The sequence below is a fragment of the Pseudopipra pipra genome, chromosome W, assembly GCF_036250125.1.
Source record: "Pseudopipra pipra isolate bDixPip1 chromosome W, bDixPip1.hap1, whole genome shotgun sequence".
Lineage (NCBI taxonomy): Eukaryota > Metazoa > Chordata > Aves > Passeriformes > Pipridae > Pseudopipra > Pseudopipra pipra.
The window spans coordinates 1,808,724-2,088,989 of NC_087580.1; the positions used below are offsets into that span (position 1 = coordinate 1,808,724).

At 55.0% G+C, this 280,266-nt stretch overlaps 7 protein-coding genes, 3 long non-coding RNA genes and 1 pseudogene across 14 annotated transcripts; 6 read left to right on the top strand and 5 right to left on the bottom strand.

Annotated features, from left to right (window-relative positions):
- The first annotated feature begins 9,587 nt into the window (after positions 1-9,587).
- Positions 9,588-10,292, top strand: LOC135405188 (uncharacterized). Its single transcript, XR_010425785.1, has 2 exons — positions 9,588-9,670; positions 9,898-10,292. It is a non-coding gene; the product is annotated as an uncharacterized LOC135405188 (long non-coding RNA).
- Positions 10,293-10,980: 688 nt separating this feature from the next.
- On the bottom strand, positions 10,981-163,183 carry LOC135405761 (class I histocompatibility antigen, F10 alpha chain-like). 3 transcript variants are annotated; one of them, XM_064640345.1, is made up of 7 exons: positions 162,832-163,170; positions 160,996-161,259; positions 160,412-160,687; positions 159,907-160,179; positions 159,684-159,791; positions 159,547-159,585; positions 110,529-110,769 (listed from the first exon to the last, which is right to left on the bottom strand). In XM_064640345.1, exons 1-7 carry the CDS (start codon positions 162,905-162,907, stop codon positions 110,753-110,755), a joined length of 1,053 nt encoding a protein of 350 aa, XP_064496415.1. In that variant the 5' UTR covers positions 162,908-163,170; the 3' UTR covers positions 110,529-110,752. The 3 variants fall into 3 exon arrangements, with proteins under 3 accessions (XP_064496413.1, XP_064496415.1, XP_064496414.1); XM_064640343.1 differs by lacking the exons at positions 110,529-110,769; positions 159,547-159,585 and adding an exon at positions 10,981-11,347 and having other exon boundaries at positions 162,832-163,183; XM_064640344.1 differs by lacking the exon at positions 110,529-110,769 and having other exon boundaries at positions 158,957-159,585; positions 162,832-163,172.
- Positions 24,265-30,483, top strand: LOC135405769 (class I histocompatibility antigen, F10 alpha chain-like). Of its 2 annotated transcripts, none has more exons than XM_064640360.1 (6): positions 24,265-24,535; positions 27,657-27,920; positions 28,143-28,412; positions 28,638-28,910; positions 29,026-29,136; positions 29,235-30,483. In XM_064640360.1, the coding sequence occupies exons 1-6, from the start codon at positions 24,460-24,462 to the stop codon at positions 29,360-29,362; spliced, it is 1,122 nt and encodes a 373-aa protein (XP_064496430.1). In that variant the 5' UTR covers positions 24,265-24,459; the 3' UTR covers positions 29,363-30,483. The 2 variants fall into 2 exon arrangements, with proteins under 2 accessions (XP_064496430.1, XP_064496429.1); XM_064640359.1 differs by lacking the exon at positions 24,265-24,535 and adding an exon at positions 25,818-26,479.
- Positions 74,166-89,267, bottom strand: LOC135405963 (zinc finger protein OZF-like). Its single transcript, XM_064640476.1, is given in 6 exon segments — positions 74,166-74,480; positions 74,483-74,674; positions 74,677-75,350; positions 85,992-85,995; positions 88,490-89,071; positions 89,189-89,267. Coding segments are annotated over 6 exon segments (1,656 nt in total). The 3' UTR covers positions 74,166-74,355.
- Positions 90,664-91,492, top strand: LOC135405101 (uncharacterized). The gene is made up of 2 exons (XR_010425737.1): positions 90,664-90,892; positions 91,244-91,492. It is a non-coding gene; the product is annotated as an uncharacterized LOC135405101 (long non-coding RNA).
- LOC135405803 (uncharacterized) lies at positions 98,344-99,164 on the bottom strand. Of its 2 annotated transcripts, none has more exons than XR_010426009.1 (3): positions 99,073-99,164; positions 98,936-98,974; positions 98,344-98,581 (listed from the first exon to the last, which is right to left on the bottom strand). It is a non-coding gene; the product is annotated as an uncharacterized LOC135405803 (long non-coding RNA). The 2 variants fall into 2 exon arrangements; XR_010426008.1 differs by having other exon boundaries at positions 98,344-98,584.
- LOC135405964 (zinc finger protein 239-like) lies at positions 100,727-101,932 on the top strand (annotated as a pseudogene).
- Positions 120,984-123,383, bottom strand: LOC135405965 (class I histocompatibility antigen, F10 alpha chain-like). The gene is made up of 2 exons (XM_064640477.1): positions 123,001-123,383; positions 120,984-121,420 (listed from the first exon to the last, which is right to left on the bottom strand). Exons 1-2 carry the CDS (start codon positions 123,065-123,067, stop codon positions 120,984-120,986), a joined length of 504 nt encoding a protein of 167 aa, XP_064496547.1. The 5' UTR covers positions 123,068-123,383.
- Positions 163,184-170,764: 7,581 nt separating the features above from the next.
- LOC135405771 (zinc finger protein 551-like) lies at positions 170,765-173,135 on the bottom strand. The gene has a single exon (XM_064640361.1). It carries the CDS (start codon positions 173,120-173,122, stop codon positions 172,043-172,045), a length of 1,080 nt encoding a protein of 359 aa, XP_064496431.1. The 5' UTR covers positions 173,123-173,135; the 3' UTR covers positions 170,765-172,042.
- Positions 173,136-208,402: 35,267 nt separating this feature from the next.
- LOC135405777 (class II histocompatibility antigen, B-L beta chain-like) lies at positions 208,403-210,909 on the top strand. The gene is made up of 5 exons (XM_064640369.1): positions 208,403-208,505; positions 209,016-209,282; positions 209,973-210,254; positions 210,522-210,628; positions 210,738-210,909. Exons 1-5 carry the CDS (start codon positions 208,421-208,423, stop codon positions 210,744-210,746), a joined length of 750 nt encoding a protein of 249 aa, XP_064496439.1. The 5' UTR covers positions 208,403-208,420; the 3' UTR covers positions 210,747-210,909.
- Positions 210,910-212,318: 1,409 nt separating this feature from the next.
- Positions 212,319-216,734, top strand: LOC135404777 (class II histocompatibility antigen, B-L beta chain-like). The gene is made up of 5 exons (XM_064639512.1): positions 212,319-212,610; positions 213,128-213,397; positions 213,931-214,212; positions 214,480-214,644; positions 216,730-216,734. The coding sequence occupies exons 1-5, from the start codon at positions 212,526-212,528 to the stop codon at positions 216,732-216,734; spliced, it is 807 nt and encodes a 268-aa protein (XP_064495582.1). The 5' UTR covers positions 212,319-212,525.
- The last annotated feature ends 63,532 nt before the right edge of the window (positions 216,735-280,266 follow it).

Consider the following 280,266-nt stretch of genomic DNA (forward strand, 5'->3'; position numbering starts at 1 on the left):
TGCTTCTCTCTCCTGAGGGACTTGTTATTAGACATCCCTTTCCCCTGCGCTCCTTTCAAAAGCCCTCCTGGCAATTCCCAAGCCTGTACCTGGCTCTCATCCCCTCTCTGGCTCAGAGCCCTCGACTTATCTTTCAGAGAGCTGGGCCTGTCAATCCATCATCCCTTTGGCTGGCTCAGAGGTTGCTGCAGTCGCTGGGTTATTCTCTTTTTCAGGTCCCAGAAATACAACCAAAATCAGTGCAGGACTTTAGCAGCACATCGACCAAACCCCAACCATTCCACCACTCACCATCTCCTAAGTGCTCCGAGGTCCTCCAGTCCCTGGCTCCGGCCAGAGTCGCAACCTGCGGCTATCCCTGCGTGGCACACCTGGAAGAGGGAAAGAAAATGTTCTGTGGCATTTCTGAAAGTTCTCTGGGCCCCTGCTCCTCTTCGCTACCTCCCCGACTCACCTGTAATGCTCATCTCTTTCCAAAGGCTACCGGGACGGCCCCTCCAAAGAGAAGAGGGAAATGCTTCATTGCTGAGCCCTGCAATACCCTGCCCTTGCCCACCAGGCCAGCACAAGAGCACCTGACCTTGTCGCTCGGCTCCTGGGCCTGTGGCTCTGCTCCCCTGGCAATACGCACGGCCACTGCAAAGAAATCCCCCAGGGGAGGCACACACTGATGGATCCCCTCAGAGGGCAACATTCTCACCAAAGCTCCCCTCTCAGCTTCCTTTACACTGACCTCTTACTGCAGGGACCTCCTTCCCGTTCTGTTGATGCTTCTCAGGTTGCGAACCACCCGGAAAAAAACCCAAATGCCAAGGATGTGCTCAGATTCACCATAGATACAGTCCACTAGAATTAACATCTGATTCAGACTGGCAGGAAAATGCCCACCTTGCTCATCGTCCCTCCGGTGCCCAAGGCCCCCCCACCGCTTGCATCCCACCTGGAAAGAACAAGAAGATGCTCACAGAACGACCTTTGAAGAGAAGTGCCTGTCAGAACTGCAAGGAGGGATGCACAACAATCTCACGTGGGGGATATTCTCAGCTCTGCCCTGCAGACCCTCTTGCTGGGGTCAAAACTCAGCCTCTCTGCTTCCCTCTCCTGAGGGACTTGTTCTTAGACATCCCTTTCCCCTCCCGGCAATTCCCAAGCCTGGACCCGGCTCTTATCCCCTCTCTGCCTCAGAGCCCTCAACTTCTCTTGCAGAGAGCTGGGCCTGTCAACCCACCTGCCAAAAGCACGGCCCTTGGGCTGCCTCGGAGGTTCCTGCAGTCGCCCCAGGCCCTGCCCAAGGCCCTCCCATCAGGGGCTGGGCCCTGGGGGCCGGGGGAGAACCCACCCGCGGCTTGGCCGTTCTTGCCCAGCCCTGCTCTGGCCCAGCCTCCTCCCCCTGCACACTCCCCACTGCCACAGCCTGCGCTGGGGCAGCAGTTCCTTCCTGGGCCCTTTCCAGCTGCCCCCATGGGGACACTTCCATTTTCCGGGCCAGGCCCCAGAGGCAATCCCAGCCAGTCCTGCCCCTCGTCCCCAGCCCGGCTCACTGACTCCTGGTGGCCCCTGGAAGCCAAGAGCCAAAGGCCGACCCCCCCAGAGTGCAGCCCCACCCATCTGCACTGGGGCCCCAGGGCTTCCCTTTCCCAAGCAGCCCCTGCAAAGCCTTGTCAGAGAGAAAACTGGGTGACCCGAGTCCTGGATGCTTTTAGGAAAGAGGTCTGAACATTTCTTGAAGAATGGAGGGGGGTGACTTTTTTATTCTTCACCTTTCCAGTTCTCCATTTGGGGGCAGGATGTCCTCTGGGCCAATGTTTTGTTCCCTTTGCAGTGAGTCCAGGCTCAGAGGGCTGAGCCCTCTCTGGCTGGGCTTGGCCTCTCCTGCAGAGACTCAGGCCTGGCTGGGCTGCCCCAGGCAGACGCTGCAGGAAGAAGAGCTCAGGCCGCCTGGCTCTGGTGTCCCTGGGGCTCAGCCTGTGCCCCATTGCTGTGCAGGGGCTGAGCCCCACCTCTGCCTCGGGGCCTTGGCCAAAGGGCTGGCAAGGAAGAGGCCCAGCAGCCTTGGGGCCTGCCCAGCTTTCCTCCTCCCTGGGGGCTCTCAGTCCTCCCCTGACACCGTGTGGGCCCAAGGCCTTGCTGGCTTCGGGCTCACGGCCCGCCGGCACCATCCCAGCGGCCTGACCCCCCTCCTTCCCCTCTCTCCAGCCTCTCCTGCCTTTTCTGGCAAGGGGCCATCCAAGGAAAACCCCGGTTCTCAGCAATGGCACCTGTGGCACGGCTGCAAGGCTCGAGTGGGCCAGGCAAGAGCAGGAGCACCGAGAGCCTGAGGAGCCAGGAGATGCCCTGGCTGGGCATCGTGCTGCTGCGGGACGAGCTGACACCTCTGCACAGTCTCTGCCCGTCCCTGCCAGACGACTTCTGCCCAGGCTCTGGGCACGGGGACGCAGCACTGACAGTTTTCAGCCACCGCGCTGTTCCACAGAGGCTGTGATGTCACAAGGCCCTTGCCTGGCAGCCAGGAGATGGGCAAGGCAAGGCAAGGACGGAGCCTCGGAGCCACCAGCACGCTGTCCCCAAAGGCTGGGGTGGCACAGAAGCCCAGAGTCCCTGAGGTTGGCAGAGACTTGGGAGATCAACCGGCGTCCAGCCTACGCCCCATCCCCAGCACGTCAAGCAGACCACGGCACTCAGTGCCATGGCCAGTCTTTGCTTAAACACCTCCAGGGACGCTGACTCCACCACCTCCCTGGGCAGCCCATTTCAATACCTAATCCCTGTTTCTCTCCAAAAAGTCCTGCTCCTGTCCCTGACAAACAGCCCCTGACAGGCAGGTCCTCGTGTCCTCTTGTCCTATTGCCTGTTGCCTTGGAGAAGGGGCTGACCCCCACCTGGCTCCAGCCTCCTGTCAGGAAGTTGTGGACAGGGAGAAGGTCAGCCCCGAGCCTCCTCTTCTCCAGCTTGGAGAAGCCCAGCTCCCTCAGCTGCTCCTCACAGGACATGCACTGCAGACCCTTGCCCAGCTCCATTGCCCTGCTCTCCACCCACTCCAGCCCCTCAAGGTTCTCCCTGAATTGAGGGGCCCAGAGCTGGACACAGCACTCCAGGGGTGGCCTCACCAGTGCCCAGTCCAGCAGAAGCATCACTGCCCTGCTCCTGCTGCCACACTCTTTCTGATCCAGGCCAGCCTGCCCTTGGCCTTCGTGCCCACCCGGGCACCCGCTGGCTCAGGTTCAGCCTCTGTCCACCAGCACCCCCAGGGCCTCTCCCACGGGGACCCTTTGCAGCTCCTCTGCCCCCGGCCTGGAGCTGCAGGGGGTTCTTGTGGCCAGAGGCCCCAAAGGCACCAAAGGCACTCTTGAACCTCATGCCCACGGGCTCGGCCCAGAGGTCCAGCCTGTCCAGGTCCCTCTGCACAGCCTTCCTACCCTCCAGCACATCCACACTGCAAGCCAACTTGGGGTCCTCTGCCAATTTGCTCATGGAAGACTCAATGCCCTCCTGCACATCCCCACGAAAAATAGGCAACAGGACTGGGCCTGTTACCCAACAAGTTCTAGTGCTTGACAAAGGAGCCCACCCAGCAGTGGGGAGAAACTGCTGGCAGGAGATTGAATGGGGGCAATAGAGAATGGATGATGGGCAAGTTCTGGCCCATGGCCATTTGTTAGAAAAACAAAGTAAAAGTTTAAGGCCTGCCATATTCCAGTGGTCAGAGACCTGGCAGAGAAATCTATTTTTGAGACCTGGACACCAAGAAAGCAGAATTTCTAAACCACTAAGACCCTTAGAGAAACCAGAGACAAAGACAAAACTAACACAGACAGTTCCTGACGCTCTCCCTATCTAGGGAAAAGACAAGAAAAGGACAAAAACTGTGGACTAAGTATCATGCAAAGTGAGAAATCGAGAGCCAATAGAAGAGAGAAGAAGAATTCCTGCAGAGAACTGGTAAGCCAATGGACAGGAATTCCTTTGTCTGCTAAAATGTAGAAATTGTTAAGAGTTTTGAGAACTGATGTACAGGTGTTAGAGAGCCATTGCTGTGTCCCTTCAGTGCTGAATGAAGTAGGGTCACCTCTGGAACCCAACCAACTGCTCAGAGATTTTATTCCCCGGCTTTCGCTGACAGTTTCTGGGGACCCAGATGAGACAAAGCAGCGCCGACAGGGCAGAGCAGAGGAATCGTTGGCCCTGCAGCGTGTACCAAAGGAGTTTTGGGAAGATCTTCCAGTTCCCTGGTCTGGAGAGTTCACCACGCCTTCTTTTCTGGGAAAAAGAACAGGCCATGAATTTTGGGTCCTTGATTTTAAGGCCTTTTGCCTGCACATAATGCACACCGATGGGAAGGACGCAGCGTGAGGCTGAGAGGTTTCTGTCATGGTTTGTGGGTTTGAGTGAGATTGGGCCATAATTACAGGACACCTGTAAAATCTGGGCTTTGGGAAAGGTTGGGGAGGGTTGGGAAAGGTGTTGAAAGGGTGGTTTTGCCTGAGGTGTTAAACATGGGAGTGGGTCTATCTTCCCAATTCCCAAGAGAAGAGATCCCAGAAAGCTCCCCTGCAGGTTGTGTTTTGAGGGACAGGAGAAGAGACCGAGGGTAAGGGGTTTCCTTCCTGGAGGGCAGGGCTGTCATTCACTTGCAGGAGCCCTGCGCTGAAATTGCCAGTCTGACTGCCCAAACTGAACACAGCTGAAGATTCCTGCCAGACAAAAAGGGCCAGGACAGAAAGCTCTTGCTGCCCATGGAGTGCCCAGGGTGGCCCCCCAACTGCATCTGAAACCTGAAGGTTCCAGGCTTTTTTTCCTGGGGGAAAGGCCGTGACATCCCAAAGAGTCCCGTGGCAGACAGGTGGGGCTGCACTGTGGGGGTGTGAGGTGTTGGTTCTTTGGTTTCCAGGGGCTATTCCAGAATGGAGAGGACAGGCTGTGACACCACAAAGGAGCCCATGGCACACGGATGGGGTTTAACTGTAATGTGGTGGGGGCTTGGTTCTTTGGTTTCCAGAGGCTATTCCGGAATGGAGAGGATAGACCAGAATGGATAGGACAACAAAAGGGCCCAAAGCACATGGGTTGGTCTGCACTATGGTGTGGGGTGTTGGTTCTTTGGTTGCCAGGGCCTATTCTGGAATGGAAAGGACAGGCTGTGACAAGAAGTGCCTGTCAGAACTGCAAAGGTGGACACACAAGAATCTTATGTGGGCATATTCTCTGTTCTGCCCTGCACACCCTAGTGCTGGGGTCAAAACTCAGCCTCTCTGCTTCCCTCTCCTGAGGGACTTGTTATTAGACATCCCTTTCCCCTACGCGCCTTTCAAAAGCTCTCCTGGCAATTCCCAAGCCTGTATCCGGCTCTCATCCCCTCTCTGTCCTCTTCCCACTCCCCTGGTCAATCCCAACATCCCAGGACAGGGATCCCAGTTGCTTGGCTGCACTCCCACCTAGTTCCATATGCTGGGCCATGATATCCCAGCACTGGAGCAGCCAGGTCAGCAGAGGCTCTCCCAGCTGGAGGCTGAAATCTTTTCACATCTCTCACAGCTCATCTGGGGATGGGGATCGGGTGATTATCTCTGGCCCTGCCTCTTGCTCCTGTTCTGAGGGCTCTGCTTCCCCTCCATCCCTCACTAACTGAGCTGATTTGGTCTTGGATTTCTCCTGTAGAGGGGCAGCTGTTGCTGGCACAGGTTGTTCCTCTGCAGCTTCAATGGCCACGGTACCTCTTGGTCTCCTTTCCTTTTCCTCCCCCTGAGGGCACTGGGTCTTAGTTTAACAAGATTACAACTTAGAAATTAAGAGACTTCAGGTGGAAGCGTGGAAAAGAAGAAACCTTTTATTAACAAAATCTGAACAAACAACAAATGGTGCAACCAAAAAGTTTCAGAAGAAACAAAACGAAGTCCCAAATCCCCAGGTGGGGGGGAGAAACTGTCCCGGCAGTTCAAAGCTCTCGCAGCCCCGTGTGCTCGCAGCCAGCAGTGAAGGAGTCCCTTTTCCCAGGGGCAGTCCCCAAAGCAGAACACCTCGCTCCCAGATGGGTCGGGCTCTCTCTCCCTCTCTCTCGGTCGCTCTCCACGAGGTGTCCCCATGGGGAAAAAACTTCCTCTCAGGAAAAGAGAGCAAGGTGGCCAAAACCAGCTCCCGCTCTGTCCGGTCCCGGACAAACCCCAAAAGCCCCCGAACAAAGGACCCCCCGCCCTCCCCGCGGCCACCGCGGTGTCCCCGAGAGCCGCCCTCCCCCCACTGCCCCTGCCCAGCGCCTGCGGCTCCGCTCCAACCCACCCCATCCTGGGAGACACAGATGGGAATGGGGGGGACACTGGGAAACAATTCCAACACCTCTTTTCAAACCTCTGACACCTGGTTCCCAGACATTCCCAAAGAAGGGGCTTCCCGTGGCCTCGAGCCAGGGACCGACCTTTGTATTGAACCAACTCCTGCAGAGACACGTTCCCATCCCTGTCCCCATTCCCATTCCTGGGGTTCCCATCCCTGTCCCCATTCCAATTCCTGGGGTTCCCATTCCTGTCCCCATTCCCATTCCTGAGGATCCCATCCCTGTCCCCATTCCCATCCCTGTCCCCATTCCCATTCCTGGGCTTCCCATCCCTGTCCTGATTCCCATTCCTGGGGTTCCCATCCCTGTCTGCTATTGATGGAAGGGTATGGACAGATTGCTCCAGGATCAATATGATCAGGCAAAATGTCGGATTTATTAGGAGAAAGACAGATTATATAGTGCTCATGACGCTCAGCTTCTTGTTCACACAACATTGGTTACATAAGGAAAACATGCTCTGCTGTTCCCTGCTAATTGGACCACAACAGGTGGTCATAGGAGATGAGAAAACTTTATTCACCTCCCAAAAACTCCTCCCTGGCATCTTGGCACAAGGCCTGCAGCCATATTAGTGGCGCAGCATTTTTTACTATCTGCACCCAGCCATGCCAGGGGAGAAATCACAGAAATGCAACAGAAACTGTTCACACAATTTCTGACCTACGACAAATCCCCTTTTTTGTTTTTGAACAGTTTGATTTGCATTTCTACAATACTCCTTATTGTACCAATAACATATCAATAAAACATGATTACATATAACAATAATAGTACATTAACAAACTTAACAACTTAATAACTTCAAAGTTTGTGCTCTTAAATTTTCTTAAAAGTGCTTTTCTAAATATAGGGTTTATTCTTGAAAATCTTTATTCAGTATAAAACACTTCTGGACATGGAACTTTATTTATTTTTGTTATGTGTCTTCTGTGTTTATTTGGAGATGTTTGTGTATTTGTTGGATCAAAACACATTAATCATCATGCATTCACACACACATACAAACATACAAACTCTCACAGTGGCCACTGTCAACACTCACACAATCATACTTTTGAATTCCATATCAGTGTGTTTTATGAGCTAAAAAGTTATAATTCCGTAGTACTTTATGATGTTAAAGCTTCTTAACCAAATAGATAAACTTTCTTTTACTAATATATAGTGAATAATCTAAAGTTCACACAACATACTTTCTTAAATTCTAAACCTCTATAATTATGTACTTCTTCAAAAAATTGTGCTCATAATACCTAAAAATTGTGCATTTGTAATACTGAAAAAACTGTGCCCAAAAATTGTGCTCTCAATAAGACCAAACACTGTGTCCTCTTGGCAATTCACTGTCACCTGCAACAGCAACAACACTGATGTTGTTTTGAAGCTCTGTTTTGAAGAACCAGCTTCTTTCCAGGGTTTCATTTATGTGCAGATAATCAGAGAACACCTGTGGACAAAAAACTTAAAACATATGAAACACTTTTGCAAATCAATAGAGGAAAACTGATATCTCTCTTTCCCCCTTTTCTTTGTGCAAAAGTGTGTTAAAAATTCTTAAATCACTAATGTTTTTACTAAATACTCTTATGCTAATAAGTCTAGACTTATAACAGTTTTATTCTACAACAAACTCCACTATACTAATTCTATTATTCAATAATTCTGAAAAAATTCTGGGAATGTTGCTGACTTGTTCTAAACTCCAGTATTATTTTCTTCTTCATCATCATCAGAACTTATGTCTGAATCTGAAGTGTCAGTTTCTACAGACAAAAGGGGGTTTATAGCTGCAGTTGTAGCATCAGCTAAATAGGCTGCTTTCTCTTGTTGGATCATTTTTGCAGCAGCTTCTAAAAACCGGGCTGTAGTAGCACTCCTAGGTAGTGTATCCAAAACCTGTTTTGTATTTTCATTAGCATTATTATAGGCCAGCATGTTTAAGAATTTTGCTTTCACGTCATTATCTATGTCTGGATCTGAATTTATTGACTCATTTAAACGATCTACAAATTGATCGTATGGTTCCGTGGGTCCCTGCTTAATTGAAATACATGGGAGTCTTGACTTTGCATCTCTTATGAGAAGCAATGACTTATAAGCTAAAGCTTGACTAGTTTTTAATACCTCATCTGGAAACTGATTTTGCAAATATGCACTGTCATACTGACCGAAACCCATGAGCATGTCAGCAGAAACACCAAAGAGAGGGTGTCCTTCCTGCCTAGGTTGTGCAACCACTGCTGCACACCTGACACTCCATTCGGTGAAAAATTCTAGTTGCTGGAAAGGGGAAAGTAACATAGATATAATTTTACGAATATCATATGGTGTCAGCAGATGAGCAGTAAAAAGATACCATAATACTATTTGTGTATAATTACTCTTTAAACCATGCTGCATAACAGTCATTTTAACTTCTTTTAAAATTTTCCAGTCCAAAGCTTTCCAGGGTTCACTCTCAATTGAAGTTAAAACATTAGAGGGGGTTGTATTCAGCTGCACAAGCTGTCTCTCTTCTAATTTAGACTCAAGCTTTTGAAAGCAAAGCAATAAGGTGTCCTTAAGGTCTTTTATTGCAGGCATAATAGCTCTCTCGCTTCCATTGTCCAAGCTCTTGTCATGAGGAGACAAGCCTGAGGACGGAAATGATGAAAATAACTCTTGTGCATTATCACGATTAAGTTTCTCGTCCTCCTTCGGCAACAGAACTGAGGGAGACTGAGGAGCTATGCTCGGTTCGGAGATGGCCCCGGTCCCCGTCGGAACGGTGGTGGCTTCTGCCGAAAGGGTAGCTCTCACTAGGATGGTAGCAGCCTCTGCCAAGGCGGCAGACCTTGCCGAAGTAGCTTCAGTTGCTACGGCAACACTTGAAGGGACAACTCCAGCTGCTGCGACCACAGTTTCCATGGTTTCACTTCCTGGTTCTGAAGAGACGACTGCTGATGACGTAACTTCAGGCGACATGATGAGTCCAGGCAGTGGCGATGTAGCGACATCTAGTGGCTCGGAGGCTTCTAGCAGCTCTGTTCCAGATGACGCATGCTCAGAAACAACTTCTGACTCTGCTGACCGCGCAGGCTCAGAAGAAGGTGGCAGTGCTGGCAACGCAGGCGCAGAGAAGGGCGGTGGCGCTGGCAGAGTGCCAGCGTCGGTCTCCGCTGCTCCTGCATTTCTTACGGTCTCTGCAGGCACTAGGACCTCCCCGCTAACAGACTTATCGGCTCGGAGGCACGCCGCGGTCTCACTAAATCCCGGCAAAGTTCCCTGAGCAGTTACAAGTTTTCGCTGATCCGTAGTTAACTCTTTCAGCGATTCAACGACCAAGCGCCAAACTTTAGGGTATTTTCTATATCTTTTAACATTTTTAGACCCTCGTTCCATTTCTTCCCATATTTGAGCCTTAATAGCACCCCAAATGGATACCTCAAAGGCTGCTTGAGCGGAGGGGAGTAGATTCTTTGCTCTCGCCCAGACAATTAACCCTTCAAGGGCTTTTTTATCATAATTTGGCTCTCTTAGAGAGACTATATTTTTGAGGAGCCTTCCCACGATTTCTTCATCTTTAGAATCAGTGGACCCCATACTCCCACCAGCTGACTCACCGGGCCAAGGCGAGCTTCCAATTTGACCGTGCACGGCTTTGATCACAGCACCGGGGTTCAGCGCTGTCTCTAACAGCTGCTTCCTTCGGCTCTCCGTTTGTCTTCTGTCCCGAAGAACTGACGAACTTTGAGTCCCTGTATTGCAGGCACCAATTATTGATGGAAGGGTATGGACAGATTGCTCCAGGATCAATATGATCAGGCAAAATGTCGGATTTATTAGGAGAAAGACAGATTATATAGTGCTCATGACGCTCAGCTTCTTGTTCACACAACATTGGTTACATAAGGAAAACATGCTCTGCTGTTCCCTGCTAATTGGACCACAACAGGTGGTCATAGGAGATGAGAAAACTTTATTCACCTCCCAAAAACTCCTCCCTGGCATCTTGGCACAAGGCCTGCAGCCATATTAGTGGCGCAGCATTTTTTACTATCTGCACCCAGCCATGCCAGGGGAGAAATCACAGAAATGCAACAGAAACTGTTCACACAATTTCTGACCTACGACAGTCTGCCTTCCCACTTCCTGCTGTGCCAACCTGCTCCCAGTGTCCCCGTTCCGGTCCCCACTATCCCTATCCTGGTCTCCCATGTCCCCATTCCCTTTCCCCCTGTCCCAATTCCCATTCCTGGTGACTCCAACCTGCTCCCAATGACCCTATTCCCATTCCTGGAGTTCCCATTCCTGGTGTCCCCAACCTGCTCCCAGTGTCCCCATCCCAGTACCCCCTGTCCCCATTCCTATTCCTGGTTCCCACAGAGGAACTGCTGGATGCCGGAGGAGGGAGCCAGGATTTATTGCCCAAAGCAGGAGATTTTCACACCCAAATTAAAGCCTCAGGAATAATTGTGGTCCTGGGTTTCACACGGGAAAAAGCAGGAAGTTGATTCATCGGGAAGAGCCGCAGGGGGGCCGGGGTGGGTGGGAGCAGCGGGATGAGCTCTGCCAGCAGCTCCTGCCTTTCCGCAGGGAGAGGGAAGGGGCGGATCCAGCTCCAGGATTGTTCAGGCCGTGATTCCTGCTGGGATGAGAGCGGTGAAAGGAGTCACCATGTCCCTGTTCCCATCCCAGGGGATGGAGCCGGCTGTGGAGCCCAGGGAGAGGAGGAACTGCTCTGGAATCCCTCCTGATCCTGCTCCGTCCATCCCACCCCAATCCCACTCCATCCATCCCACCCCAATCCCACTCCAGAATCCAGCCCTGATCCCAGTCCACAATTCCACCTGAGCCCACTCTGGAATCCTGCCCTGAGCTGGAATCCCCTTCCAATCCCGCTCCAGCCATTAGGCCCCATTCCCCTCTGGAATCCCGGCATCCATCCTGGGATCCCTGCCCAGAGGATCTGGATCCACACACGCTGCTGGGACTCACTGGTGGGCGCGGGGTCGTATCCCTTCCCCTCCCTCTTCCCTGTGGAAAGAAAGCGGGATCAGCACCCGTGGCACAGGATCCCCGGAATGCTGCCGGGCAGATCCGTGCCCCTTCCCAACCCCCATTCCGGGAGTTACCGGATCGGAGCTTCCAGACAGCGACTGCCACGAGGCCGATGATGATGATGATGGCAGCGATGACGGACACAGTGTCCTAGTTAGAACAGCTGGGACCGATTCCTCACTGGATGGGTGTAGCCCAAAACTGTGGATTCTATGGCCTTCCATGCCATTTTCCCAGGAACTGTTGTCAGGAGAGGCCTGCCAGGTGGGGGGGGATGTCCTGAGCACCCTCATATCCTTTTATGGACTGAGCATCCTCATAGCCTTTTATGGAATTCCCCACTCTGAGGGAAGAACTAAGCATCCTTTTATGGAATTGCCCGCTCTGAGGGGAGGACTGGGCATTCCTGCCTGAACTGGAGAATATATAAACCTGGAGTTTCAGAACCTTTCCACCACTCGTGGGATCCAGAGGAGGACTGCAGCTCACTGCTCTCAACCAGCCTGAGACCACCCCCCTCAACTGGACTGCAATCCCCACTTTTGACCAGACTGCAACAGCTCTCCCACCAGCAGGTTTTTTTCTCCTCTCCCTTTACTTTGGACTGGGGGGGGGGGCCCAAGGAACAGCACTTTGTTGATGCCCCAGGGTGCTGGGTTCTACATTTGGGTTTTGTGGATTCAAACCAATTGCTTGTCTGTATAATCAGACTTATTGGGCAAGGGGGGCCCAAGGGGGGCCCAAGGGGGTTGGGCCAGGGGGGGAAGGGCTGCAGGGGGCGGATCCCGGAGGAGGAAACCCCCCAAAAGCGGCGGCCCAGCCGAGGGAGGAGCCGAGCGGGAGCACAAAGAAGAGCAGCCAAAAGGTCCTGGCGGTCGCTCGGCAATGGCGGGGGGGCGAGAGCGGTTTGGGGGCCCCCCGTGAGAGCCGGGGGGGAACCCCGGTAGCCGCGGAGTGGGGAGAGCGGAGAGGGGCGATCCCGGAGCTGGGGGACCCCCGGAATGCTGGAGGGGGGGGGAGCAGAGAGGGAGCGACGGGCCCCTTAAGCGGGGGTCCCGGAGAGGGGGAAGGCCTTGGAGTGTGGAGAGGAGGGGGGGCCTTGAGGCGGGGTGGGAGCCGAGAGCGCCAAGAGGTTTGCGAGGGTGGGAGGCGAGAGAGGAGGGCCGGCCGGCCCCGGGAGGCAGAGTGGGGAGAAGTGAGCCCTGGGACCCCCCTGGCAACACTAAAGGGGACCCCAGAGAGTGGGAACCCCCCGGAGCCTCAATCCCCCCGACAGCCCGGAGAAGGGGGACCCCCAGTGCAGGCAGAAGTGCCATCAGGCCAGACAGGGGGGACCCCCCTAACCCCAGAGAGCAGAGAGGGGGAATTCTAGGAGGGGATTTTTGGCTGAATGTTGTTGTTTTGGGGGTTTTTATGGGCACAAGTTGCCCGGTGAGTCCTAGAGCTGGACTTGGGCAGGAGAAACCCCCAAGGCAACGCGCTCACACCTTGTTTTTCCCCCCCAGCAGGATTTCTGCTTCCCAAAGGTTGGGCGGATGGAGGAGGAGGCTGCGAGGAAGAGGAAGATGCCGCGGGCCCCCCAAGCAGGTGAGGAGGAAGTCAGTGCCCCTTTGGGTCGGTCTTTTGTGGCCGTCCTGCCGGGGCCGGAGTTGGGGGGATGTCCTTGGGCTTCCCTGTGGGCCGGAGGTAAATCCCCTGCCTGTCCTTGTTGCTTCCTGCTCCAGGCCCCGAGGTGAGGCCGGAGAGCGCGGAGGACAAATCCCGGCGGCAGAGCCTGGTGGGAGAGGCCGTTTTGAAGGGCTCCCCGGCGCAGGAAGGCAGCGGGGAGGAAAAGGGCCGGAGATGCCCCCGCAGGAGGGGCTCCAAAGCCAGCCCAGGGGGCTGTGAGGAGGAAAGAGCCAGCGTGTGCCGGGAAGGCGGCCGGAGCTTGAGGCGGAGCTGCGAGCTGGTGGTCCCTGAGCAGCCTCCCAGCAGGGAAAAGCCCTTCAGATGTTTAGAATGTGGGAAGAGCTTCAGTAAGAGATCTGACCTCCTGAGGCACCAGCACACCCACACTGGGGAATGGCCCTACACGTGTGGAGAGTGTGGGAAGAGCTTCAGTGACAGCTCCAACCTCCGCAAGCACTGTCGCATCCACACTGGGGAGCAGCCCTACACCTGTGTGGAGTGTGGGAAGAGCTTCAATCAGAGCTCCAACCTCCGCATGCACCGTCGCATCCACAGTGGGGAACGGCCCTACACGTGTGGGGAGTGTGGGAAGAGCTTCACTCAGAGCTCCACGCTGCTCCGACACCAGATGATCCACAGTGGGGAAAGGCCCTACATGTGTGAGGAATGTGGGAAGAACTTCAATCGGATCTCCACCCTGCTCCGACACCAGATGATCCACAGTGGGAAAGGCCCTACACGTGTGCGGAGTGTGGGAAGAGCTTCAGGGACAGCTCCAGCCTTTGCAAACACCATTGCATCCACACCAGGGAATGGCCCTACAAGTGCTTGCAATGTGGGAAGAGCTTCAGCACAAGCACCAAGCTGCTCAGCCACCAGCACATCCCCACTGGGGAACAGCCCTACACGTGTAGGGAATGTGGGACAGCTCCACCCTCTACACCCACCGTCGCCTCCACATCAGGGAGAGGCCCTTCCACTGTGGGGAGTGTGGGAAGAGCTTCACGCAGAGCTCTTCCTTGACCTCCCACCAACGGACCCACCGGTAAGAGAAGCCCCGAGTGCCCCGACTGCGGGAAGAGCTTCGGCCGCTGCTCCAACTCCATCAGCCATGGGAGGACCCGCGTTGGATGATCCACAGGGACCCCCGTTGGGTACAGACCTGGTGTGCTGGTTTTAAGGTAAACCAGCAGGGGAAATGTCAGTGGTGACATCATGGAAACATCGATGACATCACATGGACAGCGGTGACATCACAGGGACATTGGTGACATCAGAGGAACATTGGTGACATCACGGGGACATTGGTGACATCACGGGGACAGTGGTGACATCACCGGGGGTTAATTTTGGTGTGAAAATCTCCTGCTTTGGGCAATAAATTCTGGCTCCTGCTCCGGCATCCCGCAGTTCCTCACTGGGAACCCGGAATGGGAATGGGGACAGGGGGAATGGGAATGGGGACACCTGGAATGGGAATGGGAACACCTGGAATGGGAATGAGAATGCCTGGAATGGGAATGGGGATCACAGGAATGGGATGGGGAAAATAGCAATGGGATGGAAACAGCAGGAATGGAAATGGGAAGACCTGGAATGGGAATGGGGACATTGGGAGCAGACTGGGGACACTAGGAATGGGAATGGGGGCAGCAGGAATGGGAATGGGGACACCTGGAATGGGGATGGGAACACCTGGAATGGGAATGAGAACACCTGGAATGGAAATGGGGACACCAGGAATGGGAATGGGGACACCTGGAATGGGAATGGAGACATCAGGAATGGGAATGGGAAACTCTGAAATGGGAATAGGAACACCTGGAATGGGAATGGGGACACCTGGAATGGGTATGGGGACATTGGGAATGGGAATGTGAACATTGGGAATGGGAACATTGGGAGCAGGTTGAAGATAACAGGAATGGGAATGGGAACTCATGGAATTGGAATGGGGACACGTGAAATGGGAATGGTAACATTGGGAGCAGACTGGGGACACCAGGAATTGGAATGGGGACACCTGGAATGGGAATGGAGACACCTGGAATGGGAATGGGAACACCAGGAACTGGGAATGGGGAAAACAGAAGTGGGATGGGAACACCAGGAATGAGAGGAGGGACAATAGGAACGGGAATGGGGACACCTCAATGGGATGGAACACCTGGAAAGGGAATTGGAACAACTGGAATGGGAATGGGAACACATGGAATGGGAATGGGAACTCCTGGAATGGGAATGGGGACACCTGGAATGGGATGGGAACAACTAGAATGGGATGGGAACACCTGGAACAGGAATGCAAACACATGGAATGGGAATGGGAACACCCGGGCCCGGGCTGTGTCCCTGGTGAAACAGGAGGCCAGGCCCAAAAGAGTTCACTAAGAAATTTGGGCCTGCTAACAAGCTCCCAACAGCCAAGACCATCTGTGCTCGTTCTGTTCTACTGACTGGAGCAAAGCTTCAGAGAATAGTACAGGAACATGTCCTAGGCCTAGAGGGGATAAATTAGAGAGACAGCAGGATCAGGGAGACATTGGAATAGGAGGAATAGGCCGGGAGCCAGGGCTTTTTCCAAGCTTCAATGAGCGGGTCAAGAACAATGGAAGAGAAGGAAGGTCAAGCTGAGGAAGATGAGTTGAAGCCCCCAGAGCCATGGAGGAAGAGTGGAAGTCCCCTCAGGATTGAGGGCCAAGAGAAGCACCGCCCCAAGCCCCGCCTGAGCTCCACCTATACTCCGTCTGTTATTAATATGCAGAGATAGATGTTGGAATCACTTGAATATGCATTTAATCACAGCTGAAGATTGCATAAAAATGCTGATTTTGTGTGAAGCCTTGGAGCAAGTTTGTCCAGCGCCAGCTGGCTTGCTCCCAACGTTGAATAAACAAATACCTTGCTGCTTAAAGAGAAAAAAGTCTCTGAGCAGTTTCTTGGACCGATTTTTTGGATTCAGCGCCCAGTCAGTCCCAGGAGGATCCCAGTCACTCCTGGTCTCTCCCAGTTGCTCCCAGTTTCCTCCATGTGGTCCCACTCATTCCCAGTTGCCCCCAGAAGCTTCCAGCATGATCCCAGTTGCTCACAGCCACTTCCAGTCATTCCCAGTGCACTCCCAGTTGCTCCCAGGATGATCCCAATCACCTCCAGCATGATCCCACTCACTCTTGGTATGATCCCAGTATGACCCCAGTCACCCTCAGTGTGGTCTCAGTTGCTCCCAGCATGGGCCAAGCTGCTCCCACTGTGATCCCATCATGGTCCCAGTTGCCCCTAGCACAGATCCAGTCACTCCAAGTAATCCTGGTCTTCCCTCCTGACAGTCCCACTCAATCCCAGTTGCTTCTATTGTAAATCCAGTCACTCAATTCCTTCCAGTTGCCCCCAGCCTGGTCCTAATTCCCCTTCATGTAGTCCTAGTCACTCCCAGTATGGTCCCAGTTACCCCGTCCATGGTTGCAGACACTCCCAGTATATCCCAGTAGAGCCCTCAGCATGCTCATAGTCCTTCCCAGGCACTCCCAGATGCCCCAGTAACATTCCAGTTTCCACCAGTATGGTCCCAGTGACTCCAAGGCCCTCCCACTATATCCTATGTGGCCTCCAGTTGCTCCCAGTAGCCCTCAGTGTGGTCCCAGTTGCTCCCAGTATGATCCTTGTTGCCCCAGTTCTGGTCCTGGAGGGTCCCAGTGTGCTCGGATCCTGCTCCTGGGGGGTCCTGCTGGGTCCCCGTCCTTGTCCCAGTGTATCCTGGTGTCCCATTCCATCCCAGTCCATTCCAGTCCATCCCAGTCCATCCCAGTCCATCCCAGTCCATCCCAGTCTGTCCCAGTCCATCCCAGTCCATCCCAGTCCATCCCAGTCCATCCAAGTCCATCCCAGTCCATCCCAGTCCCTTCCCAGTCCCTTCCCAGCAGCCGCCGCCGTTTCCCGGGTCCTGCCCCCCCGCCCCCCCAAGATGCTGACGGGGGTCGGGGCTCCGTCTTTGCCTTCGTCTCCCTGGGCCTGCCTGGAATGAAGGGGTCGCTGGGACACTGCGGGACCTCCTGAAACCAAAGGAACCCTGGGAGAATTTGGATACTCCTGGAGTCAAGGCACAATTGGGACACTGCAGGGCCCTATGGAAAAAAAGGAACCTTGTGACACTGCGGAATTCATGGAATCCAGGGGCCTTTGTGACAGGGGGGCCTCATGGAACCAAAGGAAGCCTGAGGTGTTTCAGAAGGTCATGGAATCAAGGGGCCACTGGGACACTGCAGGGCCTCTGGCAATTAAAGGAACACTGGGACACTGGGGCAGGACATCCCCCCTGCAATGGCCCCAAGACAATGCCCCATTTGCAAAGGGGTCAGTGCTGAGCTGAGAGGGGCCGGGACAAGGCAGGAGATGTTGGACCCCAGACTAGTTCGACCCCAAATGAAGCCCCTGATGGTGAGGGAAGCCCTGGAGTCCAAGGACTGTCAGTCCCTGGGTTTCTACCAGAAAGGGCCAATCCCCTTTCCCAGGGGCAGGTTCTTCCAACAGAACCCTTCTTGGGGGTGTGTGGAGATTCCTACCTTGGCTGGGGACCCCCCAGGGTCACTGCTGGAGGTTGAGAGCAGAGATCTCCCCACGAGCGCTGGTCTGGGGGAGTTCCATCCATCTCTAATTAAGAATTATTGTTTGTTTGTCACCTTTAGTAGAATTGCTTCAACAATTGTTTTAGTGTAGTGCCCTGTCCTACCTTATCCTGTACTACTGGTAGTTTTAGTGTTTCTACTGTTCACTAAATAATTCTGTTCTGTGTCATCATTTGCAAAAATAAATAATTCATTTTCTATCAATAGATCTGATTTGCCATTATTAAAGCCTGGGGGACAAACGTGGTTCAGTCACCCCTCTAGAATTGCTCTAAATTTCAACTGTTGGCACAATGCAAGGCTGAGATTGGATCCAGCAGCCCCCAGTACCCCAGAGGAAGTTGGGAGCTCAGGGGGACCACCCCCCTTTCCCAACCCCCAGTGCCCAAAGACCCTCATGGGACCGTCCATCCCTCCAGACCACCCCCCCTTTTCCACCCCTCTCCCTGTTCCTCCCACTTTTCCATGGTCCCCTCAATCCCCAGCCGCCCCAAGATCAGTTTTGGGGTCTCAACCCCCATTTTTCCCCCTCTCCCACCCCTTACACATCATTCCCCCAATCCCCAGCCCCCTCCTGCTCAGTTTGGGGGTCCCACCCTCCCCTTTTCCCCATTTTTCTGACCTCTCCCACCCCTTTCCCATCATAACCCAATTCTCAGCCTCCCTCCCCCTCGACTTTTGGGGGGGTCTCACTCCCCTCCGACTCAGTTTGGGGTCCCACCACCCCTTTTATCCCCTCTGCCTCACCGACCCCCCCTTCCCAACACCCCCTCTCACCCAAGAGCTCCTCGCCTGCAGCCAGGGGAGGCTCCCAGTAACACCAGAGCCCATGAAAGTCCCCCCAAAAAGGGTTAGGTGGAGTCCTGGATGGACTCTGAGTGGGTTTGGAGGTTCCTTGGGGGCTGTGGAGTGGTTTAAGGGGGTCCCAGCACACTTTGGGATGTGTTGGATGCCGTGTTGGGGTGCAGATGTCCCCCCAAAGCTCTCCCAGAACAGGGTGACACAAGGGGGGGGCACAGAGGGGTCCCCATTCCTGATCCATCCTGGAACAACCACACTGGGGGCAACTGGGATCAGAGTGGGAGCAGCTGGGCCCCTGCTGGGCCCATACTGGGACCATACTGGGACTGACTGCAATAACACTGGGAGTATGGGAGAGGTACTGCAAGCATACTGGGGATGACTGGGATCAAACTGGATTCACTGAATCCACTGGAAGTGTCAGGAATTTACTGGGATCATACTGGGGGTTACTGGACTCATAGTGGGATCATACTGGGAGCAACTGGGACCATGCAGGGGCAAGTGGCATCCTCCAGGCAGTGCCTCCCCTTTCTGAGGAGAGAGTTAAAAAAACCCCACACCCTCCCACAGCCTTTGGAGGGTCTTCAGCCTGGAATGTGGATCTGCTGGTTGGTTCTTTTGTGTGGGTGTCATGGTTTGAGATAGTCCCAAAATCCAATTCCCAAGTTCCATCCCCCCTCCCACATCTCAACCCAATGTGAGATGGGTTTTCCAGACAAAACACACCAGACTCAAAGTGGGGGAAAGGGAATATATTACAATGACTATACAAATAAATACCATATCACATTATACACATGATCACAACTATCTCTACCATGACATATAGTATTTACAATGGACCAGATCTCTTCTTCCCTCCAAATAAAAGTCCAGGAGGGAAAGAAGGACAGATCCCTTCCAGTCCTTAAGCAGCAGCATCTTCTGAGGCAGCAGTCTGTCTGTCTTCTCCACATGCAGCAGCTGATAGGTGGATTTCTGCCAGCACTCACATGGGAGGTATCCAAACTCTCCCTCAGCCCCCTTGACACAGGCAAAGGGGTCTTCCGTGGGCTTCGTAACCCCAGACAAGGTTGTATCACCACGTCATATCACGAAGACACAGGGGGGTCTTCGTGACGGTCTGGTATCCCAGGAGACTCAGCTCCTTCTTGCAGGGCCTCTGTGCCCTGTCTCTCAGGCTGCCACCGTGGCAGCAGTGCAAGGGGGGAGCCAAGGTCAACTCCCCCCGCATTCCATCTGGCCGTCCCGGTCCAGCTCCGGGACGCCCTGAGCTTCTCAACTCCTCTCTCTCTCCGGTGCTGCATGTCTAAAATTCTTCTCCTAAATAGGAGTCCATGTCCCTCTTCTCCAAGAGGGTCTCCAAGGGAGTTTTGGGGACTCTGGTACAGTCTTACCCCCAAGAACTCTATCTCTCAGCTGCTGGCTCTCCTTTCTCTCTCCCTTTCCAGGAGTCTTCTGTCTGGTGCTGCATGTTGTTTCTGCTGCTCCTTCAGTTCAGGTCCTTATCTCTGGCTCTCTGCCACCGTTTCTCAGGTCAGTCCCGGCTGTTGCTCTGTGCCCATGGAGAAAAACATCTCCCGGCATAACTACAGGCACCTAGCCCAGCTTTATGCTTTTCCAGGTCCCTGCAGCCCCCCAGCCGGGGCTGGGAGGGGGCCAGAGGCCCCAAGGGGCTAAGAACCCCTTCCTCGTGGCTCTACAACATGGCCACCTCTCCAATAACAACCAAAATACAACTCATCTCTTCCGGTGGGTTTGTGGTATGTTTACAATTTTGCAGGAGCGCCCATTGGGCAGAACTTCAAAACTTCCAGGAGTTTCCACCCCTTGGGGTCTACCACTTTTCTCAGCCCTCTGGGGGAAAAAAAGGTCCAAACCACTACAACACGTCCAGTTGCAAAAGGTAGAGCAGAAAGACTCCTTGGATGGGATCGACAGGACACGGTTCTTTCTGCGTTGTCTTTTCTCCTCGATGGTGATCCTGCTGCGTTCTCAAAGGAAGCAGCAGCGTTAGAGATGGAGTGTCTCCAGACCTCCCGATTGGAGGCCAGAGTAGACCAGTGATGAAGATCAATGTGGCCAAGGTTGAGATGTTGTTTCAGGCAGTCCTTGTATCTCCTCTTCGGGGCTCCTCTCTTGCGGCAGCCGGTGGCAAGTTCACCACAGAGCACGATCATAGGGAGGGGGTGGTTGGTCCTTCATCCTGGAGACGTGCCCTGCCCAGCACAGCTGTGTTCTCAGCAACATGGCCTCAATACTTGTGACTGCTGCCTGTTCTAGAACAGATGGATTGGTCACATCATCTGACCAGTGGATGTTTAGGATTGTACGGAGGCAGCGTTGATGGAAGCGTTCCAGGAGACGCAGGTGGTGGCTGTAGATGACCCATGATTCGGACCCATATAAGAGAGTAGACAGCACAATGGCTCTGTAAACACTGATCTTTGTGCTTTTCTTCAAGTGTTTATTTCACCAAACTCTTTTATGGAGTTTTCCAAAAGCTCTCTATGCCTTTGCTAACCTGTTGTCCATCTCTCTGTCAATCTCACCATCCGAGGAGATGAGGCTGCCCAGGTAATTAAACTGCTGGACTGATTTGAGCTCTGATTGGCCAATGGTGATATGGGGATGATGGAAGACTTCCTGAGGTGCAGGTTGATGGAGAACTTCTGTTTTCTTTAAGCTGACTTCCAGCCCAAAGAGCTCAGCAGCCTCAGCAAAGCAGGATGTTAAACGCTGCAGAGCTGCTTCTGTGTGAGCGACGAGGGCGGCGTCATCAGCATAAAGCAGCTCCTGGACAAGATGGTTTAAGGTCTTGGTGTGGGCCTTCAGTCGCCTTAGGTTGAAAGGGCTTCCATCAGTGCGGTATCGGATGTAGATCCCGTCTGATCAAGACGTCACGTGTGTTACATATTCATGACCCACGGGCAGTGGGCGGTGCTCTCTGTAAATCTCGGGACACGCCCCTGGCCCTGCGCACTTCTCTCTGCTGCTCGTCTCGGTGGTCGCGGGGGTGAAGGCTCAAGGTCTTCCTCTCTCGGAGCGTGCGCAGTCGCTCAGCGCCTTCCCCTGGCGACGGCTCCTCATTGGCTGCCCGTCCGTCCGCTCGGTGTCCCACTGGCTGCTCATTGGCTACATTTGCTCCATCGCACCCTCCCATTGGCTGCCCCTTCGCGCCCCCGCGCAGCTTTCCCATTGGCTGCCTCTGGGCAGCTCCCCATTGGCTGCTCACCGGCAACCCGGCTGTTCTCTGAGCAACAGCCCCGCCCCTTCCACTGGCACTGATTGACCTGTGCCGATTGCAGGCACCTTCGCACCCTCCCCAGCACCCGCAGCTGAACAGTCTCCCTTGTCAACAGCAGGGCAACATTTTCCCAATAGCGACTGGACATTTTCCCTTCTCATCCTGGGGCGGGAATGGGGTGCAGAGGGGTCCTCGTGTCTGGGAATGGGGGTTCAGGTGGTCCCAGTGCTGGATGAGGTGGGTCAGGGGGGTCCTGGTGCCCAGGAATAGGGATTCAGGGGGCCCTGGTACCAGAAACGGGGGTATGGGGGGTCCCCGTGACCACAAATGGAGGTTCAGGGGGGTCCCAGTGCCCAGAAATGGGAGTTCAGGGGGGTCCCAGTGCCCAGAAATGGGAGTTCAGGGCAGTTTCCATGTTCGGGAATGGGAGTTCAGGGGGATCCCCTTCCCAGGAATGGTCTTTCAGGGGGTCCCTGTGCCCAGGAATGGGGGTTCCAGAGGCTGGATAAGGGAGTGTAGGTAGGTCCCCATGCCAGAGAAGGGCTGCAGAGGAGTCCCCTTCCCAGGAATGGGGATTCAGAGGGTCTCCCATTCCCGGGAATGGAGGTTCTGGGGGTGCCAGTACCAGATAAGGGGTTTAGGTGAGTCCCAATACTGGGGGAGGAGGTGCAGGGGGTTCCTCATGCCCAGGAATGGGGGTTCAGGGCAGTACCCATTTGAGAATGGGGGCTCAGAGGGGTTCTGGTGCCCAGGGAAGGGTGTTCAGGGGGGTCCTGGGGATGGATAAGGGGGTGCAGGGAGGTCTTTGTGCCAGGGAAGGGGTGCAGGAGAGTCCTCTTCTCGAGAATGGCAGTTCAGAGGGGTCCCGGTGCCCAGGAATGGGGGTTCAGGAGGTGCCGGTTCCAGGGGGTCCCACTGACCCTTCATTGCCCCCCTGGTCCCCCAGGAGCCCCAGGAGCCCCCCCAGCCCCAGCGCTGGAGCCATCGTGCTGCTCCGCTGCCTTTGGGGAACATCCCTCCTTCAACCTGTCCTGCTTTGGTCACAGGCCTGCAAAAACAGTTTCTTCTTCTGGAATGCTTCCCAGCCCTGGGGGCTGGCCAAGATACTCCTTCTTATCAGTGCTGCTCAGGCCCACGTGGTTTAGTCTCAGGACTAAGATATCCACCTGAACGCAGCCGTGGGTGGATCCAGGACTGAGCCCTGCCTGGTACAGCTGAAGGAATTCACAAGACTTAAACTCTATTTGTTGAAATTAAAGATTTTCCCAACATTTCCCCCCTCTGAGACTTGTTGAAATTTTCAGCAAGTCTCACTGATGAGCTTTATAACACTTTGGGTTACAAACATCGGTACAACAGTTCACAGAAATGCAGGAAAGACAATAATCACTGTCCTCACAGTCACTGGAATTCGTTTGACCCATGGAGAGGGGTTTGGAAATGAGGATGATCATTCTTGACAACTGCCCAGCTCCTCAGGAATTATCATCCTTTTGTACTTCATGTAAGACTCTAACTTGTTCCCAAAAGGTCCAAAATAGTCCCTACAGCTCCGGAGCACCACTGATAAGAAGGAACATCTTGGCCAGCCCCCAGAGCTGGGAAGCATTCCAGAAGAAGAAACTGGTTTTTCAGGCCTGTGAGCAAAGAAGGATAATTTGGAGAAGGGATGTTCCCCAAAGGGCCACCAGAGACCCTCGAGAGACCCCTACTCTGATGTAAATGAGTTCTGAGAAGTGATTTCAAAGTGTAAGAGAATCTGTGGGAGTGTTTAGTACATATGCATGAGTTTGGGGAAGTGTAATGCACATGTATTAGTTACATCCACAGAAACCAGGGTGTGAGACAGCCCAGTGTGGGGGTGATGGGAGGAGACCCCCCCACCCCCCACCCCCGCACCCAGTGCCGAAAAAAATAAAACCGCTTTCTAATCCTGACATTCCAGTGACAGAGAGTTTTATTCCCGTTCGGTGACAGTTCCAGTTGCTCCCAGTATGATCCCTGTTGCCCCAGCTCTGGTCCCGAGGGGTCCCGGTCCTGCTCTTGCTGTATCCCAGTGTCCCAGTCTGCCCCAGTCCATCCCGGACCCTTCCCAGCAGCCGCCGCCGTTTCCCGGGTCCTGCCCCCCCCGCCCCCCCAAGATGCTGACGGGGGTCGGGGCTCCGTCTTTGGCTTCGTCTCCCTGGGCTGGGGCTCGGCCTCCGCCCGCGGGAGGAGCTGAGGGGGGTCCCCGGGGGTCGTGTGTCCCCCCCGGAGCGTGTGTGCCCCCCCGGGACCCCCATCCCGCTGTCCCCCCCTTTTCTCTCCCCACGGAGCTCCTGCCCCAGCTCCCGCTCCCCCCTGGCAGGGGCTTTGGGAGCCCCCCTTTGCCTTGACCCCGGGACCCCTGCGGGGGGCAGTGGGGGCTGCCCAGGGCGGGCACTGGCCCAGGGCGATCGCCCCCCGCCCCCGCGGCATCCGCTGATCGCGGCGCTTCCCCCGCTTTGGCCCCAAAGCGGCGCCTTTAAGGCCGAGTTTAAGCGCAGGGCCCGCGAGTTCAGGTCGGCCCGGCCCGGGGGTCCCGCCGCTCGGGCCCGTCCAGGGGGCCCGGGGGTGGCGGGGGGACCCGGGGCGGTGCCGGGAGGGGTCCCGAAGGGGATCCCGGGGCATTCCCGGCAATTCCCCCGGGCCCGCCCCCCGCGCTCCCTCGGCCACTTTCGCTTTCGCGTCTCCCGAACTGCGCCCAGCGGGGCCAGCGGAGCAGCGCGATGGCTCCAGCGCTGGGGCTGGGGGCGCTCCTGGCGCTCCTGGGGGTCTTGGCGGTCTCGGGGGGGCAGCCGAAGGGTAAGTGGGACCCCCGGAACGGGCAACTCCTCACCCTTTATTCCCGGGCACCGGCACTTCCCTGAACCTCCATTTCCGGGCACCGGGACCCCCCTGCACCCTCTCCCTCAGCACCGGGACCCCCTGAATCCCGATTGCTGAGCACGGGAACCCCCTGAGCCCCCATTCCCGGAAGGGGACCCCCCTGAACACCCATTCCTGGGCACCGGGACCCCCCTGAACTTTCATTTCCGGCCACCGGGACCCCCCTGCACCCTCTCCCTCAGCACCGGGACCCCCTTAAACCTCCCTATGCGGCACCGGGACCGCCTCATTTCCATTCCTGGGCACCGAGACCCCTTTGAACACCCGTTCCCGGGCATGGGAACCTCCCTCAACCTCCATTCCCGGGCACAGGGACGCCTCTGGAGCCCCATTCCTGAGTACTGGGACCCCCCTGAACCCCTATTCTTGGGCACAGGAACCCCCCTGGACCCCCATCCCTTGCTCCAAGACCCCTCTGAACCCCCTTATCCTCAACAAATACCCCCCCGTGCCCCTTTTCCTGCTAATCCTGCCTCTCCCAACCCCCTCATCCTCCCTTTTCCTTGACCCTGGGACCCCCATTCCTGCCTTTCCCAGCCCCCCAGCTCCCACTTTCCTCAACACCGGGGACCACTGGACCCCCCTTTCCTGGGCACAGGGACCCCCTGGATCCCCTATCCCGCCTCTCCCACTCCCAGCCCCCACTTTCCTTGAACCTTGGACCCTTCCCAGCTCTCCCAGTTCCACTCCCCTGACCCTTGGACCCCCCAAACCCTCCAATCTCTGTGACCCCCCCAGTTCTCCACTCCCTGTGCTTCCTGCAGGGGGGTCCCAGGCAGGGGAATGCCCTCGACCCCCTTATCCTACACCAACACCCCCCTGCACCCCCTTTCCTGGACATCCCGCCTCTCCCAGACCTACTTTTTCTTTGTCCATGAGACCCCCCCGGACCCCCATTCCTGCCTTTTCCAGACCCCGTTTTCCTCAACAGCAGCGACCCCTGGGCCCCCCTTTTCCTGGGCACAGGGACCCCCTGAATCTCCATCCCACCTCTCCCAGTGCTCTCCCCCCCCTTCTCCTGACCCTGGGACCCTGTTACAGACCGGACAGGGGCTGCAACCTGCTTCTTTCAGATGATTCCTTCCAGGGCGAGATTAAGGCCCAAACCTCCAAATGTTGGGTCTCACCCACACAACTGACTTTATTGGTACCAATAAGGAACGGTAAAAGCGAGGGGGGGGAGAGATGAGGAAAAGGAAAGGCTGCCAAAGGAAAGTGCAAAAAGGTTCCCAGCCCAGGGAGAGAAGCGGGTGCAGTCAGGCTCGGGCAGGCAGGGAAGCAGCGCTGGAGGGAAGCGGGTGGGGAGCAGAGCGGATCCGAGCCGAGCAGCAGAGCAGGGAGGTGGGACACGAGCGGGACGGAGCGAGGAGCGGGGCCAGCAGCCAGCACGGGCCCCTGGCCAACAGCGGCTGGGCTGGACAGGACCGAAACGCGGGCACTGCCTTAAATCCCCCCGGTGGGCGCTCCCTGGCCAGCTCGGCTCCGGGCAGAGCCTTGACTTTGAGACCCCCTGGAGCCCACGCAAGACGTGGCCGCGGAGGGTTGCAGAGGGTCTCAGGAGGACTCAGGGTGGTCCCAGCAGGGCTCCCAAAGGACATTCCGGTCAGTTCCCAGGAATTCCCCCGTCCCCTCCCCTCCCCCGCGCTGCCTCGGGCACTGTCGCGTCTCCCAACCTGCGGCGGCGGGATCTGCCCGGTGACCGGTGACGTCACGGCCGAGTCGGGTTGCCATTGGTGCAGAAGAAGTAGCGGCGCCGGACGCTGCTGTGTGGGCGGGGCCAGCGGAGCAGCGCGATGGCTCCAGCGCTGGGGCTGGGGGCGCTCCTGGCGCTCCTGGGGGTCTCGGGGGGGCAGCCCGAGGGTAAGTGGGACCCCCGGAACGGGCACCTCCTCAACCTTTATTCCCGGGCACCGGCACTTCCCTGAACCTCCATTTCCGGGCACCGGGACCCCCCTGCACCCTCTCCCTCGGCACCGGGACCCCCTGAATCCCGATTGCTGAGCACGGGAACCCCCTGAGCCCCCATTCCCGGGCATGGGAACCCCCCTGAATCTCCATTTCCGGGCACGGAGACCCCCCTGCAACGTCTCCCTCCACACCGGGACCCCCTTAAAACTCCTTATCTGGCACCAGGACCCCCCAGTTTCCATTCCCGGGCACCAAGACCCCCCTGAACCCCCATTCCCGTGCACAGAAAGCCCTCTGAACCACCATTTCTGGGTCCTGGGACCCCCCTGAACTATTTTTTCTTGCACCAGGGCCCCTTGAACCCCCATGCCCAGCTCTAGGACCCCTCTGAACCCCCTTATCCTCAACAAATATCCCCCCGTGCCCCTTTTCCTGCCAATCTCGCCTCTCCCAGCCCCCTCATCCTCCCTTTTCCTTGACCCTGGGACTCCCTGGACCCCCATTCCTGCCTTTCCCAGCCCCCAGCCTTCACTTTCCTCAACATCAGGGACCAGTGGACCCCCCTTTCCTGGGCACTGGGACCCCTTGAATCTCCATTCCTGGGCAGGGGGACTCCTCTGCACCTTATTCAGCACCCAGAGCCCCCTGAACCCCCTTATCTGGGAGTATGACCCCCTGTACAGCCTTATTGGGCACTGGGACCCCCCTGCACCCCTGTTCCTGGGCACAGGGACTCCCCTGAACCAACACCCCCCTGCATCCCCTTCCTGACCATCCAGCTACTCCCAGACCACAAACCTTCCCTTTCTCTGGACTCTGAGACCCGACCCCCTGACCCCCATTCCTTCCTTTCCCAGCCCCCAGACCCCACTTTCATCAACACTTAGGAACCACGGGACCCCCATTCCTGATTATCCTGGTTCTCCCCACCCTGTAATGGGAGTGGGGACACTGGTGACCCCTGGACACTGATTTCCTGGGCACAGGAACACCCTGGACCCCCCGTTCCACCTCTACCAGCCCCTGCACCTCCCTTCCTTTGAACCTTGGACCCTTCCCGGCTCTCCCACTTCCCCCTTTCCTTGGCTCTTGGACTCCCCAGATTCCCCAAATGTCCATGTCCCCTCAGTTCTCCACTCCCTGCGTTTCCTGAGCGTGGCCATGTCAGAGCCTGGCCTGGGGGTCCCCCAGTATGTGGCTGTGGGGTACCTGGACAGGACCCCCTTCCAGCGCTACGACAGCGAGCGGGGCCGGGCGGAGCCGCAGACGCCGTGGATGGCGGCCGGAGCCGAGCCGGGATATTGGGATGGACAGACCCAGATCCACAGGGGGAACCAGCACGTGGCCATCACCAACGTGGAGATGCTGCGGGGCCGGTACAACCAGAGCGGGGGTGAGTGGGGGGCACCTGGGGACAGGGGGAGTCTGTGGGGCTGGGCTGGGATCTCTGGGGCTGGGCTGGGATCTGTGGGGCCAGAGGGACCCATGGGGCTGGGGTGGAATCTGTGGGGCTGGAATGGGGATCCATGGGGCTCTATATGGCTGGATTTGGGCTCTGTGGCGTTGGAACACAACTCTGTGGGTCTCCATGGGTCCAGTCCCACCCTCTGCCCAGGTCTCCACACGCTGCAGCGGGTTTGTGGCTGTGACCTCCTGTCCAACGGGAGCATCAACAGAACCCTTCGGTACGGCTACGACGGGCGGGATTTCATCTCCTTCGACCTGGGATCCGGGAGCTTCGTGGCGGCCGATGGAGCTGCCCAGATCACCCAGAGGCGCTGGAAATCCGAAGGGTACGAGGCTCTTCAGCACGAGCTGGCACAGAGCTGTGTGGAAGAGCTCCAGAAATACATCAGATGTGGGCAGGAGGCGCTGGAGCGCAAAGGTGAGGGAGACAGAATTCCCATGGGAACGGAATTTGGGAGAATGGAATTTGGAAACACGAGAATTCCCATGGGAATTCTGTTTATGGATGTCACCATTCCCATGAGAATTCCATGGGTGTGTCTCACCATTTTTCCATTCCCATGGGAATTCCATGGATGGATCTCCCTCCAGTCCCATTCCCATGGGAATTCCATGGATGGATCTCACCTTTATCCCATCCCAGATCCCCCCGATGTCCACGTGTCCGGGAAAGAGGAACACGGGATCCTGACGTTGTCCTGCCACGCGTACGGATTCTACCCCGGGATGATCGGGATCAACTGGCTGAAGGGGGATGAAGTGCGGGATCAGGAGACGGAGTGGGGCGGGATCGTTCCCAACAGCGACGGCACCTTCCACAGCTGGGCCAGGATCGAGGCGCTGCCGGGGGAGCGGGAGCAGTACCGGTGCCGGGTGGAGCACGCCGGAATGCCAGAGCCCGGGATCTTCGCCTGGGGTGAGGCTGGGAACAGGCAATGTGGGAACTGGGGGTTTGGGAAGGAGGAATTTGGGAGTGTGGAGCAGCGGGATGGGGGTAACCCTCCCCCTCCTCCCCTTCCTGCCCTTCCCAGAGCCGGAATCCGTCTGGAATTTCAGCCCAGTGTTGGTGGCTGTGTCCGTCATCGCTGCCATCATCATCATCATCGGCCTCGTGGGAGTCGGTGTCTGGAAGCTCCGATCCGGTAACTCCTGGGATGGGGGTCGGGAAGGGGCACGGATCCGCCCGGCAGCATTCCGGGGATCCTGTGCCACGGGTGCTGATCCCGCTTTCTTTCCATAGGGAAGAGGGAGGGGAATGGATACGACCCCGCGCCCACCAGTGAGTCCCAGCAGCGTGTGTGGATCCAGATCCTCTGGGCAGGGATCCCAGGATGGATGCCGGGATTCCAGAGGGGAATGGGGACCTAATGGCTGGAGCGGGATTGGAAGGGGATTCCAGCTCAGGGCAGGATTCCAGAGTGGGATCAGGTGGAATTGTGGACTGGGATCAGGGCTGGATTCTGGAGTGAGATTGGCGTGGGATTGACAGAGCAGGATCAGGAGGGATTCCAGAGCAGTTCCTGCTCTCCATGGGCTCCACAGCCAGATCCATCCCCTGGGATGGGAACAGGGACATGGTGACTCCTTTCCCCACTCTCATCCCAGCAGGAATCCCAGCCTGAACGATCCTGGAGCTGGATCCGCCCCTTCCCTCTCCCTGCGGAAAGGCAGGAGCTGCTGGCAGAGCTCATCCCGCTGCTCCCACCCACCCCGGCCCCCCTGCGGCTTTTCCCCATGGATCAACTTCCTGCTTTTTCCCATGTGAAACTGTCAGAGACTGAACAGTCAATGATTTCTGCATTCTGGGATTGCCAGGAGACTTTTGCCGGCTTTTGCAGGACTTTGGCATTATCCCTCTGGTGGGCAGCTGGGCCCATCTCCCCCTCCAGTGCTGCTGAAGGTGTCAAGCCCTGGAAAGGAGAGAAGAACCGAGTTTACCAGGCCCCTCATGGGAACTCTGCTCTGGGCTGTCCGAGGTGTTGGGGGTTCATGGCATGGCCCATCAAAGCCCATCCTCCCCTCTGCCAATCTTGGAAGGTGGGAAAAAACCTTTTCCCTGCCCCTCACAGGAACTCTGGGCAGGCCTGGGAGACGTTGGGGGTTCGTGGCATGGCCCGGGACATTGTCCATGGATATAATAACTCATAACTTCCCTGAGTGTGGGGGCTTCCCTCCCTCACCCCCAACGGATCAAGGCCACCACTTCAACTGACAGACATGGAAGCTGCAACTACCAACTTCCATCGCTGGACCCCGTGGGCAGTGACTATAGACATCTTTCCATTCTCAGCTTTTCTTTCCCTTCCTCTCCCTTACCCTTCTCCTGTCTTTCCTTTCTCTCCCTTATGCATTTTCCCCAAAGGTTCTCTTTATGCCATATTGCTGTAGATGACAGATACAGATGATTTAACACCCAAAATGGCAACGTACCTGTTTACCTTTGAAACAAAACTGTTCTAAAATAAACCCTACATATGTAAGTTTTCAAACACCGATTATTCAGTGTTGTTTCACTCTAATCCACCCCAAGGGATTTATTAATAAGAACCTGGGTTATCCCCCCCTTTCTGGGGTGGGTCGTAACATTTTTGGTGTCAGGGACAAGGACCCTTTGGATGTGGTGGAGTAATCGGTGTAGTCCAAAACTGATACAAAGAGTGAGCCAAATGGTGACCATCCCCTCACTGTGAAATTATAGTGATAATTTTTCTCCTCTCGGTGTGACCTGGGCACATCAGACCTGTTGAAAGGCTTTCTGGTGTAGCCTGGACCTGTTGAAAGGTTCTCTGGTACCTGGGCCTGTTGAAAGGTTTTCCGGGAGAGAGTCAAGCCAACCCTCAGAGGGTTAAGGGGGAGAAAGACATTAACCTGAGCTGGGTTAATGACTGAGTCCAAAGGAATGACACCCCAGGGTGAGTTAGGTGGGGGTTATACCATCAGACCTTGGTGATGCAGTCATCATCACCTTGTATGAGAAGAAGGGAGATAAATCAGACTGCTCAAACTACCGGGGTATTACTCTGCTCTCCATTGCTGGCAAGATCCTGTCAAGAATACTCTTGAACAGACTAATACCCGCTATAGCAGAAGAACTTCTACCTGAAAGCCAATGTGGTTTCAGAGCCAACAGGAGCCCCACAGACATGGGATTTGTTCTCAGACAACTGCAAGAGAAGTGCAGGGAACAGAACAAAGGTCTCTATGGAACCTTTGTTGACTTCACCAAGGCTTTCGATACTGTGAGCAGGAAAGGTCTGTGGCAGATTTTGGAACGTTTAGGTTGTCCCCCCAAGTTCCTTAAAATGATCATCTCACTCCATGAGGATCAGCACGGCCAAGTCAGATATGGCAATGCACTTTCTGAGCCCTTTCTAATAACCAACGGTGTAAAACACGGCTGCGTTCTTGCACCAACCCTATTCACAATCTTTTTCAGCAGGATGCTCCAAAGGACCACGGCAGACCTCGATGATCAGGACGGGATCTACGTCTGATATCGTACTGATGGAAGCCTATTCAACCTAAGGCGACTGAAGGTCCACACCAAGACCTTAAACCATCTTGTCTGGGAGCTGCTTTATGCTGATGACGCCGCCCTCGTCGCTCACACAGAAGCAGCTCTGCAGCGTTTAACATCCTGCTTTGCTGAGGCTGCTGAGCTCTTTGGGCTGGAAGTCAGCTTAAAGAAGACTGAAGTTCTCCATCAACCTGCACCTCAGGAAGTCCCCCATCATCCCCATATCACCATTGGCCAATCAGAGCTCAAATCAGTCCAGCAGTTTAATTACCTAGGGAGCCTCATCTCCTCGGATGGTGAGATTGACAGAGAGATGGACAACAGGTTAGCAAAGGCATATAATGCTTTCCAAAAACTCCATAGAAGAGTTTGGCAAAATAAACACTTGAAGAAAAGTACCAAGATCAGTGTTTACAGAGCCACAGTGCTGTCTACTCTCTTATATGGATCCGAATCATGGGTCATCTACAGCCACCACCTGCGACTCCTGGAACGCTTCCATCAACGCTGCCTCCGTACAATCCTAAACATCCACTGGTCAGATGATGTGACCAATCCATCTGTTCTAGAACAGGCAGCAGTCACAAGTATTGAGGCCACGTTGCTGAGAACACAGCTGAGCTGGGCAGGACACGTCTCCAGGATGAAGGACCAACCACCCCCTCCCTAAGATCTTGCTTTACAGTGAACTTCCACCGGCTGCCGCAAGAGAGGACCCCGAAGAAAAGATACAAGGACTGCCTGAAAGAACATCTCAGCCTTGGCCATATCAATCAACATAACTGGTCTACTCTGGCCTCAAATGAGGAGGCCTGGAGACACAGCATCTATAGATGGTAATAGTATAATAAATATTATTAAAATAATAAAATAGTAAATACTAAAATACTTTAAGCAGAGTTATTTATTCCACGTTGTAGACAATTATAGCTACAAACATCTCAGCCTCGGCCATATCAATCAACAGAACTGGTCTACTCTGGCCTCAAATCGGGAGACCTGGAGACACACCATCTCTAACGCTGCTGTTTCCTTTGAGAACGCACGCAGAATCACTCTCGAGGAGAAAAGACAAGGCAGAAAGAATCATGTCTTGCAGAATATACCACCTAGGGAGTCTTTCTGCTGTGCCTTTTGCAATCGGATATGTCTATCTCGCATTGGCCTCCTAAGCCACCAGCGTGCTTGTAACAAATGTGGATAGAGCCTTCTGAAATCTTCGTTCGAGAAGCCCAGCCACGATGATGTGTTTAAGACGGGTGTTCCATAATTTAGTGTTCTCACTGAAACCATGCAAATCGTGCGCCACTCGCTCACTTCCCACTCCTCCTTTCCTTCCCACTCCCCCTCCATCCTGAGGCAGGCTGGACAGGACAATTGGAGGCACAAAAGGTAAAGATCGCAGGCTGAGATAAGAACAACTTACTGGAAACGGCAATGAAAGAAGAAAACAGTGCAGCAACAGAACAGTAACAGAAACAATCCTAATAACAGAGTGTACAAGGGAGGCAAATGACTCACACGTGATTGCTCACCAGTTGGTGCCCAACTTTGCCACCACGCACACAACCTGGAAGAGACCCCTTCCCCCATCCTTGACAAAATGAGGAATAACCTCTATGTCCTGGCTGTGCCCCCTCCTGGATACTGCCCAAATTAACACTGTCCTGACCAGAAGCAGGACAATCACCTTCAGGATGTGCAGCACAGCTTTCGGGTCTGCACCGGAGGCACTGGATCCCTCCATGCCAGGGAGGGGAGACATCAGAGATGAGCAGACTTTGGAAATCCCTCACCTCTCACTCCGGCCCATTTTTTCTCATTTTATGGGATGGAAGAATACATACCCAACTCCTCCCAGTGTCCTTCTCACTGGAAATCCCCTGAGCTTTGATTCCTTTGCTGACATGCTGCTTCCTCTGGGAAAAGCAGCCAGAAAACCCAAGGCCATTGCTTTGAGGGAAGGTCTTTCTAGGAACACTTTTCCTGAAGTGCACCCAGGAAGGCTGGGCTGCAGCAGCACATGGCCCCCATGGCTTTGCTACATCTCATCCAGGGATAAAACCAGCTGCTGCAAGACGTGATGAAAAAAGCCATCCAAGCAAAGTCATGCCCGAGCTGGATGCCCCAAGGATAAAAGAAGAAACACCTCGGAGTGGAGCAGGAGCCATATGAACTGTGCTGAGCTGGGCAGGAGTGAAACCACCTGTCCTGAGAAGAACTGAGTAAAACTTGATGCCCCATTCCAGGCAGGGGCCAAACCAGCCAGGTCAAGTGTTGTTAAATAACAACCAGCTGCATCCTTGGCGCATGAGAAACACTATCTGCCTGCTGAGCAGAGGTTACACCAGGTGTCCAGAGGACTGCCTGTTGCTAAACACCTCTGAAACTGTCGGGATAAATAGGACCCTCTAACAAATTGGCTTTTTAGTGTTAGAAAGCAAGGGATTACTTTTATTTGCAGCCCTGCGTGTGCATGTGGCTGACAAAAATCCTGCCTCCGTACTGACAGCAAGACATCGCTTTTCACCTATTTATACAGATTTGGCAAACAAAGAAATTAATGTTCATTGCTTCCAAATTACATCACTCACTCCCTTTCATTAATTAGTATTCTATGTGGGATTGGTTATTAATTTCTCACTTTCTACTGTAATAACTTCATATCTTTAATCTTTTTTGTAGATTTTCCCTCCCCTAGGGATTTTCTGACACAAATGCTGAGCCTTTGTTAGTCTTCTTCTTTAGCTGCTGGTTTCTGCAGAAGGTCCTTGTAGTCCATAAATCTTGTGTTCCAGATCTCCTCCTTCAACAGGACATCTTTCTCTGACAGGCTTTCTCCACTGAAGCATAACAGGGTTAACTTCAACAAAACTTACAGTTTTAGTACTTTTCCCAGGCTGTGTTCTCCCAAAGGAGCTTATGACAATTTTTACTCCATGCTGGCTAAAGTTGATTTAAGGCGGAACGCACCGCCTCTGATGTGTGTTAAAAACAACTAATCAAAAAGTTAATTAGGAACACTAAAAAAATTAGAAAAGTTTTATGATTTCCAACAAGCCCAAAACAACATAGGCCAAGTGCAGCAGGGACAAAACTGTCTCTATCCATTGATGCCAGGAAAAGGCAACAGTAGTAAAACTCAACAGCCACAGGTGCTATTAAGCCGGTATTTGTTTATTTCGGCGCCGGACGTGCAGGGGATAGCTCCGCCTAACACGCGCGTGCCCTCACCATCCAGAGTGGGAGTCTGGCTAAAGCTGCGGCTGATCAAAACCTAACCCACCCTAGCAGCAGGAGTAAATGGGAAGCTGCTAAAAAGCCATCCCGGAACGTTTTCAGAGCTTGAGGACAAGACAGCAGCTGGGCGGGGGCCAGCAGCCAGCCAAGGTCCTCCCAGCGCAGCCTCTGAAGGGTTCCTTTGGCAGTCCCAGTTCAGGGTCAGCCCATGGGTGTACCCTGGGGGCAGATGAAATTAATTGGAAATGAACCCATAAGAGTCCAGGTGCTTTGCTAAGAGTCTCCCTGATAGAAGTGGCAGTGAAACCCTCAGCGTCTTGGGGGCCAGAAAAGCTGTGACCTGGCTCAGTTACAGCCCTGAGCAGGCTTTTACTCCTCAGGCCGTGTGGCTCAGGGAAGGTGTGGGAGCTCTGTCAGAGGATGACGAGCCCTTTGCCACCAGCACGGGGGGAGGTCCAGTGGCTTCCACCTGGCGGACGTGCCATGTGGGTTCCTGTGCCCAAGAACCATGTGGTTCCATGGGGTTCCATGGGGTTCCATGTGACCCCATGTCACAAAGGGGCAGAGATGTGGCACCCATCCGGTATCCTGAGGAGCGCGCCAACGAAACTCAGTTGGACAGAGTTGGCCTTCGGGATAACTCAGCTCCTTCCTTTGCTACTTGTGTGCCTGCCTTTTTTGGATGGTTTATTGTTTACTGACCATTTCTCCTCAACTTTCCTCCTCTTTCAAAGGTAATGCTTTGACTTTTGGCACAGATCATAGAGCAGGGTATATGGGATAAAAGTATAGGCTGATTTATACCTTCCTAGCTGTAGGTTGAGCTGTTACAACTTTTATAGGCTGGCCAGGTATGACCTAGGCTAGAATTCCAGTTTGCTGATCCTTGGGTTTTTTTTCCATAGCCTAGGATAGGTAAGCAGGGAGGTGACTGTAGTCTGAGGGGATGGGCTCAGCCCACCTTGATTGCTGTGGGAGGGAGGGAGGCAGAAAAAGGAGAGCAGCAAAGGCAGCAGTTAAAGTAGTGGCTGAAAGACGGTCACTCCTAGGAGGTGGGAAAGCCAGAGGGCTCTGTTGCTGAAGCAGTGTCAGGAGAGCAGCAGGGCCTCTTCAGAGAAGGTAACGTCCATGGGAGCATTTCAAAAGGGCCTTTGAACCCACTGTGAGTTGGTGCCCCGCGCCTGATCATAAGGGCGTGAGCTGCAGCTCAGCAGCAGTTACGAGCACCACTGAAAGACTTGGTGGGGGATGCCGTTCTGCGTTTATTTAGAGTTTTGATACTTTCGGTGGGCTACAGTAATTTCTTTGCAACTAGGTGACGGGATTGGTGCTGTTCTCTTTCTGGAGAGAAAGACATCCTTGGTCATCTAAAGCATTGCACTCTCTTCCTGAGAGAGGCAATGGCCACAGCAGGGAACGACTCCTGTGAGTAATAGCTTCACCAGCAGGTTTGGACTTTGTGAACTGCCACAGACAACTGACATGGCTGGTGGTCATATCCCAGAATGATGTGCTCACAACCTAGAGTGATCTCTGGGATGTTTCCTGAGAGCAGTCAAACTGACCCCCGTGTTTACAATTAGACCCAGGAAAACACCTTTTGTCGCTCCTCTGACACCAGGTACAAGACTTTGAAAGCTGCCATTGCTCGTAGAGAGGTCTGCCATCCTTTGGGTTACCTTCCGTGCTCAGTATTTCCTTGTTTTCAACAAGTTACAATCAGGAAAAGGGATGGCTTCACTGATAACCCAGTCTAGAACTCTACTGAGAAAGGAAGGTAGCCTGCGGCCCAGAAACCAGATTGTGGGTTTGTTGGACTCTCAGCAACGTAAACAGGGGAATGGATTTTTCCAAAACAGTAAATTTAAATGGCACTGTTTAAGCTTCCCCTGATGTTGTTGGGTTGGCAGTTGAAGCAGATGGTCCTGAGTGCTCCTGTAGAGACCTCACTGTTTAAATATGCCTTTGTGCCTCATTTCATCTCTTTCCAAATGGAATTTCCCTGCAGTCATTGCCGAGGGAATGACTCCGCCACAGAGGATCCTCTTTCCCCCCGAGAAGATTTGCATGGTCTGGCAGCAAAGACAGAGTGCTGGAGCAGGACTCCTCAATGTGGGCAACACATGCTTCCTTAATGCTGTCCTGCAATGCCTGACATACACCCCGCCGCTGGCCAACTATCTGCTCTCCCGGGAGCACAGCCAGGCCTGTGAGTACTCTTAGGGACATCTCCCTGTGAATCTGTTCATCAAATCCCAAGGATTCCCAGAACCTGAAATTTGATTTAGGAGAAAAGCAGCCCTTTGTCAGCCCCAGAACTTGTGTTCTTTGTACACTCAGGAGCCACCTGTCCTATCCAGCTGTCTTATTCTTCAGGAAGGCACATCTTTCTAGCTCTGGGTCTCTATTCCTGCAAGTTAAAACCTCAGTTTAGCATTCCTCTGAAGAACATTTTCTATGCACTAAAACGTCCCGTGCTTGTTGAAACACTGGGAGGAGTGGCATATTGCACTGGAGTGGGAGTGGAAGAAGAGGAGTATTCCACCACTAGGGATATTTTGCTAACCAGAGGACCTTCTCTCCCTCCCTCCTCAGGTCGCCAACAAGGCTTCTGCATGATGTGCATCATGGAAGCGCATGTTAACAAGGTCCTGCGTTCAGTCAGTGCCATCCTGCCTTGGGCTGTTCTCAGGGGTTTCAGATGTATGTGATTTCAGGTTCTTTGACAGGTTTTCTTCCCTTCCTGTAGGAGACAACTACTAACTTCCTGTTTCTTAGTCATAGGAGAACATTTTCAGCTTGGCAGGGAGGAAGATGCCCATGACTTCTTATGCTGTACTGTCAATGCCATGCAGAGAGCTTGTCTGAGTGCAAGCAACGAGTAAGCACAAGCAAGTTACCTTTACAAAGTTCTGAGCCCTTTGGACTCCTTGATGTGGCCTCATCAAGGAAAACCTACAGCCGGGGCTTGGAGGAAGTAATGCTCTGTCTTACGACTTGTTTCCAGCTTGGACATATCATCTCAATCTACTACCATTGTCCATCAAATATTTGGAGGCTTTCTGAGATCCAGAGGTATGTTTCTACAACAGCTGCTCTCCTTGGCACTGCCTGTGCCCTTCTGTCTGCCTGTGCCCAACAGCTGGCCCTGGGACTAGCAGGACAGGTACAATGAGCACAAAGCAGTACCATCGTTCAGCTCACCATTGCTCGGCATTTTGATTTTTCCTTCCAGTCATCTGCTTCAGCTGCAAAGCCATTTCTGATTCCTATGAGGCCTTCCTGGATGTCCCCTTGGATATCAAAGTAAGAGGTTTTGCAGTTGTGCTTCAAGACATGGCAAGGCTTTTCAGAGTCCACACATTTGTCCTGAAAGCATATACTGTGAACACAAGAGGTCTTGGTCGTGGATGGGAAGGGGAACGGATGTTGTCCTCCTGCAGAGGCCATGGCACTGGTCTCTCTGTAGGTGCTGGCTTGAAGTTGGACAAGCATCCATTATGCACTCTGCACCCTTGACATATCCTCATCCTTCTTTCCTTTGCCCTCCTTCAACACCTGTCTGGCTTCCAGGCTGATGGGTTGGATTGTTTCCACTACTGATGACCCTACATAACATCAGTAGCTCAATGGCAGGTGATACAGAGAGGGAGCCCCTGATTGCCCCTGAGAACCTCTGGGACAGGGGAAATGTTCAGCACCACACTCTCTTTCTGGCTCCTTCTGGCTACAGCTTGCAGATTCATGGCGGGTCTCCTCAGCATCAGCTACAGGGGTTTTCTTGTCAGCTCCTGGAAAATGTTTGGGCCAGGGCATTTGCTGTAGCTCAGTGCACCGATTTCTCAATTCTCCAGGCAGCCTCATCCCTCACTGCAGCTCTGGAGGACTTTGTAACACCGGAGCACCTGGATGGTGAAAACTGCTTTAAATGTAGCAAGTAAGATGATTACTAACAACATATTAACACAAGACTCTGTATGAGGGGGCTACAAGTCATTGAGCAGAAGTCATCTTCTCGTGGAAGTTTACTGCACACTGATGAGACACAGTTTTGTTTGTCTGGTTTTTTGGGGGAGGGGGGTTGGGGTTTTTTCTTTGTTTGTTTGTTTGTTTGTTTGTTTGTTTGTTTTAAATATGGCACCGAATTGCCTTAAAATAGCATAAGGATGCAGGAGACAAGAAAGGTTGTCTGACTGCCTTGGTGGAAGATAGGGTGCATTTCAGCGCTGTGCTCTGTGCTTGGTTTCAAGGTGTGAGAAGAATGTTGCCGCCACTAAGAGGTTCACTGTCCACCGTGCACCCAAGGTTCTCACTGTGTGTCTGAAGAGGTTTGACTGCTTCACTGGTGGCAAGATCAGCAAGGTGTGTACACTATTGGTGTGCAGCTTTCTCTTCAAGAAGCAGATTTCCTAAAGCAGTATGCTTGTCACAAGCTGCTTGTGTTGGGTTTTTTGGGGTCCCTTCTGGGGAGTGGAAAGTTCCTGTGGGAAGACAGGCAAGCACTGTGCTCTGATAGGGCTGCTTTGACTGAGAAGGGTTTCCTGCCACCCAAACGATGTTATGTTGCTTTATGGAAAACCAAGTGCTCATGAGCCCCAGAGATGTATTGATACCCCTGGACTGGCCCCTGCCCTTGGTAGGCTATTTCATGTCACAGACCAGGGTCATTTCTGAGCCCTCTTGGTCTCTCCATAGGTTGTAGAGTATCCGGAGTACTTGGATCTTCGCCCATACATGTCTCAGGCAGATGGAGAAGCACTCCTCTACTCCTTATATGCTGTCCTGGTGCACAGTGGTGTCAGCTGTCATGGAGGACACTATTTCTGCTACACAAAGGTAAAAGAGCAACTTCCTTCCCAATGGGGAAAAATGTGTGCTGGGGAAGATAAACTTTCCTGTCAGTGTTACTGACAGCCAAAGTTTTGGGGCAGAAGGCCTCCTTAGTGGCTGGACTGCATTTGTTTTGACATGCTCTCGGTTTGGCAGTTTCCTACCTGTGTTTTTGGAGAGAAACCATGGAGAGATCCTTGCCTTTTTTTTACAGGCCAGCAATGGATTGTGGTACCGGATGGACGATGAATCTGTGCAGCTGTGTTCCATTGACACAGTTCTCAGGCAGCAAGCCTACCTGCTGTTCTATGCCAGGTAATAACCAGGATTCAAATAGGTTCAGAATACATTTCCTTTTCCTCATTTGCAGTTGTGCTTCTCACCTTCCTGAGGGTTTTTCTCATCAAATGAAATTACTACCTGCATCATTCAGTGCTGTCAAATCTGAACTACTCCGTGTCTGTCCTTTACTGGGCTTCAGGCTGCGGCCCGGATGGAATCTGCTACTTGCCTGGTCTCTGATGTTGACTCTTGTAGATAAGAGGACTTAAAGAGGACGTCCAGGAAAGATGGGGAGGCACCATTTGTCAGGGAATGTAGTGACAGGATGAAGGCTATCAGTTTTCAGCTAACAGAGGGCAGGTTTACATTAGATATTGGGAAGGAATTCTTTGCTGTAAGGGTGCTGAGACACTGGCACAGGTTGCCACAGCATCTGTGGGGGCCCCATCCCTGGAAGTGTTCAAGGCCAGGTTGGACAGGGCTTGGAGAAACCTTGGAATAGTGGAGGGTGTTCCTGCCCACCACAGCGGGGTGGAACAAGATAAAGTTAAAGGTCCCTTGCAACCCAAACAAGTCTGTGAATTTAGGAAATGGAGGCTGTGGGAGGTATAGAGATGAGGTTTTTGTTGGGACAGAGGCAAACTTGGTGGGAAGACCCTAGCTGAGTTTCCCATTAGTGTCCTTGGTTAAGTCTTCTCTCTGTCATAGAAGCCTCTCTGAGAAAATGACTGAACCCCAGAGGAGGTTGCAACAACAGCTCTAAACTGAGATCCCTCTTTTGTTTTTCTCCAGATGCTCTGATCTGAGAATTGGAGAAAGGGCTTCTTCCTCACTGGCACCATCACATGCCCCTTCCTTCCTCAGTCAGTGTGTGGCCAGCAGCAAGCAGGCGGGCTCTGTTGGACCACAGGCTCTGACTGGTAGGACTAAGGTAACTTTGGGGTCATGGGTCAGGGCATCAGAGGAAGAGTGGATTTCTTTCTGGGATCTCAGCATTTCTCTTCTGCCCCTCACACACCGCACCTTTCTTCACAGCCACAACGTTGCTCCCTCTCAAAGCATCCCACCTGGATCCATCCCTTTTGTGCGCCTCTGGCCTTTTGGTCTTAGTAGCCCTCCAAAAGAGCCTTTTGGAGGCCCCAAACTGTCCTGTCCCAGAACTTGTAGGGGTTCCCCACTGCTCTGATCCTTTCAGGAGAAAAGGGCAGGAACTCTCCACAGCTCTCTTTGCAGGGCATGAAGGACACTGGCAGGGAGCGGTCCCGGAGCAGATTCCCTCTGTGGGGCTGGGATCTCCACAGCTGGTCTGGGGACACCACAGACTATGATGACGCTTCAGAGAGAAGAACTGGTCCTCCAAGTCGTGACCGTGGTCCTAGGGATAGCACAGCTGCAAGGCCTTCCAAGAGGATCTGCCGGTGGGCTCCCGCTCCCAGGGCTGCTCAGGAGCAAACCTTGCTGAGGCAGAGGGAGCCAAGCAGATCTGTGCGGGGAACTTACAACCTTGGCAGCCGGTTTGTGCAGTACACAGACTGTGACCGCTCACTGCGGAAGAGAAAGAGGGAGAGAACAAGTCCTGCACGTTGTGACCAAGTCTTAGTGAATACTGCAGTGCCAGGGCCCTCCAAAGCCAGCTCCAAGCAGGCTCTCATGCTCCGGGCTGCTCGGGAGCAAACCCGACAGAGGCAGAGAGAGCAGAGAAGATCAACATGGCGGGGCTGTGATTGCCACAGCCAGTTTGGGCAGCACACAGACTACCGCCCTTCAGAGAAGAAGAGGAGGGTTTCCACGCCCCAGAGATTCACATCAGACAAGCATTCAGGGCACTCTGGCAATGATGGCGTTGGATTATGGCCCTGGCTCAAGCAGAACGGAAGACTAGCACTGCGTTTATTAGCCAAGGCATCCTTGTTTTCGACACGCCTTCTCAGACCTGAGTGAATGATTTATCTAAGTAGATGATAGTTACAATAATATAGAAATATCATTAGAAATGTAGAAATATATATAGAAATTTAGAATATATATATAGAAATATATATAGAAATATAGAATATATATAGAAATATATATAGAAATATAGAAATATATACAGAAATATAATATAGAAATATAGAAATATATATAGAAATATAGAATATATAGAGAGAAAAATATAGAAATATATATAGAAATATAATATAGAAATATATATAGAAGTAATATTTTATAATACATTGTTACATGTTTTATATATTCAGCAATAGATAGTAATAGTATAATAAATATTATTAAAATAATAAAATAGTAAATACTAAAATACTTAAAGCAGAGTTATTTATTCCACGTTGTAGATAATTATAGCTAGAAACATAGTGCAGTATTTGGAAGCAGTGTTGAAGCAATTATATTAATGCTAAGAAAACAAATATTAAGTAGAGATTGTGCAGCACACAGACTACTGCCCTTCAGAGAAGAAGAGGAGGGTTTCCACACCCCAGAGATTCATGTCAGACAAGCATTCTGGGCACTCTGGCAATGATGGCGTTGGATTATGGCCCTGGCTCAAGCAGAACGGAAGACTAACACTGCGTTTATTAGCCAAGGCATCCTTGTTTTCGACACGCCTTCTCAGACCTGAGTGAATGATTTAGCTAAGAAGATGAGAGTTATAATAATATAGAAATATTATTAGAAATATAGACATATATATGGAAATATAGAATATATATAGAGAGAAGTATATATAGAAATATAGAAATATATATAGAAATATAATATAGAAATATAGAGAGAAGTAATACTTTATAATACATTATTACATGTTATATATATTCAGCAATAGATAGTAATGTTATAAGAAATATTATTAAAATAATAAAATAAGAAATACTAAAATTCTGTAATCAGAATTATTTATTCCACGTTGTAGACAATTATAACTACAAACATTTCAGCCTCGGCCATATCAATCAACAGAACTGGTCTACTCTGGCCTCAAATCGGGAGGCCTGGAGACACACCATCTCTAACGCTGCTGTTTCCTTTGAGAACGCACGCAGAATCACTCTCAAGGAGAAAAGACAAGGCAGAAAGAATCATGTCTTGCAGAATATACCACCTAGGGAGTCTTTCTGCTGTGCCTTTTGCAATCGGATATGTCTATCTCGCATTGGCCTCCTAAGCCACCAGCGTGCTTGTAACAAATGTGGATAGAGCCTTCTGAAATCTTCGTTCGAGAAGCCCAGCCACGATGATGTGTTTAAGACGGGTGTTCCATAATTTAGTGTTCTCACTGAAACCATGCAAATCGTGCGCCACTCGCTCACTTCCCACTCCTCCTTTCCTTCCCACTCCCCCTCCATCCTGAGGCAGGCTGGACAGGACAATTGGAGGCACAAAAGGTAAAGATCGCAGGCTGAGATAAGAACAACTTACTGGAAACGGCAATGAAAGAAGAAAACAGTGCAGCAACAGAACAGTAACAGAAACAATCCTAATAACAGAGTGTACAAGGGAGGCAAATGACTCACACGTGATTGCTCACCAGTTGGTGCCCAACTTTGCCACCACGCACACAACCTGGAAGAGACCCCTTCCCCCATCCTTGACAAAATGAGGAATAACCTCTATGTCCTGGCTGTGCCCCCTCCTGGATACTGCCCAAATTAACACTGTCCTGACCAGAAGCAGGACAATCACCTTCAGGATGTGCAGCACAGCTTTCGGGTCTGCACCGGAGGCACTGGATCCCTCCATGCCAGGGAGGGGAGACATCAGAGATGAGCAGACTTTGGAAATCCCTCACCTCTCACTCCGGCCCATTTTTTCTCATTTTATGGGATGGAAGAATACATACCCAACTCCTCCCAGTGTCCTTCTCACTGGAAATCCCCTGAGCTTTGATTCCTTTGCTGACATGCTGCTTCCTCTGGGAAAAGCAGCCAGAAAACCCAAGGTCATTGCTTTGAGGGAAGGGCTTTCTTAGAACACTTTTCCTGAAGTGCACCCAGGAAGGCTGGGCTGCAGCAGCACATGGCCCCCATGGCTTTGCTACATCTCATCCAGAACACCTGGAAGCCCTTCTCTCACCATCCAGCCGCTCCCCTGCCCTGTCTTCCCCACCCCACAGGGATGCTGCCGAGGAGTTAACAAACTTCACAGTTCAATCCTGATAGCCCACTGCTGACTGGGATGGGGGGAGACCAGGGGCACTTTTGGCCCCCATCAACACCAGCTCTTGGGACAGCCAGGCTCTCTCCTGACCTGTGGGCTCATCTCTGCAGCTTTGCTGTCCTCCACAGGGCGTTGGCTGAAAAAAATCATCTTCTAGAAAAGATATATGACACCAGCCCAGGGGTCAGCAGCACCACATGAGAGCTTGGGAAGATGCCCTGAGGACAGCCAGGCCAGGCAGAGAGAGGTGGAAGGACCACAGGGGCTCTCTGAAGCAGCCACATTGTACAACAGAGACAATGAGGCTAAATAAACACTGGGCTGAAAGATGAGAGTGCTCTTACAAGGGAAATTTACAGCTGCTGTACAGGCCTGGGGCTCTTGCTGGAAAGCTTCAGTCTCTGGGCTCCCGGTGCCCAAAGGCATTGCAGATAACTCCTTCTCAAGCAATGGCAGGGAGCAGGGTGGAGAAGTCAAGGATGAGGCAGATCAGAAAGACTGGGGCAGCACAAAGAGATCTACAAGGGAGAGAGACAGCATCTGAAAGGCACTCCTTGCTGACCTATGAGCTGGTGCCATGGGCTCTACAACTGCTGCCTGCAGTCAGCTTGGAAGCTCTGGCAGTTTTAACAGGAGGTTTGTCTGCAAACAAGATGCAGAGACGTTACGATGATGGATGCGGGTATATTCCTGACCTAGGCTCTCCAGAGGGAGATTCGCTGTCTCCTCATGGGCCATAGAGGCTTTTAATATGGGATGAACTTCACTTGGTCTCCCCAAGCTCATGTCCAACCTGTTCCATGGCCTCTGACTGCGATCTGCTGTCCACCTAGCTTCATCCCCCCTCACAACCCTGGGGACTCCTTGGAGATGAAGGGCTGCTGTGCCAGCACCTACTGCTCCAGGAAGGGAGTGCAAGGGGAAGATGCTACACTCGCAGGGGCAAAGAAGGTTCATTTTGCCATGGGATCCCAGGAGGTCACCATGCACATCGTCAATGGGGTCTGAAAAAAGAAAACTTACAGATGTTGAGGCAGCTGAGCTCATCAAGCACATGTAGAAAAGCTCCTGATTTCAGTATGGCTGGCTCTTTTGAAATGCCCCAGGAAGGAAGATTTGGTCTCAGGCATCATCAGCCCCATTGGCCAGTCTAGACAGAACTGCCTGGACTTGAATCAGAAGATTGTGGATAAGAGATTTAGGTTCATTTAGCTAGAAATGGGATATCTCTCTCCAGTGAGCCAGCTGCTTGCCATTCCGTTAGTCCCTGACCACAAGCAGCACTGAATCTGTGATCTCTCCCCCTCCAGTTTCTCAGAGTCCCTGGGTAACCCTGAAAGCACTGCTTCAGGATCAGCTTCTGCAAGAGGCCTTCCAAAAAGCAGCTAGGGGATTAGGTGAGGGGAAGAACCAGAAAATCGCACACATTCTTCCCTGGATTCGTGAAAGACAGTAAGAAAGAAATACAAGACCCCCAAAAGCAAGTCCACTTGATGGGAGCGGCAGGGGAGCCGTGGTTCAGTAGTGATACGACGCACTCAACTGCAGCTTGCAGACAAGAATCCTGAAACATTCCAGTAGCCAAGATTGCCACCTGATCCCAAGGTCCTCTGCCCCATGCATTTCCACGGGACCAAAGCCCCTATGCACAGCAAAAGGAAAGTATGTGAATGGACACACATGGTAACTTGCTCCTGGCCTTTTCAGCCTATGGAGGAAGACAACTTCCCTCATTAGAAAATGGAGCAGGTCTGAGCTGGACTTTCTCAAAACACTCTAAAGCCAGAGGCAGGTTTCTCCCACAAGCGACAGCAAAGCCCTCCTCCTGCCCATGTTGTTTGGGAAATGGCACAAGAACCAGGAGAATCCCAGAGAGATTCACACCTTCAGAGACACCAGTGAGTGCAGCCCCTCCTGACATCATCTGGGCAGAAACCTCCAGCCCTTGGGATGACTTTGCCTCCTAACAGAGGTGCCAGAGCATCTGATCTGGATTTACCAGGCCTGCCTTAGTACCATGCCACAATAATTGTCGCAGCATCCCAGCCTTTCCTTGCTCGAGCCAGTCTGTTTATAGGTTGTTTGGATCTCCACCTCCACATTGCAGGGGGATTGAACACCACTGATCACATCTACTTCTACCTCTGACCTGAAGGGAGAGGAAGATTTCCCCGTTTGCTGTTGTGGCAAGTGGCGCCTCTCTGCAAGAGATTTCATCTCCTGCTCGGGGCCCCTCTGCACTGGCCAGGCTCACTCCATGCTGCTGGACCTCTCCCAGCCCCTCTGAGCAGGGCTCCGGTCAAGTCTTCGTAACAACTCCCCATTCCTCAGAATAGCTTGGCACTCCTGTAGCAGTTTGGGTGGGGAATGCCAAACTCACACCAACGAATGGCTCTGTCAATCACCTGAGGAGTAGCAGGTACCACCCAGTGCGGAGGTCAGCGCTTGAATAAAGACCTCCCCAACTCTTCTGGGTGCAGCTGGTAAGGCGATTTTGTTATAAAAGTAGCGGGGCAACTGAACTGCTTAAAGGGAGGAACAAAAGGGCACAAAAAGCACTGTGCAAAATGGCTCCAGCCTTAAATAACGTGGGTAAGGAAGGCACTGGAACAGAAGATGGGGTTTAGGCGGAGCATGCAAATTACAACCAATCATAGGAGATAGGGGCTGAACATAACCCTATACGGTACTGCGTCAAGTATCAACCAATGAAAGGACAGAACATACGCACAGTACAATACAATACAACAACTTATATGCAAAATCTACAATTTCCTTATTAATTACACATTTTTAGACTGCCACAACCCAGCCTGCCCAATGCAGAGCCCTGGGGGTGGCTCCTGCTACACCCAATGCCAGAAGAACACCACAGGAGACCCTGGGGAGGGAAGAAGGGAAGGAAAGAAGGAAATCTCAGTGCTATGGATCTGGAGCAGCTGGGGGAACTCCAGTGCCTCCCAAGACGCCCTGTCAGACATGTGAGGAACTGCAGAGTCGAGAGCTCTCCCCACGCACCCCTACGGCCCGCTCCGAAATAAATACCGTTGACTGCCCATGGAAGGTCCCCTTCAGAGTAGCGACACGATCCCCGTAGCCCCTTGCTCTGGATTCCCCCGCCCATTCCTGGCCTCACCCCTTTGTGCCCAGAGCCCACTAGCTTTGAGCTACAGGGAGCAGAGGGGCTCTGTTGCCACCCTGTCAGGCAGCGTCAGCTGTAGAACAGCTCCAGTGGCCAAGTGCAGGGCTGAGCTCTCCATGGGACTGTGTCTGGCTTCAGGCAGTTTTCTGACAGGGAATGGGACTATTCTAGCCCAAAGGGAGCAATCAGGATCCAACATCTGCTTTGTTTAAGGCTATCAGGAGCCCTCTTGGTCACTTATCCTTTGATTTTTGTCCAAATCTTGAAGTGGTTTTGATGAGGTACAAAAAGGAGGTGCAGAAAGCATGCCTTCCTCCCCCGTAGACACGCTTTCCCCTCAGATCAGGGGGATCAGACCAAACCTCTGGTGGGAGCTGTTTTATTAAGCTTGTCAGACCTTGAACATCAGGGGAGCTGTGTACAGCTCGTGGCAGCAGGTGCTGGGGCCTTGGCCAGTGTCACCTGGAAGGGGAAAGGAGGAAAGGGGACCAGCACAGATCCCTGCTGCCCTGCATATCCCCTGAGCCAAGGGACACTTATGGACAGTTGTTCTGCACCTCCCCCTGTCCCCTTTTGGTCAGGGCTATCACCTGACACTGCGGTGACAGACGGGTTCATCAGGATATCCTTGGCAGAATGATGACGGCACTGAGTCACAGTTACAATTAAAGTTTCATTTTTTTTAACATCATGGTATGATCACTATAGCCCAGAATACCATGATTTGAGTAGTACAAGATTTCTATAAGCAGCACCAGCATAGCAAGATTTTGTAAGCCCTTTAGCACCGAACTGTACAGCACAGCTCAGCTTAGGATGCCTGATCCCCTGGACCTGATCACTCTGCAGGCCAGGGCACATCCTAATCCTTGGTTTGTCATGTCAATATAACAATCTTAATCTAGACTTGAAACACGTTAACAGAACAGGAGTGGCCCTTTCAGGGGAGAAAAGTCTGTTTGGTATTAAGATGGGGCTCTGTGTGCTGCTGTGCTGCCCTGTGCTGCTGTGAGGCCATCCCAGCCTGGCAGGCAGGTGCCTGTGACCTGCAAGGCCTGTGAGGAGCAAAGGAGTCGGCCTGGGGCCTGGAAATGAGAAGGCTGATAGGGAGGGGGAGAAGGGGTCTTCCTGGCGCACTGGACCTTCAGGGACTGACGATGAGGGCAAAGGGGACTCGTAGGACCAGCTTGGTCACAGAGCACAGCTGTTTCTGTCCTAAAATGCCCCCATATGAGCAGGAGGCAGGAGCAGAGGCACTGTTCACGAGTGCCATTGTTGATTGTCTTCATCAGAGAGCTCCTGAAGTGCTGCTGGGAGGACGGTAATACAGGACCTAGACATCAGGTTAGGGCAGGGGCATAAAAAGTCACCTGAGAGGTGTAATGCAGGAGTAAATGCAGATCCTTTGTCTGGGTAAGGGATACAAGGAGCCTCCCCAAGGATGACAGGGATAAAACCAGCTGCTGCAAGACGTGATGAAAAAAGCCATCCAAGCAAAGTCATGCCCGAGCTGGATGCCCCAAGTCTAAAAGAAGAAACACCTCGGAGTGGAGCAGGAGCCATATGAACTGTGCTGAGCTGGGCAGGAGTGAAACCACCTGTCCTGGGAAGAACTGAGTAAAACTTGATGCCCCATTCCAGGCAGGGGCCAAACCAGCCAGGTCAAGTGTTGTTAAATAACCACCAGCTGCATCCTTGGCGCATGAGAAACACTATCTGCCTGCTGAGCAGAGGTTACACCAGGTGTCCAGAGGACTGCCTGTTGCTAAACACCTCTGAAACTGTCGGGATAAATAGGACCCTCTAACAAATTGGCTTTTTACTGTTAGAAAGCAAGGGATTACTTTTATTTGCAGCCCTGCGGGTGCATGTGGCTGACAAAAATCCTGCCTCCGTACTGACAGCAAGACATCGCTTTTCACCTATTTATACAGATTTGGCAAACAAAGAAATTAATGTTCATTGCTTCCAAATTACATCACTCACTCCCTTTCATTAATTAGTATTCTATGTGGGATTGGTTATTAATTTCTCACTTTCTACTGTAATAACTTCATATCTTTAATCTTTTTTGTATATTTTCCCTCCCCTAGGGATTTTCTGACACAAATGCTGAGCCTTTGTTAGTCTTCTTCTTTAGCTGCTGGTTTCTGCAGAAGGTCCTTGTAGTCCATAAATCTTGTGTTCCAGATCTCCTCCTTCAACAGGACATCTTTCTTTGACAGGCTTTCTCCACTGAAGCATAACAGGGTTGACTTCAACAAAACTTACAGTTTTAGTACTTTTCCCAGGCTGTGTTCTCCCAAAGGAGCTTATGACAATTTTTACTCCATGCTGGCTAAAGTTGATTTAAGGCTGAACGCACCGCCTCTGATGTGTGTTAAAAACAACTAATCAAAAAGTTAATTAGGAACACTAAAAAAATTAGAAAAGTTTTATGATTTCCAACAAGCCCAAAACAACATAGGCCAAGTGCAGCAGGGACAGAACTGTCTCTAGCCATTGATGCCAGGAAAAGGCAACAGTAGTAAAACTCAACAGCCACAGGTGCTATTAAGCCGGTATTTGTTTATTTCGGCGCCGGACGTGCAGGGGATAGCTCCGCCTAACACGCGCGTTCCCTCACCATCCAGAGTGGGAGTCTGGCTAAAGCTGCGGCTGATCAAAACCTAACCAACCCTAGCGGCAGGAGTAAATGGGAAGCTGCTAAAAAGCCATCCCGGAACGTTTTCAGAGCTTGAGGACAAGACAGCAGCTGGGCGGGGGCCAGCAGCCAGCCAAGGTCCTCCCAGCGCAGCCTCTGAAGGGTTCCTTTGGCAGTCCCAGTTCAGGGTCAGCCCATGGTTGTACCCTGGGGGCAGATGAAATTAATTGGAAATGAACCCATAAGAGTCCAGGTGCTTTGCTAAGAGTCTCCCTGATAGAAGTGGCAGTGAAACCCTCAGCGTCTTGGGGGCCAGAAAAGCTGTGACCTGGCTCAGTTACAGCCCTGAGCAGGCTTTTACTCCTCAGGCCGTGTGGCTCAGGGAAGGTGTGGGAGCTCTGTCAGAGGATGACGAGCCCTTTGCCACCAGCACGGGGGGAGGTCCAGTGGCTTCCACCTGGCGGACGTGCCATGTGGGTTCCTGTGCCCAAGAACCATGTGGTTCCATGTGGTTCCATGGGGTTCCATGTGACCCCATGTCACAAAGGGGCAGAGATGTGGCACCCATCCGGTATCCTGAGGAGCGCGCCAACGAAAATCAGTTGGACAGAGTTGGCCTTCGGGATAACTCAGCTCCTTCCTTTGCTACTTGTGTGCCTGCCTTTTTTGGATGGTTTATTGTTTACTGACCATTTCTCCTCAACTTTCCTCCTCTTTCAAAGGTAATGCTTTGACTTTTGGCCCAGATCATAGAGCAGGGTATATGGGATAAAAGTATAGGCTGATTTATACCTTCCTAGCTGTAGGCTGAGCTGTTACAACTTTTAGAGGCTGGCCAGGTATGACCTCGGCTAGAATTCCAGTTTGCTGATTCTTGGTTTTTTTTCCATAGCCTAGGATAGGTAAGCAGGGAGGTGACTGTAGTCTGAGGGGATGGGCTCAGCCCACCTTGATTGCTGTGGGAGGGAGGGAGGCAGAAAAAGGAGAGCAGCAAAGGCAGCAGTTAAAGTAGTGGCTGAAAGACGGTCACTCCTAGGAGGTGGGAAAGCCAGAGGGCTCTGTTGCTGAAGCAGTGTCAGGAGAGCAGCAGGGCCTCTTCAGAGAAGGTAACGTCCATTGGAGCATTTCAAAAGGGCCTTTGAACCCGCTGTGAGTTGGTGCCCCGTGACTGATCATAAGGGCGTGAGCTGCAGCTCAGCAGCAGTTACGAGCACCACTGAAAGACTTGGTGGTGGATACCGTTCTGCGTTTATTTAGAGTTTTGATACTTTCGGTGAGCTACAGTAATTTCTTTGCAACTAGGTGACGGGATTGGTGCTGTTCTCTTTCTGGAGAGAAAGACATCCTTGGTCATCTAAAGCATTGCACTCTCTTCCTGAGAGAGGCAATGGCCACAGCAGGGAACGACACCTGTGAGTAATAGCTTCCCCAGCAGGTTTGGACTTTGTGAACTGCCACAGACAACTGACATGGCTGGGGGTCAAATCCCAGAATGATGTGCTCACAACCTAGAGTGATCTCTGGGATGTTTCCTGAGAGCAGTCAAACTGACCCCCGTGTTTACAATTCGACCCAGGAAAACACCTTTTGTCGCTCCTCTGACACTAGGTACAAGACTTGGAAAGCTGCCATTGCTCGTAGAGAGGTCTGCCATCCTTTGGGTTACCTTCCGTGCTCAGTATTTACTTGTTTTCAACAAGTTACAATCAGGAAAAGGGATGGCTTCACTGATAACCCAGTCTAGAACTCTACTGAGAAAGGAAGGTAGCCTGCGGCCCAGAAACCAGATTGTGGGTTTGTTGGACTCTCAGCAACGTAAACAGGGGAATGGATTTTTCCAAAACAGTAAATTTAAATGGCACTGTTTAAGCTTCCCCTGATGTTGTTGGGTTAGCAGTTGAAGCAGATGGTCCTGAGTGCTCCTGTAGAGACCTCACTGTTTAAATATGCCTTTGTGCCTCATTTCATCTCTTTCCAAATGGAATTTCCCTGCAGTCATTGCCGAGGGAATGACTCCGCCACAAAGGATCCTCTTTCCCCCGGAGAAGATTTGCATGGTCTGGCAGCAAAGACAGAGTGCTGGAGCAGGACTCCTCAATGTGGGCAACACGTGCTTCCTTAATGCTGTCCTGCAATGCCTGACATACACCCCGCCGCTGGCCAACTATCTGCTCTCCCGGGAGCACAGCCAGGCCTGTGAGTACTCTTAGGGACATCTCCCTGTGAATCTGTTAATCAAATCCCAAGGATTCCCAGAACCTGAAATTTGATTTAGGAGAAAAGCAGCCCTTTGTCAGCCCCAGAACTTGTGTTCTTTGTACACTCAGGAGCCACCTGTCCTATCCAGCTGTCTTATTCTTCATGAAGGCACATCTTTCTAGCTCTGGGTCTCTATTCCTGCAAGTTAAAACCTCAGTTTAGCATTCCTCTGAAGAACATTTTCTATGCACTAAAACGTCCCGTGCTTGTTGAAACACTGGGAGGAGTGGCATATTGCACTGGAGTGGGAGTGGAAGGAGAGGAGTATTCCACCACTAGGGATATTTTGCTAACCAGAGGACCTTCTCTCCCTCCCTCCTCAGGTCGCCAACAAGGCTTCTGCATGATGTGCATCATGGAAGCGCATGTTAACAAGGTCCTGCGTTCAGTCAGTGCCATCCTGCCTTTGGCTGTTCTCAGGGGTTTCAGATGTATGTGATTTCAGGTTCTTTGACAGGTTTTCTTCCCTTCCTGTAGGAGACAACTACTAACTTCCTGTTTCTTAGTCATAGGAGAACATTTTCAGCTTGGCAGGGAGGAAGATGCCCATGACTTCTTATGCTGTACTGTCAATGCCATGCAGAGAGCTTGTCTGAGTGCAAGCAACGAGTAAGCACAAGCAAGTTACCTTTACAAAGTTCTGAGCCCTTTGGACTCCTTGATGTGGCCTCATCAAGGAAAACCTACAGCCGGGGCTTGGAGGAAGTAATGCTCTGTCTTACGACTTGTTTCCAGCTTGGACATATCATCTCAATCTACTACCATTGTCCATCAAATATTTGGAGGCTTTCTGAGATCCAGAGGTATGTTTCTACAACAGCTGCTCTCCTTGGCACTGCCTGTGCCCTTCTGTCTGCCTGTGCCCAACAGCTGGCCCTGGGACTAGCAGGACAGGTACAATGAGCACAAAGCAGTACCATCGTTCAGCTCACCATTGCTCGGCATTTTGATTTTTCCTTCCAGTCATCTGCTTCAGCTGCAAAGCCATTTCTGATTCCTATGAGGCCTTCCTGGATGTCCCCTTGGATATCAAAGTAAGAGGTTTTGCAGTTGTGCTTCAAGACATGGCAAGGCTTTTCAGAGTCAACACATTTGTCCTGAAAGCATATACTGTGAACACAAGAGGTCTTGGTCGTGGATGGGAAGGGGAAGGGATGTTGTCCTCCTGCAGAGGCCATGGCACTGGTCTCTCTGTAGGTGCTGGCTTGAAGCTGGACAAGCACCCATTCTGCGCTCTGCACCCTTGACATATCCTCATCCTTCTTCCCTTTGCCCTCCTTCAACACCTGTCTGGCTTCCAGGCTGATGGGTTGGATTGTTTCCACTACTGATGACCCTACATAACATCAGTAGCTCAATGGCAGGTGATACAGAGAGGGAGCTCTTGATTGCCCCTGAGAACCTCTGGGACAGGGGAAATGTTCAGCACCACACTCTCTTTCTGGCTCCTTCTGGATACAGCTTGCAGATTCATGGTGGGTCTCCTCAGCATCAGCTACAGGGGTTTTCTTGTCAGCTCCTGGAAAATGTTTGGGCCAGGGCATTTGCTGTAGCTCAGTGCACCGATTTCTCAATTCTCCAGGCAGCCTCATCCCTCACTGCAGCTCTGGAGGACTTTGTAACACCTGAGCGTCTGGATGGGGAAAACTGCTTTAAATGTAGCAAGTAAGATGATTACTAACAACATATTAACACGAGACTCTGTGTGAGGGGGCTACAAGTCATTGAGCAGAAGTCATCTTCTCGTGGAAGTTTACTGCACACTGATGAGACACAGTTTTGTTTGTCTGGTTTTTTGGGGAGGGGGGTTGGGGTTTTTTCTTTGTTTGATTGTTTGTTTGTTTGTTTGTTTTAAATATGGCACCGAATTGCCTTAAAATAGCATAAGGATGCAGGAGACAAGAAAGGTTGTCTGACTGCCTTGGTGGAAGATAGGGTGCATTTCAGCGCTGTGCTCTGTGCTTGGTTTCAAGGTGTGAGAAGAATGTTGCCGCCACTAAGAGGTTCACTGTCCACTGTGCACCCAAGGTTCTCACTGTGTGTCTGAAGAGGTTTGACTGCTTCACTGGTGGCAAGATCAGCAAGGTGTGTACACTATTGGTGTGCAGCTTTCTCTTCAAGAAGCAGATTTCCTAAAGCAGTATGCTTGTCACAAGCTGCTTGTGTTGGGTTTTTTGGGGTCCCTTCTGGGGAGTGGAAAGTTCCTGTGGGAAGACAGGCAAGCACTGTGCTCTGATAGGGCTGCTTTGACTGAGAAGGGTTTCCTGCCACCCAAACGATGTTATGTTGCTTTATGGAAAACCAAGTGCTCATGAGCCCCAGAGATGTATTGATACCCCTGGACTGGCCCCTGCACTTGGTAGGCTATTTCATGTCACAGACCAGGGTCATTTCTGAGCCCTCTTGGTCTCTCCATAGGTTGTAGGGTATCCGGAGTACTTGGATCTTCGCCCATACATGTCTCAGGCAGATGGAGAAGCACTCCTCTACTCCTTATATGCTGTCCTGGTGCACAGTGGTGTCAGCTGTCATGGAGGACACTATTTCTGCTACACAAAGGTAAAAGAGCAACTTCCTTCCCAATGGGGAAAAATGTGTGCTGGGGAAGATAAACTTTCCTGTCAGTGTTACTGACAGCCAAAGTTTTGGGGCAGAAGGCCTCCTTAGTGGCTGGACTGCATTTGTTTTGACATGCTCTCGGTTTGGCAGTTTCCTACCTGTGTTTTTGGAGAGAAACCATGGAGAGATCCTTGCCTTTTTTTTACAGGCCAGCAATGGATTGTGGTACCGGATGGACGATGAATCTGTGCAGCTGTGTTCCATTGACACAGTTCTCAGGCAGCAAGCCTACCTGCTGTTCTATGCCAGGTAATAACCAGGATTCAAATAGGTTCAGAATACATTTCCTTTGCCTCATTTGCAGTTGTGCTTCTCACCTTCCTGAGTGTTTTTCTCATCAAATGAAATTACTACCTGCATCATTCAGTGCTGTCAAATCTGAACCACTCCGTGTCTGTCCTTTACTGGGCTTCAGGCTGCGGCCCGGATGGAATCTGCTACTTGCCTGGTCTCTGATGTTGACTCTTGTAGATAAGAGGACTTAAAGAGGACCTCCAGGAAAGATGGGGAGGCACCATTTGTCAGGGAATGTAGTGACAGGATGAAGGCTATCAGTTTTCAGCTAACAGAGGGCAGGTTTACATTAGATATTGGGAAGGAATTCTTTGCTGTAAGGGTGCTGAGACACTGGCACAGGTTGCCACAGCATCTGTGGGTGCCCCATCCCTGGAAGTGTTCAAGGCCAGGTTGGACAGGGCTTGGAGAAACCTTGGAATAGTGGAGGGTGTTCCTGCCCACCACAGCGGGGTGGAACAAGATAAAGTTAAAGGTCCCTTGCAACCCAAACAAGTCTGTGAATTTAGGAAATGGAGGCTGTGGGAGGTATAGAGATGAGGTTTTTGTTGGGACAGAGGCAAACTTGGTGGGAAGACCCTAGCTGAGTTTCCCATTAGTGTCCTTGGTTAAGTCTTCTCTCTGTCATAGAAGCCTCTCTGAGAAAATGACTGAACCCCAGAGGAGGTTGCAACAACAGCTCTAAACTGAGATCACTCTTTTGTTTTTCTCCAGATGCTCTGATCTGAGAACTGGAGAAAGGGCTTCTTCCTCACTGGCACCATCACATGCCCGTTCCTTCCTCAGTCAGTGTGTGGCCAGCAGCAAGCAGGCGGGCTCTGTTGGACCACAGGCTCTGACTGGTAGGACTAAGGTAACTTTGGGGTCATGGGTCAGGGCATCAGAGGAAGAGTGGATTTCTTTCTGGGATCTCAGCATTTCTCTTTTGTCCCTCACACACCGCACCTTTCTTCACAGCCACAACGCTGCCCCTCTCAAAGCATCCCACCTGGATCCATCCCTTTTGTGCGCCTCTGGCCTTTTGGTCTTAGTAGCCCTCCAAAAGAGCCTTTTGGAGGCCCCAAACTGTCCTGTCCCAGAACTTGTAGGGGTTCCCCACTGCTCTGATCCTTTCAGGAGAAAAGGGCAGGAACTCTCCACAGCTCTCTTGGCAGGGCATGAAGGACACTGGCAGGGAGCGGTCCCGGAGCAGATTCCCTCTGTGGGGCAGGGATCTCCGCAGCTGCTCTGGGGACACCACAGACTATGATGACGCTTCAGAGAGAAGAACTGGTCCTCCAAGTCGTGACCGTGGTCCTAGGGATAGCACAGCTGCAAGGCCTTCCAAGAGGATCTGCCGGTGGGCTCCCGCTCCCAGGGCTGCTCAGGAGCAAACCTTGCTGAGGCAGAGGGAGCCAAGCAGATCCGTGCGGGGAACTTACAACCTTGGCAGTCGGTTTGTGCAGTACACAGACTATGACCGCTCACTGCGGAAGAGAAAGAGGGAGAGAACAAGTCCTGCACGTTGTGACCAAGTCTTAGTGAATACTGCAGTTCCAGGGCCCTCCAAAGCCAGCTCCAAGCAGGCTCTCATGCTCCGGGCTGCTCGGGAGCAAACCCGACAGAGGCAGAGAGAGCAGAGAAGATCAACATGGCGGGGCTGTGATTGCCACAGCCAGTTTGGGCAGCACACAGACTACCGCCCTTCAGAGAAGAAGAGGAGGGTTTCCACGCCCCAGAGATTCACGTCAGACAAGCATTCAGGGCACTCTGGCAATGATGGCGTTGGATTATGGCCCTGGCTCAAGCAGAACGGAAGACTAGCACTGCGTTTATTAGCCAAGGCATCCTTGTTTTCGACACGCCTTCTCAGACCTGAGTGAATGATTTATCTAAGTAGATGAGAGTTACAATAATATAGAAATATCATTAGAAATATAGAAATATATATAGAAATATAGAATAAATATATAGAAATATATATAGAAATATAGAATATATATAGAGAAATATATATAGAAATATAGAAATATATACAGAAATATAATATAGAAATATAGAAATATATATAGAAATATAGAATATATATATAGAAATATATATAGAAATATAGAAATATATATAGAAATATAATATAGAAGTAATATTTTATAATACATTATTACATGTTATATATCTTCAGCAATAGATAGTAATAGTATAATAAACATTATTAAAATAATAAAATAGTAAATACTAAAATACTTTAAGCAGAGTTATTTATTCCACGTTGTAGATAATTTTAGCTACAAACATAGTGCAGTATTTGGAAGCAGTGTTGAAGCAATTATGTTAAAGCTAAGAAAACAAATATTAAGTAGAGATTGTGCAGCACACAGACTACCGCCCTTCAGAGAAGAAGAGGAGGGTTTCCACGCCCCAGAGATTCACGTCAGACAAGCATTCAGGGCACTCTGGCAATGATGGTGTTGGATTATGGCCCTGGCTCAAGCAGAACGGAAGACTAGCACTGCATTTATTAGCCAAGGCATCCTTGTTTTCGACACGCCTTCTCAGACATGAGTGAATGATTTAGCTAAGAAGATGAGAGTTATAATAATATAGAAATATTATTAGAAATATAGACATATATATGGAAATATAGAATATATATAGAGAGAAGTATATATAGAAATATAGAAATATATATAGAAATATAATATAGAAATATAGAGAGAAGTAATACTTTATAATACATTATTACCTGTTATATATATTCAGCAATAGATAGTAATGTTATAAGAAATATTATTAAAATAATAAAATAAGAAATACTAAAATACTGTAATCAGAATTTTTTATTCCACGTTGTAGACAATTATAGCTACAAACATCTCAGCCTCGGCCGTATCAATCAACAGAACTGGTCTACTCTGGCCTCAAATCGGGAGGCCTGGAGACACACCATCTCTAACGCTGCTGTTTCCTTTGAGAACGCACGCAGAATCCCTCTCGAGGAGAAAAGACAAGGCAGAAAGAATCATGTCTTGCAGAATATACCACCTAGGGAGTCTTTCTGCTGTGCCTTTTGCCATCGGATATGTCTATCTCGCATTGGCCTCCTGAGCCACCAGAGTGCTTGTAACAAATGTGGATAGAGCCTTCTGAAATCTTCCTTCGAGAAGCCCAGCCACGATGATGTGTTTAAGACGGGTGTTCCATAATTTAGTGTTCTCACTGAAACCATGCAAATCGTGCGCCACTCGCTCACTTCCCACTCCTCCTTTCCTTCCCACTCCCCCTCCATCCTGAGGCAGGCTGGACAGGACAATTGGAGGCACAAAAGGTAAAGATCGTAGGCTGAGATAAGAACAACTTACTGGAAACTGCAATGAAATAAGAAAACAGTACAGCAACAGAACAGTAACAGAAACAATCCTAATAACAGAGTGTACAAGGGAGGCAAATGACTCACACGTGATTGCTCACCAGTTGGTGCCCAACTTTGCCACCACGCACACAACCTGGAAGAGACCCCTTCCCCCATCCTTGACAAAATGAGGAATAACCTCTATGTCCTGGCTGTGCCCCCTCCTGGATACTGCCCAAATTAACACTGTCCTGACCAGAAGCAGGACAATCACCTTCAGGATGTGCAGCACAGCTTTCGGGTCTGCACCGGAGGCACTGGATCCCTCCATGCCAGGGAGGGGAGACATCAGAGATGAGCAGACTTTGGAAATCCCTCACCTCTCACTCCGGCCCATTTTTTCTCATTTTATGGGATGGAAGAATACATACCCAACTCCTCCCAGTGTCCTTCTCACTGGAAATCCCCAGAGCTTTGATTCCTTTGCTGACATGCTACTTCCTCTGGGAAAAGCAGCCAGAAAACCCAAGGCCATTGCTTTGAGGGAAGGGCTTTCTTAGAACACTTTTCCTGAAGTGCACCCAGGAAGGCTGGGCTGCAGCAGCACATGGCCCCCATGGCTTTGCTACATCTCATCCAGAACACCTGGAAGCCCTTCTCTCACCATCCAGCCGCTCCCCTGCCCTGTCTTCCCCACCCCACAGGCATGCTGCCGAGGAGTTAACAAACTTCACAGTTCAATCCTGATAGCCCACTGCTGACTGGGATGGGGGGAGACCAGGGGCACTTTTGGCCCCCATCAGCACCAGTTCTTGGGACAGCCAGGCTCTCTCCTGACATGTGGGCTCATCTCTGCAGCTTTGCTGTCCTCCACAGGGCGTTTGCTGAAAAAAATCATCTTCTAGAAAAGTTATATGACACCAGCCCAGGGGTCAGCAGCACCACATGAGAGCTTGGCAAGATGCCCTGAGGACAGCCAGGCCAGGCAGAGAGAGGTGGAAGGACCACAGGGGCTCTCTGAAGCAGCCACATTGTACAACAGAGACAATGAGGCTAAATAAACACTGGGCTGAAAGATGAGAGTGCTCTTACAAGGGAAATTTACAGCTGCTGTACAGGCCTGGGGCTCTTGCTGGAAAGCTTCAGTCTCTGGGCTCCCGGTGCCCAAAGGCATTGCAGATAACTCCTTCTCAAGCAATGGCAGGGAGCAGGGTGGAGAAGTCAAGGATGAGGCAGATCAGAAAGACTGGGGCAGCACAAAGAGATCTACAAGGGAGAGAGACAGCATCTGAAAGGCACTCCTTGCTGACCTATGAGCTGGTGCCGTGGGCTCTACAACTGCTGCCTGCAGTCAGCTTGGAAGCTCTGGCAGTTTTAACAGGAGGTTTGTCTGCAAACAAGATGCAGAGACGTTACGATGATGGATGCGGGTATATTCCTGACCTAGGCTCTCCAGAGGGAGATTCGCTGTCTCCTCATGGGCCATAGAGGCTTTTAATATGGGATGAACTTCACTTGGTCTCCCCAAGCTCATGTCCAACCTGTTCCATGGCCTCTGACTGCGATCTGCTGTCCACCTAGCTTCATCCCCCCTCACAACCCTGGGGACTCCTTGGAGATGAAGGGCTGCTGTGCCAGCACCTACTGCTCCAGGAAGGGAGTGCAAGGGGAAGATGCTACACTCGCAGGGGCAAAGAAGGTTCATTTTGCCATGGGATCCCAGGAGGTCACCATGCACATCGTCAATGGGGTCTGAAAAAAGAAAACTTACAGATGTTGAGGCAGCTGAGCTCATCAAGCACATGTAGAAAAGCTCCTGATTTCAGTATGGCTGGCTCTTTTGAAATGCCCCAGGAAGGAAGATTTGGTCTCAGGCATCATCAGCCCCATTGGCCAGTCTAGACAGAACTGCCTGGACTTGAGTCAGAAGTTTGTGGATAAGAGATTTAGGTTCATTTAGCTAGAAATGGGATATCTCTCTCCAGTGAGCCAGCTGCTTGCCATTCCGTTAGTCCCTGACCACAAGCAGCACTGAATCTGTGATCTCTCCCCCTCCAGTTTCTCAGAGTCCCTGGGTAACCCTGAAAGCACTGCTTCAGGATCAGGTTCTGCAAGAGGCCTTCCAAAAAGCAGCTAGGGGATTAGGTGAGGGGAAGAACCAGAAAATCGCACACATTCTTCCCTGGATTCGTGAAAGACAGTAAGAAAGAAATACAAGACCCCCAAAAGCAAGTCCACTTGATGGGAGCGGCAGGGGAGCATCTCTGGTTCAGTAGTGATACGACACACTCAACTGCAGCTTGCAGACAAGAATCCTGAAACATTCCAGTAGCCAAGATTGCCACCTGATCCCAAGGTCCCCTGTCCTCTGCCCCATGCATTTCCACGGGACCAAAGCCCCTCTGCACAGCAAAAGGAAAGTATGGGAATGTACACACATGGTAACTTGCTCCTGGCCTTTTCAGCCTATGGAGGAAGACAACTTCCCTCATTAGAAAATGGAGCAGGTCTGAGCTGGACTTTCTCAAAACACTCTAAAGCCAGAGGCAGGTTTCTCCCACAAGCGACAGCAAAGCCCTCCTCCTGCCCATGTTGTTTGGGAAATGGCACAAGAACCAGGAGAATCCCAGAGAGATTCACACCTTCCGAGACACCAGTGAGTGCAGCCCCTCCTGACATCATCTGGGCAGAAGCCTCCAGCCCTTGGGATGACTTTGCCTCCTAACAGAGGTGCCAGAGCATCTGATCTGGATTTACCAGGCCTGCCTTAGTACCATGCCACAATAATTGTCGCAGCATCCCAGCCTTTCCTTGCTCGAGCCAGTCTGTTTATAGGTTGTTTGGATCTCCACCTCCACATTGCAGGGGGATTGAACACCACTGATCACATCCACTTCTACCTCTGACCTGAAGGGAGAGGAAGATTTCCCCGTTTGCTGTTGTGGTAAGTGGCGCCTCTCTGCAAGAGATTTCATCTCCTGCTTGGGGGCCCTCTGCACTGGCCAGGCTCACTCCATGCTGCTGGACCTCTCCCAGCCCCTCTAAGCAGGGCTCCGGTCAAGTCTTCGTAACAACTCCCCATTCCTCAGAATAGCTTGGCACTCCTGTAGCACTTTGGGTGGGGAATGCCAAACTCACACCAACGAATGGCTCTGTCCAATCACCTGAGGAGTAGCAGGTACCACCCAGTGCGGAGGTCAACGCTTGAATAAAGACCTCCCCAACTTTTCTGGGTGCAGCTGCTAAGGCGATTCTGTTATAAAAGTAGCGGGGCAACTGAACTGCTTAAAGGGAGGAACAAAAGGGCACAAACAGCACTGCGCAAAATGGCTCCAGCCTTAAATAACGTGGGTAAGGAAGGCACTGGAACAGAAGATGGGGTTTAGGCGGAGCATGCAAATTACAACCAATCATAGGAGATAGGGGCTGAACATAACCCTATACGGTACTGCGTCAAGTATCAACCAATGAAAGGACAGAACATACGCACAGTACAATACAATACGACAACTTATATGCAAAATCTACAATTTCCTTATTAATTACACATTTTTAGACTGCCACAACCCAGCCTGCCCCATGCAGAGCCCTGGGGGTGGCTCCTGCTACACCCAATGCCAGAAGAACACCACAGGAGACCCTGGGGAGGGAAGAAGGGAAGGAAAGAAGGAAATCTCAGTGCTATGGATCTGGAGCAGCTGGGGGAACTCCAGTGCCTCCCAAGACGCCCTGCCAGACACGTGAGGGACTGCAGAGTCGAGAGCTCTCCCCACGCACCCCTACGGCCCGCTCCGAAATAAATACCGTTGACTGCCCATGGAAGGTCCCCTTCAGAGTAGCGACACGATCCCCGTAGCCCCTTGCTCTGGATTCCCCCACCCATTCCTGGCCTCACCCCTTTGTGCCCAGAGCCCACTAGCTTTGAGCTACAGGGAGCAGAGGGGCTCTGTTGCCACCCTGTCAGGCGGCGTGAGCTGTAGAACAGCTCCAGTGGCCAAGTGCAGGGCTGAGCTCTCCATGGGACTGTGTCTGGCTTCAGGCAGTTTTCTGACAGGGAATGGGACTATTCTAGCCCAAAGGGAGCAATCAGGATCCAACATCTGCTTTGTTTAAGGCTATCAGGAGCCTTCTTGGTCGCTTATCCTTTGATTTTTGTCCAAATCTTGAAGTGGTTTTGATGAGGTACAAAAATGAGGTGCAGAAAGCATGCCTTCCTCCCCCATAGACACGGTTTCCCCTCCGATCAGGGGGATCAGACCAAACCTCTGGTGGGAGCTGTTTTATTAAGCTTGTCAGACCTTGAACATCAGGGGAGCTGTGTACAGCTCGTGGCAGCAGGTGCTGGGGCCTTGGCCAGTGTCACCTGGAAGGGGAAAGGAGGAAAGGGGACCAGCACAGATCCCTGCTGCCCTGCGTATCCCCTGAGCCAAGGGACACTTGTGGACAGTTGTTCTGCACCTCCCCCTGTCCCCTTTTGGTCAGGGCTATCACCTGACACTGCGGTGACAGACGGGTTCATCAGGATATCCTTGGCAGAATGATGACGGCACTGAGTCATAGTGTAGTGGTTTGGACTTTGTTTTCCCCCAGAGGCTAAAGAAAAGTGGTAGACCCCAAGGGGCGGAAACCCTTGGAAATTTTGAAGTTCTGCCCAATGGGCGCTCCTGCAAAAATTGTAAACATATCACAACCAGACCGGAAGAGATGAGTTGTAGTTTGGGTTGTTGTAGAAGTGGTGGCCATGTTGTAGAGCCACGAGGAAGGGGCTCTAAGCCCCTTGGGCCCTCTGGGGCCTCCCAGCCCTTGGCTGGGGGGCTGCAGGGACCTGGAACAGCATAAAGCTGGGCTAGGTGCCTGTAGTTATGCCGGGAGATGTTTTCTCCATGGGCGCAGAGCAGCAGCCGACGCTGACCAGAGAAACGGTGGCAGAGAGCCAGAGATAAGGACCTGAACCAGAGGAGCAGCAGAAACAACATGCAGCACCGCAGAGAAGACTCCTGGAAAGGGAGAGGGAAAGGAGAGCCAGCAGCTGAGAGATAGAGTTCTTGGGGGTAAGACTGTACCAGATTCCCCAAAACTCCCTTGGAGACCCTCTTGGAGAAGAGGGACATGGACTCCTATTTAGGAGAAGAGTTTTAGGTATGCAGCACCGGAGAGAGAGAGGAGCTGAGAAGCTCAGGGCGTCCCGGAGTTGGACCGGAACGGCCAGATGGAATGCAGGGGGAGTTGACCTTGGCTCCCCCCTCGCACTGCTGCCACGGTGGCAGCCTGAGAGACAGGGCACAGAGGCCCTGCGAGAGATACCAGACCGTCACAAAGACTCCCCTGTGTCTTCGTGATATGACGTGGTGAAACGACCTTGTCTGGGGTTACGAAGCCCACAGAAGACCCCTTTGCCTGTGTCAAGGGGGCCGAGGGAGAGACTTGGATATCTCCCTCGTTGAGTGCTGGCAGAAATCCAACTATCAGCTGCTGCATGTGGAGAAGACAGACAGACTGCTTCTTCAGAAGATGCTGCTGCATAAAGACTGGAAGGGATCTGTCCTTCTTTCCCTCCTGGACTTTTATTTGGAGGGGAGAGGAGACCTGATCCACTGTAAATACTATATGTCATGGTAGAGATAGTTGTGATCGTGTGTATAATGTGATGTTATATTTATTTGTACAGTCATTGTAATATATTCCCTTTCCCCCACTTTGAGTCTGGTGTGTTTTGTCTGGAAAAGCCCATCTCACATTAGGTTGAGATGTGGGAGGGGGATGGAGCTAGGGAATTGGATTTTGGGACTATCTCAAACCATGACATAAATGGTAGCAGAGGATGGTTGCGAGCCATCGGGGGAAAGAAGATAAGAGCCATAATGCTTGTGATAACTGAAAGAGTTTTCCAGACAAAACACAGACTGTACCATTGTAGAGAGAGTAAGGCTATAGTAATGTAAGTTAAGTACTAAGAGTAGAGTTAAGTTTGTGATAATGCTATATTGATATGTAGTAGAGAGATTTTGATTATATTTTAGTTTATTGAAGATTGCATGTTGATTAGAGGTTTTTTTTCAGTTGTTGTGATATGTTGACATTTTCACAGGAGCGAGGGGTGGAGTGTTGTAGTGGTTTGGACCTTGTTTTCCCCTAGAGGGCTGAGAAAAGTGGTAGACCCCAAGGGGTGGAAACTCCTGGAAGTTTTGAAGTTCTGCCCAATGGGCGCTCCTGCAAAATTGTAAACATACCACAAACTCACCGGAAGAGATGAGTTGTTTTTTGGTTGTTGTTGGAGAGGTGGCCATGTTGTGAGCCACGAGGAAGGGGTTCTGAGCCCCTTGGGGCCTCTGGCCCCCTCCCAGCCCTTGGCTGGGGGGCTGCAGGGACCTGGAACAGCATAAAGCTGGGCTAGGTGCCTGTAGTTATGCCGGGAGATGTTTTTCTCCATGGGCACAGAGCAGCAGCCGGGACTGACCAGAGAAACGGTGGCAGAGAGCCAGAGATAAGGACCTGAACTGAAGGAGCAGCAGAAACAACATGCAGCACCAGAGAGAAGACTCCTGGAAGGAGAGCCGAGGAAAGGAGAGCCAGCAACTGAGACAGAGTTCTTGGGGGTAAGACTGATACCAGATCCCCCAAAACTCCCTTGAGACCCCTCTTGGAGAAGAGGGACATGGACTCCTATTTTAGAGGAGCCTTGGAGTACAGCAGCACCAGAGAGAGAGAGGAGCTGAGAAGCTCAAGAGAGGTCCCGGAGCTGGACTGGGACGGCCAGATGGAATGCAGGGGGAGTTGACCTTGGCTCCCCCCTTGCACTGCTGCCACGGTGGCAGCCTGAGAGACAGGGCACAGAGGCCCTGCAAGAGATACCAGACCGTCACGAAGACCCCCCTGTGTCTTCGTGATATGACGTGGTGAAACGACCTTGTCTGGGGTTACGAAGCCCACGGAAGACCCCTTTGCCTGTGTCAAGGGGGCCGAGAGAGAGACTTGGATATCTCCCTTGTTGAGTGCTGGCAGAAAGCCAGCTATCAGCTGCTGCATGTGGAGAAGACAGACAGACTGCTGCCTCAGAAGATGCTGCTGCTTAAGGACTGGAAGGGATCTGTCCTTCTTTCCCTCCTGGACTTTTATTTGGAGGGGAGAAGAGATCTGGTCCATTGTAAATACTATATGTCATGGTAGAGATAGTTGTGATCGTGTGTATAATGTGATGTTATATTTATTTGTACAGTCATTGTAATATATTCCCTTTCCCCCACTTTGAGTCTGGTGTGTTTTGTCTGGAAAAGCCCATCTCACATTGGGTTGAGATGTGGGAGGGGGGATGAAGCTAGGGGATTGGATTTTGGGACTATCTCAAACCATGACATAAATGGTAGCAGAGGATGGTTGCGAGCCATCGGGGGAAAGAAGATAAGAGCCATAATGCTTGTGATAACTGAAAGAGTTTTCCAGACAAAACACAGACTGTACCATTGTAGAGAGAGTAAGGCTATAGTAATGTAAGTTAAGTACTAAGAGTAGAGTTAAGTTTGTGATAATGCTATATTGATATGTAGTAGAGAGATTTTGATTATATTTTAGTTTATTGAAGATTGCATGTTGATTAGAGGTTTTTTTTCAGTTGTTGTGATATGTTGACATTTTCACAGGAGCGAGGGGTGGAGTGTTGTAGTGGTTTGGACCTTGTTTTCCCCCAGAGGGCTGAGAAAAGTGGTAGACCCCAAGGGGTGGAAACTCCTGGAAGTTTTGAAGTTCTGCCCAATGGACGCTCCTGCAAAATTGTAAACATATCACAACCAGACCGGAAGAGATGAGTTGTAGTTTAGTTGTTGTAGGAGAGGTGGCCATGTTGTGAGCCACGAGGAAGGGGTTCTGAGCCCCTTGGGGCCTCTGGCCCCCTCCCAGCCCTTGGCTGGGGGGCTGCAGGGACCTGGAACAGCATAAAGCTGGGCTAGGTGCCTGTAGTTATGCTGGGAGGTGTTTTTCTCCATGGGCGCAGAGCAGCAGCCGACGCTGACCAGAGAAACGGTGGCAGAGAGCCAGAGATAAGGACCTGAACTGAAGGAGCAGCAGAAACAACATGCAGCACCAGAGAGAAGACTCCTGGAAGGAGAGCCGAGGAAAGGAGAGCCAGCAACTGAGACAGAGTTCTTGGGGGTAAGACTGATACCAGATCCCCCAAAACTCCCTTGAGACCCCTCTTGGAGAAGAGGGACATGGACTCCTATTTTAGAGGAGCCTTGGAGTACAGCAGCACCAGAGAGAGAGAGGAGCTGAGAAGCTCAAGAGAGGTCCCGGAGCTGGACCGGGACAGCCAGATGGAATGCAGGGGGAGTTGACCTTGGCTCCCCCCTTGCACTGCTGTCACGGTGGCAACATGAGAGACAGGGCACAGAGGCCCTGCAAGAGATACCAGACCGTCACGAAGACCCCCCTGTGTCTTCGTGATATGACGTGGTGAAACGACCTTGTCTCGGGTTACGAAGCCCACGGAAGACCCCTCGGTTGGAGGCGATGGGGCCGAGAGAGAAGCTTGGATATCTCCCTCGTGAGTGCTGGCAGAAAGCCAGCCACAGCTGCTGCATGCATGAGATGAGGAGAACCTGCTGCCTCAGAAGATGCTGCTGCTGCTTAAGGACTGGAAGGGATCTGTCCTTCTTTCCCTCCTGGACTTTTATTTGGAGGGGAGAAGAGATCTGATCCAGTGTAAATACTATATGTCATGGTAGAGATAGTTTGTGATCATGTGTATAATGTGATGTTATATTTATTTGTACAGTCATTGTAATATATTCCCTTTCTCCCACTTTGAGTCTGGTGTGTTTTGTCTGGAAAAACCCATCTCACATTAGGTTGAGATGTAGGAGGGGGGATGGAACTAGGGAATTGGATTTTGGGGCTATGTCAAACCATGACAAGTGGGTTGTAATCTGCAACTGTCGGCTGGGGTAGACTGCAGCTACTGGTCGAGTGAGCAGGAGGAGGAGGCTTGGACCGAGGGTCAGTCTGACCGCTGGGCACATCGGCCAGGGGAGGTGGTGCAGTAGGAGCTGCAGATGTCTCTGATTCCAGCAACCCATCTGTATTTATTTTAGAAAGATCGGGGGCACAGCGGGGAGGTGAACTGTTTGCATAGCTGGGGGAGAAGGTTTATAAGAAAGCCAATCAGCATTCCCATACTCTTTGTTCTGCTGTCTCACATTTAGTGCTTGCTCTGCCGCTCGGCGTTCTGCCTCGTGTTGCAACAATGTATTATAAACCACCCTCCAAAGCTTTCCCAGCTTTTTTGCAACTTTATCATCATCTAAAACAGCCTCCCATATTTTATCACCAAATTTACGCCACTCCTCTAAGGAATGCACAGTATGAGGATTAACAAAGCACCCTTTCTCATTACCATAATCAAGTAACCCAGGGAGCTCCTTTTTCAAATCTAAATCTTTAACCCTCTTTTTCTGTAAAAATTCAGAAAATAAACTATATGCTGCTTGCCTATCCATACCTACGTCAGCACTGTTGCAGCCCTTTCAGGGTCCGGCAGCATGTACGGCAGAGCTTGTCTATACAACGCTCCGGGGCCGAAGTTGCACCTTTATGCCAACTTTTTCCAACCAACCTTGCTGCTGAGGCTCCGACACCTTGCCATCTCAACCGTGATTCCCCCATTTCCTTAAATCCAGTCAAGAAGTCCTCTTTAAGTCGAGAGTCTTCTTTAAGCCGAGAAGTCTTCTTTAAATCGAGAAGTCTTCTTTTAGTCGAGTCGGGGTCACCATTTGTTGTAGACGACGGGATATCAATTTACACGACCACAGAATTGATCATGGCTTATCCAACTTTATTGCTTATAAAGGTTACAAATTAGCTTCATAGATATTACAAAAGCTAAGCTCATCATTGGCTTCTAATTACCTAAGTTATATTTGCACAAATGCTATTTCTTTCACCTTCTTATGGTTACTTGTTTGCTATTTACTATTTGCTCAGCTTTCCCATCCGCTATATTCTATTCTTCTGTCACGTACCCAGTTTCTCAAACACAGTGACCTTCTAATAGTTTTCTCTTACCATGGGAACAGAGCTAAAACTTCTCTCTCATGTCCTCTTTCTATTAACCATGTTTCTGCAATACTTTCCACATCTGTCAGCCTTGATGCTGTGCCCACTGCCCTGGGGAGCCTGTTCCGTGCCAACCCCCCTTGGGGGGAAGAACCTCTTTCTAACATCCAACCTGACCCTGCCCTGACACAACTCCAGGCCATTCCCTGGGGGCTGTCCCTGGTCCCACCAGAGCAGAGCTCAGGGCCTGCCCCTCCTCTGCCCCTCCTGAGGAAGTTGGAACTGCCATGAGGTCTCCCCTCAGTCTCCTCTTGTGCAGTTGAACACCCCAAGTGCCCTGAGCTGCTCCTCCTTTGGCTTCCCCTGCAGAGCCTTCCCCATCCTGGTGGCCTCCTTTGGACACTCTCTACTGGCTCAATCTCTCCCTTCCATTGTGTCCCCCCAGAGTGCCCCACTATTGAGGTGAGGCCGCCCCAGGGCAGAGCAGAGCGGGACAATCCCCTCCCTGGCCCGGCCATGCTGGGCCTGATGCCCCCAGGACAGGGTTGTCCCTCCTGGCTGCCAGGGCACTGCTGACTCCTGGCCAAGTGGGCACCCCCCAGGACCCCCAGGGCCCTTTCCCAGCACTGCTCTCCAGCCTCTCATTCCCACTCTGTCCCCACATCTGGGGTTGCCCCATCCCAGGGGCAGAATCCGGCACTGCCCCTTGTTGAACTTCCATGGGTGGTGATTCCCAGCCCTGGCATCTGTCCAGGTCTCTCTGCAGGGCCTCCCTGCCCTCCAGGGACTCAGCAGCTCCTCCCAGGTTGGGGTCATCTGCAAACTTGCTCCGTGTCCCTTCCAGTGCTGCGCCCAAGTCATGGATGGAGATGTTGGAGAGCACAGGGCCCAGATGGAGCCCTGGGGAACCCCCCTAGTGACCCCCATCTGATGTCCCCCCAGTCACTGCCACCCTCTGTGCCCGACCCGGGAGCCCATTGCTCGCCCAGCACAGGGTGTGTTTATCCAGCTCTGGGCTGGACACTTTGTCCAGAGGGATCTGGGCACAGACACTATGGGAAGCTTCACTGAAACCCAAAAAGGTCCCATCAACTGCCTTCCCTTGATCAGCCAGGGGGTGACGTTGTCATAAAGTAACTCAGGTTTGATCAGCAGGCCTTTCCTCTCGGGAAGCCGTGCTGGCTGTGATACCCCACAGCAGGGTGGGAGCTCAGGGGCCACCCCAGACCCCCCTTTTCCCACCTTTCCCCTGTGGCCACTGCAGCAATGGCTGTTGGGTGGTGGGGAACCCCCCATCAGCCCCCCAGGGATGAACAGGGGGGTTGGGGACCCCCCCAGTGCAGATCCAACCCCCCCAGAGCACCAGGGAACTGCTCCAGGGCTCAAGTGATGGGGACGCCAAGGGACCTCACTGGGACTCCTCTTCCTACTGTCCCACCCCCCTTTTCTGCCCCTCTCCCACCCCTTTCCTATGGTCCCCACAACCCACACATCCCCCCTGCACTCAGTTTGGGGCCCCCACCCCCCTCCCAATAACTTTGGGGTCCCAACACCCCTCACACTCAGTTTTGGGGGTCTCAGCCCACCACTTTTCCCTTCTTTCCCACCCCTTTCCTATTGTCCCACTAAACCACAGCTTCCCTGTGCTCCCTTTGGGGGTCCCACCCCTTTGGCCCCTCAGATGAAGGGGTCCCACCCCCCCTTTTTCCCACCTTTTCTCCCTTTTCCTACTCCCTTTTCCCCATCCCCCCTGTGGCAGGGGGAGTTCAAGGCTTAGACAAAGTTGATTGGAGAAGTCCTGCCCTGGAGTCCCGAGGTGCAGAATGGACTCCCTGGCTTTCTAAACTCCTGCTCCCAGAGGAGCCTGGGGGCAGCTGGATCCAATCTCAGCCTTGGGTTATGCCAACGCTTTGAATTTAAGGAATTATAGAGATGGGATTGAACCAGTTTTGTCCCACAGGTTTTAATGATGGAAAAGCAACTATATTTATATCAATGAACTACTTATTTTTAATAATGATCAGACAAAAAGACTAAACCAGAATTATTTACTACACAACATACACACTAAAACTACCAGTAGTACAGGATAAGGTAGGACAGGACACTACACTAAAGCAATTGTTGAAGCAATTCTACTAAAGGTGGCAAACAAGCAAGAATTCTTAATTAGAGATGGATGGAACTCCCCCAGACCAGCGCTCGTGGGGAGATCTCTGCTCTCAACCTCCAGCAGTGACCTTGGGGGGTCCCCAGCCAAGGCAGGAATCTCCACACACCCCCAAGAAGGGTTCTGTTGGAAGAACCTGCCCCTGGGAAAGGGGACTGGCCCTTTCTGGTAGAAACCCATGGACTGACAGTCCTTGGACTCCAGAGGTTCCCTCACCATCAGGGGCTTCATTTGGGGTGAAACCAGTCTGGGGTCCAACATCTCCTGCCTTGTCCTGGCCCCCTCTCAGCTCAGCACTGACCCCTTTGCAAATGGGGCATTGTCTTGGTGCCATTGCAGGGGGGATGTCCTGCCCCAGTGTCCCAGTGTTCCTTTAATTGCCAGAGGCCCTGCAGTGTCCCAGTGGCCCCTTGATTCCATGACCTTCTGAAACACCTCAGGCTTCCTTTGGTTCCATGAGGCCCCCCTGTCACAAAGGCCCCTGGATTCCATGAATTCCGCAGTGTCACAAGGTTCCTTTTTTTCCATAGGGCCCTGCAGTGTCCCAATTGTGCCTTGATTCCCGGAGTATCCAAATTCTCCCAGGGTTCCTTTGGTTTCAGGAGGTCGCGCAGTGTCCCAGCGGCCCCTTCATTCCAGGCAGGCCCAGGGAGACGAAGGCAAAGACGGAGCCCCGACCCCCGTCAGCATCTTGGGGGGGCGGGGGGGCAGGACCCGGGAAACGGCGGCGGCTGCTGGGAAGGGACTGGGATGGACTGGGACGGACTGGGATGGACTGGAATGGACCGGGATGGATTGGGACTGACTGGGATGGACTGGGATGAATGGGACTGACTGGGATGGACCGGGACACCAGGATACACTGGGACCAGGACTGGGACCCAACAGGACCCCCCGGGAGCAGGATCTGAGCACACTGGGTCCCTCCAGGACCAGAACTGGGGCAAGAGGGATCATACTGGGAGCAACTGGGACCACACTGAGGGCTACTGGGAGCAACTGGAGGCCACATAGGATATAGTGGGAGTGCCTTGGAGTCACTGGGATCATACTGGTGGAAACGGGAATGTTACTGGGGCATCTGGGAGTGACTGGGAAGGACTATGAGCATGCTGATGGCTCTACTGGGATATACTGGGAGTGTCTGCAACCATGGTGGGGGTGACTGGGACTGTACTGGGAGTGACTGGGACTACGTGAAGGTGAATTAGGACCAGGCTGGGGGCAACTGGAAGGAACTGTGAGTGACTGGATTTACAAGAGAAGCAACTGGGATTGAGTGGGACTGTCAGGAGGGAAGACTGGGATCATACTTGGAGTGACTGGATCTGTGCTAGGGGCAACTGGGAGCAACTGGGACCATAAAGGGGACAACTGGGACCATACTGGGATCACAGTGGGAGCAGCTTGGCCCATGCTGGGAGCAACTGAGACCACACTGAGGGTGACTGGGGTCATACTGGGATCATACCAGGAGTGAGTGGGATCATGCAAGAGGTGATTGGGATCATCCTGGGAGCAACTGGGAGTGCACTGGGGATGACTGGAAGTGGCTGTGAGCAACTGGGATCATGCTGGAAGCTTCTGGGGGCAACTGGGAATGACTGGGACCACATGGAGGAAACTGGGAGCAACTGGGAGAGACCAGGAGTGACTGGGATCATCCTGGGACTGACTGGGCGCTGAATCCGAAAAATCGGTCAGAGAAACTGCTCAGAGACTTTTTTATCTTTAAGCAGCAAGGTATTTGTTTATTCAATGTTGGGAGCAAGCCAGCTCGTGCTGGACAAACTTGCTCCAAGGCTTCACACAAAATCAGCATTTTTATACAATCTTCAGCTGTGATTAAATGCATATTCAAGTGATTCCAACATCTATCTCTGCATATTAATAACAGGCGGAGTATAGGTGGAGCTCAGGCGGGGCTTGGGGCGGTGCTTCTCTTGGCCCTCAATCCTGAGGGGACTTCCACTCTTCCTCCATGGCTCTGGGGGCTTCAACTCATCTTCCTCAGCTTGACCTTCCTTCTCTTCCATTGTTCTTGACCCGCTCACTGAAGCTTGGAAAAAGCCCTGGCTCCCGGCCTATTCCTCCTATTCCAATGTCTCCCTGATCCTGCTGTCTCTCTAATTTATCCCCTCTAGGCCTAGGACATGTTCCTGTACTATTCTCTGAAGCTTTGCTCCAGTCAGTAGAACAGAACGAGCCCAGATGGTCTTGGCTGTTGGGAGCTTGTTAGCAGGCCCAAATTTCTTAGTGAACTCTTTTGGGCCTGGCCTCCTGTTTCACCAGGGACACAGCCCGGGCCCGGGTGTTCCCATTCCACGGGTTTGCATTCCTGTTCCAGGTGTTCCCATACCATTCTAGTTGTTCCCATCCCATTCCAGGTGTCCCCATTCCAATTCCAGGAGTTCCCATCCCATTCTAGTTGTTCCCATCCCATTCCAGGTGTCCCCATTCCCATTCCAGGAGTTCCCATTCCCATTCCAGGAATTCCCATTCCCATTCCACGGGTTTGCATTCCTGTTCCACGTGTTCCAATTCCCATTCCACATGTTCCAATTCTCTTTCCAGGTGTTCCATCCCATTTTAGGTGTCCCCATTCCCATTCCTATTGTCCCTCCTCCCATTCCTGGTGTTCCCATCCCACTTCTGTTTTCCCCATTCCCAGTTCTTGGTGTCTCCATTCCCATTCTTATTGTCTCCATTCCCATTCCTATTGTCCCCATTCCCATTCCAGGTGTTCCCATCCCACCTCTGTTTTCCCTATTCCCATTCCAGGTGTCCCCATTCAAATCCCAGATGTTCCCATTCCCATTCCTGGTGTCCCCAACCTGCTCCCAATGTTCCCGTTTCTAATGTTCCCATTCCCATTCCAGGTGTCCCCATTCCCATTCCAGGTGTTCCCATTCCAGGTGTCTCCATTTCAATTCCAGGTGTTCCCATTCCAGGTGTCTCCATTCCAATTCCAGGTGTTCCAATTCCAGGTGTCTCCATTTCAATTCCAGGTGTTCCCATTTCCATTCCTGGTGTCCCCATTCCCATTCCAGGTGTCTCCATTCCCATTCCAGGTGTTCCCATTCCAGGTGTCTCCATTTCAATTCCAGGTGTTCCCATTTCCATTCCTGGTGTCCCCATTCCCATTCCAGGTGTTCCTATTCCTGGTGTCTCCATTCCAATTCCAGGTGTTCCCATTTCCATTCCTGGTGTCCCCATTCCCATTCCAGGTGTTCCCATTCCAGGTGTCTCCATTCCAATTCCAGGTGTTCCCATTTCCATTCCTGGTGTCCCCATTCCCATTCCAGGTGTCTCCATTCCCATTCCAGGTGTTCCCATTTCCATTCCTGGTGTCCCCATTCCCATTCCAAGTGTTCCCATTTCCATTCCTGGTGTCCCCGTTTCCATTCCAGGTGTTCCCATTCCAGGAATTCCCATTCCCATTCCAGGTGTTCCCTCCCCATTCCACGTGTCCCCACTCCCATTCCTGCTGCCCCCCATTCCCATTCCTAGTGTCCCCAGTCTGCTCCCAATGTCCCCATTCCCATTCCAGGTCTTCCCATTTCCATTCCTGGTGTTCCAATCCCATTGCTATTGGCCCCATCCTATTCTTTATGTCCCCATTCCCATTCCAGGCATTCTCATTCCCATTCCAGGTGTTCCATCCCATTCCAGGTGTCACCGCTGACATTTCCCCTGCTGGTTTACCATTAAACCAGCACACCAGGTCTGTGCCCAACGGGGGTCCCTGTGGATCATCCAACGCGGGTCCTCCCATGGCTGATGGAGTTGGAGCAGCGGCCGAAGCTCTTCCCGCAGTCGGGGCACTCGGGGCTTCTCTTACCGGTGGGTCCGTTGGTGGGAGGTCAAGGAAGAGCTCTGCCTGAAGCTCTTCCCACAATCCCAACAGTTGTAGGGCCTCTCCCTGATGTGGATGCGATGGTGGGTGTAGAGGGTGGAGCTGTCCCACATTCCCTACATGTGTAGGGCTGTTCCCTAGTGTGGATGTGCTGCTGGCTGAGCAGCTTGGTGCTTGTGCTGAAGCTCTTTCCACATTGCAAGCACTTGTAGGGCCATTCCCTGGTGTGGATGCAACGGTGTTTGCAAAGGCTGGAGCTGTCCCTGAAGCTCTTCCCACACTCCGCACACGTGTAGGGCCTTCCCCACTGTGGATCATCTGGTGTCGGAGCAGGTCAGAGATCTGAGTGAAGCTCTTCCCACATTCCTCACATGTGTAGGGTCGTTCCCCACTGTGGATCATCTGGTGTCGGAGCAGGTGGGAGATCTGCCTGAAACTCTTCCCACACTCCCCACACGTGTAGGGCTGTTCCCCACTGTGGATGCGACGGTGGTTGCGGAGGGTGGAGCTGTCACTGAAGCTCTTCCCACACTCCCCACACATGTAGGGCCGTTCCCCACTGTGGATGCGTCGATGACTGTGGAGGGTGGAGCTCTTCCTGAAGCTCTTCCCACACTCCGCACACGTGTAGGGCTGTTCCCCACTGTGGATGCGACGGTGGTTGCGGAGGGTGGAGCGGTCACTGAAGCTCTTCCCACACTCCCCACACGTGTAGGGCCGTTCCCCGGTGTGGATGCGACGGTGGGTGCGGAGGGTGGAGCTGTCACTGAAGCTCTTCCCACACTCCTCACACGTGTAGGGCCGTTCCCCACTGTGGATCATCTGGTGTTGGAGCAGGTTGGAGCTCTGAGTGAAACTCCTCCCACACTCCCCACACGTGTAGGGCCGTTCCCCAGTGTGGATGTGCTGGTGCCTCTGGAGGTTGGTTCTCTTATTGAAGCTCTTCCCACAATCCAAACACCTGAAGGGCTTTTCCCTGCTGGGAGGCTGCTCAGGGACCACCAGCTCGCAGCTCCGCCTCAAGCTCCGGCCGCCTTCCCGGCACACGCTGGCTCTTTCCTCCTCACAGCCCCCTGGGCTGGCTTTGCAGCCCCTCCGGCGGGGGCATCTCCGGCCCTTTTCCTCCCTGCTGCCTTCCTGCGCCGGGGAGCCCTTCAAAACGGCCTCTCCCACCAGGCTCTGCCGCCGGGATTTGTCCTCCGCGCTCTCCGGCCTCACCTCGGGGCCTGGGGCAGGAAGCAACAAGGACACGCAGGGGATTTACCTCCGGCCCAGAGGGAAGCCCAAGGACATCCCCCCAACTCCGGCCCCGGCAGGACGGCCACAAAAGACCGACCCAAAGGGGCACTGACTTCCTCCTCACCTGCCTGGGGGGCCCGTGGCATCTTCCTCTTCCTCGCAACCTCCTCCTCCATCCGCCCAAGCTTTGGGAAGCAGAAATCCTGATGGGGGGGGAAAAACAAGGTGTGAGCGCGTTGCCTTGGGGGTTCCTCCTGCCCAAGTCCAGCTCTAGGACTCACCGGGCAACTTGTGCCCATAAAAACCCCCAAAACAACAACATTCAGCCCAAAATCCCCTCCCAGGAGTTCCCCCTCTCTGCTCTCTGGGGTTAGGGGGGTCCCCCCTGTCTGGCCTGATGGCACTTCTGCCTGCACTGGGGGTCCCCCTTCTCCCGGCTGCCGGGGGTCCCGCGGCTCCGGGGGGTTCCCACTCTCTGGGGTCCCCTTTAGTGTTGCCAGGGGGGTCCCAGGGCTCACTTCTCCCCACTCTGCCTCCCGGGGCCGGCCGGCCCTCCTCTCTCGCCTCCCACCCTCGCAAACCTCTTGGCGCTCTCGGCTCCCACCCCGCCTCAAGGCCCCCCCTCCTCTCCACACTCCAAGGCCTTCGCCCTCTCCGGGACCCCCGCTTAAGGGGCCCGGCGCTCCCTCTCTGCCCCCCCCCCCCTCCAGCATTCTGGGGGTCCCCCAGCTCCGGGATCGCCCCTCTCCACTCTCCTCACTCCGCGGCTACCAGGGTTCCCCCCCGGCTCTCACGGGGGGCCCCCAAACCGCTCTCGCCCCCCCCGCCATTGCCGAGCGACCACCAGGACCTTTGGGCTGCTCTTCTTTGTGCTCCCGCTCGGCTCCTCCCTCGGCTGGGCCGCCGCTTTTGGCGGGTTTCCTCCTCCGGGATCCGCCCCCTGCAGCCCTTCCACCCCTGGCCCAGCCTCCTTGACCCCTTGGACCCCCCTTGAGCCCCCCTTGGGCCTTCCTTGGTCTCCTTTGCCCAATAAGTCTGATTATACAGACAAGCAATTGGTTTTAATCCACAAAACCCAAATGTAGAACCCAGCACCCTGGGCCATGAACAAAGTGCTGTTCCTTGGGCCCCCCCCGAGTCCAAACTAAAGGGAGAGGGGAAAAAAACCTGCTGGTGGGAGAGCTGTTGCAGTCTGGTCAAAAGTGGGGATTGCAGTCCAGTTGAGGGTGGTGGTCTCAGGCTGGTTGAGAGCGGTGAGCTGCAGTCCTCCTCTGGATCCCACAAGTGGTAAAAAGGTTCCGAAAATCCAGGTTTATATATTCTCCAGTTCAGGCAGGAATACCCAGTCCTCCCCTCAGAGCAGGCAATTCCATAAAAGGATGCTTAGTTCTTCCCTCAGAGTGGGCAATTCCATAAAAGGCTATGAGGATGCTCAGTCCAAAAAAGGATATGAGGGTGCTCAGGACATCCCCCCCACCTGGCAGGCCTCTCCTGACAACAGTTCCTGGGAAAATGGCATGGAAGGCCATAGAATCCAGTTTTGGGCTACACCCATCCAGTGAGGAATCGGTCCCAGCTGTTCTAACTAGGACACTGTGTCCGTCATCGCTGCCATCATCATCATCATCGGCCTCGTGGGAGTCGGTGTCTGGAAGCTCCGATCCGGTAACTCCCGGGATGGGGGTAGGGAAGGGGCACGGTTCTGCTCGGCAGCATTCCAGGGATCCTGTGCCTCGGGTGCTGATCCCGCTTTCTTTCTATAGGGAAGAGGGAGGGGAATGGATACGACCCCGCGCCCACCAGTGAGTCCCAGCAGCGTGTGTGGATCCAGATCCTCTGGGCAGGGATCCCAGGATGGATGCCGGGATTCCAGAGGGGAATGGGGGCCTAATGGCTGGAGCGGGATTGGAAGGGGATTCCAGCTCAGGGCAGGATTCCAGAGTGGGATCAGGTGGAATTGTGGACTGGGATCAGGGCTGGATTCTGGGGTGGGATTGGCGTGGGATGGATGGAGTGGGATTGTGGTGGGATGGACGGAGCAGGATCAGGTGGGATTCCGGAGCAGTTCCTACTCTCCCTGGGCTCCACAGCCGGCTCCATCCCCTGGGATGGGAACAGGGACATGGTGACTCCTTTCCCCACTCTCATCCCAGCAGGAATCACAGCCTGAGCAATCCCGGAGCTGGATCTGCCCCTTCCCTCTCCCTGCAGAAAGGCAGGAGCTGCTGGCAGAGCTCATCCCGCTGCTCCCACCCACCCCGGCCCCCCTGCGGCTCTTCCCGATGGATCAACTTCCTGCTTTTTCCCGTGTGAAACCCAGGACCACAATTATTCCTGAGGCTTTAATTTGGGTGTGAAAATCTCCTGCTTTGGGCAATAAATCCTGGCTCCCTCCTCCGGCATCCGGCAGTTCCTCTGTGGGAACCAGGAATAGGAATGGGGACAGGGGGGACTGGGATGGGGACATTGGGGACAGGGATGGGGACACTGGAGGAATGGGAATGGGAATGGGAACTCCAGGAACGGGAATGGGGACAGCAGGAATGGGAATGGGAACTCCAGGAACGGGAATGGGGACATTGGGAGCAGGTTGGATTCACCAGGAATGGGAATTGGGACACCGGGAATGGGAATGGGGACATGGGAGACCAGGATAGGGATAGTGGGGACAGGAACGGGGACACTGGGAGCAGGTTGGCACAGCAGGAAGTGGGAATGGAGACAGGGATGGGAACCCCAGGAATGGGAATGGGGACAGGGATGGGAACGTGTCTCTGCAGGAGTTGGTTCAACACAAAGGTCGGTCCCTGGCTCGAGGCCACGGGAAACCCCTTCTTTGGGAATGTCTGGGAACCAGGTGTCAGAGGTTTGAAAAGAGGTGTTGGAATTGTTTCCCAGTGTCCCCCCCATTCCCATCCGTGTCTCCCGGGATGGGGTGGGTTGGAGCGGAGCCGCAGGCGCTGGGCAGGGGCAGTGGGGGGAGGGCGGCTCTCGGGGACACCGCAGTGGCCGCGGGGAGGGCGGGGGGTCCTTTGTTCGGGGGCTTTTGGGGTTTGTCCGGGACCGGACAGAGCGGGAGCTGATTTTGGCCACCTTGGTCTCTTTTCCTGAGAGGAAGTTTTTTCCCCATGGGACACCTCGTGGAGAACGACCGAGAGAGAGAGAGAGAGAGAGAGAGAGAGAGAGCCCGACCCATCTGGGAGCGAGGTGTTCTGCTTTGGGGACTGCCCCTGGGAAAAGGGACTCCTTCACTGCTGGCTGCGAGCACACGGGGCTGCGAGAGCTTTGAACTGCCGGGACAGTTTCTCCCCCCCACCTGGGGATTTGGGACTTTGTTTTGTTTCTTCTGAAAGTTTTTGGTTGCACCATTTGTTGTTTATTCAGATTTTGTTAATAAAAAGCTGCTTCTTTTCCACACTTCCACCTGAAGTCTCTTAATTTCTAAGTTGTAATCTTGTTGAACTAAGACCCAGTACAACCAGAAATGCCGGAAAAAAGGGGGATTGGGCATCCTCAGCCCCCCATCTCCCTCTTGTTTGGGGCAACTCTGAACTCCGGGACAACTTGATCCTCTGTTTGAGATTCCCTGATCTGTGGGAGCCCTGGGTGGCCGGTTTTGGGTTGACCTGAGCTTTGGGAGCCCTGGCTGGGCATTTTTGGGTTCATCTGAGCTCCCCCCTCCCCTGCAGCCCACGGACCCCCCCGAACCCCTCAGCCCCGGGGCTGCCGCGGGGGCCCCCAACGACCCTCAGCCAATCCCAAAGCGCCCACGCCGCCCGCGCCCAATCCCAGCGCGCCGCGCTGATGACTCATCAGTCGCCGGGAAGACGCCTCGAAAAAAGGGTCCCAACTGAGCCCTCAACCAAGCCCAGCGCGCCCCAAACCCCCCAAAACGGCGCCGCCCGGCTGGTTTTGGGCTGTCAGCAGCTGTCCGGCGCTGGGCATGGAGCGTGTGCGGGGAGCTGGGGCCGTGCTGGCGGTGCTGGTGGTGCTGGGAGCCCCCCCGGCTGCGGGCGAGGAGCTGTCGGGTGAGCGGGGGGGGCGGGCAGGGGGGTGGGGTGTGAAAGAGTGGGAAAGAGGGGAGAAAAGAGGGGTTGGAAGCCCCAAAAGTGAGTGGGAGGGGGGTCAGAAGGCCCAGAGTGAGTGGGAGGGTGGTGGGAGCCCGAAAGTGAGGGGCGGGGGGTTCTGGGGATTGTGGGGACGTTGGAAAGGGGTGGGAGAGGGGGGCAAGGGGGTGTGGGAGAGCAGGCAGAGGGGTGCCCTGGGGGTCCCTGGGTGTCCCTTGATCCCTGGAGTGGTTCCCTGGGGCTCTGGGGGGATCAGATCGGCAGTGGGGGGTCCCCAATCCCCCTGTCCATCCCCGGGGCCATAATTACAGGACGCCTGTAAAATCTGGGCTTTGGGAAAGGTTGGAGTAGGTTGCGAAAGGTGTTCAAAGGGTGGTTTTGCCTGAGGTGTTAAACATGAGAGTGGGTCTGTCTTCCCAATTCCCAAGAGAAGAGATCTCAGAAAGCTCCCCTGCAGGTTGTGTTTTAGGGAACTGGAGAAGAGACCGAGGGTAAGGGGTTTCTTTCCTGGAGCGCAGGGCTGTCCTTGGTTTGCAGGAGTCCTGCGCTGAAATTGCCAGTCTGACTGCCCAAACTGAACACAGCTGAAGATTCCTGCCAGACAAAAAGTGCCAGGACAGAAAACTCTTTCTGCCCATGGAGTGCCCAGGGTGGCCCCCAACTGCATGTGAAACCCAAAGGTTCCAGGCTTTTTTTCCTGGGGGAAAGGCCGTGACATCCCAAAGAGTCCCGTGGCAGAGGGGTGGGGCTGCACTGTGGGGGTGTGAGGTGTTGGTTCTTTGGTTTCCAGGGGCTATTCCAGAATGGAGACGACAGCCCGTGACATCACAAGAGGGCCCATGGCACAAAGGTGGGGCTTCACTTTGGGGTTGTAGGGCTGTAATGGTTTGAGAGGCCCAAAATCCAATTCTTGAGTTCAAGCCCCCCTCCCACATCTCAGCCCAGTGTGAGATGGGTTTTCCAGACAACACATGAGACTCAAAATGGGGGGAAAGGATTATATTACATTGACTGTATAGATAAATATTATAATACATTAGAGACACAATCTCAACTATCTCTACCATGATAAAGGAGTATTTCCAATGGATCAAATCTCTTCTTCCTCCAAAGAAAAGTCCGGAAGGGAAGAAGGAAGAGATCCTTTCCACTCTCAGAGCAGCAGTGTCTCTAGGGCAGCAGGCTCTCTTCTTCCATGCAGCAGCTGGAACTGGATCTCTGCCAGTACACACAAGGGGGGTCTCCAAGCCCCTCTCGGCCCTTCGACTCCAAGCGAGGGTCTTTCTCTTCTGTGGGCTGCGTAGCAGGGACAAGGCTCGCCTCACCATGTCATATCATGGGGTGTAAGACATCCCATGAAGGTCCCTTCCTCAGGGGATTCACCCCTGAGTCAGAACGTCTCGGGCAGCTTTCAGCTGAAAACCTTTGCCTCAAGAGTTCTATCAGAGCTCCTGTGCTCTGTCTCAGGCTGCCAGCCTGGCAGCAGCAATGTGGGGGCCAAGGTCACCCCTCCGCATTCCTTCTGGCTGTCCCGGTCCAGCTTCGGGATGCCTTGAGCTTCTCAGCTCCTCTCTTTTCAATGTTGTAGCACTCCAAGACTCTTCTCAAGAGTCCATCTCCTCCTCCTTCCTAGGAGGTCGCAGAGGGGTTTGGGAAGTTTGTTTTAGTTCTTACCCAAACTTTCTCTCTCTTCAGACAACTCTGTGTCTCTCTGATTAGCTGCGTGCTTGGTTTGCTGCTTCTTCAGTTCTTATCTTCTTCTGGCTCTCTGCCACCGTTTCTCCGGTCAGTACTGCTCTGCCGCTGCTTCTGCTGCTCACGGTGGAGGGAAAAAACCTCCCAGCTCTCAGCTACAGATACTTAGCGCAGTCTAACACTGTTCCAAGTCCCCGTAGCCCCCCAGCCAGGGGTTGGGTGGGGGCCATAGCCCCCAACAGGGCTATTGCCCCTTCACCTTGTGGCCTCAGAATATGGCTACTTCAACAACAACAACTACAGTTAACCTTCTTTTCTGGTCTGGGTGATATGTTTATATTTTGCAGAAGTGCTCATTGGTTTAATCCTAAGGGTCACCACCCCCTGGGGGTTACCATTTTTTAACTTTAGAGGGAAAACTGTTTCTTCCCCCCCCACAAGGGCATTGGTTCTTTGGTTGTCAGGGCCCATTCCAGAATGGAGAGGACAGGCTGTGACACCACAAAGGAGCCCTTGACATATGGATGGGGTTGAACTGTCACATGGTGGGGGCTTGGCTCTTTGGTTTCCAGAGGCTATTCCAGAATGGAGAGGATAGGCCAGAATGGATAGGACAACAAAAGGGCCCAAAGCACATGGGTTGGTCTGCACTATGGTGTGGGGTGTTGGTTCTTTGGTTGCCAGGGCCTATTCTGGAATGGAGAGGACAGGCTGTGACAAGAAGTGCCTGTCAGAACTGCAAAGACGGACGCACAAGTATCTTATGTGGGCATATTCTCTGCTCTGCCCTGCACACCCTAGTGCTGGGGTCAAAACTCAGCCTCTCTGTTTCCCTCTCCTGAGGGACTTGTTCTTAGACATCCCTTTCTCCACCCGGCAATTCCCAAGCCTGGGCCCGGCTCTGATCCCCTCTCTGCCTCAGAGCCCTCAACTTCTCTTGCAGAGAGCTGGGCCTGTCAACCCACCTGCCAAAAGCACGGCCCTTGGGCTGCCTCGGAGGTTCCTGCAGTCGCCCCAGGCCCTGCCCAAGGCCCTCCCATCAGGGGCTGGGCCCTGGGGGCCGGGGGAGAACCCACCCGCGGCTTGGTCGTTCTTGCCCAGCCCTGCTCTGGCCCAGCCTCCTCCCCCTGCACACTCCCCACTGCCACAGCCTGCGCTGGGGCAGCAGTTCCTTCCTGGGCCCTTTCCAGCTGCCCCATGGGGACACTTCCATTTTCTGGGCCAGGCCCCAGAGGCAATCCCAGCCAGTCCTACCCCTCGTCCCCAGCCCGGCTCACTGACTCCTGGTGGCCCCTGGAAGCCAAGAGCCAAAGGCCGACCCCCCCAGAGTGCAGCCCCACCCATCTGCACTGGGGCCCCAGGGCTTCCCTTTCCCAAGCAGCCCCTGCAAAGCCTTGTCCGAGAGAAAACTGGGTGACCCGAGTCCTGGATGCTTTTAGGAAAGAGGTCTAAACATTTCTTGGCTAATTGAGGGGGATGACTTTTATTCTTGACATTTCCAGTTCTCCATTTGGGGGCAGGATGTCCTCTGGGCAATGTTTTGTTCCCTTTGCAGTGAGTGCAGCCTCAGAGGGCTGAGCCCTCTCTGGCTGGGCTTGGCCTCTCCTGCAGAGACTCAGGCCTGGCTGGGCTGCCCCAGGCAGACGCTGCAGGAAGAAGAGCTCAGGCCGCCTGGCTCTGGTGTCCCTGGGGCTCAGCCTGTGCCCCATTGCTGTGCAGGGGCTGAGCCCCACCTCTGCCTCGGGGCCTTGGCCAAAGGGCTGGCAAGGAAGAGGCCCAGGAGCCTTGGGGCCTGCCCAGCTTTCCTCCTCCCTGGGGGCTCTCAGTCCTCCCCTGACACCGTGTGGGCCCAAGGCCTTGCTGGCTTCGGGCTCACGGCCCGCCGGCACCATCCCAGCGGCCTGACCCCCCTCCTTCCCCTCTCTCCAGCCTCTCCTGCCTTTTCTGGCAAGGGGCCATCCAAGGAAAACCCCGGTTCTCAGCAATGGCACCTGTGGCACGGCTGCAAGGCTCGAGTGGGCCAGGCAAGAGCAGGAGCACCGAGAGCCTGAGGAGCCAGGAGATGCCCTGGCTGGGCATCGTGCTGCTGCGGGACGAGCTGACACCTCTGCACAGTCTCTGCCCGTCCCTGCCAGCCGACTTCTGCCCAGGCTCTGGGCACGGGGACGCAGCCCTGACAGTTTTCAGCCACCGCGCTGTTCCACAGAGGCTGTGATGTCACAAGGCCCTTGCCTGGCAGCCAGGAGATGGGCAAGGCAAGGCAAGGACAGAGCCTCTGAGCCACCAGCACGCTGTCCCCAAAGGCTGGGCTGGTACAGAAGCCCAGAGTCCCTGAGGTTGGCAGAGACTTGTGAGATCAACTGGTGTCCAGCCTACACCCCATCCCCAGCACGTCAAGCAGAGCACGGCACTCAGTGCCATGGCCAGTCTTTGCTTAAACACCTCCAGGGACGGTGACTCCACCACCTCCCTGGGCAGCCCATTTCAATCCCTGTTTCTCTCCAAAAAGTCCTGCTCCTGTCCCTGACAAACAGCCCCTGACAGGCAGGTCCTCGTGTCCTCTTGTCCTGTCGCCTGTTGCCTTGGAGAAGGGGCTGACCCCCACCTGGCTCCAGCCTCCTGTCAGGAAGTTGTGGACAGGGAGAAGGTCAGCCCTGAGCCTCCTCTTCTCCAGCTTGGAGAACCCCAGCTCCCTCAGCTGCTCCTCACAGGACATGCACTGCAGACCCTTGCCCAGCTCCATTGCCCTGCTCTCCACCCACTCCAGCCCCTCAAGGTTCTCCCTGAATTGAGGGGCCCAGAGCTGGACACAGCACTCCAGGGGTGGCCTCACCAGTGCCCAGTCCAGCAGAAGCATCACTGCCCTGCTCCTGCTGCCACACTCTTTCTGATCCAGGCCAGCCTGCCCTTGGCCTTCTTGCCCACCCGGGCACCCGCTGGCTCAGGTTCAGCCTCTGTCCACCAGCACCCCCAGGGCCTCTCCCAAGGGGACCCTTTGCAGCTCCTCTGCCCCCGGCCTGGAGCTGCAGGGGGTTCTTGTGGCCAAAGGCCCCGAAAGCACCAAAGGCACTCTTGAACCTCATGCCCACAGTCTCTGCCCAGAGGTCCAGCCTGGCCAGGACCCTCTGCACAGCCTTCCTACCCTCCAGCACATCCACACTGCAAGCCAGCTTGGGGTCCTCTGCCAGTTTGCTCCTGGAAGACTCAATGCCCTCCTGCACATCCCCACGAAAAATAGGCAACAGGACTGGGCCTGTTACCCAACAAGTTCTAGTGCTTGACAAAGGAGCCCACCCAGCAGTGGGGAGAAACTGCTGGCAGGAGATTGAATGGGGGCAATAGACAATGGATGATGGACAAGTTCTGGGCCATGGCCATTTGTTAGAAAAACAAAGTAAAAGCTTAAGGCCTGCCATATTTCAGTGGTCAGAGACCTGGCAGAGAAATCTCTTTTTGAGACCTGGACACCAAGAAGGCAGAATTTCCAAACCACAAAGACCCTTAGAGAAACCAGAGACAAAGAAAAAACTAACACAGTTCCTGAGGCTCTCCCTATCTAGGGAAAAGACAAGAAAAGGACAAAAATTGTGGACTAAGCATCATGCAAAGTGAGAAATCAAGAGCCAATAGAAGAGAGAATAAGAATTCCTGCAGAGAACTGGTAAGCCAATGGACAGGAATTCCTTTGTCTGCTAAAATGTAAAAAGAGTTAAAAGTTTTGAGAACTGATGTCCAGGTGTTAGAGGGTGGTTTTGCCTGAGGTGTCAAACATGGGAGTGGGTCTGTCTTCCCAATACCCAAGAGAAGAGATCCCAGAAAGCTCCCCTGCAGGTTGTGTTTTAAGGAACAGGAGAAGAGACCGAGGGTAAGGGGTTTCCTTCCTGGAGGGAAGGGCTGTCGTTCACTTGCAGGAGCCCTGCACTGAAATTGCCAGTCTGACTGCCCAAATTGAACACAGCTGAAGATTCCTGCCAGACAAAAGGCGGCAGGACAGAAAGCTCTTTCTGCCCATGGAGTGCCCAAGGTGGCCCCCCAACTGCATGTGAAACCCGAAGGTTCCAGGCTTTCTTTCCTGGGGGAAAGGCCGTGACATCCCAAAGAGTCCTGTGGCAGACAGGTGGGGCTGCACTGTGGGGGTGTGAGGTGTTGGTTCTTTGGTTTCCAGGGGCTATTCCAGAATGGAGAGGACAGGCTGTGACATCACAAAGGGGCCCTTGGCACACGGATGGGGTTGAACTGTCACATGGTGGGGGCTTGGTTCTTTGGTTTCCAGAGGCTATTCCAGAATAGAGATGATAGGCCAGAATGGATAGGACAACAAAAGGGCCCAAAGCACATGGGTTGGTCTGCACTATGGTGTGGGGTGTTGGTTCTCTGGTTGCCAGGGCCTATTCTGGAATGGAGAGGACAGGCTGTGACAAGAAGTGCCTGTCAGAACTGCAAAGACGGACGCACAAGAATCTTGTGTGGGCATATTCTCTGCTCTGCCCTGCACATTTCTGTGCTGGGGTCAAAACTCAGCCTCTCTGTTTCCCTCTCCTGAGGGACTTGTTCTTAGACATCCCTTTCCCCTACACTCCTTTCAAAAGCCCTCCTGGTAATTCCCAAGCCTGTACCCGGCTCTTATCCCCTCTCTGTCCTCTTCCCACTCCCCTGGTCAATCCCAACATCCCAGGACAGGGATCCCAGTTGCCTGGCTGCACTCCCACCTAGTTCCATATGCTGGGCCATGATATCCCAGCACTGGAGCAGCCAGGTCAGCAGGGGCTCTCCCAGCTGGAGGCTGAAATCTTTTCACATCTCTCACACTCATCTGGGGATGGGGATCGGGTGATTATCTCTGGCCCTGCCTCTTGCTCCTGTTCTGAGGGCTCTGCTTCCCCTTCATCCCTCACTAACTGAGCTGATTTGGTCTTGGATTTCTTCTGTAGAGCGGTAGCTGCTACCGACACAGGTTGTTCCTCTGCAGTTTGAGTGGCCACGGTACCTCTTGGTCTCCTTTCCTCCTCCTGCCCTGAGGGCACTGGGTCTTAGTTTAACAAGATTACAACTTAGAAATTAAGAGACTTCAGGTGGAAATGTGAAAAAGAAGAAACCTTTTATTAACAAAATCTGAATAAACAACAAATGGTGCAACCAAAAACTTTCAGAAGAAACAAAACAAAGTCCCAAATCCCCAGGTGGGGGGGAGAAACTGTCCCGGCAGTTCAAAGCTCTCTCACCCCCGTGTGCTTGCAGCCAGCAGTGAAGGAGTCCCTTTTCCCAGGGGCAGTCCCCAAAGCAGAACACCTCGCTCCCAGATGGGTCGGGCTCTCTCTCTCTCTCTCGGTCTTTCTCCACGAGGTGTCCCGTGGGGAAAAAACTTCCTCTCAGGGAAAGAGAACAAGGTGGCCAAAATCAGCTCCCGCTCTGTCCGGTCCCGGACAAACCCCAAAAGCCCCCGAACAAAGGACCCCCTGCCCTCCCCGCGGCCACCGCGGTGTCCCCGAGAGCCGCCCTCCCCCCACTGCCCCTGCCCAGCGCCTGCGGCTCCGCTCCAACCCACCCCATCCCGGGAGACACAGATGGGAATGGGGGGGACACTGGGAAACAATTCCAACACCTCTTTTCAAACCTTTGACACCTGGTTCCCAGACATTCCCAAAGAAGGGGCATCCCGTGGCCTCGAGCCAGGGACCGACCTTTGTATTGAACCAACTCCTGGGGAGACACGTTCCCATCCCTGTCCCCATTCCCATTCCTTGGGTTCCCATCCCTGTCCCCATTCCCATCCCTCTCCCCATTCCCATTCCTGGGGTTCCCATCCCTGTCCCCATTCCCACTTCCTGCTGTGCCAACCTGCTCCCATTATCCCCGTTCCTGTCCCCACTATCCCTATCCTGGTCTCCCATGTCCCCATTCCCATTCCCTGTGTTCCCATTCCCATTCCTGGTGTCCCCATTCCAATTCCTGGTGTCCTCAATCTGCTCCCAATGTTCCCATTCCCATTCCGGGTGTTCCCATCCCAGTTCCTGGTGTCTCCATTCCAATTCCAGGTGTCCCCATTCCCATTCCTGGGCTCCCTAACCTGCTCCCAGTGTCTCCATCCCTCTCCCCGGTGTCCCCATTCCCAATCCCGGTGTCCCCATTCCAATTCCTGGTGTCCTCAATCTGCTCCCAATGTTCCCATTCCCATTCCGGGTGTTCCCATCCCAGTTCCTGGTGTCTCCATTCCAATTCCAGGTGTCCCCATTCCCATTCCTGGGCTCCCTAACCTGCTCCCAGTGTCTCCATCCCTCTCCCCGGTGTCCCCATTCCCAATCCCGGTGTCCCCATTCCCAGTTCCTGATGTCTCCATTCCCATTCCTGTTGTTCCCAGTCTGCTCCCAATGTTCCCATTCCCATTCCAGGTGTTCCCATTCCCATTCCCCCTGTCCCCATTCCCATTTCTGGTTCCCAGGGAGGAACTGCCAGATGCCGGAGCAGAAGCCAGAATTTATTGCCCAAAGCAGGAGATTTTCACACCAAAATTAACCCGCGGTGATGTCACCACTGTCCCTGTGATGTCACAGCTGTCCCCGTAATGTCACCGCTGTCCCTGTGATGTCACCGATGTCCCTGTGATGTCATCGATGTCCCCGTGATGTCACCACTGTCATTTCCCCTCCTGGTTTACTTTAAAACCAGCACACCAGGTCTGTGCCCAACGGGGGTCCCTGTGGATCATCCAACGCGGGTCCTCCCATGGCTGATGGAGTTGGAGCAGCGGCCGAAGCTCTTCCCGCAGTCGAGGCACTCGGGGCTTCTCTTACCGGTGGGTCCGTTGGTGGGAGGTCAAGGAAGAGCTCTGCCTGAAGCTCTTCCCACACTCCCCACAGTGGAAGGGCCTCTCCCTGATGTGGAGGCGACGGTGGGTGGAGAGGGTGGAGCTGTCCCACATTCCCTACACGTGTAGGGCTGTTCCCCAGTGTGGATGTGCTGGTGGCTGAGCAGCTTGGTTCTTGTGCTGAAGCTCTTCCCACATTCCAAGGACATGTAAGGCCATTCCCTGGAGTGGATGCAACGGTGTTTGCAAAGGCTGGAGCTGTCCCTGAAGCTCTTCCCATACTCCCCACATGTGTAGGGCCTTCCCCACTGTGGATCATCTGGTGGCTGAGGAGGTGGGAGCTCCGTTTGAAGCTCTTCCCACACTCCCCACACGTGTAGGGTCGTTCCCCAGTGTGGATCATTTGGTGGCTGAGGAGGTGGGAGCTCCGTTTGAAGCTCTTCCCACACTCCCCACAGGTGTAGGGCCGTTCCACACTGTGGATGCGACGGTGGGTGCGGAGGGTAGAGCTATGCCTGAAGCTTTTCCCACACTCCCCACATTTGTAGGGCCGTTCCCCACTGTGGATGTTCTGGTGGCTGAGGAGATGGGTGCTCCTGCTGAAGCTCTTCCCACATTCCAAACATCTGAAGGGCTTTTTCCTGCTGGGAGGCTGCTCAGGGACCACCAGCTCGCAGCTCCGCCTCAAGCTCCGGCCGCCTTCCCGGCCCACGCTGGCTCTTTCCTCCTCACAGCCCCCTGGGCTGGCTTTGGAGCCCCTCCTGTGGGGGCATCTCCGGCCCTTTTCCTCCCCGCTGCCTTCCTGCGCCGGGGAGCCCTTCAAAACGGCCTCTCCCACCAGGCTCTGCCACCGGGATTTGTCCTCCGCGCTCTCCGGCCTCACCTCGGGGCCTGGGGTAGGAAGCAACAAGGACACGCAGGGGATTTGTCTCCGACCCAAAGGAAAGCCCAAGGACATCCCCCCAACTCCAGCCCCGGCAGGACGGCCACAAAATACAAAAGACTGACCCAAAGGGGCACTGACTTCCTCCTCTCCTGCTTGGGGGACCCGCGGCATCTTCCTCTTCCTCGCAGCCTCCTCCTCCATCCGCCCAACCTTTGGGAAGCAGAAATCCTGATGGGGGGGAAACAAGGTGTGAGCGCATTGCCTTGGGCGTTCCTCCTGCCCAAGTCCAGCTCTAGGACTCACCGGGCAACTTGTGCCCATAAAAACCCACAAAACAACAACATTCAGCCCAAAATCCCCACCCAGAATTCCCCATCTCTCCTCTCTGGGATTAGGGGGGTCCCCCCTGTCTGGCCTGATGGCACTTCTGCCTGCATTGGGGTTCCCCCTTCTCCGGGCTGCCGGGGGTCCCGCGGCTCCGGGGGATTCCCACTCACCGGGGTCCCCTTTTGTGTTGCCAGGGGGGTCCCAGGGCTCACTTCTCCCCACTCTGCCTCCCGGGGCCGGCCGGCCCTCCTCTCTCGCCTCCCACCCTCGCAAACCTCTTGGCGCTCTTGGCTCCCACCCCGCCTCAAGGCCCCCCCTCCTCTCCACACTCCAAGGCCTTCCCCCTCTCCGGGACCCCCGCTTAAGGGGCCCGGCGCTCCCTCTCTGCTCCCCCCCCTCCAGCATTCCGGGGGTCCCCCAGCTCCGGGATCGCCCCTCTCCGCTCTTCCCACTCCGCGGCTACCGGGGTTCCCCCCCGGCTCTCACGGAGGGCCCCCAAACCGCTCTCGCCCCCCCCGCCCTTGCCGAGCGACCGCCAGGACCTTTTGGCTGCTCTTCTTTGTGCTCCCGCTCGACTCCTCCCTCGGCTGGGCCGCCGCTTTTGGCGGGTTTCCTCCTCCGGGATCCGCCCCTTGCAGCCCTTCCCCCCCTGGCCCAGCCCTCCTGCCCTCCATGGACCCCCTTGGGCCCCCCTCTGACCCCACTTGCCCAATAAGTCTGATTATACAGACAAGCAATTGGTTTTAATCCACAAAACCCAAATGTAGAACCCAGCACCTTGGGCCATGAACAAAGTGCTGTTCCTTGCCCCCCCCCCCCCGAGTCCAAAGTAAAGGGAGAGGGAAAAACCTGCTGATGGCAGAGCTGTTGCAGTCTGGTCAAAAGTGGGGATTGCAGTCCAGTTGAGGGGGGTGGTCTCAGGCTGGTTGAGAGCGGTGAGCTGCAGTCCTCCTCTGGATCCCACGAGTGGGAAAAAGGTTCCGAAACTCCAGGTTTATATATTCTCCAGTTCAGGCAGGAATGCCCAGTCCTCCCCTCAGAGTGGGGAATTCCAAATAAGGCTATGAGGATGCTCAGTCCATAAAAGGCTATGAGGATGCTCAGTCCATAAAAGGCTATGAGGGTGCTCAGTCCATAAAAGGGTAGGAGGGTGCTCAGGACATCCCCCCCACATCTCAGGCCTCTCCTGACAACAGTTCCTGGGAAAATGGCATGGAAGGCCAGAGAATCCACAGTTTTGGGCTACACCCATCCAGTGATGAATCGGTCCCAGCTGTTCTAACTAGGACACTGTGTCCCTCATCGCTGCCATCATCATCATCATCGGCCTCGTGGGAGTCGGTGTCTGGAAGCTCCGATCCGGTAACTCCCGGGATGGGGGTCGGGAAGGGGCACGGATCCGCCCGGCAGCATTCCGGGGATCCTGTGCCACGGGTGCTGATCCCGCTTTCTTTCCATAGGGAAGAGGGAGGGGAATGGATACGACCCCGCGCCCACCAGTGAGTCCCAGCAGCGTGTGTGGATCCAGATCCTCTGGGCAGGGATCCCAGGATGGATGCCGGGATTCCAGAGGGGAATGGGGGCCTAATGGCTGGAGCGGGATTGGAAGGGGATTCCAGTTCAGGGCAGGATTCCAGAGTGGGCTCAGGTGGAATTGTGGACTGGGATCAGGGCTGGATTCTGGAGTGGGATTGGGGTGGGATGGATGGAGTGGGATTGGGGTGGGATGGATGGAGCAGGATCAGGTGGGATTCCAGAGCAGTTCCTACTCTCCCTGGGCTCCACAGCCGGCTCCATCCCCTGGGATGAAAACAGGGACATGGTGACTCCTTTCCCCGCTCTCATCCCAGCAGGAATCACAGCCTGAGCGATCCTGGAGCTGGATCCGCCCCTTCCCTCTCCCTGCGGAAAGGCAGGAGCTGCTGGCAGAGCTCATCCTGCTGCTCCCACCCACCCCGGCCCCCCTGCGGCTCTTCCCGATGGATCAACTTCCTGCTTTTTCCTGTGTGAAACCCAGGACCACAATTATTCCTGAAGCTTTAATTTGGGTGTGAAAATCTCCTGCTTTGGGCAATAAATCCTGGCTCCCTCCTCCGGCATCTGGCAGTTCCTCTCTGGGAACCAGGACTGGGAATGGGGACAGGGGGGCTTGGATGGGGACACTGGGAGCAGGTTGGGGACAGCAGGAATGGGAATGGGAACTCCAGGAATGGGAATGGGGACATTGGGAGCAGGCTGGAGTCACCAGGAATGGGAATGGGGACACCATGAGACAATGGGGAAAGGGATGGGGACACCAGGAGCAGGATGGGAAGACCAGGGGAAGGTTGGGGACACTGGAGCAGGCTGGGGACATCAGGAATGGGATGGAGACGCCAGGAATAGCAATGGAGACATTGGGAGCAGGTTGGGGACAGCAGGAACTGGGAATGGGGACACCAGGAATTGGAACGGGGACATTGGCAGCAGGTTGGAGACACCAGGGAGTGGGAATGGGGACATCAGGAATGGGATGGTCACACTGGGAATGAGAGCACCAGGAATGGAGTGGGAACATCAGGGACAAGGATGGGGACACTGGGAACTGATGAAGAGGAGCAGAGACCCCAGACTCACCTAAACCCCTCTGAGCATTGAGGGCCAAGAGAAGCTCTGCCTGAGCTCTGCCCATTATTAATACGTATAGACAGATGTAATCGCATGAATATGATTTATCACATTTAATCACATATGAAACTTGTATAAAACCTCTGATTTTGTGTGAACCCTTTGAGCAAGTTCTCTGTGGTGCAAACCACGCTCGCTCCCGACGTTGGCAATAAATCCCTTTGCTGTTCAAAAGATCCAAAACTCTCTGAGCAGTTCTTCGGACCGGCTTTTTCAGCATCACAGAGGCAAAGGCACAAACTTAGGGATGCCCTCAGAGTTCCACATTCTCACCAAAGCTCCCCTCTCAGCTTCCTTTACACTGACCTCTTCCTGCAAGGACCTCCTTCCCATTCTGCTGATGCTTCTCAGGTTGTGTACCACCAGAAAAAAACCAAATGCCAAGGGATGTGCTTAGATTCACCAAGGATACAGCCCACCAGAATTAACATCTGATTCAGACTGGCAGGAAAATGCTCACCTGGCTCCTCTGCCCCCCAGTGCCCAAAGCCCACCCCACCGCTTGCATCCCACCTGGAAAGAACAAAAAGACACTCACAGAACGACCTTTGAAGAGAAGTGCCTGTCAGAACTGCAAGGAGGGATGCACAACAATCTCACGTGGGGGATATTCTCTGCTCTGCCCTGCAGACCCTTGTGCTGGGGTCAAAACTCAGCCTCTCTGCTTCTCTCTCCTGAGGGACTTGTTCTTAGACATCCCTTTCCCCTCCCGGCAATTCCCAAGCCTGGACCCGGCTCTTATCCCCTCTCTGCCTCAGAGCCCTCAACTTCTCTTGCAGAGAGCTGGCCCACAGCCTGCGCTGGGGCAGCATTTCCTTCCTGGGCCCATTCCAGCTGCCGTCATGGGGACACTTCCATTTTCCGGGCCAGGCCCCAGAGGCAATCCCAGCCAGTCCTGCCCCTCGTCCCCAGCCCGGCTCACTGACTCCTGGTGGCCCCTGGAAGCCAAGAGCCAAAGGCCGACCCCCCCAGAGTGCAGCCCCACCCATCTGCACTGGGGCCCCAGGGCTTCCCTTTCCCAAGCAGCCCCTGCAAACCCTTGTCCGAGAGAAAACTGGGTGACCCGAGTCCTGGATGCTTTTAGGAAAGAGGTCTGAACATTTCTTGACTAATTGAGGGGGGTGACTTTTTTATTCTTGACCTTTCCAGTTCTCCATTTGGGGGCAGGATGTCCTCTGGGCCAATGTTTTGTTCCCTTCGCAGTGAGTGCAGCCTCAGAGGGCTGAGCCCTCTCTGGCTGGGCTTGGCCTCTCCTGCAGAGACTCAGGCCTGGCTGGGCTGCCCCAGGCAGACGCTGCAGGAAGAAGAGCTCAGGCCACCTGGCTCTGGTGTCCCTGGGGCTCAGCCTGTGCCCCATTGCTGTGCAGGGGCTGAGCCCCACCTCTGCCTCGGGGCCTTGGCCAAAGGGCTGGCAAGGAAGAGGCCCAGCAGCCTTGGGGCCTGCCCAGCTTTCCTCCTCCCTGGGGGCTCTCAGTCCTCCCCTGACACCGTGTGGCCCCAAGGCCTTGCTGGCTTCGGGCTCACGGCCCGTCGGCCCCATCCCAGCGGCCTGACCCCCCTCCTTCCCCTCTCTCCAGCCTCTCCTGCCTTTTCTGGCAAGGGGCCATCCAAGGAAAACCCCGGTTCTCAGCAATGGCACCTGTGGCACGGCTGCAAGGCTCGAGTGGGCCAGGCAAGAGCAGGAGCACCGAGAGCCTGAGGAGCCAGGAGATGCCCTGGCTGGGCATCGTGCTGCTGCGGGACGAGCTGACACCTCTGCACAGTCTCTGCCCGTCCCTGCCAGCCGACTTCTGCCCAGGCTCTGGGCACGGGGACGCAGCACTGACAGTTTTCAGCCACCGCGCTGTTCCACAGAGGCTGTGATGTCACAAGGCCCTTGCCTGGCAGCCAGGAGATGGGCAAGGCAAGGCAAGGACAGAGCCTCGGAGACACCAGCACGCTGTCCCCAAAGGCTGGGCTGGCACAGAAGCCCAGAGTCCCTGAGGTTGGCAGAGACTTGGGAGATCAACCGGCATCCAGCCTACGCCCCATCCCCAGCACGTCAAGCAGACCACGGCACTCAGTGCCATGGCCAGTCTTTGCTTAAACACCTCCAGGGACGGTAACTCCACCACCTCCCTGGGCAGCCCATTTCAATACCTAATCCCTGTTTCTCTCCAAAAAGTCCTGCTCCTGTCCCTGACAAACAGCCCCGGACAGGCAGGTCCTCGTGTCCTCTTGTCCTATCGCCTGTTGCCTCGGAGAAGGGGCTGAGCCCCACCTGGCTCCAGCCTCCTGTCAGGAAGTTGTGGACAGGGAGAAGGTCTCCAGGTTGGAGAACCCCAGCTCCCTCAGCTGCTCCTCACAGGACATGCACTGCAGACCCTTGCCCAGCTCCATTGCCCTGCTCTCCACCCACTCCAGCCCCTCAAGGTTCTCCCTGAATTGAGGGGCCCAGAGCTGGACACAGCACTCCAGGGGTGGCCTCACCAGTGCCCAGTCCAGCAGAAGCATCACTGCCCTGCTCCTGCTGCCACACTCTTTCTGATCCAGGCCAGCCTGCCCTTGGCCTTCTTGCCCACCCGGGCACCCGCTGGCTCAGGTTCAGCCTCTGTCCACCAGCACCCCCAGGGCCTCTCCCACAGGGACCCTTTGCAGCTCCTCTGCCCCCGGCCTGGAGCTGCAGGGGGTTCTTGTGGCCAGAGGCCCCAAAGGCACCAAAGGCACTCTTGAACCTCATGCCCATGGGCTCGGCCCAGAGGTCCAGCCTGGCCAGGTCCCTCTGCACAGCCTTCCTGCCCTCCAGCACATCCACACTGCAAGCCAGCTTGGGGTCCTCTGCCAATTTGCTCATGGAAGACTCAATGCCCTCCTGCACATCCCCACGAAAAATAGGCAACAGGACTGGGCCTGTTACCCAACAAGTTCTAGTGCTTGACAAAGGAGCCCACCCAGCAGTGGGGAGAAACTGCTGGCAGGAGATTGAATGGGGGCAATAGACAATGGATGATGGACAAGTTCTGGGCCATGGCCGTTTGTTAGAAAAACAAAGTAAAAGTTGAAGGCCTGCCATATTTCAGTGGTCAGAGACCTGGCAGAGAAATCTATTTTTGAGACCTGGACACCAAGAAGGCAGAATTTCTAAACCACAAAGACCCTTAGAGAAACCAGAGATGAAGACAAAACTAACACAGTTCCTGAGGCTCTTCCTATCTAGGGAAAAGACAAGAAAAGGACAAAACCTGTGGACTAAGTATCATGCAAAGTGAGAAATCAAGAGCCAATAGAAGAGAGAAGAAGAATTCCTGCAGAGAACTGGTAAACCAAGGGACAAGAATTCTTTTGTCTGCTAAAATGTAGAAATTGTTAAGAGTTTTGAGAACTGATGTACATGTGTCAGAGAGCAATTCCTGTGTCCCTTCAGTGCTGAATGAAGTAGGGTCACCTCTGGAACCCAACCAACTGCTCAGAGATTTTATTCCCCGGCTTTCACTGACGGTTTCTGGGGATCCAGATGAGACAAAGCAGCGCCGACAGGGCAGAGCAGAGGAATCGTTGGCCCTGCAGCGTGTACCAAAGGAGTTTTGGGGAGATCTTCCAATTCCCTGCTCTGGAGAGTTCACCACGCCTTCTTTTCTGGTAAAAAGAACAGGCCATGAATTTTGGGGACTTGATTTTAAGGCCTTTTGCCTGCACATAAGGCACAGCAATGGGAAGGACGCAGCGTGAGGCTGAGAGGTTTCTGTCATGGTTTGTGGGTTTGGGTGAGATTGGGCCATAATTACAGGACGCCTGTAAAATCTGGGCTTTGGGAAAGGTAGTGGAGGGTTGGGAAAGGTGTTCAAAGGGTGGGTTTGCCTGAGGTGTTAAACATGGGAGTGGGTCTGTCTTTCCAATTCTCAAGAGAAGAGATCCCAGAAAGCTCCCCTGCATGTTGTGTTTTAAGGAACAGGAGAAGAGACCGAGGGTAAGGGGTTTCTTTCCTGGAGGGAAGGGCTGTCGTTCACTTGCAGGAGCCCTGCGCTGAAATTGCCAGTCTGACTGCCCAAATTGAATAGGGACAAAGATTCCTGCCAGACAAAAGGTGGCAGGACAGAAAGCTCTTGTTGCCCATGGAGTTCCCAGGGTGGCCCCCAACTGCATCTGAAACCCAAAGGTTCCAGGCTTTCTTTCCTGGGGGAAAGGCCGTGACATCACCAAGAGTCCCGTGGCAGACAGGTGGGGCTGCACTGTGGGGGTGTGAGGTGTTGGTTCTTTGGTTTCCAGGGGCTATTCCAGAATGGAGAGGACAGGCTGTGACATCCCAAAGGGGCCCATGGCACAGGGGTTGGGCTGCACTAGGGGCTGTGAGACATCGGTGTTTTGGTTTCCAGCAGCCATTCTGGAATGGAGGGGATAGGCCGTGACATCACAAAGAGTCCCATGGCAGAAAGGTGGGGCTTCACTCTGGGATTGTAGGGCGTTGGTTCTTTGGTTGCCAGGGCCCATTCCGGAATGGAGAGGATAGGCCGGAATGGATAGGACAACAAAAGGGCCCAAAGCACATGGGTTGGTCTGCACTATGGTGTGGGGTGTTGGTTCTTTGGTTGCCAGGGCCTATTCTGGAATGGAGAGGACAGGCTGTGACAAGAAGTGCCTGTCAGAACTGCAAAGAGGGACGCACAAGAATCTTATGTGGGCATATTCTCTGCTCTGCCCTGCACACCTTTGTGCTGGGGTCAAAACTCAGCCTCTCTGCTTCCCTCTCCTAAGGGACTTGTTCTTAGACATCCCTTTCCCCTACGCACCTTTCAAAAGCCCTCCTGGCAATTCCCAAGCCTGTACCCAGCTCTCATCCCCTCTCTGTCCTCTTCCCACTCCCCTGGTCAATCTTAACATCCCAGGACAGGGATCCCAGTTGCTTGGCTGCACTCCCACCTAGTTCCATATGCTGGGCCATGATATCCCAGCACTGGAGCAGCCAGGTCAGCAGGGGCTCTCCCAGCTGGAGGCTGAAATCTTTTCACATCTCTCACATCTCATCTGGGGATGGGGATCGGGTGATTATCTCTGGCCCTGCCTCTTGCTCCTGTTCTGAGGGCTCTGCTTCCCCTTCATCCCTCACTAACTGAGCTGATTTGGTCTTGGATTTCTCCTGTAGAGGGACAACTGCTACTGGCACAGGTTGTTCCTCTGCAGTTTGAGTGGCCACAGTACCTCTTGGTCTCCTTTCCTCCTCCTCCCCCTGAGGGCACTGGGTCTTAGTTAAACAAGATTACAACTTAGAAATTAAGAGACTTCAGGTGGAAGTGTGGAAAAGGAAAAGAAGCAGCTTTTTAATAACAAAATCTGAATAAACAACAAATGGTGCAACCAAAAACTTTCAGAAGAAACAAAACAAAGTCCCAAATCCCCAGGTGGGGGAGAAACTGTCCCGGCAGTTCAAAGCTCTCTCAGCCCCATGTGCTCGCAGCCAGCAGTGAAGGAGTCCCTTTTCCCAGGGGCAGTCCCCAAAGCAGAACACCTCGCTCCCAGATGGGTCGGGCTCTCTCTCTCTCTCTCTCTCTCTCGGTCGTTCTCCACGAGGTGTCCTGGGGGGAAAAAACTTCCTCTCAGGAAAAGGGAACAAGGTGGCCAAAATCAGCTCCCGCTCTGTCCGGTCCCGGACAAACCCCAAAAGCCCCCGAACAAAGGACCCCCCGCCCTCCCCGCGGCCACCGCGGTGTCCCCGAGAGCTGCCCTCCCCCCACTGCCCCTGCCCAGCGCCTGCGGCTCCGCTCCAACCCACCCCATCCCGGGAGACACAGATGGGAATGGGGGGACACTGGGAAACAATTCCAACACCTCTTTTCAAACCTCTGACACCTGGTTCCCAGACATTCCCAAAGAAGGGACTTCCCGTGGCCTCGAGCCAGAGACCGACCTTTGTATTGAACCAACTCCTGGAGAGACACCTTCTAATCCCTGTCCCCATTCCCATTCCTGGGGTTCCCATCCCTCTCCGCATTCCAGTTCCTGGCGTTCCCATCCCTGTCCCCATTCCCACTTCCTGCTGTGCCAACCTGCTCCCAGTGTCCCCATTCCTGTCCCCACTATCCCTATCCTGGTCTCCCATGTCCCTATTCCCGGCGTCCCAATTCCCATTCCTGGTGACTCCAACCTGCTCCCAATGTCCCTATTCCCATTTCTGGAGTTCCCATTCCCATTCCTACTGTCCCCAACCTGCTCCCAGTGTCCCCATCCCTGTCCTCAATGTCCCCATCCCAGTCCCCCCTGTCCCCATTCCCATTCCTGGTTCCCAGAGAGGAACTGCCAGATGCCGGAGGAGGGAACCAGGATTTATTGCCCAAAGCAGGAGATTTTCACACCCAAATTAAAGCCTCAGGAATAATTGTGGTCCTGGGTTTCACACGGGAAAAAGCAGGAAGTTGATCCATCGGGAAGAGCCGCAGGGGGGCCGGGGTGGGTGGGAGCAGCAGGATGAGCTCTGCCAGCAGCTCCTGCCTTTCCGCAGGGAGAGGGAAGGGGCGGATCCAGCTCCAGGATCGCTCAGGCTGTGATTCCTGCTGGGATGAGAGCGGGGAAAGGAGTCACCATGTCCCTGTTCCCATCCCAGGTGATGGAGCTGGCTGTGGAGCCCAGGGAGAGTAGAAACTGCTCTGGATTCCCTCCTGATCCTGCTCTGACCATCCCACGCCAATCCCACTCCATCCATCCCACCCCAATCCCACTCCAGAATCCAGCCCTGATCCCAGTCCACAATTCCACCTGAGCCCACTCTGGAATCCTGCCCTGAGCTGGAATCCTCTTCCAATCCCGCTCCAGCCATTAGGCCCCCATTCCCCTCTGGAATCCTGGCATCCATCCTGGGATCCCTGCCCAGAGGATCTGGATCCACACACGCTGCTGGGACTCACTGGTGGGTGCGGGGTCGTATCCATTCCCCTCCCTCTTCCCTATGGAAAGAAAGCGGGATCAGCACCCGTGGCACAGGATCCCCGGAATGCTGCCGGGCGGATCCGTGCCCCTTCCCAACCCCCATCCCAAGAGTTACCGGATCGGAGCTTCCAGACACCGACTCCCACGAGGCCGATGATGATGATGATGGCAGCGATGACGGACACAGTGTCCTAGTTAGAACAGCTGGGACCGATTCATCACTGGATGGGTGTAGCCCAAAACTGTGTATTCTATGGCCTTCCATGCCATTTTCCCAGGAACTGTTGTCAGGAGAGGCCTGCCAGGTGGGGGGGATGTCCTGAGCACCCTCATAGCCTTTTATGGACTGAACATCCTAATATCCTTTTTTGGACTGAGCATCCTCATATCCTTTTATGGAATTCCCCGCTCTGAGGGAAGAACTAAGCATCCTTTTATGGAATTCCCCGCTCTGAGGGGAGGACTGGGCATTCCTGCCTGAACTGGAGAATATATAAACCTGGAGTTTCGGAACCTTTTTACCACTCGTGGGATCCAGAGGAGGACTGCAGCTCACCGCTCTCAACCAGCCTGAGACCACCCCCCTCAACTGGACTGCAATCCCCACTTTTGACCAGACTGCAACAGCTCTCCCACCAGCAGGTTTTTTTCTCCTCTCCCTTTACTTTGGACTTGGGGGGGGCCCAAGGAACAGCACTTTGTTCATGGCCCAGGGTACTGGTTTATACATTTGGGTTTTGGGGATTCAAACCAATTGCTTGTCTGTATAATCAGACTTATTGGGCAAGGGGGGGCCAAGGGGGGTCCAAGGGGGGCCCAAGGAGGGCCCAAAAGCGGCAAGGGGGCTGGGCCAGGGGGGGAAGGGCTGCAGGGGGCGGATTCCGGAGGAGGAAACCCGCCAAAAGCGGCGGCCCAGCCGAGGGAGGAGCCGAGCAGGAGCACAAAGAGAAGCAGCCAAAAGGTCCTGGCGGTCGCTCGGCAATGGCGGGAGGGGCGAGAGCGGTTTGGGGGCCCCCCGTGAGAGCCGGGGGGGAACCCCGGTAGCCGCGGAGTGTGGAGAGTGGAGAGGGGCGATCCCGGAGCTGGGGGACCCCCAGAATGCTGAAGGGGGGAGCAGGGAGAGGGAGGAGCCCCAGGAGGCTGCAAGGGGGTCCCGGAGAAGGGGGAGCCTGGGCAGTGGGGACCCCTGGGATCTCCAGGCCAAGAAAGTGGAAAAGGCGGAGAGGGGGAATGTCTGGGAACCCAGCACCCTGAAGCAGAGAGTGAGGGGAGAAGGGACCCCTGGGACACCCAAAAGGCCCGGGCATCCCTAAGCAGGACCCCCAGCAGCCCAGAGAGGGGAGAGCCCAGAAGGTAAAGGTGCGAAGAGGAGAGAGGGGAAACTTCTGGGACGGTTTTTTTGAGCTGAATGTTCATATTTTGGAGTATTTTTTTTGCTGACTCCTGATCTTTTGCAAATTTGCGGGCAGTTTGTGTGGGGTTTTTTTCCCAAATCTTGTTGTTTTGTTTTTTTCTGGGCTGAATGTTGGTGTTTTGGAGGTTTTCAGGGGCACAGGATGCCTGGTGAGTTCCAGAGATGGACTTGGGCAACACACTCACCTCTTTTTTCCCCCTCCCCAGCAGGATTTCTGCTTCCCAAAGCTTGGGCGGATGGAGGAGGCTGCGAGGAAGAGGAAGATGCCGCGGGCCCCCCAGGCAGGTGAGGAGGAAGTCAGTGCCCCTTTGGGTCGGTCTTTTGTGGCCGTCCTGCCGGGGCTGGAGTTGGGGGGATGTCCTTGGGCTTCCCTGTGGGCTGGAGACAAATCCCCTGCATGTCCTTGTTGCTTCCTGCCCCAGGCCCCGAGGTGAGGCCGGAGAGCGCGGAGGACAAATCCCGGCGGCAGAGCCTGGTGGGAGAGGCCGTTTTGAAGGGCTCCCCGGCGCAGGAAGGCAGCGGGGAGGAAAAGGGCCGGAGATGCCCCCACAGGAGGGGCTCCAAAGCCAGCCCAGGGGGCTGTGAGGAGGAAAGAGCCAGCGTGGGCCGGGAAGGCGGCCGGAGCTTGAGGTGGAGCTGCGAGCTGGTGGTCCCTGAGCAGCCTCCCAGCAGGGAGAAGACCTTCAGGTGTTTGGAATGTGGGAAGAGCTTCAGCCACAGAACCACCCTCCTGAGGCACCAGCTCATCCACACTGGGGAACGACCCTACACGTGTGGGGAGTGTGGGAAGAGCTTCAGTGACAACTCCAACCTCCGCAAGCACCGTCGCATCCACACTGGGGAACGTCCCTACACGTGTGGGGAGTGTGGGAAGAGCTTCAGTCAGAGCTCCACCTTCCACAACCACCGTCGCATCCACAGTGGGGAACAGCCCTACACGTGTGGGGAATGTGGGAAGAGCTTCAGGAAGAGCTCCAACCTGCTCCGACATCAGATGATCCACAGTGGGGAAGGCCCTACACGTGTGCGGAGTGTGGGAAGAGCTTCAGGGACAGCTCCAGACTTTGCAAACACCGTTGCATCCACCCCAGGGAATGGCCCTACAAGTGCTTGGAATGGGGGAAGAGCTTCAGCACAAGCACCAAGCTGCTCAGCCACCAGCACATCCACACTGGGGAACAGCCCTACACGTGTAGGGAATGTGGGACAGCTCCACCCTCTCCACCCACCGTCGCCTCCACATCAGGGAGAGGCCCTTCCACTGTGGGGAGTGTGGGAAGAGCTTCAGGCAGAGCTCTTCCTTGACCTCCCACCAACGGACCCACCGGTAAGAGAAGCCCCGAGTGCCCCGACTGCGGGAAGAGCTTCGGCCGCTGCTCCAACTCCATCAGCCATGGGAGGACCCGCGTTGGATGATCCACAGGGACCCCCGTTGGGCACAGACCTGGTGTGCTGGTTTAATGGTAAACCAGCAGGGGAAATGTCAGCGGTGACACCTGGAATGGGATGGAACACCTGGAAAGGGAATGAGAATGCCTGGAATGGGAATGGGGACATAAAGAATGGGATGGGGACAATAGCAATGGGATGGGAACACCAGGAATGGAAATGGGAACACCTGGAATGGGAATGGGGACACTGGGAGCAGACTGGGGACCCTAGGAATGGGAATGGGGGCAGCAGGAATGGGAGTGGGGACACGTGGAATTGGAAGGGAACACCTGGAATGGGAATGGGAACACCTGGAATGGAAATGGAGACACCTGGAATGGGAACACCTGGAATGGGAATGGAGACACCTGGAATGGAAATGGGGACACCAGGAATGGGAATGGGAACACCTGGAATGGAAATGGGAACACCTGGAATTGGAACGGAGACACCTGGAATGGGAACACCTGGAATGGGAATGGAGACACCTGGAATGGGAACACCTGGAATGGGAATGGGGAAATCAGGAATGGGAATGGGGTCACCTGGGCTGGGAATGGGAACATTGGGAATGGGAACATTGGGAGCAGGTTGGGGACACCAGGAATGGGAATGGGAACACCTGGGATTGGAATGGGGGCACCTGGAATGGGAATAGGGAAAACAGAGGTGGGATGGGAAAACCTGGAATGGGAATGGGGACAATAGGAATGGGAATGGAGACACCTGGAATGGGAACACCAAGAACTGGGAATGGGGAAAACAGAAGTGGGATGGGAACACCAGGAACGGGAGGAGGGACAATAGGAATGGGAATGGGGACACCTAAAATGGGATTGAACACCTGGAGAGGGAATTGGAACATGTGGAATGGGAATGGGAACACCTGGAATGGGAATGAGAATGCCTGGAATGGGAATGGGGACATCAGGAATGGGATGGGGACAATAGCAATGGGATGGAAACACCAGGAATGGAAATGGGAACACCTGGAATGGGAATGGGGACATTGGGAGCAGACTGGGGACACCAGGAATGGGAATGGGGGCAGAAGGAATGGGAATGGGGACACGTGGAATGGGAAGGGAACACCTGGAATGGGAATGGGAACACCTGGAATGGAAATGGGGACACCAGGAATGGAAATGGGAACACCTGGAATTGAAATGGAGACACCTGGAATGGGAACACCTGGAATGGGAATGGAGACACCTGGAATAGAAATAGGGACACCAGGAATGGGAATGGGAACACCTGGAATTGGAACGGAGACACCTGGAATGGGAACACCTGGAACTGGAATGGAGACACCTGGAATAGAAATAGGGACACCAGGAATGGGAATGGGAACGCCAAGAACTGGGAATGGAGACACCTGGAATGGGAACACCTGGAATGGGAATGGGGACACCTGGAATGGGATGGGAACAACTAGAATGGGATGGGAACACCTGGAACAGGAATGCAAACCCGTGGAATGGGAATGGGAACACCCGGGCCCGGGCTGTGTCCCTGGTGAAACAGGAGGCCAGGCTTAAAAGAGTTAACTAAGAAATTTGGGCCTGCTAACAAGCTCCCAACATCCAAGACCATCTGGGCTCGTTCTGTTCTACTCACTGGAGCAAAGCTTCAGAGAATAGTACAGGAACATGTCCTAGGCCTAGAGGGGATAAATTAGAGAGACAGCAGGATCAGGGAGACATTGGAAGAGGAGGAATAGGCCGGGAGCCAGGGCTTTTTCCAAGCTTCAGTGAGCGGGTCAAGAACAATGGAAGAGAAGGAAGGTCAAGCTGAGGAAGATGAGTTGAAGCCCCCAGAGCCATGGAGGAAGAGTGGAAGTCCCCTCAGGATTGAGGGCCAAGAGAAGCACCGCCCCAAGCCCTGCCTGAGCTCCACCTATACTCCGCCTATTATTAATATGCAGAGATAGATGTTGGAATCACTTGAATATGCATTTAATCACAGCTGAAGATTGTATAAAAATGCTGATTTTGTGTGAAGCCTTGGAGCAAGTTTGTCCAGCGCGAGCTGGCTTGCTCCCAACGTTGAATAAACAAATACCTTGCTGCTTAAAGAGAAAAAAGTCTCTGAGCAGTTTCTCGGACCGATTTTTTGGATTCAGCACCCAGTCAGTCCCAGGATGATCCCAGTCACTCCTGGTCTCTCCCAGTTGCCCCCAGTTTCCTCCATGTGGTCCCACTCATTCCCAGTTGCCCCCAGAAGCTTCCAGCATGATCCCAGTTGCTCACAGCCACTTCCAGTCATCCCCAGTGCACTCCCATTTACTCCCAGGATCATCCCAATCACCTCCAGCATGATCCCACTCACTCTTGATATGATCCCAGTATGACCCCAGTCACCCTCTGTGTGGTCTCAGTTGCTCCCATCACGGGCCAAGCTTCTCCCACCGTCACCCCAGTATGATCCCAGTTGTCCCCATCATGGTCCCAGTTGCTCCCAGTTGCCCCTAGCACAGATCCAGTCACTCCAAGTATGATCCCGGTCTTCCCTCCTGACAGTCCCACTCAATCCCAGTTGCTTCTCTTGTAAATCCAGTCACTCACAGTTCCTTCCAGTTGTCCCCAGCCTGGTCCTAATTCCCCTTCACGTAGTCCCAGCCACTCCCAGTACAGTCCCAGTTACCCCCACCATGGTTGCAGACACTCCCAGTATATCCCAGTAGAGCCCTCAGCATGCTCATAGTCCTTCCCAGTCAGTCCCAGATGCCCCAGTAACATTCCAGTTTCCACCAGCGTAACAGTAAAGGGACTAAGTCACGGGAAAAACACAGGTTCGAGAGATTCTGGAACGTGAATAAACCAAACACCGTTGCTAGTTGGCAAAAATAATAGCTATTTATTAGGAAAAGGTGGCAAACAAGGAAAAGGGGGAAAACAAAACAGGCGCCTGAGGGAAAAGATTCGGGGCAAAGGAAAAAGTGCACCAAAAGACCCAAGAAGGATAGCTCGACACCCTACTCACTCAGGTGTCACCTGTAAGAAGGTCTTACCCACTCTACCCAGTAATAAAGCTTCTTTATAGCAGCTGTGTGTCCCGGAGGGCTGGCAGGCTCCCACTTCAGCAGGTGTCCCCGCTAAAAGCAACTTGGTCCGTCGTGAAGAGCTGGCGACCCCTCAAGAAGCGTCTCTGCTTTTATAAAGTTTTTTGAGAGCACCTGCCCCGGAGAGGTGTGGCCAGCACCGCCCCGTCAGGGCTCTCAATCCCACCCCCTTGGTTATGTAAGTGAACCCCTCCTGTGCCTGCGTGAGCACTTTGGAAAGTCCCCCATGCAGGCACAGTGATTTGGGGGGGGTCTTTCCAATTGAGGCTAGGGGTTTACTTCATCACCTCATTGCTTTTTCCTCCAACTGCCCCTGACGAGCAATTGACCAGTCACAACAGACCAATTAAAACAGTTTACACAGAAGCTCTCCCTCCAAGGCCAAGTTCACTGCTTTATCAGAAGACTTGGCAGGAGAAAACAAAAACTAACAGCAGGTTTAACTTTGAAGTGATCATCCAGCAACAGAGAGGTGCAAATAGCACAGGGAACCTGTGTGCTGAGCAGCAGGTCACCTGTGGGCAGAGCAGCTCTCCTGAGTCTGCCCTGGGGCACAGGGAGCCCTTTGGGACCTCAGAGCTGTCCAGGGTTCAGGCTCAGAGCAATGGGGAGGGTGAGAATTCCTGCCCCGTCAAGGAAAGTGCTCTCACTGAGCAGCACAGAGCTGAGTTGAACAAAGTTCCCCCAAAGAAATCCAAAGAATTTGGAGGAGATTGTAAAGCAGCAGAGGATTGACTGAAGGCAGCCCTGCCCTGACTGTGCTGCCTCTCCTGTCCCCTCCCCAGCGCGGGACGCGCAGAGGCCGCCCGGCTCCCCCCAGCCAAGGCCTGCTGGGCCCCGCCAGCAGCGGCTGCTGGCCCAGTCACTTCCAGTCACTCCCAAGAGGATCCCAGTTGCCCTCAAGGTGGTCCCAGTTGCTCCCAGTCCCCCCCACCATGGTTCCTTTCCCTCTCAGGGACTCCCAGTCTGAGTCCAGTCTGGCCCCAGGCACTTTCAGTCACTGCCTGGAGGAGGCCATTTGCCCCTGCATGGTCCCAGTTGCTCCCAGGATGATCTCAGTATGTGTCCAGTATGTGTCCCAGTATGGCCCCAGGAACTTGCAGACACTTGCAGTACAAATCCAGTTTGATCCCAGTCATCCCAGTATGGTTGCAGTGCCTCTCACATACTCCCAGTAGTATTGCAGTCACTCCCAGGATGGTCCCAGTATGAGCCCAGCAGGGGCCCAGCTGCTCCCACTCTGATCCCAGTTGCCCCCAGTGTGGTTGCTCCAGAATGGATCAGGAATGGGGACCCCTCTGTGCCCCCCCCTTGTGTCACCCTGTTCTGAGAGAGCTTTGGGGGGACATCTGCACCCCAACACAGGATCCAACACATCCCAAAGTGTGCTGGGACCCACTTGAACCTGGGAATTGAGGGGAACCATGGAAAAACCCTTGTCAGAGAGAAAATTAGGTGACCCGAGTCCTGGATGCTTTTAGGAAAGAGGTCTGAACATTTCTTGAACAATGGAGGGGGGTAACTTTTTTATTCTTGACCTTTCCAGTTCTCCATTTGGGGGCAGGATGTCCTCTGGGCAATGTTTTGTTCCCTTTGCAGTGAGTGCAGCCTCAGAGGGCTGAGCCCTCTCTGGCTGGGCTTGGCCTCTCCTGCAGAGACTCAGGCCTGGCTGGGCTGCCCCAGGCAGACGCTGCAGGAAGAAGAGCTCAGGCCGCCTGGCTCTGGTGTCCCTGGGGCTCAGCCTGTGCCCCATTGCTGTGCAGGGGCTGAGCCCCACCTCTGCCTCGGGGCCTTGGCCAAAGGGCTGGCAAGGAAGAGGCCCAGCAGCCTTGGGGCCTGCCCAGCTTTCCTCCTCCCTGGGCGCTCTCAGTCCTCCCCTGACACCGTGTGGGCCCAAGGCCTTGCTGGCTTCGGGCTCACGGCCCGCCGGCACCATCCCAGCGGCATGAACCCCCTCCTTCCCCTCTCTCCAGCCTCTCCTGCCTTTTCTGGCAAGGGGCCATCCAAGGAAAACCCCGGTTCTCAGCAATGGCACCTGTGGCACGGCTGCAAGGCTCGAGTGGGCCAGGCAAGAGCAGGAGCACCGAGAGCCTGAGGAGCCAGGAGATGCCCTGGCTGGGCATCGTGCTGCTGCGGGACGAGCTGACACCTCTGCACAGTCTCTGCCCGTCCCTGCCAGCCGACTTCTGCCCAGGCTCTGGGCACGGGGACGCAGCACTGACAGTTTTCAGCCACCGCGCTGTTCCACAGAGGCTGTGATGTCACAAGGCCCTTGCCTGGCAGCCAGGAGATGGGCAAGGCAAGGCAAGGACGGACGCTTGGGCAATAGACAATGGATGATGGACAAGTTCTGGGCCATGGCCATTTGTTAGAAAAACAAAGTAAAAGTTTAAGGCCTACCATACTTCAGTGGTCAGAGACCTGGCAGAGAAATCTATTTTTGAGACCTGGACACCAAGAAGGCAGAATTTCTAAACCACAAAGACCCTTGGAGAAACCAGAGACAAAGACAAAACTAACACAGACAATTACTGAGGCTCTCTCTATCCAGGGAAAAGACAAGAAAAGGACAAAAATTGTGGACTAAGCGTCATGCAAAGTGAGAAATCAAGAACCAATACAAGAGAGAAGAAGAATTCCTGCAGAGAACTGGTAAGCCAATGGACAGGAATTCATTTGTCTGCTAACATGTAGAAATAGTTAAAAGTTTTGAGAACTGATGTACAGGTGTCAGAGAGCAATTCCCGTGTCCCTTCAGTGCTGAATAAAGTAGAGTCACCTCTGGAACCCAACCAACTGCTCAGAGATTTTATTCCCCGGCTTTCACTGACAGTTTCTGGGGACCCAGATGAGACAAAGCAGCGCCGACAGGGCAGAGCAGAGGAATCGTTGGCCCTGCAGCGTGTACCAAAGGAGTTTTGGGGAGATCTTCCAATTCCCTGGTCTGGAGAGTTCACCACGCCTTCTTTTCCGGGAAAAAGAACAGGCCATGAATTTTGTGTCCTTGATTTTAAGGCCTTTTGCCTGCACATAAGGCACAGCAATGGGAAGGACGCAGCGTGAGGCTGAGAGGTTTCTGTCATGGTTTGTGGGTTTGGGTGAGATTGGGCCATAATTACAGGACGCCTGTAAAATCTGGGCTTTGGGAAAGGTTGGGGAGGGTTGGGAAAGGTGTTAAAAGGATGGTTTTACCTGAGGTGTTAAACATGGGAGCGGATCTGTCTTCCCAATTCCCAAGAGAAGTGATCTCAGAAAGCTCCCCTGCAGGTTGTGTTTTAGGGAACAGGAGAAGAGACCGAGGGTAAGGGGTTTCTTTCTTGGAGGGAAGGGCTGTCCTTGGCTTGCAGGAGCCCTGTGCTGAAATTGCCAGTCTGACTGCCCAAACTGAACACAGCTGAAGATTCCTGCCAGACAAAAGGTGGCAGGACAGAAAGCTCTTGCTGCCCATGGAGTTCCCAGGGTGGCCCCCCAACTGCATCTGAAACCTGAAGGTTCCAGGCTTTTTTTCCTGGGGGAAAGGCTGTGACATCCCAAAGAGTCCCGTGGCAGACAGGTGGGGCTGCACTGTGGGGGTGTGAGGTGTTGGTTCTTTGGTTTCCAGGGGCAATTCCAGAAAGGAGAGAACAGGCCATGACATCACAATGGGGCCCATGGCACACAGATAGGGCTGCATTCTGACCTTGTGGGCTGTTGCTTCTTTGATTGCCAGGGCCCATTCTGGAATGGAGAGGACAGGCTGTGACACCACAAAGGAGCCCTTGGCACACGGATGGGGTTGAACTGTCACATGGTGGGGCTTGGTTCTTTGGTTTCCAGCAGCCATTCCAGAATGGAGAGGATAGGCCAGAATGGATAGGACAACAAAAGGGCCCAAAGCACATGGGTTGGTCTGCACTATGGTGTGGGGTGTTGGTTCTTTGGTTGCCAGGGCCTATTCTGGAATGGAGAGGACAGGCTGTGACAAGAAGTGCCTGTCAGAACTGCAAAGACGAGCGCACAAGAATCTTATGTGGGCATATTCTCAGCTCTGCCCTGCACACCTTTGTGCTGGGGTCAAAACTCAGCCTCTCTGCTTCCCTCTCCTGAGGGACTTGTTCTTAGACATCCCTTTCCCCTACGCTCCTTTCAAAAGCCCTCCTGGTAATTCCCAAGCCTGTACCCGGCTCTTATCCCCTCTCTGTCCTCTTCCCACTCCCCTGGTCAATCCCAACATCCCAGGACAGGGATCCCAGTTGCTTGGCTGCACTCCCACCTAGTTCCATATGCTGGGCCATGATATCCCAGCACTGGAGCAGCCAGGTCAGCAGGGGCTCTCCCAGCTGGAGGCTGAAATCTTTTCACATCTCTCACAGCTCAGCCGGGGATGGGGATCGGGTGATTATCTCTGGCCCTGCCTCTTGCTCCTGTTCTGAGGGCTCTGCTTCCCCTTCATCCCTCACTAACTGAGTTGATTTGGTCTTGGATTTCTTCTGTAGAGGGGCAGCTGCTACCGGCACAGGTTGTTCCTCTGCAGCTTCAATGGCCACGGTACCTCTTGGTCTCCTTTCCTCCTCCTCCCCCTGAGGGCACTGGGTCTTAGTTTAACAAGATTAGAACTTAGAAATTAAGAGACTTCAGGTGGAAGTGTGGAAAAGGAAAAGAAACAGCTTTTTATTAACAAAATCTGAATAAACAACAAATGGTGCAACCAAAAACTTTCAGAAGAAACAAAACAAAGTCCCAAATCCCCAGGTGGGGGGGAGAAACTGTCCCGGCAGTTCAAAGCTCTCTCACCCCCGTGTGCTCGCAGCCAGCAGTGAAGGAGTCCCTTTTCCCAGGGGCAGTCCCCAAAGCAGAACACCTCGCTCCCAGATGGGTCGGGCTCTCTCTCTCTCTCTCTCTCTCGGTCGCTCTCCACGAGGTGTCCCGTGGGGAAAAAACTTCCTCTCAGGAAAAGAGAACAAGGTGGCCAAAACCAGCTCCCGCTCTGTCCGGTCCTGGACAAACCCCAAAAGCCCCCGAACAAAGGACCCCCCGCCCTCCCCGCGGCCACCGCGGTGTCCCCGAGAGCCGCCCTCCCCCCACTGCCCCTGCCCAGCGCCTGCGGCTCCGCTCCAACCCACCCCATCCCGGGAGACACCGATGGGAATGGGGGGGACACTGGGAAACAATTCCAACACCTCTTTTCAAACCTCTGACACCTGCTTCCCAGACATTCCCAAAGAAGGGGCTTCCCGTGGCCTCGAGCCAGGGACCGACCTTTGTATTGAACCAACTCCTGCAGAGACACCTTCTAATCCCTGTCCCCATTCCCATTCCTGGGGTTCCCATCCCTCTCCCCATTCCCATCCCTCTCCCCATTCCCAATTCCTGGGGTTCCCATCCCTGTCCCCATTCCCACTTCCTGCTGTGCCAACCTGCTCCCAGTGTCCCTGTTCCTGTCCCCACTATCCCTATCCTGGTCTCCCATGTCCCCATTCCCATTCCCCGTGTCCCAATTCCCATTCCCGGTGACTCCAACCTGCTCCCAATGACCCCATTCCCATTCCTGGAGTTCCCATTCCCCTTCCTGCTGTCCCCAACCTGCTTCCAGTGTCCCCATCCCTGTTCCCAATGTCCCCATCCCAGTCCCCCCTGTCCCCATTCCCATTCCTGGTTCCCACAGAGGAACTGCCGGATGCCGGAGGAGGGAACCAGGATTTATTGCCCAAAGCAGGAGATTTTCACACCCAAATTAAAGCCTCAGGAATAATTGTGGTCCTGGGTTTCACACGGGAAAAAGCAGGAAGTTGATCCATCGGAAAGAGCCGCAGGGGGGCCGGGGTGGGTGGGAGCAGCAGGATGAGCTCTGCCAGCAGCTCCTGCCTTTCCACAGGGAGAGGGAAGGGGTGGATCCAGCTCCGGGATTGCTCAGGCTGTGATTCCTGCTGGGATGAGAGCGGGGAAAGGAGTCACCATGTCCCTGTTCCCATCCCAGGGGATGGAGCCGGCTGTGGAGCCCAGGGAGAGGAGGAACTGCTCCGGAATCCCACCTGATCCTGCTCCGTTCATCCCACCCCAATCCCACTCCATCCATCCCACCCCAATCCCACTCCAGAATCCAGCCCTGATCCCAGTCCACAATTCCACCTGAGCCCACTCTGGAATCCTGCCCTGAGCTGGAATCCCCTTCCAATCCCGCTCCAGCCATTAGGCCCCCATTCCCCTCTGGAATCCCGGCATCCATCCTGGGATCCCTGCCCAGAGGATCTGGATCCACACACGCTGCTGGGACTCACTGGTGGGCGCGGAGTCGTATCCCTTCCACTCCCTCTTCCCTATGGAAAGAAAGCGGGATCAGCACCCGTGGCACAGGATCCCCGGAATGCTGCTGGGCGGATCCGTGCCCCTTCCCGACCCCCATCCCGGGAGTTACCGGATCGGAGCTTCCAGACACCGACTCCCACGAGGCCGATGATGATGATGATGGCAGCGATGACAGACAGAGTGTCCTAGTTAGAACAGCTGGGACCGATTCCTCACTGGATGGGTGTAGCCCAAAACTGTGGATTCTATGGCCTTCCATGCCATTTTCCCAGGAACTGTTGTCAGGAGAGGCCTGCCAGGTGGGGGGGGAATGTCCTGAGCACCCTCATAGCCTTTTATGGACTGAGCATCCTCATATCCTTTTATGGACTGAGCATCCTCATAGACTTTTATGGAATTCCCCACTCTGAGGGAGGAACTAAGCATCCTTTTATGGAATTGCCTGCTCTGAGGGGAGGACTGGGCATTCCTGCCTGAACTGGAGAATATATAAACCTGGAGTTTCGGAACCTTTTTACCACTCGTGGGATCCAGAGGAGGACTGCAGCTCACTGCTCTCAACCAGCCTGAGACCACCCCCCTCAACTGGACTGCAATCCCCACTTTTGACCAGACTGCAACAGCTCTCCCACCAGCAGGTATTTTTCCCCTCTCCCTTTACTTTGGACTCGGGGAGGGCCCAAGGAACAGCACTTTGTTCATGGCCCAGGGTGCTGGGTTCTACATTTGGGTTTTGTGGATAAAAACCAATTGCTTGTCTGTGTAATCAGAATTATTGGGCAAGGGGGGCCCAAGGGGGGCCCAAGGGGGGCCCAAGGAGGCTGGGCCAGGGGGGGAAGGGCTGCAGGGGGCGGATCCCGGAGGAGGAAACCCGCCAAAAGCGGCGGCCCAGCCGAGGGAGGAGCCGAGCGGGAGCACAAAGAAGAGCAGCCAAAAGGTCCTGGCGGTCGCTCGGCAATGGCGGGGGGGCGAGAGCGGTTTGGGGGCCCCCCCGTGAGAGCCGGGGGGGAACCCCGGTAGCCGCGGAGTGGGGAGAGCGGAGAGGGGCGATCCCGGAGCTGGGGGACCCCTGGAATTCTGGAGGGGTTGGAGCAAAGAGGGAGCGCCGGGCCTCTTAAGCGGGGGTCCCGGAGAGGGGGAAGGCCTTGGAGTGTGGAGAGGAGGGGGGGCCTTGAGGCGGGGTGGGAGCCGAGAGCGCCAAGAGGTTTGTGAGGGTGGGAGCCGAGAGAGAAGGGCCGGCCGGCCCCGGGAGGCAGAGTGGGGAGAAGTGAGCCCTGGGACCCCCCTGGAAACACTAAAGGGGACCCCGGCAAGTGGGAACCCCGCCAGAGCCACGGGACCCCCGGCAGCCCGGAGAAAAGCGGACCCCCAATGCAGGCAGAAGTGCCATCAGGCCAGACAGGGGAGACCCCCCAAACCCCAGAGAGCAGAGAGGGGGAACTTTTGGGAGGGGTTTTTGGGCTGAATGTTGTTGTTTTTGGGGTTTTTATGGACACAAGAAGCCCGGTGAGTCCCAGAGCTGGTTTTCGGCAGGAGGAACCCCCAAGGCAAAGCACTCACCCCCTTTTTTCCACCCCCTCAGTATTTCTGCTTCCCAAAGCTTGGTCGGATGGAGGAGGAGGCTGCGAGGAAGAGGAAGATGCCGCGGGCCCCCCAGGCAGGTGAGGAGGAAGTCAGTGCCCCTTTGGGTCGGTCTTTTGTCTTTTGTGGCTGTCCTGCCAGGGCCGGAGTTGGGGGGATGTCCTTGGGCTTCCCTGTGGGCCGGAGGCAAATCCCCTGCCTGTCCTTGTTGCTTCCTGCCCCAGGCCCCGAGGTGAGGCCGGAGAGCGCGGAGGACAAATCCCGGCGGCAGAGCCTGGTGGGAGAGGCCGTTTTGAAGGGCTCCCCGGCGCAGGAAGGCAGCGGGGAGGAAAAGGGCCGGAGATGCCCCCGCAGGAGGGGCTGCAAAGCCAGCCCAGGGGTCTGTGAGGAGGAAAGAGCCAGCGTGTGCCGGGAAGGCGGCCGGAGCTTGAGGCGGAGCTGCGAGCTGGTGGTCCCTGAGCAGCCTCCCAGCAGGGAAAAGCCCTTCAGGTGTTTGGAATGTGGGAAGAGCTTCAGCAAGATCACTGACCTCCGCAACCACCATTGCATCCACAGTGGGGAACGGCCCTACACGTGTGGGGAGTGTGGGAAGAGTTTCAAACGGAGCTCCCACCTCCTCAGCCACCAGATGATCCACAGTGGGGAAAGGCCCTACACATGTGGGGAGTGTGGGAAGAGCTTCAGGCAGAGCTCCACCCTCCGCACCCACCGTCGCATCCACGCTGGGGAACGGCCCTACACGTGTGGGGAATGTGGAAAGAGCTTCACTCTCCTCTCCCACCTGCTCCGACACCAGATGATCCACAGCGGGGAAAGACCCTACACGTGTGGGGAGTGTGGGAAGAGCTTCAATCAGAGCTCCCACCTGCTCCAACACCAGATGATCCACAGTGGGGAAAGGCCCTTCACGTGTGAGGAATGTGGGAAGAGCTTCAATCAGAGCTCCCACCTGCTCCGACACCAGATGATCCACAGTGGGGAAGGCCCTACATGTGTGAGGAATGTGGGAAGAGCTTCAGGGACAGCTCCAGCCTTTGCAAACACCGTTGCATCCACTCCAGGGAATGGCCCTACAAGTGCTTGGAATGTGGGAAGAGCTTCAGCACAAGCACCAAGCTGCTCAGCCACCAGCACATCCACACTGGGGAACAGCCCTACACGTGTAGGGAATGTGGGACAGCACCACCCTCTACACCCACCTTCGCATCCACATCAGGGAGAGGCCCTTCCACTGTGGGGAGTGTGGGAAGAGCTTCACGCAGAGCTCTTCCTTGACCTCCCACCAACGGACCCACCGGTAAGAGAAGCCCCGAGTGCCCCGACTGCGGGAAGAGCTTCGGCCGCTGCTCCAACTCCATCAGCCATGGGAGGACCCGCGTTGGATGATCCACAGGGACCCCCGTTGGGCACAGACCTGGTGTGCTGGTTTTAAGGTAAACCAGCAGGGGAAATGACAGCGGTGACATCACAGGGACAGCAATGACATCACAGGAACAGCGGTGACATCAAAGGAACATTGGTGACATCACAGGGACATTGGTGACATCACATGAACAGCGGTGACATCACAGGGACAGTGGTGACATCACAGGGACATCGGTGACATCACGGGGACAGCGGTGACATCACCGGGGGTTAATTTTGGTGTGAAAATCTCCTGCTTTGGGCAATAAATTCTGGCTCCTCCTCCAGCATCTGGCAGTTCCTCCCTGGGAACAAGGAATGGGAATGGGGACAGGGAGAATGGGAATGGGAACACCTGGAATGGGAATGGGAACACCTGGAATGGGAACATTGGGAGCAGACTGGGAATAACAGGAATGGGAATGAAGACATCAGGAACTGGGAATGGGGGCACCTGGACTGGGAATGGGGACACCGGGGAGAGGGATGGAGACACTGGGAGCAGGTTAGGGACACAGGAATGGGAATGGGGACACCAGGAATTGGAATGGATACACCAGGAACTGGGATGAGAACACCTGGAATGGGAACAGGAACATTGGGAGCAGATTGAGGACACCATGACTTGGAATGGGACACCTGGAATTGGAATGGGAACACCTGGAATGGGAATAGGCAAAACAGAGGTGGGACGGGAACACCTGGAATGGGAATGGGGACAATAGGAATGGGAATGGAGACCCCTGGAATGGGAACACCAAGAACTGGGAATGGGGAAAACAGAAGTGGGATGGGAACATCAGGAATGGGAGGAGGGACAATAGGTATGGGAATGGGGACACCTAAAATGGGATGGAACACCTGGAAAGGGAGATGGAACACCTGGAATGGGAATGGGAACTCCTGGAATGGGAATGAGAACACCTGGAATGGGAATGGGGACATAAGGAATGGGATGGGGACAATAGCAATGGGATAGGAACACCAGGAATGGGAATGGGGACATTGGGAGCAGACTGGGGACACCAGGAATGGGAATGGGGGCAGCAGGAATGGGAATGGGGACACGTGGAATGGGAATGGGAACACCAGTAGTTGATATGGGGACACCAGGAATGGGAACACCTGGAATGGGAATGGAGACACCTGGAATGGGAATGGGGACATCAGGAATGGGAATGGGGACACCTGGGTTGGGAATGGGGACACCGGGGAGAGGGATGGAGACACTGGGAGCAGGTTAGGGACACCAGGAACGGGAATGGGAACACCTGGAATTGGAATGAGGACACCTGGAATGGGAATGGGAACATTGGGAGCAGATTGAGGACACCAGGAATGGGAATTGGGACACCTGGAATGGGAATGGAGACACCTGGAATGGGAATAGGGAAAACAGAGGTGGGATGGGAACACCTGGAATGGGAATGGGGACAATAGGAATGGGAATGGAGACCCCTGGAATGGGAATGGGAACACCAAGAACTGGGAATGGGGAAAACAGAAGTGGGATGGGAACACCAGGAATGGGAGGAGGGACAATAGGAATGGGAATGGGGACACCTAAAATGGGATGGAACACCTGGAAAGGGAATTGGAACATGTGGAATGGGAATGGGAACACCTGGAATGGGAATGGTAACACGTGGAATGGGAATGGGGACACCTAGAACGGGAATGGGAACTCCTGGAATGGGAATGGGAACACCCGGGCCCGGGCTGCGTCCCTGGTGAAACAGGAGGCCAGGCCCAAAAGAGTTCACTAAGAAATTTGGGCCTGCTAACAAGCTCCCAACAGCCAAGACGGGGGGGGGTCACACACACACACCTGGGGGTCACACACACACACATTTGGGGGGGTCACACACACACCTGGGGGTCACACATACACCTGGGGGGTCACACACACACACCTGGGGGGTCACACACACACCTGGTCACACACACACACCTGGGGGGTCACACACACACCTGGGGGTCACACACACGCCTTCATTAGCATGTTCTGTATACACTTAAAAATACAAGGAACGACGCATAAAGCAGCCAACAATATCAGCAAAAGTGAAATAGCTTGTTTAGTGATCTCAGCGAGCCATGGTCCTAAACCTAACTTTGCTAACCATTCTCTAATAGGATCCTTTTGGATTTTAGACTCATCCAAATGACTTTGCATTTCTTTTAGGTTTTGGTAGATGGACTGAGAGTGATCAGAAAGATTCATACAACACATGCCTTCAAATTCCTCACATCCATGCCCCTAAGCCAGCAATAGAAAATCTATAGCTGCTCTGTTCTGTAAAACAGCATGTCTTATTTCATCAAAGTCATGAGCCAATTCCCCTAGAATTTTCGAGGTTCTATTCATTTGATTCCTTGCCCAACAAGCTGTTCTTTGGACAAGAACTAGACTCTTTTTTGCTCCAACGGGGGCAAATAGGGATGCAAAGAAGTTTGCTGTAGGTGACCAAAATTCGATGGGTTGGTTTTCTACTGATTTACAATACTTATCAAATTCAGTGTCTCGTTTGTTCCGAATATTTCTCCTTTTCAACTGCGTTATTTGTCTCATAGTGGGTGTAAACATAGTCAATTTTCCCAAAGTAACATGGTCCACCAATGGGGTATTTAGGAATGGCAGACCATGCTCTATTACCACAAATTAAGAAATAACCAGGTGGTAAATATTTTGGCTTTGTCACACTGACTGACACGTTTTTGACATAGCCTTGGCACCAGGTTACATTCTCGTATGGAGGGTTCTGTGCTGTTATGTTCGTAGTGGATACATTCCCAATTGTTTGTTGCCATTGTAGAAAGGTCTTTTCCTTATTCATATTGAGTCTAAAGCAAGAGTCATTTCCATACACAGCTCCAAATAATTGTAACTCACTGGGGCTATCTGTCATGGTCCTGTTTAGATTAGCCACTAACAAAAGAGATGTCATGCCTTTGGTGCCGTTTGTGCATTCTTTTGTTACATTGCAGGCTAATTCCACCTCGGTTTTGTTATGATTAGAGCTAACCCATCCTGCAAAATCATTTGTATCAAGGTAAGGAATGCCAATCAGACACGTTTGAAAAGGATCTGACGCTGAGGCTAAACTTAGACAGAAGTCCAATTGACCTGTTTGGTTGGCAAATGTTACCCAAATGTTTTCTCTGGGCCCAACAGGGATACTGGGGTGTCCTTGTGTTATCAGAATTATTTTCAAAATCCCAAACCATAAAGAAATCATCATCTTTGACCATGTGCCTCTATACAATAATCTAGATATTGTTGTGGATCGCCTTCAAAGGGACCACCGGGGTATATTGTTGTCAAAGGTGTGTTCTTCTTACACCTGCTTGCTATTATTTTTGTACCTTTGATTATACTCAGTCTTTTTATAATATAATTAGTGTCCCAGCGCAAACCAGCTAATATCCCTTGTTCTTCAGCTTCAAATAATTGTAATGCTTCAGCTATTGGTAAACCTGTTGTTTGCTCTAATTCACGTGTGTATGACTGTAATGATAATGTAAAAGAATACTTTCTGCACCAAATACCAAACAAATTAATTTGCCCAAGCCACCAATTGCTTCCACAAGTCTTACATCTAAAAGCAATCAAGGCCAAGCAACCTGGTTCTTTGCATGCAAAGCAATACTCTATACCAAAACCTCTTAATGAAAAATAATACAGCGAATTCAGTAATTGGATATATTCCTCATAACTATTACACTGTTGAATCTCTAGTTGTATATCTTTGGGTAACCCTTTAATTTCATACAATTGTGGTAGAAGCAACAGACGAATTTTTCCCTCTAGTCTTTCTCTTCCTGTCTCTGTTATGGTTGGAACTCGGAACATTCACAGTAGCTCGAATACTGTGATTATATTTCCTGACACAAAGGTCTAAATATTTCTGTGGATTCCCTTGAAAGGGTTCGTCAGGTATTATAACTGTTAAGGGTGTTCTTTTCTGACAACGGGCAGCTATTATCTTAATGCCTCTTATGATGCCTATGCGCTTGATAATATGCTTTGTGTCCCAGCGTAAATATGCTAAGGCTTTTTGCTCACTGCTTTCAAATAGTTGCAAAGCTGCAGCTAGTGGCAAACCAGTGGTTTGTTGTAATTCGTGCTGCCACGTTTCTAATAATATTATAAATGCACAAAGTTTATACTAGATACTTGTATCTAGTTTAGAAATAACTAAAACCTCATCACTCATGGTGGGAATTTGAAGAATTCATATACCCTTCAGAATAAGGAGTCACTGTGGTTCAACAGAATCATGTTACACATCTCTAAAATCTTGACACCGGCAGAAAGTATTTTTAAGTTTACACAGTCACACATTCATGTAGCTTTTCTCTTTCACACAATCTTTTTTTTCACACACTCTTAGGTGGCCACCTCAGACATTCATCATTCACACACACATTTTCAAGTAGTCATTGGCTGTGCACTTCTTATCAGTTTCATAATTCAAAGGAAATTTATGGCATAGCTGCCATCAGCAATCTGCAAATCCTGCATAACTCTCCATGTAAAAGACAAATGCAGCAAGAAAGAACAGAATATTATCTTGGAAATCTTCAACCCTTCTTATAGAGCAACGATATTTTATCATAAAGGCAATAAAACTACTTTTGCAGGGGGCAAGACTATATCCCCTTCTGTCTCATCGTTCCATCTCCAAATCTTCTACCTGCACCCTGCCCCAGGGGGAAAACAGCCAAATTTCATGTAAGAGATGCAAAATGGCAAACTATAGGAAATTCTTAATAACCTTCAGTAATATGCAAAAGCTAAGCACGGATGTTACGTTATTTCTAATCTTGCTTCAAAGGATTTTTCGTCAGTCTCCCTGTTTTGAAGAAGACGTTTGAGAATGCCATGAGCACACTGCATGCTTAACACCTATTGCCGTAAAAACAGAGCGATCTTATCTGATTTATAAGTTGGGATATTGTTAATTTTAAGTTGTTTTTTCTCTTTTCCCTTTTTTCCGTGTTTTACCGTCTCTGCCTCCCCCACGCTCCTCATTGCCGAAGGACGAAGGAGGGGAAGGAGGGGCTGGGCTCACCCAGAGAGATCAGCAGAAGGAACTTAACTTACAGAGTCTGCTTAAGAAAAGACAAAAACATAGGAGAGGGAGAGAAACAGCTGCAAACAGACACGTTTCTGAGAGGGGGTGATTGGTGTAACGGGGAAAAAGACAAACAGCTTTCTTCCTCCCCTGACTGCACCCCCCAAAACCTTTGCTACCGTCATTAACTCGCCACTCTAGGAAGAGGAGCGGCACCAGGGAAAAACCACTCGCTGCAAAGAAGGGAAGGGGAACGCACACCCCCGGGACCATGGCTGTCAGCAGTGCGGGGGACACAGAGCCCCCCCGCCGCCCGGGGCCGCCGGCGTGCACGCACGCGGGAGCACCGCTCCGAGCCGGGGCCGCGCACCGCTCCGAGCGATTTCACCGGCCCCCGGCTCTGTGTCACCCGGGAGCGCTCCGAGCCGGGGCCACGCAGGCGGCGCGACCACCGCCACTGCCCCGCTGCTCGGCGCCGCCCCGTAGGCACCCGCCACAGGCGGACAGACCCGGCGCCGGCACGGGTTCACTCAACACGGCGGCATAAGCACCCAGCGCGGTGAACACAGCCACAAATGCGCAGCGCAGTCCCGCTGCACAGTTCAGATGAAAAGCTGGAAATGTCTTAAGGTGGAACTCAGTCATAGTGTTCGTAAAGTTTATCTCTGGTCTATCAGCAGTACTTTCACACTGCAGCCGTCGTCTCCGATCGTCCTGGATACGCACTGCCGAGGTGCTAGCACCGCGTTCATGTTGGTAGGGCCGCTCCGTTGTCTCCGGACCCGCTCCACGATCTCTGGTCCCGCTCCGGCTCCCTTCAACTCCGCTCGACTCCTTTTACACGATTTCTCCGTATGATGGTATCCAGTAGCATCCTAATGTCCTCAGACTGTGCTTTAATGCCTTTTACTGTTCCAGATAACAATCGCCAAAATTGTAAGGAGGGAAGCAGCAACCTTTTCTCCCTTATAGGCAGCAGTAAAGAGTTTATCACTAAGTTCTTTCCAAGTAGAGATAGTAAAGGCAGTTACAGTGTTCGCTTCATATCCCTGGCCCTTACATGAAAGCAGCATCTGCCGCAAAGCCAGGTCGTCTTAACTCCCCGCTTTCCCAGAAAGCATTGGAGCAATGATAGTGCCGCCTGTCCCTCTATTACCTAAAAAACGTGTTACCACGCTTTGTGCAGCCCTTTCCAAGAGACTTTGCGGCTTGGTCGGCGGGCCTCCTTCTTCAGGAGTCGTCCCGGGCGCCGGTCCCTGGAAGCACGGAACTTTGAGCTCTTTTTCTTCCAGCCCTTTCGCCTTCTTGTGCTGCACGACAAGACCGACCAAAACTCCTACGTCCGACCGTGGCTGCGAGAACCCGACTTGGCTCTCGGGAGTCCGACTTGACTCCGAGTCCGACTTGACTCCGACCCAGGAGATCCGACTTGATCCCCTAGGGACCCCTCTTTGGTCCCTGCACACATTTTTGTCGCGACGGAAAGCTCTAGACACCTCAATGTGAGAATCCAGGAACTTCGTTTATTGTAGATTGACAACAGCTTAATATACACTCTATAATAGGCTCATGAATATTACAGAAATTAGGCTCATTATTGGTGCTCAGTTAGGTGGTGATATCATCTTAACTGTCTTTCATTGTTTACACAGGTGGCTCGTTAAGTGTCTCTGTTTTGGTAATGCCTAGCTCCTGTTTTTCAGCCCAATTTAGAATACCCAAGGATGCTGCTGCTTTCTCACGGCCCTGCTATCTCAGACTTTCTCATGGGCCTAGTCAGACTGCGTCTTATACTTTAGCAGCTCATCCATAGCCTTAGCCATGTTCATATGTCCTCGCATTTCTAACCGATCCTCTACATTGGAGTGCCTTGGATCCACATTCTGGCCCCACACATCCCATCCCAGCCCCACACATCCCCCATTCTCCAGCTCCCCCCACTCACCCCCACTCCAGTTGTACCGATCCCGCCCTACATCCAGTTTGTAGGCAGCCACGAGCTGGTTCCCCCTGTCGATCTGGGTCTCTCTATCCCAATATCCCGGCTCAGCTCCAGCCGCCATCCACGGTGTCAGCGGCTCCACCCAGCCCCGCTCGCTGTCGTAGCGCTCAAAGGGGATCCCATCCACGTATCCCAACACCATGAATTGAGGGATCCCCGGGCTGGGCTCCGTCACCGCCACCTCCAGGTAACGCATGGAGTGGAGAACTGGGGGGACACGGAGATTTGGGAGGTCTGGGGGTGTCCACGGGTCAAGGAAAGGCGGAACTGGGAGAGCTGGGAGAGCCGGGAAGGGGGTTTGGGGATCCCAGGGCCAAGGAAAGGAGGGTGTAGAGACTGGGAGAGGTGGGATGGAGCATCCAGGGGTCCCTGTGCCCAGGAAAGGCGGGCCCAGGAGGCCCCAGTGTTGTGAAAAGAGGGGTTGGGGTGAGGAGACCCAGAATGGCCTGGAAAGGGGGTGAAGGGGGGTGTTGGTGCAGGATAAGGTTGGTTCCAGGGGGGGTCCTGGTGCCCAGGAATTGCAGTCGAGGGCGTTCCCGGTGCCTGGGACCCCCCTGCAGGAAGCACAGGGAGTGGAGAACTGAGGGGTCACAGAGATTGGGGAGCTTGGGGGGTCCAAGGGTCAAGGAAGTGGAACTGGGAGAGCTGGGAAGGGTCCAAGGTTCAAGGAAAGTGGGGGCTGGGAGTGGGAGAGGCAGGATAAGGGATCCAGGGGGTCCCTGTGCCCAGAAAAAGGGGGCCCAGTGGGCCTCGACGTAGAGGAAAGTGGGGGCTGGGGGCTGGGAAAGGCAGGAATGGGGGTCCAGGGGGTCCCAGGGTCAAGGAAAAGGGAGGATCAGGGGGCTGGGAGAGGTGGGATTAGCAGGAAAAAGGGGCACAGGGGGTTATTTGTTGAGGATAAGGGGGTTCAGAGGGGTCCTGGTGCTGGGGATGGGGGTTCAGAGGGTCCTGGTGCAGGAAAAGGGGCTTCAGGGGGGTCTCAGTGCCCAGAATGGGGGCCCAGGGGTGTCCCTGTTTTGGATAAGGGGCTGCAGTGGGATCCCTGTCCCTGGAATGGGGGTTCAGGGGGTTCCCAGTTCCCAGGAATGGGTGTCTAGGGGGGTCTCTGTGTCCAGGAATGGGGGTTCAGGGGGACCTAGTGCAAGGTAAGGGGGATTAGGGGGGTCCCAGTGCTGTGAGAGGGGGTGCAGGGGGGTCCAAGTGCCCAGGAATGGAGGGGGGGAGGGATTTCTGTGTCAGGGAATGGGGGTTCAGGGGGGTTCCATGCCCAGAAATGGGTGTTTGGGAGGGTGCCAGTCCTCAGGAATAGGGTTCCAGAGGGGTCCCTGTGCCCAGGAATGGAGACTCAGGGTGGTCTCGGTGCCGGATAAGGAGGTTTAAGGGGGTCCCGGTGCTGAGGGAGAGGGTGCAGGGGGGGATCCCGGTGCCCAGAAATGAAGGTTCAGGAAGGCCTCCGTGCCCAGGAATTGAAAATGGGTGGTCCTGGTGCCGTTTAAGGAGGTTTAAGGGGATCCCGGTGCGGAGGGAGAGGGTGCAGGGAGGGGTCCCGATGCCCGGAAATGGAAGTTCAGGGGGGTCCCGGTACCCGGGAATGGGTGTTCAGGGGGATCTCCTTCCCGGAATGGGGGCTCAGGGGGTTCCCGTGCTCAGCAATCGGGATTCAGGGGGTCCCGGTGCTGAGGGAGAGGGTGCAGGGGGGTCCCGGTGCCCGGAAGTGGAGGTTCAGGGAAGTGCCGGTGCCCGGGAATAAAGGCTGAGGAGTTGCCCGTTCCGAGGGTCCCACTCACCCTTCGGCTGCCCCCCCGAGACCCCCAGGAGCGCCAGGAGCGCCCCCAGCCCCAGCGCTGGAGCCATCGCGCTGCTCCGCTGGCCCCGCTGGGCGCAGTTCGGGAGACGCGAAAGCGAAAGTGGCCGAGGGAGCGCGGGGGGCGGGCCCGGGGGAATTGCCGGGAATGCCCCGGGATCCCCTTCGGGACCCCTCCCGGCACCGCCCCGGGTCCCCCCGCCACCCCCGGGCCCCCTGGATGGGCCCGAGCGGCGGGACCCCCGGGCCGGGCCGAGCTGAACTCGCGGGCCCTGCGCTTAAACTCGGCCTTAAAGGCGCCGCTTTGGGGCCAAAGCGGGGGAAGCGCCGCGATCAGCGGATGCCGCGGGGGCGGGGGGCGATCGCCCTGGGCCAGTGCTCGCCCTGGGCAGCCCCCACCGCCCCCCGCAGGGGTCCCAGGGTCAAGGCAAAGGGGGGCTCCCAAAGCCCCTGCCAGGGGGGAGCGGGAGCTGGGGCAGGAGCTCCGTGGGGAGAGAAAAGGGGGGGACAGCGGGATGGGGGTCCCGGGGGGGCACACACGCTCCGGGGGGGACACACGACCCCCGGGAACCCCCCTCAGCTCCTCCCGAGGGCGGAGGCCGAGCCCCAGCCCAGGGAGACGAAGCCAAAGACGGAGCCCCGACCCCCGTCAGCATCTTGGGGGGGCGGCGTCCGGCGGCAGCTCTGGGGGGCGGGGGGGGGCAGGACCCGGGAAACGGCGGCGGCTGCTGGGAACTGACCGGGATGGACTGGGATGGACTGGGATAGACTGGGATGGACTGGGACAGACTGCCGCCAGCCCGGGCACATCGCCAGGGCTGGGACTCCTAAAGCAGCGGCTCCGGGCACATCGCCAGGGCTGTTTCCCGTAAACCGCGGCCGGTTCAGCACAGGGCGCTGGGATTCTGGGCCAAGCCGGGCGGGCACTCGGGGAGGCGGTGGCGGAGCTCGGGCGCGGCCCCGGCGCGGCTGGAGGGGCCGGGAGGGGGGTCCGGCGGGTTCGTCCCGCCCTGTCCCCTCCGCAGGGCCCGCGCAGGGAGCGGCTGCCCGCGGGCTCCTCCTTCCCGCCCAGCCCCGGCGGGCTCGGAAGGAGCCGCTGCCGCAGCAGCGCTGCCTCGTCCCGGCTCCTCTCGCTCCGACCCCTTTGGCTGCCCCGGGCCCGCCACTGCTCCCGCCCGGGGGGGACCGGCCTTGCAGCCGCATCGGCTGCTGCCACATGGCCCTGCTGGGGCAGGGCTGGCACGGGAGGGGCTTGGAGTCCCTGCCAAGCCGAGCCGGGCTGGGACTGAAAGACACACCCGGGCTGGGATGGACCGGGCTGGGAATATACTGGGATGGGGGTGTGGGATGGACCGGGCTGGGAATATACTGGGATGGGGCTGTGGGATGGACCGGGCTGGGAATATACTGGGATGGGGATGTGGGATGGACCGGACTGGGAATATACTGGGATGGGGGTGTGGGATGGACCGGGATGGGAATATACTGGGATGGAGCTGTAGGATGGACCGGGATGGGGGTGTTGAGTCAGATCGGGGGTGTGGGGGCTGGGCTGGCCCAGGATGAAGCAAGTTTGCATTTGAGCTTAGTTCTCTCTTCCCAAGATTGCTGTGCCAGATCCAGAGCGAATTTGGGAGGGGGAAGGAGGAGGTGAGACTGAGAGGAGCAAGAAGAAGCAGCTTTCTCCTGCATGTCCTGCTCCGTCTCCCCTGGGCCTCCCCCTCCAGCCCAGCCCAGCCTGGGGGTCCCACTTTGGGGTCCCTGTGACCCCCAGGTGTCTCCTTGCAGGGACCCCTCAGGTCAGGGCTGAATTACTCTTGGATTTGCAGACAAAAAGTGGAAATTGCTGCTGACTGGTTGGATTCCCTCTCCTTTGGTCACTACAGAAAAGCCCCTTTGAATCACTCCCACGGCCACTTGGGGACTCATTGCCCTTCCCTGGGCAGCAAAAAAAAGGCCACAACTATATTGGCCTGCAATAGTTTTGAACTGCTCTTTGGGACACAAAAGTCCTTTATTTCCCCCAAACCCAGTGTCTGTGGGAGTATTTTCCATGGTAAGTTCCTCTGTTGTTCCCTCCCAGGTCTGTTTTCTCCTTCTCTTCCTCCCCCACCTGTTTTTTCTCCAAAATGCCCTAAGCTGCAGCCTGTGGCAGGAGGAGTTTGGGGGTTAGAGACTGTTAAAAGCTCTGCATCAACTAAAGCTTCTTGAAAAATCAAGTGTTTGGGTGGGAAAAATGATCTTCTCAGTTCTTCCTTTGCAGACACGGGCAGAGGGTTCTTACCTGGAGAATATTTACCTATGGAGGAAATGCCAGGTGCATTTCCTGGTAATAATTGGAATTTGTCGATGTCAGGGTTTAGAGAGAGTTTTAATAAGTGTGGAAACTCTTTGCAGCTGCCAGTGCCCCCCCAGCAGCATCCACATTCTGTGCCAGTGGATGCTTGTCCTGTTTCTTTGGGTTCTTTCCTTCCAAATATTCCACAAATGGCTCTGGTGGGGTCAGTTTTGCTTTGGTGAACCTGTGAATTTTGAACTTTGCCTTGGGGAATAGTGCATGGCCAGGGAAAGGCTGAGCAGGGAAAGAATTTAGGAAAAACCATGAACCAGGTGGGAAAATGTTCCTGATGTGGGAGGTTGGAGCAGCGACAAGAGGAGGGAGCAAAGGCTGGGACAGGAAACAGTGACCAAAAACCAGCCCTGGGGAAAGGAAGAGGGTTAGAAAAAGGCTGTGACTGCCTGGGGAGGAATTTGGGGGATTCTCAGCTGTGCAAGTCCTTGAGACAACACCTTCCCAGGGCACACAGAGCCAGCAGGAGCCAAGGCTGAGTTGGGAAAACAAAGCCAGTCCCGGTTCTCTGAAACAAAAAACATTCCTTGTGGGATGGGTTGGTGCACACCAAACAGATAACAACCCTGCTCATCTGTTAAACAATCAAGTAGACTCACTGACACGGTGAGCTAAGATAACAACAGAGGGAGAGGGACAAAAATGGGAAGGTCTGTTAGAATGGTTACACGTAAAAAGAGACCACTCAGGAAACAGATCTGTTCAAAGAAGCAATCAGTAGAGGGTGGCCAGTTACCAGGGAGCTGTGCAACAGTGATCTCTGCCTGTAGTCTGTGCCACACCAGGTTGAAAGATCATGATCCACTGAAAGATCCACCCCTGCACCTGAGGGATAACAAGGGACTGTGGGATACCTGGCAGGTAGACTACATGGGTCCTTTCCGAATTTCTTATGGAAAACAATACATCCTGGTTGGGGTAGAGATAATATCAGGACTAACCCTGGCTGAAGCTGTGCGACGAGCCAGGGAGAGAATACTGTGAAAACTCTAAAACTGTGGTTCAGTTATCTACCCAAACCAAAGTCTATCCAATCAGACAATGGGAGCCATTTCACTGCCGGGGTGGTACAAGAATGGGCCCGAGAAGAGGGAATTCAATGGACCTTCCACACTCCATATTATCCACAAGCAAATGGTATTGTGGAAGGTACCAATGGGCTCCTAAAGTGAGCCATAAAACCTCATAACCCTGAGTGGGCCTCCAGAGTTTCTGATGCAGTAATCAAAATCAAGAGCCGATGGGCAATAAATGGTTGCCCTCGAATTACAGCATTCTGCCCTGAACCTCCCAGCATTCTACTGAGGGAAAACAAAAGTAAAGATCCTGTAAAACCAGTCCATTATCCAGGCCAGCCTGTATCAGTAAATCTACCCTCTGTGGGACAGGTGCCACTCACTCTAAAAACCCCCGTTAACCCTCACACATGGGGAGCCACAGATGCTCACGGAAAGGACCATCCAATAAACACTCGATGGATTCTTCCTTCTTTTTAACAATCAGTCCACAATGGGCCAGATTTGTTCTTTTTACAGAAACCTACCAGCAGGAGAGATCACACCACATGAGACCGATAAAGCCTTCTACCACTGCTGCCATTAGTTCTCACCATCCTATGAGAACATGAAGTGACAACAGAACTGAAGAGTTATACTGGTTTGTTTGTTTGTTTTTTACCACATTGGTTGTTTGCATGTGTTTTATCTTAAAAATGTCATGATCCTAATAATTTTGCAATATGTAAAAACCTACCACAAACATTGTGTTTGTGTTCCCCTACTCCCAAAATTACTTGTATTAAGGATTGTTAACTTGTTTGTGTAGTTTTCCTGAGATGTATTGTTAGTTTAATTATTGCCAAGTTTATTTTGTCTTTTTAAATATCTAAACTCAACCAAATATAACCTGAGAGTTAGTACAAGTATTCATGCATATTTGAAATCATACAAATATGTATTATATACATTAGCCTTCTGCCTTGAGAGGCATTGAATTTCATATTTGGTTAAATTTAACAAATAGAACTAAATTTAGGCCCAAAGAGAACATAAGAAAGCCTTTTACCAGCTCCCAAGTAACTCAATGTTTTTGATGTATAATTTCAAGTATGTATATCTGTTTGTAACCTTATTAATGTTAAGAAATTTGATTGTAGCCTATTACTCACCCTGATTACTCACGGGGTGGAGAGAGAGTAGCTAATACAAATTAGCTTACTATTTTATTATAAAGTTGTTTTTTGAGAGACGAGAATTGCAGTGCATTGGGGCTACCTCTTCCTTTCCTTTACTCTTCTGTCTTCCTGTTCACTATACGAGAAGCACCGCCCACAAAGAAGATTCACAGAGAAGAAAAAAAATCATTGACTGCATAAATCACGGGGTGGTGTCAGAGACTGGAACAGTTAATGATTTATGCATTCTGGGAGACTTCTACAGGCTTTTGACTTTCTGGTGGGCAACTGGGCCCATCCCCCCCCCTCCTTCAGTGCAGAAGATGTCAAGACCCGAAAAGGCGGGAAGAGCCGAGTTTACCACGCCCTCCTCGTGGACTCTGCGCCAAAATGGGGGACACCAACCTATGGGGACGGCTCCCCGCCCTGGGGGAGGTGCTAAGTATATGAATTTTGACTGGTGACTTTGGGGGTTTGGTGGGGTTTTTGCTTTTCCTTCTCCCCCCACCACCTGCGGATCAAGACATCGCTGGATCCAGTGGGCGGTGATTATCTCATCTTCTTTTTTTTCTTGCTCTCCCTTACTCTCACCCTGTCTTTCTCTCCCCTATGCATTTTTCTCCTCCCTAGAAAGGTTACAGCACCCAAAAAAGTTAACTTACCTACTGATTCAAAATTGTTAAAATAAATCTTATCCATATATGTTTTCATACACCGATTATTTAGTGTCGTTTCGCTGTAATCCACCCCAAAGGAATTTTTGATGGAACCTGAGTTACCCCCCTCTCCCCTTTTCCTGGGGCGGATCGTAACACTGGCCAATGGGGCTGATGATGCCTGAGACCAAATCTTCCTTCCTGGGGCATTTCAAAAGAGCCAGCCATACTGAAATCAGGAGCTTTTCTACATGTGCTTGATGAGCTCAGCTGCCTCAACATCTGTAAGTTTTCTTTTTTCAGACCCCATTGACGATGTGCATGGTGACCTCCTGGGATCCCATGGCAAAATGAACCTTCTTTGCCCCTGCGAGTGTAGCATCTTCCCCTTGCACTCCCTTCCTGGAGCAGTAGGTGCTGGCACAGCAGCCCTTCATCTCCAAGAAGTCCCCAGGGTTGTGAGGGGGGATGAAGCTAGGTGGACAGCAGATCGCAGTCAGAGGCCATGGAACAGGTTGGACATGAGCTTGGGGAGACCAAGTGAAGTTCATCCCATATTAAAAGCCTCTATGGCCCATGAGGAGACAGCGAATTTCCCTCTGGAGAGCCTAGGTCAGGAATATACCCGCATCCATCATCGTAACGTCTCTGCATCTTGTTTGCAGACAAACCTCCTGTTAAAACTGCCAGAGCTTCCAAGCTGACTGCAGGCAGCAGTTGTAGAGCCCACGGCACCAGCTCATAGGTCAGCAAGGAGTACCTTTCAGATGCTGTCTCTCTCCCTTGTAGATCTCTTTGTGCAGCCCCAGTCTTTCTGATCTGCCTCATCCTTGACTTCTCCACCCTGCTCCCTGCCATTGCTTGAGAAGGAGTTATCTGCAATGCCTTTGGGCACCGGGAGCCCAGAGACTGAAGCTTTCCAGCAAGAGCCCCAGGCCTGTACAGCAGCTGTAAATTTCCCTTGTAAGAGCACTCTCATCTTTCAGCCCAGTGTTTATTTAGCCTCATTGTCTCTGTTGTACAATGTGGCTGCTTCAGAGAGCCCCTGTGGTCCTTCCACCTCTCTCTGCCTGGCCTGGTTGTCCTCAGGGCATCTTGCCAAGCTCTCATGTGGTGCTGCTGACCCCTGGGCTGGTGTCATATATCTTTTCTAGAAGATGATTTTTTTCAGCCAACGCCCTGTGGAGGACAGCAAAGCTGCAGAGATGAGCCCACATGTCAGGAGAGAGCCTGGCTGTCCCAAGAGCTGGTGCTGATGGGGGCCAAAACTGCCCCTGGTCTCCCCCCATCCCAGTCAGCAGTGGGATATCAGGATTGAACTGTGAAGTTTGTTAACTCCTCGGCAGCATGCCTGTGGGGTGGGGAAGACAGGGCAGGGGAGCGGCTGGATGGTGAGAGAAGGGCTTCCAGGTGTTCTGGATGAGATGTAGCAAAGCCATGGGGGCCATGTGCTGCTGCAGCCCAGCCTTCCTGGGTGCACTTCAGGAAAAGTGTTCTAAGAAAGCCCTTCCCTCAAAGCAATGGCCTTGGGTTTTCTGGCTGCTTTTCCCAGAGGAAGCAGCATGTCAGCAAAGGAATCAAAGCTCAGGGGATTTCCAGTGAGAAGGACACTGGGAGGAGTTGGGTATGTATTCTTCCATCCCATAAAATGAGAGAAAATGGGCCGGAGTGAGAGGTGAGGGATTTCCAAAGTCTGCTCATCTCTGATGTCTCCCCTCCCTGGCATGGAGGGATCCAGTGCCTCCGGTGCAGACCCGAAAGCTGTGCTGCACATCCTGAAGGTGATTGTCCTGCTTCTGGTCAGGACAGTGTTAATTTGGGCAGTATCCAGGAGGGGGCACAGCCAGGACATAGAGGTTATTCCTCATTTTGTCAAGGATGGGGGAAGGGGTCTCTTCCAGGTTGTGTGCGTGGTGGCAAAGTTGGGCACCAACTGGTGAGCAATCACGTGTGAGTCATTTGCCTCCCTTGTACACTCTGTTATTAGTATTGTTTCTGTTACTGTTCTGTTGCTGTACTGTTTTCTTATTTCATTGCCGTTTCCAGTAAGTTGTTCTTATCTCAGCCTGCGATCTTTACCTTTTGTGCCTCCAATTGTCCCGTCCAGCCTGCCTCAGGATGGAGGGGGAGTGGGAAGGAAAGGAGGAGTGGGAAGTGAGCGAGTGGCGCACGATTTGCATGGTTTCAGTGAGAACACTAAATTATGGAACACCCGTCTTAAACACATCATCGTGGCTGGGCTTCTCGAACGAAGATTTCAGAAGGCTCTATCCACATTTGTTACAAGCACGCTGGTGGCTTAGGCGGCCAATGCGAGATAGACATATCCGATTGCAAAAGGCACAGCAGAAAGACTCCCTAGGTGGTATATTCTGCAAGACATGATTCTTTCTGCCTTGTCTTTTCTCCTCGAGAGTGATTCTGCGTGTGTTCTCAAAGGAAACAGCAGCGTTAGAGATGGTGTGTCTCCAGGCCTCCCGATTTGAGGCCAGAGTAGACCAGTTCTGTTGATTGATATGGCCGAGGCTGAGATGTTTGTAGCTATAATTGTCTACAACGTGGAATAAATAATTCTGATTACAGTATTTTAGTATTTCTTATTTTATTATTTTAATAATATTTCTTATAACATTACTATCTATTGCTGAATATATATAACATGTAATAATGTATTATAAAGTATTTCTTCTCTCTATATTTCTATATTATATTTCTATATATATTTCTATATTTCTATATATACTTCTCTCTATATATATTCTATATTTCCATATAAATGTCTATATTTCTAATAATATTTCTATATTATTATAACTCTCATCTTCTTAGCTAAATCATTCACTCAGGTCTGAGAAGGCGTGTCGAAAACAAGGATGCCTTGGCTAATAAACGCAGTGCTAGTCTTCCGTTCTGCTTGAGCCAGGGCCATAATCCAACGCCATCATTGCCAGAGTGCCCTGAATGCTTGTCTGACGTGAATCTCTGGGGCGTGGAAACCCTCCTCTTCTTCTCTGAAGGGCGGTAGTCTGTGTACTGCACAATCTCTACTTAATATTTGTTTTCTTAGCTTTAATATAATTGCTTCAACACTGCTTCCAAATACTGCACTATGTTTCTAGCTATAATTATCTACAACGTGGAATAAATAACTCTGCTTAAAGTATTTTAGTAGTTACTATTTTATTATTTTAATAATATTTATTATACTATTACCATCTATAGATGCTGTGTCTCCAGGCCTCCTCATTTGAGGCCAGAGTAGACCAGTTATGTTGATTGATATGGCCAAGGCTGAGATGTTGTGTCACGGAGTCCTTGTATCTTTTCTTCGGGGTCCTCTCTTGCGGCAGCCGGTGGAAGTTCACTGTAAAGCAAGATCTTAGGGAGGCGGTGTTTGGTCCTTCATCCTGGAGACGTGTCCTGCCCAGCTCAGCTGTGTTCTCAGCAACGTGGCCTCAATACTTGTGACTGCTGCTTGTTCTAGAACAGATGTATTGGTCACATAATCTGACCAGTGGATGTTTAGGATTGTACGGAGGCAGCGTTGATGGAAGCGTTCCAGGAGTCGCAGGTGGTGGCTGTAGATGACCCATGATCCGAAACCATATAAGAGAGTAGACAGCACTATGGCTCTGTAAACACTGACCGTGGTACTTTTCTTCAAGTCTTTATTTTGCCAAACTCTTTTATGAAGCTTTCTGAAGGCACTATATGCCTTTACTAACCTGTTGTCTATCTCCCCATCAATCTTATCATCCAAGGAGATGAGGCTACCTAGGTGATTAAAGTGCTGGACTTATTTGAGCTCTGATTGGCCAATGGTGATATGGGGATGATGGAAGACTTCCTGAGGTACAGGTTGATAGAGAACTTCTGTCTGACTTCCAGCCCAAAGAGGTCAGCAGTGTCTGCAAAGCAGGATGTTAAATGCTGCAGAGCTGCTTCTGTGTGAGCGACGAGGGCGGCGTCATCAGCATAAAGCAGCTCCTGGACAAGATGGTTTAAGGTCTTGGTGTGGGCCTTCAGTCGCCTTAGGTTGAAAGGGCTTCCATCAGTACGGTATCGAATGTAGATACCGTCCTGATCATCGAGGTCTGCCGTGGCCCTTTGGAGCATCCTGCTGAAAAAGACTGTGAATAGGGTTGGAGCGAGAACACAGTCATGTTTTACACCATTCTTTATTAGAAAGGGCTCAGAAAGTGCATTGCCATATCTGACTTGGCCGTGCTGATCCTCATGGAGTGAGATGATCATTTTAAGGAACTTGGGGGGACAACCTAAATGTTCCAAAATCTGCCACAGACCTTTTCTGCTCACAGTATCGAAAGCCTTGGTGAGGTCAACAAAGGTTCCATAGAGACCTTTGTTCTGTTCCCTGCACTTCTCTTGCAGTTGTCTGAGAACAAACACCATGTCTGTGGTACTCCTGTTGACTCTGAAGCCACACCGACTTTCAGGTAGAATTCCTTCTGCTATAGTGGGTATTAGTCTGTTCAAGAGTATTCTTACCAGGATTTTGCCAGCAATGGAGAGCAGAATAATACCACGGTAATTTGAGCAATCTAGTTCGCCTAGTTCCCAATGGCATACCACAAATTCGTGACATTTGGCATGGAGTGCAAGGCCCCCATGTTTCCAGACTTCAGGGGGAATTCCATCAACCCCAGCTGCCTTGCCGATTTTCGCCTGCTGTATGGCCTTGAGGGTTTCTCCTAAAGTGGAGGCAGTATCCGATTTGTATTTCACCGCTTACTGTGTGATGGACTGAATTGCTGAGTCTTGGACTACACAGTTGGTACTGAAAAAAGTCTGAAAGTGTTCAGATCATTGATTCAGAATGGAGGTTTTATCTGTTAGAAGTGTTTGACCATCAGCACTGAGTACCGGGCTTTGGACCTGGTATGCAGGCCCATATGCTGTTTTCAGAGCCTCACAGAATCCTTTGTGATCACCCGTATCTGCGTATAATTGAATTTTTTCAGCTAGATCAATCCACCACTTGTTCTGGATATCACAGAGTTTCTGTTGGAGCTTGCTGCATGCAAGACGAAAAGCTGTTTTCTTGCATGACAGGACGGCAGTGCAAGATGTGCTTGGTGGGCAGTTCGCTTCAGAGAACAGAGCAGAGCTGTTTACGTCCTAAAATGCCCCCATATGAGCAGGAGGCAGGAGCAGAGGCACTGTTCACGAGTGCCATTGTGGATTGTCTTCATCAGAGAGCTCCTGAAGTGCTGCTGGGGGGACGGTAATACAGGACCTGGACATCAGGTTAGGGCAGGGGCATAAAAAGGTCACCTGAGAGGTGTAATGCAGGAGTAAATGCAGATCCTTTGTCTGGGTAAGGGATACAAGGAGCCTCCCCAAGGATGACAGGGATAAAACCAGCTGCTGCAAGACGTGATGAAAAAAGCCATCCAAGCAAAGTCATGCCCGAGCTGGATGCCCCAAGTCTAAAAGAAGAAACACCTCGGAGTGGAGCAGGAGCCATATGAACTGTGCTGAGCTGGGCAGGAGTGAAACCACCTGTCCTGAGAAGAACTGAGTAAAACTTGATGCCCCATTCCAGGCAGGGGCCAAACCAGCCAGGTCAAGTGTTGTTAAATAACAACCAGCTGCATCCTTGGCGCATGAGAAACACTATCTGCCTGCTGAGCAGAGGTTACACCAGGTGTCCAGAGGACTGCCTGTTGCTAAACACCTCTGAAACTGTCGGGATAAATAGGACCCTCTAACAAATTGGCTTTTTAGTGTTAGAAAGCAAGGGATTACTTTTATTTGCAGCCCTGCGTGTGCATGGGGCTGACAAAAATCCTGCCTCCGTACTGACAGCAAGACATCGCTTTTCACCTATTTATACAGATTTGGCAAACAAAGAAATTAATGTTCATTGCTTCCAAATTACATCACTCACTCCCTTTCATTAATTAGTATTCTATGTGGGATTGGTTATTAATTTCTCACTTTCTACTGTAATAACTTCATATCTTTAATCTTTTTTGTATATTTTCCCTCCCCTAGGGATTTTCTGACACAAGTGCTGAGCCTTTGTTAGTCTTCTTCTTTAGCTGCTGGTTTCTGCAGAAGGTCCTTGTAGTCCATAAATCTTGTGTTCCAGATCTCCTCCTTCAACAGGACATCTTTCTCTGACAGGCTTTCTCCACTGAAGCATAACAGGGTTAACTTCAACAAAACTTACAGTTTTAGTACTTTTCCCAGGCTGTGTTCTCCCAAAGGAGCTTATGACAATTTTTACTCCATGCTGGCTAAAGTTGATTTAAGGCTGAACGCACCGCCTATGATGTGTGTTAAAAACAACTAATCAAAAAGTTAATTAGGAACACTAAAAAAATTAGAAAAGTTTTATGATTTCCAACAAGCCCAAAACAACATAGGCCAAGTGCAGCAGGGACAAAACTGTCTCTATCCATTGATGCCAGGAAAAGGCAACAGTAGTAAAACTCAATAGCCACAGGTGCTATTAAGCCGGTATTTGTTTATTTCGGCGCCGGACGTGCAGGGGATAGCTCCGCCTAACACGCGCGTGCCCTCACCATCCAGAGTGGGAGTCTGGCTAAAGCTGCGGCTGATCAAAACCTAACCAACCCTAGCGGCAGGAGTAAATGGGAAGCTGCTAAAAAGCCATCCCGGAACGTTTTCAGAGCTTGAGGACAAGACAGCAGCTGGGCGGGGGCCAGCAGCCAGCCAAGGTCCTCCCAGCGCAGCCTCTGAAGGGTTCCTTTGGCAGTCCCAGTTCAGGGTCAGCCCATGGTTGTACCCTGGGGGCAGATGAAATTAATTGGAAATGAACCCATAAGAGTCCAGGTGCTTTGCTGAGAGTCTCCCTGATAGAAGTGGCAGTGAAACCCTCAGCGTCTTGGGGGCCAGAAAAGCTGTGACCTGGCTCAGTTACAGCCCTGAGCAGGCTTTTACTCCTCAGGCCGTGTGGCTCAGGGAAGGTGTGGGAGCTCTGTCAGAGGATGACGAGCCCTTTGCCACCAGCACGGGGGGAGGTCCAGTGGCTTCCACCTGGCGGACGTGCCATGTGGGTTCCTGTGCCCAAGAACCATGTGGTTCCATGTGGTTCCATGGGGTTCCATGTGACCCCATGTCACAAAGGGGCAGAGATGTGGCACCCATCCGGTATCCTGAGGAGCGCGCCAACGAAAATCAGTTGGACAGAGTTGGCCTTTGGGATAACTCAGCTCCTTCCTTTGCTACTTGTGTGCCTGCCTTTTTTGGATGGTTTATTGTTTACTGACCATTTCTCCTCAACTTTCCTCCTCTTTCAAAGGTAATGCTTTGACTTTTGGCCCAGATCATAGAGCAGGGTATATGGGATAAAAGTATAGGCTGATTTATACCTTCCTAGCTGTAGGCTGAGCTGTTACAACTTTTATAGGCTGGCCAGGTATGATCTAGGCTAGAATTCCAGTTTGCTGATTCTTGGTTTTTTTTTCCATAGCCTAGGATAGGTAAGCAGGGAGGTGACTGTAGTCTGAGGGGATGGGCTCAGCCCACCTTGATTGCTGTGGGAGGGAGGGAGGCAGAAAAAGGAGAGCAGCAAAGGCAGCAGTTAAAGTAGTGGCTGAAAGACGGTCACTCCTAGGAGGTGGGAAAGCCAGAGGGCTCTGTTGCTGAAGCAGTGTCAGGAGAGCAGCAGGGCCTCTTCAGAGAAGGTAACGTCCATTGGAGCATTTCAAAAGGGCCTTTGAACCCGCTGTGAGTTGGTGCCCCGCGCCTGATCATAAGGGCGTGAGCTGCAGCTCAGCAGCAGTTACGAGCACCACTGAAAGACTTGGTGGGGGATGCCGTTCTGCGTTTATTTAGAGTTTTGATACTTTCGGTGAGCTACAGTAATTTCTTTGCAACTAGGTGACGGGATTGGTGCTGTTCTCTTTCTGGAGAGAAAGACATCCTTGGTCATCTAAAGCATTGCACTCTCTTCCTGAGAGAGGCAATGGCCACAGCAGGGAACGACTCCTGTGAGTAATAGCTTCACCAGCAGGTTTGGACTTTGTGAACTGCCACAGGCAACTGACATGGCTGGGGGTCAAATCCCAGAATGATGTGCTCACAACCTAGAGTGATCTCTGGGATGTTTCCTGAGAGCAGTCAAACTGACCCCCGTGTTTACAATTAGACCCAGGAAAACACCTTTTGTCGCTCCTCTGACACTAGGTACAAGACTTTGAAAGCTGCCATTGCTCGTAGAGAGGTCTGCCATCCTTTGGGTTACCTTCCGTGCTCAGTATTTACTTGTTTTCAACAAGTTACAATCAGGAAAAGGGATGGCTTCACTGATAACCCAGTCTAGAACTCTACTGAGAAAGGAAGGTGGCCTGCGGCCCAGAAATCAGATTGTGGGTTTGTTGGACTCTCAGCAACGTAAACAGGGGAATGGATTTTTCCAAAACAGTAAATTTAAATGGCACTGTTTAAGCTTCCCCTGATGTTGTTGGGTTGGCAGTTGAAGCAGATGGTCCTGAGTGCTCCTGTAGAGACCTCACTGTTTAAATATGCCTTTGTGCCTCATTTCATCTCTTTCCAAATGGAATTTCCCTGCAGTCATTGCCGAGGGAATGACTCCGCCACAAAGGATCCTCTTTCCCCCCGAGAAGATTTGCATGGTCTGGCAGCAAAGAGAGAGTGCTGGAGCAGGACTCCTCAATGTGGGCAACACATGCTTCCTTAACGCTGTCCTGCAATGCCTGACATACACCCCGCCGCTGGCCAACTATCTGCTCTCCCGGGAGCACAGCCAGGCCTGTGAGTACTCTTAGGGACATCTCCCTGTGAATCTGTTCATCAAATCCCAAGGATTCCCAGAACCTGAAATTTGATTTAGGAGAAAAGCAGCCCTTTGTCAGCCCCAGAACTTGTGTTCTTTGTACACTCAGGAGCCACCTGTCCTATCCAGCTGTCTTATTCTTCATGAAGGCACATCTTTCTAGCTCTTGGTCTCTATTCCTGCAAGTTAAAACCTCAGTTTAGCATTCCTCTGAAGAACATTTTCTATGCACTAAAACGTCCCGTGCTTGTTGAAACACTGGGAGGAGTGGCATATTGCACTGGAGTGGGAGTGGAAGAAGAGGAGTATTCCACCACTAGGGATATTTTGCTAACCAGAGGACCTTCTCTCCCTCCCTCCTCAGGTCGCCAACAAGGCTTCTGCATGATGTGCATCATGGAAGCGCATGTTAACAAGGTCCTGCGTTCAGTCAGTGCCATCCTGCCTTGGGCTGTTCTCAGGGGTTTCAGATGTATGTGATTTCAGGTTCTTTGACAGGTTTTCTTCCCTTCCTGTAGGAGACAACTACTAACTTCCTGTTTCTTAGTCATAGGAGAACATTTTCAGCTTGGCAGGGAGGAAGATGCCCATGACTTCTTATGCTGTACTGTCAATGCCATGCAGAGAGCTTGTCTGAGTGCAAGCAACGAGTAAGCACAAGCAAGTTACCTTTACAAAGTTCTGAGCCCTTTGGACTCCTTGATGTGGCCTCATCAAGGAAAACCTACAGCCGGGGCTTGGAGGAAGTAATGCTCTGTCTTACGACTTGTTTCCAGCTTGGACATATCATCTCAATCTACTACCATTGTCCATCAAATATTTGGAGGCTTTCTGAGATCCAGAGGTATGTTTCTACAACAGCTGCTCACCTTGGCACTGCCTGTGCCCTTCTGTCTGCCTGTGCCCAACAGCTGACCCTGGGACTAGCAGGACAGGTACAATGAGCACAAAGCAGTACCATCGTTCAGCTCACCATTGCTCGGCATTTTGATTTTTCCTTCCAGTCATCTGCTTCAGCTGCAAAGCCATTTCTGATTCCTATGAGGCCTTCCTGGATGTCCCCTTGGATATCAAAGTAAGAGGTTTTGCAGTTGTGCTTCAAGACATGGCAAGGCTTTTCAGAGTCAACACATTTGTCCTGAAAGCATATACTGTGAACACAAGAGGTCTTGGTCGTGGATGGGAAGGGGAAGGGATGTTGTCCTCCTGCAGAGGCCATGGCACTGGTCTCTCTGTAGGTGCTGGCTTGAAGCTGGACAAGCACCCATTCTGCGCTCTGCACCCTTGACATAGCCTCATCCTTCTTTCCTTTGCCCTCCTTCAACACCTATCTGGCTTCCAGGCTGATGGGTTGGATTGTTTTCACTACTGATGACCCTACACAACATCAGTAGCTCAGTGGCAGGTGATAGAGAGAGGGAGCTCTTGATTGCCCCTGAGAACCTCTGGGACAGGGGAAATGTTCAGCACCACACTCTCTTTCTGGCTCCTTCTGGATACAGCTTGCAGATTCATGGCGGGTCTCCTCAGCATCAGCTACAGGGGTTTTCTTGTCAGCTCCTGGAAAATGTTTGGGCCAGGGCATTTGCTGTAGCTCAGTGCACCGATTTCTCAATTCTCCAGGCAGCCTCATCCCTCACTGCAGCTCTGGAGGACTTTGTAACACCGGAGCACCTGGATGGGGAAAACTGCTTTAAATGTAGCAAGTAAGATGATTACTAACAACATATTAACACGAGACTCTGTGTGAGGGGGCTACAAGTCATTGAGCAGAAGTCATCTTCTCGTGGAAGTTTACTGCACACTGATGAGACACAGTTTTGTTTGTCTGGTTTTTTGGGGGAGGGGGGTTGGGGTTTTTTCTTTGTTTGATTGTTTGTTTGTTTGTTTGTTTTAAATATGGCACCGAATTGCCTTAAAATAGCATAAGGATGCAGGAGACAAGAAAGGTTGTCTGACTGCCTTGGTGGAAGATAGGGTGCATTTCAGCGCTGTGCTCTGTGCTTGGTTTCAAGGTGTGAGAAGAATGTTGCCGCCACTAAGAGGTTCACTGTCCACTGTGCACCCAAGGTTCTCACTGTGTGTCTGAAGAGGTTTGACTGCTTCACTGGTGGCAAGATCAGCAAGGTGTGTACACTATTGGTGTGCAGCTTTCTCTTCAAGAAGCAGATTTCCTAAAGCAGTATGCTTGTCACAAGCTGCTTGTGTTGGGTTTTTTGGGGTCCCTTCTGGGGAGTGGAAAGTTCCTGTGGGAAGACAGGCAAGCACTGTGCTCTGATAGGGCTGCTTTGACTGAGAAGGGTTTCCTGCCACCCAAACGATGTTATGTTGCTTTATGGAAAACCAAGTGCTCATGAGCCCCAGAGATGTATTGATACCCCTGGACCGGCCCCTGCACTTGGTAGGCTATTTCATGTCACAGACCAGGGTCATTTCTGAGCCCTCTTGGTCTCTCCATAGGTTGTAGAGTATCCGGAGTACTTGGATCTTCGCCCATACATGTCTCAGGCAGATGGAGAAGCACTCCTCTACTCCTTATATGCTGTCCTGGTGCACAGTGGTGTCAGCTGTCATGGAGGACACTATTTCTGCTACACAAAGGTAAAAGAGCAACTTCCTTCCCAATGGGGAAAAATGTGTGCTGGGGAAGATAAACTTTCCTGTCAGTGTTACTGACAGCCAAAGTTTTGGGGCAGAAGGCCTCCTTAGTGGCTGGACTGCATTTGTTTTGACATGCTCTCGGTTTGGCAGTTTCCTACCTGTGTTTTTGGAGAGAAACCATGGAGAGATCCTTGCCTTTTTTTTACAGGCCAGCAATGGATTGTGGTACCGGATGGACGATGAATCTGTGCAGCTGTGTTCCATTGACACAGTTCTCAGGCAGCAAGCCTACCTGCTGTTCTATGCCAGGTAATAACCAGGATTCAAATAGGTTCAGAATACATTTCCTTTGCCTCATTTGCAGTTGTGCTTCTCACCTTCCTGAGTGTTTTTCTCATCAAATGAAATTACTACCTGCATCATTCAGTGCTGTCAAATCTGAACTACTCCGTGTCTGTCCTTTACTGGGCTTCAGGCTGCGGCCCGGATGGAATCTGCTACTTGCCTGGTCTCTGATGTTGACTCTTGTAGATAAGAGGACTTAAAGAGGACGTCCAGGAAAGATGGGGAGGCACCATTTGTCAGGGAATGTAGTGACAGGATGAAGGCTATCAGTTTTCAGCTAACAGAGGGCAGGTTTACATTAGATATTGGGAAGGAATTCTTTGCTGTAAGGGTGCTGAGACACTGGCACAGGTTGCCACAGCATCTGTGGGGGCCCCATCCCTGGAAGTGTTCAAGGCCAGGTTGGACAGGGCTTGGAGAAACCTTGGAATAGTGGAGGGTGTTCCTGCCCACCACAGTGGGGTGGAACAAGATAAAGTTAAAGGTCCCTTGCAACCCAAACAAGTCTGTGAATTTATGAAAAGGAGGCTGTGGGAGGTATAGAGATGAGGTTTTTGTTGGGACAGAGGCAAACTTGGTGGGAAGACCCTAGCTGAGTTTCCCATTAGTGTCCTTGGTTAAGTCTTCTCTCTGTCATAGAAGCCTCTCTGAGAAAATGACTGAACCCCAGAGGAGGTTGCAACAACAGCTCTAAACTGAGATCACTCTTTTGTTTTTCTCCAGATGCTCTGATCTGAGAATTGGAGAAAGGGCTTCTTCCTCACTGGCACCATCACATGCCCCTTCCTTCCTCAGTCAGTGTGTGGCCAGCAGCAAGCAGGCGGGCTCTGTTGGACCACAGGCTCTGACTGGTAGGACTAAGGTAACTTTGGGGTCATGGGTCAGGGCATCAGAGGAAGAGTGGATTTCTTTCTGGGATCTCAGCATTTCTCTTTTGCCCCTCACACCCCGCACCTTTCTTCACAGCCACAACGCTGCTCCCTCTCAAAGCATCCCACCTGGATCCATCCCTTTTGTGCGCCTCTGGCCTTTTGGTCTTAGTAGCCCTCCAAAAGAGCCTTTTGGAGGCCCCAAACTGTCCTGTCCCAGAACTTGTAGGGGTTCCCCACTGCTCTGATCCTTTCAGGAGAAAAGGGCAGGAACTCTCCACAGCTCTCTTGGCAGGGCATGAAGGACACTGGCAGGGAGCGGTCCCGGAGCAGATTCCCTCTGTGGGGCAGGGATCTCCGCAGCTGCTCTGGGGACACCACAGACTATGAGGACGCTTCAGAGAGAAGAACTGGTCCTCCAAGTCGTGACCGTGGTCCTAGGGATAGCACAGCTGCAAGGCCTTCCAAGAGGATCTGCCGGTGGGCTCCCGCTCCCAGGGCTGCTCAGGAGCAAACCTTGCTGAGGCAGAGGGAGCCAAGCAGATCTGTGCGGGGAACTTACAACCTTGGCAGCCGGTTTGTGCAGTACACAGACTGTGACCGCTCACTGCGGAAGAGAAAGAGGGAGAGAACAAGTCCTCCACGTTGTGTCTTAGTGAATACTGCAGTTCCAGGGCCCTCCAAAGCCAGCTCCAAGCAGGCTCTCATGCTCCGGGCTGCTCGGGAGCAAACCCGACAGAGGCAGAGAGAGCAGAGAAGATCAACATGGCGGGGCTGTGATTGCCACAGCCAGTTTGGGCAGCACACAGACTACCGCCCTTCAGAGAAGAAGAGGAGGGTTTCCACGCCCCAGAGATTCACGTCAGACAAGCATTCAGGGCACTCTGGCAATGATGGCGTTGGATTATGGCCCTGGCTCAAGCAGAACGGAAGACTAGCACTGCGTTTATTAGCCAAGGCATCCTTGTTTTCGACACGCCTTCTCAGACCTGAGTGAATGATTTAGCTAAGTAGATGATAGTTACAATAATATAGAAATATCATTAGAAATATAGAAATATATATAGAAATATAGAATATATATATAGAAATATATATAGAAATATAGAATATATATAGAGAAATATATAGAGAAATATAGAATATATATATAGAAATATATATAGAAATATAGAAATATATACAGAAATATAATATAGAAATATAGAAATAGATATAGAAATATAGAATATATATATAGAAATATATATAGAAATATAGAAATATATATAGAAATATAATATAGAAGTAATATTTTATAATACATTATTACATGTTATATATCTTCAGCAATAGATAATAATAGTATAATAAATATTATTAAAATAATAAAATAGTAAATACTAAAATACTTTAAGCAGAGTTATTTATTCCACGTTGTAGATAATTATAGCTAGAAACATAGTGCAGTATTTGGAAGCAGTGTTGAAGCAATTATATTAAAGCTAAGAAAACAAATATTAAGTAGAGATTGTGCAGTACACAGACTACCGCCCTTCAGAGAAGAAGAGGAGGGTTTCCACGCCCCAGAGATTCACGTCAGACAAGCATTCAGGGCACTCTGGCAATGATGGTGTTGGATTATGGCCCTGGCTCAAGCAGAACGGAAGACTAGCACTGCGTTTATTAGCCAAGGCATCCTTGTTTTCGATACACCTTCTCAGACATGAGTGAATGATTTAGCTAAGAAGATGAGAGTTATAATAATATAGAAATATTATTAGAAATATAGACATATATATGGAAATATAGAATATATATAGAGAGAAGTATATATAGAAATATAGAAATATATATAGAAATATAATATAGAAATATAGAGAGAAGTAATACTTTATAACACATTATTACGTTATATATATTCAGCAATAGATAGTAATGTTACAAGAAATATTATTAAAATAATAAAATAAGAAATACTAAAATACTGTAATCAGAATTATTTATTCCACGTTGTAGACAATTATAGCTACAAACATCTCAGCCTCGGCCATATCAATCAACAGAACTGGTCTACTCTGGCCTCAAATCGGGAGGCCTGGAGACACACCATCTCTAACGCTGCTGTTTCCTTTGAGAACGCACGCAGAATCCCTCTCGAGGAGAAAAGACAAGGCAGAAAGAATCATGTCTTGCAGAATATACCACCTAGGGAGTCTTTCTGCTGTGCCTTTTGCAATCGGATATGTCTATCTCGCATTGGCCTCCTCAGCCACCAGCGTGCTTGTAACAAATGTGGATAGAGCCTTCTGAAATCTTCGTTCGAGAAGCCCAGCCACGATGATGTGTTTAAGACGGGTGTTCCATAATTTAGTGTTCTCACTGAAACCATGCAAATCGTGCGCCACTCGCTCACTTCCCACTCCTCCTTTCCTTCCCACTCCCCCTCCATCCTGAGGCAGGCTGGACGGGACAAATGGAGGCACAAAAGGTAAAGATCGCAGGCTGAGATAAGAACAACTTACTGGAAACGGCAATGAAATAAGAAAACAGTGCAGCAACAGAACAGTAACAGAAACAATACTAATAACAGAGTGTACAAGGGAGGCAAATGACTCACACGTGATTGCTCACCAGTTGGTGCCCAACTTTGCCACCACGCACACAACCTGGAAGAGACCCCTTCCCCCATCCTTGACAAAATGAGGAATAACCTCTATGTCCTGGCTGTGCCCCCTCCTGGATACTGCCCAAATTAACACTGTCCTGACCAGAAGCAGGACAATCGCCTTCAGGATGTGCAGCACAGCTTTCGGGTCTGCACCGGAGGCACTGGATCCCTCCATGCCAGGGAGGGGAGACATCAGAGATGAGCAGACTTTGGAAATCCCTCACCTCTCACTCCGGCCCATTTGTTCTCATTTTATGGGATGGAAGAATACATACCCAACTCCTCCCAGTGTCCTTCTCACTGGAAATCCCCTGAGCTTTGATTCCTTTGCTGACATGCTGCTTCCTCTGGGAAAAGCAGCCAGAAAACCCAAGGCCATTGCTTTGAGGGAAGGTCTTTCTTAGAACACTTTTCCTGAAGTGCACCCAGGAAGGCTGGGCTGCAGCAGCACATGGCCCCCATGGCTTTGCTACATCTCATCCAGAACACCTGGAAGCCCTTCTCTCACCATCCAGCCGCTCCCCTGCCCTGTCTTCCCCACCCCACAGGGATGCTGCCGAGGAGTTAACAAACTTCACAGTTCAATCCTGATAGCCCACTGCTGACTGGGATGGGGGGAGACCAGGGGCACTTTTGGCCCCAATCAGCACCAGCTCTTGGGACAGCCAGGCTCTCTCCTGACATGTGGGCTCATCTCTGCAGCTTTGCTGTCCTCCACAGGGCGTTTGCTGAAAAAAATCATCTTCTAGAAAAGATATATGACACCAGCCCAGGGGTCAGCAGCACCACACGAGAGCTTGGCAAGATGCCCTGAGGACAGCCAGGCCAGGCAGAGAGAGGTGGAAGGACCACAGGGGCTCTCTGAAGCAGCCACATTGTACAACAGAGACAATGAGGCTAAATAAACACTGGGCTGAAAGATGATAGTGCTCTTACAAGGGAAATTCACAGCTGCTGTACAGACCTGGGGCTCTTGCTGGAAAGCTTCAGTCTCTGGGCTCCTGGTGCCCAAAGGCACTGCAGATAACTCCTTCTCAAGCAATGGCAGGGAGCAGGGTGGAGAAGTCAAGGATGAGGCAGATCGGAAAGACTGGGGCAGCACAAAGAGATCTACAAGGGAGAGAGACAGCATCTGAAAGGCACTCCTTGCTGACCTAGGAGCTGGTGCCGTGGGCTCTACAACTGCTGCCTGCAGTCAGCTTGGAAGCTCTGGCAGTTTTAACAGGAGGTTTGTCTGCAAACAAGATGCAGAGACGTTACGATGATGGATGCGGGTATATTCCTGACCTAGGCTCTCCAGAGGGAGATTCGCTGTCTCCTCATGGGCCATAGAGGCTTTTAATATGGGATGAACTTCACTTGGTCTCCCCAAGCTCATGTCCAACCTGTTCCATGGCCTCTGACTGCGATCTGCTGTCCACCTAGCTTCATCCCCCCTCACAACCCTGGGGACTCCTTGGAGATGAAGGGCTGCTGTGCCAGCACCTACTGCTCCAGGAAGGGAGTGCAAGGGGAAGATGCTACACTCACAGGGGCAAAGAAGGTTCATTTTGCCATGGGATCCCAGGAGGTCACCATGCACATCGTCAATGGGGTCTGAAAAAAGAAAACTTACAGATGTTGAGGCAGCTGAGCTCATCAAGCACATGTAGAAAAGCTCCTGATTTCAGAATGGCTGGGTCTTTTGAAATGCCCCAGGAAGGAAGATTTGGTCTCAAGCATCATCAGCCCCATTGGCCAGTGTTACGACCCGCCCCAGGAAAAGGGGAGAGGGGGGTAACTCAGGTTCCATCAAAAATTCTTTTGGGGTGGATTACAGCGAAACGACACTAAATAATCGGTGTATGAAAACATATATGGATAAGATTTATTTTAACAATTTTGAATCAGTAGGTAAGTTAACATTTTTGGGTGCTGTAACCTTTCTAGGGAGGAGAAAAATGCATAGGGGAGACAAAGACAGGATAAGAGTAAGGGAGAGTAAGAAAAAAAAGATGAGAGTGGTATAATCACCACCCACTGGATCCAGCGATGTCTTGATCCGCAGGCGGCGGGGGGAGAAGAAAGAAGCAAAAATCCCCCCCAAACCCCCAAAGTCACCAGTCAATATCCATATCCTTTGCACCTCCCCCAAGGCGGGGAGTTGTTTTCATAGGGTGGTGTCTCCCTTTTTGGCGCGGAGTTCATGTGGAGGGCGTGGTAAACTCGGCTCTTCCTGCCTTTTCGGGGCTTGACATCTTCTGCACTGGAGGAGGGGGATGGGCCCAGTTGCCCATCAGAAAGTCAAAAGCCTGCAGAAGTCTCTTAGAATGCATAAATCATTAACTGTTCCAGTCTCTGACACTCCCCCAGACCAGCGCTCGTGGGGAGATCTCTGCTCTCAACCTCCAGCAGTGACCTTGGGGGGTCCCCAGCCAAGGCAGGAATCTCCACACACCCCCCAAGAAGGGTTCTGTTGGCAGAACCTGCCCCTGGGAAAGGGGACTGGCCCTTTCTGGTAGAAACCCAGGGACTGACAGTCCTTGGACTCCAGGGGTTCCCTCACCATCAGGGGCTTCATTTGGGGTCAAACCAGTCTGGGGTCCAACATCTCCTGCCTTGTCCTGGCCCCCTCTCAGCTCAGCACTGACCCCTTTGCAAATGGGGCATTGTCTTGGGGCCATTGCAGGGGGGATGTCCTGCCCCAGTGTCCCAGTGTTCCTTTAATTCCCAGAGGCCCTGCAGTGTCCCAGTGGCCCCTTGATTCCATGACCTTCTGAAACACCTCAGGCTTCCTTTGGTTCCATGAGGCCCCCCTGTCACAAAGGCCCCTGGATTCCATGAATTCCGCAGTGTCACAAGGTTCCTTTTTTTCCACAGGGCCCTGCAGTGTCCCAATTGTGCCTTGATTCCAGGAGTCCCCAAATTCTCCCAGGGTTCCTTTGGTTTCAGGAGGTCCCGCAGTGTCCCAGTGGCCCCTTCATTCCAGGCAGCCCCAGGGAGACGAAGGCAAAGACGGAGCCCCGACCCCCGTCAGCATCTTGGGGGGGCGGGGGGGCAGGACCCGGGAAACGGCGGCGGCTGCTGGGAAGGGACTGGGACGGACTGGGATGGACTGGGATGGACTGGACTGGACTGGGACACCAGGATACACCGGAACCAGGACTGGGACCCAGCAGGACCCCCCCCAGGAGCAGGATCTGAGCACACTGGGACCCTCCAGGACCAGAACTGGGGCAACAGGGATCATACTGGGAGCAACTGGGACCACACTGAGGGCTACTGGGAGCAACTGGAGGCCACATAGGATATAGTGGGAGGGCCTTGGAGTCACTGGGATCATACTGGTGGAAACTGGAATGTTACTGGGGCATCTGGGAGTGACTGGGAAGGACTATGAGCATGCTGAGGGCTCTACTGGAATATACTGGGAGTGTCTGCAACCATGGTGGGGGTAACTGGGACCATACTGGGAGTGACTAGGACTACATGAAGGGGAATTAGGACCAGGCTAGGGGCAACTGGAAGGAACTGTGAGTGACTGGATCTACAAGAGAAGCAACTGGGATTGACTGGGACTGTCAGGAGGGAAGACTGGGATCATACTTGGAGTGACTGGATCTGTGCTAGGGGCAACTGGGAGCAACTGGGACCATGCTGGGGACAACTGGGATCATACTGGGATCACAGTGGGAGAACCTTGGCCCATGCTGGGAGCAACTGAGACCACACTGCGGGTGACTGGGGTCATACTGGGATCATATCAAGAGTGACTGGGATCATGCCGGAGGTGATTGGGGTCATCCTGGGAGCAACTGGGAGTGCACTGGGGATGACTGGAAGTGGCTGTGAGCAACTGGGATCATGCTGGAAGCTTCTGGGGGCAACTGGGAATGAGTGGGACCACATGGAGGAAACTGGGAGCAAGTGGGAGAGACCAGGAGTGACTGGGATCATCCTGGGACTGACTGGGCGCTGAATCCGAAAAATCGGTCCGAGAAACTGCTCAGAGACTTTTTTATCTTTAAGCAGCCAGGTATTTGTTTATTCAACGTTGGGAGCAAGCCAGCTGGCGCTGGACAAACTTGCTCAAAGGCTTCACACAAAATCAGCATTTTTATACAATCTTCAGCTGTGATTAAATGCATATTCAAGTGATTCCAACATCTATCTCTGCATATTAATAATAGGTGGAGTATAGGTGGAGCTCAGGCGGGGCTTGGGGCGGTGCTTCTCTTGGCCCTCAATCCTGAGGGGACTTCCACTCTTCCTCCATGGCTCTGGGGGCTTCAACTCATCTTCCTCAGCTTGACCTTCCTTCTCTTCCATTGTTCTTGACCCGCTCACGGAAGCTTGGAAAAAGCCCTGGCTCCCGGCCTATTCCTCCTCTTCCAATGTCTCCCTGATCCTGCTGTCTCTCTAATTTATCCCCTCTAGGCCTAGGACATGTTCCTGTTCTATTCTCTGAAGCTTTGCTCCAGTCAGTAGAACAGAACGAGCACAGATGGTCTTGGCTGTTGGGAGCTTGTTAGCAGGCCCAAATTTCTTAGTGAACTCTTTTGGGCCTGGCCTCCTGTTTCACCAGGGACACAGCCCGGGCCCGGGTGTTCCCATTCCCATTCCACGGGTTTGCATTCCTGTTCCAGGTGTTCCCATCCCATTCTAGTTGTTCCCATTCCCATTCCAGGTGTTCCCATTCCCATTCCATGTGAACCAATTTCCATTCCAGGTGTTCCATCCCATTCTAGGTGTCCCCATACCTATTGTCCCTCCTCCCATTCCTGGTGTTCCCATCCCACTTCTGAATTCCCCATTCCCAGTTCTTGGTGTTCCCATTCCAGGGGTCTCCATTCCCATTCCAGGTGTCCCCATTCCCATTCCAGGTGTTCCCATCCCACCTCTGTTTTCCCTATTCCCAGTCCAGGTGTTCCCATTCCCATTCCAGGTGTCCCCATTCCAATTCCTGGTGTCCTCAATCTGCTCCCAATGTTCCCGTTCCCATTCCAGGTGTTCTCATCCCAGTTCCTGGTGTATCCATTCCAATTCCTGGTGTCCCCATTCCCATTCCTGTGTCCCTAACCTGCTCCCAGTGTCTCCATCCCTCTCCCCGGTGTCCCCATTCCCAATCCAGGTGCCCCCATTCCCAGTTCCTGATGTCTTCATTCCCATTCCTGTTGTTCCCAGTCTGCTTCCAATGTTCCCATTCCAGGTGTTCCCATTCCCATTCTCCCTGTCCCCATTCCCATTCCTTGTTCCCAGGGAGGAACTGCCAGATGCCGGAGGAGGAGCCAGAATTTATTGCCCAAAGCAGGAGATTTTCACACCAAAATTACCCCCCGGTGATGTCACCACTGTCTCTGTGATGTCACCGCTGACATTTCCCCTGCTGGTTTACCTTAAAACCAGCACACCAGGTCTGTGCCCAACGGGGGTCCCTGTGGATCATCCAACGCGGGTCCTCCCATGGCTGATGGAGTTGGAGCAGCGGCCGAAGCTCTTCCCGCACTCGGGGCACTCGGGGCTTCTCTTACCGGTGGGTCCGTTGGTGGGAGGTCAAGGAAGAGCTCTGCCTGAAGCTCTTCCCACACTCCCCACAGTGGAAGGGCCTCTCCCTGATGTGGAGGCGACGGTGGGTGTAGAGGGTGGAGCTGTCCCACATTCCCTACACATGTAGGGCTGTTCCCCAGTGTGGATGTGCTGGTGGCTAAGCAGCTTGGTGCTTGTGCTGAAGCTCTTCCCACATTCCAAGCACTTGTAGGGCCATTCCCTGGTGTGGATGCAACGGTGTTTGCAAAGGCTGGAGCTGTCCCTGAAGCTCTTCCCACACTCTGCACACGTGTAGGGCCTTCCCCACTGTGGATCATCTGGTGTCGGAGCAGGTTGGAGCTATGAGTGAAGCTCTTCCCACACTCCCCACAGGTGTAGGGCCTTTCCCCACTGTGGATCATCTGGTGTCGGAGCAGGTGGGAGATCCGAGTGAAGCTCTTCCCACATTCCTCACACATGTAGGGCCTTTCCCCACTGTGGATCATCTGGTGTTGGAGCAGGTTGGAGCTCTGAGTGAAGCTCTTTCCACACTCCCCACACGTGTAGGGCCGTTCCCCAGTGTGGATACGACAGTGCTTGTGGAGGTTGGAGCGGTCACTGAAGCTCTTCCCACACTCCCCACATGTGTAGGGCCGTTCCCCAGTGTTGATGTGCTGGTGCGTCAGGAGGTTGGTTCTCGTCCTGAAGCTCTTCCCACATTCCAAACACCTGAAGGGCTTTTCCCTGCTGGGAGGCTGCTCAGGGACCACCAGCTCGCAGCTCTGCCTCAAGCTCCGGCCGACTTCCCGGCACACGCTGGCTCTTTCCTCCTCACAGCCCCCTGGGCTGGCTTTGGAGCCCCTCCTGCGGGGGCATCTCCGGCCCTTTTCCTCCCCGCTGCCTTCCTGCGCCGGGGAGCCCTTCAAAACGGCCTCTCCCACCAGGCTCTGCCGCCGGGATTTGTCCTCCGCGCTCTCCGGCCTCACCTCGGGGCCTGGGGCAGGAAGCAACAAGGACAGGCAGGGGATTTGCCTCCAGCCCACAGGGAAGCCCAAGGACATCCCCCCAACTCCGGCCCCGGCAGGACGGCCACAAAAGACCGACCCAAAGGGGCACTGACTTCCTCCTCACCTGCCTGGGGGGCCCGCGGCATCTTCCTCTTCCTCGCAGCCTCCTCCTCCATCTGCCCAAGCTTTGGGAAGCAGATATCCTGCTGGGGGGGGAAACAAGGGGTGAGTGCTTTGCCTTGGGGGTTCCTCCAGCCCACGTCCAACTCTAGGACTCACCGGGAAACTTGTGTCCATAAAAACCCCCAGAACACCCACATTCAGCCCAAAAACCCCTCCCAGGAGTTCCCCATCTCTGCTCTCTGGGGTTAGGGGGGTCCCCCCTGTCTGGCCTGATGGCACTTCTGCCTGCATTGGGGGTTCCCCTTCTCCACGCTGCCGGGGGTCCCGCGGCTCCGGGGGGTTCCCACTCGCCGGGGTCCCCTTTAGTGTTGCCAGGGGGGTCCCAGGGCTCACTTCTCCCCACTCTGCCTCCTGGGGTCGGCCGGCCCTCCTCTCTCGCCTCCCACCCTCGCAAACCTCTTGGCGCTCTCAGCTCCCACCCCCTCCCCACCTGGCCCAGCCCCTATTGGGCCCCCCTTGGGCCCCCCTTGGGCCCCCCTTGGGCCCCCCTTGCCCAATAAGTCTGATTATACAGACAAGCAATTGGTTTCAATCCACAAAACCCAAATTTAGAACCCAGCACCCTGGGGCATCAACAAAGTGCTGTTCCTTGCCCCACCCCTGAGTCCAAAGTAAAGGGAGAGGGGAAAAATACCTGCTGGTGGGAGAGCTGTTGCAGTCTGGTCAAAAGTGGGGATTGCAGTCCAGTTGAGGGGGGTGGTCTCAGGCTGGTTGAGAGCGGTGAGCTGCAGTCCTCCTCTGGATCCCACGAGTGGTAAAAAGGTTCTGAAACTCCAGGTTTATATATTCTCCAGTTCAGGCAGGAATGCCCAGTCCTCCCCTCAGAGTGGGCAATTCCATAAAAGGATATGAGGATGCTCAGTCCATAAAAGGGTAGGAGGGTGCTCAGGACATCCCCCCCACCTCGCAGGCCTCTCCTGACAGCAGTTCCTGGGAAAATGGCTTGGAAGGCCACAGAATACACAGTTTTGGGCTACACCCATCCAGTGAGGAATCGGTCCCAGCTGTTCTAACTAGGACACTGTGTCCCTCATCGCTGCCATCATCATCATCATCGACCTCGTGGCAGTCGGTGTCTGGAAGCTCCGATCCGGTAACTCCCGGAATGGGGGTTGGGAAGGGGCACGGATCCGCCCGGCAGCATTCCGGGGATCCTGTGCCACGGGTGCTGATCCCGCTTTCTTTCCATAGGGAAGAGGGAGGGGAATGGATACGACCCCGCGCCCACCAGTGAGTCCCAGCAGCGTGTGTGGATCCAGATCCTCTGGGCAGGGATCCCAGGAGGGATGCCGGGATTCCAGAGGGGAATGGGGGCCTAATGGCTGGAGCGGGATTGGAAGGGGATTCCAGCTCAGGGCAGGATTCCAGAGTGGGCTCAGGTGGAATTGTGGACTGGGATCAGGGCTGGATTCTGGAGTGGGATTGGCGTGGGACGGATGGAGTGGGATTGGGGTGGGATGGACGGAACAGAATCAGGAGGGAGTCCAGAGCAGTTCCTACTCTCCCTGGGCTCCACAGCCGGCTCCATCCCCTGGGATGGGAACAGGGACATGGTGACTCCTTTCCCCACTCTCATCCCAGCAGGAATCACAGCCTGAGCGATCCCAGAGCTGGATCTACCCCTTCCCTCTCCCTGCGGAAAGGCAGGAGCTGTTGGCAGAGCTCATCCCGCTGCTCCCACCCACCCCGGCCCCCCTGCGGCTCTTCCCGATGGATCAACTTCCTGCTTTTTCCCGTGTGAAACCCAGGACCACAATTATTCCTGATGCTTTAATTTGGGTGTGAAAATCTCCTGCTTTGGGCAATAAATCCTGACTCCCTCCTCCGGCATCCGGCAGTTCCTCTCTGGGAACCAGGAATAGGAATGGGGTCAGGGGGGACTGGGATGGGGACATTGGGGACAGGGATGGGGACATTGGGAGCAGGTTGGGGAAGCAGGAATGGGAATTGGGACACCAGGAATGGGAATGGGGACATGGGTGACTAGGATAGGGATAGTGGGGACAGGAACAGGGACACTGGGAGCAGGTTGGCACAGCAGGAAGTGGGAATGGGGAGAGGGATGGGAACCCCAGGAATGGGAATGGAGACAGGGATGGGAACGTGTCCCTGGCTCGAGGCCACGGGAAACCCCTTCTTTGGGAATGTCTGGGAACCAGGTGTCAGAGGTTTGAAAAGAGGTGTTGGAATTGTTTCCCAGTGTCCCCCCCATTCCCATCGGTGTCTCCCGGGATGGGGTGGGTTGGAGCGGAGCCGCAGGCGCTGGGCAGGGGCAGTGGGGGGAGGGCGGCTCTCGGGGACACCGCGGTGGCCGTGGGGAGGGCGGGGGGTCCTTTGTTCGGGGGCTTTTGGGGTTTGTTCGGGACCGGACAGAGCGGGAGCTGGTTTTGGCCACCTTGTTCTCTTTTCCTGAGAGGAAGTTTTTTCCCCACGGGACACCTCGTGGAGAACGACCGAGAGAGAGAGAGAGAGAGAGAGAGAGAGAGAGGGAGGGAGAGAGAGAGAGAGAGAGAGAGAGAGAGAGAGAGAGAGAGAGAGAAAGAGAGAGCCCGACCCATCTGGGAGCGAGGTGTTCTGCTTTGGGGACTGCCCCTGGGAAAAGGGACTCCTTCACTGTTGGCTGCGAGCACACGGGGCTGCGAGAGCTTTGAACTGCCGGGACAGTTTCTTCCCCCCACCTGGGGATTTGGGACTTTGTTTTGTTTCTTCTGAAAGTTTTTGGTTGCACCATTTGTTGTTTATTCAGATTTTGTTAATAAAAAGCTGTTTCTTTTCCTTTTCCACGCTTCCACCTGAAGTCTCTTAATTTCTAAGTTGTAATCTTGTTTAACTAAGACCCAGTGCCCTCAGGGGGAGGAGGAGGAAAGGAGACCAAGAGGTGCCATGGCCACTCAAACTGCAGAGGAACAACCTGTGCCAGTAGCAGCTGCTCCTCTACAGAAGAAATCCAAGACCAAATCAGCTCAGTTAGTGAGGGATGAAGGGGAAGCAGAGTCCTCAGAACAGGAGCAAGAGGTAGGACCAGAGATAATCACCTGATCCCCATCCCCGGCTGAGCTGTGAGAGATGTGAAAAGATTTCAGCCTCCAGCTGGGAGAGCCCCTGCTGACCTGGCTGCTCCAGTGTTGGGATATCATGACCCAGCATATGGAACTAGGTGGGAGTGCAGCCAGGCAACTGGGATCCCTGTCCTGGGATGTTGGGATTGACCAGGGGAGTGGGAAGAGGACAGAGAGGGGATAAGAGCCGGGTACAGGCTTGGGAATTACCAGGAGGGCTTTTGAAAGGAGCGTAGGGGAAAGGGATGTCTAAGAACAAGTCCCTCAGGAGAGGGAAGCAGAGAGGCTGAGTTTTGACCCCAGCACTAGGGTGTGCAGGGCAGAGCAGAGAATGTGCCCACACAAGATTCTTGTGCGTCCGTCTTTGCAGTTCTGACAGGCACTTCTTGTCACAGCCTGTCCTCTCCATTCCAGAATAGGCCCTGGCAACCAAAGAACCAACACCCCACACCATAGTGCAGACCAACCCAGGTGATTTGGGCCCTTTTGTTGTCCTATCCATTCTGGCCTATCCTCTCCATTCCGGAATAGCCCCTGGAAACCAAAGAACTAAGTCCCCACCATGTGACAGTTCAACCCCATCCGTGTGCCAAGGGCTCCTTTGTGATGTCACAGCCTGTCCTCTCCATTCTGGAATAGCCCCTGGAAACCAAAGAACCAACGCCCTACAACCCCAAAGTGAAGCCCCACCCATGTGCCATGGGCCCTCTTGGGATGTCACGGCCTATCCCCTCCATTCTGGAATAGCCCCTGGAAACCAAAGAACCAACACCTCACACCCCCACAGTGCAGCCCCACCTGTCTGCCACGGGACTCTTTGGGATGTCACGGCCTTTCCCCCAGGAAAGAAAGCCTGGAACCTTTGGGTTTCACATGCAGCTGGGGGGCCACCCTGGGAACTCCATGGGCAGCAAGAGCTTTCTGTCCTGGCACTTTTTGACTGGCAGGAATCTTCAGCTGTGTTCAGTTTGGGCAGTCAGAATGGCAATATCAGCGCAGGGCTCCTGCAAGTGAACGACAGCCCTGCCCTCCAGGAAAGAAACCCCTTACCCTCGGTCTCTTCTCCTGTTCCCTAAAACACAACCTGCAGGGGAGCTTTCTGGGATCTCTTCTCTTGGGAATTGGGAAGATAGACCCGCTCCCATGTTTAACACCTCAGGCAAAACCACCCTTTGAACACCTTTCCCAACCCTCCCCAACTTTTCCCAAAGCCCAGATTTTACAGGTGTCCTGTAATTCTGGCCCAATCTCACCCAAGCCCACAAACCATGACAGAAACCTCTCAGCCTCACGCTGCATCCTTCCCATTGCTGTGCCTTATATGCAGGCAAAAGGCCTTAAAATCAAGTCCCCAAAATTCATGGCCTGTTCTTTTTCCCAGAAAAGAAGGCGTGGTGAACTCTCCAAACCAGGGAATTGGAAGATCTCCCCAAAACTCCTTTGGTACACGCTGCAGGGCCAACGATTCCTCTGCTCTGCCCTGTCGGCGCTGCTTTGTCTCATCTGGGTCCCCAGAAACTGTCAGTGAAAGCCGGGGAATAAAATCTCTGAGCAGTTGGTTGGGTTCCAGAGGTGACCCTACTTCATTCAGCGCTGAAGGGTCACAGGAATTGCTCTCTAACACCTGTACATCAGTTCTCAAAACTTTTAACTATTTTTACATTTTAGCAAACAAAAGAATTCCTGTCCATTGGCTTACCAGTTCTCTGCAGGAATTCTTCTTCTCTCTTCTATTGGCTCTTGATTTCTCACTTTGCATGATGCTTAGTCCACAATTTTGTGTCCTTTTCTTGTCTTTTCCCTGGATAGAGAGAGCCTCAGTAACTGTCTGTGTTAGTTTTGTCTTCGTCTCTGGTTTCTCTAAGGGTCTTGGTGGTTTAGAAATTCTCTGCCAGGTCTCTGACCACTGAAATAGGGCAGGCCTTAAGCTTTTACTTTGTTTTTCTAACAAATGGCCATGGCCCAGAACTTGTCCATCATCCATTGTCTGTTGCCCCCATTCAATCTCCTGCCAGCAGTTTCTCCCCACTGCTGGGTGGGCTCCTTTGTCAAGCACTAGAACTTGTTGGGTAACAGGCCCAGTCCTGTTGCCTATTTTTCGTGGGGATGTGCAGGAGGGCATTGAGTCTTCAAGGAGCAAATTGGCAGAGGACCCCAAGCTGGCTTGCAGTGTGGATGTGCTGGAGGGTAGGAAGGCTGTGCAGAGGGACCTGGCCAGGCTGGACCTCTGGGCCGAGCCCGTGGGCATGAGGTTCAAGAGTGCCTTTGGTGCCTTTGGGGCCTCTGGCCACAAGAACCCCCTGCAGCTCCAGGCCGGGGGCAGAGGAGCTGCAAAGGGTCCCCGTGGGAGAGGCCCTGGGGGTGCTGGTGGACAGAGGCTGAACCTGAGCCAGCGGGTGCCCGGGTGGGCAAGAAGGTCAAGGGCAGGCTGGCCTGGATCAGAAAGAGTGTGGCAGCAGGGGCAGGGCAGTGATGCTTCTGCTGGACTGGGCACTGGTGAGGCCACCCCTGGAGTGCTGTGTCCAGCCCTGGGCCCCTCAATTCAGGGAGAACCTTGGGGGGCTGGAGTGGGTGGAGAGCAGGGCAATGGAGCTGGGCAAGGGTCTGAAGTGCATGTCCTGTGAGGAGCAGCTGAGGGAGCTGGGCTCCTCCAACCTGGAGAAGAGGAGGCTCGGGGCTGACCTTCTCCCTGTCCACAACTTCCTGACAGGAGGCTGGAGCCAGGTGGGGCTCAGCCCCTTCTCCGAGGCAACAGGCGATAGGACAAGAGGACACGAGGACCTGCCTGTCAGGGGCTGTTTGTCAGGGACAGGAGCAGGACTTTTTGGAGAGAAACAGGGATTAGGTATTGAAATGGGCTGCCCAGGGAGGTGGTGGAGTCACTGTCTCTGGAGGTGTTTAAGCAAAGACTGGCCATGGCACTGAGTGCCGTGGTCTGCTTGACGGGCTGGGAATGGGGCGTAGGCTGGACGCCGGTTGATCTCCCAAGTCTCTGCCAACCTGAGGGACTCTGGGCTTCTGTGCCACCCCAACCTTTGGGGACAGCGTGCTGGTGGCTCCGAGGCTCCGTCCTTGCCTTGCCTTGCCCATCTCCTGGCTGCCAGGCAAGGGCCTTGTGACATCACAGCCTCTGTGGAACAGCGCGGTGGCTGAAAACTGTCAGTGCTGCGTCCCCGTGCCCAGAGCCTGGGCAGAAGTCGGCTGGCAGGGACGGGCAGAGACTGTGCAGAGGTGTCAGCTCGTCCCGCAGCAGCACGATGCCCAGCCAGGGCATCTCCTGGCTCCTCAGGCTCTCGGTGCTCCTGCTCTTGCCTGGCCCACTCGAGCCTTGCAGCCGTGCCACAGGTGCCATTGCTGAGAACCGGGGTTTTCCTTGGATGGCCCCTTGCCAGAAAAGGCAGGAGAGGCTGGAGAGAGGGGAAGGAGGGGGGTCAGGCCGCTGGGATGGTGCCGGCGGGCCGTGAGCCCGAAGCCAGCAAGGCCTTGGGCCCACACGGTGTCAGGGGAGGACTGAGAGCCCCCAGGGAGGAGGAAAGCTGGGCAGGCCCCAAGGCTGCTGGGCCTCTTCCTTGCCAGCCCTTTGGCCAAGGCCCCGAGGCAGAGGTGGGGCTCAGCCCCTGCACAGCAATGGGGCACAGGCTGAGCCCCAGGGACACCAGAGCCAGGCGGCCTGAGCTCTTCTTCCTGCAGCGTCTGCCTGGGGCAGCCCAGCCAGGCCTGAGTCTCTGCAGGAGAGGCCAAGCCCAGCCAGAGAGGGCTCAGCCCTCTGAGGCTGCACTCACTGCAAAGGGAACAAAACATTGGCCCAGAGGACATCCTGCCCCCAAATGGAGAACTGGAAAGGTCAAGAATAAAAAATGTCACCCCCCTCCATTCTTCAAGAAATGTTCAGACCTCTTTCCTAAAAGCATCCAGGACTCGGGTCACCCAGTTTTCTCTCTGACAAGGCTTTGCAGGGGCTGCTTGGGAAAGGGAAGCCCTGGGGCCCCAGTGCAGATGGGTGGGGTTGCACTCTGGGGGGGTCGGCCTTTGGCTCTTGGCTTCCAGGGGCCCCCAGGAGTCAGTGAGCCGGGCTGGGGACGAGGGGCAGGACTGGCTGGGATTGCCTCTGGGGCCTGGCCCAGAAAATGGAAGTGTCCCCATGGGGGCAGCTGGAAAGGGCCCAGGAAGGAACTGCTGCCCCAGCGCAGGCTGTGGCAGTGGGGAGTGTGCAGGGGGAGGAGGCTGGGCCAGAGCAGGGCTGGGCAAGAACGGCCAAGCCGCGGGTGGGTTCTCCCCCGGCCCCCAGGGCCCAGCCCCTGATGGGAGGGCCTTGGGCAGGGCCTGGGGCGACTGCAGGAACCTCCGAGGCAGCCCAAGGGCCCTGCTTTTGGCAGGTGGGTTGACAGGCCCAGCTCTCTGCAAGAGAAGTTGAGGGCTCTGAGGCAGAGAGGGGTTGAGAGCCGGGTACAGGCTTGGGAATTGCCGGGAGGGGAAAGGGATGTCTAAGAACAAGTCCCTCAGGAGAGGGAAGCAGAGAGGCTGAGTTTTGACCCCAGCACAAGGGTCTGCAGGGCAGAGCAGAGAATATCCCCCACGTGAGATTGTTGTGCATCCCTCCTTGCAGTTCTGACAGGCACTTCTCTTCAAAGGTCGTTCTGTGAGCGTCTTCTTGTTCTTTCCAGGTGGGATGCAAGCGGTGGGGTGGGCTTTGGGAACTGGGGGGCAGAGGGGTCAGGTGAGCATTTTCCTGCCGGTCTGAATCAGATGTTAATTCTGGTGGGCTGTATCCTTGGTGAATCTAAGCACATCCCTTGGCATTTGTTTTGTTTCTGGTGGTACACAACCTGAGAAGCATCAGCAGAATGGGAAGGAGGTCCTTGCAGGAAGAGGTCAGTGTAAAGGAAGCTGAGAGGGGAGCTTTGGTGAGAATGTTGCACTCTGAGGGCATCCCTCAGTTTGTGCCTTTGCCTCTGTGATGCTGAAAAACCCGGTCCGAAGAACTGCTCAGAGAGTTTTGGATCTTTTGAACAGCAAAGGGATTTATTGCCAATGTCGGGAGCGAGCGTGGTTTGCACCACAGAGAACTTGCTCAAAGGGTTCACACAAAATCAGAGGTTTTATACAAGTTTCATATGTGATTAAATGTGATAAATCATATTCATGCGATTACATCTGTCTATACATATTAATAATGGGCAGAGCTCAGGCGGAGCTTCTCTTGGCCCTCAATGCTCAGAGGGGTTTAGGTGAGTCTGGGGTCTCTGCTCCTCTTCATCAGTTCCCAGTGTCCCCATGCTTGTCCCTGATGTTCCCACTCCATTCCTGGTGCTCTCATTCCCAGTGTGACCATCCCATTCCTGATGTCCCCATTCCCAGTCCCTGGTGTCTCCAACCTGCTGCCAATGTCCCCGTTCCCATTCCTGGGGTCCCCATTCCCAGTTCCTGCTGTCCCCAACCTGCTCCCAATGTCTCCATTGCTATTCCTGGCGTCTCCATCCCATTCCTGATGTCCCCAGCCTGCTCCAGTGTCCCCAACCTTCCCCTGGTCTTCCCATCCTGCTCCTGGTGTCCCCATCCCTTTCCCCATTGTCTCACGGTGTCCCCATTCCCATTCCTGGTGACTCCAACCTGCTCCCAATGTCCGCATTCCCATTCCTGGAGTTCCCATTCCCATTCCTGCTGTCCCCAACCTGCTCCCTGTGTCCCCATCCAAGCCCCCCTGTCCCCATTCCTATTCCTGGTTCCCACAGAGGAACTGCCGGGTGCCAGAGGAGGGAGCCAGGATTTATTGCCCAAAGCAGGAGATTTTCACACCCAAATTAAAGCCTCAGGAATAATTGTGGTCCTGGGTTCCACACGGGAAAAAGCAGGAAGGATCCATCGGGAAGAGCCGCAGGGGGGCCGGGGTGGGTGGGAGCAGCGGGGTGAGCTCTGCCAGCAGCTCCTGCCTTTCCGCAGGGAGAGGGAAGGGGTGGATCCAGCTCCGGAATGGCTCAGGCTGTGATTCCTGCTGGGATGAGAGCAGGGAAAGGAGTCACCATGTCCCTGTTCCCATCCCAGGGGATGGAGCCAGCTGTGGAGCCCAGGGAGAGCAGGAACTGCTCTGGAATCCCTCCTGATCCTGCTCCGTCCATCCCACCCCAATCCCACTCCATCCATCCCACCCCAATCCCACTCCAGAATCCAGCCCTGATCCCAGTCCACAATTCCACCTGAGCCCACTCTGGAATCCTGCCCTGAGCTGGAATCCCCTTCCAATCCCGCTCCAGCCATTAGGCCCCCATTCCCCTCTGGAATCCCGGCATCCATCCTGGGATCCCTGCCCAGAGGATCTGGATCCACACACGCTGCTGGGACTCACTGGTGGGTGCGGGGTCGTATCCATTCCCCTCCCTCTTCCCTATGGAAAGAAAGCGGGATCAGCACCCGTGGCACAGGATCCCCGGAATGCTGCCGGGCGGATCCGTGCCCCTTCCCGACCCCCATCCCGGGAGTTACCGGATCGGAGCTTCCAGACACCGACTCCCACGAGGCCAATGATGATGATGGCAGCGATGACGGACACAGCCACCAACACCGGGCTGGAATTCCAGACGGATTCCGGCTCTGGGAAGGGCAGGAGGGGGAGGAGGGGGAGGGTTACCCCCATCCCGCTGTCCCACACTCCCAAATTCCTCCTTCCCAAACCCCCAGTTCCCACATTGCCCGTTCCCAGCCTCACCCCAGGCGAAGATCCCGGGCTCCGGCATTCCGGCGTGCTCCACCCGGCACCGGTACTGCTCCCGCTCCCCCGGCAGCGCCTCGATCCTGGCCCAGCTGTGGAAGGTGCCGTCGCTGTTGGGAACGATCCCGCCCCACTCCGTCTCCTGATCCCGCAGTTCATCCCCCTTCAACCAGTTGATCCCGATCACCCTGGGGTAGAATCCGTACGCGTGGCAGGACAACGTCAGGATCCCGTGTTCCTCTTTCCCGGACACGTGGACATCGGGGGGATCTGGAATGGGATAAAGGTGAGATCCATCCATGGAATTCCCATGGGAATGGGATTGGAGTGAGATCCACCCACAGAATTGCCATGGGAATGGGACAACAGTGGGATCCATTCATGGAATTCCCATGGGAGTTGGATGACTCAGATTCATCCACAGAATTCCACGGGAATTCCTGTGTTCCTCAGTTCCACCCTTCCAAATCCCACATTCCCATGGGAATTCTGTCTCCCTCACCTTTGCGCTCCAGTGCCTCCCGCCCGCATCTGATGTATTTCCGGAGCCATTCTGGACAGGTGTTCCCCAGGTAATGTGTCAGTCTCTCCACCTCGATCCCATCGTGTTCCCATTTCCTCTTGGTGATCTGGGCAGCTCCATCGGCCGCCACGAAGCTCCCGGATCCCAGCTCGAAGGAGATGAAATCCCGCCCGTCGTAGCTGCGCCGAAGGGATCCACGGACGCTCCCGTCGGACAGGAGGTCACAGCCATAAAGCCACTGCCTTGTGTGTAGACCTTGGGAGTGGGATCAGACCCATGGAGAGCCCTGGAATTGTGTCCCAGCCCCACAGAGCCCCATTCCAGCCCTTTGGAGCCCCAGAGTCCGATGGAGACTCACAGAGCCTCATCCCAGCCCTTGGAGCGCCATGGACCCCATCCCAGCCCCACAGATCCCATTCCAGCCCCTTGGAGTACCCTGGATCCCCATCCCAGCCCCACACATCCCGTCCCAACCCCTTGGAGTGCCCTGGATCCTCATCCCAGTCCCACACATCCCATCCCAGCCCCACACATCCCCCCATTCCCCGGCTCCCCCCACTCACCCCCACTCCAGTTGTACCGGCCCCCCACTGTCTCCAGGTTGTCGGCAGCCACGAGCCGGTTCCCCTCAGCAATCTGGGTCTGTTCATCCCAATATCCCGGCTCGGCTCCGGCCGCCATCCACGGAGTCAGCGGCTCTGCCCGGCCCCGCTCGCTGTCGTAGCGCATGAAGGGGATCCCGTCCACGTATCCCATGGACAGGAACTGAGGGACCCCCGGGCTGGGCTCTGTCACCGCCATGTGCAGGTAACGCAGGGAGTGGAGAACTGGGGGGACACGGAGATTTGGGGGGTCTGGGGGTGTCCAAGGGTCAAAGAAAGGGGGAACTGGGAGAGCTGGGAGAGCTGGGAAGGGGGTTTGGGGATCCCAGGGAAGTCGGTGCAGGGGGTGTCAGTGCTGGGGTAGGGGGTGCCAGGGCTCCCACTGCACAGGATTGAGGGTTCAAGGAGGTCTCAGCGTCAGGGAAAAGGGGGATACAGGGATTGGGAGAGGTGGAATTGGGGGGGTCCAGGGGGTCCCTCTGCCCAGCAAAGGGGGCCCAGAGGTCCCCGGGGTTGAGGAAACAGAGGGGGTTACAGGGTGGGGAGATGTGAGATGGCCGGGAATGGGGATCCAGGGGGTGCCAGGATCAAAGAAAAGGGGGCATCTGAGAGTTGGGAGAGGTGAGATGGCCGGGAAATGGGCTGCAGGGAGGTCCCAGTGCCCAACAGGGGCATGCAGGGGGTCCTGGTCCCAGAGAAGGGGGTTCAGGGGGGGACTGGGTGGTGGATAAGGGGGTTCAGGGGGTTCTTTGTGCCCAGGAATGGAGGTTCAGGGGGGTCCCAGGGTCAGGGGAAGGGGGGTGAGGGCACTGGGAGAAGTGGGATGGAGGTTCAGGGAGTCCCTGCGCCCAGGAAAGGGAGGTCCAGCGGTCCCCAGTGTTGAGGAAAGTGGGGGCTGGGGGCTGGGAAAGGTGGGAATGGGGGTCCAGGGGGTCTCAGGGTCAAGGAAAAGGGGGCTGTGGGGACTGGGAGAGGCAGGATGGTCGGGAAAACAGGTGCAGGGGAGTGTTGGTGCAGGATACGGGCATTCAGCTGGGTCCCGGAGCCGAGGATGGGGGTTCAGGGGGATCTCAGTGCCCAGGAATGGGGGTTCAGTGGGGTCTCTTCCCAGGAATGGGGTTCAGAGTGGCTCCCAGGCCTGGGAATGAGGGTTCAGGAGGCCCCAGTGCTGGATAGGAGCATTTAGGGAAGTCCAGGTGCTGGGGTAGGGGGTCCAGGGGGCGTCCCAGTGCTCAGGAATGGGGGTTCAGGGAGGTCCCTGTGCCAAGAAATGGAAGTTCAGGAGGGTCCTTGTGCCCAGGAATTGCGGTCGAGGGCATTCCCAGTGCCTGCAGGAAGCACAGGGAGTGGAGAACTGGGGGAGTCACAGAGATTGGAGGGTTTCGGGGGTTCAAGGGTCAAGGAAAAGGGAGGTTCAGGGGGCTGGGAGATGCGGGATTGACAGGAAAAGGGGCACAGCGGGGTATTTGTTGAGTCTAAGTGGGTTCGGAGGGGTTCTGGAGCCGGGGATGGAGGTTCAGGGGGTCCTGGTGCCGAATAAGGAGGTTTAAAGGGGTCCCGGTGCTGACGGAGAGGGTGCAGGGGGGTCCCAGTACCCGGAAATGGGTGTTCAGGGGGGTCTCCTTCTGGGAATGGGGGCTCAGGGGGTTCCCGTGCCCAGCAATCGGGATTCAGGGGGTCCCGGTGCTGAGGGACAGGGCGCAGGGGGGTCCCGGTGCCCGGAAATGGAAGTTCAGGGAAGTGCCGGTGCCCGGGAATAAAGGCTGAGGAGTTGCCCGTTCCGGGGGTCCCACTTACCCTCGGGCTGCCCCCCCGAGACCGCCAAGACCCCCAGGAGCGCCAGGAGCGCCCCCAGCCCCAGCGCTGGAGCCATCGCGCTGCTCCGCTGGCCCCGCTGGGCGCAGTTCGGGAGACGCGAAAGCGAAAGTGGCCGAGGGAGCGCGGGGGGCGGGCCCGGGGGAATTGCCGGGAATGCCCCGGGATCCCCTTCGGGACCCCTCCCGGCACCGGCCCGGGTCCCCCCGCCACCCCCGGGCCCCCTGGACGGGCCCGAGCGGCGGGACCCCCGGGCCGGGCCGAGCTGAACTCGCGGGCCCTGCGCTTAAACTCGGCCTTAAAGGCGCCGCTTTGGGGCCAAAGCGGGGGAAGCGCCGCGATCAGCGGATGCCGCGGGGGCGGGGGGCGATCTCCCTGGGCTGGGCTCGGGCCTGCCGCCCCGCGGAGGAGCTGAGGGGGGTCCCCGGGGGGTCGTGTGTCCCCGCCCGGGGGAGCGGGTGTGTGCAGGCCTCCCGTGGGACCCCCATCCCGCTGTCCCCCCCTTTAAGGGGGGGACAGCGGGATGGGGGTCCCGGGGGGGCACACACGCTCCGGGGGGGACACACGACCCCCGGGGACCCCCCTCAGCTCCTCCCGCGGGCGGAGGCCGAGCCCCAGCCCAGGGAGACGAAGCCAAAGACGGAGCCCCGACCCCCGTCAGCATCTTGGGGGGGCGGCGTCCGGCGGCAGCTCTGGGGGGGCGGGGGGGGCAGGACCCGGGAAACGGCGGCGGCTGCTGGGAAGGGACTGGGATGGACTGGGATGGACTGGGACGAACTGGGATGGACTGGGCTAGACTGGGATGGACTGGGCTAGACTGGGACAGACTGGGACAGACTGAGACGGACTGGGATGGACCGGGACAGACTGGGACGGACTGGGACAGACTGGGACAGACTGGGACAGACTGGGACGGACTGGGATGGACTGGGATGGATTGGGACAGACTGGGACAGACTGCCCCCAGCCCGGGCACATCGCCAGGGCTGGGACTCCTAAAGCAGCGGCTCCGGGCACATCGCCAGGGCTGTTTCCCGTAAACCGCGGCCGGTTCAGCACAGGGAGCTGGGATTCTGGGCCAAGCCGGGCGGGCACTCGGGGAGGCGGTGGCGGAGCTCCGGCGCAGCCCCGGCGCGGCTGGAGGGGCCGGGAGGGGGGTCCGGCGGGTTCGTCCCGCCCTGTCCCCTCCGCAGGGCCCGCGCAGGGAGCGGCTGCCCGCGGGCTCCTCCTTCCCGCCCAGCCCCGGCGGGCTCGGAAGGAGCCGCTGCCGCAGCAGCGCTGCCTCGTCCCGGCTCCTCTCGCTCCGACCCCTTTGGCTGCCCCGGGCCCGCCACTGCTCCCGCCCGGGGGGGACCGGCCTTGCAGCCGCATCGGCTGCTGCCACATGGCCCTGCTGGGGCAGGGCTGGCACGGGAGGGGCTTGGAGTCCCTGCCAAGCCGAGCCGGGCTGGGACTGAAAGACACACCCGGGCTGGGATGGACCGGGCTGGGAATATACTGGGATGGGGGTGTGGGATGGACCGGGCTGGGAATATACTGGGATGGGGATGTGGGATGGACCGGGCTGGGAATATACTGGGATGGGGGTGTGGGATGGACCGGGCTGGGAATATACTGGGATGGGGGTGTGGGATGGACCGGGATGGGGGTGTTGAGCCAGATCGGGGGTGTGGGGGCTGGGCTGGCCCAGGATGAAGCAAGTTTGCATTTGAGCTTAGTTCTCTCTTCCCAAGATTGCTGTGCCAGATCCAGAGGGAATTTGGGAGGGGGAAGGAGGAGGTGAGACTAAGAGGAGCAAGAAGAAGCAGCTTTCTCCTGCCCGTCCTGCTCCGTCTCCCCTGGGCCTCCCCTTCCAGCCCAGCCCAGCCTGGGGGTCCCACTTTGGGGTCCCTGTGACCCCCAGGTGTCTCCTTGCAGGGACCCCTCAGGTCAGGGCTGAATTACTCTTGGATTTGCAGACAAAAAGTGGAAATTGCTGCTGACTGGTTGGATTCCCTCTCCTTTGGTCACTACAGAAAAGCCCCTTTGAATCACTCCCACAGCCACTTGTGGACTCATTGCCCTTCCCTGGGCAGCAAAAAAAGGCCACAACTATATTGGTCTGCAATAGTTTCGAAGTGCTCTTTGGGACACAAAAGTCCTTTATTTCCCCAAACCCAGTGTCTTTGGGAGTATTTTCCATGTTAAGTTCCTCTGTTGTTCCCTCCCAGGTCTGTTTTCTCCTCCTCTTCCTCCCCCACCTGCTTTTTGCTCCAAAATGCCCTAAACTGCAGCCTGGGGCAGGAGGAGTTTGGGGTTGGGGACAGTAAAAAGCTCTGCATCAATTAAAGCTTCTTGAAAAATGAAGTGTTTGGGTGGGAAAAATGATCCTTTGAGTTCTTCCTTTGCAGACACAGGCAGAGGGGTTCTTACCTGGAGAATATTTACCTATGGAGGAAATGCTGGGTGCATTTCCTGGTAATAATTGGAATTTGTTGATGTCAGGGTTTAGAGAGAGTTTCAATAAATGTGGAAACTCTTTGCAGCTGCCAGTGCTCCACCAGCAGCATCCACATTCTGTGCCAGTGGATGCTTGTCCTGTTTCTTTGGGTTCTTTCCTTACAAATATTCCACAAATGGCTCTGGTGGGGTCAGTTTTGCTTTGGTGAACCTGTGAATTTTGACCTTTGCCTTGGGGAATAGTGCATGGCCAGGGAAAGGCTGAGCAGGGAAAGAATTTAGGAAAAACCATGAACCAGGTGGGAAAATGTTCCCGATGTTGGAGGTTGGAGCAGCAACAAGAGGAGCAGCAAAGGCTGGGACAGGAAACAGTGAACAAAAACCAGCCCTGGGGAAAGGAAGAGGGTTAAAAAAAGGCTGTGACTGCCTGGGGGGAGTTTGGGGGATTCTCAGCTGTGCAAGTCCTTGAGACAACACCTTCCCAGGGCACACAGAGCCAGCAGGAGCCAAGGCTGAGTTGGGAAAACAAAGGCAGTCCTGGTGCTTTGAAGGCTCAAATCACCTCAAGCCGCTGAAGGGAAAAGGGGGCTTGACTTTCCTGGCAGGAAAGTGCCCCAAATCAGGCATTTGGCACTGCCCAGTTCCCGGCCTGAGCAGGAACTGGCTTGGTTTGCACAGACTGGGCTGCTGCGATGGAGCTGCTGCAGCAGAGAGTGGAGGGAGGCACCAGGAAAACCAGCTCCTCTTTTGGGGAGGTTGTTTCAAAGCTGTGCTTGAGTTTAGTGTGTGTGGGCACTAAATCAGTTCCAAAAGCCACAGGGGAGTGTTACAGCCCACCCTGCCAGGCTGGAAGAACTTTTGTTTGATTCTTGTTTCCCTTGGAGTGAATTAAAGTGAACCAGTCCTGGATGATCAGTGTTTGCAGAGAGAGAGAGAGAGATTGAGAGAGAGAGAGTATTTATTTTAGAGCAGTTGGGTTGCAAAGGAAACCAGGTGTGGAGCCCTTTGGGTTGTGATCCAGCCCCCCAAGGCAATGTGGAAGGGAAAAGAGAGCAAGAGAGAGAACAGAACAGAAGTTGCAGTTGCCCCTCCGAGGGCTCTGCCCACCCTGGTTGTTGTCTCCGGGGTCCTGCTGCGTCGGGGAGTGGCGGGGGAGAGAAGTCCCCACAGCACAAGATGGGGGGGTTTCTGTCCCCTCCTGGGGCCTCCCCTGGGTGTGTTTGGGGCCACTTTGGCAGGGCCCGGAGGGGCTGGTTTGTGCCAAGTCTTTGCGGCCTGGGCAGGGGGTGCTTGGAGGGCAGCCCTGCTCAGAGGCCTTGTCGGGGCAGTGCTGGGTGTGGGCACCCCCCAGGGGCCTCTGCCACGGCCTGGCCCAGGGCAGAGAAATCTCCAGGCCCCAGAGCCCAGAGAGGCGCCCCAGGGCCTCCCCAGTGCCACAGCCTGGGGGCTCCGGCCTCCTCCCCTCAGCCCGACCCTCCCTGGCCTGGCAGCAGCTCCTTTGCACAGCCTGGCCCAGCCCAAAGGCTGCAAGTCCCCTCCAACAGGCCAGTTCCTGCCGGGAAGGAGCAGGGAAGGAAGGGCAAAGGGCTTGGCAAGCTGTGGGGCTGGGGGGGTGCCCATCCCGTGCTGGAAGGGGGCACGGGGGGGATGCAGCCCCAAAAATCCTTAGGTGCTGCTGACAGCACTGGGATCCCCCCAAACTGAGCCTGGAGCCCCCCACGGGCCTGGGGCTGTGCTGGGAGGTGGGGAAGGGACCCAGGGGGTACAAGAGCTGGGGCTGTGGGGTGCTCTTTGTGCCCCTTCCATGGGCTTTGTCCCCACATTTCAGCCTCAGGCCCATCAAGGACAAAAAGGTGCCCCTGGGGGTCACCGGGCTCCTCACGGGGCTGCTCCTCACCATCACTGCCCTGGGGGGAGTGGCTGAGGCTGGAGGAGCCACCCCAGAGCCTCCTCCTGCACAAACCCCTGCAAGGAGTCACCTGCACACATATGGTAAAGTTTAATTAACATTATCATATTAGATCAATATTTGGTGTAACAAGAATAATAGATAGGATTGTATTTCCAACCTGCTTTTAACCAGCAGCAAAGCACAAGGATGGAAGGACGGGATCTGCTTGGAATTTGTAGGGGGCTTGTTAATTTTGGGGGGTTCTGGCAACTTTTTTGGGGTGTTTCTGGCAGCTTTTTGGGTCTCAGCGCTGCTCCCATCCCACCTCAGAGGGGGGAGAAGAGCAGAGCTGGTGAACCAGGAAACACAGACCTGGTTGGGTTTGGCTACAAAACTCCCCCTTGGCTGGTTTGGCGTTTTTAGAGGCGACTTTGCAGCAGATCCCTGTGGATTTGTGCTCCTGGGAATGCTCAAACACCGCAGGAAACATCTGCCATGGCACCGAGGAGTCTTGGGCCAAAGGAGTCTTTTAAGGAAGAAATCTCTTTTCCATGCTTCCAGCATGATCCCAGTTGCTCCCAGCCACTCCCAGTCACTCCCAGTGTGGTCCCAGTCGCTCCCACTATGATCCCAGTCACCTCCAGAGTGATCCCACTTGTTCCCAGTATATCCCAGTTGCGCCAACATGGTCCCAACTGCCCTCAGAATGCTCCCAGTCACTCCCAGTATGACCCCAGTCACCCTCACTGTGGGCCCAGTTGTCCCCAGCATGGTCCCAGTTGCTCCCAGTTGCCTCCAGCACAGATCCACTCAATCCAAGTATGGTCCCAGTCTTCCCTCATCATGGTCCCAGCCAATCCCAGTTGCCCCCTTGTACATCCAGTCACTCCCAGTTGCCCCCCGTATGGTCCAATTCACTCCCAGTGTGGTCCCAGTCACCCCCAGGATGGTTGCAGACTCTCCCAGTAGATCCCAGTTGCCCTCAGCATGCTCACAGTCATACCCAGTTACTTCCACTTGCCCCAGGATGCTTCCAGTTCCCATCATTACGATCCCAGTCACTCCCAGTCTATGCCAGTTGCCTCCAGAATGCACCCTGCCACTCCCAGTTACTCCCACTTGCTTCCAGCATGATCCCAGTTGCTCCCAGTTCCCCTCTGTGTAGTTCCAGTTAGTCCCAGTATGGTCCTGGTCACTGACAGTCACTCCCAGGATGGTTCCAGTATGGTCCTGGTCACTCCCACTAGGATCCCAGTCACTCCCAGTCATTCCCAATAGGATCCCAGTTGCCCCCAGCGTGGTTCCAGTTGCTCCCAGTATTATCCCAGTATGAGTCCAGTCACCCCTGGTATGATCCCAGGAACTTTCAGACACTCCCAGTACGAATCCAGTTTGATCTCAGTCATCCCCAGTATGGCTGCAGTCCCTCTCACATACTCCCAGTATTATTGCAGTCATTCCCAGTAAGATCCCAGCAGGAACCCAGTAGGGGCCCAGCTGCTCCCAGTATGATCCCAGCAGGAACCCAGTAGGGGCCCAGCTGCTCCCAGTATGATCCCATTTGCCTCCAGTGTGGTTCCAGTTGCTCCTATTCACCCCTACTGTGCTTCCAGTCACTCCCAGAATGATTCCTGTCACTCCCAGCCACTCCCAGTATATCCCAGTTGTCACCAGCATGCTCCCTGTCATTACCAGTATGATCCCAGTCTCTCCTAGTACGATCCAAGTTACCCCCAGCATGGTCCCAGTTGCTCCCAGTCGCCCCACTAGAGTTCCACTCCCTCCCAGTATGACTCCAGTAGGATCCCAGTGACACCCCAGATGGTGGCACTCACACCCAGGATGAACCCAGACATGTCCTGGCACTCCCAGTAGAAAGCCATTGGCCCCCAGCAGGGTTCCACTTGCTCCCAGTCACCCCACTATGACTCCAGTAGCTCCCAGTATGATCCCTGGCACTGCCAGTCTCCCCCAGTATATCCCAGTCGACCTCAGCATGCTCCCAGTCACTCCCAGTACACTCCCAGTCAGTCCCAGTATGATCCCAGTCACTCCTGGTCTCTCTCAGTATATCCCAGTTGCCCGCAGTGTGGTCCCACTCACTCCCAGTTGCTCCCAGTAGCTTTCAGCATGATCCCACTTGCTCCAAGTATATCCCAGTTGTGCCAACATAATCCCAGCTGCCCTCAAAATGCTCCCAGTCACTCCCAGTATGACCCCAGTCACCTTCACTGTGGGCCCAGTTGCTCCCAGTATGATCCCAGTTGTGCCCAGCATGGTCCCAGTTGCTCCCAGTTCCTTCAGTGGGATCCAAGTAGTTCCCAATTCCCCTAGCATAGAACCAGTTGCTCCCAGTATGATCCTAGTTTGATCCCAGTATGATCCCAGTACAATCACTGTTGCTACCAGTATGATCCCAGTAACTTGCAGACACTTCCAGTATGAATCCAATTTGACCCCAGTCATCCCCAGTATGGTTGCAGTCCCTCTCACATACTCCCAGGAGTATTGCAGTCACTCCCAGCATGATCCCTGTCAGTCCCAGGGTGATCCCAGTATGAGCCCAGCAGGGGCCCAGCTGCTCCCACTCTGATCCCAGTTGCCCCCAGCGTGGTTCCAGTTACTCCCATTCACCCCTACTATGGTTCCAGTCACTCCCAGTATGATCTCTGTTGACCTCAGCATGCTCCCAGTCACTCCTAGTATGCTCCCACTATAATTCCAGTCACCTCCACCATGATCCTACTTGCTCCCAGTATATCCCAGTTGTGCCAACATAGTCCCAACTGCCCTCAGAATGCTCCCAGTCACTCCCAGTATAACCTCAGTCACCCTCACTGTGGCCCCAGTGGCTCCCAGCATGGGCCAAGCTGCTCCCACTGTGATCCCAGTATGATTCCAGTATTCCCCAGCATGGTACCAGTTGCCCCTAGGATTGACCCAGTTACTCCCTGTAAGATCCCAGCATGAGCCCAGCATGAGCCCAGCAGGGGCCCAGCTGCTCCCAGGATGATCCCAGTTGCTCCCAGCATGGTTCCAGTCACTCCCATTCACCCCTATTATGGTTCCACTCACTCCCAGACACTCCCAGTATATCCCAGTTGCCCCCAACATGCTCCCAGCTGCTCCCAGTATGATCCCTGTTGCCCCAGTTCTGGTCCCGCTGGCTCCAGTCCAGGTCTCAGTGTATCCCAGTGTCCCCCCTGTCCCCCCACCCCGCTCTCACCCCCTTTTCTCTCCCCACAGAGCTCCTGAGCCGCCGGCGGCCGCAGCCCCTCCCCGTGGCCTCGGGCCCAGCCGGGACCCCCAAACCCTGCCCTGATTTTGGGGGGCTTTGCGAGGGCACCTGCCCTTCAACACGGCACCCAGCACACCCAAAAAGGTGCTGGGAAACCCCTAAAAAACCCACAGCTCCTTAAGCAGCCCCCAAAAAACCTCAAATCCCACCCAGGACTCCACCTAACTGCTTTTTTGGGGGGGACTGGGTGGGAAAACAGGTGTGGAGAGAAAAAGGGTGGTGGGACCCTCATACTGAACGGCACAGGAGTGGGACCCCCCAAAAAGTGGAGGGGGAGGGGGACTGAGGAATGGGGGATGAGGGGACAGGGGTGGGAGAGGTCAGAAGAGTGGGGAAAAGGGGAGGGTGGGACCCCCAAACTGAGCATGAGGGGGCTGGGGATTGGAGAAATGATGTGTAAGGAGTGAGAGAGGGGGAAAAGTGGGGGTTGGGACCCCAAAACTGATCTGGGAAAGGCTGGGGCTTGAGGAGACCATGGAAAAGTGGGAGGAACAGGGAGAGGGGTGGAAAAGGGGGGTGGTCTGGAGGGATGGACGGTCCCATGGGGGTCTTTGGGCACTGGGGGTTGGGAAATGGGGGTGGTCCCCCTGAGCTCCCAACTTCCTCTGGGGTGCTGGGGGCTGCTGGATCCAATCTCAGCCTTGCATTGTGCCAACAGTTGAAATTTAGAGCAATTCTAGAGGGGGGGCTGAACCACGTTTGTCCCCCAGGCTCTAATGATGGCATTTAAGGATGTACCTCAACCACCCCTTTAAGGGGGGGTTCAACACAGGGGGGGGTCACGGAAAACAGAGGGTCAGGGCACATTTACCCCACTCTTCAAAGGTCTATTTGCCTCTTAGTGCCCCAGGGAAGCCAAAACCAGATCAGTCCAGTCTGGGCTCTCGGCTGTTCCCCACAGCAACTCTGCCCCAAACACATTCCCAAGGGCAGGGGATTCCATCACCCTTTTTGGGCACTGCCACTTCCCAGGGACAGGGAAACTCCCTCAGCACAATCTCCCACCACTTATTCCACTGCCCACAAACTGGCAGCACCTTTACAAAGCAATCCCTGCAGCAGCTCACCCAATAACACTCTTGACCAAGACAAACCCTGACCAGCTCAGAAAAGCTCGTAGGCCTCGCTGAGAGGCTCTGGCTACAAAAACACACTTCAAACACAGCAAGAACACCACAAAGCAAGCACAGCAGAAACTTTAAATTTCTCACCCCATGAGCCGCCTGAAAGGGGAAGGGAAGGCAGGATCAGCCCCTTGGCCCATCCAGCACTTTCGATGCAAATCTTCAGGGTTCTTCTTTGGGGAGACCATCCTGACCGTCATGTTATCCGGGAACTGGAGTCTTCTCTTTCTCATCAGATGTGCCAGTCCTTCTTCTTCTTCAGTGTTTGAACTCTATTCCAGCACCAGGTCTCTGCTAAACAGGGGTCACCAGGAATGTTGGTCACCAGGTCTGTGCCCAACGGGGGTCCCTGTGGATCATCCAACGCGGGTCCTCCCATGGCTGATGGAGTTGGAGCAGCGGCCGAAGCTCTTCCCGCACTCGGGGCACTCGGGGCTTCTCTTACCGGTGGGTCCGTTGGTGTTTGGTCAAGGCAGCCCTCCGGATGAAGCTCTTCCCACACCCCCCACACTTGTAGGGCCTCTCCCCCATGTGGATGCGACGGTGCTTGTGGAGGGTGGAGCTGTCCCTGAAGCTCTTCCCACACTCCCCACATGTGTAGGGCCATTCCCCAGTGTGGATGCGACGGTGGGTTTGGAGGGTGGAGCTGTGCCTGAAGCTCCTTCCACATTCCAAGCACTTGTAGGGCCGTTCCCCAGTGTGGATGCGACGGTGGGTGTGGAGGGTGGATCTCCGGCTGAAGCTCTTCCCACATTCCCTACACGTGTAGGGCAGTTCCCCACTGTGGATGTGCTGGTGGTTGAGGAGCTCAGTGCTTGTGCTGAAGCTCTTCCCACATTCCAAGCACTTGTAGGGTCGTTCCCCAGTGTGGGTGAGCTGGTGCCTGAGGAGGTTGGTGCTGTTGCTGAAGCTCTTCCCACATTCCCCACACGTGTAGGGTCTTTCTCTACTGTGGATCATCTGGTGTCGGAGCAGGTGGGAGCTCCGTTTGAAGCTCTTCCCACATTCCCTACACGTGTAGGGCCGTTCCCCACTGTGGATGAGCTGGTGCCTGAGGAGGTCAGTGCTTGTGCTGAAGCTATTTACACATTCCAAGCACTTGTAGGGTCGTTCCCCAGTGTGGGTGAGCTGGTGCCTGAGGAGGTTGGTGCTCTTGCTGAAGCTCTTCCCACATTCCCCACATGTGTAGGGCCTTTCCCCACTGTGGATCATCTGGTGGTTGCGGAGGTGGGAGCTCTGTTTGAAGTTCTTCCCACACTCCCCACACGTGTAGGGCCGTTCCCCACTGTGGATGAGACGGTGCCTGTGGAGGGCGGAGCTGTGCCTGAAGCTCATCCCACACTCCCCACACGTGTAGGGCCGTTCCCCACTGTGGATGTGCAGGTGGGTGAGGAGGCTGGTGCTTGTCCTGAAGCTCTTCCCACATTCCAAACACCTGAAGGGCTTTTCCCTGCTGGGAGGCTGCTCAGGGACCACCAGCTCGCAGCTCCGCCTCAAGCTCCGGCCGCCTTCCCGGCACATGCTGGCTCTTTCCTCCTCACAGCCCCGTGGACTGGCTTTGGAGCGCTTCCTGCGGGGGCATCTCCGGCCCTTTTCCTCCCCGCTGCCTTCCTGCGCTGGGGAGCCCTTCAAAACGGCCTCTCCCACCAGGCTCTGCCGCCGGGATTTGTCCTCCGCGCTCTCCGGCCTCACCTCGGGGCCTGGGGCAGGAAGCAACAAGGACAGGCAGGGGATTTGCCTCCGGCCCACAGGGAAGCCCAAGGACATCCCCCCAACTCCGGCCCCGGCAGGACGGCCACAAAAGACCGACCCAAAGGGGCACTGACTTCCTCCTCACCTGCTTGGGGGGCCCGCGGCATCTTCCTCTTCCTCGCAGCCTCCTCCTCCATCTGCCCAAGCTTTGGGAAGCAGAAATCCTGATGGGGGGGGGGGGAAAGGGGTGAGTGTGTTGCCCAAGTCCATCTCTGGAACTCACCGGGCATCCCGTGTCCCTGAAAACCTCCAAAACACCAACATTCAGCCCAGAAAAAAAGAAAACAACAAGATTTGGGAAAAAAAACCCGCACAAACTCCCCGCAAATTTGCAAAAGATCAAGAGTCAGCAAAAAAAATACTCCAAAATATGAACATTCAGCTCAAAAAAACCCTCCCAGACGTTTCCCCTCTCTGCTCTCTGCACCTTTACTTTCTGGGCTCTCCCCTCTCTGGGCTGCTGGGGGTCCCGCTTAGGGATGCCGGGGCTTTTGGGGGTCCCAGGGGTCCCTTCTCCCCTCACTCTCTGCTTCAGAGGGCCGGGTTCCCAGACATTCCCCCTCTCCCCCTTCTCCACTTTCTTGGCCAGGGGATCCCAGGGGTCCCCACTGCCCAGGCTCCCCCTTCTCCGGGACCCCCCTTGCAGCCTCCCAGGGCTCCTCCCTCTCCCTGCTCCCCCCTCCAGCCTGCCGGGGGTCCCCCAGCTCCGCCATCGCCCCGCTCCGCTCTCCACACTCCGGGGCTCCCGCCCTTCCTCCCCCCACCCCCTGCTCTCCCGAGGGCTCCCCAAACCCGCTGCCTCGGCTCCCTCCGGCTCCCCCAGACCAGCCCCCCCCGCCCACACTGGGCTCACAATGGAGCCGCCGGGGCCTGACCCCCCAACACCAACCCCCAACAAGGGGGGGACTCGCAGCCCCCCGACCACCCACGGGGCTCTGCCCACAACCCACCCCGACACCGCCCCAAAACACCCACCGGGGACCCCCAACAGCCCCCCGGCACACAGCCCCGCACAAGGGCCGCCTGTGCCCGAGCCAACAAAACGCCCCCACAGCCGGGGGGACACCAGAGGCTGCCCCGGGGCAACGAGAGCAGGGAGCGGATCGGGCCCCGCACACGTGGCCGGGCTCTTGGGTCAGCCGGCCGGGATCGGGAACAACAGCACGGCCCCGACCGCCGGGGAGGGGGAGAAAAACAAGGGGTGAGCGCATTGCCTTGGGAGTTTCTGCTGCCCAAGTCCATCCCTAGAACGCACAGGGCATCTTGTGATCATAAAAACTCCCAGAACACCAACATTCAACCCAGAAACCCCTCCCAGGAGTTCCCCATCTCTCCTCTCTGGGGTTAGGGGGATCCCCCCTGTCTGGCCTGATGGCACTTCTGCCTGCATTGGGGGTCCCCCTTCTCTGGGCTGCCGGAGGTCCCGCGGCTCCAGGGGGTTCCCACTCGCCGGGGTCCCCTTGAGTGTTGCCAGGGGGGTCCCAGGGCTCACTTCTCCCCACTCTGCCTCCCGGGGCCGGCCGGCCCTCCTCTCTCGCCTCCCACCCTCGCAAACCTCTTGGTGCTCTCGGTTCCCACCCCGCCTCAAGGCCCCCCCTCCTCTCCACACTCCAAGCCCTTCCCCCTCTCCGGGACCCCCGCTTAAGGGGCCCGGCGCTCCCTCTCTGCTCCCCCCCCCTCCAGCATTCCGGGGGTCCCCCAGCTCCGGGATCGCCCCTCTCCGCTCTCCCCACTCCGCGGCTACCGGGGTTCCCCCCCGGCTCTCACGGGGGGCCCCCAAACCGCTCTCGCCCCCCCCGCCATTGCCGAGCGACCGCCAGGACCTTTTGGCTGCTCTTCTTTGTGCTCCCGCTCGGCTCCTCCCTCGGCTGGGCCGCCGCTTTTGGCGGGTTTCCTCCTCCGGGATCCGCCCCTGCAGCCCTTCCCCCCCTGGCCCAGCCCCCTTGGGCCCCCCTTGCGCCCCCCTTGGGCCCCCCTTGCCCCCCCTTGCCCCCCCCTTGCCCCCAAAGCCATGGCCTCCCGCGGCAGGAGCAGGGCTGGAGCTGGGGCAGGTCGGGATGGGGCAGCGCTGGGCTCTTGGCCGCTCCCGCCCGCACTCGGCCCCCGCCGCAGCCGCCACGGCCGGGACAGCGCGGGGGGGCCCGGCCTGGGCGCCCCCCCCCTCCCCCCTGCCCAAATTGCCGTCCCGGGGGGCGCTGGGGGCGAGGGGGGGGCGCCGGTGGGCTCGAGGTGGGGAGCGCTGGGCGCTGCGGCTCTGCCGGCACACGGGGGAGTTGCCCCCGCAGCCGGGGGGGCTCCCGGCACCCCCAGTGCCCAGAAAGGTCTCCCCACATTTGGGCTTTGGGGGCTCTGGGTGGGCTCTGAGCGGGTTGGGGGGTCCTTGTGGGTCTGTGGGGTGGTGTCGGGGGGTCCCGGCCCCTTTTGTGGAGCGCTGGGTGCCGTGTTGGGGTGCAGGTGCCCCCCCAGAGCCCCCCCAGAACGGAGTGACACGGGGGGACACATGGGGGTCAAAATCCCCAATCCCAGGGCCAGTTCTGCCCCCCACCCAACCACAGCTCCCCCGATGGGGTCTCCACAAGCCCCCTCTCACTGCCCCGAGTATCCAGGACTGGGGAGAACTGGGAAGCTTTACTGGGAACACTGGGAGCAGCCGTCTGGTGTCAGAATAAAAGCAGGGCCAGGGGGGGACAAGGGACCCCCCAAAATCAGGGGGGACACCGAGATACACCGAGACCTGGACTGGACCCAACAGGACCAGAATTGGGGCAACAGGGATCATACTGGGAGCAACTGGGAGCATGCTGGAGGCAACTGGGATATACTGGGAGTGGCTGGAACCATAGAGGTGAATGGGAGTAACTGGAACCACGCTGGGGGCAACTGGGATCATACTGGGAGCAACTGGACCCCTGCTGGGATCATGCTGGGATCAGGCTGAGATATTACAGGGAGGGACTGGGTCAGTCCTAGGGGCAACTTGGAGCAACTGGGATCACACTGGGAGGAACTGGGAGCAACTGGGACCATGATGGGGAATACTGGGATCATGCTGGGGTTACAGTGGGAGAGCTTGGCCCATGCTGGGAGCAACTGGGGCCACAGTGAGGTTAACTGGGATCATACTGGGAGTGACTGGGAGCATTCTGAGGGCAGCTGGGACCATGTTGGCACAACTGGGATATACTGGGAGCAAGTGGGATCACACTAGAGGTGACTGGGATCATAGTGAGAGCATACTGGGAGCATACTGGAAGTGACTGGGAGCATGCTGAGGTCAACAGAGATCATACTGGGAGTGACTGGAACCATAATAGGGGGGAATGGGAGCAACTGGAACAATGCTGGGGGCAACTGGGATCATCCTGGGAGCAGCTGGGCCCCTACTGGGCTCATACTGGGACTGACAGTGATCATACTGGGAATGACTGCAATAATAATGGGAGTATGGGAGAGGGAGTGCAATCTTACTGGGGATGACTGGGTTCAAACTGGATTCGTACTGCAAGTGTCTGGAAGTTACTGGGATCATACTGGAAGTGACTGGACTCATAGTGAGATCATACTGGGAGCAACTGGGACCATGCAGGGGCAAATGGCATCGTCCAGGCAGTGACTGAAAGTGCCTGGGGCCATACTGGACTCAGACTGGGAGTCCCTGAGAGGGAAAGGAACCATCCTGGGGGGGGACTGGGAGCAACTAGGACCACCTTGGGGGCAACTGGTATTCAATTGGGAGTGACTAGGAGTGACTGGGATGATAGTGGGAGTGACCACGACCATACTGGAATGCTCCTGGGAGTGACTATCAGTGCCCAGGATCATACTGGAAATGACTGGAACTATTCAGGTGGGAACTGGGAACCAGTGGGGCCATGCTGGAAGCAAGTGGGAGTAACTGGGAGTGACAGGATGCATGCTGGAGGCAACTGGCATAGACTGGGAGTGACTGGGAGTGACTGGGATTGTACTGATGGGAACTGGAAACATCCTGGAGCAAGTAGAAGTAACTGGGTATGACTACGAGCATGCTGAGGGCAACTGGGATATACTGGGAGTGTCTGCAACCATACTGGTGGGTGCTGGGATCACACTGGGAGCCCCTGGGAGTGCCTGGATCTACAATAGGGAAACTGGGATTGGCTGGAACCATGGTGGGGGAAGACTGGGACCATACTTGGATTGACTGGATCTGTGCTGGAGGCAACTGGGAGCAGCTTGGCCCATGCTGGGGTAACTGTGATTGTACTGGGATCATGCAAGGATCATACTAGGATCATACTGGGAGTGACTGGGTCTATGCTACAGGCAATTGGGAGCAACTGGGATCACAGTGGGAGGAACTGGGACCAAGTGGGGCCATGCTAGGGACAAGTGGGATCACACTGGGATCACAGTGGGAGCAGCTTGGCTCATGCTCGGGTGACTGGGGTCATACTGGGAGTGACTGGGAGCATTCTGAGGGCAGTTGGGACCATGTTGGCACAACTGGGATATACTGGGAGCAAGTGGGATCATACTGGGACTGGGATCATACTGGGAGTAACTAGGACCACACTGGGGGTGACTGGGAGTGGCTGTGAGAAACTGGGATTATGCTGGAAGCTACTGGAAACAACCAAGAGTGAGTGGGACCACACTGGGGGCAACTGGGATATAGTGGGAGACACCAGGAGTGACTGGGATTATACTGGGACTGACTGGGAGCAACTGGGACCTCGCAGGGGGTAACTTGGATCCTACTAGGAGAGAATGGAATCAGACTGGGAGTGACTGGGATCATGCTGGGATCAGACTGGGCGTGACTAAAAGTGACTGGGCCCATCCTGGGGGTGACTGGGCCCATCCTGGGGGTGACTGGGCCCATCCTGGGGGTGACTGGGAGCCCCTGGGCCCGTGCTGGGAGCCCCTGGGCCCCCCTGGCTGGAACTGCTTTCCCTCCTGCGGGTTCTTGGCAAAGGCCCCAAAGCACAAACTCTGCTCCGAGCCCTCGGGGCGTTTCCTCCCTTTGGGCAGCAGCAGCTCCTGGGCCCTGAACAGGCTCCTGTCCCCTGCAAACACTTCACCTGCCTTTGACCTGTGAGCTCTCAGTGACTCACACATTTACTGAATGTTTAAACTCGGCTTTTTCTCTTATTTTTCTTCTTTTTTTGTCTTTCTTTCCTCTTTATCCTTTCTAAAATTGCCCCTCCCCTCTCTTTCCCTCCTCTCTCTGTTCCCCTTCCCTCTCTCTGTCCTTTGTGCCGCAACCATGATCCCAGTTGCTCCCAGTATGATCCCAGTCACTGACAGTCACTCCCAATAGGATCCCAGTCACTCCCAATTGGATCCCAGTTGCCCCCAAGGTTGTCCCAGTTGCTCCCAGTACCCCCCACAATGGTTCCTTTCCCTCTCAGGGACTCCCAGTCTGAGTCCAGTATGGCCCCAGGCACTTTCAGTCACTGCCTGGAGGAGGCCTTTTGCCCCTGCATGGTCCCAGTTGCTCCCAGTATGATCCCACTATGTGTCCAGTCACCCCCAGTATGATCCCAGTAACTTGCAAACACTTCCAGTATGAATCCAGTTTGTTCCCAGTTATCCCCAGTATGGTTGCAGTGCTTCTCACATACTCCCAGTAGTATTGCAGTCACTCCAAGGATGATCCCAGTATGAGCCCAACAGGGGCCCAGCTGCTCCCAGTATGATCCCAGTTGCCCCCAGTGTGGTTGCTGCAGGATGGATCAGGAATGGGGAGCCCTTTGTGCCCACCCCTTGTGTCACCCTGTTCTGGAGGAGCTTTGGGGGGGCATCTGCACCCCAACACAGCATCCAACACATCCCAAAGTGTGCTGGGACCCCTTTGAACCTGGGAATTGAGGGGAACCATGGAAAACCCTTCTCAGAGAGAAAATTGAGTGACCCGAGTCCTGGATGCTTTTAGGAAAGAGGTCTGAACATTTCTTGACGAATGGAGGGGAGTGACTTTTTTATTCTTGACCTTTCCAGTTCTCCATTTGGGGGCAGGATGTCCTCTGGGCCAGTGTTTTGTTCCCTTTGCAGTGAGTGCAGCCTCAGAGGGCTGAGCCCTCTCTGGCTGGGCTTGGCCTCTCCTGCAGAGACTCAGGCCTGGCTGGGCTGCCCCAGGCAGACGCTGCAGGAAGAAGAGCTCAGGCCGCCTGGCTCTGGTGTCCCTGGGGCTCAGCCTGTGCCCCATTGCTGTGCAGGGGCTGAGCCCCACCTCTGCCTCGGGGCCTTGGCCAAAGGGCTGGCAAGGAAGAGGCCCAGGAGCCTTGGGGCCTGCCCAGCTTTCCTCCTCCCTGGGGGCTCTCAGTCCTCCCCTGACACCGTGTGGGCCCAAGGCCTTGCTGGCTTCGGGCTCACGGCCCGCCGGCACCATCCCAGCGGCCTGACCCCCCTCCTTCCCCTCTCTCCAGCCTCTCCTGCCTTTTCTGGCAAGGGGTCATCCAAGGAAAACCCCGGTTCTCAGCAATGGCACCTGTGGCACGGCTGCAAGGCTCGAGTGGGCCAGGCAAGAGCAGGAGCACCGAGAGCCTGAGGAGCCAGGAGATGCCCTGGCTGGGCATCGTGCTGCTGCGGGACGAGCTGACACCTCTGCACAGTCTCTGCCCGTCCCTGCCAGCCGACTTCTGCCCAGGCTCTGGGCACGGGGACACAGCACTGACAGTTTTCAGCCACCGCGCTGTTCCACAGAGGCTGTGATGTCACAAGGCCCTTGCCTGGCAGCCAGGAGATGGGCAAGGCAAGGCAAGGACGGAACCTCTGAGCCACCAGCACGCTGTCCCCAAAGGCTGGGCTGGTACAGAAGCCCAGAGTCCCTGAGGTTGGCAGAGACTTGTGAGATCAACCGGCGTCCAGCCTACGCCCCATCCCCAGCACGTCAAGCAGACCACGGCACTCAGTGCCATGGCCAGTCTTTGCTTCAACACCTCCAGGGACGGTGACTCCACCACCTCCCTGGGCAGCCCATTTCAATACCTAATCCCTGTTTCTCTCCAAAAAGTCCTGCTCCTGTCCCTGACAAACAGCCCCTGACAGGCAGGTCCTCGTGTCCTCTTGTCCTGTCACCTGTTGCCTCGGAGAAGGGGCTGACCCCCACCTGGCTCCAGCCTCCTGTCAGGAAGTTGTGGACAGGGAGAAGGTCAGCCCCGAGCCTCCTCTTCTCCAGGTTGGAGAAGCCCAGCTCCCTCAGCTGCTCCTCACAGGACATGCACTGCAGACCCTTGCCCAGCTCCATTGCCCTGCTCTCCACCCACTGCAGCCCCTCAAGGTTCTCCCTGAATTGAGGGGCCCAGAGCTGGACACAGCACTCCAGGGGTGACCTCACCAGTGCCCAGTCCAGCAGAAGCATCACTGCCCTGCTCCTGCTGCCACACTCTTTCTGATCCAGGCCAGCCTGCCCTTGGCCTTCTTGCCCACCCGGGCACCCGCTGGCTCAGGTTCAGCCTCTGTCCACCAGCACCCCCAGGGCCTCTCCCACGGGGACCCTTTGCAGCTCCTCTGCCCCCGGCCTGGAGCTGCAGGGGGTTCTTGTGGCCAGAGGCCCCAAAGGCACCAAAGGCACTCTTGAACCTCATGCCCACGGGCTCGGCCCAGAGGTCCAGCCTGGCCAGGTCCCTCTGCACAGCCTTCCTACCCTCCAGCACATCCACACTGCAAGCCAGCTTGGGGTCCTCTGCCAATTTGCTCCTTGAAGACTCAATGCCCTCCTGCACATCCCCACGAAAAATAGGCAACAGGACTGGGCCTGTTACCCAACAAGTTCTAGTGCTTGACAAAGGAGCCCACCCAGCAGTGGGGAGAAACTGCTGGCAGGAGATTGAATGGGGGCAACAGACAATGGATGATGGACAAGTTCTGGGCCATGGCCATTTGTTAGAAAAACAAAGTAAAAGCTTAAGGCCTGCCATATTTCAGTGGTCAGAGACCTGGCAGAGAAATCTCTTTTTGAGACCTGGACACCAAGAAGGCAGAATTTCTAAACCACAAAGACCCTTAGAGAAACCAGAGATGAAGACAAAACTGACACAGACAGTTACTGAGGCTCTCCCTATCTAGGGAAAAGACAAGAAAAGGACAAAAATTGTGGACTAAGCATCATGCAAAGTGAGAAATCAAGAGCCAATGGAAGAGAGAAGAAGAATTCCTGCAGAGAACTGGTAAGCCAATGGACAGGAATTCCTTTGTCTGCTAAAATGTAAAAAGAGTTAAAAGTTTTGAGAACTGATGTACAGGTGTTAGAGAGCAATTGCTGTGTCCCTTCAGTGCTGAATGAAGTAGGGTCACCTCTGGAACCCAACCAACTGCTCAGAGATTTTATTCTCTGGCTTTCACTGACAGTTTCTGGGGACCCAGATGAGACAAAGCAGCGCCAACAGGGCAGAGCAGAGGAATCGTTGGCCCTGCAGCGTGTACCAAAGGAGTTTTGGGGAGATCTTCCAATTCCCTGGTCTGGAGAGTTCACCACGCCTTCTTTTCTGGGAAAAAGAACAGGCCGTGAATTTTGGGGACTTGATTTTAAGGCCTTTTGCCTGCACATAAGGCACAGCAATGGGAAGGACGCAGCGTGAGGCTGAGAGGTTTCTGTCATGGTTTGTGGGCTTGGGTGAGATTGGGCCAGAATTACAGGACGCCTGTAAAATCTGGGCTTTGGGAAAGGTTGGGGAGGGTTGGGAACGGTGTTCAAAGGGTGGTTTTGCCTGAGGTGTTAAACATGGGAGTGGGTCTGTCTTCCCAATTCCCAAGAGAAGAGATCCCAGAAAGCTCCCCTGCAGGTTGAGTTTTAGGGAACAGGAGAAGAGACCGAGGGTAAGGGGTTTCTTTCCTGGAGGGAAGGGCTGTCGTTCACTTGCAGGAGCCCTGTGCTGAAATTGCCAGTCTGACTGCCCAAATTGAACACAGATGAAGATTCCTGCCAGACAAAAGGTGGCAGGACAGAAAGCTCTTGCTGCCCATGGAGTTCCCAGGCTGGCCCCCAACTGCATGTGAAACCCGAAGGTTCCAGGCTTTCTTTCCTGGGGGAAAGGCCGTGACATCCCAAAGAGTCCCGTGGCAGACAGGTGGGGCTGCACTGTGGGGGTGTGAGGTGTTGGTTCTTTGGTTTCCAGGGGCAATTCCAGAATGGAGAGGACAGGCCATGACATCACAATGGGGCCCATGGCACAGGGGCTGGGCTGCACTAGGGGCTGTGAGACATTGGTGTTTTGGTTTCCAGCAGCCATTCTGGAATGGAGGGGATAGGCCGTGACATCCCAAGAGGGCCCATGGCACAAAGGTGGGGCTTCACTTTGGGGTTGTAGGGCTGTAATGGTTTGAGAGGCCCAAAATCCAATTCTTGAGTTCAAGCCCCCCTCCCACATCTCAGCCCAGTGTGAGATGGGTTTTCCAGACAACACATGAGACTCAAAATGGGGGGAAAGGATTATATAACATTGACTGTACAGATAAATATTATAATACATTAGAGACACAATCTCAACTATCTCTACCATGATAAATGAGTATTTACAATGGATCAAATCTCTTCTTCCTCCAAATAAAAGTCCAGGAGGGAAGAAGGAAGAGATCCTTTCCACTCTCAGAGCAGCAGTGTCTCTAGGGCAGCAGACTCTCTTCTTCCATGCAGCAGCTGGAACTGGATCTCTGCCAGTACACATGAGGGGGGTCTCCAAGCCCCTCTTGGCCCTTCGACTCCAAGTGAGGGTCTTTCTCTTCTGTGGGCTGCGTAGCAGGGACAAGGCTCGCCTCACCACGTCATATCATGGGGTGTAAGACATCCCATGAAGGTCCCTTCCTCAGGGGATTCACCCCTGAGTCAGAACGTCTCGGGCAGCTTTCAGCTGAAAACCTTTGCCTCAAGAGTTCTATCAGAGCTCCTGTGCTCTGTCTCAGGCTGCCAGCCTGGCAGCAGCAATCCGGGGGCCAAGGTCTCCCCTCCGCATTCCTTCTGGCTGTCCCGGTCCAGCTTCGGGATGCCTTGAGCTTCTCAGCTCCTCTCTTTTCAATGTTGTAGTACTCCAAGACTCTTCTAAAGAGTCCATCTCCTCCTCCTTCCTAGGAGGTCTCAGAGGGGTTTGGGAAGTTTGTTTTAGTTCTTACCCAAACTTTCTCTCTCTTCAGACAACTCTGTGTCTCTCTGATTAGCTGCGTGCTTGGTTTGCTGCTTCTTCAGTTCTTATCTTCTTCTGGCTCTCTGCCACCGTTTCTCCTGTCAGTACTGCTCTGCCGCTGCTTCTGCTGCTCACGGTGGAGGGAAAAAACCTCCCAGCTCTCAGCTACAGATACTTAGCGCAGTCTAACACTGTTCCAAGTCCCCGTAGCCCCCCAGCCAGGGGCTGGGGGGAGGCCATAGCCCCCAACGGGGCTACTGCCTCTTCTCCTTGTGGCCTCAGAATATGGCTACTTCTCCAACAACAACTACAGCTAACCTTCTTTTCTGGTCTGGGTGATATGTTTATATTTTGCAGAAGTGCTCGTTGGTTTAATCCTAAGGGTCACCACCCCCTGGGGGTTACCATTTTTTAACTTTAGAGGGAAAACTGTTTCTTCCCCCCCCACAAGGGCATTGGTTCTTTGGTTGCCAGGGCCCATTCCAGAATGGAGAGGATAGGCTGTGACACCACAAAGGAGCCCTTGACATATGGATGGGGTTGAACTGTCACATGGTGGGGGCTTGGTTCTTTGGTTTCCAGAGGCTGTTCCAGAATGGAGAGGATAGGCCAGAATGGATAGGACAACAAAAGGGCCCAAAGCACATGGGTTGGTCTGCACTATGGTGTGGGGTGTTGGTTCTTTGGTTGCCAGGGCCTATTCTGGAATGGAGAGGACAGGCTGTGACAAGAAGTGCCTGTCAGAACTGCAAGGAGGGATGCACAACAATCTCACGTGGGGGATATTCTCTGCTCTGCCCTGCAGACCCTTGTGCTGGGGTCAAAACTCAGCCTCTCTGCTTCCCTCTCCTGAGGGACTTGTTCTTAGACATCCCTTTCCCCTCTCGGCAATTGCCAAGCCTGGACCCGGCTCTTATCCCCTCTCTGCCTCAGAGCCCTCAACTTCTCTTGCAGAGAGCTGGCCCACAGCCTGCGCTGGGGCAGCATTTCCTCCCTGGGCCCTTTCCAGCTGCCCCCATGGGGACACTTCCATTTTCTGGGCTAGGTCCCAGAGGCAATCCCAGCCAGTCCTGCCCCTCGTCCCCAGCCCGGCTCACTGACTCCTGGGGGCCCCTGGAAGCCAAGAGCCAAAGGCCGACCCCCCCAGAGTGCAACCCCACCCATCTGCACTGGGGCCCCAGGGCTTCCCTTTCCCAAGCAGCCCCTGCAAAGCCTTGTCAGAGAGAAAACTGGGTGACCCGAGTCCTGGATGCTTTTAGGAAAGAGGTCTGAACATTTCTTGAAGAATGGAGGGGGGTGACTTTTTTATTCTTGACCTTTGCAGTTCTCCATTTGGGGGCAGGATGTCCTCTGGGCCAATGTTTTGTTCCCTTTGCAGTGAGTGCAGCCTCAGAGGGCTGAGCCCTCTCTGGCTGGGCTTGGCCTCTCCTGCAGAGACTCAGGCCTGGCTGGGCTGCCCCAGGCAGACGCTGCAGGAAGAAGAGCTCAGGCCGCCTGGCTCTGGTGTCCCTGGGGCTCAGCCTGTGCCCCATTGCTGTGCAGGGGCTGAGCCCCACCTCTGCCTCGGGGCCTTGGCCAAAGGGCTGGCAAGGAAGAGGCCCAGGAGCCTTGGGGCCTGCCCAGCTTTCCTCCTCCCTGGGGGCTCTCAGTCCTCCCCTGACACCGTGTGGGCCCAAGGCCTTGCTGGCTTCGGGCTCACGGCCCGCCGGCACCATCCCAGTGGCCTGACCCCCCTCCTTCCCCTCTCTCCAGCCTCTCCTGCCTTTTCTGGCAAGGGGTCATCCAAGGAAAACCCCGGTTCTCAGCAATGGCACCTGTGGCACGGCTGCAAGGCTCGAGTGGGCCAGGCAAGAGCAGGAGCACCGAGAGCCTGAGGAGCCAGGAGATGCCCTGGCTGGGCATCGTGCTGCTGCGGGACGAGCTGACACCTCTGCACAGTCTCTGCCCGTCCCTGCCAGCCGACTTCTGCCCAGGCTCTGGGCACGGGGACACAGCACTGACAGTTTTCAGCCACCGCGCTGTTCCACAGAGGCTGTGATGTCACAAGGCCCTTGCCTGGCAGCCAGGAGGTGGGCAAGGCAAGGCAAGGACGGAACCTCTGAGCCACCAGCATGCTGTCCCCAAAGGCTGGGCTGGTACAGAAGCCCAGAGTCCCTGAGGTTGGCAGAGACTTGTGAGATCAACCGGCGTCCAGCCTACGCCCCATCCCCAGCACGTCAAGCAGACCACGGCACTCAGTGCCATGGCCAGTCTTTGCTTCAACACCTCCAGGGACGGTGACTCCACCACCTCCCTGGGCAGCCCATTTCAATACCTAATCCCTGTTTCTCTCCAAAAAGTCCTGCTCCTGTCCCTGACAAACAGCCCCTGACAGGCAGGTCCTCGTGTCCTCTTGTCCTGTCGCCTGTTGCCTCGGAGAAGGGGCTGACCCCCACCTGGCTCCAGCCTCCTGTCAGGAAGTTGTGGACAGGGAGAAGGTCAGCCCCGAGCCTCCTCTTCTCCAGGTTGGAGAAGCCCAGCTCCCTCAGCTGCTCCTCACAGGACATGCACTGCAGACCCTTGCCCAGCTCCATTGCCCTGCTCTCCACCCACTGCAGCCCCTCAAGGTTCTCCCTGAATTGAGGGGCCCAGAGCTGGACACAGCACTCCAGGGGTGACCTCACCAGTGCCCAGTCCAGCAGAAGCATCACTGCCCTGCTCCTGCTGCCACACTCTTTCTGATCCAGGCCAGCCTGCCCTTGGCCTTCTTGCCCACCCGGGCACCCGCTGGCTCAGGTTCAGCCTCTGTCCACCAGCACCCCCAGGGCCTCTCCCACGGGGACCCTTTGCAGCTCCTCTGCCCCCGGCCTGGAGCTGCAGGGGGTTCTTGTGGCCAGAGGCCCCAAAGGCACCAAAGGCACTCTTGAACCTCATGCCCACGGGCTCGGCCCAGAGGTCCAGCCTGGCCAGGTCCCTCTGCACAGCCTTCCTGCCCTCCAGCACATCCACACTGCAAGCCAGCTTGGGGTCCTCTGCCAATTTGCTCATGGAAGACTCAATGCCCTCCTGCACATCCCCACGAAAAATAGGCAACAGGACTGGGCCTGTTACCCAACAAGTTCTAGTGCTTGACAAAGGAGCCCACCCAGCAGTGGGGAGAAACTGCTGGCAGGAGATTGAATGGGGGCAACAGACAATGGATGATGGACAAGTTCTGGGCCATGGCCATTTGTTAGAAAAACAAAGTAAAAGCTTAAGGCCTGCCCTATTTCAGTGGTCAGAGACCTGGCAGAGAAATCTCTTTTTGAGACCTGGACACCAAGAAGGCAGAATTTCTAAACCACAAAGACCCTTAGAGAAACCAGAGATGAAGACAAAACTGACACAGACAGTTACTGAGGCTCTCCCTATCTAGGGAAAAGACAAGAAAAGGACAAAAATTGTGGACTAAGCATCATGCAAAGTGAGAAATCAAGAGCCAATGGAAGAGAGAAGAAGAATTCCTGCAGAGAACTGGTAAGCCAATGGACAGGAATTCCTTTGTCTGCTAAAATGTAAAAAGAGTTAAAAGTTTTGAGAACTGATGTACAGGTGTTAGAGAGCAATTGCTGTGTCCCTTCTGTGCTGAATGAAGTAGGGTCACCTCTGGAACCCAACCAACTGCTCAGAGATTTTATTCTCTGGCTTTCACTGACAGTTTCTGGGGACCCAGATGAGACAAAGCAGCGCCGACAGGGCAGAGCAGAGGAATCGTTGGCCCTGCAGCGTGTACCAAAGGAGTTTTGGGGAGATCTTCCAATTCCCTGGTCTGGAGAGTTCACCACGCCTTCTTTTCTGGGAAAAAGAACAGGCCGTGAATTTTGGGGACTTGATTTTAAGGCCTTTTGCCTGCACATAAGGCACAGCAATGGGAAGGACGCAGCGTGAGGCTGAGAGGTTTCTGTCATGGTTTGTGGGCTTGGGTGAGATTGGGCCAGAATTACAGGACGCCTGTAAAATCTGGGCTTTGGGAAAGGTTGGGGAGGGTTGGGAACGGTGTTCAAAGGGTGGTTTTGCCTGAGGTGTTAAACATGGGAGTGGGTCTGTCTTCCCAATTCCCAAGAGAAGAGATCCCAGAAAGCTCCCCTGCAGGTTGAGTTTTAGGGAACAGGAGAAGAGACCGAGGGTAAGGGGTTTCTTTCCTGGAGGGAAGGGCTGTCGTTCACTTGCAGGAGCCCTGTGCTGAAATTGCCAGTCTGACTGCCCAAATTGAACACAGATGAAGATTCCTGCCAGACAAAAGGTGGCAGGACAGAAAGCTCTTGCTGCCCATGGAGTTCCCAGGCTGGCCCCCAACTGCATGTGAAACCCGAAGGTTCCAGGCTTTCTTTCCTGGGGGAAAGGCCGTGACATCCCAAAGAGTCCCGTGGCAGACAGGTGGGGCTGCACTGTGGGGGTGTGAGGTGTTGGTTCTTTGGTTTCCAGGGGCAATTCCAGAATGGAGAGGACAGGCCATGACATCACAATGGGGCCCATGGCACAGGGGCTGGGCTGCACTAGGGGCTGTGAGACATTGGTGTTTTGGTTTCCAGCAGCCATTCTGGAATGGAGGGGATAGGCCGTGACATCCCAAGAGGGCCCATGGCACAAAGGTGGGGCTTCACTTTGGGGTTGTAGGGTTGTAATGGTTTGAGAGGCCCAAAATCCAATTCTTGAGTTCAAGCCCCCCTCCCACATCTCAGCCCAGTGTGAGATGGGTTTTCCAGACAACACATGAGACTCAAAATGGGGGGAAAGGATTATATAACATTGACTGTACAGATAAATATTATAATACATTAGAGACACAATCTCAACTATCTCTACCATGATAAATGAGTATTTACAATGGATCAAATCTCTTCTTCCTCCAAATAAAAGTCCAGGAGGGAAGAAGGAAGAGATCCTTTCCACTCTCAGAGCAGCAGTGTCTCTAGGGCAGCAGACTCTCTTCTTCCATGCAGCAGCTGGAACTGGATCTCTGCCAGTACACATGAGGGGGGTCTCCAAGCCCCTCTTGGCCCTTCGACTCCAAGTGAGGGTCTTTCTCTTCTGTGGGCTGCGTAGCAGGGACAAGGCTCGCCTCACCACGTCATATCATGGGGTGTAAGACATCCCATGAAGGTCCCTTCCTCAGGGGATTCACCCCTGAGTCAGAACGTCTCGGGCAGCTTTCAGCTGAAAACCTTTGCCTCAAGAGTTCTATCAGAGCTCCTGTGCTCTGTCTCAGGCTGCCAGCCTGGCAGCAGCAATGCAGGGGCCAAGGTCACCCCTCCGCATTCCTTCTGGCTGTCCCGGTCCAGCTTCGGGATGCCTTGAGCTTCTCAGCTCCTCTCTTTTCAATGTTGTAGTACTCCAAGACTCTTCTAAAGAGTCCATCTCCTCCTCCTTCCTAGGAGGTCTCAGAGGGGTTTGGGAAGTTTGTTTTAGTTCTTACCCAAACTTTCTCTCTCTTCAGACAACTCTGTGTCTCTCTGATTAGCTGCGTGCTTGGTTTGCTGCTTCTTCAGTTCTTATCTTCTTCTGGCTCTCTGCCACCGTTTCTCCTGTCAGTACTGCTCTGCCGCTGCTTCTGCTGCTCACGGTGGAGGGAAAAAACCTCCCAGCTCTCAGCTACAGATACTTAGCGCAGTCTAACACTGTTCCAAGTCCCCGTAGCCCCCCAGCCAGGGGCTGGGGGGAGGCCATAGCCCCCAACGGGGCTACTGCCTCTTCTCCTTGTGGCCTCAGAATATGGCTACTTCTCCAACAACAACTACAGCTAACCTTCTTTTCTGGTCTGGGTGATATGTTTATATTTTGCAGAAGTGCTCGTTGGTTTAATCCTAAGGGTCACCACCCCCTGGGGGTTACCATTTTTTAACTTTAGAGGGAAAACTGTTTCTTCCCCCCCCACAAGGGCATTGGTTCTTTGGTTGCCAGGGCCCATTCCAGAATGGAGAGGATAGGCTGTGACACCACAAAGGAGCCCTTGACATATGGATGGGGTTGAACTGTCACATGGTGGGGGCTTGGTTCTTTGGTTTCCAGAGGCTGTTCCAGAATGGAGAGGATAGGCCAGAATGGATAGGACAACAAAAGGGCCCAAAGCACATGGGTTGGTCTGCACTATGGTGTGGGGTGTTGGTTCTTTGGTTGCCAGGGCCTATTCTGGAATGGAGAGGACAGGCTGTGACAAGAAGTGCCTGTCAGAACTGCAAGGAGGGATGCACAACAATCTCACGTGGGGGATATTCTCTGCTCTGCCCTGCAGACCCTTGTGCTGGGGTCAAAACTCAGCCTCTCTGCTTCCCTCTCCTGAGGGACTTGTTCTTAGACATCCCTTTCCCCTCTCGGCAATTGCCAAGCCTGGACCCGGCTCTTATCCCCTCTCTGCCTCAGAGCCCTCAACTTCTCTTGCAGAGAGCTGGCCCACAGCCTGCGCTGGGGCAGCATTTCCTCCCTGGGCCCTTTCCAGCTGCCCCCATGGGGACACTTCCATTTTCTGGGCTAGGTCCCAGAGGCAATCCCAGCCAGTCCTGCCCCTCGTCCCCAGCCCGGCTCACTGACTCCTGGGGGCCCCTGGAAGCCAAGAGCCAAAGGCCGACCCCCCCAGAGTGCAACCCCACCCATCTGCACTGGGGCCCCAGGGCTTCCCTTTCCCAAGCAGCCCCTGCAAAGCCTTGTCAGAGAGAAAACTGGGTGACCCGAGTCCTGGATGCTTTTAGGAAAGAGGTCTGAACATTTCTTGAAGAATGGAGGGGGGTGACTTTTTTATTCTTGACCTTTGCAGTTCTCCATTTGGGGGCAGGATGTCCTCTGGGCCAATGTTTTGTTCCCTTTGCAGTGAGTGCAGCCTCAGAGGGCTGAGCCCTCTCTGGCTGGGCTTGGCCTCTCCTGCAGAGACTCAGGCCTGGCTGGGCTGCCCCAGGCAGACGCTGCAGGAAGAAGAGCTCAGGCCGCCTGGCTCTGGTGTCCCTGGGGCTCAGCCTGTGCCCCATTGCTGTGCAGGGGCTGAGCCCCACCTCTGCCTCGGGGCCTTGGCCAAAGGGCTGGCAAGGAAGAGGCCCAGGAGCCTTGGGGCCTGCCCAGCTTTCCTCCTCCCTGGGGGCTCTCAGTCCTCCCCTGACACCGTGTGGGCCCAAGGCCTTGCTGGCTTCGGGCTCACGGCCCGCCGGCACCATCCCAGCGGCCTGACCCCCCTCCTTCCCCTCTCTCCAGCCTCTCCTGCCTTTTCTGGCAAGGGGTCATCCAAGGAAAACCCCGGTTCTCAGCAATGGCACCTGTGGCACGGCTGCAAGGCTCGAGTGGGCCAGGCAAGAGCAGGAGCACCGAGAGCCTGAGGAGCCAGGAGATGCCCTGGCTGGGCATCGTGCTGCTGCGGGACGAGCTGACACCTCTGCACAGTCTCTGCCCGTCCCTGCCAGCCGACTTCTGCCCAGGCTCTGGGCACGGGGACACAGCACTGACAGTTTTCAGCCACCGCGCTGTTCCACAGAGGCTGTGATGTCACAAGGCCCTTGCCTGGCAGCCAGGAGGTGGGCAAGGCAAGGCAAGGACGGAACCTCTGAGCCACCAGCATGCTGTCCCCAAAGGCTGGGCTGGTACAGAAGCCCAGAGTCCCTGAGGTTGGCAGAGACTTGTGAGATCAACCGGCGTCCAGCCTACGCCCCATCCCCAGCACGTCAAGCAGACCACGGCACTCAGTGCCATGGCCAGTCTTTGCTTCAACACCTCCAGGGACGGTGACTCCACCACCTCCCTGGGCAGCCCATTTCAATACCTAATCCCTGTTTCTCTCCAAAAAGTCCTGCTCCTGTCCCTGACAAACAGCCCCTGACAGGCAGGTCCTCGTGTCCTCTTGTCCTGTTGCCTGTTGCCTCGGAGAAGGGGCTGAGCCCCACCTGGCTCCAGCCTCCTGTCAGGAAGTTGTGGACAGGGAGAAGGTCAGCCCCGAGCCTCCTCTTCTCCAGGTCGGAGAAGCCCAGCTCCCTCAGCTGCTCCTCACAGGCCATGCACTGCAGACCCTTGCCCAGCTCCATTGCCCTGCTCTGTTACGACCCGCCCCAGGAAAAGAGGGGGGGGGTAACCCAGATTTTATCAAAAATTCCTTTGGGGTGGATTAAAGCGAAACGACACTAAATAATCAGTGTATGAAAACATATATTGATAAGATTTATTTTAACAATTTTGAATCAATAGGTAAGCTAACATTTTTGGGTGCTGTCATAATCAGTAGGTAAACTAACATTTTTGGGTGCTGTCATAACCTTTCTGGGGAGGAGAAAAATGCATAGGGGAGAGAAAGGCAGGATAAGAGCAAGGGAGAGCAAGGGAAAGAAAAGCTGAGAGTGGACAGATGTCCATAGTCACCGCCCACGGGGTCCAGCGCCCATGGTAGTTGCAGCTTCCATGTCTGTCGGTTGAAGTGGTGGCCTTGATCTGCTGGGGGTGAAGGAGGGAAGACCCCACACTCCAAGAAGTTATGAATTACCATATCCATGGTCAGTGTCACGGGCCGTGCCTCGAGCCTCCAACCTCTCCCTGGGCCCTGCGCAAGAGCTGCTGTGTCTGGCCTGGCTCCTGCCTTTCAAGATTAGCAGAGGGAGGGAGGGTCCTGATTGCTCGTCAGATGTATCAACAGTCAAAAGCCTGCAAGCTCAGCTCTTATCTTTTCAGGACTTCACACCTCCAGCACTGGAGGGAGGGAGGGTCCTGATTGCTCATCAGATGTATCAATAGTCAAAAGCCTGCAAGCTCAGCTCTTGCCTTTTCAGGACTTCACACCTTCAGCACTGGAGGGAGGGAGGGGCCCGACTGCTCATCAGAGGTATCATGCAAGTCAAAAGCCTGCAAAGTCTCCTAGAATGCATAAATCATTAACCATTTCAGTCTCTGATACCACCCCGTGATTTATGCATTCAATAATTTCTCTTCTTTTGTTGTTCTCTGTGAATCTTCTTTGTGGGCGGTGCTTTTCGTGTAGTGGACAGGGAGACAGAAGAGTGAAGGAAAGGAAGAGGTTGCCCCAATGCACTGCAATTCTCCCCCCCTTCAAAAAAAACAAACTAATTTTATAATAACATAGTAAGCTAATTTGCGTTAGTTACTCTCTCCACCCCGTGAGTAGTCATAGGGGATGTAATAGGATCTCAATGGTTACAACCAAATTTCTTAACATTAATGAGGTTACAAACATACATACAAATATTTGAAATTATACATAAAAAAAAACCAAAAACACTGAGTTACTTGGGAGCTGGTAAAAGGCTTTCTTATGTTTTCTTTTAGGCCTAAATTTAGTTCCGTTTTGTTAAATTTAACCAAATATGAAATTCAATGCCTTTCAAGGCAGAAGGCTAATGTATATAATGCATATTTATATGACTCTAAATACGCATAAATACTTGTACTAACTCCTAGGTTATATTTGGTTGAGTTTCTCAATCAAGAGAGATATTTAAAAGGACAAAATGAACTTGACAAAAATCAAATTAACAGTACATCTTATACAATTTTACCAGTAAGTTGCTCATATAAAAGAACACATTCAAAAAGCTTCTCCCAAGCTAACCTGCCCCCCAACAAAATAACAAAACAAACTTGGCAAAACTAAACTAGCAGTACATAAAATGGCTCATCTTACACAATCTTATCAGCAAATTGTTCATGATAAAAAAAAAACAAAACCCAAATAAGTCAACAATTATTAATAAGCTGATAACACAAGCAATTCTGGGAGTAGAGGGGACACAAACACAATGTTTGTGGCAAACTTTTACATATTGCAGACTTACTGAGACAAAAATACATACAGGCATGCATATTACAAAGTTATTAAGATAAAAACATAAATACACGTCAAAGAACAGTATAAGTCTTCAGTGCTGTTGCTATTTCGTTTTCTCATGGGATACTTGTAAGCTGATAATAGAAGCAGTTGTGGGGGCAGTTATCTCTTCTGCCTCTTGCTGCAATTGAAGCTCCATTGGTTTCATGCAGTTTGATCTCATCTGCTGGCAGGTTATCTCCTCTGCTGGTAGGTTTCTGCAAAAGAACAAATCTGGCCCACTACGGACCGATTGTTAAAAAGAAGGAAGAATCTATTTATCCAACTCCTTTTCTTATCTGGCATAATGTCACCAGGGCAGTAATAATAGAGAAGTTTGGAACATGTTTTCTCCAAAAAACAAATAAACTCAGAGCATGCTGGAGTTCTTTTTTACTTCTCAGCATCTTTATTTGCTCTGGGGTGGCCAAGGTGTCAGGGGGAAAACACACTGTTACCTTTTCTGTGGGAATCTGAAGTCTCAGACTTTCTAAGTGGGTGATAGTACTTTCTGAGTCTGGTCCCCTGTGGTGACATCAGCACTCTGGGCAATCAGTTCAGCTTTGTTATGTACAGCAGCTGTTTGTGAACCAGTGTCAGCATCGAGGTCACTCACTGGCAGCTGCCACTGCCCATCAGGTTTATGGACAGACCATACTGTCCATGGTGAGTGTATAGGGACAACTACTCCTTGCTCCTGCAATTCTGCAGTTTCTGGGGTAATGTTTTCACGTGTTCCTAAAGGGAGTGGGTGGGGGTTTACATTTGTTACTTTAGAAGGAGGCAGACTTGGAGCAGTTTGCAACAGACGAACAGAGGGGGATGGGAGACCAAACATCCATTCTCTCCCTCTGGCATCTGTCCAGGCCTTCCCCTTTAGGAGATCTAACCCCAGGATGTTAGCTGGTAATGGCCCCACAATCATGATAGTTTCTGTCTGTCTCATCTCCAGGTAACCAGCATTTCACTCGAGCAGTGTACTGGGGTCGGGATTTGCCAAAGGCATCAGTTACCCATATCTTTTTTTTGTCTGGTTTAATGCCACACTGAATAGCAACTTCAGTTTGGAGTGCTGAGACCTGTGCACCCGTGTCTACTATGAATGTAACCAAAGATTTAAAAGGGCCAAGAGGAAAAGTGATTACCAAATCTCCCTGGTTGTTTTCTGTAAGCTTTCCCTCATAAACCCACTGGCCATTTTTTGGCTTATTTACTTGAGAGCAGTAAGTCCAGTCTCTTGACTCAGAACTGGTCAAACTGGTTAGTCCGGTTTCTGGAGAGGCTGAGGGGATCACAGTGTTGGACTCCTTAGAGGGGCTGCCCTTAGGGGGTGCCTTGTGCTCTTTGGTTTTATCCCAGTGCTTTATCAAGTATTCTAAATTAGCAGTGGGTAGTTTGTCCATCACTTCTGGAGGAATTCCTTTTGCAATACCCTCCACCCACAGACTGTATCTCTTTCTCCTGCTAGAGGACACATTTTGTTGACAAATACCTGGTGAGGCAGGTTTTTGGACCTTCCCTGCCCTCCTGCAGTGTATTCTCTGGCCACTGGTACCAGAGAGCCCCAGCTGCTGACCAGTAGCTATTAATTCTTGGGCTATCTCCAACCAGGTTATCCCTGATGGAGCACCCCTTCTTCTAGGTCTGGGGGTTGCCTTTATGTGCTCCTGTAATTGTTTAGCACAAACTTTTAGTGCATCAGGCAGGCCTCGGATTAAGACTGGAAATCTCTGTGGATCCGCCTCGAGTTCCATTGGGGAATTTCGTTGTGGGTCTAATAATTTTGCGTGCAGTAGTTGGAGACATGCGGGTTTTTGTACACTTTTTACAATGTGGCCAATTGTGGGGGTTTTAATCATGTGAGGATCTCCCCTTTCTATAGGGTCTAACCCACCTGCCCAGTAGGCAGCTCTCTGGGTCAGGGACCACGGTGCTCGGTTATCATTTGTGGTCAGGAAGACCTATGACCCCCAAAATCCTCTGGCCTCATCTTCACTCAGCAAAATCCAATCCCAAGGGACACCCTCCACACATATTCAGTCTCTGATTCACTGGCCTTACGGCTGTATTGCTCCTGAATTCTGGCCAGTGCTTCCCCCGTGTACGGGGTGTCCGTGTGGTAGTTTGCCTGTCTGTCCCCTGGCCAGTGGTTTCAGTTTTAATGAGGGGACGCAGATGTATTACCTCGTCCTCCGGGTAACTTTGTTTAAGCTCTTCTAATTCCCCAGAGGGGTACAGGGATTCGTTAACATCTACTGGTTTAGGGTATTTTGAATTGACGTCTAGCAATTCACAATTTTTCATTTCCAGTATCTTTTTAAGCCTTTCATTTTGTTCCTCCTCATCTTGCAGGGCAGAACGAAGCAATGAGTTAATCTCTCTCTCCCTGCAGTGCCTGATGTTCAGCAGTTAACTGCAGGCCTTCTTTTCCTAATTGCTCCTGTAATGCCTTCATTGACTCTTGAAGAGATCTTATCACCTCACCAACAGATTTTTGAATAGCCTCTTTTTCTAGCTGGTCCTGCAAAGCTCTCATTGACTCTTGGAAAGATTTTATCACTTCACTTACAGATTTCTGAATAGCCGATTTTTCCTTTTGCACTGCTCTAAGGAACACGCCTAAGACAGCACCCACAAAAACCAGTTCTAAACCAAGGATAACTATCAGGAGGGAATAATCCCCATATAACTCACCCTGGGGTGTCATCCCTTTGGACTCAGTCATTAACCCAGCTCAGGTTAATGTCTTTCTCCCCGTTAACCCTCTGAGGGCTGGTTTGACTCTCTCCTGGAAAACCTTTCAACAGGTCCAGGTACCAGAGAACCTTTCAACAGGTCCAGGTACCAGAGAACCTTTCAACAGGCCCAGCCCACACCAGGAAACCTTTCAACAGGTCTGATGTGCCCGGGTCACACCGAGAGGAGAAAAATTCTCACTATAATTTTACAGGGAGGGGATGGTCACCATTTGACTCATCCTCGGTATCAGTTTTGGACTACACCGATTACTCCACCACATCCAAATGACCCTTCTCGCTGCGCCAAAAAAATGTTACAACCCGCCCCAGGAGAAAGGGGGGGGGGAGGTAACCCAGGTTTTATCAATAATTCCCTTGGGATGGATTAAAGTGAAACGACACTAAATAATCGGTGTCTGAAAACATATTGAGAAGGTTTATTTTAACAATTTTGTATCAACAGGTATGCTAGAATTTTGGGTGCTGTCATAACCTTTCAACGGAGGAGAAAAATGCATAGGGGAGAGAAAGACAGGATAAGAGTAAGGGAGAGCAAGAAAAAAAAGAAAATATGAGAGTGGTATAATCACCGCCCACTGGATCCAGCGATGTCTTGATCCGCAGGCGGTGGGGGGGGAAGAAAGAAGCAAAAATCCCCCCCCAGACCCCCAAAGTCACCAGTCAATATCCATATCCTTTGCACCTCCCCAAGGCGGGGAGTTGTTTTCATAGGGTGGTGTCCCCCTTTTTGGGGCGGAGTTCATGTGGAGGGCGTGGTAAACTCGGCTCTTCCCGCCTTTTCGGGGCTTGACATCTTCTGCACTGGAGGAGGGGGATGGGCCCAGTTACCCATCAGAAAGTCAAAAGCCTGCAGAAGTCTCTTAGAATGCATAAATCATTAACAGTTCCAGTCTCTGACACTCCCCCAGAGCAGCGCTCGTGGGGAGATCTCTGCTCTCAACCTCCAACAGTGACCTTGGGGGGGTCCCCAGCCAAGGCAGGAATCTCCACACAGCCCCCAAGAAGGGTTCTGTTGGAAGAACCTGCCCCTGGGAAAGGGGACTGACCCTTTCTGGTAGAAACCCATGGACTGACAGTCCTTGGACTCCAGGGGTTCCCTCACCATCAGAGGCTTCATTTGGGGTCAAACCAGTCTGGGGTCCAACATCTCCTGCCTTGTCCCGGCCCCCTCTCAGCTCAGCACTGACCCCTTTGCAAATGGGGCATTGTCTTGGGGCCATTGCAGGGGGGATGTCCTGCCCCAGTGTCCCAGTGTTCCTTTAATTGCCAGAGGCCCTGCAGTGTCCCAGTGGCCCCTTGATTCCATGACCTTCTGAAACACCTCAGGCTTCCTTTGGTTCCATGAGGCCCCCCATGTCACAAAGGCCCCTGGATTCCATGAATTCCGCAGTGTCACAAGGTTCCTTTTTTTCCATAGGTCCTGCAGTGTCCCAGTTGTGCCTTGATTGCAGGAGTATCCAAATTCTCCCCGGGTTCCTTTGGTTTCAGGAGGTCCCGCAGTGTCCCAGCGGCCCCTTCATTCCAGGCAGGCCCAGGGAGACGAAGGCAAAGACGGAGCCCCGACCCCCGTCAGCATCTTGGGGGGGCGGGGGGGCAGGACCCGGGAAACGGCGGCGGCTGCTGGGAAGATCTGGGACGGACTGGGATGCACTGGGATGCACTGGGATGGACTGGGATGGACCGAGATGGAATGGGAAGGACTGGGATGGGACGGGACACCGGGATACACCGGGACCAGGACTGGGACCCGGCAGGACCCCCCGGGAGCAGGATCTGAGCACACTGGGACCCTCCAGGACCAGAACTGGGGCAACAGGGATCATACTGGGAGCAACTGGGACCACACTGAGGGCTACTGGGAGCAACTGGAGGCTACACAGGATATAGTGGGAGTGCCTTGGAGTCACTGGGATCATACTGGTGGAAAGTGGAATGTTACTGGGGCATCTGGGAGTGACTGGGAAAGACTACGAGCATGCTGACGGCTCTACTGGAATATACTGGGTGTGTCTGCAACCATGGTGGGGGTGACTGGGACCATACTGGGAGTGACTAGGACTACATGAAGGGGAATTAGGACCAGGCTGGGGGCAACTGGAAGGAATTGAGTGACTGGATTTACAGTAGAAGCAACTAGGATTGACTGGGACTGTCAGGAGGGAGGACTGGGATCATACTTGGAGTGACTGGATCTGTGCTAGGGGCAACTGGGAGCAACTGGGATCATACTGGGATCACAGTGGGAGCAGCTTGGCCCATGCTGGGAGCAACTGAGACCACACTGAGGGTGACTGGGGTCCTACTGGGATCATACCAGCAGTGAGTGGGATCATGCAGGAGGGGATTGGGATCATCCTGGGAGCAACTGGGAGTGCACTGGGGATGACTGGAAGTGGCTGTGAGCAACTGGGATCATGCTGGAAGCTTCTGGAGGCAACTGGGAATGAGTGGGACCACATGGAGGAAACTGGGAGCAAGTGGGAGAGACCAGGAGTGACTGGGATCATCCTGGGACTGACTGGGCGCTGAATCCGAAAAATCGGTCCGAGAAACTGCTCAGAGACTTTTTTCTCTTTAAGCAGCAAGGTATTTGTTTATTCAACGTTGGGAGCAAGCCAGCTCGCCCTGAACAAACTTGCTCCAAGGCTTCACACAAAATCAGCATTTTTATACAATCTTCAGCTGTGATTAAATGCATATTCAAGTGATTCCAACATCTATCTCTGCATATTAATAACAGGCGGAGTATAGGTGGAGCTCAGGCGGGGCTTGGGGCGGTGCTTCTCTTGGCCCTCAATCCTCAGGGGACTTCCACTCTTCCTCCATGGCTCTGGGGGCTTCAACTCCTCTTCCTCAGCTTGACCTTCCTTCTCTTCCATTCTTCTTGACCCGCTCACTGAAGCTTGGAAAAAGCCCTGGCTCCCGGCCTATTCCTCCTCTTCCAATGTCTCCCTGATCCTGCTGTCTCTCTAATTTATCCCCTCTAGGCCCAGGACATGTTCCTGTACTATTCTCTGAAGCTTTGCTCCAGTCAGTAGAACAGAACGAGCACAGATGGTCTTGGCTGTTGGGAGCTTGTTAGCAGGCCCAAATTTCTTAGTGAACTCTTTTGGGCCTGGCCTCCTGTTTCACCAGGGACACAGCCCGGGCCCGGGTGTTCCCATTCCCATTCCACGGGTTTGCATTCCTGTTCCAGGTGTTCCCATCCATTCTAGTTGTTCCCATCCCATTCCAGGTGTCCCCATTCCCATTGCAGGTGTTCCCATTCCCATTCCAGGTGTTCCTATTCCCTTTCCAGGTGTTCCAATTCCCTTTCCAGGTGTTCCATCCCATTCCAGGTGTCCCCATTCCCATTCCTATTGTCCCTCCTCCCATTCCTGGTGTTCCCACCCCACTTCTGTTTTCCCCATTCCCAGATCTCGGTGTTCCCATTCCCATTCCAGGTGTCTCCATTCCCATTCCTATTGTCACCATTCCCATTCCAGGTGTTCCAATCCCACCTCTGTTTTCCCTATTCCCATTCCAGGTGTCTCTATTCCCGTTCCAGGTGTGCCCATTCCAATTCCTGGTGTCCCCAGTCTGCTCCCAATGTTCCCATTCCCATTCCAGGTGTTCCCATTCCCATTCCACGAATTCCCATTCCCATTCTAGGTGTTCCCATTCCCATTCCACGAATTCCCATTCCCATTCCAGGTGTTCCCCTCCCAGTCCCTGGTGTCTCCATTCCAATTCCTGGTGTCCCCATTCCCATTCCTGGTGTCCCTAACCTGCTTCCAGTGTCTCCATCCCTCTCCCCGGTGTCCCCATTCCCAATCCAGGTGCCCCCATTCCCAGGTCCTGATGTCTCCATTCTCATTCCTCTTGTTCCCAGTCAGCTCCCAGGTGCCCCCATTCCCATTTCAGGTGTTCCCATTCCCATTCCAGGGGTCCCCATTCCCATTCCCCCGTCCCCATTCCCATTCCTGGTTCCCAGGGAGGAACTGCCAGATGCCGGAGGAGGAGCCAGAATTTATTGCCCAAAGCAGGAGATTTTCACACCAAAATTAAACCCTGGTGATGTCACCACTGTCCCTATGATGTCACCGCTTTCCCCGTGATGTCACCAATGTCCCTGTGATGTCACCGCTGTCTCTGTGATGTCATCGCTGTCCATGTGATGCTCTTCCCGCAGTCGGGGCACTCGGGGCTTCTCTTACCGGTGGGTCCGTTGGTGGGAGGTCAAGGAAGAGCTCTGCGTGAAGCTCTTCCCACACTCCCCACAGTGGAAGGGCCTCTCCCTGATGTGGAGGTGACGGTGGGTGTAGAGGGTGGAGCGGTCCCACATTCCCTACACGTGTCGGGTTGTTCCCCAGTGTGGATGTGCTGGTGGCTGAGCAGCTTGGTGCCTGTGCTGAAGCTCTTGCCACATTCCAAGCACTTGTAGGGCCATTCCCTGGTGTGGATGCAACGGTGTTTGCAAAGGCTGGAGCTGTCCCTGAAGCCCTTCCCACACTCTGCACACGTGTAGGGCCTTTCCCACTGTGGATCATCTGGTGTCGGAGCAGGTTGGACCTCTGACTGAAGCTCTTCCCACACTCCGCACACGTGTAGGACCTTTCCCCACTGTGGATCATCTGGTGTCGGAGCAGGTGGGAGCTCCGTTTGAAGCTCGTCCCACACTCCCCACATATGTAGGGCCTTTTCCCACTATGGATCATCTGGTGTTGGAGCAGGTGGGAGCTCCGTTTGAAGCTCTTCCCACACTCCCCACACGTGTAGGGTTGTTCCCCACTGTGGATGCGACGGTGGTTGCGGAGGGTGGAGCTCTGCCTGAAGCTTTTCCCACATTCCCCACACGTGTAGGGCCGTTCCCCACTGTGGATGTGCTGGTGCCTCAGGAGGTGGGTACTCCTGCTGAAGCTCTTCCCACATTCCAAACACCTGAAGGGCTTTTCCCTGCTGGGAGGCTGCTCAGGGACCACCAGCTCGCAGCTCCGCCTTGAGCTCCGGCCGCCTTCCCGGCACACGCTGGCTCTTTCCTCCTCACAGCCCCCTGGGCTGGCTTTGCAGCCCCTCCTGCGGGGGCATCTCCGGCCCTTTTCCTCCCCGCTGCCTTCCTGCACCGGGGAGCCCTTCAAAATGGCCTCTCCCACCAGGCTCTGCCGCCAGGATTTGTCCTCCGCGCTCTCCGGCCTCACCTCGGGGCCTGGGGCAGGAAGCAACAAGGACAGGCAGGGGATTTTCCTCCGGCCCACAGGGAAGCCCAAGGACATCCCCCCAACTCCGGCCCCGGCAGGACGGCCACAAAAGAGAAAAGACCGACCCAAAGGGGCACTGACTTCCTCCTCACCTGCCTGGGGGGCCCGCGGCATCTTCCTCTTCCTCGCAGCCTCCTCCTCCATCCGCCCAAGCTTTGGGAAGCAGAAATCCTGATGGGGGGGGAAAACAAGGAGTGAGTGCGTTGCCTTGGGGGTTCCTCCTGCCCAAGTCCAGCTGTTGGCATCTTGTGTCCATAATAACCTCCAAAACACCAACATTCAGCCCAAAAACCCCTCCCAGGAGTTCCCCCTCTCTGCTCTCTGGGGTTAGGGGTGTCCCCTCTGTCTGGTCTGATGGCACTTCTGCCTGTATTGGGGGTCCCCTTTCTCCGGGCTGCCGGGGGTCCCGCGGCTCCGGGGGGTTCCCACTCGCCGGGGTCCCCTTTAGTGTTGCCAGGGGGGTCCCAGGGCTCACTTCTCCCCACTCTGCCTCCCGGGGCCGGCCGGCCCTCCTCCCTCGCCTCCCACCCTCGCAAACCTCTTGGCGCTCTCGGCTCCCACCCCGCCTCAAGGCCCCCCCTCCTCTCCACACTCCAAGGCCTTCCCCCTCTCCGGGACCCCCGCTTAAGGGGCCCGGCGCTCCCTCTCTGCTCCCCCCCCTCCAGCATTCCGGGGGTCCCCCAGCTCCGGGATCGCCCCTCTCCGCTCTCCCCACTCCGCGGCTACCGGGGTTCCCCCCCGGCTCTCACGGGGGCCCCCAAACCGCTCTCGCCCCCCCCGCCATTGCCGAGCGACCGCCAGGACCTTTTGGCTGCTCTTCTTTGTGCTCCCGCTCGGCTTCTCCCTCGGCTGGGCCGCCGCTTTTGGCGGGTTTCCTCCTCTGGGATCCGCCCCCTGCAGCCCTTCCCCCACCGACCCAGCCCCCTTGAGCCCCCCTTGGGCCCCCCTTGCCCAATAAGTCTGATTATACAGACAAGCAATTGGGTTTAATCCACAAAACCCAAATGTAGAACCCAGAACCCTGGGCCATGAACAAAGTGCTGTTCCTTGGCCCCCCCCGAGTCCAAAGTAAAGAGAGGGGAAAAATACCTGCTGGTGGGAGAGCTGTTGCAGTCTGGTCAAAAGTGGTGGTTGCAGTCCAGTTGAGGGGGGTGGTCTCAGGCTGGTTGAGAGCGGTGAGCTGCAGTCCTCCTCTGGATCCCACAAGTGGTGGAAAGGTTCCGAAACTCCAGGTTTATATATTCTCCAGTTCAGGCAGGAATGCCCAGTCCTCCCCTCAGAGTGGGGAATTCCATAAATGGATGCTCAGTTCGTTCCCTCGGAGCGGGGAATTCCATAAAAGGGTATGAGAATACTCAGAGAGGGGAATTCCATAAAAGGGTATGAGGATACTCAGAGTGGGGAATTCCATAAAAGGATATGAGGACAGGAACACCCCCCCCCCCACCTCACTGGCCTCCCCCCCCCCAACAACAGTTCCTGGGAAAATGGCATGGAAGGCCATAGAATACACCGTTTTGGGCTACACCCATCCAGTGATGAATCGGTCCCAGCTGTTCTAACTAGGACAGGATTCCAGAGTGGGATCAGGTGGAATTGTGGACTGGGATAAGGGCTGGATTCTGGAGTGGGATTGGGGTGGGATTGGGGTTGGATGGATGGAGCAGGATCAGGAGGGATTCCGGAGCAGTTCCTACTCTCCCTGGGCTCCACAGCCGCCTCCATCCCCTGGGATGGGAACAGGGACATGGTGACTCCTTTCACCGCTCTCATCCCAGCAGGAATCACAGCCTGAGCAATCCCGGAGCTGGATCCGCCCCTTCCCTCTCCCTGTTGAAAAGCAGTAGCTGCTGGCAGAGCTCATCCCGCAGCTCCCACCCACCCCGGCCCCCCTGCGGCTCTTCCCGATGGATCAACTTCCTGCTTTTTCCTGTGTGAAACCCAGGACCACAATTATTCCTGAGGCTTTAGTTTGGGTGTGAAAATCTCCTGCTTTGGGCAATAAATCCTGGCTCCCTCCTCCGGCCTCCGGCAGTTCCTCTGTGGGAACCAGGAATGGGGATGGGGGGGCTTGGATGGGGACACTGGGAACAGGCTGGGGACACCAGGAATAGGAATGGGGACGTCAGGACTGGGATGGGAACACTGGGAATGGGGATGTGGAAGACCAGGATGGGAACAAGGGGGACAGGAATGGGGGACAGTGGGAGCAGGTTGGGGACAGCAGGAATGGGAATGGGGACTTGGGGGACCAGGATGGGAACAAGTTGGAGTCACCAGAAGTTGGGAATGGGGATACCAAGAGCAGGCTGGGGACACCAGGAACAGGGAATGGGAACACCAGGAGACAATGGGGAAAGGGATGAGGACACCAGGAACAGGATAGGAAAGCCAGCAAAAGGTTGGGGACAACAGGAACTGGGAATGGGGACATCAAGAGTTGGGAATGGCAACACCAGGAATGGGAATGGGGACATGGGGGACCAGGATGGTGTCATGGGGAACAGGTGGGGCATTACCAAGACCTGGTAATGGGAACACCAGGAGCGGGAATGGGAATGTGGGGGACCAGGATGGGGACACTGGGGACAGGAACGAGGACCCTGGGAGCAGGCTGGGCATTACCAGCAATGGGAATGGGCACGGCAGGAACGGGAATGGGCACAGCAGGAACTCTGTGTCTCTGCTGCCCCCCGGGCTGTACCTTGGAGCCCTGACAGCTCCTGCAGGTCGCAGCTTTCCCAAGGCCTGGCAGCCCTCGCTGCCGTTGCCGGTCCTGCAGCGCCGGGTGGGACGCGCTGCGGATCCCGCCGGGCTCCGGCGCTGCCACGGAACCCGCCGGCACCGTCAGCCCGCACGGCACCCACGGCAAGGGGCACCACGGCCGGGCAGCTGCTCCCCACGGCATCGCCAGCCCACAGCACCCGGCAGCTCCCATTGACTCACTGCAGCAGGAGAGCAGCAAAGCCTGGCAGCAAACTCCCAGGGCAATTCTAGGGGCCAAAGGGACACTTCCAGCAGCATTCCAGACTTGAGTATTCCCGCAGAATTCCTTCTCCAGCTCTGCAGCCTCTCGTGCTGTTCCAGGACTGTCGGGTTTACACTGCCCTCCTGCTGCTTCTGGCTCAGGGCTCGCCAGGTTCAGTGCCCCCTTGGTAGCCCCGGACAAAAGGAGGGCACTGCTCTGCTCTGCTTTCTGCTGCTGAACATCTTCATTCTCCTCCTCACAAGGACCCACAACTCTCCCGCTTTCCAAAGAGCAGCAGCACTTGGCAGGCCCGGCAGGATCTTCCCCACAAAGGCCGTGGCACTGCCCTGTGCTCGTCCTGCCACAGGAGCTCAAGGCTTCTGCACAGCACAACTTCCCAGCAGTGACCTCCCTGCTCCAGAGGGATGAGGAGCCTCTGCTGAACTGCAGAGATTCACACACTGCAACCACTGCACTGCCTGCATTTCCTGCCATTCTGCAGCACTTGGGCATCTACTGGGGCTCTTCCTGCTGTTTAAGAAGGAGGTTTGCAAGCTCGGGGAATTGGATGGAGTTTTGTTCCAGCTGCCAGCTAAGGAAGTTTTTAACCTATTACACAATACATGCAATGAAATCTACAGTGATTTAAGAACTCGGGCTCCAGCAGAACTGTTGGATTATTTATTTCATCAGGAAAAATATACCAGGAAATAAAGCCATCCCTTAATATATGTAAGTCAAATGAACTCATTTAGGTAAATAGGCTCTAAAAAAGAAGTTATCGAGTTTTATATATGGATACATTAGAGAAGTCAGAGCCACAGGAGCCCCACAGACGTGGGATTTGTCCTCAGACAACTGCAAGAGAAGTGTAGGGAACAGAACAAAGGTCTCTATGGAACCTTTGTTGACCTCACCAAGGCTTTTGATACTGTGAGCAGAAAAGGTCTGTGGCAGATTTTGGAACGTTTAGGTTGTCCCCCCAAGTTCCTTAAAATGATCATCTCACTCCATGAGGATCAGCACGGCCAAGTCAGATATGGCAATGCACTTTCTGAGCCCTTTTTAATTAAGAATGGTGTGAAACAAGGCTACGTTCTCGCTCCTACCCTATTCACAGTCTTCTTTAGCATGATGCTCCAAAGGGCCACGACAGACCTCGATGATCAGGACGGGATCTACATCCGATACCGTACTGATGGAAGCCCTTTCAACCTAAGGCGACTGAAGGCCCACACCAAGACCTTAAACCATCTTGTCTGGGAGCTGCTTTATGCTGATGACGCCGCCCTTGTCGCCCACACAGAAGCAGCTCTGCAGCGTTTAACATCCTGCTTTGCTGAGGCTGCTGAGCTCTTTGGGCTGGAAGTCAGCTTAAAGGAGACAGAAGTTCTCCATCAACCTGCACCTCAGGAAGTCCCCCATCATCCCCATATCACCATTGGCCAATCAGAGCTCAAATCAGTCCAGCAGTTTAATTCCCTAGGGAGCCTCATCTCCTCGGATGGTGAGATTGACGGAGAGATGGACAACAGGTTAGCAAAGGCATTTAGTGCTTTTGGAAAACTCCATAAAAGAGTTTGGCAAAATAAACACTTGAAGAAAAGCACAAAGATCAGTGTTTACAGAGCCATTGTGCTGTCTACTCTTTTATATGGATCATGGGTCATCTACAGCCACCACCTGCGACTCCTGGAACGCTTCCATCAACGCTGCCTCCGTACAATCCTAAACATCCACTGGTCAGATGATGTGACCAATCCATCTGTTCTAGAACAGGCAGCAGCCACAAGTATTGAGGCCATGTTGCTGAGAACACAGCTGTGCTGGGCAGGGCACGTCTCCAGGATGAAGGACCAACCACCCCCTCCCTAAGATCGTGCTCTGTGGTGAACTTGCCACCGGCTGCCGCAAGAGAGGAGCCCCGAAGAGGAGATACAAGGACTGCCTGAAAGAACATCTCAGCCTTGGCCACATTGATCTTCATCACTGGTCTACTCTGCCCTCCAGTCGGGAGGTCTGGAGACACCCCATCTCTAACGCTGCTGCTTCCTTTGAGAACGCAGCAGGATCACCATCGAGGAGAAAAGACAACGCAGAAAGAACCGTGTCCTGTCGATCCCATCCAAGGAGTCTTTCTGCTCTGCCTTTTGCAACTGGACGTGTCTGTCTCGTATTGGCCTCTTTAGCCACCACTGTGCTTGTAGCAAATGTGGGCAGAGCCCTTCCCAAATCTTCATTCGCGAAGCCCAGCCATGATTTTGGATATTAATTTGGGAGTCTGGACTCATTGGTTTATTTAGTTCTGGAACTGGTCTTTGGTTTATTTGGTTTTGGAAACAGGTATTTGGTTAATTTTGTATTATGGGTACTTCAGGTTGCAAAGAAAGAATCTTGAAGAAATCCTTTCTGGTATTTTGGATATTAACTTGTGATTTCTGGACTTATAAATTGATTTGTTTTGGAAACTGGTATTTGGTTTATTTTGTATCCTTGAACCATTGGAAACAAATTGGGACCTCTTTGGAGGGACAAAGCTGTTGATGCTCCAGGGGTTCCAGGACCCTGAGGATTCCAGTGCCCACTGAAAGTGTTATTCAGGGAGATCCTCTTGGTCCCCGGATGCAGGGAGTTCCAAGCAAGATGTCTGAGATTTTATTAAGACATTAAAAGGTTTATAAAAGGTATATAAAGGTATATAAAAGGTATATAAAGGTATATAAAAGATGTACGTAACCAACATAGAAATGGAGCTCTATAATATAATATGATTGACTTATAAAAAGTTGTGATAGAACTGTAAAAGAAGAGGTGTGATGCCTCAGAGCTTTTTGGAATTTTTAACTTTGTTATATTTTAGAAGTAGTGGTGTAGTGATTGTAGATTTTAATGGAGCTGCATTCTATCCCTTACCCTGTAGCATAATGTTTGCACATCCCCAACCCTGTTACCCCATCCCACATCAATCCCTCTAAATCCCGTTAGCGTGTTTAGTCTTCTTTTCAAGGCAGAATTGTAGAAAAGCCTGGACCAGAAGACATCCCACAGACACAGCCACCTTCAAGCCCAGAACTCTGGAGGAGCTCCAAGGACTGTGGGTGCTGCGAAGAAGATGAAGCTGAGGAAGAAGGGGTCCCAAAGATCCCAAGCCCAATTCCCAAAGGGGTGTGTCGGGGGCAGAGCGGGGCAGAAGTGGGGGGTGGAGAGATCTGGGGTTGGATGGACCTTGTTCTAAAATCCCAGAGCCACTGCCTGGGGGGTGCCCGTCGTGTGTGTTCCCCTGGCCTGAGGCTCCACTGAAGGACCTGCTCTCTTTATCTCATCTCATCCACTCCCCTGGCCTGGAGTCTTTTCCTCTGTGCTCTCTTGAGGCAACGGGGACTGGACCTACCAGGTGCTGGGGATGCTGGAAATCCCCCCTGGTGCCGGGTGGAGCACGTCAGCCTGGAGCACCCCCTCAGCCGGGACTGGGGTACGGCCCGGCCCCCCCAGCACAGGGGGGACACTGGGAGGGGGGTGAGGGGCTCTGGGGGCCTTGGGGGGAATTGGGAGGGAGTTTCGGGGTAAGGAAAAGGGTCTAGGGGGGAATGGAGAGGCTGAGAAGGAGGTTGGTGGGTGCTGGGAGGGCTGAGAGGGGCCTTGGTGAGTCCTGGGGGCAACTGGGAGGGAGTTTGGGGGAGTCTTTTGGGGATGGGAGCGGCTTTGTGGGGAAATGGAAAGGCCGAGAAGGGATTTGGAGGGTCCTTAGAGGGATGAGGGGGCCCAGCCTGGACCCGCCAATCCATCCCCGTGCTGATTTTGGGGGGGTCGTGTGTCTCCCTGTACCTGCTTTTGTTCTGACACCAGCTGACTGCTCCCGGTGTTCCCAGTAAAGGTTCCCAATTCTCTGCACTCCCTGGATGCCCATTTTTGGGTTCACCTGAGCTCCCCCCTCCCCCGCAGCCCACGGACCCCCCGAACCCCCCAGCCCCGGGGCTGCCGCGGGGGCCCCCAACGGCCCTCAGCCAATCCCAAAGCGCCCACGCCGCCCGCGCCCAATCCCAGCGCGCCGCGCTGATGACTCATCAGTCGCCGGGAAGACGCCTCGAAAAAAGGGCCCCAACTGCGCCCTCAGCCAAGCCCAGCGCGCCCCAAACCCCCCAAAACGGCGCCGCCCGGCTGGTTTTGGGCTGTCAGCAGCTCTCCGGCGCTGGGCATGGAGCGTGTGCGGGGAGCTGGGGCCGTGCTGGCGGTGCTGGTGGTGCTGGGAGCCCCCCCGGCTGCGGGCGAGGAGCTGTCGGGTGAGCGGGGGGGGCGGGCAGGGGGGTGAGGTGTGAAAGGGGGGGAAAGAGGGGAGAAAAGAGGGGATGGGAGCCCCAAAAGTGAGTGCGAGGGGGTTTGGAAGGCCCGGAGTGAGTGGGAGGGGGGTGGGAGCTCCAAAGTGAGGTTGGGGGGTCTGGGGATTGTGGGGACCTTGGGAAATGGGTGGGAGAGGGGGGCAAGGGGGTGTGGGAGAGCAGGCAGAGGGGTACCATGGGGGTCCCTGGGTGTCCCTTGAGCTCTTGAGCGGTTCCCTGGGGCTCTGGGGGGGTCGGATCGGCAGTGGGGGGTTCCCCAACCCCCTTGTCCATCCCCGGGGGGCTGATGGTGGGGTTCCCCTCACCCAAGAGCCGGTGCTGGGGCGTCCGTGGGGCAGAGGGGGGTGAGAAAGGGGGGTCCGGGGTGGCTCCTTGAGCTCCCAGCCTGCTGTGGGGGTCTGGGCGATGATGGGGGGGACGGGGCACCCCCTGACCCGTGTCCTGCACACACAGGGGTGTTCCAGGCGTTGACTACGAGCGAGTGTTACTTCATCAACGGCACCGAGCAGGTGAGATTCTTCGAGACATTCATCTACAACCGGGAGCAGTACGTGCACTTCGACAGCGATGTGGGGGTCTATGTGGGGGACACACCGGATGGGGAGGAGGTTGCCAAGTACTGGAACAGCGACCCGGAATGGATGGAGCACAGACGGTCTGCGGTGGACCTATGCCGGTACAACTACGAGGTGTCCACCCCGCTCCTGGTGAACCGCAGAGGTGAGCGTGGGGCAGAGCGGGTCCCCTCGGGCTCTGCCCCGGGAATGACTCGAAGGGAATGAATGGAGCCCCTCAAACCCTCCCTGGGAATCACCCCAGACCCTTCAGCCCTCCCTCGGCCTTTCCCATGCCCTTTGGCTCCCTCCCAGTTCTTCCCAGTCCACTCCATTCTCTCCCAGTTTATCCCAGTTTCTCCCAGTGTACCCCAGTCCATCCCAGTGCCCCCCCCCGTCTCCACCCCGCTGGGGCCACCGAGCTCACGCCCCTCAGCCAATCCCAGCGCGTCTCTCTGATGACGCTCCAGTTGCCAGGCAGACCCAAAACAAAGACTTCCCTCGCCAGGATTCAGCCTCCCAGTCCCGATCGCTTCCTTCCCAGTCATTCCCAGTCATTCCCAGTCCCTCTCATTCCACTCCCAGACCCTCTGGATCCATTCCCAGACCCTCTCAGTCCATTCCCAGTCGTTCTCACTTCACTCCCACATCTCCCAGCTCTCTCCCCAGTGCCCCGCCAGCCAATCCTCTTCTATCCCAGTCTATTCCCAGTCCCTCCCAGTGACATCCCAGTCCCTCCCAGTGACATCCCAGTCCCTCCCAATGCCATCCCAATCCCTCCCAATGCCCTCCAAGCCCTCTGCCCTCCCTCCCAGTGCCCCCCAGCTCAGACCAGTGTCTCTCCCGTCCCTCCCAGTGCCCCCCAGCGTGTCCATCTCGCTGGTGCCGTCGAGCTCCCAGCCCGGCCCCGGCCGCCTGCTCTGCTCCGTGATGGATTTCTACCCTGCACCGGTGCAGGTGAGGTGGTTCCAGGATGGGCAGGAGCTGCCGGAGCACGTGGTGGTCACCGACGTGGTCCCCAACGGGGACTGGACCTACCAGGTGCTGGTGCTGCTGGAAATCCCCCCCCGGCGCGGGGTCACCTACAGCTGCCAGGTGGAGCACGTCAGCCTGGAGCACCCCCTCAGCCGGCACTGGGGTACGGCCCGGCCCCCCCAGCACCGGGGGCACACTGGGGGTGACTGGGAGGGAGTTTGGTGGGTGCTGGGGGTGATGGGAGGGGGGTTGGAGTGTCCTAAAGGGTCTGGGAGGGGCTGGGTGGGATTGCAGAGGGGCTGGGAAGGGACTGGCAGGAGGTTTGAGGGACCCCCGGGTGGGCTGGGGGAGAGCGGGCCGGGCTCTGTGGGGTGCCGGGGGGTGCGTGGGAGGAGGTTTTGGGGGTGCTGACCCCCCCGGTTCCCCCCAGAGATGCCACCGGACACCGTCCGCAGCAAGATCCTGGTGGGGGTCGGGGGCTTCGTCTTGGGCTTGGTCTTCCTGGCGTTGGGGCTCGGCTTCTACCTGCGGGAGAAGGTAAAGGGGGGTCCCCAAATGGGGGTCCTGTCCCCCCCTTGCTCTCCCACAGCCTCTGTGTCCCCCCTGTCCCCCCACCCCACTCTCACCCCCTTTTCTGTCCCCACAGAGCTCCTGAGCCGCCGGCGGCCGCAGCCCCTCCCCGTGGCCTCGGGCCCAGCCGGGACCCCCCAAACCCTGCGCTCATTTGGGGGGGTCACCTGTCCCCCCCGGCCCTGCTTTTGTTCTCACCCTACCCGGCTGTTCCCAGTGCTCCCAGTAAAGCTTCTCAGTGCTCTGCAGTCCTGCTCACTGGAGAGAAGGGGCTGGGGGTGACTTGGGGGGAAAGCATGGGGGGAGCAGAGTTTGAGGGGGGAGAACCAGCCCCAGGATGGATCGGGAATGGGGAACCCCCTGAGTCCCTCACGTGTCACCCTGTACTTGGGGGGGTTTTTTGGGGGCATCTGCACCCCAACAGGGCACCCAGCGCACCCCAAGAGGTGCCAGGACCCACGTAAACCCCATAAAAGAGGTGGTGGGAATCCCAAATTCAGTGGGAGGGGAGTGGGATCCCCAAAAGTGGACGGGGGCGAGACGGGACTGAGGAGTGGGGATTGTTTGGAAAGGTGTGGGAGAGGTCAGAAAGGTGGGAAAAGGAGGATGTGGGACATCAGCCCCTCTTTCCTCCTCTTTCCCCCCTTTCCCACCATCCCCCCGCTCACCTGACAGCTCCTCGCCCGCAGCCGGGGGGGCTCCCAGCACCACCAGGACCCCCAGCACGGCCCCAGCTCCCCTCACACAGTGAAGCTTCCCAGTTCTCTGCACTCCTGGTGATTGGGGAGAAGTGGGGGGGATTCAAAAATCCTGGGAACGGGAGGGTTTGGATACTCCCTGACCCCGAAATATCACAAAAGAGGGATGTGGACACCCCTAGACTCCAGAAATCCTGGGAATAGGGGGGTTTGGATACTCTCAGACATTCAAAATCCTGGGAACAGGAGGTTTGGAGACTCAGAACTACAAAATCCTGCAGAAAGGTGGTTTAAGGCATATCCAGACCCTAAAAATCCTGGGAATGAGGAGTCTGGACACTCCAAGAGCAAAAAAATCATAGGAACAGGCGGGGCTGTGAATGTTCAGAACCGAAAAATGTTGTGAGCATGTGGGTATGGGCTCTTCTAGACCCTTAAAGCCCCATGAACCAGGGTTTGGGGCACTGTCAGACCCCAAAGTATGGGAAAAGAGGGACTTAGACACTCCTCTACCCTAAGACTCCTGGGAACAGGGGGTGTTTGGACATCCTACACATTATAAATCCTAGAGAAAGATGGTTTGGACACACCCAGACTCCGAAAATCCCGGGAACAGGGGAGTTTGGGCGATGTCAGCCTCCCAATAAACCAGGAATGAAGGGTTTGGGCTGTCCCAGAACTACAAAATCCGGGAAAAGAGAGAGTTAGGTACTCCCAGACCCCTAAAATTGTGCGAACGGGGGGGTTGGGCACTCCCAGTTCCTCAAATCTTATGAAAGAGCAGTTTGGGCACCATCAGCATCTAAAAAACACGGGAACAGGGGGTTGGGGACATTCAGACTCCCAAAATCTTGGGAACACGGGAGTATGGGCTCTCATAGACCGTAAAAATCCGAGGGACAGGGGGGGTTGGATCAACCCCAGACCCCAAATATCGGAAAAGAAAGGCTTGGACACGCCCCCAACGGCCCTCAGCCAATCCCAAAGCGCCCACGCCGCCCGCGCCCAATCCCAGCGCGCCGCGCTGATGACTCATCAGTCGCCGGGAAGACGCCTCGAAAAAAGGGCCCCAACTGCGCCCTCAGCCAAGCCCAGCGCGCCCCAAACCCCCCAAAACGGCGCCGCCCGGCTGGTTTTGGGCTGTCAGCAGCTGTCCGGCGCTGGGCATGGAGCGTGTGCGGGGAGCTGGGGCCGTGCTGGCGGTGCTGGTGGTGCTGGGAGCCCCCCCGGCTGCGGGCGAGGAGCTGTCGGGTGAGCGGGGGGGGCGGGCAGGGGGGAGAGGTGGAAAAGAGGGGGAAAGAGGGGAGAAAAGAGGGGGTGGGAGCCCCAAAAGTGAGTGTGAGGGGGTTTGGAAGGCTCGGACTGAGTGGGAGGCGAGTGGGAGCCCCAGAGTGAGGGCGGAGGGGTCTGGAGATTGGGGGGACGTTGGGAAAGGGGTGGGAGAGGGGGGCAAGGGGGTGTGGGAGAGCAGGCAGAGGGGTGCCCTGGGGGTCCCTGGGTGTCTCTTGAGCCGTGGAGCGGTTCCCTGGGGCTCTGGGGGGGTCGGATCCGCAGTGAGGGGGTCCCCAACCCCCCTGTCCATCCCCGGGGGGGCTGATGGGGGGGTTCCCCCCCAGCCAAGAGCCGGTGCTGGGGTGTCCGTGGGGCAGAGAGGGATGGGAAAGGGGGGTCCGGGGTGGCTCCCTGAGCTGCCAACCTGCTGGGGGGGCCTAAGGGATGATGGGGGGGGGACACGAGGACACCCTTGACCCGTGTCCTGCACACACAGGGGTGTTCCAGTTTATGGGAAAGTCCGAGTGTCACTTCATCAACGGCACCGAGCAGATGAGGCTCGTGGCGAGGTACATCTACAACCGGGAGCAGTTTGTGCACTTTGACAGTGACGTGGGGGTCTATGTGGGGGATACCCCATTTGGGGAGAGCTGGGCCAGATACTTCAACAGCATCCCGGGAAAGCTGGAGTACCGTCGGTCTGCGGTGGACAGGCTCTGCCGGCACAACTACGACGGGTTCACTCCGTTCCTGGTGAACCGCAGAGGTGAGCGTGGGGCAGAGCGGGTCCCCTCGGCCCCTGCCCCGGGAATGACCCCGGAGCCCCTCAAACCACCCCGGGAATCACCCCAGACCCCTCAGCCCTGCCTGTGCCCCTCCGCTTGGCCTTTTGCCCCCTCCCAGTGCCCCCCAGTCCATTCTCAGTCCATCCCAGTCTCTCCCAGTGCCCCCCCGCGTCTCCACCCCGCTGGGGCCACCGAGCTCACGCCCCTCAGCCAATCCCAGCGCGTCTCTCTGATGACGCTCCAGTTGCCAGGCAGACCCAAACCAAAGAGTTCCCTCTCCACGACTCAGCCTCCCAGTCCCGATCGCTTCCTTCCCAGTCCAGACCAGTCACTCACAGACTCTCTCAGTCCATTCCCAGTCGTTCTCACTTCACCCTCAGGTCTCCCAACTCTCTCCCCAGTGACCCCCTAGCCCATCCCCTTCTATCCCACTCTATTCCCAGTCCCTTCCACTGCCATCCCAATCCCTCCCAGTGCCCCCAGCTGAGCCCAGTGTCTCTCCCATCCCTCCCAGTGCCCTCCAGCGTGTCCATCTCGCTGGTGCCGTCGAGCTCCCAGCCCGGCCCCGGCCGCCTGCTCTGCTCCGGGATGGATTTCTACCCTGCGCCGGTGCAGGTGAGGTGGTTCCAGGATGGGCAGGAGCTGCCGGAGCACGTGGTGGCCACCGACGTGGTCCCCAACGGGGACTGGAGCTGCCAGGTGCTGGTGATGCTGGAAATCCCCCCCCGGCGCGGGGTCACCTACAGCTGCCAGGTGGAGCACGTCAGCCTGGAGCACCCCCTCAGCCAGCACTGGGGTACGGCCCGGCCCCCCCAGCACCGGGGGGCAACTGGGGGTGCTGGGAGGGAGTTTGGTGGGTGCTGGGGGTAAAGGGAGGGGGGTTGGAGGGTCCTAAAGGGGCCGGGAGGGGCTGGGTGGGATCTCTACAGGGGCTGGGAAGGGACTGGCAGGAGGTTGGAGGGACCCCCGGGTGGGCTGGGGGAGAGCGGGCCGGGCTCTGTGGGGTGCCGGGGGGTGCGTGGGAGGAGGTTTTGGGGGTGCTGACCCCCCCGGCTCCCCCCAGAGATGCCACCGGACACCGTCCGCAGCAAGATCCTGGTGGGGGTCGGGGGCTTCGTCTTGGGCTTGGTCTTCCTGGCGCTGGGGCTCGGCTTCTACCTGCGGGAGAAGGTAAAGGGGGGTCCCCAAATGGGGGGCGTGGCCCCCCCCTTGCTCTCCCACAGCCTCTGTGCACCCCCTGCCCCCCCAGCCCCTTTGCTCTCACCCCCTTTTCTCTCCCCACAGAGCTCCTTAGCCGCCGGCAGCCACAGCCCCTCCCCGTGGCTTTGGACCCAGCCGGGAAACCCAAACCCTGCGCTCATTTGGGCGGGTTGCCTCTCCCCCCCTTCCCTGCTTTTGTTCTCACCCCACTCAGCTGCTCCCAATGTTCCCAGTAAAGCTTCTTAGTGCTCTGCAGTCCTGGTTGTTGGGGAGAAGTGGGGGGGTCTGAAAATCCTGGGAACGGGGGGGTTTGGAAACATTCAGACCTTAAAAATCTTGGGAACACGGGGGTATGGGGTCTCCTAGACCCTAAAAATCCCAGGGACAGGGGGGTTGGGGCACCCCCAGACCCAAAAATCTTGGAAAAGAGGGTCTTGGACACACCCAGATTCCATCAGAATCTCAGGAACTGGGGGGGTTGGGCACAATCAGACCCACAAAATCCTACGAACAGGGGGGTTTGGGACAGGTTAGACCCCCAAAAACCCAGGAATAGGGGGCTTGGAAACATTCAGAGCCCGAAAAATCTGGGAACTTGGGGTTTAGGCAATGTCAGCCTCACAATAACCCCAAGAACAGGGGGGTTTGGGCTCTCTCAGACCCCAGAAATCCTTGAAAAAGGGGGTTTAGGTACTCCCATGTTGTAGACGACGGGATAAAGACACTTTTAGACCACAGAATTGATCAATAACTTATCCAACTTTATTGCTGCGTGCTCTGTGCTTATAAAGGTTACAAATTAGCTTCATACATATTACAAAAGCTAAGCTCATCATTGGCTCCTAATTACCTAAGTTATATTTACGCAAATGCTGTTTCTTTAACCTTCTTATGGTTACTTGTTTGCTATTTGCTCTACTTTCCCGTCCGCTATACACTATTCTTCTGTCACGTACCCAGTTTCTCAAACACAGTGACCTGATAGTTTTCTCTTACCGTGGGACCAGAGCTATAGCATCTCTCTCATGTCCTCTTTCTATTAACCATGTTTCAGCAATACTTTCCACACTTCCCCCGTTTTCTTTAGACAGTGTTAAAAATACGTCATTCATTGCCTTCGTTAACATGTTCTGTATACACTTAAAAACAAAAGGAACGATGCATAAAGCAGCCAACAGTATCAGTAAAAGTGAAATAGCTTGTTTAGTGATCTCAGCAAGCCATGGTCCTAAGCCTAATTTTGCTAACCATTCTCTAATAGGATCCTTTTGGATTTTAAAGTCATTCAAATGACTTTGCATTTCTTTTAGGTTTTGGTAGATGGACTGAGAGTGATCAGAAAGATTCATACAACACATGCCTTCAAATTCCTCACATCCATGCCCCTGAGCCAGCAATAGAAAATCTATAGCTGCTCTGTTCTGCAAAACAGCATGTCTTATTTCATCAAAGTCATGAGCCAATTCCCCTAGAATTTTTGAGGTTCTATTCATTTGATTCCTTGCCCAACAAGCTGTTCTTTGGACAAGAACCAGACTCTTTTTTGCTCCAACGGGGGCAAATAGGGATGCAAAGAAGTTTGCCGTAGGTGACCAAAATTTAATGGGTTGGTTTTCTACTGATTTACAGTATTTATCAAATTCAGTGTCTCGTTTGTTTCAAATATTTCTCCTTTTCAACTGCGTTATTTGTCTCATAGTGGGTGTAAACATAGTCAATTTTCCCAAAGTAACATGGTCCACCAATGGGGTATTTAGGAATGCCAGACCATGCTCTATTACCACAAATTAAGAAATAACCAGGTGGTAAATATTTTGGCTTTGTCACACTGACTGACACTTTTTTGACATAGCCTTGGCACCAGGTTACATTATCGTATGGAGGGTTCTGTGCTGTTATGTTCGTAGTGGATACATTCCCAATCGTTTGTTGCCATTGTAGAAAGGTCTTTTCCTTATTCATATTGAGTCTAAAGCAAGAGTCATTTCCATACACAGCTCCAAATAATTGTAACTCACTGGGGCTATCTGTCATGGTCCTGTTTAGACTAGTCACTAACAAAAGAGATGTCATGCCTTTGGTGCCGTTTGTGCATTCTTTTGTTACATTGCAGGCTAATTCCACCTTGGTTTTGTTATGATTAGAGCTAACCCATCCTGCAAAATCACTTGTATCAAGGTAAGGAATGCCAATAAGACACGTTTGAAAAGGATCTGACGCTGAGGCTAAACTTAGACAGAAGTCCAATTGACCTGTTTGGTTGGCAAATGTTACCCAAATGTTTTCTCTGGGCCCAACAGGGATATTGGGATGTCCTTGTGTTATCAGAATTATTTTCAAAATCCAAAACCATAAAGAAATCATCATCTTTGACCATGTGCCTCTATACAATAATCTAGATATTGTTGTGGATCGCCTTCAAAGGGACCACCAGGGTATATTGTTGTCAAAGGTGTGTTCTTCTTACACCTGCTTGCTATTATTTTTGTACCTTTGATTATACTCAGTCTTTTTATAATATAATTAGTGTCCCAGCGCAAACCAGCTAATATTCCTTGTTCTTCAGCTTCAAATAATTGTAATGCTTCAGCTATTGGTAAACCTGTTGTTTGCTCTAATTCACGTGTGTATGACTGTAATGATAATGTAAAAGAACACTTTCTGCACCAAATACCAAACAAATTAATTTGCCCAAGCCACCAATTGCTTCCACAAGTCTTACATCTAAAAGCAATCAAGGCCAAGCAACCTGGTTCTTTGCATGCAAAGCAATACTCTATACCAAAGCCTCTTAATGAAAAATAATACAGCGAATTCAGTAATTGGATATACTCCTCATAACTATTACACTGTTGAATCTCTAGTTGTATATCTTTGGGTAACCCTTTAATTTCATACAATTGTGGTAGTGTAGTGGTTTGGACCTTGTTTTCCCCCAGAGGCTAAGAGAAGTGGTAGACCCCAAGGAGTGGAAACCCTTGGAAGTTTCGAAGTTCTGCCCAATGGGCGCTCCTGCAAAAATGTAAACATATCACAACCAGACCGGAAGAGATGAGTTGTAGTTTTTGGTTGTTGGAGGAGAGGTGCCCTTGTTGTGAGCCACAAGGAAGAGGCTCTAAGCCCCTTGGGCCCTCTGGGGCCTCCCAGCCCTGGCTGGGGGGCTGCAGGAACCTGGAACAGCATAAAGCTGGGCTAGGTGCCTGTAGTTATGCTGGGAGATGTTTTCTCCATGGGCACAGAGCAGCAGCCGACGCTGACCAGAGAAACGGTGGCAGAGAGCCAGAGATAAGGACCTGAACTGAAGGAGCAGCAGAAGCAACATGCAGCACCGCAGAGAAGACTCCTGGAAGACAGAGCCAGGAGAAAGAGAGCCAGCAGCAGAGAGACAGAGTTTGGGGTAAGACTGTACCAGCCCCCCAAAACTCCTTTGAGATCCCTCTTGGAGAAGAGGGACATGGACTCCTATTTAGGAGAAGAGTTTTAGACATGCAGCACCGGAGAGAGAGGTGCTAAGAAGCTCAAAAAAGCGTCCTGGAGCTGGACTGGGACGGCCAGATGGAATGCGGGGGGAGTTGACCTTGGCTCCCCCCTTGCACTGCTGCCACGGTGGCAGCCTGAGAGACAGGGCACAGAGGCCCTGCAAGAGATACCAGACCGTCACGAAGACCCCCCTGTGTCTTCGTGATATGACGTGGTGATACGACCTTGTCTGGGGTTACGAAGCCCACGGAAGACCCCTTTGCCTGTGTCAAGGGGGCCGAGGGAGAGTTTGGATACCTCCCATGTGAGTGCTGGCAGAAAGCCAGCTATCAGCTGCTGCATGTGGAGAAGACAGACAGACTGCTGCCTTAGAAGATGCTGCTGCTTAAGGACTGGAAGGGATCTGTCCTTCTTTCCCTCCTGGACTTTTATTTGGAGGGGAGAAGAGATCTGGTCCATTGTAAATACTATATGTCATGGTAGAGATGGTTGTGATCATGTGTATAATGTGATGTTATATTTATATGTATAGTCATTGTAATATATTCCCTTTCCCCCACTTTGAGTCTGGTATGTTTTGTCTGGAAAAGCCCATCTCACATTAGGTTGAGATGTGGGAGGGGGATGGAGCTAGGGAATTGGATTTTTGGGGGCTATCTCAAACCATGACACATAGTTACAATTAAAGCTTCATTTTTTTTAACATCATGGTATGATCACTACAGCCCAGAATACCATGATTTGAGTAGCACAAGATTTCTATAAGCAGCACCAGCATAGCAAGATTTTGTAAGCCCTTTAGCACCGAATTGTACAGCACAGCTCAGCTTAGGATGCCTGATCACCTGGACCTGATCACTCTGCAGGCCAGGGCACATCCTAATCCTTGGTTTGTCATGTCAATATAACAATCTTAATCTAGACTTGAAAGACGTTAACAGAACAGGAGTGGCCCTTTCAGGGGAGAAAAGTCTGTTTGGTATTAAGATGGGGCTCTGTGTGCTGCTGTGCTGCCCTGTGCTGCTGTGAGGCCATCCCAGCCTGGCAGGCAGGTGCCTGTGACCTGCAAGGCCTGTGAGGAGCAAAGGAGTCGACCTGGGGTCTGGAAATGTGAAGGCTGATAGGGAGGGGGAGAAGGGATCTTCCTGGCGCACTGGACCTTCAGGGACTGACGATGAGGGCAAAGGGGACTCATGTAGGACCAGCTTGGTCACAGAGCACAGCTGTTTCTGTCCTAAAATGCCCCCATATGAGCAGGAGGCAGGAGCAGAGGCACTGTTCACGAGTGCCATTATTGATTGTCTTCATCAGAGAGCTCCTGAAGTGCTGCTGGGAGGACGGTAATACAGGACCTGGACATCAGGTTAGGGCAGGGGCATAAAAAGGTCACCTGAGAGGTGTAATGCAGGAGTAAATGCAGATCCTTTGTCTGGGTAAGGGATACAAGGAGCCTCCCCAAGGATGACAGGGATAAAACCAGCTGCTGCAAGACGTGATGAAAAAAGCCATCCAAGCAAAGTCATGCCCGAGCTGGATGCCCCAAGTCTAAAAGAAGAAACACCTCGGAGTGGAGCAGGAGCCATATGAACTGTGCTGAGCTGGGCAGGAGTGAAACCACCTGTCCTGAGAAGAACTGAGTAAAACTTGATGCCCCATTCCAGGCGGGGGCCAAACCAGCCAGGTCAAGTGTTGTTAAATAACAACCAGCTGCATCCTTGGCGCATGAGAAACACTATCTGCCTGCTGAGCAGAGGTTACACCAGGTGTCCAGAGGACTGCCTGTTGCTAAACACCTCTGAAACTGTCGGGATAAATAGGACCCTCTAACAAATTGGCTTTTTAGTGTTAGAAAGCAAGGGATTACTTTTATTTGCAGCCCTGCGTGTGCATGTGGCTGACAAAAATCCTGCCTCCGTACTGACAGCAAGACATCGCTTTTCACCTATTGATACAGATTTGGCAAACAAAGAAATTAATGTTCATTGCTTCCAAATTACATCACTCACTCCCTTTCATTAATTAGTATTCTATGTGGGATTGGTTATTAATTTCTCACTTTCTACTGTAATAACTTCATATCTTTAATCTTTTTCGTATATTTTCCCTCCCCTAGGGATTTTCTGACACAAATGCTGAGCCTTTGTTAGTCTTCTTCTTTAGCTGCTGGTTTCTGCAGAAGGTCCTTGTAGTCCATAAATCTTGTGTTCCAGATCTCCTCCTTCAACAGGACATCTTTCTCTGACAGGCTTTCTCCACTGAAGCATAACAGGGTTAACTTCAACAAAACTTACAGTTTTAGTACTTTTCCCAGGCTGTGTTCTCCCAAAGGAGCTTATGACAATTTTTACTCCATGCTGGCTAAAGTTGATTTAAGGCTGAACGCACCGCCTATGATGTGTGTTAAAAACAACTAATCAAAAAGTTAATTAGGAACACTAAAAAAATTAGAAAAGTTTTATGATTTCCAACAAGCCCAAAACAACATAGGCCAAGTGCAGCAGGGACAGAACTGTCTCTATCCATTGATGCCAGGAAAAGGCAACAGCAGTAAAACTCAATAGCCACAGGTGCTATTAAGCCGGTATTTGTTTATTTCGGCGCCGGACGTGCAGGGGATAGCTCCGCCTAACACGCGCGTGCCCTCACCATCCAGAGTGGGAGTCTGGCTAAAGCTGCGGCTGATCAAAACCTAACCAACCCTAGCGGCAGGAGTAAATGTGAAGCTGCTAAAAAGCCATCCCGGAACGTTTTCAGAGCTTGAGGACAAGACAGCAGCTGGGCGGGGGCCAGCAGCCAGCCAAGGTCCTCCCAGCGCAGCCTCTGAAGGGTTCCTTTGGCAGTCCCAGTTCAGGGTCAGCCCATGGTTGTACCCTGGGAGCAGATGAAATTAATTGGAAATGAACCCGTAAGAGTCCAGGTGCTTTGCTAAGAGTCTCCCTGATAGAAGTGGCAGTGAAACCCTCAGCGTCTTGGGGGCCAGAAAAGCTGTGACCTGGCTCAGTTACAGCCCTGAGCAGGCTTTTACTCCTCAGGCCGTGTGGCTCAGGGAAGGTGTGGGAGCTCTGTCAGAGGATGACGAGCCCTTTGCCACCAGCACGGGGGGAGGTCCAGTGGCTTCCACCTGGCGGACGTGCCATGTGGGTTCCTGTGCCCAAGAACCATGTGGTTCCATGGGGTTCCATGGGGTTCCATGTGACCCCATGTCACAAAGGGGCAGAGATGTGGCACCCATCCGGTATCCTGAGGAGCGCGCCAACGAAAATCAGTTGGACAGAGTTGGCCTTCGGGATAACTCAGCTCCTTCCTTTGCTACTTGTGTGTTTGCCTTTTTTGGATGGTTTATTGTTTACTGACCATTTCTCCTCAACTTTCCTCCTCTTTCAAAGGTAATGCTTTGACTTTTGGCACAGATCATAGAGCAGGGTATCTGGGATAAAAGTATAGGCTGATTTATACCTTCCTAGCTGTAGGCTGAGCTGTTACAACTTTTAGAGGCTGGCCAGGTATGACCTAGGCTAGAATTCCAGTTTGCTGATTCTTGGTTTTTTTTCCATAGCCTAGGATAGGTCAGCAGGGAGGTGACTGTAGTCTGAGGGGATGGGCTCAGCCCACCTTGATTGCTGTGGGAGGGAGGGAGGCAGAAAAAGGAGAGCAGCAAAGGCAGCAGTTAAAGGAGTGGCTGAAAGACGGTCACTCCTAGGAGGTGGGAAAGCCAGAGGGCTCTGTTGCTGAAGCAGTGTCAGGAGAGCAGCAGGGCCTCTTCAGAGAAGGTAACGTCCATTGGAGCATTTCAAAAGGGCCTTTGAACCCGCTGTGAGTTGGTGCCCCGCGCCTGATCATAAGGGCGTGAGCTGCAGCTCAGCAGCAGTTACGAGCACCACTGAAAGACTTGGTGGGGGATGCCGTTCTGCGTTTATTTAGAGTTTTGATACTTTCGGTGAGCTACAGTAATTTCTTTGCAACTAGGTGACGGGATTGGTGCTGTTCTCTTTCTGGAGAGAAAGACATCCTTGGTCATCTAAAGCATTGCACTCTCTTCCTGAGAGAGGCAATGGCCACAGCAGGGAACGACTCCTGTGAGTAATAGCTTCACCAGCAGGTTTGGACTTTGTGAACTGCCACAGACAACTGACATGGCTGGGGGTCAAATCCCAGAATGATGTGCTCACAACCTAGAGTGATCTCTGGGATGTTTCCTGAGAGCAGTCAAACTGACCCCCGTGTTTACAATTAGACCCAGGAAAATACCTTTTGTCGCTCCTCTGACACTAGGTACAAGACTTTGAAAGCTGCCATTGCTCGTAGAGAGGTCTGCCATCCTTTGGGTTACCTTCCGTGCTCAGTATTTCCTTGTTTTCAACAAGTTACAATCAGGAAAAGGGATGGCTTCACTGATAACCCAGTCTAGAACTCTACTGAGAAAGGAAGGTAGCCTGCGGCCCAGAAACCAGATTGTGGGTTTGTTGGACTCTCAGCAACGTAAACAGGGGAATGGATTTTTCCAAAACAGTAAATTTAAATGGCACTGTTTAAGCTTCCCCTGATGTTGTTGGGTTGGCAGTTGAAGCAGATGGTCCTGAGTGCTCCTGTAGAGACCTCACTGTTTAAATATGCCTTTGTGCCTCATTTCATCTCTTTCCAAATGGAATTTCCCTGCAGTCATTGCCGAGGGAATGACTCCGCCACAAAGGATCCTCTTTCCCCCAGAGAAGATTTGCGTGGTCTGGCAGCAAAGACAGAGTGCTGGAGCAGGACTCCTCAATGTGGGCAACACATGCTTCCTTAATGCTGTCCTGCAATGCCTGACATACACCCCGCCGCTGGCCAACTATCTGCTCTCCCGGGAGCACAGCCAGGCCTGTGAGTACTCTTAGGGACATCTCCCTGTGAATCTGTTCATCAAATCCCAAGGATTCCCAGAACCTGAAATTTGATTTAGGAGAAAAGCAGCCCTTTGTCAGCCCCAGAACTTGTGTTCTTTGTACACTCAGGAGCCACCTGTCCTATCCAGCTGTCTTATTCTTCATGAAGGCACATCTTTCTAGCTCTGGGTCTCTATTCCTGCAAGTTAAAACCTCAGTTTAGCATTCCTCTGAAGAACATTTTCTATGCACTAAAACGTCCCGTGCTTGTTGAAACACTGGGAGGAGTGGCATATTGCACTGGAGTGGGAGTGGAAGGAGAGGAGTATTCCACCACTAGGGATATTTTGCTAACCAGAGGACCTTCTCTCCCTCCCTCCTCAGGTCGCCAACAAGGCTTCTGCATGATGTGCATCATGGAAGCGCATGTTAACAAGGTCCTGCGTTCAGTCAGTGCCATCCTGCCTTTGGCTGTTCTCAGGGGTTTCAGATGTATGTGATTTCAGGTTCTTTGAGAGGTTTTCTTCCCTTCCTGTAGGAGACAACTACTAACTTCCTGTTTCTTAGTCATAGGAGAACATTTTCAGCTTGGCAGGGAGGAAGATGCCCATGACTTCTTATGCTGTACTGTCAATGCCATGCAGAGAGCTTGTCTGAGTGCAAGCAACGAGTAAGCACAAGCAAGTTACCTTTACAAAGTTCTGAGCCCTTTGGACTCCTTGATGTGGCCTCATCAAGGAAAACCTACAGCCGGGGCTTGGAGGAAGTAATGCTCTGTCTTACGACTTGTTTCCAGCTTGGACGTATCATCTCAATCTACTACCATTGTCCATCAAATATTTGGAGGCTTTCTGAGATCCAGAGGTATGTTTCTACAACAGCTGCTCTCCTTGGCACTGCCTGTGCCCTTCTGTCTGCCTGTGCCCAACAGCTGGCCCTGGGACTAGCAGGACAGGTACAATGAGCACAAAGCAGTACCATCGTTCAGCTCCCCATTGCTCGGCATTTTGATTTTTCCTTCCAGTCGTCTGCTTCAGCTGCAAAGCCATTTCTGATTCCTATGAGGCCTTCCTGGATGTCCCCTTGGATATCAAAGTAAGAGGTTTTGCAGTTGTGCTTCAAGACATGGCAAGGCTTTTCAGAGTCCACACATTTGTCCTGAAAGCATATACTGTGAACACAAGAGGTCTTGGTGGTGGATGGGAAGGGGAACGGATGTTGTCCTCCTGCAGAGGCCATGGCACTGGTCTCTCTGTAGGTGCTGGCTTGAAGCTGGACAAGCAGCCATTATGTGCTCTGCACCCTTGACATAGCCTCATCCTTCTTTCCTTTGCCCTCCTTCAACACCTGTCTGGCTTCCAGGCTGATGGGTTGGATTGTTTTCACTACTGATGACCCTACATAACATCAGTAGCTCAGTGGCAGGTGATACAGAGAGGGAGCTCTTGATTGCCCCTGAGAACCTCTGGGACAGGGGAAACGTTCAGCACCACACTCTCTTTCTGGCTCCTTCTGGATACAGCTTGCAGATTCATGGCGGGTCTCCTCAGCATCAGCTACAGGGGTTTTCTTGTCAGCTCCTGGAAAATGTTTGGGCCAGGGCATTTGCTGTAGCTCAGTGCACCGATTTCTCAATTCTCCAGGCAGCCTCATCCCTCACTGCAGCTCTGGAGGACTTTGTAACACCGGAGCACCTGGATGGTGAAAACTGCTTTAAATGTAGCAAGTAAGATGATTACTAACAACATATTAACACGAGACTCTGTGTGAGGGGGCTACAAGTCATTGAGCAGAAGTCATCTTCTCGTGGAAGTTTACTGCACACTGATGAGACACAGTTTTGTTTGTCTGGTTTTTTGGGGGAGGGGGGTTGGGGTTTTTTCTTTGTTTCTTTGTTTGTTTGTTTGTTTTAAATATGGCACCGAATTGCCTTAAAATAGCATAAGGATGCAGGAGACAAGAAAGGTTGTCTGACTGCCTTGGTGGAAGATAGGGTGCATTTCAGCGCTGTGCTGTGCTTGGTTTCAAGGTGTGAGAAGAATGTTGCCGCCACTAAGAGGTTCACTGTCCACTGTGCACCCAAGGTTCTCACTGTGTGTCTGAAGAGGTTTGACTGCTTCACTGGTGGCAAGATCAGCAAGGTGTGTACACTATTGGTGTGCAGCTTTCTCTTCAAGAAGCAGATTTCCTAAAGCAGTATGCTTGTCACAAGCTGCTTGTGTTGGGTTTTTTGGGGTCCCTTCTGGGGAGTGGAAAGTTCCTGTGGGAAGACAGGCAAGCACTGTGCTCTGATAGGGCTGCTTTGACTGAGAAGGGTTTCCTGCCACCCAAACGATGTTATGTTGCTTTATGGAAAACCAAGTGCTCATGAGCCCCAGAGATGTATTGATACCCCTGGACTGGCCCCTGCACTTGGTAGGCTATTTCATGTCACAGACCAGGGTCATTTCTGAGCCCTCTTGGTCTCTCCATAGGTTGTAGAGTATCCGGAGTACTTGGATCTTCGCCCATACATGTCTCAGGCAGATGGAGAAGCACTCCTCTACTCCTTATATGCTGTCCTGGTGCACAGTGGTGTCAGCTGTCATGGAGGACACTATTTCTGCTACACAAAGGTAAAAGAGCAACTTCCTTCCCAATGGGGAAAAATGTGTGCTGGGGAAGATAAACTTTCCTGTCAGTGTTACTGACAGCCAAAGTTTTGGGGCAGAAGGCCTCCTTAGTGGCTGGACTGCATTTGTTTTGACATGCTCTCGGTTTGGCAGTTTCCTACCTGTGTTTTTGGAGAGAAACCATGGAGAGATCCTTGCCTTTTTTTTACAGGCCAGCAATGGATTGTGGTACCGGATGGACGATGAATCTGTGCAGCTCTGTTCCATTGACACAGTTCTCAGGCAGCAAGCCTACCTGCTGTTCTATGCCAGGTAATAACCAGGATTCAAATATGTTCAGAATACATTTCCTTTGCCTCATTTGCAGTTGTGCTTCTCACCTTCCGGAGTGTTTTTCTCATCAAATGAAATTACTACCTGCATCATTCAGTGCTGTCAAATCTGAACTACTCCGTGTCTGTCCTTTACTGGGCTTCAGGCTGCGGCCCGGATGGAATCTGCTACTTGCCTGGTCTCTGATGTTGACTCTTGTAGATAAGAGGACTTAAAGAGGACCTCCAGGAAAGATGGGGAGGCACCATTTGTCAGGGAATGTAGTGACAGGATGAAGGCTATCAGTTTTCAGCTAACAGAGGGCAGGTTTACATTAGATATTGGGAAGGAATTCTTTGCTGTAAGGGTGCTGAGACACTGGCACAGGTTGCCACAGCATCTGTGGGGGCCCCATCCCTGGAAGTGTTCAAGGCCAGGTTGGACAGGGCTTGGAGAAACCTTGGAATAGTGGAGGGTGTTCCTGCCCACCACAGCGGGGTGGAACAAGATAAAGTTAAAGGTCCCTTGCAACCCATTTATGAAATGGAGGCTGTGGGAAATATAGAGATGAGGTTTTTGTTGGGACAGAGGCAAACTTGGTGGGAAGACCCTAGCTGAGTTTCCCATTAGTGTCCTTGGTTAAGTCTTCCCTCTGTCATAGAAGCCTCTCTGAGAAAATGACTGAACCCCAGAGGAGGTTGCAACAACAGCTCTAAACTGAGATCACTCTTTTGTTTTTCTCCAGATGCTCTGATCTGAGAATTGGAGAAAGGGCTTCTTCCTCACTGGCACCATCACATGCCCCTTCCTTCCTCAGTCAGTGTGTGGCCAGCAGCAAGCAGGCGGGCTCTGTTGGACCACAGGCTCTGACTGGTAGGACTAAGGTAACTTTGGGGTCATGGGTCAGGGCATCAGAGGAAGAGTGGATTTCTTTCTGGGATCTCAGCATTTCTCTTTTGCCCCTCACACACCGCACCTTTCTTCACAGCCACAACGCTGCTCCCTCTCAAAGCATCCCACCTGGATCCATCCCTTTTGTGCGCCTCTGGCCTTTTGGTCTTAGTAGCCCTCCAAAAGAGCCTTTTGGAGGCCCCAAACTGTCCTGTCCCAGAACTTGTAGGGGTTCCCCACTGCTCTGATCCTTTCAGGAGAAAAGGGCAGGAACTCTCCACAGCTCTCTTTGCAGGGCATGAAGGACACTGGCAGGGAGCGGTCCCGGAGCAGATTCCCTCTGTGGGGCAGGGATCTCCGCAGCTGCTCTGGGGACACCACAGACTATGAGGACGCTTCAGAGAGAAGAACTGGTCCTCCAAGTCGTGACCGCGGTCCTAGGGATAGCACAGCTGCAAGGCCTTCCAAGAGGATCTGCCGGTGGGCTCCCGCTCCCAGGGCTGCTCAGGAGCAAACCTTGCTGAGGCAGAGGGAGCCAAGCAGATCTGTGCGGGGAACTTACAACCTTGGCAGCCGGTTTGTGCAGTACACAGACTGTGACCGCTCACTGCGGAAGAGAAAGAGGGAGAGAACAAGTCCTCCACGTTGTGACCAAGTCTTAGTGAATACTGCAGTTCCAGGGCCCTCCAAAGCCAGCTCCAAGCAGGCTCTCATGCTCCGGGCTGCTCGGGAGCAAACCCGACAGAGGCAGAGAGAGCAGAGAAGATCAACACGGCGGGGCTGTGATTGCCACAGCCAGTTTGGGCAGCACACAGACTACCGCCCTTCAGAGAAGAAGAGGAGGGTTTCCACGCCCCAGTGATTCACGTCAGACAAGCATTCAGGGCACTCTGGCAATGATGGCGTTGGATTATGGCCCTGGCTCAAGCAGAACGGAAGACTAGCACTGCGTTTATTAGCCAAGGCATCCTTGTTTTTGACACGCCTTCTCAGACCTGAGTGAATGATTTAGCTAAGTAGATGATAGTTACAATAATATAGAAATATCATTAGAAATATAGAAATATATATAGAAATATAGAATAAATATATAGAAATATATATAGAAATATAGAATATATATATAGAAATAGATATAGAAATATAGAAATATATACAGAAATATAATATAGAAATATAGAAATATATATAGAAATATAGAATATATATATAGAAATATATATAGAAATATAGAAATATATATAGAAATATAATATAGAAGTAATATTTTATAATACATTATTACATGTTATATATCTTCAGCAATAGATAGTAATAGTATAATAAATATTATTAAAATAATAAAATAGTAAATACTAAAATACTTTAAGCAGAGTTATTTATTCCACCTTGTAGATAATTATAGCTAGAAACATAGTGCAGTATTTGGAAGCAGTGTTGAAGCAATTATATTAAAGCTAAGAAAACAAATATTAAGTAGAGATTGTGCAGCACACAGACTACCGCCCTTCAGAGAAGAAGAGGAGGGTTTCCACGCCCCAGAGATTCACGTCAGACAAGCATGGGATGGTGACATCGCTGGCCAAGGAGAGGTCACGGCCTGACGGGCTGTCCTCATCCATGCTGACGTCGCTGGCCAAGGAGAGGTCACGGCCTGACGGGCTGTCCTCGTCCATGCTGACGTCGCTGGCCAGACTGATGTCAAGACCTGGGGTGGTGTCCACATCCATGGGGACGCTGGTGTCTGGAGGGCTGCCACTGCCCAGGAGCGTCCCTGAGGGGTTGGCTGAGCCGTGCTGCGTGTCCCGCACTGGTGGGACTGGGGCCAGGGGCTTCCTGCGGCCCCGGGCCCCCCCCAGGGCATTGCCTGATGGAGGAGCAATGCCATGGCTGCTTGCCAAGGGGGCTGGTGGAGGCAGCTGAGTCCGTGTCCCTGCCGAGCAGAAGATACGGGTGGGGGTTGGAGCAGTCACTGCCCGGAGCCATTGGCACACGTGCACAGGGGAGAAGGCAGACTGGGGGGGAGGCTCGGGGCTGGGAGAGTCTCCTGGGGCACCCGCTGAACCGGCCCGGAACACAGACTGAGTGGGAGCTTGCGTGAGGGACCATCCCTGCGGGGTGAGCTGCTGTGCCACAGCCATGGGGTTGCACAGGGGACGGCAAAATGGCAGCGACGGCCCCAAGATCCTCTAAACCATCTTGCCTGAACAGAGGTGGCCCAGGCAATGCCAGGGCTGCTTGCCGTGCCGTGCTGAGCCAAGGTGCCCCAGCTGGCAGGGGGACAGGGGTGCTGTGGCTGCTGGAGGTGCCGGCAGGGCTGGAGGAGCCAGGGCAGGCCTGGAGGCTGGAGGGGCTGGGGGGCAGGGAATGCCGAGGGGCCAAGGCAGATGGGACTGCCATACCTGCTGCTGGGGCAGAGGGAGCTGGCAAGGGCTGCTGCTTCTGCCCAGGCTGTTGGCCGAGGTTGGCTGATCCTGCGAGAAAGAGCAAACGCTGGAGGTCACATGCCAGTCGGGGGGTGTCGGGCGCTCAGAGGACTGAGGAGGAGGAGAGGAAGGGGCAGGGGAGCAAGGGCTGTAACTGTCCCCGCCGTGCGTCCTGGGGCTTTCGGGCTCAGGGTCTGTCCTCACCTGTGGGGCAGGAGGTTCCGCGAGAGACCAATGGCTGCAGGAGCTGGGCTATGGCTGAGCTCCAGCTCACACAACGCTGCCACAGAGCTGACAGGGCCATGCTCAGTCAGCTTCGGCGGCCGCTCCGGTCTGTTGACGGGACCCAGGTCTGGATGCTCCTCTTGGAGCGTCTCCAGGGACGGAATGTTGGGGCTCCCATTGTCATGTCAGAGAGGCAGCAACAATGTCATAGAGGTAGCAACAATGTCATAGAGGCAGCAACAATGTCATAGAGGCAGCTTCCCTTGTTCTGCCCCACCCCCAACAGCTTTGCCAGCTCTTCATGGGGAGACAAAGGGTTAACCAAAGAGTTAGAATCACAGAATATCCTGAGCTGGAAGGGACCCACAAGGATCATCCAGTCCAACTCCCGGCCTTGCACAGGACAGCCCAGCAACCCCACCACGTGCCTGAGAGCGTTGTCCAAACGCTCCTCGAGCTCTGGCAGCCTTGGGGCCAAGACCACTGCCCTGGGGAGCCTGTTCCAGTGGCCGACCACCCTCCGGGGGAAGAAGCTTTTCCTAATATCCAACCTAACCCTCCCCCGACACAGCTCCAGCCGTTCCCTGGGGTCCTGTCCCTGGTCACACGCAGCAGAAATCGCTGCTGCCCCTTGGCAGGAAGCTGCAGCCCCCCAGGAGATCTCAGCTCAGCCTCCTCCAGGCTGAACAAAGCCAGCGACAACAGACCTCAAGCGCAAGGTCCTGCACCCGGGTCAGCCCTTGGCTGCTGGCACAGCCCTGGCACAGCATCAACTTGCAAATTTTGCAACACAACAGGGAGGACCAAGAAGGCTTGGATAGGAGAGACTGTTTACGAGGGACTGCAGTGACAGAACAAGGTGGAACGGCTTCACACTGGCAGAGGGCACGATTAGATGGGATTCTGGAAAAACATTCTTCTCTGTGAGCGTGGTGAGGACCTGGCACAGGTCGTCCAGAGAAGCCGTGGCTGCCCCGTCCCTGGAAGTGTTCGAGGCCGGCTCGGGCAGGGCTTGGAGCAACCTTGTCTAGATGAGCTTTAAGGCCCCTTCCGACACAAACTCTTCTAGGAGTCTAGGAGTCTCGAAAAACAGGGGGCACCTGCAGAAAGCAGGAGGGGAATAAAAACCTTGGCCATTCAAAGTCAAACTCTTGTTGCAGAAGGTCATAATCTCATGACTTCTCACCACTGGAAGTTAACATCGCTGGAAGCCATCTACATTGATACAAAACCACACAATGCACCCCAAACTGCCCGATGGAAGGATCCTGGAGCAGGCTCACCATCCTGGAGGCAGGGATAGGGCAGTTTCTCTGCCTCTGCCGTAAACCTGGCTGTTCTGGCCTTACACTGGAGAGTCCTTTTCTGCTCTCCATTCCATGGGAAGACAAGAGCGTGGACAACAAGAAGGGGGTTCTGTCAGGTCCCGGTCAAAGGCGCTTTAGGTGTGTGCTGCCATCTGCTGCGGTTGGAGATTTGGTCTAGGAAAGGGGGTTCTTGGGGAGTGCTCAGCATCTGGCTCCTCACGTGGAATCTTGAGGTTCAAAGCGGGCAAGGCCACATCCAAGACAGCTTCTGCCCACTTGAGCCGCTGAAGTGGTGGAGTTCTCCTGGCAGTTCTGGGCATAGTGATTGCATGTGTGTCAGTTGGCTGTTTTGGAGAAAACCTGGGCATTGAAAGAAACAGGGACAGGACCAGATTGAAAACTGTGAAACTGTTGCAGAAAGTGAGGCTGGGCAGCAAGAGCCCAACCATAAAAATGAGGGTGCTTCCCATTCCCTGGCATTCGGAGAAGGGCAAAGGGAAACAAGGAGCTCGGCCCATCAAGAAAGACTAGCTGGGCGGTGCTTTAGGAGACAGGGTGTGCAGCAAATCAGGTTGTGGGGTTAGAGCAGCGAGTGAGGGGAAAAAAGGACGTCAGACACGAAGGAAGAAGATCCCTGAAGAGGCTCAAGTCAGCTCTCCTGAGGTGCGTGTTCTGATCTTCCATGCTGCCCTGCTTCCTCCTCCCCCAGTCCTCAGCTCCACTCTTAGGAAGAAGAAAGGGTGCTTGCAAAGTTTGTAGGGTAGTCGCAGTTCGCAGTAAGAAGCAGTAAGTTACTGGTGGTTCAATTGTTGGCTACCAAGTGGTGCCCTTTGCCCAGAGACAGGGGGACCGATCAGCAGCAGAGAAGGTCTCGGGTGGCCACGTCCTCTGTTTTGAAGTGTGCTGTGGCCTCCATTTTGAAAAGCACCAGTGACCTTCCCAGCCCCCTCCGAGGGACATAATGGGGGACACAGAGCAGGCGTGTCGGGAAGCCTGTAACCCCGGCGTATGTCAGCCAGGGGAGAAACGCTGGGGAGGGAGCAGCGCTCCGGGCAAAGGGGATAAAAGGGGGCTGCGACCTCCACTGACTTGAGAGGCCTCACTGAGGTTTGTTCAGTGAACTCTCCCTTTCATTGGAATAAAAGTTTATCCTTCTTAGTTAGCTCCTCTGTCTCCTGGTATTTATGTGTTTCCCAATACCTGGAATTTCAGAAGACCACAGTCCCATGGTCTCGACAGCCAAGGCTGTCCCTTACCCTCCCATCTCCAACAAGGCCTTTCCTGTGTGTTAGTATGAGGTGGAGCAGCACGGCATTGCTTGTGAGAGGCATCACCCCCTTGGGTCGGGAAGCTGTCGCCACTGCTTTCTGGGAACCTCCGGGACTCTTTGTGCTTGGCTGTGTTGCTTTTCCAGCTGCTCTCAGGGTAGTTGAATGCCCCACGAGAGACAGGCACTGTGACTGGGAGGCAGCTTCAAGCTGCCCGTGGAGCTCTCATCCCCATCCTGCTGCTGTTCAGGAGGCCTGCGGTGTCCCCGCAGTGCCCTCCACAGTGCCCCCATCCCCGGCCTGCCTTTTGATCCTGACCCACCAACCGCCGAGTGGCTCGCCATCCACCCCTCGACAGAGCTCCATCCATTCCAAGTGCTGCCTCCCAGAGATCTACGGATGTCGTCTCCCTGCACTTCTGTGAGGCCCTGCATTAGGGTTCCCAGCACATTCTTCCCTCTCCCTTACCGCCCCTGCCCAATGCAGCCCCGGGGCAGCCTGGGGGAGCTCTGTCTGGGGCTGCAGTGGGATGACTGGGGACATGCTGAGGTCACTGGGAGCAGCGGGAGCAGCCTTCTAAAGCCCCAGAGTGGGAGGACGGTGCCCAGGCTGTGCTTGGGGCTGTTTTCGGTGGTGGGGCCGTGTGCGTGAGTCCTGCACGGACCCCTCTGTCCTGGCTCCCACGCCAAAGGGCTGCTTCCCCAGAGGAAGGGGACCTTCCATGAATGCCTGCACCTCCGGCACTGACTCAGGCCTGGAGTGCCCTTTGGGTGCCCTTGGAGCCCTTTCAGCCTTGGCGGATCTGCTTGGGACCATTTCCCGCTGCCGCCCTGCACTCCCTCCCCATTCCATGCAGACACAGACAGCTTATGCAATAAAATCTTTTAATTGATAACCACAAGAAAACGGTCATCAATATCTACATCAACACCCTCCCTCCCTCAGACTGGGATAGATCCCCAAACGATCTGTCCCTCCCCCTGGGACAGATCCCCAAACGATCTGTCCCTCCCCCTGGGACAGATCCCCAAACGATCTGTCCCTCCCCCTGGGATAGATCCCCAAACGATCTATCCCTCCCCCTGGGACAGATCCCCAAACGATCTGTCCCTCCCCCTGGGACAGATCCCCAAACGATCTGTCCCTCCCCCTGGGACAGATCCCCAAACGATCTGTCCCTCAACAATTTTCTGCCCCAGCCCGGGCTGCGGGAGCCTTGCACTTGCTCCCAGTGCTTGGCTCAGAGCCCCTCTTCCTCTTCGTGCCCCGCCTTTTCAGAGCGATGTTGCTTGGTGACATGCTGCTCTGAGGCGGTGGCAGGTTCGTGCCCGCACCCTGCTGAGGGTCCTGAGGCTTGGTGCCGCCCGCCTTGCAGTGTCCCGTGCTCAGGACGGCTCTGGAAGGCTTGGGGACACTGCGGTGAGTGGGCGGCATCTTCTTGGGCGGGCAGAGCGAGGCGTTCTTGGGCTGGGGGCTGGTGCCACTGGTGCCAGCATGGTCCGTGGGCATGGGGACGCTGCTGCGACCATCCTGGCTGGTGCCCACGGCTCCCTGGGAGCAATCCAAGTGGCTCCGAGTCCCTTCCAGCAGGACCTTGCCACGCAGCACAGGCTCACTGGCTGGAGTCACCCCAGGGGCCCCGATGGCTTGGCCGTGGAGTGGGCCTGGGTGGCTGGCAGTGCTGTGACTGGGCAGGGAGATGTCACCCCTCGGGAAGGTGTCCTCATCCATGGGGACATCGCTGCTCAGCGAGATGTCACAGCTCGCAACGTGATCACTGCCTGGGCGGGAGCCACCATCCATGGGGTCGCCAGTGGCCAGCGAGAGGTCACGGCCTGACGGGCTGTCCTCGTCCATGGTGACATCGCTGGCCAAGGAGAGGTCACGGCCTGATGGGCTGTCCTCATCCATGCTGACGTCGCTGGCCAAGGAGAGGTCACGGCCTGACGGGCTGTCCTCATCCATGCTGACGTCGCTGGCCAAGGAGAGGTCACGGCCTGACGGGCTGTCCTCGTCCATGCTGACGTCGCTGGCCAAGGAGAGGTCACGGCCTGACGGGCTGTCCTCGTCCATGCTGACGTCGCTGGCCAGACTGATGTCAAGACCTGGGGTGGTGTCCACATCCATGGGGACGCTGGTGTCTGGAGGGCTGCCACTGCCCAGGAGCGTCCCTGAGGGGTTGGCTGAGCCGTGCTGCGTGTCCCGCACTGGTGGGACTGGGGCCAGGGGCTTCCTGCGGCCCCGGGCCCCCCCCAGGGCATTGCCTGATGGAGGAGCAATGCCATGGCTGCTTGCCAAGGGGGCTGGTGGAGGCAGCTGAGTCCGTGTCCCTGCCGAGCAGAAGATACGGGTGGGGGTTGGAGCAGTCACTGCCCGGAGCCATTGGCACACGTGCACAGGGGAGAAGGCAGACTGGGGGGGAGGCTCGGGGCTGGGAGAGTCTCCTGGGGCACCCGCTGAACCGGCCCGGAACACAGACTGAGTGGGAGCTTGCGCGAGGGACCATCCCTGCGGGGTGAGCTGCTGTGCCACAGCCATGGGGTTGCACAGGGGACGGCAAAATGGCAGCGACGGCCCCAAGATCCTCTAAACCATCTTACCTGAACAGAGGTGGCCCAGGCAATGCCAGGGCTGCTTGCCGTGCCGTGCTGAGCCAAGGTGCCCCAGCTGGCAGGGGGACAGGGGTGCTGTGGCTGCTGGAGGTGCCGGCAGGGCTGGAGGAGCCAGGGCAGGCCTGGAGGCTGGAGGGGCTGGGGGGCAGGGAATGCCGAGGGGCCAAGGCAGATGGGACTGCCATACCTGCTGCTGGGGCAGAGGGAGCTGGCAAGGGCTGCTGCTTCTGCCCAGGCTGTTGGCCGAGGTTGGCTGATCCTGCGAGAAAGAGCAAACGCTGGAGGTCACATGCCAGTCGGGGGGTGTCGGGCGCTCAGAGGACTGAGGAGGAGGAGAGGAAGGGGCAGGGGAGCAAGGGCTGTAACTGTCCCCGCCGTGCGTCCTGGGGCTTTCGGGCTCAGGGTCTGTCCTCACCTGTGGGGCAGGAGGTTCCGCGAGAGACCAATGGCTGCAGGAGCTGGGCTATGGCTGAGCTCCAGCTCACACAACGCTGCCACAGAGCTGACAGGGCCATGCTCAGTCAGCTTCGGCGGCCGCTCCGGTCTGTTGACGGGACCCAGGTCTGGATGCTCCTCTTGGAGCGTCTCCAGGGACGGAATGTTGGGGCTCCCATTGTCATGTCAGAGAGGCAGCAACAATGTCATAGAGGTAGCAACAATGTCATAGAGGCAGCAACAATGTCATAGAGGCAGCTTCCCTTGTTCTGCCCCACCCCCAACAGCTTTGCCAGCTCTTCATGGGGAGACAAAGGGTTAACCAAAGAGTTAGAATCACAGAATATCCTGAGCTGGAAGGGACCCACAAGGATCATCCAGTCCAACTCCCGGCCTTGCACAGGACAGCCCAGCAACCCCACCACGTGCCTGAGAGCGTTGTCCAAACGCTCCTCGAGCTCTGGCAGCCTTGGGGCCAAGACCACTGCCCTGGGGAGCCTGTTCCAGTGGCCGACCACCCTCCGGGGAAGAAGCTTTTCCTAATATCCAACCTAACCCTCCCCGACACAGCTCCAGCCGTTCCCTGGGGTCCTGTCCCTGGTCACACGCAGCAGAAATCGCTGCTGCCCCTTGGCAGGAAGCTGCAGCCCCCCAGGAGATCTCAGCTCAGCCTCCTCCAGGCTGAACAAAGCAGCGACAACAGACCTCAAGCGCAAGGTCCTGCACCCGGGTCAGCCTTGGCTGCTGGCACAGCCCTGGCACAGCATCAACTTGCAAATTTTGCAACACAACAGGGAGGACCAAGAAGGCTTGGATAGGAGAGACTGTTTACGAGGGACTGCAGTGACAGAACAAGGTGGAACGGCTTCACACTGGCAGAGGGCACGATTAGATGGGATTCTGGAAAAACATTCTTCTCTGTGAGCGTGGTGAGGACCTGGCACAGGTCGTCCAGAGAAGCCGTGGCTGCCCCGTCCCTGGAAGTGTTCGAGGCCGGCTCGGGCGGGGCTTGGAGCAACCTTGTCTAGATGAGCTTTAAGGCCCCTTCCGACACAAACTCTTCTAGGAGTCTAGGAGTCTCGAAAAACAGGGGGCACCTGCAGAAAGCAGGAGGGGAATAAAAACCTTGGCCATTCAAAGTCAAACTCTTGTTGCAGAAGGTCATAATCTCATGACTTCTCACCACTGGAAGTTAACATCGCTGGAAGCCACCTACATTGATACAAAACCACACAATGCACCCCAAACTGCCCGATGGAAGGATCCTGGAGCAGGCTCACCATCCTGGAGGCAGGGATAGGGCAGTTTCTCTGCCTCTGCCGTAAACCTGGCTGTTCTGGCCTTACACTGGAGAGTCCTTTTCTGCTCTCCATTCCATGGGAAGACAAGAGCGTGGACAACAAGAAGGGGGTTCTGTCAGGTCCCGGTCAAAGGCGCTTTAGGTGTGTGCTGCCATCTGCTGCGGTTGGAGATTTGGTCTAGGAAAGGGGGTTCTTGGGGAGTGCTAAGCATCTGGCTCCTCACGTGGAATCTTGAGGTTCAAAGCGGGCAAGGCCACATCCAAGACAGCTTCTGCCCACTTGAGCCGCTGAAGTGGTGGAGTTCTCCTGGCAGTTCTGGGCATAGTGATTGCATGTGTGTCAGTTGGCTGTTTTGGAGAAAACCTGGGCATTGAAAGAAACAGGGACAGGACCAGATTGAAAACTGTGAAACTGTTGCAGAAAGTGAGGCTGGGCAGCAAGAGCCCAACCATAAAAATGAGGGTGCTTCCCATTCCCTGGCATTCGGAGAAGGGCAAAGGGAAACAAGGAGCTCGGCCCATCAAGAAAGACTAGCTGGGCGGTGCTTTAGGAGACAGGGTGTGCAGCAAATCAGGTTGTGGGGTTAGAGCAGCGAGTGAGGGGAAAAAAGGACGTCAGACACGAAGGAAGAAGATCCCTGAAGAGGCTCAAGTCAGCTCTCCTGAGGTGCGTGTTCTGATCTTCCATGCTGCCCTGCTTCCTCCTCCCCCAGTCCTCAGCTCCACTCTTAGGAAGAAGAAAGGGTGCTTGCAAAGTTTGTAGGGTAGTCGCAGTTCGCAGTAAGAAGCAGTAAGTTACTGGTGGTTCAATTGTTGGCTACCAAGTGGTGCCCTTTGCCCAGAGACAGGGGGACCGATCAGCAGCAGAGAAGGTCTCGGGTGGCCACGTCCTCTGTTTTGAAGTGTGCTGTGGCCTCCATTTTGAAAAGCACCAGTGACCTTCCCAGCCCCCTCCGAGGGACATAATGGGGGACACAGAGCAGGCGTGTCGGGAAGCCTGTAACCCCGGTGTATGTCAGCCAGGGGAGAAACGCTGGGGAGGGAGCAGCGCTCCGGGCAAAGGGGATAAAAGGGGGCTGCGACCTCCACTGACTTGAGAGGCCTCACTGAGGTTTGTTCAGTGAACTCTCCCTTTCATTGGAATAAAAGTTTATCCTTCTTAGTTAGCTCCTCTGTCTCCTGGTATTTATGTGTTTCCCAATACCTGGAATTTCAGAAGACCACAGTCCCATGGTCTCGACAGCCAAGGCTGTCCCTTACCCTCCCATCTCCAACAAGGCCTTTCCTGTGTGTTAGTATGAGGTGGAGCAGCACGGCATTGCTTGTGAGAGGCATCACCCCCTTGGGTCGGGAAGCTGTCGCCACTGCTTTCTGGGAACCTCCGGGACTCTTTGTGCTTGGCTGTGTTGCTTTTCCAGCTGCTCTCAGGGTAGTTGAATGCCCCACGAGAGACAGGCACTGTGACTGGGAGGCAGCTTCAAGCTGCCCGTGGAGCTCTCATCCCCATCCTGCTGCTGTTCAGGAGGCCTGCGGTGTCCCCGCAGTGCCCTCCACAGTGCCCCCATCCCCGGCCTGCCTTTTGATCCTGACCCACCAACCGCCGAGTGGCTCGCCATCCACCCCTCGACAGAGCTCCATCCATTCCAAGTGCTGCCTCCCAGAGATCTACGGATGTCGTCTCCCTGCACTTCTGTGAGGCCCTGCATTAGGGTTCCCAGCACATTCTTCCCTCTCCCTTACCGCCCCTGCCCAATGCAGCCCCGGGGCAGCCTGGGGGAGCTCTGTCTGGGGCTGCAGTGGGATGACTGGGGACATGCTGAGGTCACTGGGAGCAGCGGGGAGCAGCCTTCTAAAGCCCCAGAGTGGGAGGACGGTGCCCAGGCTGTGCTTGGGGCTGTTTTCGGTGGTGGGGCCGTGTGCGTGAGTCCTGCACGGACCCCTCTGTCCTGGCTCCCACGCCAAAGGGCTGCTTCCCCAGAGGAAGGGGACCTTCCATGAATGCCTGCACCTCCGGCACTGACTCAGGCCTGGAGTGCCCTTTGGGTGCCCTTGGAGCCCTTTCAGCCTTGGCGGATCTGCTTGGGACCATTTCCCGCTGCCGCCCTGCACTCCCTCCCCATTCCATGCAGACACAGACAGCTTATGCAATAAAATCTTTTAATTGATAACCACAAGAAAACGGTCATCAATATCTACATCAACACCCTCCCTCCCTCAGACTGGGATAGATCCCCAAACGATCTATCCCTCCCCCTGGGACAGATCCCCAAACGATCTGTCCCTCCCCCTGGGACAGATCCCCAAACGATCTGTCCCTCCCCCTGGGATAGATCCCCAAACGATCTATCCCTCCCCCTGGGACAGATCCCCAAACGATCTGTCCCTCCCCCTGGGACAGATCCCCAAACGATCTGTCCCTCCCCCTGGGACAGATCCCCAAACGATCTGTCCCTCAACAATTTTCTGCCCCAGCCCGGGCTGCGGGAGCCTTGCACTTGCTCCCAGTGCTTGGCTCAGAGCCCCTCTTCCTCTTCGTGCCCCGCCTTTTCAGAGCGATGTTGCTTGGTGACATGCTGCTCTGAGGCGGGTGGCAGGTTCGTGCCCGCACCCTGCTGAGGGTCCTGAGGCTTGGTGCCGCCCGCCTTGCAGTGTCCCGTGCTCAGGACGGCTCTGGAAGGCTTGGGGGACACTGCGGTGAGTGGGCGGCATCTTCTTGGGTGGGCAGAGCGAGGCGTTCTTGGGCTGGGGGCTGGTGCCCACTGGTGCCAGTATGGTCCGTGGGCATGGGGACACTGCTGCGACCATCCTGGCTGGTGCCCACGGCTCCCTGGGAGCAATCCAAGTGGCTCCGAGTCCCTTCCAGCAGGACCTTGCCACGCAGCACAGGCTCACTGGCTGGAGTCACCCCAGGGGCCCCGATGGCTTGGCCGTGGAGTGGGCCTGGGTGGCTGGCAGTGCTGTGACTGGGCAGGGAGATGTCACCCCTCGGGAAGGTGTCCTCATCCATGGGGACATCGCTGCTCAGCGAGATGTCACAGCTCGCAACGTGATCACTGCCTGGGCGGGAGCCACCATCCATGGGGTCGTCAGTGGCCAGCGAGAGGTCACGGCCTGACGGGCTGTCCTCGTCCATGGTGACGTCGCTGGCCAAGGAGAGGTCACGGCCTGATGGGCTGTCCTCATCCATGCTGACGTCGCTGGCCAAGGAGAGGTCACGGCCTGACGGGCTGTCCTCATCCATGCTGACGTCGCTGGCCAAGGAGAGGTCACGGCCTGACGGGCTGTCCTCGTCCATGCTGACGTCGCTGGCCAGACTGATGTCAAGACCTGGGGTGGTGTCCACATCCATGGGGACGCTGGTGTCTGGAGGGCTGCCACTGCCCAGGAGCGTCCCTGAGGGGTTGGCTGAGCCGTGCTGCGTGTCCCGCACTGGTGGGACTGGGGCCAGGGGCTTCCTGCGGCCCCGGGCCCCCCCCAGGGCATTGCCTGATGGAGGAGCAATGCCATGGCTGCTTGCCAAGGGGGCTGGTGGAGGCAGCTGAGTCCGTGTCCCTGCCGAGCAGAAGATACGGGTGGGGGTTGGAGCAGTCACTGCCCGGAGCCATTGGCACACGTGCACAGGGGAGAAGGCAGACTGGGGGGGGAGGCTCGGGGCTGGGAGAGTCTCCTGGGGGCACCCGCTGAACCGGCCCGGAACACAGACTGAGTGGGAGCTTGCGTGAGGGACCATCCCTGCGGGGTGAGCTGCTGTGCCACAGCCATGGGGTTGCACAGGGGACGGCAAAATGGCAGCGACGGCCCCAAGATCCTCTAAACCATCTTGCCTGAACAGAGGTGGCCCAGGCAATGCCAGGGCTGCTTGCCGTGCCGTGCTGAGCCAAGGTGCCCCAGCTGGCAGGGGGACAGGGGTGCTGTGGCTGCTGGAGGTGCCGGCAGGGCTGGAGGAGCCAGGGCAGGCCTGGAGGCTGGAGGGGCTGGGGGGCAGGGAATGCCGAGGGGCCAAGGCAGATGGGACTGCCATACCTGCTGCTGGGGCAGAGGGAGCTGGCAAGGGCTGCTGCTTCTGCCCAGGCTGTTGGCCGAGGTTGGCTGATCCTGCGAGAAAGAGCAAACGCTGGAGGTCACATGCCAGTCGGGGGGTGTCGGGCGCTCAGAGGACTGAGGAGGAGGAGAGGAAGGGGCAGGGGAGCAAGGGCTGTAACTGTCCCCGCCGTGCGTCCTGGGGCTTTCGGGCTCAGGGTCTGTCCTCACCTGTGGGGCAGGAGGTTCCGCGAGAGACCAATGGCTGCAGGAGCTGGGCTATGGCTGAGCTCCAGCTCACACAACGCTGCCACAGAGCTGACAGGGCCATGCTCAGTCAGCTTCGGCGGCCGCTCCGGTCTGTTGACGGGACCCAGGTCTGGATGCTCCTCTTGGAGCGTCTCCAGGGACGGAATGTTGGGGCTCCCATTGTCATGTCAGAGAGGCAGCAACAATGTCATAGAGGTAGCAACAATGTCATAGAGGCAGCAACAATGTCATAGAGGCAGCTTCCCTTGTTCTGCCCCACCCCCAACAGCTTTGCCAGCTCTTCATGGGGAGACAAAGGGTTAACCAAAGAGTTAGAATCACAGAATATCCTGAGCTGGAAGGGACCCACAAGGATCATCCAGTCCAACTCCCGGCCTTGCACAGGACAGCCCAGCAACCCCACCACGTGCCTGAGAGCGTTGTCCAAACGCTCCTCGAGCTCTGGCAGCCTTGGGGCCAAGACCACTGCCCTGGGGAGCCTGTTCCAGTGGCCGACCACCCTCCGGGGGAAGAAGCTTTTCCTAATATCCAACCTAACCCTCCCCCGACACAGCTCCAGCCGTTCCCTGGGGTCCTGTCCCTGGTCACACGCAGCAGAAATCGCTGCTGCCCCTTGGCAGGAAGCTGCAGCCCCCCAGGAGATCTCAGCTCAGCCTCCTCCAGGCTGAACAAAGCCAGCGACAACAGACCTCAAGCGCAAGGTCCTGCACCCGGGTCAGCCCTTGGCTGCTGGCACAGCCCTGGCACAGCATCAACTTGCAAATTTTGCAACACAACAGGGAGGACCAAGAAGGCTTGGATAGGAGAGACTGTTTACGAGGGACTGCAGTGACAGAACAAGGTGGAACGGCTTCACACTGGCAGAGGGCACGATTAGATGGGATTCTGGAAAAAAATTCTTCTCTGTGAGCGTGGTGAGGACCTGGCACAGGTCGTCCAGAGAAGCTGTGGCTGCCCCGTCCCTGGAAGTGTTCGAGGCCGGCTCGGGCGGGGCTTGGAGCAACCTTGTCTAGATGAGCTTTAAGGCCCCTTCCGACACAAACTCTTCTAGGAGTCTAGGAGTCTCGAAAAACAGGGGGCACCTGCAGAAAGCAGGAGGGGAATAAAAACCTTGGCCATTCAAAGTCAAACTCTTGTTGCAGAAGGTCATAATCTCATGACTTCTCACCACTGGAAGTTAACATCGCTGGAAGCCACCTACATTGATACAAAACCACACAATGCACCCCAAACTGCCCGATGGAAGGATCCTGGAGCAGGCTCACCATCCTGGAGGCAGGGATAGGGCAGTTTCTCTGCCTCTGCCGTAAACCTGGCTGTTCTGGCCTTACACTGGAGAGTCCTTTTCTGCTCTCCATTCCATGGGAAGACAAGAGCGTGGACAACAAGAAGGGGGTTCTGTCAGGTCCCGGTCAAAGGCGCTTTAGGTGTGTGCTGCCATCTGCTGCGGTTGGAGATTTGGTCTAGGAAAGGGGGTTCTTGGGGAGTGCTCAGCATCTGGCTCCTCACGTGGAATCTTGAGGTTCAAAGCGGGCAAGGCCACATCCAAGACAGCTTCTGCCCACTTGAGCCGCTGAAGTGGTGGAGTTCTCCTGGCAGTTCTGGGCATAGTGATTGCATGTGTGTCAGTTGGCTGTTTTGGAGAAAACCTGGGCATTGAAAGAAACAGGGACAGGACCAGATTGAAAACTGTGAAACTGTTGCAGAAAGTGAGGCTGGGCAGCAAGAGCCCAACCATAAAAATGAGGGTGCTTCCCATTCCCTGGCATTCGGAGAAGGGCAAAGGGAAACAAGGAGCTCGGCCCATCAAGAAAGACTAGCTGGGCGGTGCTTTAGGAGACAGGGTGTGCAGCAAATCAGGTTGTGGGGTTAGAGCAGCGAGTGAGGGGAAAAAAGGACGTCAGACACGAAGGAAGAAGATCCCTGAAGAGGCTCAAGTCAGCTCTCCTGAGGTGCGTGTTCTGATCTTCCATGCTGCCCTGCTTCCTCCTCCCCCAGTCCTCAGCTCCACTCTTAGGAAGAAGAAAGGGTGCTTGCAAAGTTTGTAGGGTAGTCGCAGTTCGCAGTAAGAAGCAGTAAGTTACTGGTGGTTCAATTGTTGGCTACCAAGTGGTGCCCTTTGCCCAGAGACAGGGGGACCGATCAGCAGCAGAGAAGGTCTCGGGTGGCCACGTCCTCTGTTTTGAAGTGTACTGTGGCCTCCATTTTGAAAAGCACCAGTGACCTTCCCAGCCCCCTCCGAGGGACATAATGGGGGACACAGAGCAGGCGTGTCGGGAAGCCTGTAACCCCGGCGTATGTCAGCCAGGGGAGAAACGCTGGGGAGGGAGCAGCGCTCCGGGCAAAGGGGATAAAAGGGGGCTGCGACCTCCACTGACTTGAGAGGCCTCACTGAGGTTTGTTCAGTGAACTCTCCCTTTCATTGGAATAAAAGTTTATCCTTCTTAGTTAGCTCCTCTGTCTCCTGGTATTTATGTGTTTCCCAATACCTGGAATTTCAGAAGACCACAGTCCCATGGTCTCGACAGCCAAGGCTGTCCCTTACCCTCCCATCTCCAACAAGGCCTTTCCTGTGTGTTAGTATGAGGTGGAGCAGCACGGCATTGCTTGTGAGAGGCATCACCCCCTTGGGTCGGGAAGCTGTCGCCACTGCTTTCTGGGAACCTCCGGGACTCTTTGTGCTTGGCTGTGTTGCTTTTCCAGCTGCTCTCAGGGTAGTTGAATGCCCCACGAGAGACAGGCACTGTGACTGGGAGGCAGCTTCAAGCTGCCCGTGGAGCTCTCATCCCCATCCTGCTGCTGTTCAGGAGGCCTGCGGTGTCCCCGCAGTGCCCTCCGCAGTGCCCCCATCCCCGGCCTGCCTTTTGATCCTGACCCACCAACCGCCGAGTGGCTCGCCATCCACCCCTCGACAGAGCTCCATCCATTCCAAGTGCTGCCTCCCAGAGATCTACGGATGTCGTCTCCCTGCACTTCTGTGAGGCCCTGCATTAGGGTTCCCAGCACATTCTTCCCTCTCCCTTACCGCCCCTGCCCAATGCAGCCCCGGGGCAGCCTGGGGGAGCTCTGTCTGGGGCTGCAGTGGGATGACTGGGGACATGGTGAGGTCACTGGGAGCAGCGGGAGCAGCCTTCTAAAGCCCCAGAGTGGGAGGACGGTGCCCAGGCTGTGCTTGGGGCTGTTTTCGGTGGTGGGGCCGTGTGCGTGAGTCCTGCACGGACCCCTCTGTCCTGGCTCCCACGCCAAAGGGCTGCTTCCCCAGAGGAAGGGGACCTTCCATGAATGCCTGCACCTCCGGCACTGACTCAGGCCTGGAGTGCCCTTTGGGTGCCCTTGGAGCCCTTTCAGCCTTGGCGGATCTGCTTGGGACCATTTCCCGCTGCCGCCCTGCACTCCCTCCCCATTCCATGCAGACACAGACAGCTTATGCAATAAAATCTTTTAATTGATAACCACAAGAAAACGGTCATCAATATCTACATCAACACCCTCCCTCCCTCAGACTGGGATAGATCCCCAAACGATCTATCCCTCCCCCTGGGACAGATCCCCAAACGATCTGTCCCTCCCCCTGGGACAGATCCCCAAACGATCTGTCCCTCCCCCTGGGATAGATCCCCAAACGATCTATCCCTCCCCCTGGGACAGATCCCCAAACGATCTGTCCCTCCCCCTGGGACAGATCCCCAAACGATCTGTCCCTCCCCCTGGGACAGATCCCCAAACGATCTGTCCCTCCCCCTGGGACAGATCCCCAAACGATCTGTCCCTCAACAACTTTCTGCCCCAGCCCGGGCTGCGGGAGCCTTGCACTTGCTCCCAGTGCTTGGCTCAGAGCCCCTCTTCCTCTTCGTGCCCCGCCTTTTCAGAGCGATGTTGCTTGGTGACATGCTGCTCTGAGGCGGTGGCAGGTTCGTGCCCGCACCCTGCTGAGGGTCCTGAGGCTTGGTGCCGCCCGCCTTGCAGTGTCCCGTGCTCAGGACGGCTCTGGAAGGCTTGGGGACACTGCGGTGAGTGGGCGGCATCTTCTTGGGTGGGCAGAGCGAGGCGTTCTTGGGCTGGGGGCTGGTGCCACTGGTGCCAGCATGGTCCGTGGGCATGGGGACACTGCTGCGACCATCCTGGCTGGTGCCCACGGCTCCCTGGGAGCAATCCAAGTGGCTCCGAGTCCCTTCCAGCAGGACCTTGCCACGCAGCACAGGCTCACTGACTGGAGTCACCCCAGGGGCCCCGATGGCTTGGCCGTGGAGTGGGCCTGGGTGGCTGGCAGTGCTGTGACTGGGTAGGGAGATGTCACCCCTCAGGAAGGTGTCCTCATCCATGGGGACATCGCTGCTCAGCGAGATGTCACAGCTCGCAACGTGATCACTGCCTGGGCGGGAGCCACCATCCATGGGGTCGTCAGTGGCCAGCGAGAGGTCACGGCCTGACGGGCTGTCCTCGTCCATGGTGACTTCGCTGGCCAAGGAGAGGTCACGGCCTGATGGGCTGTCCTCATCCATGGTGACGTCGCTGGCCAAGGAGAGGTCACGGCCTGACGGGCTGTCCTCATCCATGCTGACGTCGCTGGCCAAGGAGAGGTCACGGCCTGACGGGCTGTCCTCGTCCATGCTGACGTCGCTGGCCAGACTGATGTCAAGACCTGGGGTGGTGTCCACATCCATGGGGACGCTGGTGTCTGGAGGGCTGCCACTGCCCAGGAGCGTCCCTGAGGGGTTGGCTGAGCCGTGCTGCGTGTCCCGCACTGGTGGGACTGGGGCCAGGGGCTTCCTGCGGCCCCGGGCCCCCCCCAGGGCATTGCCTGATGGAGGAGCAATGCCATGGCTGCTTGCCAAGGGGGCTGGTGGAGGCAGCTGAGTCCGTGTCCCTGCCGAGCAGAAGATACGGGTGGGGGTTGGAGCAGTCACTGCCCGGAGCCATTGGCACACGTGCACAGGGGAGAAGGCAGACTGGGGGGGAGGCTCGGGGCTGGGAGAGTCTCCTGGGGCACCCGCTGAACCGGCCCGGAACACAGACTGAGTGGGAGCTTGCGCGAGGGACCATCCCTGCGGGGTGAGCTGCTGTGCCACAGCCATGGGGTTGCACAGGGGACGGCAAAATGGCAGCGACGGCCCCAAGATCCTCTAAACCATCTTGCCTGAACAGAGGTGGCCCAGGCAATGCCAGGGCTGCTTGCCGTGCCGTGCTGAGCCAAGGTGCCCCAGCTGGCAGGGGGACAGGGGTGCTGTGGCTGCTGGAGGTGCCGGCAGGGCTGGAGGAGCCAGGGCAGGCCTGGAGGCTGGAGGGGCTGGGGGGCAGGGAATGCCGAGGGGCCAAGGCAGATGGGACTGCCATACCTGCTGCTGGGGCAGAGGGAGCTGGCAAGGGCTGCTGCTTCTGCCCAGGCTGTTGGCCGAGGTTGGCTGATCCTGCGAGAAAGAGCAAACGCTGGAGGTCACATGCCAGTCGGGGGGTGTCGGGCGCTCAGAGGACTGAGGAGGAGGAGAGGAAGGGGCAGGGGAGCAAGGGCTGTAACTGTCCCCGCCGTGCGTCCTGGGGCTTTCGGGCTCAGGGTCTGTCCTCACCTGTGGGGCAGGAGGTTCCGCGAGAGACCAATGGCTGCAGGAGCTGGGCTATGGCTGAGCTCCAGCTCACACAACGCTGCCACAGAGCTGACAGGGCCATGCTCAGTCAGCTTCGGCGGCCGCTCCGGTCTGTTGACAGGACCCAGGTCTGGATGCTCCTCTTGGAGCGTCTCCAGGGACGGAATGTTGGGGCTCCCATTGTCATGTCAGAGAGGCAGCAACAATGTCATAGAGGTAGCAACAATGTCATAGAGGCAGCAACAATGTCATAGAGGCAGCTTCCCTTGTTCTGCCCCACCCCCAACAGCTTTGCCAGCTCTTCATGGGGAGACAAAGGGTTAACCAAAGAGTTAGAATCACAGAATATCCTGAGCTGGAAGGGACCCACAAGGATCATCCAGTCCAACTCCCGGCCTTGCACAGGACAGCCCAGCAACCCCACCACGTGCCTGAGAGCGTTGTCCAAACGCTCCTCGAGCTCTGGCAGCCTTGGGGCCAAGACCACTGCCCTGGGGAGCCTGTTCCAGTGGCCGACCACCCTCCGGGGGAAGAAGCTTTTCCTAATATCCAACCTAACCCTCCCCCGACACAGCTCCAGCCGTTCCCTGGGGTCCTGTCCCTGGTCACACGCAGCAGAAATCGCTGCTGCCCCTTGGCAGGAAGCTGCAGCCCCCCAGGAGATCTCAGCTCAGCCTCCTCCAGGCTGAACAAAGCCAGCGACAACAGACCTCAAGCGCAAGGTCCTGCACCCGGGTCAGCCCTTGGCTGCTGGCACAGCCCTGGCACAGCATCAACTTGCAAATTTTGCAACACAACAGGGAGGACCAAGAAGGCTTGGATAGGAGAGACTGTTTACGAGGGACTGCAGTGACAGAACAAGGTGGAACGGCTTCACACTGGCAGAGGGCACGATTAGATGGGATTCTGGAAAAACATTCTTCTCTGTGAGCGTGGTGAGGACCTGGCACAGGTCGTCCAGAGAAGCCGTGGCTGCCCCGTCCCTGGAAGTGTTCGAGGCCGGCTCGGGCGGGGCTTGGAGCAACCTTGTCTAGATGAGCTTTAAGGCCCCTTCCGACACAAACTCTTCTAGGAGTCTAGGAGTCTCGAAAAACAGGGGGCACCTGCAGAAAGCAGGAGGGGAATAAAAACCTTGGCCATTCAAAGTCAAACTCTTGTTGCAGAAGGTCATAATCTCATGACTTCTCACCACTGGAAGTTAACATCGCTGGAAGCCACCTACATTGATACAAAACCACACAATGCACCCCAAACTGCCCGATGGAAGGATCCTGGAGCAGGCTCACCATCCTGGAGGCAGGGATAGGGCAGTTTCTCTGCCTCTGCCGTAAACCTGGCTGTTCTGGCCTTACACTGGAGAGTCCTTTTCTGCTCTCCATTCCATGGGAAGACAAGAGCGTGGACAACAAGAAGGGGGTTCTGTCAGGTCCCGGTCAAAGGCGCTTTAGGTGTGTGCTGCCATCTGCTGCGGTTGGAGATTTGGTCTAGGAAAGGGGGTTCTTGGGGAGTGCTCAGCATCTGGCTCCTCACGTGGAATCTTGAGGTTCAAAGCGGGCAAGGCCACATCCAAGACAGCTTCTGCCCACTTGAGCCGCTGAAGTGGTGGAGTTCTCCTGGCAGTTCTGGGCATAGTGATTGCATGTGTGTCAGTTGGTTGTTTTGGAGAAAACCTGGGCATTGAAAGAAACAGGGACAGGACCAGATTGAAAACTGTGAAACTGTTGCAGAAAGTGAGGCTGGGCAGCAAGAGCCCAACCATAAAAATGAGGGTGCTTCCCATTCCCTGGCATTCGGAGAAGGGCAAAGGGAAACAAGGAGCTCGGCCCATCAAGAAAGACTAGCTGGGCGGTGCTTTAGGAGACAGGGTGTGCAGCAAATCAGGTTGTGGGGTTAGAGCAGCGAGTGAGGGGAAAAAAGGACGTCAGACACGAAGGAAGAAGATCCCTGAAGAGGCTCAAGTCAGCTCTCCTGAGGTGCGTGTTCTGATCTTCCATGCTGCCCTGCTTCCTCCTCCCCCAGTCCTCAGCTCCACTCTTAGGAAGAAGAAAGGGTGCTTGCAAAGTTTGTAGGGTAGTCGCAGTTCGCAGTAAGAAGCAGTAAGTTACTGGTGGTTCAATTGTTGGCTACCAAGTGGTGCCCTTTGCCCAGAGACAGGGGGACCGATCAGCAGCAGAGAAGGTCTCGGGTGGCCACGTCCTCTGTTTTGAAGTGTGCTGTGGCCTCCATTTTGAAAAGCACCAGTGACCTTCCCAGCCCCCTCCAAGGGACATAATGGGGGACACAGAGCAGGCGTGTCGGGAAGCCTGTAACCCCGGCGTATGTCAGCCAGGGGAGAAACGCTGGGGAGGGAGCAGCGCTCCGGGCAAAGGGGATAAAAGGGGGCTGCGACCTCCACTGACTTGAGAGGCCTCACTGAGGTTTGTTCAGTGAACTCTCCCTTTCATTGGAATAAAAGTTTATCCTTCTTAGTTAGCTCCTCTGTCTCCTGGTATTTATGTGTTTCCCAATACCTGGAATTTCAGAAGACCACAGTCCCATGGTCTCGACAGCCAAGGCTGTCCCTTACCCTCCCATCTCCAACAAGGCCTTTCCTGTGTGTTAGTATGAGGTGGAGCAGCACGGCATTGCTTGTGAGAGGCATCACCCCCTTGGGTCGGGAAGCTGTCGCCACTGCTTTCTGGGAACCTCCGGGACTCTTTGTGCGTGGCTGTGTTGCTTTTCCAGCTGCTCTCAGGGTAGTTGAATGCCCCACGAGAGACAGGCACTGTGACTGGGAGGCAGCTTCAAGCTGCCCGTGGAGCTCTCATCCCCATCCTGCTGCTGTTCAGGAGGCCTGCGGTGTCCCCGCAGTGCCCTCCGCAGTGCCCCCATCCCCGGCCTGCCTTTTGATCCTGACCCACCAACCGCCGAGTGGCTCGCCATCCACCCCTCGACAGAGCTCCATCCATTCCAAGTGCTGCCTCCCAGAGATCTACGGATGTCGTCTCCCTGCACTTCTGTGAGGCCCTGCATTAGGGTTCCCAGCACATTCTTCCCTCTCCCTTACCGCCCCTGCCCAATGCAGCCCCGGGGCAGCCTGGGGGAGCTCTGTCTGGGGCTGCAGTGGGATGACTGGGGACATGCTGAGGTCACTGGGAGCAGCGGGAGCAGCCTTCTAAAGCCCCAGAGTGGGAGGACGGTGCCCAGGCTGTGCTTGGGGCTGTTTTCGGTGGTGGGGCCGTGTGCGTGAGTCCTGCACGGACCCCTCTGTCCTGGCTCCCACGCCAAAGGGCTGCTTCCCCCAGAGGAAGGGGACCTTCCATGAATGCCTGCACCTCCGGCACTGACTCAGGCCTGGAGTGCCCTTTGGGTGCCCTTGGAGCCCTTTCAGCCTTGGCGGATCTGCTTGGGACCATTTCCCGCTGCCGCCCTGCACTCCCTCCCCATTCCATGCAGACACAGACAGCTTATGCAATAAAATCTTTTAATTGATAACCACAAGAAAACGGTCATCAATATCTACATCAACACCCTCCCTCCCTCAGACTGGGATAGATCCCCAAACGATCTATCCCTCCCCCTGGGACAGATCCCCAAACGATCTGTCCCTCCCCCGGGACAGATCCCCAAACGATCTGTCCCTCCCCCTGGGACAGATCCCCAAACGATCTATCCCTCCCCCTGGGACAGATCCCCAAACGATCTGTCCCTCCCCCGGGACAGATCCCCAAACGATCTGTCCCTCCCCCTGGGACAGATCCCCAAACGATCTGTCCCTCCCCCTGGGACAGATCCCCAAACGATCTGTCCCTCCCCCGGGACAGATCCCCAAACGATCTGTCCCTCCCCCTGGGACAGATCCCCAAACGATCTGTCCCTCCCCCTGGGACAGATCCCCAAACGATCTGTCCCTCAACAACTTTCTGCCCCAGCCCGGGCTGCGGGAGCCTTGCACTTGCTCCCAGTGCTTGGCTCAGAGCCCCCTCTTCCTCTTCGTGCCCCGCCTTTTCAGAGCGATGTTGCTTGGTGACATGCTGCTCTGAGGCGGTGGCAGGTTCGTGCCCGCACCCTGCTGAGGGTCCTGAGGCTTGGTGCCGCCCGCCTTGCAGTGTCCCGTGCTCAGGACGGCTCTGGAAGGCTTGGGGACACTGCGGTGAGTGGGCGGCATCTTCTTGGGCGGGCAGAGCGAGGCGTTCTTGGGCTGGGGGCTGGTGCCACTGGTGCCAGCATGGTCCGTGGGCATGGGGACGCTGCTGCGACCATCCTGGCTGGTGCCCACGGCTCCCTGGGAGCAATCCAAGTGGCTCCGAGTCCCTTCCAGCAGGACCTTGCCACGCAGCACAGGCTCACTGGCTGGAGTCACCCCAGGGGCCCCGATGGCTTGGCCGTGGAGTGGGCCTGGGTGGCTGGCAGTGCTGTGACTGGGCAGGGGAGATGTCACCCCTCGGGAAGGTGTCCTCATCCATGGGGACATCGCTGCTCAGCGAGATGTCACAGCTCGCAACGTGATCACTGCCTGGGCGGGAGCCACCATCCATGGGGTCGTCAGTGGCCAGCGAGAGGTCACGGCCTGATGGGCTGTCCTCGTCCATGGTGACATCGCTGGCCAAGGAGAGGTCACGGCCTGATGGGCTGTCCTCATCCATGGTGACGTCGCTGGCCAAGGAGAGGTCACGGCCTGACGGGCTTGTCCTCATCCATGCTGACGTCGCTGGCCAAGGAGAGGTCACGGCCTGACGGGCTGTCCTCGTCCATGCTGACGTCGCTGGCCAGACTGATGTCAAGACCTGGGGTGGTGTCCACATCCATGGGGACGCTGGTGTCTGGAGGGCTGCCACTGCCCAGGAGCGTCCCTGAGGGGTTGGCTGAGCCGTGCTGCGTGTCCCGCACTGGTGGGACTGGGGCCAGGGGCTTCCTGCGGCCCCGGGCCCCCCCCAGGGCATTGCCTGATGGAGGAGCAATGCCATGGCTGCTTGCCAAGGGGGCTGGTGGAGGCAGCTGAGTCCGTGTCCCTGCCGAGCAGAAGATACGGGTGGGGGTTGGAGCAGTCACTGCCCGGAGCCATTGGCACACGTGCACAGGGGAGAAGGCAGACTGGGGGGGAGGCTCGGGGCTGGGAGAGTCTCCTGGGGCACCCGCTGAACCGGCCCGGAACACAGACTGAGTGGGAGCTTGCGCGAGGGACCATCCCTGCGGGGTGAGCTGCTGTGCCACAGCCATGGGGTTGCACAGGGGACGGCAAAATGGCAGCGACGGCCCCAAGATCCTCTAAACCATCTTGCCTGAACAGAGGTGGCCCAGGCAATGCCAGGGCTGCTTGCCGTGCCGTGCTGAGCCAAGGTGCCCCAGCTGGCAGGGGGACAGGGGTGCTGTGGCTGCTGGAGGTGCCGGCAGGGCTGGAGGAGCCAGGGCAGGCCTGGAGGCTGGAGGGGCTGGGGGGCAGGGAATGCCGAGGGGCCAAGGCAGATGGGACTGCCATACCTGCTGCTGGGGCAGAGGGAGCTGGCAAGGGCTGCTGCTTCTGCCCAGGCTGTTGGCCGAGGTTGGCTGATCCTGCGAGAAAGAGCAAACGCTGGAGGTCACATGCCAGTCGGGGGGTGTCGGGCGCTCAGAGGACTGAGGAGGAGGAGAGGAAGGGGCAGGGGAGCAAGGGCTGTAACTGTCCCCGCCGTGCGTCCTGGGGCTTTCGGGCTCAGGGTCTGTCCTCACCTGTGGGGCAGGAGGTTCCGCGAGAGACCAATGGCTGCAGGAGCTGGGCTATGGCTGAGCTCCAGCTCACACAACGCTGCCACAGAGCTGACAGGGCCATGCTCAGTCAGCTTCGGCGGCCGCTCCGGTCTGTTGACGGGACCCAGGTCTGGATGCTCCTCTTGGAGCGTCTCCAGGGACGGAATGTTGGGGCTCCCACTGTCATGTCAGAGAGGCAGCAACAATGTCATAGAGGTAGCAACAATGTCATAGAGGCAGCAACAATGTCATAGAGGCAGCTTCCCTTGTTCTGCCCCACCCCCAACAGCTTTGCCAGCTCTTCATGGGGAGACAAAGGGTTAACCAAAGAGTTAGAATCACAGAATATCCTGAGCTGGAAGGGACCCACAAGGATCATCCAGTCCAACTCCCGGCCTTGCACAGGACAGCCCAGCAACCCCACCACGTGCCTGAGAGCGTTGTCCAAACGCTCCTCGAGCTCTGGCAGCCTTGGGGCCAAGACCACTGCCCTGGGGAGCCTGTTCCAGTGGCCGACCACCCTCCGGGGGAAGAAGCTTTTCCTAATATCCAACCTAACCCTCCCCCGACACAGCTCCAGCCGTTCCCTGGGGTCCTGTCCCTGGTCACACGCAGCAGAAATCGCTGCTGCCCCTTGGCAGGAAGCTGCAGCCCCCCAGGAGATCTCAGCTCAGCCTCCTCCAGGCTGAACAAAGCCAGCGACAACAGACCTCAAGCGCAAGGTCCTGCACCCGGGTCAGCCCTTGGCTGCTGGCACAGCCCTGGCACAGCATCAACTTGCAAATTTTGCAACACAACAGGGAGGACCAAGAAGGCTTGGATAGGAGAGACTGTTTACGAGGGACTGCAGTGACAGAACAAGGTGGAACGGCTTCACACTGGCAGAGGGCACGATTAGATGGGATTCTGGAAAAACATTCTTCTCTGTGAGCGTGGTGAGGACCTGGCACAGGTCGTCCAGAGAAGCCGTGGCTGCCCCGTCCCTGGAAGTGTTCGAGGCCGGCTCGGGCGGGGCTTGGAGCAACCTTGTCTAGATGAGCTTTAAGGCCCCTTCCGACACAAACTCTTCTAGGAGTCTAGGAGTCTCGAAAAACAGGGGGCACCTGCAGAAAGCAGGAGGGGAATAAAAACCTTGGCCATTCAAAGTCAAACTCTTGTTGCAGAAGGTCATGATCTCATGACTTCTCACCACTGGAAGTTAACATCGCTGGAAGCCATCTACATTGATACAAAACCACACAATGCACCCCAAACTGCCCGATGGAAGGATCCTGGAGCAGGCTCACCATCCTGGAGGCAGGGATAGGGCAGTTTCTCTGCCTCTGCCGTAAACCTGGCTGTTCTGGCCTTACACTGGAGAGTCCTTTTCTGCTCTCCATTCCATGGGAAGACAAGAGCGTGGACAACAAGAAGGGGGTTCTGTCAGGTCCCGGTCAAAGGCGCTTTAGGTGTGTGCTGCCATCTGCTGCGGTTGGAGATTTGGTCTAGGAAAGGGGGTTCTTGGGGAGTGCTCAGCATCTGGCTCCTCACGTGGAATCTTGAGGTTCAAAGCGGGCAAGGCCACATCCAAGACAGCTTCTGCCCACTTGAGCCGCTGAAGTGGTGGAGTTCTCCTGGCAGTTCTGGGCATAGTGATTGCATGTGTGTCAGTTGGCTGTTTTGGAGAAAACCTGGGCATTGAAAGAAACAGGGACAGGACCAGATTGAAAACTGTGAAACTGTTGCAGAAAGTGAGGCTGGGCAGCAAGAGCCCAACCATAAAAATGAGGGTGCTTCCCATTCCCTGGCATTCGGAGAAGGGCAAAGGGAAACAAGGAGCTCGGCCCATCAAGAAAGACTAGCTGGGCGGTGCTTTAGGAGACAGGGTGTGCAGCAAATCAGGTTGTGGGGTTAGAGCAGCGAGTGAGGGGAAAAAAGGACGTCAGACACGAAGGAAGAAGATCCCTGAAGAGGCTCAAGTCAGCTCTCCTGAGGTGCGTGTTCTGATCTTCCATGCTGCCCTGCTTCCTCCTCCCCCAGTCCTCAGCTCCACTCTTAGGAAGAAGAAAGGGTGCTTGCAAAGTTTGTAGGGTAGTCGCAGTTCGCAGTAAGAAGCAGTAAGTTACTGGTGGTTCAATTGTTGGCTACCAAGTGGTGCCCTTTGCCCAGAGACAGGGGGACCGATCAGCAGCAGAGAAGGTCTCGGGTGGCCACGTCCTCCGTTTTGAAGTGTGCTGTGGCCTCCATTTTGAAAAGCACCAGTGACCTTCCCAGCCCCCTCCGAGGGACATAATGGGGGACACAGAGCAGGCGTGTCGGGAAGCCTGTAACCCCGGCGTATGTCAGCCAGGGGAGAAACGCTGGGGAGGGAGCAGCGCTCCGGGCAAAGGGGATAAAAGGGGGCTGCGACCTCCACTGACTTGAGAGGCCTCACTGAGGTTTGTTCAGTGAACTCTCCCTTTCATTGGAATAAAAGTTTATCCTTCTTAGTTAGCTCCTCTGTCTCCTGGTATTTATGTGTTTCCCAATACCTGGAATTTCAGAAGACCACAGTCCCATGGTCTCGACAGCCAAGGCTGTCCCTTACCCTCCCATCTCCAACAAGGCCTTTCCTGTGTGTTAGTATGAGGTGGAGCAGCACGGCATTGCTTGTGAGAGGCATCACCCCCTTGGGTCGGGAAGCTGTCGCCACTGCTTTCTGGGAACCTCCGGGACTCTTTGTGCTTGGCTGTGTTGCTTTTCCAGCTGCTCTCAGGGTAGTTGAATGCCCCACGAGAGACAGGCACTGTGACTGGGAGGCAGCTTCAAGCTGCCCGTGGAGCTCTCATCCCCATCCTGCTGCTGTTCAGGAGGCCTGCGGTGTCCCCGCAGTGCCCTCCGCAGTGCCCCCATCCCCGGCCTGCCTTTTGATCCTGACCCACCAACCGCCGAGTGGCTCGCCATCCACCCCTCGACAGAGCTCCATCCATTCCAAGTGCTGCCTCCCAGAGATCTACGGATGTCGTCTCCCTGCACTTCTGTGAGGCCCTGCATTAGGGTTCCCAGCACATTCTTCCCTCTCCCTTACCGCCCCTGCCCAATGCAGCCCCGGGGCAGCCTGGGGGAGCTCTGTCTGGGGCTGCAGTGGGATGACTGGGGACATGGTGAGGTCACTGGGAGCAGCGGGAGCAGCCTTCTAAAGCCCCAGAGTGGGAGGACGGTGCCCAGGCTGTGCTGAGGGCTGTTTTCGGTGGTGGGGCCGTGTGCGTGAGTCCTGCACGGACCCCTCTGTCCTGGCTCCCACGCCAAAGGGCTGCTTCCCCAGAGGAAGGGGACCTTCCATGAATGCCTGCACCTCCGGCACTGACTCAGGCCTGGAGTGCCCTTTGGGTGCCGTTGGAGCCCTTTCAGCCTTGGCGGATCTGCTTGGGACCATTTCCCGCTGCCGCCCTGCACTCCCTCCCCATTCCATGCAGACACAGACAGCTTATGCAATAAAATCTTTTAATTGATAACCACAAGAAAACGGTCATCAATATCTACATCAACACCCTCCCTCCCTCAGACTGGGATAGATCCCCAAACGATCTATCCCTCCCCCTGGGACAGATCCCCAAACGATCTGTCCCTCCCCCTGGGATAGATCCCCAAACGATCTCTCCCTCCCCCCGGGACAGATCCCCAAACGATCTGTCCCTCCCCCTGGGACAGATCCCCAAACGATCTGTCCCTCCCCCTGGGACAGATCCCCAAACGATCTGTCCCTCAACAATTTTCTGCCCCAGCCCGGGCTGCGGGAGCCTTGCACTTGCTCCCAGTGCTTGGCTCAGAGCCCCTCTTCCTCTTCGTGCCCCGCCTTTTCAGAGCGATGTTGCTTGGTGACATGCTGCTCTGAGGCGGTGGCAGGTTCGTGCCCGCACCCTGCTGAGGGTCCTGAGGCTTGGTACCGCCCGCCTTGCAGTGTCCCGTGCTCAGGACGGCTCTGGAAGGCTTGGGGACACTGCGGTGAGTGGGCGGCATCTTCTTGGGCGGGCAGAGCGAGGCGTTCTTGGGCTGGGGGCTGGTGCCACTGGTGCCAGCATGGTCCGTGGGCATGGGGACGCTGCTGCGACCATCCTGGCTGGTGCCCACGGCTCCCTGGGAGCAATCCAAGTGGCTCCGAGTCCCTTCCAGCAGGACCTTGCCACGCAGCACAGGCTCACTGGCTGGAGTCACCCCAGGGGCCCCGATGGCTTGGCCGTGGAGTGGGCCTGGGTGGCTGGCAGTGCTGTGACTGGGCAGGGAGATGTCACCCCTCGGGAAGGTGTCCTCATCCATGGGGACATCGCTGCTCAGCGAGATGTCACAGCTCGCAACGTGATCACTGCCTGGGCGGGAGCCACCATCCATGGGGTCGTCAGTGGCCAGCGAGAGGTCACGGCCTGACGGGCTGTCCTCGTCCATGGTGACATCGCTGGCCAAGGAGAGGTCACGGCCTGATGGGCTGTCCTCATCCATGGTGACGTCGCTGGCCAAGGAGAGGTCACGGCCTGACGGGCTGTCCTCATCCATGCTGACGTCGCTGGCCAAGGAGAGGTCACGGCCTGACGGGCTGTCCTCGTCCATGCTGACGTCGCTGGCCAGACTGATGTCAAGACCTGGGGTGGTGTCCACATCCATGGGGACGCTGGTGTCTGGAGGGCTGCCACTGCCCAGGAGCGTCCCTGAGGGGTTGGCTGAGCCGTGCTGCGTGTCCCGCACTGGTGGGACTGGGGCCAGGGGCTTCCTGCGGCCCCGGGCCCCCCCCAGGGCATTGCCTGATGGAGGAGCAATGCCATGGCTGCTTGCCAAGGGGGCTGGTGGAGGCAGCTGAGTCCGTGTCCCTGCCGAGCAGAAGATACGGGTGGGGGTTGGAGCAGTCACTGCCCGGAGCCATTGGCACACGTGCACAGGGGAGAAGGCAGACTGGGGGGGAGGCTCGGGGCTGGGAGAGTCTCCTGGGGCACCCGCTGAACCGGCCCGGAACACAGACTGAGTGGGAGCTTGCGTGAGGGACCATCCCTGCGGGGTGAGCTGCTGTGCCACAGCCATGGGGTTGCACAGGGGACGGCAAAATGGCAGCGACGGCCCCAAGATCCTCTAAACCATCTTGCCTGAACAGAGGTGGCCCAGGCAATGCCAGGGCTGCTTGCCGTGCCGTGCTGAGCCAAGGTGCCCCAGCTGGCAGGGGGACAGGGGTGCTGTGGCTGCTGGAGGTGCCGGCAGGGCTGGAGGAGCCAGGGCAGGCCTGGAGGCTGGAGGGGCTGGGGGGCAGGGAATGCCGAGGGGCCAAGGCAGATGGGACTGCCATACCTGCTGCTGGGGCAGAGGGAGCTGGCAAGGGCTGCTGCTTCTGCCCAGGCTGTTGGCCGAGGTTGGCTGATCCTGCGAGAAAGAGCAAACGCTGGAGGTCACATGCCAGTCGGGGGGTGTCGGGCGCTCAGAGGACTGAGGAGGAGGAGAGGAAGGGGCAGGGGAGCAAGGGCTGTAACTGTCCCCGCCGTGCGTCCTGGGGCTTTCGGGCTCAGGGTCTGTCCTCACCTGTGGGGCAGGAGGTTCCGCGAGAGACCAATGGCTGCAGGAGCTGGGCTATGGCTGAGCTCCAGCTCACACAACGCTGCCACAGAGCTGACAGGGCCATGCTCAGTCAGCTTCGGCGGCCGCTCCGGTCTGTTGACGGGACCCAGGTCTGGATGCTCCTCTTGGAGCGTCTCCAGGGACGGAATGTTGGGGCTCCCACTGTCATGTCAGAGAGGCAGCAACAATGTCATAGAGGTAGCAACAATGTCATAGAGGCAGCAACAATGTCATAGAGGCAGCTTCCCTTGTTCTGCCCCACCCCCAACAGCTTTGCCAGCTCTTCATGGGGAGACAAAGGGTTAACCAAAGAGTTAGAATCACAGAATATCCTGAGCTGGAAGGGACCCACAAGGATCATCCAGTCCAACTCCCGGCCTTGCACAGGACAGCCCAGCAACCCCACCACGTGCCTGAGAGCGTTGTCCAAACGCTCCTCGAGCTCTGGCAGCCTTGGGGCCAAGACCACTGCCCTGGGGAGCCTGTTCCAGTGGCCGACCACCCTCCGGGGGAAGAAGCTTTTCCTAATATCCAACCTAACCCTCCCCCGACACAGCTCCAGCCGTTCCCTGGGGTCCTGTCCCTGGTCACACGCAGCAGAAATCGCTGCTGCCCCTTGGCAGGAAGCTGCAGCCCCCCAGGAGATCTCAGCTCAGCCTCCTCCAGGCTGAACAAAGCCAGCGACAACAGACCTCAAGCGCAAGGTCCTGCACCCGGGTCAGCCCTTGGCTGCTGGCACAGCCCTGGCACAGCATCAACTTGCAAATTTTGCAACACAACAGGGAGGACCAAGAAGGCTTGGATAGGAGAGACTGTTTACGAGGGACTGCAGTGACAGAACAAGGTGGAACGGCTTCACACTGGCAGAGGGCACGATTAGATGGGATTCTGGAAAAACATTCTTCTCTGTGAGCGTGGTGAGGACCTGGCACAGGTCGTCCAGAGAAGCCGTGGCTGCCCCGTCCCTGGAAGTGTTCGAGGCCGGCTCGGGCGGGGCTTGGAGCAACCTTGTCTAGATGAGCTTTAAGGCCCCTTCCGACACAAACTCTTCTAGGAGTCTAGGAGTCTCGAAAAACAGGGGGCACCTGCAGAAAGCAGGAGGGGAATAAAAACCTTGGCCATTCAAAGTCAAACTCTTGTTGCAGAAGGTCATAATCTCATGACTTCTCACCACTGGAAGTTAACATCGCTGGAAGCCACCTACATTGATACAAAACCACACAATGCACCCCAAACTGCCCGATGGAAGGATCCTGGAGCAGGCTCACCATCCTGGAGGCAGGGATAGGGCAGTTTCTCTGCCTCTGCCGTAAACCTGGCTGTTCTGGCCTTACACTGGAGAGTCCTTTTCTGCTCTCCATTCCATGGGAAGACAAGAGCGTGGACAACAAGAAGGGGGTTCTGTCAGGTCCCGGTCAAAGGCGCTTTAGGTGTGTGCTGCCATCTGCTGCGGTTGGAGATTTGGTCTAGGAAAGGGGGTTCTTGGGGAGTGCTCAGCATCTGGCTCCTCACGTGGAATCTTGAGGTTCAAAGCGGGCAAGGCCACATCCAAGACAGCTTCTGCCCACTTGAGCCGCTGAAGTGGTGGAGTTCTCCTGGCAGTTCTGGGCATAGTGATTGCATGTGTGTCAGTTGGCTGTTTTGGAGAAAACCTGGGCATTGAAAGAAACAGGGACAGGACCAGATTGAAAACTGTGAAACTGTTGCAGAAAGTGAGGCTGGGCAGCAAGAGCCCAACCATAAAAATGAGGGTGCTTCCCATTCCCTGGCATTCGGAGAAGGGCAAAGGGAAACAAGGAGCTCGGCCCATCAAGAAAGACTAGCTGGGCGGTGCTTTAGGAGACAGGGTGTGCAGCAAATCAGGTTGTGGGGTTAGAGCAGCGAGTGAGGGGAAAAAAGGACGTCAGACACGAAGGAAGAAGATCCCTGAAGAGGCTCAAGTCAGCTCTCCTGAGGTGCGTGTTCTGATCTTCCATGCTGCCCTGCTTCCTCCTCCCCCAGTCCTCAGCTCCACTCTTAGGAAGAAGAAAGGGTGCTTGCAAAGTTTGTAGGGTAGTCGCAGTTCGCAGTAAGAAGCAGTAAGTTACTGGTGGTTCAATTGTTGGCTACCAAGTGGTGCCCTTTGCCCAGAGACAGGGGGACCGATCAGCAGCAGAGAAGGTCTCGGGTGGCCACGTCCTCCGTTTTGAAGTGTGCTGTGGCCTCCATTTTGAAAAGCACCAGTGACCTTCCCAGCCCCCTCCGAGGGACATAATGGGGGACACAGAGCAGGCGTGTCGGGAAGCCTGTAACCCCGGCGTATGTCAGCCAGGGGAGAAACGCTGGGGAGGGAGCAGCGCTCCGGGCAAAGGGGATAAAAGGGGGCTGCGACCTCCACTGACTTGAGAGGCCTCACTGAGGTTTGTTCAGTGAACTCTCCCTTTCATTGGAATAAAAGTTTATCCTTCTTAGTTAGCTCCTCTGTCTCCTGGTATTTATGTGTTTCCCAATACCTGGAATTTCAGAAGACCACAGTCCCATGGTCTCGACAGCCAAGGCTGTCCCTTACCCTCCCATCTCCAACAAGGCCTTTCCTGTGTGTTAGTATGAGGTGGAGCAGCACGGCATTGCTTGTGAGAGGCATCACCCCCTTGGGTCGGGAAGCTGTCGCCACTGCTTTCTGGGAACCTCCGGGACTCTTTGTGCTTGGCTGTGTTGCTTTTCCAGCTGCTCTCAGGGTAGTTGAATGCCCCACGAGAGACAGGCACTGTGACTGGGAGGCAGCTTCAAGCTGCCCGTGGAGCTCTCATCCCCATCCTGCTGCTGTTCAGGAGGCCTGCGGTGTCCCCGCAGTGCCCTCCGCAGTGCCCCCATCCCCGGCCTGCCTTTTGATCCTGACCCACCAACCGCCGAGTGGCTCGCCATCCACCCCTCGACAGAGCTCCATCCATTCCAAGTGCTGCCTCCCAGAGATCTACGGATGTCGTCTCCCTGCACTTCTGTGAGGCCCTGCATTAGGGTTCCCAGCACATTCTTCCCTCTCCCTTACCGCCCCTGCCCAATGCAGCCCCGGGGCAGCCTGGGGGAGCTCTGTCTGGGGCTGCAGTGGGATGACTGGGGACATGCTGAGGTCACTGGGAGCAGCGGGAGCAGCCTTCTAAAGCCCCAGAGTGGGAGGACGGTGCCCAGGCTGTGCTGAGGGCTGTTTTCGGTGGTGGGGCCGTGTGCGTGAGTCCTGCACGGACCCCTCTGTCCTGGCTCCCACGCCAAAGGGCTGCTTCCCCAGAGGAAGGGGACCTTCCATGAATGCCTGCACCTCCGGCACTGACTCAGGCCTGGAGTGCCCTTTGGGTGCCCTTGGAGCCCTTTCAGCCTTGGCGGATCTGCTTGGGACCATTTCCCGCTGCCGCCCTGCACTCCCTCCCCATTCCATGCAGACACAGACAGCTTATGCAATAAAATCTTTTAATTGATAACCACAAGAAAACGGTCATCAATATCTACATCAACACCCTCCCTCCCTCAGACTGGGATAGATCCCCAAACGATCTATCCCTCCCCCTGGGACAGATCCCCAAACGATCTGTCCCTCCCCCTGGGATAGATCCCCAAACGATCTATCCCTCCCCCTGGGACAGATCCCCAAACGATCTGTCCCTCCCCCTGGGACAGATCCCCAAACGATCTGTCCCTCCCCCTGGGACAGATCCCCAAACGATCTGTCCCTCAACAATTTTCTGCCCCAGCCCGGGCTGCGGGAGCCTTGCACTTGCTCCCAGTGCTTGGCTCAGAGCCCCTCTTCCTCTTCGTGCCCCGCCTTTTCAGAGCGATGTTGCTTGGTGACATGCTGCTCTGAGGCGGTGGCAGGTTCGTGCCCGCACCCTGCTGAGGGTCCTGAGGCTTGGTGCCGCCCGCCTTGCAGTGTCCCGTGCTCAGGACGGCTCTGGAAGGCTTGGGGACACTGCGGTGAGTGGGCGGCATCTTCTTGGGCGGGCAGAGCGAGGCGTTCTTGGGCTGGGGGCTGGTGCCACTGGTGCCAGCATGGTCCGTGGGCATGGGGACGCTGCTGCGACCATCCTGGCTGGTGCCCACGGCTCCCTGGGAGCAATCCAAGTGGCTCCGAGTCCCTTCCAGCAGGACCTTGCCACGCAGCACAGGCTCACTGGCTGGAGTCACCCCAGGGGCCCCGATGGCTTGGCCGTGGAGTGGGCCTGGGTGGCTGGCAGTGCTGTGACTGGGCAGGGAGATGTCACCCCTCGGGAAGGTGTCCTCATCCATGGGGACATCGCTGCTCAGCGAGATGTCACAGCTCGCAACGTGATCACTGCCTGGGCGGGAGCCACCATCCATGGGGTCGTCAGTGGCCAGCGAGAGGTCACGGCCTGACGGGCTGTCCTCGTCCATGGTGACATCGCTGGCCAAGGAGAGGTCACGGCCTGATGGGCTGTCCTCATCCATGGTGACGTCGCTGGCCAAGGAGAGGTCACGGCCTGACGGGCTGTCCTCGTCCATGCTGACGTCGCTGGCCAGACTGATGTCAAGACCTGGGGTGGTGTCCACATCCATGGGGACGCTGGTGTCTGGAGGGCTGCCACTGCCCAGGAGCGTCCCTGAGGGGTTGGCTGAGCCGTGCTGCGTGTCCCGCACTGGTGGGACTGGGGCCAGGGGCTTCCTGCGGCCCCGGGCCCCCCCCAGGGCATTGCCTGATGGAGGAGCAATGCCATGGCTGCTTGCCAAGGGGGCTGGTGGAGGCAGCTGAGTCCGTGTCCCTGCCGAGCAGAAGATACGGGTGGGGGTTGGAGCAGTCACTGCCCGGAGCCATTGGCACACGTGCACAGGGGAGAAGGCAGACTGGGGGGGAGGCTCGGGGCTGGGAGAGTCTCCTGGGGCACCCGCTGAACCAGCCCGGAACACAGACTGAGTGGGAGCTTGCGTGAGGGACCATCCCTGCGGGGTGAGCTGCTGTGCCACAGCCATGGGGTTGCACAGGGGACGGCAAAATGGCAGCGACGGCCCCAAGATCCTCTAAACCATCTTGCCTGAACAGAGGTGGCCCAGGCAATGCCAGGGCTGCTTGCCGTGCCGTGCTGAGCCAAGGTGCCCCAGCTGGCAGGGGGACAGGGGTGCTGTGGCTGCTGGAGGTGCCGGCAGGGCTGGAGGAGCCAGGGCAGGCCTGGAGGCTGGAGGGGCTGGGGGGCAGGGAATGCCGAGGGGCCAAGGCAGATGGGACTGCCATACCTGCTGCTGGGGCAGAGGGAGCTGGCAAGGGCTGCTGCTTCTGCCCAGGCTGTTGGCCGAGGTTGGCTGATCCTGCGAGAAAGAGCAAACGCTGGAGGTCACATGCCAGTCGGGGGATGTCGGGCGCTCAGAGGACTGAGGAGGAGGAGAGGAAGGGGCAGGGGAGCAAGGGCTGTAACTGTCCCCGCCGTGCGTCCTGGGGCTTTCGGGCTCAGGGTCTGTCCTCACCTGTGGGGCAGGAGGTTCCGCGAGAGACCAATGGCTGCAGGAGCTGGGCTATGGCTGAGCTCCAGCTCACACAACGCTGCCACAGAGCTGACAGGGCCATGCTCAGTCAGCTTCGGCGGCCGCTCCGGTCTGTTGACGGGACCCAGGTCTGGATGCTCCTCTTGGAGCGTCTCCAGGGACGGAATGTTGGGGCTCCCATTGTCATGTCAGAGAGGCAGCAACAATGTCATAGAGGTAGCAACAATGTCATAGAGGCAGCAACAATGTCATAGAGGCAGCTTCCCTTGTTCTGCCCCACCCCCAACAGCTTTGCCAGCTCTTCATGGGGAGACAAAGGGTTAACCAAAGAGTTAGAATCACAGAATATCCTGAGCTGGAAGGGACCCACAAGGATCATCCAGTCCAACTCCCGGCCTTGCACAGGACAGCCCAGCAACCCCACCACGTGCCTGAGAGCGTTGTCCAAACGCTCCTCGAGCTCTGGCAGCCTTGGGGCCAAGACCACTGCCCTGGGGAGCCTGTTCCAGTGGCCGACCACCCTCCGGGGGAAGAAGCTTTTCCTAATATCCAACCTAACCCTCCCCCGACACAGCTCCAGCCGTTCCCTGGGGTCCTGTCCCTGGTCACACGCAGCAGAAATCGCTGCTGCCCCTTGGCAGGAAGCTGCAGCCCCCCAGGAGATCTCAGCTCAGCCTCCTCCAGGCTGAACAAAGCCAGCGACAACAGACCTCAAGCGCAAGGTCCTGCACCCGGGTCAGCCCTTGGCTGCTGGCACAGCCCTGGCACAGCATCAACTTGCAAATTTTGCAACACAACAGGGAGGACCAAGAAGGCTTGGATAGGAGAGACTGTTTACGAGGGACTGCAGTGACAGAACAAGGTGGAACGGCTTCACACTGGCAGAGGGCACGATTAGATGGGATTCTGGAAAAACATTCTTCTCTGTGAGCGTGGTGAGGACCTGGCACAGGTCGTCCAGAGAAGCCGTGGCTGCCCCGTCCCTGGAAGTGTTCGAGGCCGGCTCGGGCGGGGCTTGGAGCAACCTTGTCTAGATGAGCTTTAAGGCCCCTTCCGACACAAACTCTTCTAGGAGTCTAGGAGTCTCGAAAAACAGGGGGCACCTGCAGAAAGCAGGAGGGGAATAAAAACCTTGGCCATTCAAAGTCAAACTCTTGTTGCAGAAGGTCATGATCTCATGACTTCTCACCACTGGAAGTTAACATCGCTGGAAGCCATCTACATTGATACAAAACCACACAATGCACCCCAAACTGCCCGATGGAAGGATCCTGGAGCAGGCTCACCATCCTGGAGGCAGGGATAGGGCAGTTTCTCTGCCTCTGCCGTAAACCTGGCTGTTCTGGCCTTACACTGGAGAGTCCTTTTCTGCTCTCCATTCCATGGGAAGACAAGAGCGTGGACAACAAGAAGGGGGTTCTGTCAGGTCCCGGTCAAAGGCGCTTTAGGTGTGTGCTGCCATCTGCTGCGGTTGGAGATTTGGTCTAGGAAAGGGGGTTCTTGGGGAGTGCTCAGCATCTGGCTCCTCACGTGGAATCTTGAGGTTCAAAGCGGGCAAGGCCACATCCAAGACAGCTTCTGCCCACTTGAGCCGCTGAAGTGGTGGAGTTCTCCTGGCAGTTCTGGGCATAGTGATTGCATGTGTGTCAGTTGGCTGTTTTGGAGAAAACCTGGGCATTGAAAGAAACAGGGACAGGACCAGATTGAAAACTGTGAAACTGTTGCAGAAAGTGAGGCTGGGCAGCAAGAGCCCAACCATAAAAATGAGGGTGCTTCCCATTCCCTGGCATTCGGAGAAGGGCAAAGGGAAACAAGGAGCTCGGCCCATCAAGAAAGACTAGCTGGGCGGTGCTTTAGGAGACAGGGTGTGCAGCAAATCAGGTTGTGGGGTTAGAGCAGCGAGTGAGGGGAAAAAAGGACGTCAGACACGAAGGAAGAAGATCCCTGAAGAGGCTCAAGTCAGCTCTCCTGAGGTGCGTGTTCTGATCTTCCATGCTGCCCTGCTTCCTCCTCCCCCAGTCCTCAGCTCCACTCTTAGGAAGAAGAAAGGGTGCTTGCAAAGTTTGTAGGGTAGTCGCAGTTCGCAGTAAGAAGCAGTAAGTTACTGGTGGTTCAATTGTTGGCTACCAAGTGGTGCCCTTTGCCCAGAGACAGGGGGACCGATCAGCAGCAGAGAAGGTCTCGGGTGGCCACGTCCTCCGTTTTGAAGTGTGCTGTGGCCTCCATTTTGAAAAGCACCAGTGACCTTCCCAGCCCCCTCCGAGGGACATAATGGGGGACACAGAGCAGGCGTGTCGGGAAGCCTGTAACCCCGGCGTATGTCAGCCAGGGGAGAAACGCTGGGGAGGGAGCAGCGCTCCGGGCAAAGGGGATAAAAGGGGGCTGCGACCTCCACTGACTTGAGAGGCCTCACTGAGGTTTGTTCAGTGAACTCTCCCTTTCATTGGAATAAAAGTTTATCCTTCTTAGTTAGCTCCTCTGTCTCCTGGTATTTATGTGTTTCCCAATACCTGGAATTTCAGAAGACCACAGTCCCATGGTCTCGACAGCCAAGGCTGTCCCTTACCCTCCCATCTCCAACAAGGCCTTTCCTGTGTGTTAGTATGAGGTGGAGCAGCACGGCATTGCTTGTGAGAGGCATCACCCCCTTGGGTCGGGAAGCTGTCGCCACTGCTTTCTGGGAACCTCCGGGACTCTTTGTGCTTGGCTGTGTTGCTTTTCCAGCTGCTCTCAGGGTAGTTGAATGCCCCACGAGAGACAGGCACTGTGACTGGGAGGCAGCTTCAAGCTGCCCGTGGAGCTCTCATCCCCATCCTGCTGCTGTTCAGGAGGCCTGCGGTGTCCCCGCAGTGCCCTCCGCAGTGCCCCCATCCCCGGCCTGCCTTTTGATCCTGACCCACCAACCGCCGAGTGGCTCGCCATCCACCCCTCGACAGAGCTCCATCCATTCCAAGTGCTGCCTCCCAGAGATCTACGGATGTCGTCTCCCTGCACTTCTGTGAGGCCCTGCATTAGGGTTCCCAGCACATTCTTCCCTCTCCCTTACCGCCCCTGCCCAATGCAGCCCCGGGGCAGCCTGGGGGAGCTCTGTCTGGGGCTGCAGTGGGATGACTGGGGACATGCTGAGGTCACTGGGAGCAGCGGGAGCAGCCTTCTAAAGCCCCAGAGTGGGAGGACGGTGCCCAGGCTGTGCTGAGGGCTGTTTTCGGTGGTGGGGCCGTGTGCGTGAGTCCTGCACGGACCCCTCTGTCCTGGCTCCCACGCCAAAGGGCTGCTTCCCCAGAGGAAGGGGACCTTCCATGAATGCCTGCACCTCCGGCACTGACTCAGGCCTGGAGTGCCCTTTGGGTGCCCTTGGAGCCCTTTCAGCCTTGGCGGATCTGCTTGGGACCATTTCCCGCTGCCGCCCTGCACTCCCTCCCCATTCCATGCAGACACAGACAGCTTATGCAATAAAATCTTTTAATTGATAACCACAAGAAAACGGTCATCAATATCTACATCAACACCCTCCCTCCCTCAGACTGGGATAGATCCCCAAACGATCTATCCCTCCCCCTGGGACAGATCCCCAAACGATCTGTCCCTCCCCCTGGGACAGATCCCCAAACGATCTATCCCTCCCCCTGGGACAGATCCCCAAACGATCTGTCCCTCCCCCTGGGACAGATCCCCAAACGATCTGTCCCTCCCCCTGGGATAGATCCCCAAACGATCTATCCCTCCCCCCGGGACAGATCCCCAAACGATCTGTCCCTCCCCCTGGGACAGATCCCCAAACGATCTGTCCCTCAACAATTTTCTGCCCCAGCCCGGGCTGCGGGAGCCTTGCACTTGCTCCCAGTGCTTGGCTCAGAGCCCCTCTTCCTCTTCGTGCCCCGCCTTTTCAGAGCGATGTTGCTTGGTGACATGCTGCTCTGAGGCGGTGGCAGGTTCGTGCCCGCACCCTGCTGAGGGTCCTGAGGCTTGGTGCCGCCCGCCTTGCAGTGTCCCGTGCTCAGGACGGCTCTGGAAGGCTTGGGGACACTGCGGTGAGTGGGCGGCATCTTCTTGGGCGGGCAGAGCGAGGCGTTCTTGGGCTGGGGGCTGGTGCCACTGGTGCCAGCATGGTCCGTGGGCATGGGGACGCTGCTGCGACCATCCTGGCTGGTGCCCACGGCTCCCTGGGAGCAATCCAAGTGGCTCCGAGTCCCTTCCAGCAGGACCTTGCCACGCAGCACAGGCTCACTGGCTGGAGTCACCCCAGGGGCCCCGATGGCTTGGCCGTGGAGTGGGCCTGGGTGGCTGGCAGTGCTGTGACTGGGCAGGGAGATGTCACCCCTCGGGAAGGTGTCCTCATCCATGGGGACATCGCTGCTCAGCGAGATGTCACAGCTCGCAACGTGATCACTGCCTGGGCGGGAGCCACCATCCATGGGGTCGTCAGTGGCCAGCGAGAGGTCACGGCCTGACGGGCTGTCCTCGTCCATGGTGACATCGCTGGCCAAGGAGAGGTCACGGCCTGATGGGCTGTCCTCATCCATGGTGACGTCGCTGGCCAAGGAGAGGTCACGGCCTGACGGGCTGTCCTCATCCATGCTGACGTCGCTGGCCAAGGAGAGGTCACGGCCTGACGGGCTGTCCTCGTCCATGCTGACGTCGCTGGCCAGACTGATGTCAAGACCTGGGGTGGTGTCCACATCCATGGGGACGCTGGTGTCTGGAGGGCTGCCACTGCCCAGGAGCGTCCCTGAGGGGTTGGCTGAGCCGTGCTGCGTGTCCCGCACTGGTGGGACTGGGGCCAGGGGCTTCCTGCGGCCCCGGGCCCCCCCCAGGGCATTGCCTGATGGAGGAGCAATGCCATGGCTGCTTGCCAAGGGGGCTGGTGGAGGCAGCTGAGTCCGTGTCCCTGCCGAGCAGAAGATACGGGTGGGGGTTGGAGCAGTCACTGCCCGGAGCCATTGGCACACGTGCACAGGGGAGAAGGCAGACTGGGGGGGAGGCTCGGGGCTGGGAGAGTCTCCTGGGGCACCCGCTGAACCGGCCCGGAACACAGACTGAGTGGGAGCTTGCGTGAGGGACCATCCCTGCGGGGTGAGCTGCTGTGCCACAGCCATGGGGTTGCACAGGGGACGGCAAAATGGCAGCGACGGCCCCAAGATCCTCTAAACCATCTTGCCTGAACAGAGGTGGCCCAGGCAATGCCAGGGCTGCTTGCCGTGCCGTGCTGAGCCAAGGTGCCCCAGCTGGCAGGGGGACAGGGGTGCTGTGGCTGCTGGAGGTGCCGGCAGGGCTGGAGGAGCCAGGGCAGGCCTGGAGGCTGGAGGGGCTGGGGGGCAGGGAATGCCGAGGGGCCAAGGCAGATGGGACTGCCATACCTGCTGCTGGGGCAGAGGGAGCTGGCAAGGGCTGCTGCTTCTGCCCAGGCTGTTGGCCGAGGTTGGCTGATCCTGCGAGAAAGAGCAAACGCTGGAGGTCACATGCCAGTCGGGGGGTGTCGGGCGCTCAGAGGACTGAGGAGGAGGAGAGGAAGGGGCAGGGGAGCAAGGGCTGTAACTGTCCCCGCCGTGCGTCCTGGGGCTTTCGGGCTCAGGGTCTGTCCTCACCTGTGGGGCAGGAGGTTCCGCGAGAGACCAATGGCTGCAGGAGCTGGGCTATGGCTGAGCTCCAGCTCACACAACGCTGCCACAGAGCTGACAGGGCCATGCTCAGTCAGCTTCGGCGGCCGCTCCGGTCTGTTGACGGGACCCAGGTCTGGATGCTCCTCTTGGAGCGTCTCCAGGGACGGAATGTTGGGGCTCCCATTGTCATGTCAGAGAGGCAGCAACAATGTCATAGAGGTAGCAACAATGTCATAGAGGCAGCAACAATGTCATAGAGGCAGCTTCCCTTGTTCTGCCCCACCCCCAACAGCTTTGCCAGCTCTTCATGGGGAGACAAAGGGTTAACCAAAGAGTTAGAATCACAGAATATCCTGAGCTGGAAGGGACCCACAAGGATCATCCAGTCCAACTCCCGGCCTTGCACAGGACAGCCCAGCAACCCCACCACGTGCCTGAGAGCGTTGTCCAAACGCTCCTCGAGCTCTGGCAGCCTTGGGGCCAAGACCACTGCCCTGGGGAGCCTGTTCCAGTGGCCGACCACCCTCCGGGGGAAGAAGCTTTTCCTAATATCCAACCTAACCCTCCCCCGACACAGCTCCAGCCGTTCCCTGGGGTCCTGTCCCTGGTCACACGCAGCAGAAATCGCTGCTGCCCCTTGGCAGGAAGCTGCAGCCCCCCAGGAGATCTCAGCTCAGCCTCCTCCAGGCTGAACAAAGCCAGCGACAACAGACCTCAAGCGCAAGGTCCTGCACCCGGGTCAGCCCTTGGCTGCTGGCACAGCCCTGGCACAGCATCAACTTGCAAATTTTGCAACACAACAGGGAGGACCAAGAAGGCTTGGATAGGAGAGACTGTTTACGAGGGACTGCAGTGACAGAACAAGGTGGAACGGCTTCACACTGGCAGAGGGCACGATTAGATGGGATTCTGGAAAAACATTCTTCTCTGTGAGCGTGGTGAGGACCTGGCACAGGTCGTCCAGAGAAGCCGTGGCTGCCCCGTCCCTGGAAGTGTTCGAGGCCGGCTCGGGCGGGGCTTGGAGCAACCTTGTCTAGATGAGCTTTAAGGCCCCTTCCGACACAAACTCTTCTAGGAGTCTAGGAGTCTCGAAAAACAGGGGGCACCTGCAGAAAGCAGGAGGGGAATAAAAACCTTGGCCATTCAAAGTCAAACTCTTGTTGCAGAAGGTCATAATCTCATGACTTCTCACCACTGGAAGTTAACATCGCTGGAAGCCACCTACATTGATACAAAACCACACAATGCACCCCAAACTGCCCGATGGAAGGATCCTGGAGCAGGCTCACCATCCTGGAGGCAGGGATAGGGCAGTTTCTCTGCCTCTGCCGTAAACCTGGCTGTTCTGGCCTTACACTGGAGAGTCCTTTTCTGCTCTCCATTCCATGGGAAGACAAGAGCGTGGACAACAAGAAGGGGGTTCTGTCAGGTCCCGGTCAAAGGCGCTTTAGGTGTGTGCTGCCATCTGCTGCGGTTGGAGATTTGGTCTAGGAAAGGGGGTTCTTGGGGAGTACTCAGCATCTGGCTCCTCACGTGGAATCTTGAGGTTCAAAGCGGGCAAGGCCACATCCAAGACAGCTTCTGCCCACTTGAGCCGCTGAAGTGGTGGAGTTCTCCTGGCAGTTCTGGGCATAGTGATTGCATGTGTGTCAGTTGGCTGTTTTGGAGAAAACCTGGGCATTGAAAGAAACAGGGACAGGACCAGATTGAAAACTGTGAAACTGTTGCAGAAAGTGAGGCTGGGCAGCAAGAGCCCAACCATAAAAATGAGGGTGCTTCCCATTCCCTGGCATTCGGAGAAGGGCAAAGGGAAACAAGGAGCTCGGCCCATCAAGAAAGACTAGCTGGGCGGTGCTTTAGGAGACAGGGTGTGCAGCAAATCAGGTTGTGGGGTTAGAGCAGCGAGTGAGGGGAAAAAAGGACGTCAGACACGAAGGAAGAAGATCCCTGAAGAGGCTCAAGTCAGCTCTCCTGAGGTGCGTGTTCTGATCTTCCATGCTGCCCTGCTTCCTCCTCCCCCAGTCCTCAGCTCCACTCTTAGGAAGAAGAAAGGGTGCTTGCAAAGTTTGTAGGGTAGTCGCAGTTCGCAGTAAGAAGCAGTAAGTTACTGGTGGTTCAATTGTTGGCTACCAAGTGGTGCCCTTTGCCCAGAGACAGGGGGACCGATCAGCAGCAGAGAAGGTCTCGGGTGGCCACGTCCTCTGTTTTGAAGTGTACTGTGGCCTCCATTTTGAAAAGCACCAGTGACCTTCCCAGCCCCCTCCGAGGGACATAATGGGGGACACAGAGCAGGCGTGTCGGGAAGCCTGTAACCCCGGCGTATGTCAGCCAGGGGAGAAACGCTGGGGAGGGAGCAGCGCTCCGGGCAAAGGGGATAAAAGGGGGCTGCGACCTCCACTGACTTGAGAGGCCTCACTGAGGTTTGTTCAGTGAACTCTCCCTTTCATTGGAATAAAAGTTTATCCTTCTTAGTTAGCTCCTCTGTCTCCTGGTATTTATGTGTTTCCCAATACCTGGAATTTCAGAAGACCACAGTCCCATGGTCTCGACAGCCAAGGCTGTCCCTTACCCTCCCATCTCCAACAAGGCCTTTCCTGTGTGTTAGTATGAGGTGGAGCAGCACGGCATTGCTTGTGAGAGGCATCACCCCCTTGGGTCGGGAAGCTGTCGCCACTGCTTTCTGGGAACCTCCGGGACTCTTTGTGCTTGGCTGTGTTGCTTTTCCAGCTGCTCTCAGGGTAGTTGAATGCCCCACGAGAGACAGGCACTGTGACTGGGAGGCAGCTTCAAGCTGCCCGTGGAGCTCTCATCCCCATCCTGCTGCTGTTCAGGAGGCCTGCGGTGTCCCCGCAGTGCCCTCCGCAGTGCCCCCATCCCCGGCCTGCCTTTTGATCCTGACCCACCAACCGCCGAGTGGCTCGCCATCCACCCCTCGACAGAGCTCCATCCATTCCAAGTGCTGCCTCCCAGAGATCTACGGATGTCGTCTCCCCGCACTTCTGTGAGGCCCTGCATTAGGGTTCCCAGCACATTCTTCCCTCTCCCTTACCGCCCCTGCCCAATGCAGCCCCGGGGCAGCCTGGGGGAGCTCTGTCTGGGGCTGCAGTGGGATGACTGGGGACATGGTGAGGTCACTGGGAGCAGCGGGAGCAGCCTTCTAAAGCCCCAGAGTGGGAGGACGGTGCCCAGGCTGTGCTTGGGGCTGTTTTCGGTGGTGGGGCCGTGTGCGTGAGTCCTGCACGGACCCCTCTGTCCTGGTTCCCACGCCAAAGGGCTGCTTCCCCAGAGGAAGGGGACCTTCCATGAATGCCTGCACCTCCGGCACTGACTCAGGCCTGGAGTGCCCTTTGGGTGCCCTTGGAGCCCTTTCAGCCTTGGCGGATCTGCTTGGGACCATTTCCCGCTGCCGCCCTGCACTCCCTCCCCATTCCATGCAGACACAGACAGCTTATGCAATAAAATCTTTTAATTGATAACCACAAGAAAACGGTCATCAATATCTACATCAACACCCTCCCTCCCTCAGACTGGGATAGATCCCCAAACGATCTATCCCTCCCCCTGGGACAGATCCCCAAACGATCTGTCCCTCCCCCTGGGACAGATCCCCAAACGATCTGTCCCTCCCCCTGGGATAGATCCCCAAACGATCTATCCCTCCCCCTGGGACAGATCCCCAAACGATCTGTCCCTCCCCCTGGGACAGATCCCCAAACGATCTGTCCCTCCCCCTGGGACAGATCCCCAAACGATCTGTCCCTCAACAATTTTCTGCCCCAGCCCGGGCTGCGGGAGCCTTGCACTTGCTCCCAGTGCTTGGCTCAGAGCCCCTCTTCCTCTTCGTGCCCCGCCTTTTCAGAGCGATGTTGCTTGGTGACATGCTGCTCTGAGGCGGTGGCAGGTTCGTGCCCGCACCCTGCTGAGGGTCCTGAGGCTTGGTGCCGCCCGCCTTGCAGTGTCCCGTGCTCAGGACGGCTCTGGAAGGCTTGGGGACACTGCGGTGAGTGGGCGGTATCTTCTTGGGTGGGCAGAGCGAGGCATTCTTGGGCTGGGGGCTGGTGCCACTGGTGCCAGCATGGTCCGTGGGCATGGGGACGCTGCTGCGACCATCCTGGCTGGTGCCCACGGCTCCCTGGGAGCAATCCAAGTGGCTCCGAGTCCCTTCCAGCAGGACCTTGCCACGCAGCACAGGCTCACTGGCTGGAGTCACCCCAGGGGCCCCGATGGCTTGGCCGTGGAGTGGGCCTGGGTGGCTGGCAGTGCTGTGACTGGGCAGGGAGATGTCACCCCTCGGGAAGGTGTCCTCATCCATGGGGACATCGCTGCTCAGCGAGATGTCACAGCTCGCAACGTGATCACTGCCTGGGCGGGAGCCACCATCCATGGGGTCGTCAGTGGCCAGCGAGAGGTCACGGCCTGACGGGCTGTCCTCGTCCATGGTGACATCGCTGGCCAAGGAGAGGTCACGGCCTGATGGGCTGTCCTCATCCATGGTGACGTCGCTGGCCAAGGAGAGGTCACGGCCTGACGGGCTGTCCTCATCCATGCTGACGTCGCTGGCCAAGGAGAGGTCACGGCCTGATGGGCTGTCCTCATCCATGCTGACGTCGCTGGCCAAGGAGAGGTCACGGCCTGACGGGCTGTCCTCGTCCATGCTGACGTCGCTGGCCAGACTGATGTCAAGACCTGGGGTGGTGTCCACATCCATGGGGACGCTGGTGTCTGGAGGGCTGCCACTGCCCAGGAGCGTCCCTGAGGGGTTGGCTGAGCCGTGCTGCGTGTCCCGCACTGGTGGGACTGGGGCCAGGGGCTTCCTGCGGCCCCGGGCCCCCCCCAGGGCATTGCCTGATGGAGGAGCAATGCCATGGCTGCTTGCCAAGGGGGCTGGTGGAGGCAGCTGAGTCCGTGTCCCTGCCGAGCAGAAGATACGGGTGGGGGTTGGAGCAGTCACTGCCCGGAGCCATTGGCACACGTGCACAGGGGAGAAGGCAGACTGGGGGGGAGGCTCGGGGCTGGGAGAGTCTCCTGGGGCACCCGCTGAACCAGCCCGGAACACAGACTGAGTGGGAGCTTGCGTGAGGGACCATCCCTGCGGGGTGAGCTGCTGTGCCACAGCCATGGGGTTGCACAGGGGACGGCAAAATGGCAGCGACGGCCCCAAGATCCTCTAAACCATCTTGCCTGAACAGAGGTGGCCCAGGCAATGCCAGGGCTGCTTGCCGTGCCGTGCTGAGCCAAGGTGCCCCAGCTGGCAGGGGGACAGGGGTGCTGTGGCTGCTGGAGGTGCCGGCAGGGCTGGAGGAGCCAGGGCAGGCCTGGAGGCTGGAGGGGCTGGGGGGCAGGGAATGCCGAGGGGCCAAGGCAGATGGGACTGCCATACCTGCTGCTGGGGCAGAGGGAGCTGGCAAGGGCTGCTGCTTCTGCCCAGGCTGTTGGCCGAGGTTGGCTGATCCTGCGAGAAAGAGCAAACGCTGGAGGTCACATGCCAGTCGGGGGGTGTCGGGCGCTCAGAGGACTGAGGAGGAGGAGAGGAAGGGGCAGGGGAGCAAGGGCTGTAACTGTCCCCGCCGTGCGTCCTGGGGCTTTCGGGCTCAGGGTCTGTCCTCACCTGTGGGGCAGGAGGTTCCGCGAGAGACCAATGGCTGCAGGAGCTGGGCTATGGCTGAGCTCCAGCTCACACAACGCTGCCACAGAGCTGACAGGGCCATGCTCAGTCAGCTTCGGCGGCCGCTCCGGTCTGTTGACGGGACCCAGGTCTGGATGCTCCTCTTGGAGCGTCTCCAGGGACGGAATGTTGGGGCTCCCATTGTCATGTCAGAGAGGCAGCAACAATGTCATAGAGGTAGCAACAATGTCATAGAGGCAGCAACAATGTCATAGAGGCAGCTTCCCTTGTTCTGCCCCACCCCCAACAGCTTTGCCAGCTCTTCATGGGGAGACAAAGGGTTAACCAAAGAGTTAGAATCACAGAATATCCTGAGCTGGAAGGGACCCACAAGGATCATCCAGTCCAACTCCCGGCCTTGCACAGGACAGCCCAGCAACCCCACCACGTGCCTGAGAGCGTTGTCCAAACGCTCCTCGAGCTCTGGCAGCCTTGGGGCCAAGACCACTGCCCTGGGGAGCCTGTTCCAGTGGCCGACCACCCTCCGGGGGAAGAAGCTTTTCCTAATATCCAACCTAACCCTCCCCCGACACAGCTCCAGCCGTTCCCTGGGGTCCTGTCCCTGGTCACACGCAGCAGAAATCGCTGCTGCCCCTTGGCAGGAAGCTGCAGCCCCCCAGGAGATCTCAGCTCAGCCTCCTCCAGGCTGAACAAAGCCAGCGACAACAGACCTCAAGCGCAAGGTCCTGCACCCGGGTCAGCCCTTGGCTGCTGGCACAGCCCTGGCACAGCATCAACTTGCAAATTTTGCAACACAACAGGGAGGACCAAGAAGGCTTGGATAGGAGAGACTGTTTACGAGGGACTGCAGTGACAGAACAAGGTGGAACGGCTTCACACTGGCAGAGGGCACGATTAGATGGGATTCTGGAAAAACATTCTTCTCTGTGAGCGTGGTGAGGACCTGGCACAGGTCGTCCAGAGAAGCCGTGGCTGCCCCGTCCCTGGAAGTGTTCGAGGCCGGCTCGGGCGGGGCTTGGAGCAACCTTGTCTAGATGAGCTTTAAGGCCCCTTCCGACACAAACTCTTCTAGGAGTCTAGGAGTCTCGAAAAACAGGGGGCACCTGCAGAAAGCAGGAGGGGAATAAAAACCTTGGCCATTCAAAGTCAAACTCTTGTTGCAGAAGGTCATGATCTCATGACTTCTCACCACTGGAAGTTAACATCGCTGGAAGCCACCTACATTGATACAAAACCACACAATGCACCCCAAACTGCCCGATGGAAGGATCCTGGAGCAGGCTCACCATCCTGGAGGCAGGGATAGGGCAGTTTCTCTGCCTCTGCCGTAAACCTGGCTGTTCTGGCCTTACACTGGAGAGTCCTTTTCTGCTCTCCATTCCATGGGAAGACAAGAGCGTGGACAACAAGAAGGGGGTTCTGTCAGGTCCCGGTCAAAGGCGCTTTAGGTGTGTGCTGCCATCTGCTGCGGTTGGAGATTTGGTCTAGGAAAGGGGGTTCTTGGGGAGTGCTCAGCATCTGGCTCCTCACGTGGAATCTTGAGGTTCAAAGCGGGCAAGGCCACATCCAAGACAGCTTCTGCCCACTTGAGCCGCTGAAGTGGTGGAGTTCTCCTGGCAGTTCTGGGCATAGTGATTGCATGTGTGTCAGTTGGCTGTTTTGGAGAAAACCTGGGCATTGAAAGAAACAGGGACAGGACCAGATTGAAAACTGTGAAACTGTTGCAGAAAGTGAGGCTGGGCAGCAAGAGCCCAACCATAAAAATGAGGGTGCTTCCCATTCCCTGGCATTCGGAGAAGGGCAAAGGGAAACAAGGAGCTCGGCCCATCAAGAAAGACTAGCTGGGCGGTGCTTTAGGAGACAGGGTGTGCAGCAAATCAGGTTGTGGGGTTAGAGCAGCGAGTGAGGGGAAAAAAGGACGTCAGACACGAAGGAAGAAGATCCCTGAAGAGGCTCAAGTCAGCTCTCCTGAGGTGCGTGTTCTGATCTTCCATGCTGCCCTGCTTCCTCCTCCCCCAGTCCTCAGCTCCACTCTTAGGAAGAAGAAAGGGTGCTTGCAAAGTTTGTAGGGTAGTCGCAGTTCGCAGTAAGAAGCAGTAAGTTACTGGTGGTTCAATTGTTGGCTACCAAGTGGTGCCCTTTGCCCAGAGACAGGGGGACCGATCAGCAGCAGAGAAGGTCTCGGGTGGCCACGTCCTCCGTTTTGAAGTGTGCTGTGGCCTCCATTTTGAAAAGCACCAGTGACCTTCCCAGCCCCCTCCGAGAGACATAATGGGGGACACAGAGCAGGCGTGTCGGGAAGCCTGTAACCCCGGCGTATGTCAGCCAGGGGAGAAACGCTGGGGAGGGAGCAGCGCTCCGGGCAAAGGGGATAAAAGGGGGCTGCGACCTCCACTGACTTGAGAGGCCTCACTGAGGTTTGTTCAGTGAACTCTCCCTTTCATTGGAATAAAAGTTTATCCTTCTTAGTTAGCTCCTCTGTCTCCTGGTATTTATGTGTTTCCCAATACCTGGAATTTCAGAAGACCACAGTCCCATGGTCTCGACAGCCAAGGCTGTCCCTTACCCTCCCATCTCCAACAAGGCCTTTCCTGTGTGTTAGTATGAGGTGGAGCAGCACGGCATTGCTTGTGAGAGGCATCACCCCCTTGGGTCGGGAAGCTGTCGCCACTGCTTTCTGGGAACCTCCGGGACTCTTTGTGCTTGGCTGTGTTGCTTTTCCAGCTGCTCTCAGGGTAGTTGAATGCCCCACGAGAGACAGGCACTGTGACTGGGAGGCAGCTTCAAGCTGCCCGTGGAGCTCTCATCCCCATCCTGCTGCTGTTCAGGAGGCCTGCGGTGTCCCCGCAGTGCCCTCCGCAGTGCCCCCATCCCCGGCCTGCCTTTTGATCCTGACCCACCAACCGCCGAGTGGCTCGCCATCCACCCCTCGACAGAGTTCCATCCATTCCAAGTGCTGCCTCCCAGAGATCTACGGATGTCGTCTCCCTGCACTTCTGTGAGGCCCTGCATTAGGGTTCCCAGCACATTCTTCCCTCTCCCTTACCGCCCCTGCCCAATGCAGCCCCGGGGCAGCCTGGGGGAGCTCTGTCTGGGGCTGCAGTGGGATGACTGGGGACATGCTGAGGTCACTGGGAGCAGCGGGAGCAGCCTTCTAAAGCCCCAGAGTGGGAGGACGGTGCCCAGGCTGTGCTGAGGGCTGTTTTCGGTGGTGGGGCCGTGTGCGTGAGTCCTGCACGGACCCCTCTGTCCTGGCTCCCACGCCAAAGGGCTGCTTCCCCAGAGGAAGGGGACCTTCCATGAATGCCTGCACCTCCGGCACTGACTCAGGCCTGGAGTGCCCTTTGGGTGCCCTTGGAGCCCTTTCAGCCTTGGCGGATCTGCTTGGGACCATTTCCCGCTGCCGCCCTGCACTCCCTCCCCATTCCATGCAGACACAGACAGCTTATGCAATAAAATCTTTTAATTGATAACCACAAGAAAACGGTCATCAATATCTACATCAACACCCTCCCTCCCTCAGACTGGGATAGATCCCCAAACGATCTATCCCTCCCCCTGGGACAGATCCCCAAACGATCTGTCCCTCCCCCTGGGACAGATCCCCAAACGATCTGTCCCTCCCCCTGGGATAGATCCCCAAACGATCTATCCCTCCCCCCGGGACAGATCCCCAAACGATCTGTCCCTCCCCCTGGGACAGATCCCCAAACGATCTGTCCCTCCCCCTGGGACAGATCCCCAAACGATCTGTCCCTCAACAATTTTCTGCCCCAGCCCGGGCTGCGGGAGCCTTGCACTTGCTCCCAGTGCTTGGCTCAGAGCCCCTCTTCCTCTTCGTGCCCCGCCTTTTCAGAGCGATGTTGCTTGGTGACATGCTGCTCTGAGGCGGTGGCAGGTTCGTGCCCGCACCCTGCTGAGGGTCCTGAGGCTTGGTGCCGCCCGCCTTGCAGTGTCCCGTGCTCAGGACGGCTCTGGAAGGCTTGGGGACACTGCGGTGAGTGGGCGGCATCTTCTTGGGCGGGCAGAGCGAGGCGTTCTTGGGCTGGGGGCTGGTGCCACTGGTGCCAGCATGGTCCGTGGGCATGGGGACGCTGCTGCGACCATCCTGGCTGGTGCCCACGGCTCCCTGGGAGCAATCCAAGTGGCTCCGAGTCCCTTCCAGCAGGACCTTGCCACGCAGCACAGGCTCACTGGCTGGAGTCACCCCAGGGGCCCCGATGGCTTGGCCGTGGAGTGGGCCTGGGTGGCTGGCAGTGCTGTGACTGGGCAGGGAGATGTCACCCCTCGGGAAGGTGTCCTCATCCATGGGGACATCGCTGCTCAGCGAGATGTCACAGCTCGCAACGTGATCACTGCCTGGGCGGGAGCCACCATCCATGGGGTCGTCAGTGGCCAGCGAGAGGTCACGGCCTGACGGGCTGTCCTCGTCCATGGTGACATCGCTGGCCAAGGAGAGGTCACGGCCTGATGGGCTGTCCTCATCCATGGTGACGTCGCTGGCCAAGGAGAGGTCACGGCCTGACGGGCTGTCCTCATCCATGCTGACGTCGCTGGCCAAGGAGAGGTCACGGCCTGACGGGCTGTCCTCGTCCATGCTGACGTCGCTGGCCAGACTGATGTCAAGACCTGGGGTGGTGTCCACATCCATGGGGACGCTGGTGTCTGGAGGGCTGCCACTGCCCAGGAGCGTCCCTGAGGGGTTGGCTGAGCCGTGCTGCGTGTCCCGCACTGGTGGGACTGGGGCCAGGGGCTTCCTGCGGCCCCGGGCCCCCCCCAGGGCATTGCCTGATGGAGGAGCAATGCCATGGCTGCTTGCCAAGGGGGCTGGTGGAGGCAGCTGAGTCCGTGTCCCTGCCGAGCAGAAGATACGGGTGGGGGTTGGAGCAGTCACTGCCCGGAGCCATTGGCACACGTGCACAGGGGAGAAGGCAGACTGGGGGGGAGGCTCGGGGCTGGGAGAGTCTCCTGGGGCACCCGCTGAACCGGCCCGGAACACAGACTGAGTGGGAGCTTGCGTGAGGGACCATCCCTGCGGGGTGAGCTGCTGTGCCACAGCCATGGGGTTGCACAGGGGACGGCAAAATGGCAGCGACGGCCCCAAGATCCTCTAAACCATCTTGCCTGAACAGAGGTGGCCCAGGCAATGCCAGGGCTGCTTGCCGTGCCGTGCTGAGCCAAGGTGCCCCAGCTGGCAGGGGGACAGGGGTGCTGTGGCTGCTGGAGGTGCCGGCAGGGCTGGAGGAGCCAGGGCAGGCCTGGAGGCTGGAGGGGCTGGGGGGCAGGGAATGCCGAGGGGCCAAGGCAGATGGGACTGCCATACCTGCTGCTGGGGCAGAGGGAGCTGGCAAGGGCTGCTGCTTCTGCCCAGGCTGTTGGCCGAGGTTGGCTGATCCTGCGAGAAAGAGCAAACGCTGGAGGTCACATGCCAGTCGGGGGGTGTCGGGCGCTCAGAGGACTGAGGAGGAGGAGAGGAAGGGGCAGGGGAGCAAGGGCTGTAACTGTCCCCGCCGTGCGTCCTGGGGCTTTCGGGCTCAGGGTCTGTCCTCACCTGTGGGGCAGGAGGTTCCGCGAGAGACCAATGGCTGCAGGAGCTGGGCTATGGCTGAGCTCCAGCTCACACAACGCTGCCACAGAGCTGACAGGGCCATGCTCAGTCAGCTTCGGCGGCCGCTCCGGTCTGTTGACGGGACCCAGGTCTGGATGCTCCTCTTGGAGCGTCTCCAGGGACGGAATGTTGGGGCTCCCATTGTCATGTCAGAGAGGCAGCAACAATGTCATAGAGGTAGCAACAATGTCATAGAGGCAGCAACAATGTCATAGAGGCAGCTTCCCTTGTTCTGCCCCACCCCCAACAGCTTTGCCAGCTCTTCATGGGGAGACAAAGGGTTAACCAAAGAGTTAGAATCACAGAATATCCTGAGCTGGAAGGGACCCACAAGGATCATCCAGTCCAACTCCCGGCCTTGCACAGGACAGCCCAGCAACCCCACCACGTGCCTGAGAGCGTTGTCCAAACGCTCCTCGAGCTCTGGCAGCCTTGGGGCCAAGACCACTGCCCTGGGGAGCCTGTTCCAGTGGCCGACCACCCTCCGGGGGA

Coding starts and splice junctions, on each gene's coding strand:
- LOC135405965 (XM_064640477.1), bottom strand. CDS start 123,067: ATGGCTCCAGCGCTGGGGCTGGGGGCGCTCCTGGCGCTCCTGGGGGTC. Junction 121,421..123,000: donor CTCGGGGGGGCAGCCGAAGG/GTGAGTGGGACC, acceptor GTGTCCCCCCAG/TTCTCCACTCCATGCGTTAC.
- LOC135405777 (XM_064640369.1), top strand. CDS start 208,421: ATGGAGCGTGTGCGGGGAGCTGGGGCCGTGCTGGCGGTGCTGGTGGTG. Junction 208,506..209,015: donor TGCGGGCGAGGAGCTGTCGG/GTGAGCGGGGGG, acceptor CTGCACACACAG/GGGTGTTCCAGGCGTTGACT. Junction 209,283..209,972: donor GCTCCTGGTGAACCGCAGAG/GTGAGCGTGGGG, acceptor CGTCCCTCCCAG/TGCCCCCCAGCGTGTCCATC.
- LOC135405769 (XM_064640360.1), top strand. CDS start 24,460: ATGGCTCCAGCGCTGGGGCTGGGGGCGCTCCTGGCGCTCCTGGGGGTC. Junction 24,536..27,656: donor CTCGGGGGGGCAGCCGAAGG/GTAAGTGGGACC, acceptor ATGTCCCCTCAG/TTCTCCACTCCCTGCGTTTC. Junction 28,413..28,637: donor GGAGGCGCTGGAGCGCAAAG/GTGAGGGAGACA, acceptor ATCCCATCCCAG/ATCCCCCCGATGTCCACGTG.
- LOC135404777 (XM_064639512.1), top strand. CDS start 212,526: ATGGAGCGTGTGCGGGGAGCTGGGGCCGTGCTGGCGGTGCTGGTGGTG. Junction 213,398..213,930: donor GTTCCTGGTGAACCGCAGAG/GTGAGCGTGGGG, acceptor CATCCCTCCCAG/TGCCCTCCAGCGTGTCCATC. Junction 214,213..214,479: donor CCCCCTCAGCCAGCACTGGG/GTACGGCCCGGC, acceptor GGCTCCCCCCAG/AGATGCCACCGGACACCGTC.
- LOC135405771 (XM_064640361.1), bottom strand. CDS start 173,122: ATGTGCCGGGAAGGCGGCCGGAGCTTGAGGCGGAGCTGCGAGCTGGTG.
- LOC135405761 (XM_064640343.1), bottom strand. CDS start 162,907: ATGGCTCCAGCGCTGGGGCTGGGGGCGCTCCTGGCGCTCCTGGGGGTC. Junction 161,260..162,831: donor CTCGGGGGGGCAGCCCGAGG/GTAAGTGGGACC, acceptor GTGTCCCCCCAG/TTCTCCACTCCCTGCGTTAC. Junction 11,348..159,683: donor TGTCTGGAAGCTCCGATCCG/GTAACTCCCGGG, acceptor TTCTTTCCACAG/GGAAGAGGGAGGGGAAGGGA.